Consider the following 253521-nt stretch of genomic DNA (forward strand, 5'->3'; position numbering starts at 1 on the left):
TAAATTCAGGTGCGAAGAGATCAAAATGAGCCAGAAAGGTATTTGTCTCCAACATAACAGTCTGGAGGCAGGCAGTCCAGAGCCCACAGTGTAGTCCCAGATGTCAAGGACTCATAGCTTTTCTATTTTGTTGCTGTGCTGCATGGGAATTTCACAGGGAAATTGACGTCCAGAATGATAGCTGATGCATCAGCCCTATCTACGTTCTGAGCAGCAGGTACAAAGGGGAAAGATGACAAGTCCTTTACTTAAAGAAAGCACTCCAGAAGCTCCACATACCATTACTTTTAGATACAACTTTTTTATTTATACATACCATTATCTTTAGATCTCATTATTAGACCTTAGCTATATTGTCACATCTAGCTGCAAGAGTGAAAAAGCCTGGCTTAAAACTCAGTGTTCAGTAAACTAAGATCATGGCATCCAGTCCCATCACTTCATGGCAAATTGAAGGGGGTAAAATTGAAAACGGTGACAGACTATATTTTCTTGGGCTCCAAAATCACTATGGACTGTGACTGTAGCCATGAAATTAAAAGATGCTTGCTCTTTGGAAGAAAATCTATGACAGACCTAGACAGCGTATTGAAAAGTAGAGACATCACTTTGCCGACAAAGGTTCAGGTAATCAAAGCTATGGTTTTTCCAGTGAATTGGACCATAAAGAAGGCTGAGTGCTGAGTAATTGATGCTTTTGAACTGTGGTGCTGGAGAAGACTCGAGAGTCCCTTGGACTGCAAGGAGATCAAACCAGTCCATCCTAAAGGAAATCAACCTTGAATATTCATTGGAAGGACTGATGCTGAAGCCAGGTGACTCAGTGGTAAAGAATCCTCCTGCCAATGCAGGTGACTCAGGTTCAACCCCTGGATTGGGAAGATCCCCTGGAGTAGGAAATGGCAATTCACCCCAGTATTCTTGCATGGAAAATTCCATGAACAGAGGAGCCTGGTGGGATACAGTCCATGGGGTTGCAAAGAGCCAGATGCTGAAGCTGAAGCTCCAATACTTTGGCTATCTGATGTAAAGAGCCAACTCAATGGAAAAGACCCTGATGCTGGGAAAGATTGAAGGCATGATGAGAAGGGGGTGATAGAGGATGAGATGGCATCATCAACTCAATGGACATGAATTTGAGCAAACTCTGGGAGATAGTGAAGGACAGGGAAGCCTAGCATGGTGCAGTCCATGGGGTCTCTAAAGAATCAGACAGGACTGAGTGACTAAACAGCAAGGAGCATAAACTGGTGCCATGTTTCTATGAACACTTTGGAAATATTCATCAAACACTTTAAAATGTGACCCCAACACTTTAAGGAAGTTATCCTAAATGTCTTTAAGAAAAGGCATGTGTTATTATAATATTTACAATAGTGTTTTTTTCCTAGTTGTGGTAAAATAGACATAAAATTTACTATCCTTGGAGAAGGAAATGGCAACCCACTCCAGTATTCTTGCCTGGAAAATCCCATGGATGGAGCAGCCTGGTGGGCTGCAGTCCATGGGGTCGCTAAGAGTCGGACACGACTGAGCGATTTCACTTTCACTTTCCAGTATTCTTACCTGGAGAATATCATGGACAAGAGGAGCCTGGTGGGCTACAGTCCATGGGGTCACAGACATGACTGTGTTGGGCATGACTGAGCATGCACTCGCATGCACGCACAGGAAGTAGACTCAAAAAAAAAATTTACCATCTTAACCATTCCTATGTGTACCGTTCAGTAGCGTTAATTAATTTTATACTGTTGTGCAACCAATCTCCAGAATGCTCTTCATTTTGCAAAACTAAAACTCAGTACCCTTTAAACAACTATTCATTCTCACTTCCACTTTCCTCCTAATCTACCCCCTGACCCTGACAGCCACCATTCTGCTTTCCATCTCTATGAATTTGATTACTCTAGGTACCTACCTCATATAAATCAAAATATACAATATTTGTCCTTTTGTGTCTGTTTATTTTACTTAGCATGAAGTCCTCATGGTTCATCCATGTTGTAACATGTATCAGAATTTCCTTACTTTGTAAGGCTAAATAATACTCCATTGTGTATGTGTGTGTATGTGTGTGTGTGTGTGTGTGTATATATATATATATATATATATATATATATATATATATATGCCACATTTTGTTTATCCATTGATCCATCAGTGAGCACGTGGGTTATGTCCACCTTTTGGCTACTTTGAGAAATGCTGTTATGAACATGAATGCATACCATACTGATTTTTTTTAACTACAGTGATCTTAAGAGCACAGTTTTTGCTCTTACTACTTATCGATGGGAAAAATACATTGCTATAACAGTGACAGGAGTTAAATATTAATTAGATATTTGTATTAAATATATACTCATTCACTCTAATCATCAGCCCAAGAGTAGCCATTCTGTTTAGGTCTGACACACATCTAGTCAATCACGTCTGGATAGCACGTTATCAGGAATGCATAGAATGTATGTGTCTTGCAAAGAATAGGATAAAATAAGCCTCTACTTATGACCTCTGCTTATGAAAAGCATTCTCATAGGAAGCTGAAGCAGATCTAAGCAGAGAGTCATATAGTATTAGTACTGTTGTTATTATTATTACTGTTATTGTCTTGTAATACCTGTGCCAAGTTTTGCTATCAGGTTAATGCTGACCATATAAAATGAATTGGAAAATGAGCCCTCTTCTATTTTCCAAAAAGACTGTGTAGAATTGGCAGTTTAATGTTTGGAAGAATTTATCCTCCTTAAATGTTTGGAAGAATTTATCAATAAAACCGTCTGGGCCTAGGGATGGGGTGGAGAAGATAGTTTAAATCATGAATTCAATATCTGTAGTTGTTATAGGATTATTCAAATGGTCCGTTTCATATCTGATGAGTTGTGGTAGTTTGTGCTTTTAGAAGAATTGGTTCATTTCAACTAAGCTGTCAAGGTCATGTGTATAGGGTTCTGTGCAGTATTCCCTTATTACCCTCTTGATGTCTGCAGGGTCTGTACTGATACAGACCCTGTTACAGTGATTCATTCCTGATTTATGTAACTTGTGTCTTTTTTTCAATATTGTTAATCTTATTGGAGGCTTATTAATTTTATTAATCTTTTCAAAGAATCAGGTCTTTCTTTCATTGATTTTTTTCTTTTTTTCTGTATTTCAAGTTCATTTATTTATGTCCTCCTTTATGATTTCCTTTCTATGCTTACTTGGGGGGGGGTATCTTACAATTCTTTTCCTAGTTTCTTAAGTTGGAAAGTTAGATTATCAATTGAGATTTTTCTTCTTTTCTAAGGTACCTAGCACTATAGATTTTCTCTCAGCACTGCTTTAACTTGAGCCCCCAAATTTACATATGCTGTATTTTAATTTTCATGAAACTCAAGTGTATTTTTAAATTTCTTTGAGATTTAGCAGCATGGCAAATGCTAGGCTGCCAGAGCTTGTTGGCCCACCAAAAATGATTTAGACAAGAAATAAAATTATATGACATACTGATGCAATTATACTTTCACAATAGTATTATGCTTTCCTTAAAAATTGGTCTATTTTCTGTAATTTATACAAATTATTGAAGTGAAAATGGGTATTGTAAAACATAAGATGTTGATCCATATTAAATTTCACTATTTGACTTATTTTACCAACAAAAACATTAGTTTTTTTCATATAAAAAGTATGTAACATTGTTTCATGTGGTTCAACCTAATAGTTCTTATAATGTGCCGCATGCGATTCTTCTGTAGTCATAGCGTCTCGATATCCCATCTCAGGATTAAGGACCACAAAGAAAGAAAAAAAAATGTGTGATGCAGATCAGAGTCAGCAGCATGACTCAGAACCAGCTGAGGTCATAGGTCCCCTAGGTCTACCAGATAAGAGAGCAAATTCTTGAGAGCTAACTAAGAGAAAAATGAAGGCTTGACTGGCTATCTCAAGTTTTCTAGAGTGCCCAAGAGGTCAAGGTATAAGAATGAGAAGACAGTGCCAAAGATGAGGTCCCAAGTAAAGGTTTTTCGCTCCATGTTTGGCTACAGGTGACAATCTAATATATCCCGAAGAGGGTAATGTATAGAATTAGCTAGACAGAAGTCTGTTTCTGTGACTTGCAGTGTGACATTAGGTAAGTTTGCTTTTTTTTAACCTTGTCTATAAAGCTGGGATCATAATCTCTGGCTTGAAGTGCTGTCACAGAGATCTAACTAGATAATATATGCTGAGTGCTTGGCATGAATTAGGCGCCCCGTAAACGTTAGTTCCCTTCTTTATCAGTCTCTAAGGAAGTCATGCTCTGGCAAACCCTAAGTTTGAGAAGGGGTATGTGTCACTGGTTCAAGCATGGACTTTGGAACCACTGTTCCGATCTCATTACCATGTGACTGTTGCCAAATGATACAACCTCCCCATGCCTCGGTTTTCTTTCTCTGAAAGATGTAACAATAGGGCATACTTCCTCAGGCTGTATAGACGATTAAATGAGCCAATATATGTAAGGTGTTTAGGAAACAGTCTGGCACATAGCAAGCACAGTGTAAGTGCCATTTTATTTGTGGTCTGAGAAAATTAATTGGGATAGAAGAAAATTCATTTTTAAGGGAAACATGAATTACAAAGGAAGAAGAGTGGGAGGAAGAGGAAGGGAGTGGAGGGAAAGAGAGAAAAAAGGAGGAAAGAAGAGAAGGGGAGGGAGGAAGAGAGGAGGAGGGAAAACATGTGTTGAAAATAGTTCCTTTTTTTCCTGAGAAGTTGGGAGAGGTAGTATTAACACTGTGCCAGACAGGATGCTCTCTACGTAAGAGTCTCTGATAATGAAATCTAGAGTATTTTTGTTTGTTGTTAAAGAAAAAAAGCAGGTAATGAGGGAAAGTCCAGAGAAAAAGACCTTCACAATCAGTGAATGAGAACGTAGGTAAAAATGAGAGGGAAAGCTCATATGCAGCTATATCACAGCCATTGCGGATTCCATTTCGGAGAATTGTGAGTGACAGATAATCACTTCATTTACTTTGTAGGTCTCTGGAGATAGCTCTTGATGCAGGAGTATCTTTGAGGAGCTCCTTGGTGATTTTTTCCCCCTTAATGGATTGACATCTTCGTAGAGCATGTTGCGAAAATTAACCTTGCTGCATAGAACACGTTGCAAAAGTTAACCTTGCTTTATCTCCTAAATGCATAACCTTTCGGTTTTTCTTTTTAATAATTGTTGGCAACTAGCTTCCATGACAGCACTGAACACAAATACCACTGATGATGATGAATGTATAGAGGAATGTGGGTTGCATTGTACTGAAAGGGTAACACATTATGTCTATGTAATTGCTTCATCTCCCTTAGGATAGACAAAGTTCAAAGAAATGTGAATGTAGATGACTCACAAGACATGCTCTTTGGGGCTACCCAGAATTCATTTCTCTAATTACATTAACCTTTTCTCCCTTCCTCACTCATCACATGCACACTCCTTGGACAGGGCATCTTGACAGGGTATTCAGCCACTTCACTTGCCCACTTTTATTTATTGCAGTCTTTTCTCAAAGACAAAGCACTTAAAAACACTGAAGTGGCAGGAAAACATCCATTTGAAATTGGATTTCAACATTTTTGTAAAATATATGATAAGGAGTTTAGGAGTTTCATTTAAGTATTTCAAGTATTATTCCTTCAGATGTAATGGTAATATTGCCCATTATTATATGCTAAGATGAGTCCTTCAAAGCTTTCTTAATTTGATGCTTTCCAGTTAACAATTGTGTGGATACCTGATTTTTGGCTAAAAACTACCTTTGAAAAGCCAGATTCCTAAGAAAAGCCAGATTCCTAAAACAGCTTTGTTGCAATGCTATTCCAATTAACACTGTTTTCTAACAAATGAGATGTTCAACCAATTGTCATCCAGACACTTCTTGAACCTTCTATTGCCTGGGAACTCACTGCTTAAGGAGGCAGCCCTGACTATTGTGAAAGACTTTGAATATTTAGAAGATTCGTTTTGGTTTTGAGCTGAGATATTAACCATACCATAGACCATACCTCTTCAGATATTCTTGGAATATCTAAAAACTGCTATTATATGCCCTCATTTTATGCGGAGCAGTCACTGGACTGAACATCATTTTGGCTAATATCTTGAGTTGGATAGTGTTGCTCGTGAACTCTGATACCTGATAGACAAAATATTCCAGCATAATCTACTAGTCAGAGTTAGAATACAGTGGAACATTTACTTCCTCTATGCTGAATCATATTTTTCCTTGCCAGAAGCCTGGGGTTGTATTAACCTTTTTAAAAGCAGCTTATTTCCTTTCAAATCCAGTTTATGATCACCCCAAAGCCCTTGTCCTCTTTCATATAATCTGTTGTAAAATCAGCTCTTTCCTTATCTATTGTATCCTGCTGTTTGTTTTAGCACATCAAAAATACCCATTCTATTGGTTTAAGTCTTACACCATGCTGAGGGCATCCAAACAGAATGACTAGGAATATGTACTTTAGAGCCAGTCCACTTAGATTCAAACCTCAACTCTATTCTTCCCTTGCTAAGTGGCCTTGGGCAAGTAACTTGAAGTTCCTCATCTGTGAAACAAGAATTAAATGAGCTAATACATGTAAGGTAGATAGAAGAATGGATACAGTAAGCACTAGGCAAGGATTTGCAGCTGTTATTTTGTGTTCAGCTGTTTCTTCCAGCCTTGTGTCATCTAGAGTACTATGATTTCTACTTATTAATCGAATTGATAAAAATGCAAACAGGATAGCAGTAAGGATAGACCCACAGAATTTCCCTCAGATTGTCCTTTAAGTTTGAGTTCTGAGAGTAGAGTAGACATTTACCTTTCTGTCTAGAGTGTTGGGAGAGGCAACTTCACAGAGTTGTGGAAGAGACTGTAGAGATAGCAAATCTTGCCATTGATATTATATCATTAACAGTCGTATTGTTATTGTTGTTTAGTTGCTAAGTCATACCTGAATCTTTTGTGATATAGCCATGAGAGGGCCATAAATTACCCTCCTTTTGAATCTGGTGCGATCTGGGCTTCCTGGTGGTTCAGACAGTAAAGAATCTGCCTGCAGTGCGGGAGACCTGGGTTGGATTCCTGGATTGGGAAGATCCCCTGGAGAAGTGAACAGCTACCCACTCCAGTATTCTGGCCCGGAGAATTCCACGGACAGCGGAGCCTGGGATGCTATAGTCCATGGAGTTGGAAGCAGACACGACTGAGCGACTTCACTTTCCCTTTTTGTGATCTAGCCGAGAGGGCCATATTTTACCCTCCTCATCTTCCCACGTCCTTCATGACCTAGAGTGGTATAGAGAGCAGCTGGAAGTAGAATATGGGGTTTAAGTAAGTGTGCACTAGAGAGAAAAGCAAGGTGATGTGCCAATCCAGGGTTCTTCAGTGTGGATGGGGAGTGGATATGAGAAAGGTACCAGGAGGAGAGTCCTCCACTAAAGTTAGGATTTAGTTGTGTCTCTGTAGATTGCAAAGGCAGGTGAAGCACGCAAACTAGGTTGGTGCCCATAGACTGTCCAGTCACTAATGGCACCAAAGCAGAAGAGTTACCTCCAGAATAAAAGGCTAGTAAAGAGCACTGTGGATCAAGATTGAAAGCTGACAGCTCCAGGCCCAGTGATGCCTTGAGACAATCACATCACAGACCTTCCTGATTACATTTCTTATGTAGATGACTTTTTCTGAACTATCGTGAAACCATAAGTATGTACATTGCATAATTAAAAGACCCTCCCCCACGCACACTCCCTAAGTTTCACCCTACCACCTCCTTTTATGTGATACTGCTCCTTCTTCCTATTATCATTATAGAAGGGTTCAAGGGCACTCATATTAAAGTGAAAAGCACAGATTATTTCACCACTGTAGATGAAGTAAAGTACAAAAAGACATCATTATCCAGTTATACTGAAATGGTTTTAACCATGAAACAGTTCATTTAAGCATTCTCTATAATTCTTTAAATGTAGCATAGACCACTGGCTCTCAGCTTTGGGGGTCACTATCTCCATTCAGCTGGGACTATTTAAAAGCAACAGAAAACCCTACCCAAGGTCACTTACATAACATTTATCAGTAACAGAAAGGAAGTCCAGATGGAGGTCAGGCTTCAGGAAATGGTTGAACCAGGGGCTCACTGAAGTCATGAGGGCTTCAGTTCTTTCCATTTCTCTGTGCTTCCGTTATAGTGTCAGACTCATCTCTTCATAGCTGTAACTAGGTCACATGCTTCTCCAGACTGTGCCTTTAGTCAAAGAGCAGTTTTTCTGTCTCAAGAATTAGGAAAAACACTCAGTGATGGGACCCTCAGATTTATTTTTCTATTCTCTCTCATTAAACCAAGTATTGCAAATCAGATGTGGGGTTATCCTTAGATCAAGCACACCTCCCTAGAGCAGATATTAGTTTCCAAAACTGTATCATTGCTACACATTGGGGAACCATAGACTGAGGGAGTTAACTACCAGGACGGCTCTTGTTGAATCCAAAGAACACGATGGAGCCTGTTCCCCAGAACACAAATGTCTACCGAGACTTTCCCACAGTTTCAGGAGGGTTCACGGGGCCTCCTGAAGCACACTTATGCCTCCTCTAGGAGCCTACAGGCCTCAAGGTTATAAACTTCTCAGCAGAATACTGACCTTGTGCTGCAGTCATTCTAGCACTAGACCTTTCTTCAGTCTCTCCAGCCAGAAATCGCTACGGTTCTCCCTCTGACCTCCAGAGAAGCACAGGCATCACGTGTATGCCAGGAAGCTCTTTGGTCTTGGGTGTGTGAGTGCACAGACTCTCAATTGAGTCCAACTCTTTGCAACCCCATGGACTGTAGCTCTCCAGACTCCTCTGTCCATGGGATTTTCCAGGAAAGAATACTGGAGTGGGTTGCCATTTCCTTCTCCAGGGGATTTTCCCAACCCAGGGATCAAACCCACATCTCTTGCATCTCCTATATTGGTACCACCATGTCACCTGTCTTAACCTGATATATAAAATCAACATCTCCAGGATTGCCAGTTTCCTTCTTTCTTCTTCCTTCATTGTGTGTTTTTCTGCACCTCTCCACACACTCCATAGACCCCCCTACATATGGAGGCTTGTGAGGCTGCCAGGGTTAATACCATGACAGGCGGCCTGGACCTAAGTTTTGGCTTCCCCCGAAATGATAAGATTCCCTACCCCCATCAGGTAACCTGGAGCCAGCCAATATGCGCCCAGTAAGAAACAAAGGAAGAGCTGAAAAGCCGGTGAATGACCAGGTTTGAAAAAGCCCGCGAAAGTTTGTACCAATAAAATTGCTTTGCAAACATGTAACCAATCCGCTTAAGCCAGCTACTAACTGCTTATGCATACCTTATAAATTTGTATAACAGCTTCTGCTCAAGGCTTTTCTGACCTTGCACCACTGTGTTGGTTGCAGCAGAAAGCCCTGACTCGAGTCAGTAATAAAACTTCCCTTTTTGTAAATTGCATTGTCTTGGAAGTTCTCTCTTCCCGCTCAGGGATTCGGACATCGGGCAGAACAAGGCTTATCCAATTTTCAGGTCATATTTATCCTTCCTTTCTCTCTGCCTTAAATCCTTTATTAAAATTCAAGTACCTTAGTACCTACATTCTGCATCAAAATAGCCCACATTCTAAGACACAAATTTATTAAGCATTTACTGTGGAGTAGGCATGCTGGTAGGCAGTTTTTGTACATTAAGTTGTAAAATCTTGACAACATCATAGAAAAGGTATTTTTTGCCTCATTCTAAGGTGAGAGAGTCACTGTTCAGAGAGGTTGTTTAGCAAGGGACAGAGCTGGGATTTGAACCCAGATTTTTCACTTGACTCTGGGTCATGTGCTCTTTCTACATCTCTCCACACTGTGAGACTTTCCGGCTCTGGACATGACCAAAAAGATACCAAATTTTCAAAGAAGTCTTTGCTAAATGCCTATTAGCATTTTAAATATTTCATGTCTCACATTTATATAAAGCCATGAACATATTGGTTCTTGATCCAGAACTCACCCTTCAATTCACAATTGCCATATGGAGAATTTCATCCTGGTTTCATAATTGATGCTCTCAAAAAAGAGACTTTTTTTTCACCAGTCACAAAATTTCAATTTTTTTCTTTTTCTCTACTTCTCACAAAGTCTTAACTTGACCTAGTAATCCGAAATATTTACCATGTGACTTCTGAGCAAAAAAACACAATCTTTTTCTTCCCTCTTTTTAGCCCCAACTCTCTGAAACTCTCCTTTGGTTTTCTTAATCCTGTTCACAGAGACCAATTGTCTTCTCCACATTCCGGCCAGGGGAGTGGATTCACACACAGAAACAATCTTTTTACAAATGCTGTGATTATGAGAAGAGACAGAACTCTCCTTTCAAAGCTCCTTGCTTGAAGAAACCATAATCACACTGCAATTCAGTAATGTTGATAACAAAATCTAACACCTTCCTCTCTTAAAGAAATATCTTGCTATTTATGATAAGTATAAATAACAGCTACAAAATTGAATGTGGCATACATGTATAATAGAGATGAAACAGAAGAATAGACTGTGGGTATCTTCACCGTCCTGAGACTAGGTTGATAGATGACAAAGTCAGAAAAAGGGAGACTAGGTAGACGGTAAAAGAATTGGCATAATAGCACGGTGTTTAATAACTGGTATGGTACAGGCCCCGATCACAGCACATGCAAACCTTAGGCCCAGTATAGGGCCCTATAAGCTTCTAACCATGCCAAGGCCATCCTGTTGAGGTGCTGGAGGGAGGTCTGGAGAGTCCTGGGAGCAGTGCTATAATGGTGAAGGTGCTTTGTCTAATGATTCACTAAACAGAAATATCCCATGTGCTGTGCTTAGTCGCTCAGTCATGTCAGACTCTTTGCAACTGCGTGGACTGTAGTCCGCCAGGCTCCTTTGTCCATGGTGATTCTTCAGGCAAGAATACTGGAGTGGGATGCCTTGCCCTCCTCCAGCGGATCTTCCCACCCAGGGATCAAATCCAGATCTCCCGCATCACAGGCAGATTCTTTACCATCTGAGCCACCAGGGAAGCCCAGAAATATCCCACACATAGCTCCTACTCTTTGAGGTGTGAACCTGCTGCATATTAGCTTGGAGAGAGAGAAGGGTAGGTGATCAGACACCCCAGGGTGCTCAGGATGGTCCGTTTGTATTTGTTATCCCAGTGTCATTATCAATAGCTCCTTCTTAGAGAATCATGTTGGGTCTTTGTGTCCTTGTATTAGGATGACCATATGAAGTCTTTTAAAGTGTTCTCAATTAGGCTGTATATAGACACCCTCATAAAAGGACACAAAGACAAAATATGGTTCTCTTTGAAGCAAAAAGTCACAGGCAGGGGAAGACCTTGGCCACCGGAAGGAGGGGAAAAAAATGGTAACAGAGAAAATATCGCCACTAAAGGCCCAGCAAAGGCTGTGGGTATATGAATGTCAGTTTTCAAGGTCGTCTAGGAACTCAAGGACAGAGGCAAAGACGGCCTAGGATAGCAGAGCTGCCAACAGATCCCACTGCCAAAGCTCCAAGGAAAGTAAGAGCAGCAGGAACGGCAAAATACACAGGGAAACTTGGCAAGACACTCCTTCAGCTACAGTCAGCAAGACAAAAGGCAACCAAGAATGGCCTGGGCTGCCTCGTATGGCCTTGGCGGCTGTGCATCCCCCAACAACAAGTGTGCCATTCCCCAGACTTTGATGCGAATGTCACTGTCTAGAGTTGAACAATACACAGCGTGCATGTGGCAGCTTCAGAGTAGCGTTATTCCAGCTTCCTTGTGCCCACAGAGAATACAATTTTTGTTATGCACACTTTTAATTAATTGCATTTCTTTGCTGAAACCCCTACAGTCTGTTCAATCATTCAGACGGTTGGTTCAGATTATGTGCCAAGAAGTCCATGGTATTAATTACTTGGCAACCTTGAAGAAAGGTAATCTCTCCATCCTACCATCAAGGAACAAAGTATATAAGAGACTCGATTTTAAAAATATAGGAGTTAAAGCAGTGAATAAAGATTGATTAAGGATTCTCCCACACTGTGGAAAAATTCACAAAATACACATTCTTATCAGTACACAGACCCTATCACTTCCTTTGAATAATGTTCTTTTGCTTGACAAGGAGTCCAATTAAAGACCATCACACATTACAGGGTGGGCAAAGATAGTCAAGGAGATTGCATTTATTATAATCCTGAGGTCGTTAAAAACAGCAACTTCCAAATCATCACGGAAAATAAATATGGTACTAGTATATTCCAAACTCTTTCACAGACAGAGGGTACAAATGAGGAATTTGTTTAATTAATACCACCAAATCACAATGTCCTCAATTCATCCTTTTGTTGCTAGAAATAAATAGAGAAATAAATTTTTTATCTGACAGAAGGGTCAGTGGTGGCTGAATTAAAATATAAATGCAGGATCTCAGTGATCTAAAATGAAATTTCGACAATTATCAGGAGCTGGGAAAAAATACTATAGTTTGTATGGTAGCTAGTAACATGCAAGATCATACTTTTTATGTTCCCACGTTCATGCTTTTGTCTACACCATTCTCTTCTCTGATCATGTCCAAACCTTTCAACCTACTGAAATCTAGTTCATCTTCTATGAAGCTTTCCAGATCCCTCCAACAAAATGCAAAGTCTTTACCCATTGCATCTACACCCATTTCATGGTAGGCACTGGACTCCACTTTTTAACACATATATTTGTATGCTTGCCAGATATCTCTGGGCTTCCCTGGTAGCTCAGCTGGTAAAGAATCCGCCTGCAATGCAGGAGACCCCGGTTCAATTCCTGGGGCAGGAAGATCCGCTGGAGAAGGGATAGGCTACCCACTCCAGTATTCTTGGGCTTCCTTGGTAGCTCAGCTGGTAAAGAATCTGCCTGCAATGCAGGAGACCTGGGTTGGGAAGATCCCCCTGGAGAAGGAAAAGGCTATCCACTCCAGTATTCTGGTCTGGAGAATTCCATGGACTTCATAGTCCATGGGGCCGCAGAGTCAGACACAACTGAGCAACTTTCACTTCATACTTCTTAGTTGATTAAGGGCTTCCCTCATAGCTCAGTCTGTAAAGAATCTGCCTGCAGCGCAGGAGACCTGGTTCTATCCCTGGGTCGAGAAGATCCTCTGGAGAAGGAAATTGCAACCCATTCCAGTATTCTTGGCTAGAGAATCCAATGGACAGAGGAGCCTGGCAGGATATAGTCCATGGGGTTGCAAGAGTTGGACATGACTTGGGCGACTAACCCACACCACAGTTGATTAACCATGTTGTGTTAGTTTCGGGTGGACAGCAAGGTGATTCAGTCATCTGTATACACACACCTATTCTTTTCCAATTTCATACTCAGCATCCATGAAAGTGACTGTTAGGCCAATACAGCAAAGTCTTTTCAATACAAAGGCCTCTTAGAACATGTTCATTGTCGACCTGCTTAATGATTTGTTTCAGCAGAAGTGTGGTACATCCCGCCCCCCATACATACGCATCAGTTAGGATTGCCTATGGCTGCAAATAACAGAAACCTAAATATATAGACTACTAAATAGGGGGGTATTTTTTATTTTTATCCTGTAACATGGGCTTTAGGACAGAAGGTACTGGTGAAATCTGGAAATAGAAGGGTGGCACATAAAATCTAAAAAGAAGACAATTTTTCTGAGTCAAAAAACTCACAGTTCTTTCATTGATACATGATTAATGCATCAAACATTTATTGAAAACCACTATGGTGCTGTCTATATATATATATATAGTCCATGATCTCTAGCAGCAAATACTCTAGTTACTTAAAATGTAAGCATGTATGTAGACCAACATTCACAGTTAAGCCTGGATCTTAAGATCCCGTGATATTAAAGGAATGGTCTATGGCTCACTTTACAGTAAGATTTGAAAGGAAAAATTAAGCTCCCAGAAGGGATTCTGTAAAACCTTTAACCTACGCTAAGAAAATCCAACAGTGTAATTTGTGATTTCCAGTTACTCTTAATAGTTTGTACCAAGTCCATTGTAGGTAGACTTCATGCAAGTGGAGGTAGCAAAGCGGCTGGAAGCATGGAGAAGGAGAAGAAGTCAAGCAAAGTAGAGACACAAGCATGACTTTTGGGAGAGCAATTGTTCCTCACGTTTGGGGTTACCGTGGTGAAGGGTTATTCTAAGATTTACTGGAAGTTGGAGCTTCCCAGGTGGGGCTAGTGATAAAGAACCCGCCTGCCAATGCAAGAGATACAAGAGAGGGGGTTCAATCCCTGGGTTAGGAAGATCTGCTGGAGAAGGAAATGGCAACCCACTCCAGTATTCTTGCCTGGGAAATCCCATGGACAGAGGAGCTTCATGGGCTAGAGTCCATGGGGTCGCAAAGAATCAGACACTATTGAAGTGACTTAATACACACCGGTGGTTGAAAAGAAATGCCTTCAGGACCCAGTTTATCACAAAATTCTCATATGGTCCACTATAAAATTTACAGTTTTATGTTGCTAAACTGGCTCAGTGCAAAAAAGCTTGATAATTAGCTTGGCACCAAGTCAGTTCATGCTCTCACCCACCTAGTAAGAAGCTGTTAAAATGCAAATCGAATGTTGGGACTCCAGAGATATGAGATGAAAATACCCACTGACCAAGCCTACCTCATGAGAACTTCAGTGGGCCCAAGACAAACTATAAGCCGCATACTTCTGGCATAGGAGAATGTTCCAGAATCTCAGAAAGTGTCACAACATTTCATTTATTTTATAGAGGTACACTGTGGTTTGGTCTTTGGAATTGTGAGAGTAGGAAGGCAAAAGGGCACCAGAGACCTGCAGGTCAATATGTACATTCACTGACTTGCCGCCACCACCACCCTTCCATTTCCAGGTCTAGCCATTGTCCTTATTGGTATACATTAATACTTTCCTAATTCTTTTAATATCATTTTAACATCATTTTGAGGAGGGAGTAAACATTTGTGGCCAATCCACCATTTTTATCTGGAAATTAATCTCTCAGATTCTTTGATCTCTGTTGGGATTCAGCAAAGATGAAGAATGCCAGTACATTCTCTGAACCCTAAACTCAATGCTTTACAATTCCAGGCCCTGGGCTTGTGCACTTATCAAAATATTCAAGACAAACATTTTATGAGCTTTTAGAAAATACAAGAGATAAAATGGACATCTCCTAGCAGGGTTTTCAAAATAACCATTTGTATGAAATGATAATTTTGTAACCAAAAAAATGCACTCTTATTAGGTATTTGTTGCCTGTTGGTAGCAGGTTTTGTAAAACATCTAGGTCCTTGAGTGACAGGGCATTTCTCAGAATAACATGGAGGCGGTGTGATTAAGCTGAAAAAACACGATCATTGCTCATGTGAGGCAGGCCTGGAGTCTCAACCCTGCTGAGTCCTTTCCTAATCATTGAACCAGTGTTTTCATGTGTGAATAATTAAACTTCACCGAGATGCCAGAAAACATCAGTAACATCCCATGTGTCCAATACCTAGCAGAGGTAGATGTTCACTAAACATGAGTCCCCTGCCCTTCCCCTTCTGGCTAGGGTCCCCACACACAGGAGGGGACCCAGCATTAGAGCATGATTCTTCAGGGGCTCATCCTGGTCACAGACAGCCTTCTGACAAATCCTGGAGACAGGAAAATGTGTGCAACTAATTCCTACCATGAGAAAGCTGCACCCACTTGACAGGCGGGCTGCTCGCTGGAGACAGAGGGGCCCATTAGGCAGGCACCGCATCTGACCTGTTGTTGGGGTTTAGTCACTGTCTGCAGCCTGGCTTGCTGCCCATTGCTCCTGGCGGCTGTAAATCAACATTGTGACAGAGAGGGCATTGGGTCAACTACATTCCATTAATGGATCAAAGTGTTTTCTTTTAGACTCATAGAAAAGGAGAAGGAATATGGAAGATATACAGCTTGGAAGGGACATAAGCTTGGCAGAAACAGACATAAAAAGGATTTTCGAATGTAAATCTGAAAAAGTCAAAGACCCAAATGAAGTCAAACTGCCTGGTTGTCAGAACTGAATCTTCTAGCCCAGGGGTTCTCAGTATTTTTCCCATCACTACTCAAAAGAGACCAGAGGTTTCCATGAGTGGGCTCTCAGAATCAGGTGACTCAGTCGGTACTCACCATTTCAGGAGAGCAACTCATTGATTCTGCAGTCCAGAAAATTATGTCATAATTTTTATACAGTTTGTTTTAAATTAATTTGGAAATCTGTTAGAGAAAAAAATGAACATTCACTGGGTAAAGCGTGGAATTCTGAGTTTCTTTACACTTTTTTTTTCAAGGATATTTTACATTCTCAAGAAATCATCAGAGACAATTCATACTGTCTTCTCCTAAATACAGTTTTCTTATCATTTATTGGCTACATGAAGTCCATGAAGATAATTTTTAACAAAGATATTTAGAGGTTACTCTATCTTTCACAGACGTTAGCCACCTCTTGGATTAATTTGGTTTGGGGGAAAAAAAAGGTGGGGATTATTTCACATGATGGAATGGAATGAAATTCACAACTATGAAAATGATTCTAGGACCAGGAAAAAAGTCTTGATAGGTAAAGAAGAGCTTAAATGCTTTGCACACATAGTATACAGACATAAATGCTGGAAACTAACTTTCAGGAGAGAATATGTGACTACAGATAGGATTTGAGTATACTGTTTTGTTAATTTATTTATTTATATTTTACTTTCAGCTGTGCTGGGCCTTTGTTCCTGCAGACAGGCTTTCTCTAGTTGTGGTGAGGGCGGGCTAGTCTTTGTTTCAGAGCATGGTCTTCTCACGGCAGTGGCTTCTCTTACTGCGGAGCGTGGGCTCTGGGGCTGTGGGCTTAGTAGTTGTGGCACACGAGCTTAGTTGCTCCACAGCATGTGGGATCTTCCCAGACCAGGGATCGAACCCATGTCCCCTGCATCAACAGGCGGATTCTTATCCCCTATACCACCAGAGAAGTCCCTGAGTGTAATATTTTAAAGTATCTTTAAACACGGCTCATTTGTTTCATTTTGCTTTCCATTAGGACATAGATGGTATTAAAAGATTTTATTCTGGGCCATGCACAACTATAATTTCTCTAAATTGACAGCTGTCATAAACATGTATGTATGGCTATTAAGAATTGGTTAAGTTGTAGAGAATTTCAATTTAATTATATACACATTGCATGGCTCTCTGTTGGGGATATTATTTTGTAGGTGCTTTAATTAATTCTATGCATATGTGACATCTAACAGTATCTAGAGTGAATGGATATATTTATATTATGATAGGAAGTACTTTGTTAATCTTATTTTTATATATGTGTACAATAACATGTGATGAAAAGACCAAATTAAATCCTGAATTGCTTTATGTCTGGTATTTGATTTGGGGGAAATAAAATCACTTTTACCGTTTCAAATCAAACAGCTAAACAAATAGTTAAATTTTGTTATAAGGTGGAGTTGTTGTTAATATCTGAGCATATTCCAAATGAAACCTAGCCAAATAGGAAATCCATGATTTTTTGTTACTATGTGACTTTTTGTGATAATAATTTATATCTTTTACCAAGGTCTTCCCTCACCCTCCATTTTAGTCATCAGTAGTATCAAATATACTGACTATATTTATCAAAAATGAATCTACTCATTTTCAGACCTACAAATGGAAACTAAGCTCTGATTTAAAGGGATTACCAGTAAATAATGCCAGATATATGATGAGAAAATAATTTTATTTATTCAAAATCCTGTGAGCACTAGGCATGTACTGTCCTTTAAGATTAAAAAAGGAAATTAGCTAAGTAAGGGAAATTATATTCTGCTTTTTTCCCTCCTAGGAGTTATCTTGGTCTGCAATCAATCCTTCAGAAAAATCCCTCACATTATTACTTTTGTGCAGTATGTTAACTAGGAGCAAAATGATAGTGTATGTCAGTCAAATGTAAAGCCTGACTTCTATTGGTGTTAAAACCTGATGATTAATGCAGAAGCTCATGGCAAGTCAGGTTAATCTGAACAATATATTATTTCCTTTTAGTCTACAATCTGTCATTTCACAAACTATGGTTAATAGAATGCCCCAAATAAAAAAATCAATTTAAATGAAAATGTATAATATATTTTGCATCTCATTTATACCTTATTGTATTGAAAGGCAGGCTAACATTAGCTAGTCTGTGAATGTGATATGAAGGAGATGATATACTTATTTGTTTTAAAAGCCTTAGGTATTCTTTTTACATACTGAATCTCTAGAGGCTTTCAATTGTTGAGAAAGATAGGCTTCCTATCTTACCGACTTACTACATTTAAAGGCTCTAAATTAAATTTAATTAAAAGATCCAAAAGGAATCATTGAAAGAATATGCACATTAAAAACAATCTCTAATTCTATTCTCTTGAATCTTAGAAAATAAAAAGTAGAATTATTGTATTATTATTCACTTGTCCTAGTATAACAGATGTCAGCTACCTGGATGATTCCAAATCATCTAGCTTGCAAACATCACCTCATCCTTTAATACTTAAAATAGTTCAAATATCCTGACTTACTTCGGGCTGGAATCCGAGTCTCTTGTTTAAAAATGGTGAGCAGCACAGAGGGTTAGGTTTCTCCAGGCCTCTGGTTCTGGGAGCTTTCTGATTTCTCTGAATTTTTGATCCCTGCTGTCATTTCACCTCCTAAGGAAGCATCCCTTTTCCATATAGAATCAATAAACTCTACCACCTGATTGTCCCCCATCCAACTTGCATACAACTCCCCTTTTCTCAGAGTTTCACCCGGTCTAGGCTGTGACTCAAGCAAACTTAATGAAGAATTTGGGAGGAAGAGGGGTGGGAGTGTCATATGCCGCAAACAATCTTAGCATTCCAACCACTGGGAAATTTGCACTGTTTCTCGCCTCTCCTCCACTCCAGCTTCCATTCAAACTGCAGGCCAGCTTTATCTCCTCTGACCTCCCCCTTCTCCTTCCTGATAAGGTCCCCTCTCCCTCCAAGGTCCCATCTGCTCCCTTTCACAGAACAGAACTGAAACTCTTCATCCAGCTCCAGTTCATAAAGGCACTGCTGGGCAGGGTGAGGGGGTGTGAAGCAACTCCTGTAAACCACTCCTGCTCAGCACAAACAATGCTTTCACAGAGGAATTCTGTAGTCATCAGTTTCCTCTCCCTTCTATAATAGGAAGTGATTCAGGGATTAAGGATTTAGAATCTGGCTTTGCAATGAAAGGGGGCAGCAGACAATGAGAATTTGGGAGAATTGTCTAACTTTATGCATATATCCAGGAAGACCCCCTGGAGAAGGGCATGGCAACCCAGTCCAGTTTTCTTGCCTGGAGAATCTCACAGATGGAGGAGCCTGGTGGGCTGCAGTCCAGAGAGTTGCAAAGAGTTGGACTTGACTGAAGCAACTTAGCATGCACCCTATACTATGGACCCTATGAAGTGAAGTCGCTCGGTCATGTCCAACTCTGCCACCCCATGGACTGTAGCCCGCCAGGCTCCTCTTGCGTCCATGGGATTTTCCAGGCAAGAACACTAGAGTGGGTTGCCATTTTCTTCTCCAGGGAATCTTCCCGACCCAGGGATCAAACTCAGGTCTCCCACATTGCAGGCAGACTCTTTACCCTCTGAGCCACCAGGGAATCCCATGGACCCTATAGGAAATGCAAATTAGAAAAGAATCATGCAAAAATTTGGAGCGGAAGCTCCAAATGAGGTGGTGAGGTGGTAGAGAATCCACCTGCCAATCCAGGAGATAGAAGATGGTTCGATCCCTGGCTCAGGAAGATCCCTGGAGAAGGAAATGGCAACATGCTCCGGTATTCTTGCCTGGGAAATCCCATGGACAGAGGAGCTTGGCATGTTATAGTCCATGGGGTCACAAAGAGTCGGACACAACTGAGCACTCACCCAGACAGATGCATATACTGAGATCTAAATATCTTCTGTTCAGACAAGGAAACTGATACCTAAAGAGTCCAGGAGACTTGCTGGAGGTTAGATAGCACTTTTCAGTTGGATAGAACTATCTGGTTATAGTTTCCCATGAGCTCAGAAAACAACTCAGTTTCTCAGAAGCCAAACAGCATTTCATCTTTGTCTATTTAATTCTGGGCTACGTTGCCAGCAAAGGTCCCAGAGGAAAGAATACAGGGGGAGGCACGCAGCCACTACACACCTAAATCATATTATTGCAAGTACTCTGGTATGTTCACTCTTCAATTTTCACTTCTCTGCTAACCATGCATGTGTAATTAATTCTCTAATTTCTAGGCATGATATTGATCTTATGGAGGTCAGTGTGTACACAAATCCTTTGCAGCTTCCATCAGAGATAAAATTCCAAGCTGAAGCCTTCTTCTTCTGACCCCCAAGAAAGTGAATTGGTTAAATTTCTTATGTTCCTAGAAAAATCAAGGAGGGTAGGGTGGGGAAAGAGAGAGATGCTTGTAACAGAGGAAGAGGCAAATGGAAAATGATCATGGTTAATCATGTTGCTGAAATAGGACAAGAAAAAAATATTTAACCTCTTTATCTACCAGTAGAAATTCAATATCTTCTATAATAAATTAGGTTCCCAACACTTGTATTTGCTGTAACAAATAAATACCTAAAGAAATAATTTATACCTATTAAAGAAATCAGAGCAATAAACCTGAGAGCTACATTTGATTGACAAGACTCACTGAAAGAAACTTACAAGACAGAGAGAAAAATGTATCCAAACCACTTCCTTCTGTGGAAATGAAGAAAGTCTCCTCAGCAGAGTTCAGACATTTAGCAACCATCTTGGTTGTAAACATTTGTCCAAACAGTCAACAGGACAAAGAAAATGCTCCTGTGAAAACAGTAACCAGATCTTAGGGCTCTGGTCTTTGAAGTTTGAAATATTTCCCTAGAACTGCCACATTCTTCTTTCTCCCATTCCTCTAGAAGATCACAAAAGTAAATTCTCGTTTGTTCTCTTTTTCTGTTATCCTGCCAAAAATACACATTCACTGATAAAACCCACCAGTGATTCATTACATATCATCATCCCAAGGTTTCCAGTATAAATGCCATATTAAATGAGCCTCTTCTGTTTTATTAATGCATAACAGACACTTAATAGCAATGATGGTGCCAAGGATTCTTACTGTATCATACCATTAAAACCCAGATGTTCTGATACAGTCAGAAGCAAATACACCAGCCCCCAGCCTCTTTTCCTCCATCTTATTTCCTTAGAAGTGGCTGATCTGGGATTCATTTGGAAGCAGAAACAGTGGTATATTACCTCTCTTTTCATATTTCTCCTTTTCTATACAGGTCAAATTCATTTTCACTATTCCTCCACTTATCAATTAAGGAAGAAAGAGTGAGAGGAAGAGAGAGAGGACAAAAAAGGGGAGGAAGGTCTTGGAATTAAAATTTAAGGTGAGACTCTGTTTATTTTTAAATTTCTTAACATGGACTAAATAAACAAACACATTAAAATGATATATATTTCAGTTTTCTTATATCTCATATACAACCACCCCATGTATGCCTTTGCCCAGAGCCTTCATCCAAAGTATTCATTCATTTACCAGTCCATGAACAGAGTCCACCGTGACCACTACAAGTTCTAGTGCATTGTCAGTGAGCTCCTGTGTCTCGAAGGCATTACTCTATGTGTTTTCTATGTTGGTCTTGTCCCCATGGGAACCCCTAAAGCACATGCCTCTTTGAAACTCTGTAGGAAGGAACTTGGACCAGCGTCTCCTTTGTGGAAGCACGTTAGCTTCCGGGGTCTCTGGCTGCTCTGAAGATGGCCTCCTCCAGAACCATCCACTTTGGGTCCTGCTTAGAATCCTCAGTTCTAATCTAGCCCAGCCATCTGGGTCATGTGTGTTAATAGTCCTGGACAAGTAATGCCTCAGCAGATGTCAACCCCCACACCCCTACACCAAGCCCCAGAGACAAGGAAGATGACAAAATCGGCCTGAGTAACATGCAGGCAGTGAGAAACATCATATAAACTAGAATTCTACCCTCCCCAGGCATTGTCCTGGAAATGAGTATCTGTTACACTCTACTGGTGTGAGGTGGTCCAAGAGTCTGGCCCTCTCGGCGAGGTCTTTTGTGGTCATTTTTGCAACTTAGTAGAATAACAATGATCAGAAGTGAAGAGAAAACAGAGGCAGAAAGAATTTCTGTCTACTTGCTCTACTTACAGTTTCCTCATTCAGACAGTAATGGGGCCTCCACAGATGTTCTTTAGCCAGAGTTCTATACTCTGTATTTCCAAAACAAATCCCAGGAAACTGAGGCATAAGAATACATACTGAAGCTGTTCAATGATCTCAGTCATCAGGATATTTTGGTTTCACCTCTCTCTATATAACTCTAATTTGCTCCTTTCCCCCTCATCCCCTTCCTGCCACTGACCTCAGTTAGAACCTCTTTAGCTCTCTATTCTCCACTTTTAATGACCCTTTAAAGTTCCAAATAGTCTGTGAAACGGGGATGAAAAAAAAGAGAGATGAAGAATGTAAGTGTTCCTACCTCTTGTGCCATGTATATGTGGGTATGTGTTGCCAGGATCTTTTCATCCTATGATAACCAGGAGTAGGGGCACCTACAGCCCAGCGTCCCTGTTCCAGGAAGGCGTCTATAACCTGTCAGCTCACAGAGGAATGCTCTGCCTCTGGGGCAGTTCTATGTAGTCAATAGAACACCATCCTGAGATTCATAAAATCTTTCTCTGTCCACCACCTCTGTGACCTCAAGGTTATCTCTCAATGCCTGATGAAAGGAGTTGTCCAACAAACAAGACGGGCTGTCTCAGAGAGAATGGCGATGCCTGGAAGTCTTAGCACATGACTGACTGCCTGTCACATCAGTACATATTCAACTGTTCCCATACTGTACTCACACCCTTGTCTTCTACTTTCTCATCCAACCAGTTTCCCTTGCTGTGTGATAGGCACTGCCTTCTACTTAGAAACCTGAGCATCTTTTTCAACTCCTCCTTACTCACCATATCCAGGCAGTAAAACATTCATAAACATTCCTGGGAAAGTCTCCCCTTTCCAAGCCCACAGGAATTGCTGTTCAGACACACCATCACTCCCTTTAACCACACAGATCACTGGGTCAGTCTCTGGACTGGCTCTTCCTGTCTTCACAATCTCTCTTCCTCCAGTCTGTTCCTCACCTACCTATCTGGTTGAACTTTCTAAAGTAAAAATTTGATAATGTCACTCTGTCTTAGAACCCTTCAGTTGCTTCTCAATACTACAGAATAAAATTCTGACTTCTTCAGTTCAGTTCAGTTCAGTCGCTCAGTCGTGTCCGACTCTTTGGGACCCCATGGACTGCAGCAGGCCAGGCTTCCCTGTCCACCACCAACTCCCAGAGCTTGCTCAAACTCATGTCCATCGAGTTGGCGATGCCATCCACCCATCTCATCCTCTTGTAGATCTTGCCCCTACCCGCTTTTCCACACTAGTCTTCAGTTACTCCCATTAAGTCAGCAGTAGTTAACCCCATTCAGCACCATCAACACCCTTCACCATGGGGTCTGTGGGCCAGCCTACTTTACAGCTGGCCTGAGACCACCTTCCTCACTTTGTCTTCTCATTTAGGACTTGGTGGAGGTTCATCCTTGCCATGATGGGTTCCTTAAACTCCTTCCACTTAATATTGGGTCATCAGTCCATGCTTCCATCCTGGCACTGATAGCAACAAATTTCTTTACACGTTTGCCTCCCCCATTCAACGTTGGCTCCTTTGATTGAACTTTGTTTGCTCACTGTCCATGTCAGGCCTTGAGCACCGTAGGGTTTTATAGGCAATCAATAAATGCTAATTGAATAAAAACTGGTGCAAGGGTTTAGTGTATGAGTGCATGCTAACCGCAGGGGAATTGAAAAAGATGACCTCCAAAATCCTTTTGAATTCTCAGATTTTCATTTGAGGATGTCAGTCCCTTCCATAGTTTTCAAATCACACTCACTTATGACCCTCACCCATAACTTCAAGGTATTCCTCAACCTGAGCTTTAGACGCAAATGTCAACCTGCCTGTTATATAACATCAGGCGCTAGGTGAGTGAACATCCCAAGTTCAGTACGTCCAAACTTTTTACTTATTGCTGTACTGGGTCTCCGATGCTGCACTCGGGCTTTCTCTAGTTTCAGCAAGCTGGGGCTACTCTACAGTTGCAATGCCCGGGCTTCTGATTGTGGTGGCTTCTCTTGTCATGGAGCACAGGCTCTAGGCAGGCAGTCTTCAGCAGCTGCAGCACACAGGCTCAGGGGCCTCACACAGGCTTAGTTGTTCCAAGGCGTGTGGAATCTTCCTGGACCAGGGCTTGAACCCAGGGCCCCTGCATTGGCAGGTGGATTCTTAAACACTGGACCGCCATGGAAGTCCAGTATGTCCAAGACTGACATGCTTGCTCATACAACCTGATCCACCCTGCCAGTTTTCAAATGGCATCATCCCTTTTTTAGGGCCCCATGTTAGAAACATCCCCGTTAGTCAGTTCAGTAACTCAGTCATGTCCAACTCTTTGTGACCCCACGGACTGCAGCACGCCAGGCCTCCCTGTCCATCACCAACTCCTGGAGGAGTTTACTCAGACTCATGTCCATTGAGTCGGTGATGCCATCCAATCATCTCATCCTCTGTTATCCCTTTCTCCTCCCACCTTCAATCTCTCCCAGCATCAGGGTCTTTTCAAATGAGTCAGTTATTCACATCAGGTGGCCAAAGTATTGGAGTTTCAGCTTCAGCATCAGTCCTTCCAATGAACACCCAGGACTGATCTCCTCTAGGATGGACTGGCTGGATCTCCTTGCAGTCCAAGGGACTCTCAAGAGTCTTCTCCTACACCACAGTTCAAAAGCATTAATTCTTTGGTGTTCAGCTTTCTTTATAGTCCAACTCTCACATCCATACATGACCATTGGAAAAACTATAGCATTGACTAGATGGACCTTTGCTGGTAAAGTAATGTCTCTGCTTTTTAATATGCTGTATAGGTTGGTCATAACTTTTCTTCCAAGGAGCAAGCATCTTTTAATTTCATGGCTGCAGTCACTATTTGCAGTGATTTTGGAGCCTTAAAAAATAAAGACTGTCACTGTTTCCACTATTTCCCCATCTATTTGCCATGAAGTGATGGGACCAGATGCCATGATCTTAGTCTTCTGAATGTTGAGTTTCAAGCCAAGTTTTTCACTCTCCTCTTTCACTTTCATCAAGAGGCTCTTTAGTTCTTTGCTTTCTGCCATAAGGGTGGTGTCATCTGCATATCTGAGATTATTGATATTTCTCCCAGTAATCTTGATTCCAGCTTGTGCTTCATCCAGCCCGGTGTTTCTCATGATGTACTCTGTATAGAAGTTAAATAAGCAGGGTGACAATATACAGTCTTGACGTACTCCTTTCCCTATTTGGAACCAGTCCAGTCCCTATTTGGACTGTTCCATGTCCAGTTCTAACTGTTGCTTCCTGACCTGAATACAATTTTCTCAAGAGGCAGGTCAGATGGCCATGTAATCCCATCTCTTTCAGAATTTTCTGCAGTTTATTGTGATCCACAAAGTCAAAAGCTTTGGCATAGTCAATAAAGCAGAAGTAGATGTTTTTTTGGAATTGTCTTGCTTTTTCAATGATCCAACAGATGTTGGCAATTTGATCTCTGGTTCCTCTGCCTTTTCTAAAACCAGCTTGAACATCTGGAAGCTCACAGTTCACATACTGTTGAAGCCTGGCTTGGAGAATTTTGAGTATTACTTTGCTAGCGTGTGAGATGAGTGCAATTGTGCGATAGTTTGAGCATTCTTTGGCATTACCTTTCTTTGGGACTGGAATGAAAACTGACCTTTTCCAGTCCTGTGGCCACTGCTGAGTTTCCCAAATTTGAAGCATATTGAGTGCAGCACTTTCACAGCATCATCTTTCCGGATTTGAAATAGTTCATACTGGAATTCCATCACCTCCACTAGCTTTGTTCGTAGTGATCCTTCCTAAGGCCCACTTGACTTCGCAGTTCAGGATGTCTGGCTCTAGGTGAGTGATCACACCATTGTGATTATCTGGGTCATGAAGATCTATTTTGTATAGTTCTGTGTATTTTTGCCACCTCTTCTTAATATCTTCTGCTTCTGTTAGGTCCATACCATTTTTGTCCTTTATTGTGCCCATCTTTGCATGAAATGTTCAGGCAAATTTGGCCTTCGAGTACAGAATGAAGTAGGACAAAGGCTAATAGAGTTTTGCCAAGAGAATGCACTGGTCATAGTAAACACCCTCTTCCAACAACACAAGAGAAGACTCTACACATGGACATCACCAGATGGTCAACACCAAAATCAGATTGATTATATTCTTTGCAGCCAAAGGTGGAGAAGCTCTATACAATCAGCAAGAACAAGACTAGGGGCAGACTGTGGCTCAGATCATGAACTCCTTATTGCCAAATTTGACTTAAATTGAAGAAAGTAGGGAAAACCACTAGACCATTCTGGTATGACCTACACTGAATCCCTTATGACTATACAGTGAAAGTGACAAACACATTCAAGGGATTAGATCTGACAGAGTGCCTGAAGAACTATGGACGGAGGTTCGTGACATGGTACAGGAGGCAGTGATTAACACCATTCCCAAGAGAAAGAAATGCAAAAAGGCAAAATGGCTATCTGAGGAGGCCTTATAGATAGTTGAGAAAAGAAGTGAAAGGCAAAGGGGAAAAGGAAAGATACACCCATCTGAATGCAGAGTTCCAAAAAATAGCAAGGAGAGATAAGAAAAACATCCTAAATGGCATCTTTCTCCTAAAACCAGTTCCTGCCTAGTCCTGTGCTTTCCCCTTTCCCAAAGAGCCAGTTCTTTCTTATTTTTTTATTTTTTATTTTTTGGTTACTCCATCTTTTTACAGCCTCCATCTGATTACTCACGACTCTGATTAGTATTTATTTTACTCTGACTTTCACGATGCATTGCCATCTCTGTCCCAACACAAGATTTTGGAAGATTTCTGTATTATGACTGCAAATCCCACAACTTGTAGGTTTGCAGGTACACAGCAGGTGACCAACAAGTCTTGGTAGAATGGCTTAGTGAATGTTAGGAAGTCAGGTTTAAATTGCTTTAGGGGCATGGATCTTGTCATACACTTTTTTTGCGCCATCCCCCGGCCCACATTAACATGGTAAAAGTCATAGGCAACAGCAAACACATATACATCTTACAGTGAACACTGTATCTGTTATTGTAACTGGGAGTTGCTGCAACAACTGGATGTAATTTTAATTTAAAAAAAAAAAAAAAAGAAAAGAAAACACACATGCTCTGCTATTGAGGGGGAAAAAAAATCCCTCAGCCTCAGCTCCCAGCTAAAATCAGCCAGAATCCAGGTTTCCCACCCCTTCCAGTGGCCTGATGTGCGACGTGGGAGGAGCAAGGAGCAAGTTGGGTCAGAGCAGCAGGGAGAGCGGGCTAGGGGGAAGTCCCGGAAGTCATTGACCAGAGCAAGCAACCGCCTCTGCGGGATCAGCTTGGGCTGAAGTCCCAACAATAACAGGCGCGCGGGCCGGGAGGGGGCCGTCGGGGGCTAGAGTTTGGGGGCGGAACCCGTTTCGGGGGAGGCGGGTGGGACGCTTCCCAAGGCCGCAGGGGATTGGAGGAGAGAGATGAGGGGCGGTGGAGCTCGAGGAGTGGGCCGGGGAGCTAACGGGTCGACCGAGGCGAACGAGTGTTGATTGGGTGGCGCAGAGGGAGACGGACCAGAACTGCCCGCGGATTGGCCGGGGCGGGCTGTGAAGGCGTGGCCAGCACGCGCGAGAGGGAGCGCGAGGGAGCGGGCGGCCGGCCTGCCTGCCAGCCAGCCCGAGCCCAGGACGAGCGCGGTGGGCAGGGGTCGGATTGCTGAACGCGGCTCGGGAGGCGCGTCCCCCCAGCTGTCCTCCGCGGCTCGAGCACCCTATTTCCTTCCCTCCCCTCCCTAGCGCTCCGGCCTGGGGTCTCGGGGAGGGGAGCGGAGGGAAGGGACGAAGGAGAAGGAGGTTTCGCGGAGTGCGGGCGGCGTGGGGAGAAGCGCGCGCTGCCTCTTGCTCTCCCGCCGCTGCCTTTGCCTGCTCGCCCGGTGCCACGGCCCCGGGGCGCCCGCACTATGCAGGCGGACTGTCGGCCGCCGCGATGGCGAGCCGGGCGGTGGTGAGAGCCGGGCACAGCCCTCAACGTTTCCTAGTCCGGGCCGCGGTCGCCGCCCCCGCCCGGGCCGCGCTCCCCCTCTCCCGCTCCTACCCCCTCCCTCTTCGCTCCAACTCCTCCTCCACCTCCTTCCCCAGGCCTCTGTTCCTCCTCCTCGTACTTATCCTGCTCCTGCTGCTCGAGGACGCCGGAGCCCAGCAAGGTGAGTTCTTCCCGAGGAGTCCGTTGCGCGCGGGGCCCCGGGGGCCGTGGGGGCGCAGTTGGAGCCTCTGGGGCGCAGGGTGTCCGGGTCGTTACGGAATCTGCAGACGCGCAGGGTAGTTGTGGTGCGCCTCGGTGCCTGGCCAGACCTGGTCCCGCACTCGCTGGGTTGAATTGCAAAGCTTGGTTGTCTGTTTTCCCCCAAGTTGGCGCGGCTTTACTTTCGGGGAAGCCCATTCATTTTTTTTGAAAAGAGGGAAGTGAGACCTTGCTATGAAGACCTCCTTTGGGCATTGGATTGTTCTGGGGAAAGTATTTGAGAGGAAAAGGAGAAGTTTGGGAGATGCGCTGTCTAATGTTTAAGCTAAGTGGATGGATGAACATAGTAAAATGGTCAGGTAATTGAATAGCATCTTAAATCCATTGAAGGAAGTTGACGACGATTATCTTTTGTGAAAGTACCACGTTCAAAATCGAATAGAGTTGATTCTGGTTATCTTTGAGTCTTGGATTTAGAACATGCTCTTTGCAATCCCTGCCTATTCAGGATGGTGGTCTAGATAGATTGTTTGGGTCAGACTCTACGTCTGGGACCCAAGACAGCGTGCTCTGTTGCCCAGACGGAGCGATCCGTATTAAATGGGCAAGCCCTTACAGAAAGTGACAAAACTTCTTTCCTACTACAATCGTTCGAGATTCCAGAGCGTACAAAGCTATTTACTTAATAATCATAGTTGAAAGAGAATGCTGGGCTGATTTCTTCCCCTTTTTAGTACTTTTTTCAGGCATTGAACGGCAATTTTGAAAACAATTTGACAGGTTATTGAACACATTTCTCCATTGCATTTCCATTTTATTACAGTGAGAGATAAGAACTGGATTGATACTTAATACTTGGAAGAGGTTTTGTTAGTTTGTTTGTTTTTAGGTTGATCTCCATGTTTAAGTCCAGCATAATGTTGCTTTCGTGTAGCTTTCAGTAGAGTATGGAATCATGGCCTTAAGCATGTCATTGTGAAGATGCTAAAACTTTGACAGGCATATGGAAATATAATGTAAATGGAAAAAATGTATTTGGTAAACTGACCTCTTTCAATTCTAGGCAGCATTCAGGTTTCAGTTAGATCATCTCCTTAATCGAATTCTTGAACATCAGCACTTAATAAATTAAAGTGAAATCCTTTCCTTCATTGAAGTTTTAGCACCTATGCTTTTATTTTCCTCCTGGTAGAAAGAAAAAGCAAAACAGACATATTAACATGTGGCTAACACTGATTGAATGGGTCTTAATTTGTGACAGCCCTAAGTGATTTACATCTATTAACTCATTTAATCCTCACCACAGCAGTCTTGAGTTAAGTATTGTTATCCCATTTCAAACACAAGGAAACTGAGACACCAGTAAAATAAGGTATGTTGATACAAAGTATAACTACATAAGCTGGATACTCTGACCACTTTTGCTTATTTCAGAATCTGAAAGTGTTTATGTTATGTTTAAAAAAAAAAAAGATCTTTGAATAGTTTATAACTGATTAAATGTCTCCTCCGCAAATGAGAAAATTGCTTTGTGTTTAGAGTTTCTCAAGCCTGGTCTAATTAAACATGCAACATTACTTTTTTTTTTTTAAGTTTAATTTTAGTTTTTACCAAGTGTTTTAACAACTAGAGTATCTGGTTCTCTTTCACCATGTCATGTTGTATAAAAACATCAGTATAGATTAACACAAATAGAAATGATCCTGATAATTTAAAAGACCTGATTTCTAGTTCTCCCAAGTTGATTGGGTAAATTTTGTAAACTCACTTAGTTTCTTTGTACCTCAGTTTTCTACATCAGCGATAAGAGAATATATACCTGTTTCCTAGCTTGGTGAAAACGAAATGCTAGTACATAGGAGTCTGGCAAAGGGTAAAGTACAAACAGCTATAACTGATTATCATTGTTAATCATGAGCTTACTAAATTGATAAAGTAAGGGTCATTTAGGTATACATCACCTGAAAACCCAGGAATTGTATGGCATTTGAATTCCCCAATTTTTTAAAAATTGTATTTCTTATCCAGTGGATCCGGATGCAGTCTGTGGTGCTGTCCGTGTTACTGGTCTTAACAGATGTGCTTTAGGGTCCACTGGGATTCTTCACATAATGTGGAAAGAAGTCTGGCTTCAAAATGAGAAGCAATGCTTTAAAATGCCTATAGAACTTTTTCTAATGGGGATATCTACAATATTGTAATGTTAGGTTACACGCTGGAGTTTTTACTCTATCAGAAGTCTTTATAATAACACTGGAAGGAGATAATAAAATGATAAAAGTTGTCTTTCGATGGTAGAGTTGTAAATTTCTTTATGCATTTTCAAATGTTCGGCAAATTGCAATAAAAATAAGCTGTGAGAAAGTGTTTTGTGATATACAGATTTTTTTTTTCCTTAGCCAGCCTAGGTAGAAATGCATTTAATATGTGTTTTGAGGTAGAACTATATTTCAGGATTTTTTTCTTTTAGTCTTTCAGACCTCATTTTGAAGTAGAAGATACTACACTCATTCCAATTAGTGCCACACAAATGCCATTCCTCAGCAGATTTTCTGCTGAGCAAATGTTTTTTTCTTTTTATTTGGTCTAGAATAAAATTTATCATTGGTCTGAAAACTTGTCAACCTTTCACAACAGAGATGTATTTAACTAATCTTACTTCATTAATATATTTATAAATTCTGTTTATTCACATCTGTTTGACTGTGATGCTGTTTTCGACATGGCTTATATTTGTGTGTCTTGAGTTCTAAGTTTGATATTAAGTTCACCTTCAAAGTCTTTCTCATTTTTATTGAAAGCATTTTTTACCTACAAAATATATGCCTCTCTAAAAAACTTAAATTGATGGAACTTATAATGCTGATTGCCTGCCTGTTATTGTAATAAATTTACTAATAGGAAGTTGCGGGCCTACTGAATGAATGTAAGTCTCTGGTTTACATTATGACTGTAGGAATTTGTGTCACCTCATCTCAGGAGCTCAGCTTCCTCCTTTGGGTGGTGGAGGGTTCGCCTGCCTTCTGGGTTGGAATTTTTTTCTTTTTGGCTGTGCTGAGCCTTCCTTGCCTTTGTGCAGCTTTCTGTAGTTGCGGTGCATGGGCTTCTCATTGCGGTAGCTTCTCTTATTGTGGAGCGCAGGCTCGAGGGGGCTCCGGCTTCAGTAGTTGTGGCACACACTTAGTTGCCCCACAGACCAGGCAGGGATCGAACCCATGACCCCTGCACTGGCAGGCAGAATCTTATTCACTGCACCACCAGGGAAGCCTGTACGTTAGAATGTTATTTGAATGTGGTAAAATATCAGGGGAAGAAATTTTTAAAAATCCATTGAGACTGACTTCTTTATGCCTATTAATACAAAATATTCATGAAAATAATTATTTTTGTTAGCTAATTTAATAAATCTGTCAAATCAGATTCTTTTTTAAAAAGAATCATTCAGTATTACAATGATTTTTGAACTAATGTGTGAAAAAAATTTACAGTCTGTGGGGTAGTGCCTTTATTTGCTTGTGATGGAGGGAAATAGTTTTTGAGCAGTATGTGTGAATTGTCGGAAGTGAAGAACATGTCCCGGTGCAAAGAACATTTGTAATTATTACTAATATTGATGTTAGGTTAAATTAGAATTTTATGTGGTCTGTTTTTTTGGTTTGATGAAACATTAGGGCTACCTAGTGGCTCAGATGGTAAAGAATCTGCCTGCAATGCAGGAGACACAAGTTTGATACCTGGGTCTGGAAGATCCTTGGAGTAGGTCACAACAACCCACTCCAGTATTCTCGCCTTGAAAACTCCATGAACAGAGGAGTCTGGAGGTCCTCAGTCCATGGGGTCGCAAAGAGTCAGACACGACTGAGCAGCTAACACTAGGGCTCTTATATGTAGTTTTTTTTCAGAGGCAAAAAATCAAAGCATGCTTTTTCTGCTGTATTTCCGATTAATTTTGCATAGTGAAGGTTAGAAATATAGCGCATATTCCATATGTGTTAATGATCAAATTTAAAATTCAGATTTTAAATTAAAAATTAATTGTAAAATTACAGGTTAAGGATTTTTAGGTAGATTTCCCAATGTTATCAACAGAGAGGAAACTTTATTTTGTTCTGGGAATAATTATTAGTTCTGTTTGAACATTCAAGCTTCCAACGAAATGTGTATGAGTTAAAGTATCAGTGCTAGAATTTTAAAAATAATGAATTAATTAATTTCCAAAAAGAAAACACCAGATTATAGTGTGATGAGGAACGTCTTGATTTACATAGAGTTAGACTTTAAATATAAGACTGTACTTTATAAAATGAACCTAGGGTATGAAAGTTCAGGTGGTAATATGAAGTATTAATTAAATGTATGCACATAGATGGTTTCCACTTCCACTTCTTGACTAGTTGGAAGGATGTGGACTGATGACATGAAACTATATGGATCAGGAAAAGCTTTGTAGAGGGAGTGATATTTGCTAAATGTGATTGTTGATGTAGGAAGTGAGACCACTTGGCGGTTTTTCTTGTGTGGCTCATGGATTCAGTTTGTTTTATAACAACCTTATGGCTTTAGCACTTTATTTATTTTAAAAATATCATACAGATAGCAGTTATATAACAATTACTCAAAACCAAAAACTTAACTAATAATTACAGTCCTACCCCTAATCTATCCATTTATAATTTTTGTTGGTTTTCCCTTGTGGCTTAGCTGGTAGAGAATCCACCTGCAGTGCAGGAGACCTGGGTTCGATCCCTGGGTTGGGAAGATCCCCTGGAGAAGGGAAAGGCTACCCACTCCTTTTTCCCTGGAGTGCATTACTGTCCCAGTATTCTGGCCTGGAGAATTCCATGAACTGTATAGTTTCTGGGGTCTCAAAGGGTCGGACATGACTGAGCGACTTTCACTTCACTGCATCTTCCTTTCTAGTCCATATGCACACACCTGCATAATCTTACGTGGTTGTAATCTTAGTAGTGTGGTGGTATGTTCTGCAGATGTATCATGTTAAAATTAATATGTAGGCTGATTTAGTACACAGAAGCCTACTTTGAAACTATGGCAAGGCAAAAATTTTGAAATTAAAATTTTTTTCACAGGACATTGATTCTTTATGAAGTAATTACTATATTGTTCAAAACTGCTATTACATTATTTCCTTTAATCCATTTGATTAAATTCTTCATTTAGGATAGGATCTTTAAGAAAGTATGTCAGTTCAAACTACTACTTTAGAAACCCACATAATGCTAATTTTCCAGGTCCTTATGTGGATTGAATCAGTATACTCTATAACTACAAAAAAGTACAGATATTCACATAAACTAGAATTTAATGAATGCCAGTGTCCACTGAAGCAGACGGATAATGGAATGATCTTAAAAGGCTGCTAAAACATCACCTGCTAGATCCACCTGCACTCTGAAGGTATGTAGTTGAAAGAAGATCTTTGGCTAGCACCTTGAGTTATAGGAAAGACCCCAAGATAGACCCCAAGATGCACACTCCCTCAACTGCTTTCTAAGGAAAGGACACTCAGCGTTCCTTGCTTCTGTGGAGTACAGTTTCTGTGAGTTTGCAGCCAGAACTTAATCACTTGGGATCAAAGAGAAAATGCTGGTACTTGTTATCATCCTCTCATAAAAACTCTCAGCATGAGAGAGTTCCAGCTATAAACTCCCAGGGTGTGTGCACATATGTTAACACAGCCCCGAGATAGTTATGAACAAGTAAAATACTGTCATTGTCTTCAGGGATCCTGCAGTCTAGTTGGTGCAATAATCGTCTTCGAGTTGGAGCATGTGTGTAAATAGCCAGGGAAAGTTGCACAGTGCTGTGAGTTTGAAAAGGAGGGTAAGCTCACAGTGCCCAGGGAAGTAGGAGAAACCTTGCTGATAAAATGGTTTTAAGCAGATCAGCTGTTAAGGTTAGTAGATTCCTAGTTCACAGGGATAAGTGACATTTAAGGAGTAAAGCTCGCAACATCAGAACATCAAGGAGTCAGGAAACTTGCGAGTGTCAAAGCCAGCTCTGCTGCGGTGAGTAGCATGCCTCAGCCTCTGGCCCTGGCCCACTGCTTCCTCCGCAAGCCCCATACCCTGCACTCTTGCCCCATATTTGGGCAAATATTTGTTGGTTCTTTTCTGAGGGCTATGGTTCTGTGCACTGGGGCACCGCCCTCTTGGAACTCTGTTAATCCTTCCATAGTGTGTCCAGCAGCCCCTTTATCACCTGTAAGATAAAATCTACCATCTTCCCAGTATCTAGACTCCCATGCTTTTATAGTGAGAGGAGTCCTTTGCGTTTTATATATATTTTTTCAGAATCTGGCCCCTCCCTTCCTTCTCTGACTTTATCGCATCTAGCATCCCTCACCCTTTATATGTATATAGTTCTGTGTAAAACTGAGATGTTTATTCCTCCCATGTGTAATTTGATCCTGTTTTACCTTGTTCTCTATACTGGTCTCTTTACATGTATCGTTTTCTCTACTTGAAGATAAAGAGCACCTTTCCTTATCTGCTTGGTAACCTCCTTGTTGTTATTTAGTCGCTGAGTCATGTCCAACTCTTTGTGACCCCGTGGACTGTAGCCTGCCAGGCTCCTCTATGAGATTTCCCAGGCAAGAATACTGGAGTGGGTTGCCGTTTCCTTCTCCAGGGGATCTTCCCGACCCAGGGATTGAACCCCTGTCTCCTGCTTGGCAGGCAGATTCTTTACCATTAAACCCCCTGGGAAGCGGTAACCTCCTTATCATCCTTCAAACCTTCCTCGGTATCATCCTCTCTGAGAAGAGATCTCTTGTCACCCCATGCACTCATCTGCAGATGGTAATTTCCAGTTTTTTTCTGTTCAGTCATTAATCACAATGTATATTAAATATTTATATCTGGCAGAGTTTTATTCATTTTCTAATACTTACTATGTTGTCCATCATTCAAAAATGTGAGTTTAGGGGAACTCCCCGATGGTTCAGTGGGTAGGATTCGGTGCTTTCATTGCCAAGGGCCTGGGTTCAGTCCCTGGTCAGGGAACTGAAATTCCACAATCCACTCAGCCGGGCCAAAAAGAAAAAGAAGTCAGAACTCATTTCTGCAGTGAATTTGCTGCCCCAAGCAAGTTGTTCATTAGTCTCTGGGCACCTGCATGCCCTTCACACTGTTGTCCTTTGCCTGATTCCCTCAGAGCTGGGCTTCTCAGTTGCATGGAAATAGAGCCCTTTCTTGAACCTTAAGCTGCTTGCACAGGGCCTGACATCCTGCCCGTTGTTTTCCCAGCCACCCTCTTCCCAGGAGCTAGCCTCTTCTGCTTTTGGAATGAGAGGAGTCCTCCCTCAAGCGGAACTCTGAACAAAGCCACGGCTGCTGTTTAGAGAACACTGCCGTGTTGCCCTATCAAATAAGTGGTCTTCAAGAGCTGTGCTAAGCCAAAATCAGTGAAAGCCAGTGAGGTCCACTCCTTTGCCCGCTCATTCAGGTTTTGATTTGAATAGTCACCTCCAGTCACCTGCCTTTTTCTTTGCTGGCTGAAATTCCTAGAGAACGTTCAGGTAGCTTCACCAATCTGGTGTCAGAGGAAAGTAATGCAAAACAGGCCTGAACGGTCAGTGGGGACGAGACTGTGGAGGACTTCCACTGTGGGGCAGACTGAAGAGTTTGCATCTACGGTGATACTAGCAGTGACATCACCCTTAGCTACCGCTGCTTCTCCCCGGCCCATTTGCCCATTTCTGGGTCACTTGTCTCAGCCCAGGTCCGTCATCCCACTGATGCTTCTCCCCATGTCCTTGATCGATCCTAAACCTGGCCTCCATGCCAGTCCCCACCGCTGTCTCTCGTTCGGAAGAGCTCTGGGTTACTGGAGAAAGGCATGTGACCTTTGTGACTAGATCTGCCTCAGATAAGGATCACTGGTCGAACTGCCCATGGGATTTCTGCTCAGCCGCAGCATCTGACTGACCTGCCTTGTCCCGAACCCTTGTCCTGCTCTTCATCCCTGCAAGTAAAACTACATCCTGCCTCGCCTTTTCTTCTTCCTCAAATCATCTCTTCCACCTTGTCCAGAACCCTGCTTCATTGGGGAATGTAAGTTGTGCTTTTAGTATGATTTAAACTTCCATGGTGCTTCTTAACCTTGTATCTGGAAACACGGTCAACACGCCACTGGCTTATATATACATCTTTTCTTTCAACTGGTTGCTTTGCCAGCAGCTTATATTTCTCCTTTTTTCAGTGACCAACTAACAAGTAGACTACATTTGTGCTGTACATTTTCTTAGTGTCTAGCACACATAAGATATTTGTTAAATGATGATTTCCTTGCAGTCTAGCTTCTGCTCTTCTGAAAGTGTCTCTTTAACTGTGAGATTTTTTTTTCTTTTAAACCTGAGAGCTTTCTTTGTCTTCATTATTTTTAACTTGGATGGAGTTTGAAAGTGTAGAGATGTTGGAGTCAGACATACATGGATTTAAATATTAATACTAGGCGTGTCACTCTCGGTGTTTTTTTTAAATGTATAACTCACCTCTGTAGAATATATGAGGCTGTGACCAGATCTAGGCAGTTGCTAAATTTTGGTTCAATGAGTGAAACAATGTGTGAATGAAAATTTTGTTTCTCTTTCCCTACTGTGCAGTCAAGATTTCCATTTTCAAGTGTTGGCTTTCTACTGAGATCCAGTGCTTCCCCATCCATCTGGCCCTTCTCCCCATTTTCTCTACACTTACTGTATAGGAAAGTTCCACCCCTAGCTTAGTGAAGGGGTCAGGCCATGTAGTGAAGAAATGTGACAGGTTGTTCATATGAAATGTCCTTACTTGGCCTCCAATCCACTGAGACCTTAATACAGGATTTGTCCCCTCACTTTTGGCCTCCCCTTTCTCCAACTTCCTACCTGTTGATAGACTTCAGCTTCCTTTGATCTCCACCCTTTTCAGGTTCATGGTTTCTCTCCCTCTTCCTAGCATGACCTGTTTCTGGTTACTCTTTTTATCTTAGGTGCTAACCTCACAGGTCTGGATGTGAGACATTCTGTCGCACAGGTGGAGGAAGAGTGTTTTAGTTAGTAGGGTTATAGGGAACTGAAAATTACACATGCTTAAAGTAGAAGGTAATTTTGGGCAGCATTTTGAGGTAGCTTGTGGAATCTTCTTAAGGACTGAGCCAGACTAAGCTCCGGGAAAAGCAGGGATGCAGCCAGACCTCCGACACCAAGGACTGTGTCTTGTTACAGTCTGGCTTTCTCTGTATGCAGCGGGTCATGACTGTTGGCACTGCTCAAGGCTTGTAGCCTCAACACAAGAGATTCTGGGGTTTCCCTGACATAGAAGGGCAGGAAATGGGAGGGCAGGGTAAGCTGGCCTCAAATGGGCACAGTGTGAGTCAGTACCCACCCTTGGACCAGTTAGCTAACCAGGGGGCATGAGGTCATATGAAAACTGTTGCAAACTACAGAGCAGTTCCCAGAAGGAAGGGAGGGTACTAGATATGTAGACATCATCTTCAGAGAGAGTGTTCCCATTTACAGAATCCACTGCATTTTACATGAGTTCTTACCAAGCCCTCACGATTACCTTGGGAGATGGGGTGGTATTATTCCCATGTCTAGTTGAGGATGTAGAGGTTGAGTGCTAGGATCACTTCAGAAGTTGGCATAGCTAGAATTTACATCGGAAATCCCAGGCCTGTGTACTGCTGTTGTATCGCTTATCTATCATGTGCCTGCCCTTGGTTTGTTTTGAGTTTGTTATTTTCTAAATTCGGCAGCATTTAAGAACCAGCGTGCCTTGTTTCTATGTCTGGGGCTACCCAGGCGAACAGAACACATTGCCTGCCTAGCAGAGTTCTGCAGCTGGTGTGGCAAACCGACATAAATATGCATAATTAAGCATATTCAGTAAAGAGATTTTAATCATGGAAATGGAGAGGAAGCCCTGGATTTTCAGAAAGGTTTCCTGAGAAAACACCGGGTAGGTATTTGCCAGGTGGCTCTGAGGAGGAAGGACATTATTGCTGGCAGAGCTGAGGAGTGCAGAGGAGAGAGGCTGGGTGCAGCATGCGGGAGTTACCTGGGAGTCACCCACAGTTCCAGAGCAGACATCCAGGGGGCAGAGAGGCTGTCATGGGAGAGATGAGATGGGAAAGGAAGTCAGGGGACAGATTATAATGGACTTTGTATTCTTGCCGAAGAGTTGGAGATTTATTGTAGCATCAGTGGAGAACAGTTGAAGGTTTTAAATGAGGGACCTACATGACCCAGTCTAAGAAACACTGGCAGGAGTGTGGGCAGTGGATTGGAGAGGAAAGAAAGGAAGTGGAGGGAACCTGTTGGAGAACTCTTCAAGGGCCTGCACTTGTTCAGAGGGACTAAATTTAGAGATACCAAGGAAACAAAGTATAAAACTTAATGGCCAGTTAAATCTGAGAGAGCAAAGATCAGTTAAAAATGCTGGGTTTTTTTCCTTCTGTAATTGTCTTCTCTCTGCTTTCAACACCTCCCTCATCCACAAGTATTTGTCTACTTAATTGCTATTTATCCTATGCATGCGCACGCATACACTGTATCACATCCATTACTTTCCTGCAGTACTCAACATCCCTGAAATTATTTATTAATACTATGTCTGTCTTACTACTTTGTAAATTCTGTAAGGACAGGAGCCTTGTCATTTCTCTTGTTCTAACACCTGGTTCAGTACTTGGCACATGGAAGATGCTCATTGAATGCTTGGTACATGAGTTTGAATACTGTGGAATTTCTGAGTGGAGATGCTTAATATAGAAGTAGATGACAGATTTGAGAATTAGGAGAAAGGTTGGAAACTTTGGAGCATTCTCCACCTAGTGGTAACTGAAGTCGGGGTGGAGAGATGGCCCTGGCAGCATACAGAGAGAGGGGAAGGAGCGCTGGAGAACCGCAGTGTCTGTGATCTGTAGTCCAGAGACGTCAGCTAAGATGCTAGAGAAGTGGCAATTAGAGAGTTAAAAGAAGAACTAAGTTGGGGAAGGAGAGTTCTAAGGAGGAGGGAGGGCCGATAAGGAAGGAAGGTGGGAGGGAAGGAAAGGCCAGCAATACCAGATGCTGTGGAAAGGTCACAGATGATAAGGATGGCAAAGTATCTGTTGACTTGGCAGCTCGCAAACTGACCGCTTTAGTGAATTAGTCCCATTGGGAAGGTAGGTCTGTGCTTCCTGGTGCTGCCATAACAGATCACCACAAATTTAGATGGCTTCAAGCAGCAGAAATTTATTGTCTTACAGTTGTGCAGGCTGAACTTGTGAAAGTCAGGTATAGGCAGGGCCATATGCTGTCTCTGAAGGCTCTAGGTGAGGGCCCTTCCTTGCTTCTGGCTTCTGGGGGTTGCAGTCTTTGGAATCCCTTTTCACCGTTCCAGTCTCTGCCTCTGAGGTTCCGTGGTATTTTCCCTACGTCTGTATCCCTGTCCAAATTTCCCTCTCTTTATAAGGACACCAGACACTGGATTACGGTTTGTCCTAATCCAGTATGACCTCATTTTAAATTGATTACATCTGCTAAAACCTGTTTCCAAATAAGGTGACATTCATAGGTTCCAGGAATTAGGAACATATAATTTGGTTGTTGGGGTAATGGGGTCTAGGGAAAGCACAATGCAACCCACAACTGTCTGGAAACCGAATTGTCGTATTTTGAGCCTAGAATGGACGGGAGTACAGGATACAAAGAAATAAGACATCAAACGTGGAAAACTGAGAAATCTCTATAAGGAAAAAAAAGTGGGGAAAAGTGGTAGATATTGGGGAACACTGGGTGGAGAAAGATTGTATGTTTTTGTTGTTGCTCTCATTGTTAGAATTCTGAAGTTTATTAAGAGTGTGGATCCTTCCTAGGCACCACTGAAGCAAAATTATACCTGTCGTGCAAATATAAAATTAACATATCAAAGATTTTATTCAACTCATTAATTAATGAAAGAATCAGTAAGAGGTTAAAATGTGTCCAAAGAGTATTTGAGAGATTACTGTTTAGATAGGCAGTGTTAGGCTGTAACTGCTAGATTAGATGACTAAAAGTGGGCTATTAGGGCTATAAACTGTAATAATTGGATTTATTTTTTTCAACTGTCCAGAAATTATATGCATCTCCACAGGACAAAAATCTCCAAGTTTATAGGAATAAAACTAGCATATGACCCAGCAGTCCCACTACTAGGCATATGCCCTGAGGAAACCCAAAACTGAAAAAGATGTATGTACCCCAATGTTCATTGCCGCACTATTTACAGTAGCTAGGACAGGGAAGCCACCTACATGTCCATCAACAGATGAATGGATAGAGATGCTGTGGTACATATATATAATGGAATATCACTCAGCCATAAAAAGGAACCCATTTGAGTCAGTCCTAATGAGGTAGATGGACTTGTAATTTAGAGCCTGTTATACACAGTGAAGTGAGTCAGAAAGAGAAAAACAAATATCATATACTAACACATAGATATGGAATCTAGAAAGATGGTACTGTTGAACCTATTTGCAGAGCAGCCATGGAGACACAGATGTTGAGAACAGACTTATGGACACAGCCTGAGGAGAGGAAGGAGAGGGTGGTATGTATAGAGAGCGTAACATGAAATATACATTACCACATGTAAAATAGATAACCAGTGGGAATTTGCTGTGTGATTCAGGGAACTCAAAGTGGTGGGACTCCGTAACAACCTAGAGGGGTGGGATGGGGAGGGAGGTGGGAGGGAGGATCAAATGAGAGAAGAGGGACATAGGTAAACCCTATGGCTGATCCATGTTGATGTCTGGTAGAACCAACACGATACTATAAAGCAATTGTCCTTCAATTAAAAAATAAGTTAATTAAAAAATTGCAAGTTTATGTGCAACCAAGACTAGGACCTTTAGTTGATGATAAATTACAAGTCCGATTAAATACTTTGTAGTCTTGGGGCAGCTTTGGGTCTCTATGGCATTTCAAAGGTTCTGCTGCTCACCCTTTTTTTTTTAGCCTATTTCCAAGTTTCAGATAATTTTTCTGCCATATTTATTATAATCTATTGAAACAGATGGGGGCCTGAGAACCTAATGTTCTAACGTTGACAAAATTGTGAGAAACACTGAGTGAAAATACTGTTGACTTTCAATGCCCATCTGAAATCAGGATCCATTATTGTAATGACAGCTGTTCCTTAGACTGTGATTTTTTTTTGTTTTTTTCCAGTCGTGCTTGGCTCCTGGGCAGAGAGATCATTTGATCCCAGGTGGAGGGTTCCCAGGCAGACAGATCCTCAAGAAGGCATAGTGGCCCAAAAGTGAAGGGGCCCGGAAGAGTGTAGCTCCCACACTGGATGTGAGAGCCAGGCTGGGTGGGGAAAGAAGTGAGGCTAAGGGCAACATAATAGATGGGGAGAAAAGAGAGAAGTTCACAGTAACCGAGCAGTGGGTTTGAAAGAGCCGGAGGGTCAGGAGACTGACCAAAGGAGTGAGGCCTTAAAGATTTTGACATTTCACAGCGGGGAGGAGTCTACAGTAATAGCAAAAACGACGCCTAGGTTGTGTTTTCATGAGGCACTGAAGTGAAGTAGAGGTCATCCGGGAGAAGATTAGTGAGAATTACTTTCTCGTGATTTATACTTTTCACAGGACACTGTACTCGAAACTTTAAAGCTGCTGTAAATCTTCTGAAGTAATGAGCCATTGTTCTGATGGCTTAGCGAGGCTGTGCCAAACGCACTGGATCTACATATGCTAAGCAAAAGCCTTTCTGGTCTTTATGACTGTAATAATACCCTCAGACATTTATTGAGCACATTATGTGGATTAGGCCCTTGACAGTAGGGAGGAGGGTTTTTTGCTTTGTGTTGTTTTATCTTTTTATTTATTTACGTATTTGTTTATTTTTGGTCGTGCTGGGTGGTGGCTGCTCTGTGGGCTTCCCTCTAGTTGCTGCGCGCGGGCTACTCTGGTTGCTGCGCACGGCTTTTCATTGCGGTGGCTTCCCTTGTTGCAAAGCATGGTCTCTGGGGTGTGCGGGCTTCAGGAGTTGCAGCGCGCTGGCTCAGGGGTGGCTCCTGGGCTCTAGAGTTCAGGCTCAGGAGCTGTGACAGGGACGTTGTTGTTCTGTGGCATGTGGGATCTAACGCGCATCTCCTGCGTTGGCAGGCAGACTCTCTACCACTGAGCCACTAGGAAGCCTGATAATAGGGGTTTCCATACAGCATCTCATTTAACTCTTCCCCTCTGCGGTATGAGATGGTAGTGTACCCATCTGAAAAATAACTGACCTTTAGCAGCAGTAAACAACCTTCTCAAGATCACAGTGAGTGGTAGGGCATTTGCATTCATCGTGTGACCCCAGGGCCCATTTTGCTTAACCATTGTGTTCTATGTAGCTGTGTGTGCTTGGGGATTGAAAAGGATTTAACATCTCACTTTCGTACACGTGATTCAGTTTTGTAAATTATTGCTACTTACAGGTAGGAGTTTGGGCTTAAAGAAGACTGAGCTGGGAGCTGTTTCTTCTCCTTAAAATCGCCACCATAACCCTCTTGGAGCTCTCGGCACTTATCCATCTTATTGCAATATTTTTTCAAAAAATGAATGACATTAAAGTAGGGCCTTGAAGTATCTTTTTGAGATTGTCGTGATGCAGCTTTGAAAACCTTAAGAGTAATAGGATTTATATAGTACTTTGTAGTCTGAAAATTCTTAGTGCTAAATAGTGCATTAAAAATCTTCATTGAAGTCTAATGAAATAGGATATCCTGATTAATGCGAGTCATTCTGCGGAACACTTTCCTACTCTGAATGTCTCTCTCCTCTGTTTCTTATAAAATCTCACAGATGTGTTACAAGATGTGACAGAAGTGACTAATATTTAGAGGAAGTATACAGTCAGACTCACCCATGCACCGTGACAAAAACCCTTGAAAGTCCACTGGAAAAGTATAACTCTCCTAGTTTATAAAGATTGTAATGAAAGTTGCCTTGCTCTACATTTTTGGCATATTTATGCAAGTTTCCTACGTTTGTGTTTGTTCTTGTTAAAGTGTTTTTATAAGTCACTTCGTGTTCATATTAATAAAATTAAATAAGATCATTTCTACTATTTTTAATACTAATGTGACTACAATATGGGTAGTCACATAGTTGGAGGGTTACATAAAATCAGAATCGTGAGCACATGTGTATCTAAAAAACACACTTGATGTTTAGAAAGCAGCCTAAAATAAGCATGTGTTCTTTGTTGTATTAATTCACTGCTATTTAAATTAACATTCCTTGTGTTTTCTCTTGAGATATGTAATAAAAAAAAAATTACTCAGCTATTTTCCTGGAGCAGTATCAAAATTTGTATCTGGCTTACCACATCTGACCTGACAGTATTTGGAGGAAGTGAACACATGTTCTCTGAGTAATCCCCTAGATACATCTGCAGCCAAAGGGGCAGTGAAATCAAATTCCAGTGTTTTCTGTCCACTGAAATAAAATTAAAATTCAAAAATTGCATCAAGAGGCTTCCTACCTTTATGGCCCACTATAGTCTGGTAGAGACCATCTAGGGAAGAAGAAGTAGCCGACAAGCGCGGGGGTGATGATGGACTTGGGGAGGGAGAAAGAGCTGGCCGTGTGGAGTTACTGATGAGAGTGAGTGTATGGAGTGGTCCTGTGATACCCATTTTGAAAATTATTTTTCCAGTAGTGGTTACACTCTCTGTCAATTCTATGTTGTGAAAGTGAGTAATAGTAGGTAGTGTTAGCCTGGTCACAGATTATTATTCTTTCCAGTTACAAAGCTAAGCAGAAAATCTGGAGACTCTTACTTCCTGACCCTATTACCATCCTTTTTCAAACACTCGTGTTAAGTGAGGGGCCCCGACCAAGAAAAATACTTCAGGGCTGCAGAGTAATAAGAACTTTTTTTTTTTCCTCTTTGGCTTAAAGAAAAATAAGCTTTCTGCTTATTTCTTTGACCTTGTGGGAAAAACTATTCCCTGGGTTGTACCCTTAGCCAGAGGAAAAGGAACTAGCTCAGATCTTCTGTTGGAGACACCCTAGCCTTTTCTCCAAGTCAGCCCATCTCGGCCTTGACACTATTTGACACTTTGGGTCCATCACCCTTTTATTCTTGGGGGCTGTCCTGTGCCTTGTAAGATACTTGAGCAGCATCTTTGGCCTCTACCCGCTGGATGCTAGTAGCCCCTCCCCCTCCAGTGGTGACCTGCCTCTTGTTATTTACTGGCTCAGTCAGGTTGGGTGGGTTGCCATGCCCTCCTCCAGGGCATCTTTCCCACCCATCTCTATGCTCTGCCAAGTGAGAGGTAGAATTGCTCCAATGTCCCCCATCCCCGTTTGAGAACCTCTGTTCTCCTGCGTTAGGTGATTTGTTGATAATATTTTGCCGATTTCAGTGCTATTTTAAAATATGTCGTCCCATTTCCAGTATTTTGGTGTAGACTAGGCTTCACTTTTAAGCACTGTAGACATAAACTGGAAGCACATTTTCTAATTTGGGGGCAAAAATGAGCACAAGGTCTTTCTTTGATTTGAGAATTCAACATTGTCACCTTTGGATGCGTGGTACACAGTGTTTCGTTGTTGTTGTGCAGGTGGGGACCCTTTGGTGGGTCAGGAATATATATTTAAAACCATACTGAGTCGCAGTGTAAAATATATTTCTTACTTTGTAATAACAGAGAAAAACATTTGAAAACTGCTGGCGTAGTATCCCTTTCCAACTGGAATATTCTAAACATGTTCTTCATAGCAGTAGGTATTTGGTCAGGCCAGCTAAACTATTTATCAAATCAGGTTAAACTTATCAGATAGACTTGGAAATATGAAAGATTCAGGCTTGTGCATTGCAGTAGGTTTGAGACTTCCTTTTAACTTTAGTGCATATCATCTTGTTTGCAAGAGGAGAAAAGCTCTGAACTCCATCACATATTTTAGAACATTCTTGGCACATAACTTGTGGACTGTTCATGCCCTCCCCCTACACAAGATACTGAAAAAAAGACAGCTCCATTTTAATTGTTTTCTTCATCAGCACATGTGCAAAAATCCTGTTTTTCATCCGTTAGTATTTGTTTTGTTAACTTTTGTAAGAACTACACTGCGCAGAGGAAAAGGCAAAAAGACATTTTGTGCGTTTATGAAGAATCAAATATGAACATAAAGATATCTAAAAATTGATATCTAAAAAAGATATCTCCTCACACTCTGCTTGTGGTCTTTTTGAAAAATTCATTTTTACATGACAACCTTAGGTTAAATAATAGCCTGTGGGGAATACATGAAATGCCACAATCTGCCATTACTAAGTTCTGACTTCAGCTGTTAATAGCAAAATTCTTGGCCTTCTGAAAGCCATCAACACTTCTAATCACTTAAAAAACTGCCTTAATTTTATACATACTAAAGAAAATACACTTATATTTTGAATTACTTCATTTATTCAGGGTTACTTTTTAAAGATTGAAACACTTCCAGAAAGCTTGGTTTCATCTTTTCAGTGCTAAGAGTACATTTCTGACTAGTTTCATATTGCTATTAATAGACGTTCTCTTAGGGTGGTTGTCTTTTTCTCTAAGGAAAAATGTTGGTGATTATTCAAAAGTTATTTAAATTATAATTCATTTATTTTCACAAGGGAAGTTTTTGTATCCCTGTGTTTTTAATTTATGTAATACCCAGAAGCAATATTAAAGGTATTTTCATGGTAGTTTCAGGGGGAAATTTGTGGTTATTTTCTATTCCTCTGAGTTGTATAACGTTCTAAATTTTATGTTTGTAAAAGGTCAGTGGATGTATTACAAAAACTCACAGGTTTATTTAATGGTGCCTTTCTGTATTATGATATCATTGAGTCACAATGCCTCATTTTTGTGTGTGGAGTGAGGGCAGGTCTACAAGACAAATGAAGTCCGGGTGGCTCAGATGGTAAAGAATCCGCCCGCAATGAGGGAGACATGGGTTCGATCCCTGGGCTGGGAAGATCCCCTGGAGGAGGGCATGGCAACCCACTCCAGAATTCTTGTCTGGAGAATCCCCATGGACAGAGGAACCTGGTGGGCTGCAGTCCCTGGGGTCACAAAGAGTCAGACACAACTGAGTGACTAAGCACAATGTTGGTTAAAAGCTACCAACAGAGAGATTGATTTAAGAAGCCAGATGTTGGCATTGACCTCAGTAGACTAAGTAACAATACTAATGTGGATTTGAGAGTAAAATTTCTTTATTAGCAAGATACTAATTGTCCTCAGAATTGTATTGTCCTCAGAATCTAGGTACAGAGTTGTTGTTCCTTCCTTGAAGCTAGTTTTGGGACTAGTTAGAGATAACTTTTTCATAGGTTAATGTACAGTTTCTTTATTCATTCAATTCAGTTCAGCTCAGTTGTTCAGTCGTGTCCAACTCTTTGCGACCCCCATGGACTGCAGCATGCCAGGCCTCCCTGCCCATCACCAACTCCAGGAGTTTACTCAAACTCATGTCCATGGAGTTGGTGATGCCATCCAACCATCTCATCCTCTGTCGTCCCCTTCTCCTGCCCTCAGTCTTTCCCAGCATCAGGGTCTTTTCAAATGAGTCAGCTCTTTGCATCATGTGGCCACAGTATTGGAGTTTCAGCTTCAGCATCAGTCCTTCCAAAGAATTTTCAGGACTGATTTCCTTTAGGAAGGACTGGTTGGATCTCCTTGCAAATAAACATTTATTTTACAACTGCTACTTCTTAGATACTATGTTCTTATTCATAGGCCTTTAAAACTCTGTTCGAATAAATAAAATCAGTGCTGCATTGTTCTTAAAAATAAAAAATCAAGATAATAGAAAATTTTCTTCAATTTATCTGTATCCATATTGAGGTTAAAACTGAGAAGTATCACTCTTAATAGTGTTTTTTTCCCCTAAGTTCTAAACTATTCCAAAAGGTGATCATAAACAGCTTTTTTGAAGGAGAAAATACTATCATTTTGAAAGGATGTATTCATTTTCATATTAGACATTTATTTGAATCCCATCATTAAGGAATGCTAAATGATACAATTGGAGCAGCAGCTGAAACTTTTTAATCAGTATTATTGTCTCTTTGCAGGTGCTCAGTGAAATAGCACATTTATGATAAAGGAAAGAATGCAGATATTGGATTTTTACAGTGTGTTAAGTTAGCTAGGGAATATTCAGTTGCTGAGGGAATTTCTGGAACAAATAATGCAGCTCCCAAGATGTGAAGGGTTGCTGTGTCCTCCTCTGGGGGATCTTCCCCACCTAGGGGTCGAACCCCCATCTCTTAAGTCTCCTGCATTGGCAGGCAGGTTCTTCTACCACTTAAGCCACCTGGGAAGCCCCAGTCTTTTGTATAGCTTAAGTATTTTTAGAAATCATTCAACTTCTTACAGAGATTTTAGAAGAGGCTTGTGGTGTTTGTAAGTAAATAGATGAAACTGATCATGTAGATTTATTTTTATAGTTTTATTTATTTTGAACAATTACTGTGAATACTCTTAAAGATTGGATTTATTATGATATGTCTATATAAATATGGTATAATTGTTACTAAGTTATGTTTACTTCTGTTTATTCTGATTGGAAGGTTCTTTGAACTCATAAAGCTAACCACTGATTATTTTGACCTAACCTGGCTTCTCCTGGCTCACACAAGTAGATTTACCAAGAACCACGTCACCTAGTTTATCTTGTGTATGGGAAGTATTGGCGGTTGGTATGAAATATCTGATGTCATACATATTTTAAAATATTCACAAAACCCTGATTATTTATAGTGTAAGTTAAAGATGTAAAAAATAATATATCACTTCTTTAACTTTTTTTTTTTAAGGTGATGGATGTGGACATACTGTACTAGGTCCTGAAAGTGGAACCCTGACGTCTATAAACTACCCACACACCTATCCTAACAGCACTGTTTGCGAATGGGAGATTCGTGTAAAGACGGGAGAGAGAGTGCGCATCAAATTTGGTGACTTTGACATCGAAGATTCTGATTCTTGCCACTTTAATTACTTGAGAATTTACAATGGAATTGGAGTTAGTAGAACCGAAATAGGTAGGACATTTTCAATATATCCGTGCCCAGAGTTTTAAAACTGAAGTCATATTAGATGCTTAACACCGAGTAACTGTGCTCCATAGGATATGTGGGAAATTACTGAAATGTCTGGAAATCTTAAACTTGAATCTTCTTTTGGGAAGAGAAGATTCTTGTCTGTCTTGTCCACTTTTCTAATAAGCTTGTGTTGGTTCCTTTGTAACAAGATACCACTCTACTGCTTCTAAGGAGGTAGAAGTTAATTATCTTTTTGTATTGGTTTTTTTCTTTGATAATTTTATCTGCAGTTAAATATAAGTCTTGCTTAGGAGTCAGTATATCATGGTAATTAAGAGTACGGGTTTTGGATTCAAACTTCCTGTTAGTAAAGTACTAACTCTGCTTTTAGCTTGCTCTGTGTCCTCAGGAAAGTTACCTGATCTCTCTTTCCTCAGCTGTAATATAGCAAATGAGACTAGTACATGTGAAGTGCTTAGAGTGGTACCTGACACATAGTATTTGCTTAGTAAATACTAGCTGCTGTTGTCTTTATTTTTAGCTAAGAACAGTGGTTCTCAATTACAGCTGCATTTTAGAGTCACCTGGATAGACTTTTAAATAATACCAGACTTTTAAATAATACCAACCTACAGCAGTTGAATCGGGATTGGGTGGGACCCACACCTTGGGATTTTTAAAGCTTCCCAGGAGAATATACTTTGAGGTCAAGTTGAGAACCTTTGGCTTAGAGATCAGAACCTTTCTCTTTAGCAGGAAAGGTAGAAAAATTCCTAAGACTATCTTGGTGAATTAACATCATAAAATTAACGACTCTAAAATTCTCTGTGACTTTATTTGGAAAAGGTGTGTAAAATGATATTTATTTGATACAAGTGTGTAAAATGTCTTTTAAAACTATAACTGGAACTTAGTATCTTGTTCTTTTGAGCATCATGTTCATCTCCTGGGCTCCTCTCCATCTCTAGTTGAACCCTTCATCTCTTCCCCACTTTTCAACCTACCTAGAGGAACAGTTCCTGGTCTGTTGAGTGATAACCACTGTTGTCTCCCAGACAGCTCTCAATTAATCTGGGTTCTTGATCACCATGTGCATATTGCCTTGAATGTATGGTCTTGGATAAGCTTTTAGAAACTCAAATCACCTGAGGAACTATCTATTACTGTAACAGTAATAGAAGGCAGCTGGATATTAACTGCCTCCTGAGGTGATGCAGTAGGGAGTCAGCAGTACCACCTGAGCAGCTTTGAGACAACGATGATAAAAGTGAACCACAATCTGATCAAGCTCTTAGCAGTTTATAGGAAATAAAGGAGCTAGAGAAACACATTCTATCAACCATAAAGACTACATGTAAGTGGCATTTTTTTAAAAAGAAAAGGAAGGAGGTCAAGATAACTGGCATGCATTAGGCAGATACATCTTCCAAAAGTAATGTGTGGACCTCGTGATTTTGTTTGGATCTTGATCCAAATTGATTGCAAGAAGACATTTTTAAGATAAGCAGAGAAATTTTAGGGTAAGATAAGAGTAATTGGGCATACAGCAATACTCAGGAATAATTTTTGGGGGGTATGGTAATGTTATATTGGTTTGTTCAAGATCTGGTTTGTTAGAGACATTCTGAAGTTCAAACAAAATGTCTTGGATTTGTTTTTAAATAAGTCAGAGAAAAAAGTGGTAGGAAGAGGGCAGGTGAAACCAGGAGGGCTCACTGGGCACATGGGAGTGCATCTCTCTACTTTGAGGTTTTTTTTGAAAATTTCCATAATGAAAGTGCTTTTTATTAAAAAAGAACGCAAGAGGATTATGTATTTGGACAATGGGGTCATGCTGCTAGAGAGGAAGAGTGACATGGGAAAGAAATGGAGCACAGGTTTTATATCACTCACCAGGTTCTCATCCCAGTTCTAGGACCTACTTGCTGGGAATCCTTTTTACAGGGCAGAGTCATCACCTGTACCGCAGGAAGATTAAATGAAGCACTTTACAGTGCTCAGCTCTCCCTTATTTCCATGGGGTTTGTTTTCCCTTGCGATCTCTTCACACAGGTGAGTGGAAAGATGCAGAAAGGTCAGGGGGACTGAATGATGATGATTCCTGTTGGATATGAGTTCTGCTCCACCCCACCTCCCTACCCTTCCCATCTCCACCTACCATGCGTCCTCTGGTCCTCCATTTGAGGAGCTGTTTGAGGTCGGGGAGGGTAGAAAAGTAACTTTCCTGATTGGCAGAGAAATAAAGGTCATTCAAGAATAACTGTTTAATATTCTAATTAGGTAGATATGCCAGGAATTACAGGATAGAAACAAATATATGTGGGCATAAGATTCCAGTGACAATGGTAAAGCATCCTGTTTTCTGTGTTACCTTTTCTCAGGGTCCCTTCTGAACAGAGACAGCTTCAAATGAGCTGCATTTTATATGGTTCCTACTTTGGTATAAAGCTTAGATTTTTTTTCCCCCTGTAGGTGTTAATTTTAGGGACTTTTCTCCCCTGAGAGATGGTATTAAGGAGTAATCAAGAAAAGAAAGCGAAAGGAATGCTTTCTCAAGGAATCACTTTTTAAATTGTAAATCATTAGAATGTGACTTAATTGATAAAGTACTTTTGGTTTACATGGTTATTTTCTATTTTATTTAAAGAGTGGGCAGTAATATGTAATATTATTTAAACATATGAGTTTATTATGATACTATATAACAACTTTTTAAGTGGCTAGACTGTCCAGAAATCTTTGTGAAATTAGTGTAGTGGTACTCATTTTCACTGACAAAAAGAAAGTGTTTAATGATAGAGTTAAGACTGGCTTTCCAGATCTGTTCCTTTTATAGGCAGATGGTGTTGGAATGAGAAATTTTCATCATGGCTTTTCCACTTTGATTCTTCTTTAATCCTTGGTGTCTGAAACATAGTGGTTGCTTTATGGTTGTCCCACAATCATAGAGGTGAAAATTAAATCCACTTGTTGTTAATCTTAACTTTTATACATATATAAATATATAACTCCAATCTTTTATTTTGGTCCATAGACATCTACTAGCATCATTTCCCTGATGGATATTGTTGATAATTAGTCCAAACATGAAATTTAAAAACAAATATTTAAAAGAAAAACCTTTGCTTGCCTGTAACCTTTTCCCTCTCTATTGTATATATTTTCTTCCTGGATTTTGCTTAAAATTTCCATTTTAAATGAACTTCTGGGGAGATGAAGGAGTTTGTGGGTAGATCTCTAAAAGAGAAGCTAAATATTTTAAAACCAAGTAGGTATTAAAGGAAAATGCATTCCGTAGAAGAAATGTAAATATATGTCTATGTGTTCAAAGGTATATTTAAAGATATATATTCTGTCTTAAACCTTCATCCAAAGTATCTTTAAACATTGTGTCTCTTAGATTCTTCAGATGATATTTACGAAGAGGGAAACTGAGTTCCTCAGGGCTTCATCTCATAAATGATTCTGTGTCTATTACATTTTCAGAGAAGTTTCTCTTTCTGTATTGTTTGTCCCCTTTCTCTATAATATGCTTAGGTCTTCCTTGTTTAAGAGGAAAAGTAAATATATTTTCTTTCTCTTTACCACCAAACCTCTTGAAAAAGCTGTCGTGATGATAATATTAGGTACGCAATGATAATAATGATTTCTAATATTTTCTGATTTCTTATTCTGTAGACGCTCAGTTTAATAATGAAAATAACTACCATGCATGCAGTGCTTGCTATGTGCCAGGAACTATTCAAATCACTTTTGTCAATTAGCTTATGTATTTCACAAGAGCTCTTGAGATAGGTGCTTTTATCTCCCCATTTACTGATGAGAGAACTGCGGCGCAGAGAGCTCGGTTGCCCAAGGTCACACGGCTGGTGGGTTGCTGTGTGGAGATCAAACCCAAGCAGCCTCGCTCCGGAATTGGTGTCTCTTACTCTCAGCCCTTGGCATGCTTGATTGTATTGAGTCCTGCCAGAATCCTGCACATTATTCCTATAAAACAGATAAATAGAAGATTTAAAAGAGGTATGCAACTTGCCCAAAGTCGTATAGGCAGAGTTGGGACTTGAATTAAGGTCTGGCTAACAGCAAAGTCCATAACCTCAACCACTAGGCCATAGAGTAATAGATACCAGCTATTAGTAGGTATCTATTGGCAGCTATTAACAGGTATCCAGCCAGTACATGAGACACAAGAGACATGGTTTCTATCCCTGGGTTGGGAAAATCCCCTGGAATAGGAAATTGCAAACCTGCTCCAGTATTTCTTGCTTGGAAAATTCCATTAACAGAGGAGCCTGGCAGGCTACAGTCCATGGGGTTGCAAAGAGTAGGACCTGACTGAGCGTACACGCATGGCGGTGGTGACATTACTCCTTAATTTTTTTACTACGTGGTCCACTTACCCTAGGCTGTTGAAACTAGCAGCTTTCTAGTAAACATTAACTTTTTCCTTTTAGCTATCTGTTTTGAAATAACCTTGTTTTTTGGGCCACGTGGCAGCTTGCAAGATCTCATTTCCCTGATCAGGGACTAAATCTGGGCCACAAGAGTGAAAGCCCAGAATCCTAACAACTAGGCCACCAGGGAACTCCCTATTTTGACATTATTTTTTCTTTACAGCCAGTATTAAAATATTTAATAGTAGATTCAACATAGGTATTGACCAATCAAAACAAATATCAGCCCTGAAAAATCTGTTTTTCTACAGTGAATAAAATATGTTAACTGATGCACTATACACAAGAAAGACAAACTTTTAACACAACAAACACAACTCATATGAAAGCTAACCACCCAGAGGTAATATCTGCCTTCATTAACTCGTTCGGGTTTCTATTACAAATTATCCTAATCCTTACCCTTCTCTCTCTCTCTAAATCCTAGCTGGACCTGTAACTCTTGTATTTAGCTTCAGCCTCATGCTTCATTTAACTCTCTAAACCTCAGTCAACTGATTTTTCTTTTTGAGAGCTTTGTCGTTTTCTCTTTGGACAGTGTTCTCAAAACTTTGGCATTTTGCCTTCCAAGGGGACACTGGAGATGTCTGGAGACATTTTTGGTTGTCCCACTGGGGGAGAAGGCAGTGTTACTGGCATCTAGGAGGTACTGTTATGTGCCCTAGAGTACATAGGGCAGGCCCCAAATGTACTGTTTGACCCAAATTCTCAATAGTGCTGCTTTAGATTGAGAGTATCAGCTCACTGCCTCTAAGTTGATCCTCAAGTAGTTAGTATTAAAAGAAACATTGTACATATACTGTTAATAGTTTTTTAGTTTTATTGCATTGTGCTTAGAAAAATTGTAATATTCTACTTTATGGAACTTGCTTTTATTTTATGTGTAACCTAAGATATCTGTTTTTGTGACTGTCTCATGTATGCTTGAGAAAAAGGTTTATTCTCTAATAGTAAGATGTAAAGTTTAATATGCCTCCAAAATATCTTATTATGCTGTTTAGATTTTCATATCTTTATTTTTATCTACTTGATCTGTTTCTAGTGTCTTTTTTCTTTCGGCATATCTTTGGGTTTTTACTTTTATAAAGGTGATTGCAATGTTGTTGCATAACTATTCATAATTATAATGTCTTCATTTTAAATCATGACTTCTAGCATTAAGTTTCTCCTTTGTCATATTTAGTACTTTTTAGTTGGCATTTTTCTTTGTCTGATATTAGTATCACGTAGACACCTTCCTCCTTATCTCTTTTTACATTCATTTGCTTGGCATTCCTGTCTTTGCTCATTCCTTTTCTTTTAGCCTTGCTGAATCATTTTGTTGGGGATGTATTTCTTACATATAACATATTTGAGGGTCTCATTTTATGAACCAAATTGAAAATATTTTTTAAAATAATTAAAGCTAAGACCTGTTTTATCTGTTTATAAAACTAATTTTTTTTCTTAATCATGTTATTTTAAGGTATAATCAGTCATGTGTTTTATATTTGCTGTGTTTATCTCTGTATTGTTTTCTTTTCATCTATATTTAAACTCATAAGTTTTGTAGTTTTAAGTATTACCTTCCAACTTTACTTTTTTTTTTTTCAATTTTATGTTCTTAAATGCCTCTAATCCCATTGACTTCGTCTTTTATCTGATTTGTCTATTTTTCATGGTGTCTTTTCATTCCGACCAGTTGCCTGTAACTCCTGTCTTTTATTCATATAAAATTCAGTGAACTGTTCTATTACGTTGGTGCAAAAGTAATTGTGATTTTTGCCTGTTGACATTTACCATTTGATATTGAATACATTCTTAAATAAATATGGTTATGTTATACCTCATTTTACTACATGTTTTTCTCTGTTTTTTTTTTTTGCTAATGACTCATTGCTTGCTGTGTATTTTATATGTATTTTAGACTGTGGAAATGATGTTAGACAAAAAAGCAAATTTAAGTGGTTTTCTTATATTTGAGTTCCAAATGGGTCGTAAAGCAGCAGAGGGACAACTTGCAACATCAACAATGCATTTGGCCCGGGAACTGCTAACAAACATAGAGCCCTGTGGTGGTTCGGGAAGTTTTGCAAAGAAGATAAGAGCCTTCAGGATGAGCATAGTGGCCAGCCATCAGAAGTTGAAAATGACCAATTGAGAGCATCATCGAAGCTGATCCTCTATAATTATACGAGAAGTTGCTGAAGAACTCAGTGTTGACCATTCTATGGTCATTTGGCATTTGAAGCAAATTGGAAAGGTGAAAAAGTGGGTGCCTCATGAACTGACCACGAATCAGAAAAATCGTCGTTTTGAAGTGTCGTCTTCCCTTATTCTGTGCAACAATAAGGAACCATTTCTTGATCAGATTGTGACTTGCAAAGGGCTTTCAGACAACAGCTGGCATCACCAGCCCAGTGGTTGGACTGGGAAGAAGCTCCAAAGCACTTCCTGAAGCCAAACTTGAACTAGAAAAAGCTCATGGTCACTGTTTGGTGGTCTGTCGCTGGTCTGATCCACTACAGCTTTCTGAATCCTGGCAAAACCAAGTATGCTCAGCAAATCGATGAGATGCACTGAAAACTGCAGTGCCTGCAGCCAGCATTGGTCAGCAGAAAGGGCCCACTTCCTCTCCATGACAAAGCCCGACCACATGTCGCACACCAAGGCTTCAAAAGTTGAATGAATTGGGCTGCAAAGTTTTGCCTCATTCACCATTTTCAGCTGACCTCTCATCAGCCAACTACCACTTCTTCAAGCATCTGGACAACTTTTGCGGGGAAAATGCTTCCACAACCAGCAGGAGGCAGAAAATGCTTTCCAAGAGTTCATCAAATCCTGAAGCACTAATTTTTATGCTACAAGAATAAGCAAGCATATTTGTCATTAGCAAAAATGTGCTGATTATAATGGTTCCTATTTTGATTATTAAAGATGTGTTGGAGCCTATTTACAATGATTTAAAATTCACTGTCTGAAACTGTAATTACATTTGTACCAACTTAATTCTTTACTCTTTCCCGCCTGCTTCTTTCTTCATTTTTACTCTGACAGAACAAAATTCATAACACATAGCCTGTATCATATAATATCTTAATCTTCAACTCATCCAACTTTTATCACTGTTTAAATATATTAAATGCTCACCGGCACTCTTTTTACTTAAGTTCTGCCAATTATATCTTAAATGAATGAAGTTCATTTTTGAATAGATTGATTCTTTAAAAGAGGCTTGAGTACAGTTATCTTGCATGTTTAGAGCTGCTTAATTTAAAATTTTTTCTTACCTGAGTATCAGTTTGATTTTATATGTAAGGTTTCGGTTCATGTGTTCATTCTCTGAGGGTTTTTTTTTTTTTCATTCTTTGAGTTTGAAAAAAAAATGCTCTTCCATTATTGCCTGACTTTTTTATGTTATTGTTGTTGTTTTTTGAGAAGTTTGATGCTAATTCTCTTGCCCTTATAAGATATTTAATCTTTGTATTGAAGCTGTAAAGATTCCTTTAAAGTCAAACCGTTTTACAAGGATATGTATTGTAGTTTATCATTGGGTTAGTTTTCACTGTATCCAATGAGCACTTTCACTATTTAGATTCTAGAAAACTTTCTTGAATTATAGTTTATGTTATTTCTGTTCCATTTGTCTTGTGTATCTTTTCAGAATACCTTAATTGTAAGAAAACAGCCTTCTTTGCTGTTTCAGTCACATTCACTTAAGCCACGTTCTCACTGATCCTTTTTACTTTTTTCAGTTTCCTTTTCATTGTATTCTTTTCTTCAACATTTATTATCATATTTTCATTAGAATATTATTCCTTGTGTACCTTGTAATATTTCTGACATAATTTTGTCACTTTTTTGTATTTCTTTTCTGAGATCAGCCAACTCTTTTTCTTCCTGCTTTTTGTCCATTTCTATTCTTAGTTTTTGAGTTTCTGTTTCAAGGTGTTTTGCCATATCCCCAGTTGCTTGTTTGAGGACATTAAGTTTAGTGTTGTGTTCCAGTTTCCTTCTGTTTTACCATCATTTGAGGGAATTAGGGGGTTTCCATAAACTGAATTGCTGGGATTCTCATTTTTTTTTTTTTCTACTTTTTTTATTTAAATAGGTAAAGACAATGCCTAAGTATTTCTGTGGACAGTGCTGGCAGTTTGCAGTGGTTTACAAGTTTTGAGGTTTATCATAAGTTCACGATAGCCCTCTTCTGTTAGTGTAGTAAATTTTTCTCTCCTACCTGTTTTTTTCCCCTCAAGAGAAGAGGCTGTAGAAGGGAAGGGATTGTATATCCTTTTTTTTTTTTTTTGATATATATATATCTTGCAAGCTCTTAAATTTCTTGCTCTTATTCAACTTCATCCCCGTCTTTGCCGTACAGTTTCCATATCTCTCTGCTACTTTTAACCTACTTCTTCCACCAAAGTGTTTCCTTTCCAGAATTGCCCTATTTGGGATTTCTCTGCTTTTGAGTTCCTCCTCTGAGGTCAGTCGTCTTGCTTACCAGTGGACTTAGTTTTCAGTATTTTCTAGCGATGCGTGGGATATCTTAAGTGTCTTTGTCTTCCCTGGTGGATCTTTCATTAACCTTTGCCACTTAAGTTACTTTTAGACTCCATGAAATCTCTTGATATGTTTTAGGGATTTGTGACCCTGATAAAAATAAAATAAATTTCATTCTTGGAGTTTCTTTTAAAGTTCTGTTTGTCAAAAAAAGTTATTATTTTACAACAAGTTAAAGTATAAATTATTTCATTTCATTTGAAAGAAGTGTTATTACAATAAAATCATCACTAATATTTTACTTATGGGCAGGAATTAAAGAAGTGATCTTTAATCTTAATGATTATGGGTATTTTCCATAGTAGATTTAAGAGCCATGTAAGAATTTCATGTGAGATAAAGTCCTGGTCTGTGAAAACATGATCTCAGGAAGGTTAAAGTCATCTCATATCTGTTTACCACAAAAATACATTGATTACTGTGAATTTTTTTTCATTAGAAGCTGGATGGGTACCCACATTTAACTTGGATTTGTTCCTAATGCAGAAGCATCATATGAGGTTGGTTGTTGCATTGGAAAGTACAGAAGCCACATGCATTTCAAAAGACCTTAGTGAATCTTTGTACCCTAAAATGGTCAAGCTGGTTTGTGGACTAGAACAGAGAAATGCTAAAGCTTTGTCTCTGTAAATGGTGTCCTTCAGAATGTTTTTTCTAATGTTTTGAGACAGGTTAGTGAGGAATTGACTCCTGTCTCATTTCTCATTGTCATTCAACTGGATAAAACCAGGCCATGTGATGCTGACCCTACCTACGAACTCCTATTTGTAAACCCTTACAGGAAATATTAAAAAGTCTTTGACGTCTTATAAGTGGTAAAAAGTTTACTTTTCCAGAAAATCTTTGAAAGAAATTTCTTGGTATGCTATGTGTGTCTCACCTGCGATGCTTGGCAGCACTTTTGGTTTTGCTGAAGTCCACGCAGTTATGACTCATTGCTTTTCACATTAGTGTGCCTAGTATAAGAAAACTCTGCCAGTTGCCCTAAAAGAAGCTGTCAACTTAATAAGAGCCAGGGCCTTGAGTCATTCACCTTTGCTAAGTATGGAGCTTTCCTCTATCCAGAAATGTACTGATTTTCCAGAGAAAAAGTCTTGTAGTTCTCAGTTCAGGTAGAAAGTTTCACAAAAGAGAAGGAAAGCCTATTTAGAAAAATTTGATGAGGAAGGTTGGTATTGCTTTGCAGACATTTTGATCCACATGATTGTGATAAAATTTTCAGTCAGGACCCTTCAAGGGTCACCATCATGGGAGCTGATGAAAACTTGGGTGCTCTTCTGTCCATGCTGCCATTATGAAAGAGGATATTGGAGGAGGCAACTTTTCTTATAATCAGAGAAATGTGAAAGTTTTAGAACTAAGTATATGACCTCCCTTACTCTTGGATTTGTTAAAAACATAGCTTTTAATATAGTGGTGTGATGAAATTTGTCATTTTTTTAATATTGAGGCTGTATTAACTGGCATAGCTCACTTAAGTAGCATTGTGGAAGCAAATGTTAAAAATCACTCTAAAAAATCACTCTTAAATATTTTAAAACATAGAAGTTATGTTAGGAAAATGTTTATTGCAATATTATTTACTGTGTAGAAAAATCAGAAGCAACTTCTGACAATAAGGAAATTAAGATATATCCACTATATGAATAACCCTTGTTGGCTGTTATTAATTGTTTGCTGTGAATGTTCTCTCACCTATCTTTTGGTGAACATTAATGCACATTTCTGTATCTAGGAGAGGAATTGCTGGTTCCCTGAGTGTCCATGTGGTCAGCTTTGGTAGATATTGCCAAGAGCCTTTGTGGTAGTGCCATTCCACACCCACCACCAATGTGGGAGAGTTCTAGTTATTACTGTCTATTTTTTTCTTTTATCAGACTTCTAGTGTGTCTGAACTGATATCACGTTGTAGCTTTGCCTTATCTGATGGCTAATGATATTGTTCTCTCTTCATGTGTTTATTAGCCATTGAATATCTTCTGTGAAGAATCTTGAAGTTTTTAATGCATTTTTTTTCTATTGGATGATTATTTTATTTGTAGGGGTTCTTTTAAATATTCTGGTTATGGGTTCTTTTTAGATATAAATGTTCCAAATATTCTCCCTTTCTATAGCTTTCCTTTTTATTCCTTTATATTGGTATCTTTTGATAAGCAACCATTAATTTTAACTTAATTTTAACATTCACATTAATTTTTTTTCATGATTAGTATTAATACTTTTTGCATTCTCTTTTAAAATCTTTGCCCTCTTACAGGTTATGAAGATGTTCTCAGGGTTTGCCTCTAAATGCTTTAATTTTTCCCTTCTGCACATTTAAATCCTCAATCCATCCAGATAGTTCTTTGTGAATGTGTGAATTAAGAGTAAAGGTCTCAAGGTACATTTTCTCACATGAACCTTATTAATCTTAAAATGTGCAGATACTGGATCTGTCATTTATTCATGAACAAAATAATGCTGAAATAGCTACTTTTCCCTGATATCAAAATGAACAATGACTAAGTAGTCCTAATCTTTCCTTCTTTAGAAGGAAAGGCAAATCCATTCTTAGTGATATTACCGAGTCCCTTTTAGACATAGTAATTTGTCCCTCCCCACCTCTGTCTACCCGCTTTGGTAACCATAGTTTGTTTACTGTGTCTATGAGTCCATTTTGTAATGAATTAATTTGTATTATTTTTTAGATTCCCTGTATAAATGATATATATTTGTCTTTGTCTGACTTAGTTCTGAAGGTCCAACAATGTTGCTGCAGATGGCAATGTTTTGCTTTTTATGGTTGAGTAAAATTCCATTATGTATGTCTGTGTGTGTGTATATATATATATGTATGTATATGTGTATGTATATGTATCTATATATGTATATATACCACATCTTTCTTTTATCCTTTCATTTGTTGATGGATGGTTAGATTGCTTCTGTATCTTGATTGTTGTAAATAGTGCTTTGTGAACACAGCGCGGGGTGGATACACATGTCTTTTCAAGTTAGAGTTTTTGTCTTTTATGGATATATTACCAAGAGTGGGATTGCTGGATCATATGGTAGCTTTATTTTACAGTTTTCCATAGCAGCTACACCAATTTACATTCCCATCAGCAATATAGGTGAGTTCCCTTTTCTACACGCCCTCTTCAGCATTTATTATTTGTAGAATTTTGATGATAGCATTCTGACAGGTGTGAGATGATACCTCATTTCTCTAGTAATTAGCAGTGTTGAGCATCTTTTCATGTGCCTGTTGGCCATTGGAATGTCTTCTTTAGAGAAATGCCTGTTTAGGTCTTCTGTCCATTTTGATTAGGTTAATTTTCACAATTGGCTTCTGTGTATCAACCTTGTGACCTGAGCTCCCTTACCAGTTCTGGTTTGGGTGGTGGTGGTGGTGATAGAGGTGAATTATTTAGCATTTTCTGCTCACATGATAATGTGTAGTCTTTGAAAATGATGTCTATGGAAGTACACACTACTCTTATTAAAGTGATTTGGTGGTGCCTTAGTCACTAAGTCGTGTCCGACTCTTGCAAGCCCATGGACTGTAGCCCATCAGGCTCCAGGCGAGAATACTGGAGTGGGTTGCCATGTCCTTCTCCAGGGGATCTTCCTTACCCAGGAACTGAACCCCGGTCTTCTGCGTTGCAGGCAGATTCTTTCCCAACTGAGCTATAAGGGAGGCCCATAAAGTGATATTGCTCAACTTAAAATATTTTTAGAACTTTTTATTCAGAATTTGTTAAAGTTACAGTGCGCATAAGAAAAACTCATTTTTATTTTTATTAGTTGTTGGTGCAATATCTTTTCTTTCAATTATTTTCTTTTTTTCCCTTTTATCTTAATAAACTTAGATCTGTTCTGAGGGAAGATCTGTTATTTTTTACGTGTCTGTTAGACCTTAAAGAGTAAAAGTTGCTAGGCAGTTAGATAAATGCTTCTGAAGCTCAAGGAAAGGGCTGTATAGAGGTGTGAATGTGAATGGTCATGTCATAGTTAAAACTGTAGGACTGAACATGACGGAAGGGGTGGACAGAAGTCCAACAATTCTTGGAAGAAAACTTGAGAAGATCTGTCAAAGTTTCGAGGGGTCCCTGTGCTCAGGAATCTAGGGGCACCCTATGGGAAACATGTTAAGAATACCACCGATTAACTATTGGTGCATTTATGAGCCACTTGCCTACATGAAATACTTTATTTTTAAATTCCTTGCCACTTGTGTTTCACAGGAAATTGAGTCATTATAAGGTCAGTGATGTTTGAATACACTTTTTCCCTTTGAGTCATTTGAACAGTTTATTACTTGCTGTTTTTGGTTGTTGTTTTTTTTTTTTCTCTCCAGAGTAATATTCTAGTCATCATTTTAGATTAATGTAATACCTAGTTTGTTCAGCTTGGTGTACTCTTATGATTCTGTTACCTACATCGTAAATAATGTTGACTTTATGAATCATACCAAATATCTGCTTTTCTTCCATCCTAGGCAAATACTGTGGTCTGGGGTTGCAAATGAACCATTCAATTGAATCAAAAAGCAATGAAATCACAGTGCAGTTCATGAGTGGAATTCACGTTTCTGGACGAGGATTTTTGGCTTCATACTCAATTATAGGAAAGCAAGGTAATTTTCACCTTATATGATGATTCTCATGTTTTACAGATTCTGAAAACAGAAGTGCGGTATTTTCTTTGAGTACCTGTTATCTGAGATTGGAATAGTGTAGGAAGATTGAACAGTTTATAACACATACATAAATCTGACAAATAAAATCAGCTCCAGAATTTTAAAAATTAAGTATATTAACTTTTTATAAAGTCCTTTTGTATACTTAGCTTTCCTTAGCAGAAGAAATACTGATTTTTCCACTTTTATAAGATTGGAGCACAAGCAATAACTTTAAAAATCTGTCAGTTACTGAAATGATCAATTTAAAGCTTTATTATCCACAGGTTACCACTTCATCTTACTGTGTTAAAAGCCACATTACCATTCTTTCCTAAGAAGTGTGTTGCATACCAGCAGGAGTAATGGGGAAAGTGCTCTCGGAGACACTGCAAAATAAGCATGAGATATTTTCTAAATTGTTGATATTTACAATATGAAGGGGGAATTAAAAACAAGACTATTAAGTGGAATAGAATGGAAAATTGACTCAAATCTCTATAAGCTAAAATGCAGGACTTGAATGAAATCTCTCCCAAGTTTTGGTCACTGTAGCATTCGTTCATTCCCCTCTGCCATTGGGTTCTGTGGTGAGAAAAAATTTTTTTTAAATTTTATTAATACAAGGGCATATGAAAGAAACATTTAAAGTAGAAAATTGATAATTATTTTGATATTCAACAATGACTTAACTAGATTGGCCATTTAAAATTAAAAATTAGCCTCTACTTTATGTTGTGTAAATGAGAAAATTGTTAAGAACCTCCTCGGTTTGAGAATGTCTGGGAATGAATGGGCCTGGGAATGATTCAGGACGGTGCCAACTGTTCCTTCTGGGCTGCGGTGGGTTTGAGATACACACTCTGTGCCTCATTAAAAGTCGCGTTAAGAGTATAAGAGAGGGGAGCGGCCGTGTGTAAAGGAAGGTCTGCTTTCCCTTAATCTCTAAGCTATGGGAAAAGGTGTGATAGAATCCCTCAGAGTGAAAATGAAAGCTCATTTGAATGGAATAATGGAAAGAGATGAGCTGGAAATGTTCTGCTAAATAAACAGTTAATGTATTTGACAGAACAAGGAGACTAAGGCCGCGGGGTGTTGCAGAAGGGACACTGGGTATCTGGAATCAGAGCTTGTGCCAGGTACCAGCTAGGGGACCTCTGACCGGTCATGTCACCGCGGTGAGCTTCATCTGCAAGTGGGTTAGTTGTGAGGACTAAATCTAATAATGCATGTTTAGTGTTTTAGGCCCATATCACAGTAGGCAGAAAGCATCTTAGTTTCACCCTTTCACTACTGTACAAACACGTATCTCCTTTTTTCCCACTGCCCACCCTCCCACTATCAAGAGAGTAAGGTGGAAAACAGAGTGAAATGATAAGCTTCCTATCCTTTTCAGTTTTACTTTGTGAAAGTCTTGGGTGATTGGGTGAGAGGATAGAAGATAATTAGCTGCTCATTCTCCTTAAGTTTCTTGTCGCAGGGTCAGTTTAAATTATTTATTCTGCATTTTCCTGTTTTCCCCTTTTTCTGTTATTCATTGAATTTTAAACGTTTCTGGAAAATAAATATCTCCTCTTTAAAAAAAAAAAAAAAGTTTCTTACATTGGATATTTAAATTACAGAGCTTTTGATCCAAAGGGACTTGAATGTCCTACACTAGAGTTTCTTAAGAACTTCCAGTCATCTCAGATACCAGAAGCAGTGTCTTGTAGACGTGTATGCTTCTGTGCTAAACTTCAAATAGCTGTGTCACTATTTTAGATGAATCTTCAGTTCCAAAGATTTTTTGAAATATCAACCATAATCTGGAACTTCTTTATAGTAGCACTGTCCAAAGTCATAATCATCTTGGGAAATCCTCATTTCACAGCTCACTCCTGGACTTTTTCTTAATGTTTTTTGTGCGTTCTTGCCCATCCATCAAGCATTTGTTTTATTTGAAGTGAATTGGCTAAATTCAAGAGAGCACTGGTTGAATCTCATATTACTTCTTCTTGGGTGGCCTTTCAGACATAATTTCTTGTAATGACTTGTTCATTTGAAGGCTGGTTGGCTTTGGTTTAGAGTCTCAGTTTGTGTCCATCCAGGAAACCTAGCTGCCACACTGAATTCCATGAATATTTCCAAGGAACATCACATGTGCCCAGCTTGCTAACCTGGTTGAAGGTTGAGAGTATTTGGGAATGCAAGAGTGGTGAACACCTTGCTTTACTGGCTTCCTCACGTGTTAAAGTGTCACAAAGACTTGTTAGTGTTATAGTGTGATATGTTATTGACAGAGTCATGATTTTGTATGAAATAGACTAGTTTTTGTTACTTCTTACAGGAGCCCATTGCAAAATTATATTCCCTTTAGTGCCTTGTTTCCTGCCATACTCCTGGCACTGGGAAGCCAGCAGTAAATGAGACAGAATGAGACAGAGGCAATCACACCTTCATAGGATTTGCAGTACAGAGTTGGAAAAAGGCATTAGACATGTGGTTGTTTAATTGCAGTTACAATAAGCGTGATGAGGGAAACGTTCAAACAATAAGAGGCCAGAGGGGTACGGGCAGTAGGAGACAGATGAAGATTAAAGCTCTCTTGAAGAAACCACTCCTGAGCCCAGAACCGAAGGATTAATTGGAGATTCCAGACAAACAAGGACGAACACTGTAGGGAGAACGGCAGATGCAAAGGCATTGGGGGGGAAGGAACTTTGAGGGAGCTGGAGAAACAGCCAGCTCAGCTGAGGTGAGGTGAATGAATAGAAGGTCCGTCACGTTATTCAGGACCTTGTGGCAGATGTAAGGGTTAGAGTTTTATCCAAAAAAAAAATTGCATGGAAGCTATTAGAGCAGAGGAGTGATGTGATTGGATTTATGTTTTTGCATTTCCTTGATCTGTAAAGAATGGGCCAAAGAGAAGGAAAAATAATTGTAAGGAGGCCAGTTAAAAGGCTGTTCAGAGGAGTCTGGATCAGAGAAGATCAAATTAAGAGATCTTGTTTGGGAAGATCCCCTGAAGGAGGGCATGGCAACCCACTCCAGTATTCTTGCCTAGAGAATCCCGTGGACAGAGGAGCCTGGCGGGCTGTGGTCCATGGGGTCACAAAGAGTTGGCCAAGAAGGAAGTGATTTAGCATGCATGCATACAATGCACGTTATAAAAGTAGCTCCAGGATTAGGCCAGATTCTAATCTAATTCTTTTTAAAGACTTTTGAACCAGGAGTGTCTTTTCCAGGGAAACATTTCAAACAGTTAGTATTCGGTCTGCACAAGTTCATGTTGAAGTAAGAGGCTTTGGACACAAAGAAGCCTCTTGGGTAAGGCGCTGAGTTGCTGTGGTGTCTAGGGCTCTGCACCTGGTGTCCTCTTCCCTTCAGGGTCTAATTTTTATAACTTTATGGTCTTATTCCTCTTTGTTATTTTTAAAATCTTTCAGCAGAAGTTCCCAGTCTTTCCCATTACCAGTTACCACTTTTAATTTTCACCTGTAAATGTCATTGTTTGAAAGATTTTATCTACCAATGAAATGAAGTTTCCCTGTTTCCACTGAGTAACACAGATAGACGGAAAAATAGATGAATCAGCACTTCATTGATAATTAGAAGATTGGTAGTTCTAGTCTGACTTGGCGTGTATGTTAAGTCACTTCAGTCATGTTCCACTCTTTGCAACCGTATGGACTGTAGTCTGCCAGGCTCCTCTGTCCATAGGATTCTCCAGGCAAGAATACTGGAGTGGGTTGCCATTTCCTCTTCCAGGGGATCGTCCCAACCTAGGGATCGAACTAGACTTTCTGAAATTGAAATTTTTATCTGACAATTGAAGGGACTCCCTGGTTGCTCAGGCAGTAAAGAATCTGCCTGCAATGTAGGAGACCAGGTTTCAATCCCAGGTCTACAAGATCCCCTGGAGAAGGAAATGGCAACCCACTCCAGGATTCTGGCCTGGAGGATTCCATGGACAGAGGAGCCTGGCAGGCTACAGTCCATGGGGTTGCAAAGAGTCAGACATGACTGAGCAATTGACACTTTTTCCTCTTCTGACAGTTGAAGATGTTCATGGATTCTGAGGTATCCTGGGGCTAGAAGTTCTGTAGAGAGAACTCCTTATTACTGCTAGTCTTACCGAGAGAGGCGCAGCCAGCCTTGCACAGGTCCAGATGCACTTAGATCTTTTAATCCAGAATGATAAATGATGCTGACATTTTTATCCTAAAATGTAAACGTAAAAAACAACATTTACCACGGGACTTGAAAATAAAATAAAATTTATAGATGAATGCTCTCAATTCCTGGTTTTGAATCTGTTCCACATTAGCCGGTTTCTAAGTAAAGCTCAACATTTCTGGGATGACTCTGGGCAATAATTTTTTAGGTAATTTTAGTTACTGAATAATGAGCTCAGAAGACATATCCACATTTGCATCAATAACTTCAGGTCTTTTAAGGCAGCCTCTCTTTGTTATGTGCCATCAATTGGCTGTCTGTGTGTGTGACTCTGTGTGTACACATATCTAGGTACATGGCCAGCTGAAAAGTGATAGTCTGATATTCCTTTTTTAGAACATGAATTATCACTTAAAAAGTAATGTTAAAGCTTATTACTTCAGATTTCATCAATCCAGAGTTTTATAATGGTCAAAGTTTGCCTTTTTTTTTTTTTCTTAGAAACAGGAGCTAGTTTAAAATTTCATGTGAGATAAAGTAATCCAGTGAAGATATATTCACATATTCCCTAAGTGGAATTCATAAACACTTGTTTATTCATTGTCTGCCAACACCTTCGAATCTGATGACAATGTGCATAAGGGTTGGGAACAGCTGAGCCTGGCAAATATTCCCACTTGACAGGGTTATTGTTGCTGTATGTTAGATTATTTTTAGAATTAGCAGCAATTGTATAAAAAGTTTTAATTGCTACATTCTTTAACTACATTTTTTTTTTGCAGATATTTTCCATTTCTTCCATCTTACATCAGATTATATTAACTTATAAATAAAACATAGGGGCAGAATAGAGAGCTCCTTTCTAACAGAGTCCAGATTTCTGTAACTGGTGGTGGTTTTTTTTCCCTGCTTGGGATGGTTTTGGTTTTGAAAATAGAGCATGAATTCCTTGGGTTGTTTGCTACCTTAATTGCCCAGTAATTTTCTAGGATCCTTTCTGTTTTGAGGACTGTGTTAGCTGCGTTTCTGTAGTTTTTCTGTTATGTACCTAGTTTCTGTTGTATCTGGCTAAGAGTTTAAAACTTTTAAACTATTCAGTAAGATTTTATTAATGAAGTCTCGATTTACATGCATATTTTAAAATCTGTCCTTGTACACAAATCAGTGTGATGGTGTTTGTGTGTATACATGCAGAAAAACATATGTGTTTTGTTGTCAGTTTGTAGAACAAAGGTGCTGATGAATAAAGTTTTTACCAGTTTTGCAGAGAAAGAGCATTTATAAACAGAATTAGTTTGTTAAGATGGTGTAACCCAAAGAGGCAGTTTCTCTTTGTAAGATAAAGTTTATTTCATACTGACAGATAACCTGAAGAGCACCTTAATGATTTTAAGTGTTTTCTAGGTGGTTTGGGTTTTGTTTTTGTTTTTTTCTTTTTAGTAAGTTAGAAGTGCTTTGAAGGGGCTGCATATGTATTTGTGCTGACTTGTGCCATCCAGGGGACAAATTCATTCACTACTACTCTTACTAGATATTATGAGTGTCCTCGATACTAGATTACAAAAGAATTTTAATGTCTTATAATTTTTAATATTTTTAATTGTCTTTTATATTTTAATATACAATGTCTTATGTTATTTTAACATCTTATAATGTCTTTTAATATGTCTTATAATTCATTTTTTAGTATAGAGGCATTTAAGTGTGAAGAGGATTTGATTTATCCATAAGTAGTTGTGGTCTATTCGACTGTATCACTTACTGCTTAGGCAACTGAGCTATGCCTACATTGTCTGTTTAAAAACTTTTTTTTTTTTTAATATTTCCATCTGAGAAAATTTTCCCTGAGCTCCTGTTGTGGACTCAGCTTCCATAGGTGGTGATGTATTAAAAATCTTTCTAGGAGAAACATAAGATTTACTCTACTCTCAGTATGCTAAAGGAAATTAGATGTAAAATACTACATGAGTTATCACCCACTTAATAAATATTAGTTACTAATGTCAGTTCTCAATCACGATAAATTACATTTTATTATACATGTAAATTTCCCTGACACTACATTGCAGATGGTGCAAATCAGTGCCAGGTTCCTATTGTGGAAACAAGGAACTATGCCCAAGGTCACACAATAATACTGACATGAGAATCTAGTAGAAAGATGAACCTTGTTCCTAGTCCTATATCTCTTGAAGGAAGTGACTGTCTACACCTACAATGCAAGGTTGCTGACAGAGCGAGAATTAGGAAAGCACTGTGTCATGTCCCTTCAGGCTCTGGGGGGTTTGTTATTTAAAAGAATTTCAGAGCAAATAAAGGAGGAGAATCTGTAGGTCTACATTGTCTTACTTCATGTATTTTCTTCCTTCTGGTAAATAAATATAATTAGTTATAGTGCTTTATGCTTTTTTGAAAGAAAAGTGGAAGTGTTAGTCAATCAGTCATGTCCAACTCCTTGTGACCCCATGGACTACAGTCCACCAGGCTCCTCTGTTCATGGGATTTCCCAGGCAAGAATACAGGAGTGAGTTACCATTTCATACTCCATGATTTCTTGAGTTAGAATAAATACAGGCACTCAAGCATCCCTTCCCTCAGGAGTAAATGGCTTCAAGTGGACAAAACTTATACCCTGCAGCTAATGTAGTTCACATTATACTCTTGTGATAGATGCTAACACTGCTGAGAGTCTTTTCCAATATATTCAAGATCACAAAGCTGACTATTAATTAGAGGAAAATCTATATCTCTTTCACAGTCTGTAGTCTCAGGAATAACCAGTTGCTGTCAATCAAAAATATTTCTATGTTGATAACCAATATGCTGATATTTTTGATTGTATATGAACTTATAAAATATTTTCATAGTATTTTATGTGGATTAATATTAGATATCATGTTTTTAAAAAATATTTCATGAAATAATTATGAAGCTCCCAAGCCTATTCAGTTATTATTTATTGGAAAAATTTTTAATTGTACTTTAATTTTAATTGCACTTTAAAGAAAGGCCTGTGCATAGGATATCAATTGTGGCTCATAGTGATATTGCCAACTAAGTCAGAGCTGTCTTAGAAAATCTGATGTTGATGTCTTCGTTAAGAAAACCCAGAATCTGTCATCCTGTTATTGAATATTGGCTCACCTTTTTATTTTTTTTTTAAATTTTCTCATGCTCTTCCTCACAATCACATTACCCTCCCTTCAAAACCCCACTGACCCTTTCCTACTCTCTAAAGCCTTCTGAGGTTAAGGAAGGCAGATGTTACAGCAGCTGATCGTGTAGACATTGTGATCACACTCACTTCGGGGTAGGCCCTGCTGCTAAGACCAGTGTAGAGTCTGCCCTGTAGATGCCACCTGTCCTTTGGGCCCTGCAAGGGAAGAGGAATTGAGTGCTGTGGGCTTTGGAAGGACCCCTGTGGGCATCCTCCTTGCTACTGCTGCTCCTGTTGTCCTGAGCACCAAGATGAAGTACGCCAGATGTTTGGTGTTTTGTGTAGTAATGTGTATGTTACAAATATTCTTTTGTATGTATTAAGGATTAAAATTACCAAAAAAAAATTTTCCCATGCAGAAGCTCTTAGTGAACAGAGTGAATTATATACTGCTGTTCCCTGTGAACATACTACTGATTTTCTGGTGTTGTCAGACATGTTAAAGTGGATCCAGCATAATTGAGCTGACAATGAGTGCTTTATTAGTGCTGCTTCTTACAGTTATTATTGCCTAACTGTTAAGTGTGTGTACTCACTCGTGTCTCTTTGTGACCCCATGGACACAAGAGATACCTGGAGTAACAGTCATATTTGACCTTGGAGTACAAAATGAAGCAGGCAAAGGCTAAGAGAGTTTTGCCAAGAGAACGCATTGGTCAGAGCCAACACACTCTTGCAACAACACCAGAGACGACTCTGCACATGGATATCACCAGAAGGTCAATACCAAAATCAAATTGATTATATTGTTTGCAGCCAAAGATGAAGAAGCTCTATACAGTCAGCAAAAACAAGACCAGGAGCTGATTGTGGCTCAGATCATGAATTCCTTATTGCCAAATTTAGACTTAAATTGAACAAAGTAGGGAAAACCACTAGACCATTCAGGTATGACCTAAATTGAATACCTTATGACTATACAGTGAAAGTGACAAATAGATTCCAGGGATTAGATCTGATAGAGTGCCTGAAGAACTATGGATGGCGGTTCGTGACACTATGCAGGAGGCAGTGATCAAGACCATTCCCAAGAGGAAGAAATGCAAAAAGGCAAAATGGTTGTCTGAGGAAGCCGTACAGATAGCTGAGCAAAGAAGAGAAGCGAAAGGCAATGGGGAAAAGGAAAGATATACCCATCTGAATGGAGAGTTCCAAAGAATAGCAAGGAGACATAAGAAAGCCTAAGTGATCTGTGCAAAGAAATAGAGGAAAACAATAGAATGGGAAAGACTAGAGGTCTCTTCAAGACAATTAAAGATACCAAGGGAACATTTCATGCTAAGATGGGCTCAATAAAGGATAGAAAAGGTATGGACCTAATAGAAGCAGAAGATATTAAGAAGAGGTGTCAAGAATACACAGAGGAACTATACAAAAAAAGATCTTCATGACCCAGATAACCTTGATGGTGTGATCACTCTCCAAGAGCCAGACATGCTGGAATGTGAAATCAAGTAGGTCTTAGGAAGCATCACTACGAACAAAGCTAGAGGAGGTGATGGAATTCCCATTGAGCTATTTCAAATTCTCAGAGATGATGCTGTGAAAGTGCCGTACTCAATATGCCAGCAAAGTTGGAAAGCTCAGCAGTGGCTGCAGGACTGGAAAAGGTCAATTTTCATGCCAATCCCAAAGAAAAACAACGCCAAAGAATGTTCAAACTACTGCACAACTACACTCGTCTCACATGCTAGCAAAGTAATGCTCAGAATTCTCCAAGCTAGACATCAAAAAACTACATGAACTGTGAACTTCCAGATGTTCAAGCTGGATTTAGAAAAGGCAGAGGAACCAGACATCAAATTGCCAACATCTGCTGGATCATGGAAAAAGCAAGAGAATTCCAGAAAAAATGTCTGCTTCCACTTATTGATACGCCAAAGCCTTTGACTGTGTGGATCACAGCAAACTGGAAAATTCTTCAAGAGATGGCAATACCAGACCACCTGACCTGCCTCCTGAGAAATCTGTATGCAGGTCAAGAAGCAACAGTCAGAACCAGACATGGAACAACAGGCTGATTCCAAATTGAAAAAGGAGTACATCAAGGCTGTATATTGTCACCCTGCTTATTTAACTTATGTGCAGAGTACATCATGCAAAATGCTGAGCTGGATGAAGCACAGGCTGGAATCAAGATTGCCAGGAGAAATATCAATAACCTCAGAAATGCAGATGACACTACCCTCATGGCAAAAAGTGAAGAAGAGAAATATCAATAACCTCAGAAATGCAGATGACACTACCCTCATGGCAAAAAGTGAAGAAGAACTAAAGAGCCTCTTGATGAAAGTGAAAGAGGAGAGTGAAGAAGCTGGCTTAAAACTCAACATTCAAAACTCAAAGATCATGACATCCAGCCCTATCACTTCATGGCAAATAGATGGGGTAACAGTGGAAACAGTGTCAGACTTTATTATTTTGGGCTCCAAAATCACTGCAGATGATGACAGCAGCCATGAAATTAAAAGACGCTTGCTCCTTGGAAGAAAAGCTATGACCAACCTAGACAGCATATTAAAAAGCAGAGACATTACTTTGCCAACAAAAGTCCCTAGTCAGTGCTATGGTTTTTCCATTAGTCATATGTGAATGTGAGAGTTGGACCATATAGAAAGCTGAGCACTAAAGAATTGATACTTTTTTTTTTAATTGATAATTTTGAACTGTGGTGTTGAAGAAGACTTGAGAGTCCCTTGGACTGCAAGGATCAAAGCAGTCAATCTTAAAGGAAATCAGTTCTGAATATTCATTGGAAGGACTGATGCTGAAGCTGAAGCTCCAGTACTTTAGCCACCTGGTGTGAAGAACTGACTCATTGGAAAAGACCCTGATGCTGGGAAAGATTGAAGGCAGGAGGAGAAGGAGAGAACAGCGGATGAGATGGTTGGTTGGCATCACCACCAACTCAGCGGACACGAGTTTGAGCAAGCTTCAGAAGTTGGTGATGGACAGGGAAGCCTGGTGTGCTGCAGTGCATGGGGCCGCAGAGTTGGGCGTTACTGAGGGCCTGGACTGGACTGATTATGCATGTGTGTTCAGTCATGTCAGTCTCTTTTTGATCCCTTGGACTGTAACCAGCCAGTCTCTGTCCATGGGATTCTCCAGGCAGGAATACTGGAGTGGGTTGTCATGTCCTCCTCCAGGGGATCTTCCCAACCCAAGGATGGAACCCTCGTCTTCTTGCATCTCCGGCATTGGCAGGTGGATTCTTTTACCACTATGCCACCTGGGAAACCCACTGCCCATATGCTGTACTTGGAATGCATACCTTTAATTAGCACAATTCAGAAGCCTTTAAGTTATCTTTGACTCTTTGTCTCAAACCTCACAGCCATCAACCACCTCTCTGAATATATATGTACATATTTATCAGAATCAGACCTTACTGTGATTTTTATTTTTATATCCCTGATAGCTAATCATGTTGAATGTCTTTTTAGGTGCTTATTGGCCATTTGGTATATCTTCATTGGAAAAACATCTATTCAGATCCTTTGATCCTTTTAAAATTGAGTTTTCTTTTTAGTGTCTAGTTGTAACAATTCCTTGTGTATTCTGAATACTAGATTCTTACCAGATACATGATTTACAAATATTTTCTGTTATTCTTCGACTTATCTTTCTTTTTCAGGATAGCATTCTTTGAAGCATAACATTTCAAATTTTGGTGAAATCAGTTTATTAGCTTATGCTTTTGGTGTCATGTCTAAGAAGCCATTGCTTAAGGCAAAATTAAGATCTATACCTATATTTCCTTCTAAGTGTTTTATATTTTGAGGTCTTGAATTTGACTCCACCTTGAGTTAACTTCTGTGTATGATCTGAGATAGGGGTTTTGTTTCCTTCTTTTGTATGTGGATATCCAGCTGTCCTAGCACCATTTCTTTAAGACATTTTCGCCCCCATTAAGCTGTCTTGGCACCCTTGTTGGAATCAATTGACTGTAAATTTGAAGATGTATTTCTGGACCCTCAGTTCTAGCTCTGTTCTGTTCATTATGATAACTTCCTACGTTGCTATGTGAAGTCTTTCCTGAGTCAGATGGTTTTCTTTGAGCTGTATTCATCTTGCCCAGGCTGCATACTTATTAACTAGGATCCTTAGAGTAATAGTGATTTTCTGGAATGCTCTTTACTTGGGAAATGCTTTCTAGAAAAACACATTTTAAAACTTACCAGTTCTCTGCTTAATTGCTATTTTCTTTGCCTTTGTGGAGTTGTAAAGGTCAAAATCTCTAAATCATGACTTTCTTTGTCTGTTTTCTTGACTCTGCTTGTAGCTTTCTGTTCTGCATTCATGTTTTCCTCCTAGGGAGCTCTTCTGAGCCCCCAGGGAATTTGAGAGTAAGATCACGTGAGTTACATGCATTTGAGCATAATCTGGACTTTCAGCACTGCATGGACTTTTACTGTAATAAAGCCCAGCTTTGATCAAGTATATCCATAGTTGACTAGCATTCTGGCATGTGGCCTGAAGCTAATAGGGCCAGCTGGCAGTCTTCTTGTGACTTGAATACCATGCTGGACCACACAGGTACCTTTTCATCCCAGACTATTAATCTTAGAAGTTCACTTTCTAATCTTAGAAGTTGGAAACTCCTTTGGTGGAGCAGGAAAGTGGAAAATAAATTTCTCGTTGAGGCCGTGTAAAGATTGCCTTGAGTAGCTATAAAGTACAGGTAATTTAGTTTGTCAGCTTTTCCCAGTCAGTCAACCAGGTGGTCGTGAAACTCTAACCAGGCATGTATCCTCTCAAATCCTTAAACACAGGTTTAACCTAATCGTTATTCAAGTACCTGTGTTATGTAAATACTAATCCATATACTCACTCTCAAAATAACACTTTCCTGTTAGTTTAACAGTTATTACGCTCTAGTTCCTTCAAGATACATAGCAGTTGGATAATAAATACATAATTTTTCTTCAGAATTGTAAAATAGAATACTTGGTTATTTTGTGCTTTCTGCTGATTTGACAGATATCTGTACCCCTTCATTGTGCTAGGAAGCACGTGAAGCATTACTTCTGTCAGTGTTTTGGGTGCCCTCATCATTCATATTGTATGTGAAATCTCACCTTTTTGATTGGCTTACGACCGTCTTCTAGGTTTTCCTCCTGTGGGTTAGTCTTATGATTGGACTTAGCCAAACATGGTAGCAGTCAAACTTTTATTTTTCCATTTATTCAATAAATGTTGGTAGAAAGCCTCCTCTTGAAACGCTGTATGCTCTGGTAGTTGCTGATGATACAAAGATAGAGACCAACAGCCTCAGTCTCTACACATAAGATGATGTTGTTTCTAACTCTAGAATTGCAACAGACCATTCTTACATAAGACTGTGAGAATGTATATAGTCGTCCATTCATTAAACCAGAGAACCTGTAAGTGCCTACTGCGTGCTGTCACAGTTGGACTTGCAAAGATCAGGAACAGCTTTTGAGAGGATGTGATGGTTGAGCTGAGCTCTGGAGACGGTCAGCCAGGTGAAGGGAAAGTGGGAAAACCTTCCTGGCCAAGAGAGCACCGAGGCACAGAAAGAAGACTCCTGTGGCAAGAAGGCAAGACAGGGACAGAACCAGACCTTGACACGTTGTTCCTTGAGGTGGGACCTTGTGGGCCATGTTGAGAATTTTGCCCTCTGTCTTAAGAGCAGAAGGAAACCCCTGAAATGTTTGAACCAGAAGCCTCTTACACACAGCATGTGACTTAGTTCTTAATTGGACAAGGTTAGCTCTTACACAGATTTGATTTTGAGATAGAAAATGTTAAAACTTTTATGCTTCATCTTTTGCAGAGTGTGCTTTAGAATTACCTGCAGGACTTGCTAAAACAAATTTTGGGGCCCCACTCCCAGAGATTTTGTCGCTATGGATGGTGTTCAAGAATGTGAATTCCTAGTAACACCCCAGAAGATGCTGCTGCTGCTGCTGGTCCTACCCATGGACCAGATTTTGAATAGCAATTGTTAGAGCCATGTAACTAACTCACCTCTCTTTTCTTACTGTTTTCCACATGTGTAACCAGCAAAAGATCATTTTTAGTCATGTAATAACAAGAAACATTTTTTGTTTCAGGAGCTGTACAATATAGAAGCTACTTCCGGGCTATAAATTATACTTTTTCTGTGTACCATCCATGTGTATGATATGTGATTCTGTGAGGTGATGTGGCAGTATTTAGTACTGGGTAGACATAGCCCCAGAAATCAGGATACTTAAAATCAGAAATAAATCGTGATTAGCAAAACTTTTTAAAAAGTTAAAGTACAACCTTGACAGCTGTTAAGATTTTGAAGTTTAAAACAATATGATTTGGGTTTGGAAAAACAGTTGGTGTTTCTGCAAGACTAAACCTACTTTTATTGAATCAGGGTTTTTTTTGCTTATTTTTCTAGATCTAATTACTTGTTTAGACACTGCATCCAGTTTTTTGGAACCTGAGTTCAGGTATGACTATATTTGTGACTTTTTTTTCTTAAATGTCACTGTTCATCTACTTCATCCTCATCTTATGCACTTGATTATATAATGCACTTTGTATGACTCATAACCGTTGTTCTAAAACATCAATAAATCAGAGCTTATTTAAAGCCACTCAGTTGTCATGTTTAAATTTTGCTTTACTCGTAGCATGTGAATCTTCTCCACAGTGGAAATATAATTTGGATATAGTTTAAAAGTAGAACTAGTCAATCTTCAAAATCTAGTAAAAAACTCCTTGGAAAGATAGAAGAGCTGTTTATTTTTGCTCAGAAAGAGTTAGGTAGACAGTTCAGGCTATTAGAGGAGAATTCTGTGTTCTTAGCCTGGTGGCATTTTTACTATCATTTCCCTGCATTACACCCTTGACTCTTGCCTGGACTAGGATGAACTCATAATTGGTTTCCCATTTCTAACCTTTGCTAGCTTTTTTCTGCCATTCACATTCTGCCAGGTTATTTTCTAAAATCTGTGTTCTATCACTCCTCTGCTTTGAAATATTGTTTCAAAACTTCCTATGACAAAACACCATCCCTATTCCTTAGCCTGGTTTTCAGGGTCCTTCACAAATAGTCTGTAGGCCATTTTTCTAGTCTTACATTGAAACGTCTCTGGATTATTTATACTGCTCTGAGCTCTCAGAACTTTTGTCTGGAATCACTTTACTCTTCGCTGCTTAGTAAATTCATTCTCGCCTTCAAAGACCCATCTCACTTACTTCCCACAGCTTGCTACTACTCCCCAAAGAAACTTCATTTTATCTTCAAGAAGAGTCTCTCTGTGTGAGCTGGGGGCGCTCTTCAGCCCTCCAGGGGGGTCCTGGTCAGCAGAGGTAATCCTGGTGTCAGCGTGTGTCGTGCAGCCTCCATGCACCTGCTCCATCTTCACCTCTCAAGTGCACCCTGCCATCCTCTCTTGCCTGGACTACCTGACAGTGTCTTCTCCTCCACTCATGGTCCTCGCACTCTCTTTTCTTTCCAGGAGCCAGAAGAACTTTAAAAAATACATAAATAAATAAAGCACAATCAGGTTATGTGTGGACACCATTAAAATCCTTTAATGGCTTCCTCTTTTAGAAATACACCCCCAAGTCTCCTCCCCACAGACCCCCCAGCTTCTGTGTGATCTGACCCCTGGCTCCTGTGCCAGGCTTCTTTCTCACCGCGCTCGGCCTGCATGGTCTGTCCTTGGTCCAGACCCACATGAGCCACCCTGCCCCAGGGACAGGCTGTTTCCTCTGGTTGGAGCGCGTGTCCCTGCTGTCTGCAGTGATGGTCCCCGGTTCCCTGCTGAGGCTTCGCTTCCTCAGAGCCCCGTCCCCTGGCCGAGGCAGTTGCCAGAGCCCCACATATGAACACAGAAACTGGAGCCCAGCTGCCTTGGCATGGCTGTGTGACCTGGAAACACAGCTCTCCGGTATCTTCATCTGTAAAATGAGGATAATGATGGTACCTAGCGTGGAGGGTTTTTACGTGGATGACCTGAGTGTAACTCAGAATGCTGCTTGGCACATAGGGGGTTTGTCAAACGTTCATAATACTTCTGTGAAGTTAGAGTCCTTCTGATTATTTCACAGAGTACCTTTTCTTTACAGCAGAAACATAATCCCATTCTTTGGTTTCATGAAGTATTGGCTTAATACTTAATATGTCTCCTACCATGGGCATATAAACCCAGAGAGGACTGCCACCATGTGTCTGGTTGACCCTCATGAACCCCACCCCTTGCACAGCCCAGCACTTGACAAACAGTGTTAGAGACATACATACATGTAAATATGTGGAGTGTGTAGATGGATGAGTGAGTAAGTGAATGAATGCCAAACATGTTTTTAAAATCACCTTAAATTTGATCAGTAGAGGATGGGTGAAACAAATTATAGTTCATCCACAAAATCAAGTATTATGTAGCTACTAAGTATTTTGAATTGCTTTTACAGCAGAAATATGTCTGCCATTCATCATGAAATAAAATAATCAAATCACCATGTAGAATAGGAGGTGATTTTTGTATATATGTAGGTGAAGACATGCGTAGATGGATGGAAGAAAGTCTTAAGGACCTTTTAGGAAGTGGTGGTTCTCTCAGGGTGGTGAGATTGTGGTATTTACATTGAACTAAAAAAGGGTAAGTTATTTTTTGGTTTTTTCCCCAGAAAGTAGAGCAGTGTATACCGTTTAACTTGTTTTTATTTCACAGCAAGTATTGCCCAGCCGGTTGTCTGCTCCCGTTTGCTGAGGTGTCAGGAGCCATCCCTCATGGATACAGAGATGTAAGTTGGCTGTAGACTTAAGTTAAAGTGATGCCAGAACTTCTCATAGACAGGTGTGTAACCTATTGTTTATCTTCATTGTGACTTTTATTTTCTGACAATTACTTCTTTTTAGTAATACGTAATGTTTTGTTCTTTTTCTTCTGCTACAAATCAATTCTATGTTGTACTACCCCATCTTTATTAAGAAAACTGCCCAGATCAGATAATTTCTAGAGGAAGTGTAAGTGTCTTGTTTATGAATTATCACAAGAAAATGTGGACCTCATCTTGTCTCTTCCCTTCCTGAAGTCCTCCCCGTTGTGCATGGCCGGTGTGCATGCAGGCGTCGTGTCGAACACTTTGGGCGGCCAGATCAGCGTCGTCATCAGTAAGGGCATCCCGTACTATGAAAGCTCCCTGGCTAACAACGTAACGTCCGTGGTGTAAGTACATGCGCTGTTTATAATACACGTGCCGCGTGGGGTGGGGCTCCAGCGTGCAGTATCGCTGGTGATGGTGTTCATGAGATACCGCTTGCGCGATGAGGGCTCACGAGCGTGTCCGATGTCTGCGTGCGCTGAGGAGCGCAGTCAGGGTCGTGCCCTCTCGGCTTGTTCTCCGGCTGACAGGGCGGTAGTCATTTGTGGGGAGTAATTTGCTGCTTCTTTCTGAGTGTAGAAAGAGCCCGGAATGAGCCTGGAAGTTTATGGCCAAATCTTTACTTCATTTTAAAGATGAGAAGGCATAACTACCCACCCTGTTCCAGATGCCTGTGTGGCCCAAGATGGATTAAGATAATTGAAATACGCTGAATAGAAGTCAAATTTTGACATAAATCAGAGATAGTACTATTATGAATCCCTGCCATCCCGAGAGAATATTGTAGGAATGTGTTTTCATTGTATTTATGATCTACTGTTTCACAAAATCTAAACGAGGTATCCACAGTGGGAGGAGTTGAAACCCCGAGGAGAAACATAGTGTGGGTGATCTGTCTGTAAACCTTACATCTCGGACATGCCCGGTCCTGCAGTATAATTGAAACCAGCTTCTCTTTAGGTCCTGGGCCAGTTTCCTTCAGAAGCCCAGAGCTCCACGCTCAGGACAGTGGAGAGTTTTACTGTAGAAAGCCAGTATCTCTGTCGCTTACTCTTTTTCATTTTATTTACAACTTTTTAACCATGTAAAAACCATTCTAAGCTTTCTGATCACACAAAGCAGGTGACACCTGGACTGTCATTGGTCCATCCTTGCTATAGATAGAGTCAGCTACCTTTTCCCCTCTGGTTTCTTCTGGATGATTTTATGCAAGTTGTTTCATTACTTTCTTCTGTTCTACTTTTAGAAAGAATTTTTTTTTCATGAGTTCTTTCTTTTTTTTTCTTTTTAATAAAGGGCAAGTCGCATCCACTTGTAATGGTTTGAATGTTGTGCTGAAGGCAGACGTATACACTGCTGATTTAGATGGTTTTATCCCTCCAAGTTCCTCAGGGCCCCTTGACCTGCCATGTGGTGAACTAATCACTTGTCCCACCCATGCGCTCTCCCCAGGCACCTATCCTGCCCGTTACAAAACCCAAATACAATGCTACCTTGTATCTCTAAAACACTGATTTCCTATAACAAATGCAGTCTCTTCTTAGTAGTCAGCTTTTTTTCTGTTTGCCCCAGAAAGCTTGAGCCTCTTTCTCCAAGAAGATCACCTTTTGTTTTATAGTCCCCAAAAGCAATTGCTATAGAAACATTTTAGAAATATGTTAATCTCATGAGAAAGAAATTGAATACGTACTTATTAAAGGTTGCATGGATACACTTGCATAATCATGTATAAAACTAGGCACTAGATACTTGAAGACAAAATTATTTATGCTGATTTCAGAAGTTGTTCTGCTTAATTAGAAATGTGACTTCTTTTTTGCTAGGAACAATAGCAGTTGTCTAATATATAGCCATAGACTATTCTTAGTAAAATAAAAACAAAGTTTTGCTAAGACAAATATGAGGAAGTCATGTGTTATATGAATGTCACCAAAAAAACCTTTCTCTCTTTCAGGGGACACTTATCTACAAGTCTTTTTACATTTAAGACAAGTGGTAAGCCTCTCATGGACTTCATAACTTATTATGATTTATATAATAGCCATTATTTTTTGAACACCGTATGTTAGGCACTTTGCCAGTTTCTAGGTTTTGTTTTTTGTTGTGATGGTTTTTTTTGTTTTTGGGGGTTTTTTTTGCACTTCCTCATTTAGTAACACAAATAACTCTAGGAGAGAAAATAGATTGTAGTTGTTGTTTAGTCACCCAGTCGTGTCCAGCTCTTTGTGACCCCAGGGACCGGAGCACACCAGGTTTCCCTGGCCTCCACCGTCTCCCACAGATTGCTCACACGCCTGTCCATTGAGTTGGAGGTGCCATCCAACCATCCCATCCTCTGTCACTCACTTCTCCTGCCTTCGATCTTCTCCTGCATCAGGGTCTTTTCCAGTGGGTCAGTTCTTCGCATCAAGTGGCCATATTATTGGAGCTTCAGCATCAGTCCTTCCCATGAATATTCAGGGTTGATTTCCTTTAGGATAAAATAGATACTTAATAATTTAAGGAATAGAATAAACTGGAGATTTTATATTAATAGAGAAATGATCAAGTGACCATGGAAGTTTCCTAAGTAAAAGGGATTTTTTTTTTATATGTCTGAAGAAATTAATTAATCAACAGAAAATAATGAGTGCCTTTTTTCATTTGTCAGACACTCTTCTGGTGCTAGTGAAACAAAAGTGAGCAGAATTTCCATTCTGGTAGTGAGATATGGACAATGAACAGTGGATAAGTAAATGAATGTTTACAATGTACTGTCTACAACATTATAAAAGATGTAGGAAATAAGGCAAGGAGCGAGGACAGGCAGTGCCGGAGGGACTGGTTGGGAGTTTAAAGTGGGTTGGGGCTGGCCTCATGGAGAAGGTGACATCTGAGCAACACCTGGAGGAGGTCGGGGAGCCTGTTGCCCGCTGAGGAAGGCGTCCCAGGGAGAGGGTAAGGTGTCGCCAGTGACTAGTGGTCATTGCTGTGAATGGGCTTCTCGGGTGGCTCAGTGGTAAATAATCTGCCTGCCTATGCAGGAGATATAGGAGATGCAGGTTCAACCCCGGGTCAGGAAGACCCTCTGGAGGAGGATGCAACAACCCACTCCAGTATTCTCGCCTGGAGAATTCCACGGACAGAGGAGCCTGGCGGGCTACAGTCCGTGGAGTAGCAGAGAGTCAGGCACAGCTGAGCACACTCATGCATTGCTATGAATAAATACGTCTGTGTGTTCTCTGATGAAACACAAAGACAGACCCAGGAAGCATTTGCCTGCTTTTGAAATCCTCTAGTATGGGCTATTGTCAGCACAGCGAATGTTAATTAAAGGTACAATTCAGAGTTTCCAATGAATAAGTATTTATAGCTTTTTGAGTTTATGTCTGGAAACTGAATTACTTTCTTCTGTGTTTCAGGTTGTTATGGAACGCTGGGCATGGAATCTGGCGTGATCGCTGATGCTCAGATAACAGCATCCTCTGTGCTGGAGTGGACGGACCACACGGGACACGAGAACAGCTGGAAACCTGAAAAGGCCAGGCTGAAAAAACCGGGACCTCCCTGGGCTGCTTTTGCCACTGATGAGTATCAGTGGTTGCAAGTAGATCTGAACAAGGAAAAGAAGATCACAGGTAAAAGAGACAGAAGTTTCTAGATGATTTATAATGCTGATTTCATTTGAAAACCTGGTGACATGTAAGAATTTCATAGAAAATTTTGTCACTGCCAATTTAATTATATGATTTTAAGTTTAGTTCTGGAGAAGGAAATGGCAACCTACGCCAGTATTCTTGCCTGGAGAATGCCACAGACAGAGGAGCCTAGCAGCCTACAGTCCTTGGGGTCACAGGAGTCGCCCACAACTTAGCAACTACACCACCACCAAGTTTAGTTTACTGGTATTAATATGACCGAAGACGGTTTTATAAAGCATTGCAAAGGAGAGGAGTTAGTATTTGATTCTTATTAGTTTTTCTTTTCATTGTAGTAAGTTTTTTTTTAGGGTAGTGCTAGAGTAAAGGGATCTTGAGGCATCTGAAATAACCATCTCCTACATCATTAAGTGGAGAAGGAAACGGCAACCCACTCCAGTGTTCTTGCCTGGAGAATCCCAGGGACAGAGGAGCCTGGGGAGCTACAGTCCCTGGGGTCACAGAGAGTCAGACACGACTTAGTGACTAAACTGCAACAACAGTCATTAAGAGAAGTTTGTGTTCAATGAGTCCATTTTAAGTGCTGCAAATAATATCCCACATGTATAAGAATATCCCACAAGTATAAACTTAATTACTTAGAGCAACTTAACAAATGACCAGAATAGTTGGTTAGGATTACTTTAGATAATTTTGTTAAAATTTATTTTGCTTTGGTACTAAAAATAACGCCAATAATCTTTATTCATTCCCAGGAAGTCATTCTCTTTCAGTAAGTGAGCAGTATTTTGCAGTGACATGAATACAGGCTGCCAAAATACAATAGTCCTTTCCTTATATGTGGTCATAATTCTTCCTGTCCCTCCAAGGGAACGAAGCCAAGAGCAGTTCCTATTAGGATGAAACCTTGCACTTAGGTATGGTCCTGTGCCATAGACAAAACTGTTTGAACAGTACATGCCAGGTGTTAATGCTTCAGTGATGAACAAACTTCAAGGATCCGACTGAGCTCTAATGAACGACCTTCCTGTTCCTAGGCATTGTGACTACTGGCTCCACCATGGTGGAGCACAATTACTACGTGTCGGCCTACAAGATTTTATACAGTGCTGATGGGCAGAGGTGGACTGTGTACAGAGAGCCCGGTGTGGACCAGGATAAGGTAAAATGCTCGCTAAAATATTTCTAAAGAGCATTTTTAAAAGTGGGTGATGGCTAGGTGTGGCCTCTGCAGTAAGCCACAGAAGCTCCTCCTGTGATACTAAAAATTAAATATCCTTTGGTTTTGCTCTGCCCCCTCCCGGTGATTTTAGGTAGTGTTGGTTACTGGGCTTCCCTGGTGGCTCAGATGGTCAGGAACCCACCTACTGTGCGGGAGACCTGAGTTTGCTCTCTGGCTTGGGAAGATGCCCTGGAGGAGAGCGTAGGAATCCCCTCAGTATCTCCCCTGGAGAATGGAGCGCTATAGTCCATAGGGTCACAAAGGGTCGGACATGATTGAAGTAAGCATCGTGCACACAGTTATTGGCCTTACCCTTCTAACGTGGTTAGGAAATTCTCAGGGCTTCTGGGTCCTTTTTGATGGTTGTAAGGGTAAGTATTTTTCTTGATTTCTTTTTCCAGTATTAATTAAATTGTTTAAATAATTCATGAATTATTTACTATAATTAATTAATTTCTTATCTTTAAAAAACTTTTCTTAATCAATCCACAGAATGGTGAAGATCCTACTTTGTTCCTAGATTTCTGCTCTCTAGGCAAGTTGAGGGGGGTGCAGAGGACAAGGCAGAAGGGTATTAAATTATAGGATATTATAGAAAGATCATTTCAAGATCACCTCATCAACATTTGTTGTAAAAAAACAACTATTTTTTTTCCTACCTGGAGAATTTCCCTATCTTATTTTTCAGTTAGCCAAAAAATGACAGTGCTGTAATGTGCCAGAACAGAGGCTGAGGGGCAGAGAGAGAGAGGCAGAGGTGGCCCTCAGCCGGAGGCCAGTGTCTTTCACCTGGACTCCCGGTCTTGATCCACCCACCGCAAGGGGTCCCTGTCCCCAGGGACGGTGGATGCCTCTCATTTGGAATTGAATTATGAGCACATTTTTTCAGTGAAACCTCCCTGTGAGTTTTGTTTTGATTTTATGATACTATCAGTTCTCTGTCATGTATATGGTGTGCTAATATTTTCACTTGCCACTTATCTCTCTGTTCAAAAAAACTCCAGGGGTTCCTTTTAGTCTTTCATCTGGATCTAAACTCTTCAGCTGTTATTCAAGGCCTTCCTTCTTCTCTCCTACTTGATATCACATGAACTTCACCTTTAATGAGCTTCCACCCCTTGAAGCAAATAACAATATTGTCTCTGTATGTAACTTATTTCTGCTTCATGCCCCCAAACTTGACCACTTTTTACTATTAGCACATCTATATTTATTTGTGTAGTAATACTTGTTATACTTGTGGAATAATTTTTATAATCATAAGTATTATCAGTGCTTATATTTTGAAAACATCTTAACAAATTTCTGAAAAAATATTTTTGGCTTCTTTTTGAAAGATAATTTCACTGAGTTTAGACTTCAAGGTTGGGACTTCCCACGTGGCTCAGTGGTAAAGAATCTACCTGCCAATGCAGGAGACGCAGGATACATCTGTTCAATTCCTGGGTCGGGAAGATCCCTGTAGTAGGAAATGGCAACCTACTCCAGTATTCTTGCCTGGGAAAGCCCATGGACAGAGGAGCCTGGTGGGCTATAGTCCATGGGGTAGCAAAGAGTTGGACATGAGTTAGTGACTAAACCCCCACCTATAGGGTCAGAGTTCTTACCTGTAAAATGAGGAAGGGATCTGGCTTATCAGTTCTGATCTGCTTTTCTGCTGTGACACACACAGCTATTCTGGGATGCAGTTAGGTTACTTGGAAATCATGTGATCTTTTCAAGGCTTACATTTTTGTGTTGTTAGGCAAGACCTGAGCAGCTTTAGTTCTCATCTTTCCCGACTACTGAGACAGTATTGTTCTAAGAACTCAACCCAGTATCCTTGGTCTGTGAGGCTTCCCCACTCTCTGCTGGCAGAGAAATGGGACATGTGCTTATACAGTTTCTCCAGTAGGTGGAGATATATATCCCTATGTGTTTATTAGTGTGTTCACTTTCAATTTATTGAGAGAAAAATTATGAAAAGTACACAGTAAAGCATTTCCTCTAAGACCTCAAATGTTCAATTATGCTTTACTTTAAAAATAAATTTATTTAAATAGCTGATGATTCCGTAGGAATTATTAATACAATATACTGTGCACTGCAATTAAAACCTTCTCCTCAAATTACCATTAGAACTTTTATTATGTTTAAGTCATTTAAAATGATTTTTATATTCAGTATTTCCTTTTCTGAAATTTTTATGAAGAATGTGCAGCTTCTTAATAGTTTTTCCAAATTATGATTTATTTTCATACAAATTAATGCTTATTGTCATACTTTGCAGAGCTCATTTAAGGCCCAGAGCAAAACCCAAAAACATGTTTCAGTGGAGCAGTTTAGCCCTGGCCTCTGTTGATGTAAAATACCAATTTTTTGTTGTTTTTTAAAGATATTTCAAGGAAACAAAGATTATCACCAGGATGTGCGTAATAACTTTTTGCCACCAATTATTGCACGTTTTATTAGAGTGAATCCTACCCAATGGCAGCAGAAAATTGCCATGAAAATGGAACTGCTTGGATGTCAGTTTATTCCTAAAGGTAATTCAACAATATGTTTAAGGCATCTTGTTTTCACTGCATTAATTAAAAATGACTTTGCTGTTCTCTGAGAAACTAATAATAATGTGCTTATCCTGTAGTTATCATATCTTCTTAAAGGGATTTTCAAAAAGAAATGGTTATCCTTATTAACTATCATATTAGATATCAAACTGGCTTCTAAAATTACAGGTGGAAGAAGAAAGAGCATCACTGATGAGACAAAGCAAAGAGCTGGATTTCCAAATGTAATCTCAGCCTTAATCATTTATAGTCAGGTCTCACATAGTAGAATGCTTCTATCATTTAAGCACTGATGATTGTAACAGTCATCTTAACCTGAGTACATTTTACTTTGAATAAATTAAAAGTAAGAATAACTTCCATCAAAATTATGTAATATTTTAATACTTTGTTTACTGTTATATTCCCTGAAACTACCATAGTGCCTGACACATAGTAGGCCCTCCATAAATATTTATTAAATGAGTTGAATGAGTAATAAGTATATATATATAGTGACAACATTTTTATAGCTTTATCCTTTCAACGTCCTCTATCCTTTCAATATCATCTCCTTCCTAAGAAGATTCTTTTCAGACAATTTGGTTATTTAAAAACTCAGAAATCTCAGTATATTTGTGCATTTACTGCAGATTACATTTATCATGATGACATCTTTCTCTGAGATTTAAAGTTACTGTGTAAAACTAAGTGCTGTGGGAAACGTTAAACACATTTAAGATTGCTATTTTTTTAACTATGATTTTTATAAGCAAAATGTAGAAACTTTTCTAAACCATTTTTCAAGGTCGTCCTCCAAAACTTACTCAACCTCCACCTCCTCGGAGCAGCAATGACCTCAGAAACACTACAACCCCTCCAAAAATAGCCAAAGGTATGCCTCCTTTAAAAGTGAGCATTCAGTATTCCCTAGTTTTGTGGTATAATTTTCAATAAGTATGTTGAAAGCATTATAAAGTAACTATTTTAATCAAGTTGGTGTAGATAAAAGAATAAAGAGTTTTTAAAATTTTTTTCAAGGTCGTGCCCCCAAATTTACTCAACCACTACAACCTCGAAGTAGCAATGAATTTCCTACACAGACAGAGCAGACAACTGCCACTCCTGAAATCAAAAATACTACCGTAACTCCAAGTGTGACCAAAGGTATGCAAACCCAAAAATCAATACCTGTTTATAGGATTGAATTTTTTTGTTTTTAACAAGGAACATCAGGAACATGTTCAGGAACATGTTTTCAGGAACATCTCCAGCTTTTAAACCCTCAAGGTTTTCCCCCCCTTTCTTTTAAGTATAGCAAAAAGTTCAACTCCATACCTTATAGAAAACTGGCTGCATTGCTAAGCTCTGTTATCTGTTACAATGTAAAATGATTCCTTAAATATTTAGAGATGGCTGCTGTATTCTAGGCTTCCTTTTGTGATTTTTTCCCCCTTCTATAGCTAAATACGTGGAGCCTCAGCCTTAGAAAGAAAATTTTTCTAGAAATAACTAAAACCATAGCAAGAAGCAAACTTTTTTCTGATTATATATTAATTTGTTAGATTGGGATTTGGTAGCAAAAAGGGAAGAAGAAAAATAACAAAAGGTTTGGTGAAAATTAGCATACTTTAAAAAAAAAAAAGATACTCTTAACATTTATTAAATGTTAAATTTAATGTTAAATTTTTAAAATTTGGTCTCTTTTTTAAATGTTTATAGTTACTTTTCAGATGACACTTTTCCAATTTACTTTCAAGCTTGTTATTTATTATTGTTATATAAAATGTTAACATATGTAAACATACTAGTTTTTTATTTTACTAGTTGAAAACAAAATTTCAGTTGAATTCAGGAACAAAAGCATCAGTGCCATCAAGGAATTAACTTCAGTGTTGACAGATGAAAAGCACACTAATTTTCAGGGCAATGCAGAGAAGAGAAAGCATTCATTCAGAGTAACTTAATAAAATTTTAATCATTCTCATTTTCTGAAAATTTGTCTGGATTCAGATAGCTTTCTACAACTTCCCACATCAGTTTCCTTTGTATCTTCTAAAATATTTCCAAAGAGACCTGTGTCTTTCTCATGCTGCAGGAAAGGCTAGTGTTGATTGAAAAAAAAAAAACAAAAACTTACAGCCTGAAAGTTGAGAATTGTGTTTTAGCCAGGTTCCTACTGAGGATTGTAGTCTGGGATACAGCCGCTCAGATAGCTCTGTGAAACTGTTTTAAAGACATAAGGGAGGAGCTGGGATATGTAGGAATTTTTGCTGGGGAAAAAAGATTAAAAAAACGACATCTAAAGTTAATGATTTTAATGCTTTTCTATGTAGGGGAAGATGCAACAGTCTGAGTTCACTGAAATTATTCATTAATATGTATCTTGACTGTTTAGAGTCAGTATTCCGGTTTTCTCCATCCTGAACTCCTCTCGGGGTACATGGTCATGGGTGGGGGTCGTGGCTGAGAACTTGAGGCAACATTGATTCCTGAAATGGCAGGCAACATTTATTTTGTCCACGTTAGAAAGAAGCAAGAGTTGACAGAGACAAGAAATTTCAGCATCCCACAAAGAGCTTCAGTTTACAAAAAGCATGCATTTGGGTGGGATCCCAGACCACATACCATATGGAAGAGCAGTCATTTTAAAGTGTTGCTCATCTTAAAATCTGATTATAGAATTTTAACATCTTAGGACTAAAAGTGTTCTTAAAGCATTTTATTCTGGAACTAGGATCCATGTAATCTTTAAAAGACTAACAAAGAGCATACAAGTCTTTTTGATTGAAGACCTCCCTGTCTCCTTTTCTTTGAAATAGTACTGTATAGAATTTATTATTTTTTGAACCTAAGCATATATTGTATTAATAATACCTCTGATTAAGTCAAACAGTATCCATCTGAACCTGACTATTTTCTCTACATTTTCACACATTTTAGGGATAAAGCACTTTTGCTTTTCTAATTTCTTAGTCCTTTCTATCCTGAGTCACTATTTCTATTTCTTCTCCTTTCTCCATTTTTACCTCCAGTCTAAGGGTGATGCTGGTGAAAATCACATCATGGCCAGATTTGTGATGCTCTAACATCAGGGTCCTCCCTCAGTACCAGCTGGTGGTCTTTCTGTTTCCCTGGTTAGTTCTTCTGTCTGTTCCCAACAGTAGCTCTTAGACACATTCTCTGTATTTTTCAAACCCTTGGCCCAGAGATCCTCACTCACTCTCAGTTACATCTTCAGCTTCACGAAGTAGAAGCCATTTGAAGGGCACTTCAGTGGAAGCTTTTTCTGGAACCTGCATACTCATCTATTTCCCATCCATCCTACTTTCTCGGAGGCCTGTGTCTGGATTATCCGCTCCCTTCCTGAATCGTCAGGCTCACTCTTTCTTTGGGCTATGACGATATGGAGTAAAGGAGATGCAGGTCTGGAGCTTCCCACCCAGCAAGTATCAGCAGCTGTTGCTGTTGTCATCGTCATGGCCAGGAGGAGGTTAAGGAGTGGAGGGAGAAACCACCTTCCCAGATGACCTTCGCTGTCATTCAGTCGGCCGGGCATTTCTGACTCTCTGCAACCCCAAGGTCTGCAGCCTGCCAGGCTTCCCTGTCCTTCACTATCTCCCAGAGTTTGCTCAAACTCATGTTTGCTGATTCGGTGATGCCACCCAACCATCTCATGTTCTGTTATCCCCTCCTCCTCCTGCCCTCAGTCTTTCCCAGAATCAGGGTCTTTTCCAATGAGTCAGCTCTTCACATCAGGTGGTCAAAGTATTGGAGCTTCAGGTTCAGCATCAGTCCTTCCAGTGAATATTCAGGGATGATTTCCTTTATGAATGACTGGTTCAATCTCCTTGATTCTTGATCTCCAAGGGACTCTCAAGAATTTTCTCCAGGACCACAATTCAAAAGCATCAACTCTTCAGTGCTCAGCCTTCTTTAATGGTCCAACTCTCAACATCCATACATGACTACTGGGAAAACCATAGCTTTGACTATCAAACCTTTGTCAAGAAAGTGATGTCTCTGCTTTTTAATATGCTATCTAGTTTTGTCATAACTTTGCTTCCAAGGAGCAAGCATCTTTTGGTTTTGTAGCTGCACTCACTGTTCACAGTAATTTTGGAGTCCAAGAAATAAAATCTGCCACTGTTTCCATTGTTTCCCCATCTATTTGTCATGAAGTGATGGGACCAGATGCCTTGCATCATCTTATTTGTTTTTTGAACATTGAGTTTTAAGCCAGATTTTTCACTCTCCATCATCTAGAGGCTCTTTAGTTCCTTTTTGCTTTCTGCCATAAGGGTGGTGTCATCTGCATATCTGAGATTGTTATTTCTCCTGTTAATCTTGATTCCAGCTTGTGATTCATCCAAACCAGCGTTTTGCATGATGTACTCTGCATATAGGTTAAATAAGCAGGGTGACAATATATAGCCTTGACATACTCCTTTCCCAGTTCTGAACCAGATGACCTTGTTGTTCAGTTGCCCAGTCATGTCCAACTCTTTGTGACTCCATAGACTGCAGCATGCCAGGCCTCCCTGTCCCTCACCATCTCCCAGAGTTTGCCCAAGTTCATGTTCACCATTTCATCCTCTGATGCCCTCTTCTCCTGCCCTCAGTCTTCCCCAACATCAGAAACTTTTCCAATGAGTCATGTGTTCACATCCGATGACCAATATACTGGAGCTTCAGCTTCAGTATCAGTCCTTCCAGTGAATAATCAAGGTTGATCTCTCTTAAGATTGACTGGTTTGATCTCCTTGCTGCCTGCATGACTTTCAGGAGTCTTCTCCACTACCACAGTTTGAAGGCATCAATTCTTTGGCATTCTGCTTTCTTTACAGTCCGGCTCTCAAAACTGTACCTGACCACTGGGAAGACCATAGCCTTGACTATATGGACCTTTGTCGGCAGAGTAATGTGTCTACTTTTCAACACACTGTCTAGGTTTGTCATCATTTTCCTGCCAAAAAGCAATTGTCTTCTGATTTCATAGCTGGACTCACCGTCTGCAGTGATTTTGGAGCCCAAGATGAGGAAATCTGTCACTATTTCTACCTTTTCCCCTTCTGTTTGCCATGTAGTAATGGGGCCAGACGCCATGATCTTATTTTTTTTTAATATTTAGTCTTAAGCCGGCTCTTTCACTCTCCTCCTTCACCCTCAAGGGGCTCTTCAGTTCCTCTTTGCTTTTTGCCGTTAGAGTGGTATCATGTGCTTATCATGAGGTTGTTGATGTTTCTCCCGCCTGTTTTGGTTTCAGCTTGTCACTCATCCAGCCTGGCATTTCTCATGATGTGCTCAGTGTATAGCTTAAACAAACAGGGCAACAGCAGACAGCCCTGTTCTACTCCTTTCTTGATCTTTAACCAATCAGTTGTTCCATACAGATGACCTTAAGCAGGCCATTTTCTACCCAGGATTCCTTATCTATAGAGTGAGGTCACTTAATCCCCTTATTAAGTGATAAGTGATTAAGTGATCTCCAAGTTCCCAAAGGCCCCAGCATTGTGTTGGTTTCTGCCTTGTTCATACGTGCATGGTTTCAATACTTAATACTATATGCAGAGTACATCATGTGAAATGCCAGTCTGGATGAATCACAAGCTGGAATCAAGATTGCCAGGAGAAATATCAATAACCTCAGAAATGCAGATGACACCACCCTTATGGCAGAAAGCAAAGAGAAATTAAAAAGCCTCTTGATGAAGGTGAAAGAGGAGAGTAAAAAAGCTGGCTTAAAACTCAGCATTTAAAAAATGAAGATCATGGCATCTAGTCACATCACTTCATGGCACATAGATGGGGAAACAGTGGAAGCAGTGATAGACTTTATTTTCAGGGGCTCCAAAATCACTGTGGATGGTGACTGCAGCCATGAAATTAAAAGATGTTTGTTCCTTGGAAGAAACACAATGACAAACCTAGACAGTGTATTAAAAAACAGAGACGTTACTTTGCCTACAAAGATGTGTATAGTCAAAGCTATGGTTTTTCCAGTAGACATGTACAGGTGTGAGAGCTGGACAGTAAAAGGCTAAGTGCCAAAGAATTGATGCTTTTAAACTGTGGTGTTGGAGAACACTCTCGAGAGTCCCTTGGACAGCAAGGAGATCCAACCAGTCAATCCTAAAGGAAAAGAACCCTGAATATTCACTGGAAAGACTGATGCTGACAATATAAAGAGCCAACTCATTGGAAAAGACCCTGATGCAGGGAAAGATTGGAGGCAAGAGGAGAAATGGGTAACAGGGGATGAGATGGTTGGATGGCATCACCAACTTAATGGCCATGAGTTTGAACAAGCTCCAGGAGATGGTGAAGAACAGGGAGGCCTGGCAGGCTGCACTCCATGGGGTCACAAAGAGTGGGACACAACTTAGCAACAGCCACAACTTGGTACTATGGTGTTATCTTTTCACATCTGTGACTATTCTGCCGTCACTTCCAGTATCTAGGTAATATTTTATTATAAGGAGGATACGGTGATTTACTTCCTCCCCCTCACTGTTGAACATTTGGATTACTTCCCGGTTTTCACTCTTCTGCAGATACAGTAGCAAAGATCTTTAAAGGTACATCTTTAAATGCCATCATAATTTTCTTCTAAGAATCATTCTGCATAGAGAGTTGCCAAGTAACACCTTTTTATAAATTTTGCCCCCAAATGCCGATCAGCATGATAGTTATAGTCCCATCAGAATACCTGTTTCTTGAGACCCTCTTCAGCAATTAGTTGTTCTTTTAAATATTTGCCAGTTTGATAAGCAAAAATCGCATCTTATTCTTATCTGAGCTCTACTTCTCTGGTTACTAGTGAGGTGAACCTGTTTAATGCTCACTTTTTTTTTTCCGCTTGTTCAGTAAGTTTATTATTGTCTTTATCTGAAAAGTTTTGATAGCACATTGTGGTTTGGTTTATTAACTCTCGGGAGCCTGTTCCTGAACGAAGGAAGCTGATCTTTCTTCTGGGCAAGTGACATTTTGGGACAGTTCCACCTCTTCTTTTTAACTTCTTTCTTAGGCGTCTTCTCATACACTGGATTTTCTCATATTGCAGCGTGAGCTTTCTTATACATCTCCTCCATCATGTCTGGAGTTACATTGTCCTTTATGTACTGAGGAATTGTTTCTTGTAAGCATCCTCATCTTCTTCAATCAGGTAACGCATGTAATCTGCAGCATCCTGCTCCACGATATGCTCTCAGTGTACCTCAGCGTTGAATTCTTTGCCTCTTAATGCATTGCTTTTTCATCTCTGCTGACCTTTCTGTTTATTTTTTTACTATAAATTCTGTAATAGATTAACTAGTATTAACCTCTTATCACATATGCAGAAAATATTTCCCAGTTTATCATTTGTCTTTTAATCTGTCTTGGTGTTTTATTTATTTTTTTGTCTTGGTGTTTTAAAAACATACAGTGGTGGAGCAAATAATGCAGCAAATTTCCATGTATCTGTGAAATCTCTAGTTACCACTTGTGCCCACTTTCATGGCATAAATTATGGGGCTTTTTTGAGCTAGAAAAACTTTGAATAACGATACGGTTAATCTTCACTCTTCTCCTTGATGACTCTTTCTTCGGTGCTAACATCTTTGTCTGGTTCTGCTTTTTAGATGTGGCCCTGGCCGCGGTCCTCGTCCCCGTGCTGGTCATGCTGCTCACCACTCTGATTCTCATACTAGTGTGTGCTTGGCATTGGAGGAACAGGTTAGTACCAAACCAGTTCACCTGACCGGTCCTGGAGGGGATGTTTCCAAATGCGAAATAGAACTAAATATGGAAGATGAACCCTCTTGAGAGGAAGAGTTAAGGTGGCCATTAAAATAAAAAGATGTACACGCCTCCTTTATTCCTGTAAAAAATGAGTAACTTCAATTATTGAGTACCTTTATTATCTCAAACTCTGTTACACACTGGGTTACACACAGTAGTAAGGTATAATAGATCCTGAGTAACGTTTACTGAGAGAATGAAACGCCATTCTTATCTCCAGATTGTCTGGCCGATTGAACACTCTAGTTTGGCTTGATGAGTTGTATGTGAAATGCAGAGGAACACAGATGTAAGAACCTTGAGAGTTACCTGAAACCTTTTTCTCAGAAAAGAGTAATCCTCATATTTGACAAGTTTTCCCTTAAAGGGGGAGTTGATTTTAGCTAGCTAGAGGAAGAAAGAACGGCCCAGACTGAGTGCATGGCTCGGTAGAAGGCACGGAGATGCGGAGTGTAGGCAGAATAGTGAGCTGCCTCACAGGGGCTTGGCATGGGGGGGCACTGGGAGACTCCTAGAGACACAGCCTGGGTCTGGACCAGGAAGGGCTTTCTGTAGATGGGGAAGACACTGAGCAGTGTTCAGCGGGCAGGTGATGATATCAGATGACTGTGGGAAAATGGTGGCAGCAGTTTGTGAGGGTGGATTGAAGAGACAAGAGACTAGAAAAGACAGAGAGATGAGTTAGGAAACTGCTAAGGCCAGGCAAGAACATAACACAGCAGTTCTCGGAGATGGGGGAGACATGAGGCAGAGAGGTTTGCCAGTGGTGTCAGGGGGGGACTTGATGGGCTGCTTGCCAGAGGAGGAGGAGGATCTAGGATTCACTCCTGCTTCCTGCTTGTGCAGTTAGACCAGTAGGGATAGCATAGCCATGGGGACAGCTTTGGTGACTAACAGGTTTGGAAGGAGTTCATTTGTTCAGCCATTAAATATTTGCGCTCTGACTCTGTACCAAGTATGTCCTTCTGGTGGGAGTCCTCTGGTGAGCCCAAAAGTCTGTCCAGTGGGAGAGAATACATTGCAAAGAACCGTCCACCATGGAACCTGCTTGTCATAGGGTGGAGCTCTCAGGGCAGGTAGGAATCACAAAGATTGGAGTAGCCAGTATTCAATAAGGCACTGAGTTTATTACACGTAATTAGCACAGAACTCAGGTTGGGCAGAGTAGGGGGTGTGGGGTAACGAACCACTCCAAGGAGCAGTCTGGAAGGACACATCTCGGCACCAGCAGCCGCAGTCTCTGGTCCAGCTGCAGGCCTTGGCCCCAGCAGGGCCGCAGGCAGCGTCCATGTGCATGGGGTCAGGGCCTCCCGCCAGCAGCCTTCAGGTCACTCAGCTCAGTGGTCTCTTAAGGAGTCCCCCAGGGAGGAGGCCTGACTCCTTCGGTCTGTCTGTCTGTTCCTGTGCTGTGTACGGCCCATCAAACTTCTGAGCTAAAGTGATGTTCTCAGTTTACCGCTCTAAGACCCTGGCAGCCCCATAGCAGGTGTTTCAGAACAACTTAGAAGAGTTCACCTTGGCCACTGGGACTCCCACTTTGAACTAGGCAGCAAGTCGTGCGGGCTTCCCTGGTAGCTCAGTTGGTAAAGAATCTGCCTGTAATGCAGGAGATCTGGGTTCAGTTCCTAGACTGGGAAGATCCCCTGGAGGAGGGAATGGCAACCCACTCCAGTATGCTTGCCTGGAGAATACCACAGACAGAGGAGCCCGCTGGGCTACGGTCCATGCGGTTGCAAAGAGCGGGATACAGCCGAGCAATTAACGCACATACATACACACACACATCATAAATAGCTTAAATCCTGTAAGTTTCACACAAGAGGAGTAGGAATCGTAACACAAATCTCACCAAAACAGGACTGACTACAGTGTGTTCCGCGGGAGGAAGGACCCTGTCTGCGGGACTGACAGCTTAGCAAGGCCGGGGAGGGGGAGGAGGGGGACGAGGGAACAGGCTCCAGGAGGGTCCAGGAAGGGAAGCTCACGCTGCTGTCGGGCCAGTGGGCAGCAGCAATAGTGGTGGTGAGAATAGCACCAATAGAAATCTTTATACAAAGTGAAATGAAATGCAGACTGTACGCATTGTTCTAAATGCCTTACATGTTTAACTCATTTAACCAGTTTGTAAAGCAGGTATTGTTACAAATCCCATTTTACAGAAGACGAAAGTGAGACACAGGGAGCACAGGTAACTTGCCAAGGTCACCTGGTCAGCACATGGCAGGGTGGGGATTTGGTCCGGGCCTCTGACAGTCAGCTGATCAGGTCTACTCATCTATGGTTAAAACCCTGGGCTGGGCGGTGAGGAACGGGGAGCAGAACTGTTGAGAGCCCGGAGGCAAGTCCTGAGATGAGTTTGGGATGGTATCTAGAGGACTCTGTGCACATTCAGACTCCAGAGAGGTAGATGGAACACGAGCCTGTTCAGGACAGAAGGTCTGAGCAGCAGAGTTAAGGGTACTTTTAAGAACTTAGTGGATGCAATTGCGGACAGCTGGCTTTGGGACAAGGAGCAAAGAGGAACCACCGTTAAGGGGCTTACGGAAGATAGCCAGGAGAAAAGTAGTAACAAAAACAGCCGCCACTCACAACCCCTGACCCAGGCTGGGCACTGCTCTAAGTACTTTACATGGCATGAATAAACAACCTGGAGCTTCTTCACTTGAGATCAAGAATATGCAGTCCTTTATAGTACAACCATTGGGCAACTTCAGCACCTACCTCCTTATCCACAAACTTTACACTATACTTACTTGAAGTAATGAAGTATTATATTTTAAATACAGCTATACTTTTAAATGAGGAAGCTCTTAGTATCAATAATAAAAACACAGTCTTATACTGGAGAAGACTGTTTCCAAATAGGAAAGGCACATACCTTGGGCTCTTTGAGGAAGCCTCATTTGTGATGGTGAGCAAATCACATAACCCTCCTGAGCTCATTTATAATGATGGAACAGCTTCTTTCTCTTTAGCTTGCAGTGCATTACTTTAATTAGATTTACTTTCTTGAACCAGAAAATGTCCTTTCGTGTGCTTGATATTTTTCCCTGTAGATAGTAGTTCTTAATGCCGGGGAGAGACGGAAGTTTCTCCAGGGAAAGATATTCTGAATTCTGAGGAGCGGGCTGCGGAGAACCTTCTCCACAGCCCGCGTGGCCCTCAGCTCTGTCGCTGTGCATGATGGTGTTGGCTTGTCCTGGGCAGGGTGGAGGAATCAGGTCTTCGCGGTTAAGGGTATGTGTGACAGTTTAAACTTCTCAGGTGCAAAGGACCGTAAGGAAAAAACAGTAAGTTGAGAAAATAACAACAATGCAGAAGAAAATGTGAGGGTTCTGGTATTCTTGTTGTCCTGTAAACTTGATGAATCAACAGATTTGTGAAATTTGTATTTGAAACCAAAAGGAACCTAACAGGATTTCCCCATCTTAATCCACACATCAGGGTTGGGTCTTTGGTTTGATTCAGCTTTTTTATTTACAGAATCAGTGTTTTTTTTTTTAAAAAAAAAAAAAACTCTATCCATTTTGAGTGGGAAATAGTTGGGAAACCAAATAACTCTGTCAGCAGATAGTTGCTTAATATTTATTGAGAGTCCAGCGTTCAGCCATGGCAACCTTGAAAGTCAAATGAAAAAGAGCTCTCCCCTGGGTAGATCAGCAAATAGCAGTGTGTACTCTTGACTAATTATTAACTTTTGAGTGTTTATCTTACTGTTTCAGAGCTTTCTTACTAGTGAATTCACTCTATTTGCTTTTTTTTTTCCCCCCTGTATTTTTCCAGAAAGAAAAAAACGAAAGGCACCTATGACTTGCCGTACTGGGACCGGGCAGGTAATTTACAGCCTCGTATCTCTCTCTATCAGAGGGAAGCCCTGCCCTATAAGGGATGACAGGAGAAGAGGAAAGCCATTTGCAGGCCCACATCAACTCCCCGGCACTGTTAGAAAAACGGCATTCCTCTTCTGATCATTTTTTTCTTTTCTGTAAAAATCTCCTGTAGTCTCTAAGTAATGAAGTGGAATTTCATTATAAGAATTTCTCATAACACACGCTTTGCTCTTTTCCTCCTGGAAACCTTGTCTGATTTGCCTCCACGTACGTCTCTGTCCTGAGACCAGCTTTCTGTGTGGTGTGCGCGAGCACCAGGTACGAGGCAGGGGGCTGCGGCTCCGGTGACGGCGTGGCCGCTCTGCTGTGGCTGTTTGGCCCCGTGGGGTTGGTCTGCCGTCTCTGCTCGAGTTGTTGTTCCGAGTCCTGCTCCGTGTGGCCGGGGCCGGCAGGGCCCTTCTGCGGGTCTCCCACCTCCCCAGCCTCAGTGGAGTGACTGTTTGGAGCCCAGAGAGCTCACTGTGAGCAGGGCAGAAAAGAGCAGGTGGGGTCGGATTCTATGCGGCTGTCTCCCCAAACCACCCCCCCCCAGGGTTAATCTTAGAATTCTTTGAACTTATTAATGTATTAAAAACCACTGCTGAAACAACTGTCCGGCTGCACTGTAGCAGCAGTGCTTTGCGTCAGTATGTTGCTTTTGATGGAGATTTGTACCGTGTTCTGCTTTGCATTGGATAGTCTATCAAAGCAGAAAATAAGCTGGGACAACTTAAGGAACTAGAAAAAGAACAAGCTAAACCCAGAGCTACTGGGAAGAAGTAAATAATAAAGATTAGACAAGAGAAAATAGAGAATAGGAGGAAAACAGAAAGTGGCAAGTGTTGGCAAGCATGTGAAGAAATTGGAACCATTGTGCGCTGTTGATGGGAATGTGACATGGATGGGAATGTGACATGGATGGGAATGTGACATGGATGGGAATGTGACATGGTTGGGAATGTGACATGGTTGGGAATGTGACATGGTTCAGCTTCTTTGGAAAGTAGGTTTTTTTTTTTGGTCAGTTCCTCAAAGAGTTAAAAATACAATTACTGTATGATCCAGCAATTCCACTTCTAGGTGTGTACCCAAAAGAATTGAAAGCAGAGTCTTGGACAAATGTTTCTACATCCATGTTCACAGCAGTGTTATTCAAAATAGTTAAAACATGGAAGCAACCCAAGTATCGATCCACTAATGTATGAATAAGCAAAGTGCAGTATAGACATAAAGTGGAATGTTAAGCCTTAAAAAAGGAAATTCTGCAGTATATACTCTAGTGTGGATGAACCTTGAGGACTTTATGCTAAGTGAAATAAGCCAGTCACAAAGAGGAAAGTAACATACGACTCCGTTTATACGAGATACTACGCATAGGTAGTACTCTAAAGACAAAGCGGATGCTGGTTGCCAGGGGCTGAGGGGAGGAGAGAGTCGGGAGTTACTGCTTCATGGATATGAAATCTGTTTCACAAGACGGAGATAGCTGGAGTGAGGGTCGCCCAACAGTGTGAACATATGTGATGTCACTGAGCTGCTTAATTAAAAACGGTTCGGGAAGTTCCCTGGTGCCGTGGTGAGGATTCCAGCCTTTCACTGCACTGGATTCATTCCCTGGTCAGGAAACTGGAAGCCGTGTGGGTGCAGCCAAAAAAAGGGAGTAAGATAGAAAATTCTGTGTATTTTACCACATTTTTTTTTTAAAGTCTTGAACATCAAGGCTCATTTTATAGATATTTGTTACAGAAATGGCTTAAGTGCAGCAGGATTTCTCCCTTGATATTACTGTTATCATTTCAAACATAGCTTTCTCTTTAATGGTCTCTCTTGCTTATGATCACAATGAAGGCTGGTGGAAAGGAATGAAGCAGTTTCTCCCTGCCAAGTCCGCGGAGCACGAGGAAACCCCAGTTCGCTACAGCAGCAGTGAGGTGAACCACTTGAGTCCGAGAGAAGTCACCGCTGTGCTGCAGGCTGACTCTGCAGGTAATTACGGCGCGGCCCGGGCCCAGGGAGGAACTCGGTGCTTGCCGCAAGCGCTTTGGTGTTTCCAGTATTTATCTTTTTCCGTGTAGGAGATGAGCTGGTTTCCACATGTAGATCCACTTTTTTAAAAAGACCTCGAGAGAGTCATGTCTGTGTCTCAGATGTTCTATCCATAAAATTGGGGTATTCATTTCTAAAAACTTCGGGCATATGTCTGCTTATCTGGAATTTCATTTGGTTTTATTGGGAGTTTGAGGGTAGTAAAAGGAGAGCAGGAAAGACACAGTGGCCTCGGTATTTATCCTATTAACCCAGTGTATATTTTAAACATTTCCAAATATTTGAAAAAGAAAAACATGAAATTATTTTCCAAGACCAATATTATTTCAGTAATGGACTATTTTCAAATGAAATAGTTATCCGTAAATCTGAAGAACACATACACTCTTTATGCAGAATTCCATGAATGAAGCTTTCTGGCACATTGACACATTACCTTGAGATAACATCTTTAATTTTAATTTTTGAAGTTGATTCTTGCAGGAAAATCCATCCGTCTCCATGATAGCACAGGTGCCATAAAGATGTGTGTTTTCAGGGTAAGCCTGTGGCATTAATGAGAGAACTTCTGTTTGTGTTTTGCGACACCCAGAGTATGCACAGCCACTTGTGGGAGGAATCGTGGGCCCCCTCCATCAGAGGTCTACCTTTAAACCCGAAGAAGGAAAGGAAGCGGGGTATGCTGACCTCGATCCTTACAGCTCCCCCGTGCAAGAAGTTTACCACGCCTATGCAGAACCGCTGCCAGTGACCGGGCCTGAGTACGCAACCCCGATCGTCATGGACATGTCCGGGCACCCCTCGGCTGCAGCTGGCCTGCCCTCAACGTCCACTTTCAAAGTTGCAGGGAACCAACCGCCCCCCTCAGTGGGAACATACAACACTCCCCTCTCCAGGACCGACAGCTGCTCCTCGGCACAGGCCCAGTATGACACCCCGAAAGGCGGGAAGCCGGGCCCGAGCGCCCCGGACGAGCTGGTGTACCAGGTGCCGCAGAGCACACAGGAGGTGTCAGAAGCAGGGAGGGAGGGCGGCTGTGATGTTTTTAAAGAAGTCCTTTGAAGGTGATGCTGCTTTTTACAAAGCATCATTTTAAAGCACATGGCCTTTTTTGTTGTTGTCGTATTAGTGGTAGAACGTATTACATATCTGTCACGGATGTGGTTGGGGGAAGTGTGATGACCGAGGTACAAAAAAACTACTAATCTTACCATCTTGCTTTCAAAGGGTTACTGTGGCACAGTTACTGCTTGCCTATGAAATTTCAAACATCTTGTTTGTTACTACTGTAAAACACTATTTTATACAGAAAAGGCTCCCTACTATGCACTTCAAAGAAATTTAAAATCACTGAGTATTTATTACTGATGCTGCAGGTACATTGATGAACTCGAGATGGCTCTGTAAGCCTTTCTGGCAATAACACATGGTACTGTTCTTAAAAATGTCTAATGGCTTGAAATTCAGCAATTTATGAAAGGTGGGTACTATTGTGATTTCTTTCTCTTCTATTCCTGTATTGCTTTCTGAATTTAAAAAATATATATTGATATAATCATTGTTTTGATTGCAGCATTATGTATTTATCCATCTTTCCTTAGGAAGAGCTGTAGCTGGGAAACTGACCTGTAGTGAGCAGAGTGATTTTTCACTTTCTGACACTCTAATGAACTTAAGCATCTCATAGTACATGACCTGGGCTCATCCCTTGCTTGTTCCACCTGGGGCCTTTGGCAGTCTGCCCCATTCTCATGCTTATAAATGCCTGGGTTTTTTTAGTGGGTGATGCTTGCTATATCAGTCTCATTAATTTAGATCCCCTAGTGTCTCCATGCGGAAACAGGAACAATTTTATAAATTTAAAAAGCTATAAAGGAGATCCTCTGCTCCAAACTCTTATTTGCAATGGAATTCTTCCTAGGAGAGTGTGAAAAGTTAAGGGCTTCTAAACAGGAACACTGTAAACAATACCCACTTGATATTTATCATCAACGTGAAAGGCAAAATTATTCCTCAGGAATTATATAAATTACCTCCCCTCCACAAAAGTAACCAAATTGCTTTGGTTTTATATACAGACTGTTCTTTGAATCTCAAGGTATTTATTGTTTTTAGTGAAATAAATGTTTTTCCACAGTAAGAAATGTAAACCCAGCATGTATTCTTCAGCTCTCTGATTATGCCATCTATGTGGTCGGGAGGTGTGAGTAGTCTCATACATCACTAGGGAACAGAGGGAACAAATGTTTTAGCATCCTAGCAAAGGAAAATTCCTGTCTTGCTTTTAATACCTCTGAGCAACTTCGGTCACCCAGAAGTAGTTTAAATGACCGAAAATAGAAGTCATCTGCAGTTTACTAGCCTTAGTGTAGAAACCATCTTTAGAAGTCTTTAGATTGGTAAGATGATATGAGAAGCTAACCATATGATTAAAATATATGAATTTTACATCCCCTAGTTTATAGTTAATGTTGAAATGTACTTCCCCAGCAGGTTCTAGTCATTTCTTTTAGCTTGTACCGCCAGATGATGGCAGAATTTGCTAAAATTTGACCAACTATATAGTGTTCATTTTGCTTGCTTCCATGAGTCTTTCAGTATTGTAAAACGTTGCTCCAAAACAGAACTGCCAAATTCTACAGCCTCCCTGTGTTCTAGTTGTATGATTTTGTTGGTCTTATTTTCAGATGCTTTTCCTTTTTCCAACAGGCTTTTGAGGCATAATTTTATTCACTGAAAAGCCAATACACATTTTGTTTCAAAATATTTGAAACAAAAAGCACAGATGCTGAACTTTTATTAAAACAGGTATGAATGTGTAAAGCACATATATTAATGCAGTCATCCCCCTCCAGGTGGGAAGAGAGTGAACCAATGGCTTTATTTTTTTATTCATCCTTAGTATACAAAAATCTACTTTCTAAAATCATATGCCTATTTGAAGCTTTAAGAGAAATGAGTTCAGTAACTATTTCTTTTTTCCAAAGATGCTTGCTATTTTTAATTGTGTGTACCTGATTGTTTTCCCATAGAACTCTTTTTTTTTTGAAGCAAATGTTTTCTTAAATAATGCATGTTTTAAGACTTGATTCATATATTGCCACTGTGCTGTCCCTGAACTACCAATAATTTTTACAAAATGTCTAGTTTTTAACTACTATTATATATTTTACTTTCCAAATGAAGAGCTGAGCCTGATACAAAAGGTTATTCTGGTTTGTACTTTTTAATTCATTTTCATATTAGAGTTTTTTTTTTTAAACTTTACTATGTCTGATATATATACAGCTTTGGAGACAATCAAGTAACAACTGAAAATGTGAAGGTAACCATTTTTTACAAAATTCCCTTGATTTTTTTATTCTTTGCTTGAAACATGTAGGAAAAAAAAAAAGTCACTGTGACTTACTGGGTTAAATTTTTTCCTGTTAATGCAGTTATAAAAATAGAGTCAGACCATGGCACAGGAAATATGGCCCTTAAGGTTTCATAAAATTACACTGACTTCACTGTTACTTGATTTTAGGAACCAGCACAGTTAAAGGTGAGATATTGTGAATGCTGATTTATATTGTATTAAAAGCTGTAAATCTAGAGAGATCCTATTTGTGTATGCAGGGTCTAGCCCAGTTATTTAAGTTCACGTTTCGCTATTTGCACTTTGCATTGAACAATGGGTTTATTTGCTGTTGAAATGGTTCGAGTAGAAGATTTATACAGTAATTGAAATTATGTTATGTACACATTTGCCCTTCTCCCTCCCACCCACAAGAGGGAGCAGAAAATGAGCTTATTTAAATATGAATGTGGCCATAATTCTGTGGAATGTAATAAAGCTTGAACCTCTTTCCCTGGGCTCCACATTGTTACCTGGAGAGCAAGAGGGTTATAGAAAAACACCATGTCAGATAATAGGATTAGAAAGAACAACTAGATTAGGTGGGACAATAAAAGCTTCTCAACCCTCTTAAGAGAAATCAGTGAAGTTCTGTTTATTTAAAAAAGAAAAATTTACCTACTGGCTATGCCTTTTGGTTCTGAACTTGAAATCCCTAAACTGCAATATCTAAGAGTTGGATATTTTTAGGTCAACTGTGGCATCAGTTCTCATATAATCCAACTTGTAACTAGTTTCTTCTTCTCATCTCCTCCTCTTCTTTTTTGGCACTGGGAAAGGTAGAAACAAAACATATATTGAAATACGTATTGGAAATAAAAATGGCTTTGCGTGTCAGTGATATTCTCCCAGAATGTACTTTCCTTACCTCGGCATGTACTGTAGTCACTCAATATTTGTATATGTTGCTAGAATTTGATTGTATAAATAGTGAGATTTTAATGTGTTCGTGTGTTTTTAATAAATTGTATATATGTGTCTTGTTCCTTTTTTTTTTTTCCTTAAACCTTGAGGTTTGTAACCATTCTCGTACTATACAAAACACCAGATTCCTCAATTTTAAGGTCAGTCAGAAATGTTATGGCCAGTGTTTATAGTATTTACATTTGAGAACATTTGAAAATGCCACCATTAGTGTTTGACTTTTAACTTTTTCTGTAGACCGCACCATCCTCTCTGAAACCAGACTCAGCATCCAGTCTAGCTGTGGCCCCTGGCTGTGTGGTGTGAGGGGATGATCAGCTCTGCCTTTTCCACCCGAGTTTTCAGAAGGATCAAACGAGACTGGTATGTGGGAACATATGCTGGGGCTAACAGCACAGAGTCCATACCCAGCATGTGGGTCTGAGTCCAATCAACCACTAGTTTTCTCCCCCAACGCCACTTTCAAGTATGTCATTTATTCCTGTTTCTGACCCAATATTTATACACCCTCTTTAGAGAGGCAGGTTGTCAGTGATACCAATTCTTTCTATACATACCTCTTCTGACAGCTTTTGATTCTCGCCAAGTAACTTCTACTGCTGTCTTCACCCTCCGTCCCCATAACCTTTGGTTATAGTCATTAAAGTAAAAAGGGAGACTGGCTCACCACTTTAGTCCACCTGGCTTGTCTGCATCCCACAAGTCTTTTCTGGCGCACCCTAGGTAAGCTTTCCATTTGAAGATGTGACTGACTCATGTGGACAGCTGGTCTTGTCATCAAAGTGCCACTGAAATCCAGAAACAGCTCGACTCTTAAAGGTTTACTTGTTCTTGTCTTCTTTGTTTCTTGTCTTGTCTTTTTTACTCTACTTCAAATAAGCTTCGAAAACATAATGAAATCACCAGACGTGAAGAATTGCAGTCTTTGGTTATTTACTTATCCAGAGTTTTGTGTTTATCCTGTTTCTTTTGACTTGAAAAAAAAAAAATCTTCATTCTACCAAACTACTGATCATAATCATGGTTTACTTAACTGCAGGAGAAAAATGCTTAATTCAGCCAGTATGATCTTAGATTTCCATAACCAGTCACGCTTCAGGTCTGGTTTAAGATTCCAGTCCGGCTCCTCAGGTGTAACACCTGAAGTGGGTCCAGCACACATCAAGGAACTGCCGCACACCAGTTCCCACCAGTTTACACTAGCCAGAGGAACCTCTCAAAATGTCCTGTTACATTCAAAATCTGTCGTAGTAAACTTAAACACCCTGACTTACTAGGAAGTCACAGCCCTTCAGAAGTCTAAGATGAACTAACTATAGTTAAAAACACCTCAGAAAACTAGCTTATTTTTAAACAATGCAATGAAAAGTTCACTTTCCCTGATATCTTAACGTCTTGGTTTCCATAAATTAAATATATTCACAGAAATTAAGCTGGTGGTTATGAATCACCAGGCAGCAAGAGACTTAATACACATAATTTCTTGACAAGTACATCCAACATATTTAAAAATAAACTAAAAATTGCAGTATAAAAATAAAAATACTGTTAGCATTATCTTCTGAGTCTGTAGGGTTACTGTTGGGTCAAGTCGGTTACAAAGTTTTTTTCTATAATGTCCTTCAGAAAGAGCTGCTCCGCAGTGACATTGTGATATTCATTCTAAAGAAGAAAAACAAAAGTCACCATCTGTCCCAATCTGAAGACACCAACAGCAATGGAATATGCTATATCAAAAAAAAAAACTCAAGTAACAAGTGACATGGCCTTGAACTTTTTTTACCTAATTGTTTTTTCGTTTCTCATTCTTTTGCCAGAGACCTCCCTAAAAGCCCACTCTTTCCACTTAAACCATCAGTTAAGTAAGAGGTTCCCTCACATCACCACCTGGTCTACTGAATTATGGTGTAAATCTAGAAACCAAAATTGACAAGACCTAACCTGAATAATTCCACCTGTTCAGCTTACATAGTATTTAGGGATGAGGATTTAAGGGGACTGGTTTCATTTCATGGGATATAGCCATATACTTAACAATAAATCACCCACTGTTCAATGTTAAAATGTACATGTAATATTTTAACTCCTATCACTGTGCCACTAATCTAAGTTATTAGGAAAATAGGAAATTCGTTCCCATTCACAGTAAAAATTTAAGGATCAAATCTACCATTATTAATCCCCATTCAAGAGAAAAATGATCTGGTATAAAAGTTTATAACTTTTCTAACCATGAAGATTCTTTCATGAGGTTAAAAAGTTACAGACCTTCCCATCTTAACTGAAAAACTCCATGAAAAGAATTAGTATGATCATGGCCATGCTTTTGGGTGAATCTGTCCTATCTCAAACAACAGGTTTCGAATATCTTTTCAAATACTGCATCAAATACAGCATCTAAGGTAAGGTTTGGTTCCTATGTAGGTTTGATAAGATTCTTCCAAGGGTCTGAGGCCAACAGATTGGGAGCAGGTGCTGTAGTAAGAACTCTGGACCCCACTCCTAATTTCAGCACATGCTATCTCTGTAAACCCTTATTAAGCCATCAACCTCTCAAAACCTGTTCCCTCAGTAAAATGACAGGGTGAAATGGCAGAATATATAAGCTTACCTCAGTCATCAAAGACATGGTGGCATTCCCATAGTAGTGCAAAGGACTCTTGAGGTCAGAAAAGTTGTACTTAAAGCCAGCAAGATGAACTTCATGACATATGTGAAATGCCAAGGTAATGGCAATAATGCCTGTGGTTGGGTGTTTGGGTTTCTGGGGGAGGAAATGAAAATTTAGGGAAAAAAGTCCACACAAGGTAGTTGTTTCCAAAGCCTATTTGGGTGATCCATCTTACAGCATCTTCTGAGCATTTCATCAAGACAAAAACTTAAGTTCAACCTTCATCATGCCCCAAGGCTCAAGTGCCAAGCTAATATCCTAATTCTATAAAGTGTTGGCTGTAATCTTAGAAAGTCTTTCAAGTAAAACCTAACTGCAGTACTAGTCCAAAAGACAACTATCAGATGAAGCCTTGAGGAAAAGGATGCTGCCGCCTTGTTTAAAAAACACATCAAGTCTGGCAACTTGTGGAAAAAGCAAAGCCTGAGAATATTAAACCCATGTATGAAATGTAAGAACCGCTTAATTCACTAACAGAATCATGCTCAGTTCAGCTCAGTGTGTCCAACTCTTTGCGACCCCATGAATCACAGCACGCCAGGCCTCCCTGTCCATCACCTAAAAGGCTTCGAATCATTTAGCCAGAAAATAGTTCAGTTTCATAATGCTGATAATTCAGCTCTAGGGAAAGATGGCTTTAATCGAGTAACTTCAATAATAAACTGCCAAGGTGAGGATCTGACTAGAAAATGAAGATTCCAGATGTTTATACATAGTAAAGTCACACTTGGTTTTGTTTTTAAATTGATAAATTTAAATTTTAACAACAAGAAACCAAGCATCCCCTTCACATGTACATATATCCTAAAAAGTCCTATCATAGATGTCTGACTGAAGGGTCTTGGCATTCTAAGCTTTAATTCTCGTAGGATAACCTTCAAAAGCAAAAGCAAAATATATCTTGGTTTTTTTTTAACACAAAAATTCAAGGAGATTTTCTTTTGATTAAATGTTTCCTACAGATCCCATGGAAATTACCTATGATTAATTAGGTAATTAATGGTTTCAAGAAAAATCAGAGCAGCATAATAAAATCAGGTAAACTCCAGGAAGCAAATTTGTCTGAAAGCCTAACCACCTTCTACCTAAGTTTCTCTTTACCCCTCACACAACTGTGACTTCCACCACAGCTTCTCCATCTGCTGCGAAAGGAAGTCAATGGTTGGGTTAAAACCTAGGAGTCATCCCAGCTCACTGATGACATCACATCTCAAGTTCTCTCTTTCCTTTCTTCACACCTCAGAGTTTTCCATTCACCATTAGAGGCATTCCCCTATGGAGGCCTTCAATTTCCTTTGGCACCCACCACCCACAGAACCTATATTGTCCCTGACAGAATCTTAACCCTGGTTAAGGTCAGAGAAAACGGCATACTTGACTGGTCACAGATTACATTTGTGACCATCTCAAGTGGGCATTCAGTCACGTCCAACAACCCAGTTCCACTCCCCTAGTAAACTTCCATTTCTACTCTGTAAGATGGCAATCTCATACCTTTCTATCCAACAGCTCTACCTTCCTTCCTACTTTAAACTGTCAGTTTAATCCTCATTTTTCTTAGAAAACAGAATCGCTCAGACAAGAGCTACATCACCTTCCCAATTCCAAATCTCCCTTTGTCTTTACCCGTATTTCCAGTGTTCACTCCTATGTGGATGAGCTGTCCCTGTTTCTCCCGATAGCCAGCCTCTCCACTCATGCACTCCATTGTCCCTGTCTTTTTTCCCAACAATTTTGCTTCTACAAGTATCCCCTTTCTCTCATCATCAGTATTTCCCTCTAGTGAATCATCCCTTCAGCATACAAACACATCTACCTAAAAAGCCATGACAACAAAAAAAACCCTTCCTTGAGCCTGTGTCTTCCAGCCATTCCTCTGCTTTCTCTTCTAGCAAAACTCCATGGAAGATTTGCCTCCATTCACTCATGTCCCACGTTCTTTCTCTCTAACCCAATTCAGTCGGGCTTTCTTCCTCTTTCTATACGTGTCCCTAACAGTGTGACCTCTGTCCAGGACGGCATCTGACACAGTTGACCTCTGAAATACAGCTGTGTCCCTCACTTGGCTTCTAGGACACTGCCCTAGTGGAATTTCAGTGCACTTAAAACTAGTTCTAGTACCGTCTCTAAGTAAGACCAGAGGCTTCCTGTGTACTACCTAAAGCAAAAATCAAGGGATAAATCTGATCTTACCTCACTTAGGAAAGTAAGAGCTGAAAATTCACAAAATATACATTCAGAAGCTGTCCTTTCCCCTCAAAATTAGCAAGACAGGACTTAATAATTATGCTTTTTTGACTTCGCGATTCCACTTCCAGGTGTCTTTCCTACAGAAATCACACAAGTGTGCAGAAAATCCCTATAAGCACATGCATTCTACATTACCTATAGAGGAAAAAAAGCTGGCTATAAAACTAAAGGTCTATAAATAGGGGAAGAGTTATTTAGAGAGGAGGAACAGCAGAACAATATAGTATAATCACAAATTACACTCAACAAAAGTGCTTGTGTTTGTAACTGCAGAGACAAAAGTTGATGCAAACAATAAGTGCTGGAGAGGATGTGGAGAAAAGGGAATGTAAATTGGGTGGGAATGTAAATTGATACAGCTACTGTGGAGAAGGAGTATGCAGATTACTTAAAAAACGAAAAACAGAACTACCGTATAACCCAGCAATCTCACTCCTGGGTGTATACCTAGAGAAAACCATAGTTCAAAAATAATACATGCACCTCAACGTTCATTGAAGCACAATTTAAAATATCCAGGACATGGAAGCAGCCCAGATGTCCACTGACAGAAACGGATCAAGAAGATGTGGTACATACAGACAGTGGAATATTATTCAGCTGTACAAGGGAATGAAATAGTGCCCTTTGCAGACATGGATGGACCTAGAGACTATCATACAGACAAAGTTGAAAGAAAAATATTGCTTGTATGTAGACTCTGGAAAAATGGTACAGATGAACTTATACAGAAATAGAGACACAGATAAACTTATAGATGCCAAGGAGAGAGGAGAGATGGGATGAATGGAGAGATCGGGATTGACAGGTATACTCTAGTGGCACGATGTATAGCAGAGACAACGAATGAGCAACCTACTGGACAACGCAGGCAACTCTACCCAATGCCCTGTGGGACCTACAGGAGAAGGCGGTCTAAGGAAGGGATGTCGGGACACGTCTAAGTGATTCACTTTGCCGTACAGCAGAAACGAACACAACATCAAAAAGCAACTATACTCCAATAAAATTAAATGGTATTTGTGTTTGTAAATGCACAGACAAGAGTCTAGAAGGATATAAAATGCAAAAGAGCTTGGGAGATGATCTGAATTATACACAGAAAAAAAGGATGATTTCCTTTTTAAAAAAAAAAAAATCCTTTGTAAAAGCTGTTTAAGCATGTACTATTTCAGAATTTTTTTACTGTGTTCATGAAAAGGTACAAAATACAAGTTTATTTCTTTGGATTTTTCCCAGTTACAAAACCGAAAGCTCCTTTCAGCTGAGATATCACATTACACATTTACTCAAGCTTCAAATGAAAAATACAACCTGTCACTGTATGGATCTAAACTACCTTTTTCCTAGGGAATGTAGACAAACAGGGCTACAAGAGTCAAAGTCAATGAGATTCCTTGTAATTAAAAAGAATTAGAGAATCCTGCTGTCTGCACACAGCCTGCCCGTCACCGCTACACACCCCCTCCCCCTTCCCCATCAATACTCTCCTCCCTGCAGAGCAGTGAAGAGGAGGCGATGAGAGATGGGCCACTTGGACATCTAAAAGGGACCCCAGAAGGGCCCTGCAAGGGCAAGAAAAACACTACACTTAAAAGGTTGTTTTCCTTGCAACCTGAAAAACATGCAGATAAAATCCACAGATAACCTAACCTCACTAACTCAGATGTGGCCCTCAGAAGTCACCTCGCGAGTCATGGTTCTCACCCAGTTTCTAAGACTCCCAGGAACCCCTCTATTCCACCCCAGTAATGTCTTTAGTTTGAAACTGTGTGAAGGAAGATACATACCTCATTTTTGGGAAACACTTTCGGGAAATGAAGCAGTTCATAAGCTGCCATTCTGGTGATGTAAGGATCTAATATTCTGATTTGATAAGGTTTATAGATCAGATTTAAAGCTGGTTGCTTCCAAAAACCATTAGGGTTCTGAAATAAAGAATATAGAAAATACAACTTCTTGTTGTCTTTTTTAAAAATATTTAAAAAACTGAAGGAAATCAGAAAACAGATCGATTTTGCCAACTTACTATTTTGCCACCTGTCAACAATTCCCACAGCCACTTTAAATCAAGAGGCTTAAAAGCAGTGAGAATCACCGTAGTATTAGGGTCATTGTGATCAGGATCTGAAAAAACAGATTCTGGATAAAAAAGTCGGAAGGTAGTCCTTCTTCCAACTTCCTCTTCATGTCCTAAAACAGGACCATTATTCATTCTGTGGGTAGTAAACACACAAGACATGTAGACCAAGAGCAGTCAGGGTCATTTCCATCACAGTTCTCAGAGATTTCAGAGCCAGACAAACGTTGTCAGCCACGTAGCTGGGCTCTAAAGCCATGTGGCAATCCATCAAGTCTTTCACAGCCAAGGAAATAACTCCCCTTCCTGAAACAGCTGCTTGATCAAAGGCAGAAACATCTGTGTTTGAAAATTAACTGTGGGGCCACCAATAGTTCATTCTTACCTCCAGAAAAACTGAAGACAAAATGCAACAAATGGGAACATAAAACCCCAGAATACTCAAAACAGACCTTGGAGGACATCTCGATAAAACCCCGTGTGCTTGTAGATAAGGGCCCTGATGTCCATAGAGATAAAGTTACTTGCCCAAGGTTACACCATCATGGAGCACACGGATGTGTGCCTAAGTGACTAACAGGCAAGAGTCAAGCTGATTTGAAGACCCATCAAAATTGATGTGCTCTGAAGTAAAGAAACAACAAAACTGCTATATTTATACCTAGGCATAACCAAGAGTAACTATTGCTGGGATGAATGAAAGAACCACAAATGATCCAGTGTTGGATTTGCAGATGCTCAAAATAAGCCAAGGTTAGACGTGCAGTATTTATGCACACACCATGAAGGTGTGCTATGAAAAGGAATGCTTTGTTGCCAAAATAGTGTCCCCTAGGAGACAAATACTGTTTGACCCTATGGCACTGTGTAATATAAAGCAGCCTTAATAACACCTGAAATGACTTTCATAATGTCTTGCCAGGGGCATTTTCCCACAAGGGCCCGGTGTGGTTCTAGGGAACCAGATTTTACACCATTACAAAGAAATCTGTGAGTGCTTGAACAGTTTTGTGGATAAATCTTCACAGCTTCTTCAACACGGATAACCGCCAGAAAATGCGGTGACCATACTGTGCAGAAACCCTTGGCAACTTGTAACCCAGCAAAACGCCCAAGCACTGCCAGGCCATCCTAATGCATTGCCCAGCAGGAAGTTTCCCCACTCTTCAGAAGACTGTCCACAGCCATTCCCAACACATACACACTTCATGACCCACCACTCAGTCTATGGGACTCTCGGTAGCTGTGACCACAACCCCAACTTTCCCTTCCCCTGCAGAGATAACCACACTGTGCTCCGGGCCCCATGCCCTCTCGTTACCATGCCAATCTCTTTATTCATTTCCATCAGTTTACTAATGTTTTAGAATCTCCTATCTTTATAAAAGGAAACAAAACAGAAAATCTCCTTTAGGAGTCCGGAATTATCTCCAGTGACCATCTTATGTCTCAACTCCACAGTGAAATTTCTCCAAAGAGTGGTTTATACTAGTTTACTAGTTTCTCTGCTTTCTCACCTGTTATTCCCTCAAACCGCTCCATTTGCTCAAGGTTACACCATCATGGAGCCTCCAAGTCTTCTGTCTAGAGTATCAGTGAGTTTCAACTTGCCAGTTCAATGTGAACTCTCCCCATCTTACAGGACCTCCAACCAGCATCTGTCATGGTTGAAACCTCCCTGTCTTACAACACGGTGCTGGCTTGGTGTTTATGATCACCTTTTCCTGACTTTCTTCCTGCTTCGGCGGCAGATTCTCTCCAACTCCTTTCTCTTTGCACAACCTTTAACTTTTTTAAGTACTTCAAAGCTCAGTCCTGTTAACCTCTTTAACTGCCTACTTGATTTATATACTATAAATCTAATAAGCATCTCAAACATGGTTATGTTCATACCAAAATCTTGATTCTCCCCTTAACCTGTTCCTACCCTAATCTTCCCTAACTCAATGAATGGTATCCCTATCCAGCCTGTCTATTAAGCTGAAAACCTGGAAGAATCCTGTATTCCTTTATTCCCACCTCTGCTCACATCTAATAAAAAGCAAATCCTGGTAACTGTAACTCTAATACATGCCTCAATCTAGTCCCTATCTCTGTCTCTGCCATGACAATCCTATTGCAAGCCACCATTCTCTACCCAAATGCAGCAACCTGGCTGGACTCTTCATTTCCACCCTTGTCCTTCATGTTTCATTGTCCATACCAGCACCAGGGTATTTTAAAGATAAAACCAGGGCTTCCCTGGTGGTCCAGTGGTTAAGAATCTGCCTGCCAATGCAGCGGACACGGGTTTGGTCCCTGCTCTGGGAAGATCCCACATGCCATGAGGCAACTAAGCCCGTGCATCCCAACTGCTGAACCTGCACACGTTAGAGCCTGTTCTCCACAACAAGAGAAGCATCTCAACGAGAAAGCCGTGCAGCTCAGCTAGAGGGTCACCCCTGCTCACTGCAGCTAGAGAAAGCCTGCATGTAGCAACAAGGACCCAGTGCAGTCATAAGTAAGTTTTATTTAAAAAAAGACATAATCAGAGTTGCATTCTTGTTGAATGATTTTCAAAACTTTTCTGTTATACTTAAAACACGAGCCCAAATCCCAGTTGACAAAATCCTACAAAGCCCACTCCTTAACAACATCTTCAGCTGTCGATTGCACCCCTCTCCCCAGTCTGCTGCCCTCCAACCTCACTGGTTTTCCTTTTGCTGCTCTCAAACCCAGCATCATACCTTCCGGAGGACCCTCAGTCAGCATTTTCTCTGCCTGCACTGCTCTTCCCTAGTCTTCATATGGCCAGTACTGTGTGGTCACTTAGGTCCAGTTTAAGATGTCTCTGCCTTAGCATTGCCATCCATTCAAAAACAGCCATTCATTCATTCTTGATGATTTAATTATTTTGATTGTTTACCTGACATTTATTGTATTTCTTTTCTTAATTACTGTTTTCTTCTTCCCATTAGAATGTAAGCTCCACAGGGAGAAAGAACATTATTCTTATTCACTGCAATAGCCCCTGGGGCTAGAACTGTGCCCAGAATGTTCAGGGTATTTCATAAATATTTGCTAAATGAATGACCCGAAATGTAAGTCTACTCCAGCCAACAACTTGAGTAATATGTAACGTACTTAAACATACTAAAGCAACTCCACTTCCTTTTAAAAATGGTCATACCAAAGCAGGAAACTATGTTCTTTTAAAACAGTTCCATGTTAGCAAATAGAAAACATATTTACCTTATTATTATATCATATGAGTCAATTTTTTCTCCTAATGTCTTATTCTTCAAAATTCCTCCATTACCAACCACCACACACTTCTTACACGGCACACTGTTGAACAAATAGACAAGTGAGAGATTGAGACATCTTTTACAAAACTGGCTGATTCCAACAACCTGTTCATACTTTGAGGAACCCAGAAAAAAGAATCAATTGTAACTCACAGGTCTAGGGATATGGTAAGACTCAAGAAATCATGTTCCATAGGAACTATATCATTGTTAGCAACTATTAATGCTTATCAGTTCATATACATCCCCTCATTATGCTTCTCCTAACCACCCATGGAGATAAGTAAGCCTGATATTTCGATTTTACAGAAGAAAAGATATTAAAAAATGTTATGTAACATTTCAAAGTCATACTGCAAAGAGGTAGAACTAGGATTGAGTCCAGACATCTGGACTACAAAGATACCCCTCAACATAACATTCTCCATGTTAATATTGATACAAGTGGGTTCTATACTAGATGTGTATGTATTTTCCATCAGTGTTAGCCATTCCCCTGAGATTCCAGCTCTGAATTATGGCTATGTATTGTAAGTGTCAAGACAGACAGTATAGAACCTGGCAGGCAAAGTGTGGCTTCTTTGTACCTGCCCATGCGCACTTCAATTCCCCAAACAGGTACTAGTCCTTAAAGTTTAGCCAGTATACAAATGAAAAGTTTACTCTGTATTCCTGCCAAAGAGCTTTAAAGTAGGACATGAAGTGGAACTTCCTGTTGCTGGCCGGAATCAGCCTCAGCCAGCGGATTATCTATTGTTCAGCTCTCAGCCAATAGGACCTGGCCTTCAACATAATAAAGGCCATATATGACAAACCCACAGCAAATGTCATTCTCAATGGTAGAAAGGAAAAACTGAAAATGCTTCCTCTAGGATCAGGAACAAGACAAGGATGTCCACACAAAGCTATTTAATATAGCTTTGGAAGTCCTAGCCACAGAAATCAGAGAAGAAAAAGAAATAAAAGGACTGTAAATTGAAAAAGAAGTAAAACTTTCACTGCTTACAGATGACATGACACTATACGTAGAAAATCCTAAAGATCTACCAAAAAACTACTAGAGCTCATTAATGAATTTGATCAAGTTGAAAGATATAAGATTAACATGCAGAAAATCTCTTGCATTTCTATACACTAACAATGAAAGATCAGAAAAGAGACATTAAAGGGAAAAAATCCCATTTACCATCACATCAAAAAGAATAAATTACCTAGGAATAAACCTACCTAAGGAAATAAAGACCTGTACCCAGAAAACTACAAGATTCCGATAAAGGAAACCAAAGATGACACACACAGATGGATATGCCATGTTCTTGGATTGGAAGAATCAATACTGTGAAAATGCCTATACTACCCAAAGTAATCTACAGATTCAGTGCAGTCCCTATCAAATTACCAATAACATTTTTCACAGAATTATGACAAAATTTTTTTACAATTTGTATGGAAACATAAAAGGCCTTGAATAGCTAAAGCCATCTTTTTAAAAAATATATTTATTTTAATTGGAGGGTAATTACAATATTTTGATGGTTGTTGCCATACATCAACATAAATCAGCCATGCATATACATGTGGCCTCCATCATGAGCTCCCCGCCCCTCTCCCTCCCCAGCCCGTCCCGCTGGGCTGTCCCAGAGCATGGCTTTGGGTGCCCTGCCTTATGCATCAAACCTGCACTGCTCATGCATTTTACATATGTTAATATGCATGTTTCAACGCTATTCTCTCAGGTCATCCCACTCTCACCTTCTCCCACAGAATCCAGAAGTCTGTTCTTTACATCCGTGTCTCTTTTGCTGCCTTGCATGTTGGATCAGCATTATTGTCTTTCTAAATTCCATATATATGCATTAATATACAGTATTTGTTTTTCTCTTTCTGACTTACTTCACTCTGTATAGGCTCCAGTTCCATCCACCTCATTAGAACTGACTCAAATGTATTCCTTCTTACAGCTGAGTGATACTCCGTTGTGTATATGCACCACGACTTCCTTATCCACTCATCTGCCAATGGACATCTAGGTTGCTTCCATGTACCAGCTATAGTAAACAGTACTGCAGTGAACACTGGAGTACGTGTGTCTCTTTCAATTCTGGTTTCCTCGGGGTATACGTCCAGGGGTGGGATTGCTGGGTCATATGGCAGTTCTATTCTCAGCTTTTTAAGGAATCTCCACACTGTTCTCCATAGTGGCTGAACCAGTTTGCATTCCCAGCAACAGTGTAAGAATGTTCCCTTTTCTCCACATCCTCTCCAGCATTTATTGATTGTAGACTTTTTGATGACAGCCATTCTGACCAGCATGAAAACTGTGGTTCTGATTTGCATTTCTCTAATAATGAGTGATGTTGAGCATCTTTTCATGTGCTTTTCATGTGGAGGTTGATTCCTCCAGTTTCATTCTTTTTTCTCAAGATAGCCAAAGCAATATTGAGAAAGAAAAATAAGAGCTGCAGAAATCAGGCTCCCTGACTTCAGATTATACTAAAAAGCTACAGTAACCAAAAAACCAAAACAGTATGGTATTGGCACAAAAACAGAAATATAGGCCAATGAAACAGTATAGAAGGTCCAGAGATAAACCCACGCACCTATAGTCAGCTAATCTATCACAAAGAAGAAATAAGTGGTATAGAGAAAACAGGACAGCTACATGTAAGATAATAAAATTAGAACATTTCCTAACACCATACATAAAAATAAACTCAAAATGGATTAAAGACCTAATTGTAAGACCCAGTACTATAAAATTTTTAGAGGAAAACATAGGCAAATCATTCATTGACATAAATCACAGTAATATGTTTTTTGATCCACCTCCTAAAGTAATGAAAACAAAAACAAACAAATGGGACCTAATTAAAATTTAAAGTTTTTGCACAGCAAATAAACCATGAAGAAAACAAAAAGAAGGATTAACCTCCAAAATATACAAACAGTTCATGCAACCCAATATCAAAAAACAAACAAACAAAAAACCAACCAAACAATGGGCAAAAGACTTAAACAGACATTTCTCCAAAGAGGACATACAGATAGCAAACAGTCACATGAGATACTAAACATCACTAATTATTAGAGAAAGGATGGGAGCAACAATGAGGAATCACCTCACACCAGCCACAATGGCCATCATCAAAATATCTACAAACAACAAATGCTGGAGAGCATATGGACAAAAGGGAACCCTCTTACTCTGTTGGTGGGAATGTAAATTGGTACATGCTATGGAGAACAGTATGGCGGTCTCTTAAAAAACTAAAAATAGAGCTACTGTCATGATTCAGCAACCCCACTCTTGGGCATATATCTGGAGAAAACCATAGTTTGAAAAGATACATGCAGCCCAATGTTCACTGAAGCACCATTTACAAGAGCCAGGATATGGAAGCAACTTAAATGTCCATCGACAGCGAAATGGATGAAGACAATATGGTGCATATATACAATGGAATTTTAGCTAACCAAAAAAATAATAATTCCATTTGTGGCAACAGGGAGGGACCTAGAAATTGTCTCTGAGTGAAGTAAGTCCCTGTAAGACAAATATCAGATGACAGCACTCATATATGAAAGCTAAAGAAATGGTACAAATGAACCTATTTGCAAAACAGAAATAGAGCCACAGATGTAGGAAACAAACTATGGACAGAAGGGGGAAGAAATACTGGGAGCAAGAGAGTCAGACATGACTTAGAGACTGACCACCACCATGTATAACCACTAGGGGCGTCCCGCACAGCACAGGGAACTCAACTCAACACTCTGCTAAGAACAGAGGATATCTGGTGAACAGATTCAACTCACAACATGCTCCATCAACTACACTCCAGCAAAAAACTAATTAAAAACAAACCGACAAAAACAAAACACGGCCTGGCCCAATCCAGCTCCAAGCGCTCACCACCACGCAGCTAGGCCTACAGAAATAACAAAAGATAACTTCCTTCTTCTCCCAGGGGCAAAGCTACAGAGGGTAAGGCTGTTGAGATTGTCCTTGCAGGGCCCTATGACGTGGAAATAGGAGGAAAAAACTGTTTCTCCAAGAACCATGAGATCAGCGGACCAGATGAACTCCAGATCCTAAGGGCTTTAGGAAACTAATGAGTAGCAAAATTGCACAGAATTCTTAAGCACAGAGAACACAGCACTACACGATCCACTGAAAGGTGCCAGGCATTGGCCCTGTTGGGTTAAGAAGAGACAAGATACACATTCCTATACATGTGAATGTACCTTTTTAGTTCATCTATTTATATTTGATGGTTTTACACCTTAAACTTTCTAGAGATGTTTCTCTTCTAAATCTGCTTGCCTTTAACTACGGAAGTAACACTTCTAGTCGCTCTAATATACAAGTTTGACATAAACCCCAATCCCAGGAAACCACTCTGTCCACTGCACTCTGCAGCCAGGTGGCCTGGGAGAAGACGGGATTGCTCACTGGTCAACCCTGTCTTCTCTGGGTCTGTGACCCTGATCATCCTCCCCGGCAGATCTAGCTCGTGAGGGCTCCATGGCAGGGAGCAGCTCCTACACTCACAGCCTGCATGGCTTTCCCTTCCATAACCTCAGGGCCAGTAATGCAAGTGAGATGCTGAAACTCCACACACTGGCTTCACCTCCCCATCAGAACCCTAAGCAAGGCTGGGCAGCAGGGAGGGAGTGGCTAGGAACGGACAGGATGGGAAAAACAGCTCCGTTCCTATGAGGTCACCTGTGTAGAGGTGAAGGGGGAATATCTATTATTTATGGCATCTAGACTAACCCTCTTCAAAGAAGGCTGCAGGCCACTCCCTTCCCCAGTCGTTTCTTCTACCCAATCTTCTCAGCCTCTTCCCACTTGGGAAAAATGGAAAGAAATCATGGACACTGCCTCACCCAAGAGAACTCCAGTTCCAAAGACGCTTTATACTGCCAAGGTCACACATTTTAGAAATCTGTTTTCTTCTCTGTTGGCTTTGCAGAGGGCAGGTGAAATGGGGAAGGTCCTTCACCATGGGAAAAGTTTACTGATGTCTTTAAAAGCAAACCTTATCAATGGAATTTTCCTTTTTCTCCCTCCAAGGGATGCAGCAAAGATCCACTTTTTTTTTTTTAATATTGTATCATATATAACACTAGAAACTTCTTTAGGGATATGCCTAAGACTACTCTTTGGCATAACATCTTCTCTGCAGCAGTGACTCACAATGCCCCCGTGATGCTAGGAAATGCACGATGGAACAGATACAGTCTGAACCACACACCTTGTTACTCACTGCTTCCCTCTCTCCCCAGAAGGGACCCTCATGTTATCAAAGGAGTGATTCACCCTCCCCACGGCTTCATCCCCTGGCCTGGGCTCCTGGCCTCCCTTGTTTCCGTGGCATGAAATCAATAATTTTCACTGTTCATTGGGTGACCCTATAACTTTACGCTATTTAATTAACACAGGCATCCCAGGTTGTGTGGGTGGTTAAAAAATCCACCTGCCAGTGCAGGAGATGCAAGAGATGGTGGTTCAATCCCTGGATCAGGAAGATTCTGGAGGAGGAAATGGCAACCCACTCCAGTATTCTTGCCTGGAGAATCCCATGGCCAGAGGAGCCTGGCGGGCTGCAGGCACAAACAGCTGCAGTGAACTGTGAATCCCTAAAGGGCAAGAACAGTATCATTTATATTTCTACATACGCTAATCTGGAATTTCCTGATTCACAAGTTGTACATTTTAGAAACTGCTTCGGTTGTCACTTTGTGACTTTGTATCTGGAGAAATCTGTTCTTCCTTCCTCTATCCTGGAAACAAGAGGGATCCACGTGCCTCAAATTGCTTACCCAGAAAACAAAATAATTCCCGACTGCCTGAACCTATTAATGAAAAATCTAGAAAACTGCTGAGATAGTAATGGTAAGAGCTTACACTTCCTGTAGGTAAAAGACATACTTCTCAATCAGTCAGGGAAATCCAGAAAAGTTACTAACTTAGGCAGTGAAATATCAGCAATCAATATAGGGGAAATAAATCTGAAGTAAATTTGTACACTTCCAATGATCTATGATCTGTCTTTTCTGAATGCTTTACGATATTCATTTGTCCCTTCAGCAGCATCATATATGTTAAAATGTATCATTCCATCTTCAATGTAACAATCTTTGGCAGATCCCACTTGTCATATTCCCATTACCCCTGTGCCTGCTGGCAGAGCCTTACTTTCACAAGCTTAACAGTGGTGAGTATATTTTTGTGCCAAGGTTGGTTTAGATGTGGCCATGTGACCCATCCTTGGGCAATCAGATATTAGGGAAATGCTTTACCCTCAGGAAGAGAAAGGTTTGAACAGAACACTTTTGTTTTAGCCATCCGTTCCTTTCTGCTTAGATATTGACACATGATGACAAGGTTAGGGCAGCTTCACATCTGAGGGGGAAAGACAGAGAGAACCACCAAGAGGCTGCCCTGACATCACTGAGCCACTAACTCAATCCTGTAACCAGAGCCAGTCCACACAGATGTAAGGTGTACACAGTCCAAATACAAAGGTACCATCCAGACAACTACATGTGCACGTCAGCACCCCCTGGGTTTGTGCAATCCAGTCTGTGCAGCCGTACGTGGCCGCCCTATGAGCCGGATCCACAAATCTGTGGATGTAAACCCATACATCTTTAGATATGGGATATAATAAACCTCCGCTGAGTTCAGATCACTCTTAGGAAGAATGTCACCTGCAGCCTGCAGATTCTAAAACCCTGGGCAATGGACCGGAGTGGAGGGCTCACTGCTAACTCTGGTTCCCCCAGGCAGCATCTCTGGGACCCTGGTCGTGTGACTGAACCTCTTGGGTCTCCGTATGCCCTTTTATGAAGTAAGGACATCACTGAGGTCTGCATGCACGCTCAATCTCTAGTTGAGTCCAACTCTTCGTGACCCCATGGACGTAGCCCACCAGACTTCTCTATCCATGGAATTTTCCAGGCAAGAATACTGGAGTGGGTTGCTATTTCCTCCTCCAGGGGATCTTCCCTATCCAGGGATTGAACCCACATCTTCTGCACCTCCTGCATTGGTGGGTGGATTCTTTACCACTAGCGCACCAGGGAAGCCCCCTTACTGAGGTCTGGAATGTCGCTTATCAATGTTGCATGGAGCCATTTCCCCCAGCATGTGTACCATGGTTTCTGCATCTCTCTCTATCCAACATCTGACCACAGTAGCTGCTATAAAACACACTTATGTTTCTCTTTGCCATGTATGGTTCACTTTGTTAAAACAGAATATCAACCTCCCTGCAGCCTCAAGTCTTCCTCCTGGCTGAAAATACTGCCATGTAAAGACACTGTGAGACTGGAAGGTGTCCAGAGCAGTGAAGCAGACACTGATATTTCTTATAGAACTTGGGCTATTTTTTTTTAAAAATAAAGACACTGCTGACATCTTAAGTTGTCAAAGGCCATGCTCCTGTACTGGCTGACTGCCAATCTAACCCAGCTCTGCTGATGCTGACATAATACATTCTGCCTGAATGAGCAACGAGGCAACTTTCCCAAATCCCCCATCCATTTAACAAGCAATTGACTTAACACAGTGCTTCCATTAAGTGAGATATTTATGTAGAATTACTCTATAACCACCTGTGCAGGACTCGGGCACTCTTTACAGAATCTGGCATGGTTGCAGAATGCGACAGTGATGGCTGGGAGTGGAGAGCTGGCTCATGTATTTTAAGTGAGGGCTACGAGTCTGTGATTCAGGGTTTCCAATGCTCTGGCTGTGGAAAGAGGCACTCCCACTGAGGAGAAGGGAACAGCCCTCAGGGCCAGGGTTCAAGCGGGTGCTAAAGCGCTCCACGGACAGCCAGGAAGGGTCAGGACCTCAATACATGGGCACATTCTAAGTACCACTTCTCTGTGATGCAATTTCCTTAAAATACCTTCAATCACTGACATTTATGAAAATATAAATATATAAATATATATTGATATATATGGCCACCCTGCACAAGCTGTGCTTTGGAGAATAATGAGGGACTTGACTCCTGTTTTTTTAATTGAAATGTAATTCGCATGCCATAAAATTCACCCTTTAAAATAATAAAATTCAGCAGGTTTTTAGCAATTTCACAGAGCTGTGCCACAATCACCATTATCCAACCCAGGACACTTTCATCTCCCCACAGAGACACCCCAGAGCTGGTGGGGGTCACTCCACTGCCCCCCTCACCCCTGTCTGTGGCTCAACTAATCTACTTTCCATCTACAACTGATCTGTTTATTCTGGCCATTTCCTGGACAGTAGACATGTTGACATGCTCTTGAGCTCAGTCATGTCCAACTCTTTGCAACCCCATGGACTGTAGCCTGTCAGGCTCCTCTGTCCATGGGATGTTCCAGGCAAGAATACTAGAGTGGGTTGCCGTTTCCTATTCAGGGCATCTTCCCAACCCAGGGATCAAACCCTCGTCTCTTTGCATCTTCTGTATTGGCAGGCGGATTTTTTACCATGGCACCACCTGGAAATGATAGTCACGTACAGTAAATGGAGTCTTACAAATATGTGATCTTTTGTGACTGATTTTCTTCACTGAACTGAGCAAAATGTTCTCAAGGTTCATTCTCGCTATAGCATGAATCAGTACTACACTGCTTGTTATGACTGAATTACATTCCATCATGTGGATGTACATTTAATTTATCCATTCACCAGAGGCTGGACATTTCGACTGTTTCCACTCTGGGGCTATTATGAACGATGCTGCTATGAACATTCATGTACAAGTTTCAGGTGGTCATCTGCTTTCAATTTAAGCTTTCTCTTTTGAAATAACTCTAGACTCACAGGAAGTTGCAAAAATAGTGCTGAGAAGTCCTGCGTACCCTTTACCCAGTTTCTCCCAGTGGTTACACTGACTTAACTATTGCATAATGGCCACCCTCACTTAACTATTAACTAGCAAAACTGACTCTGGTATAATGTGCATAAGCAGTTCTGCCTCCTCTTTTAGAAGAAACCAAGGTTCAGAAATTCAGAAATTTGCCCAAGATCACAAAACAGTTATAACTGACCTGCTGGCTTTAGCAATTTTTCAGTATGCTGTCTGCTCTATTTTAGATGGACCATACCCACTGCCTGCCCTCCCCTCTCTCTCACCAAAGAATAAAACAAACTGTGTTCTAACCTATCCTTTTCTGTCCGTATCATCACTTCTCTGCTGCTGAAGTTCTAGTCAGACAGCTAGTTTGAGTATTCCCATAAAAGGAGGAACATGAAAAAAGAAAACAAACACAAAAGGTTACTCTAATAATTGATTTAAAATGGTTTGTCTTTTTGGAACCAGCTAGAGGTGGTGGCTGCATAATATTGTGACTGTACTAAATGCCACTGAACTTTCTCTTTAAAATGGTTAGTTTATCTTATGTAAATTTCACCTGAAGGGAAAAAAAAATGGTTTCTCAACATTTCTTTGAGACTGTTTTTTTTCTTTCCCACATTTAGGATCCTCTGGCTGGAGGTGAAATTACAGAGAAGGCCAACTGACCTATTTACTGTGCATGATCTTCAGGATGACAGTTGAGAAAACTTTTTCAGTAGTATCTATTCAGAGAAGATTCTATCCAGATCATTTATCTTTAAGAGGAATAATTTTGAATATAGTTCTATTTCAATGAATCTACACATGCAACATCAGTTCAGTCACTCAGTTGTGTCCAACTTTTTGCAATTCCATGGACTGCAGCACACCAGGCTTCCCTGTCCATCACCAACTCCCAGAGCTTGCTCAAGCTCATGTCCATCACATCAGGGATGACATCCAATCATCTCATCCCGTCATCCCCTTCTCCTCCCGCCTTCAATCTTTCCCAGCATCAGGGTCTTTTCCAATGAGTCAGTTCTTTGCATCAGGTGGCCAAAGTATTAGAGTTTCACCTTCAGCATCAGTCCTTCCAATGAATATTCAGGACTGATTTCCTTTAGGATGGACTAGTTGGATCTCCTTGCAGTCCAAGGGACTCGCAAGAATCTTCTCCAACACCACAGTTCAAAAGCATCAATTCTTCAGTGCTCAGCTTTCTTTATAGTCCAACTCTCACATCCACACATGACTAATGGAAAAACCAAAGCTTTGACTAGATGGACTTTGGTCAGCAAAGTAATATCTCTGCTTTTTAATATGCTGTCTAGGTTGGTCATAGCTTTTCTTCCAAGGAACAAGCATCTTTTAATTTCATGGCTACAGTCACCAAATGCAGTGATTTTGGAGCCCCCAAAAACAAAGTCATTCACTTTTCCACTGTTTCCCAATTTATTTACCATGAAGTGATGGGACCAGATGCCATGGTCTTAGTTTTCTGAATGTTGAGTTTTAAGCTAGCTTTGTCTGTCTCCTCTTTCACTGTTATCAAGAGGTGCTTTAGTTCTTCACATTCTGCAAAACGCACTGGTCACAGCAAACACCCTCTTCCAACAACACAAGAGACTACTCTACACGTGAACATTACCAAATGGTCAATACTGAAATCAGATTGACTATATTCTTTGCAGCCAGATATGGAGAAGCTCCTTATAGTCAGCAAAAACAAGACCGGGAGCTGACTGGGGCTCAGATCATGAACTCTTTATTGCAAAATTCAGACTTAAATTGAAAAGAAAACCACTAGACCATTCAGGTATGACTTTGATCAAATCCCTTGCGATTATATACATGTAACATAGAGATGTTTTAGTTTAAGCCTATGAAAGTATTAAAAAATAGTTTGAGGTCAGGACTTTCCTGGTGGTCCAGTGGTTAAGAATCTGCCTTGAAATGCAGGGGACACAGGTTCAATTACCTGGTCAAGGGAACTAAGATCCCACATGCCATGGAGCAACTAAGCCTGAACGCTACAGTCACTAAGCCCAGAGTCTCTGGAGCCCCGCGAACTACACCCAGAGAGCTTGTGCACCTCAACAGAAGATCCTGCATGATGCAAGAAGACCTCACATGCTGCAACTGAGACCCAATGCAGTCTGAAGTATTTTTTTTTAATGGTTTGAGGTTAAGGATAAAGCAAAAGCCACATTAAATAATGGTGGGGGGTTGCTTACAGCCCTGGAAATTCTAAAGAATATAACAAGCAGAATTCACAGTTACAGTGTTTTCTTTTCCTTACCTCTTCAGATGACACTCAATCTAAGATATTCATTGTGCAGTCTTTTGTTTTTTCTCTGCTTGTTAAAATGCAGAGGGAGGAAATAGAGAGGAGTGCAAGTCTAAAGACCTGCTAACCTCTAATGGACCTCAGTCCTCTCATCTTCATGAGGGAACTGGACTAGTGATCCCCATCCTTCTTGCCTCTGATCCACTCTGTGACTTTACCATGCTTTTGGGTCTGGCTCCCAGTCCACAGGCTTCCCAGGGGGCACTAGTGGTAAAGAACCCACTTGCCGGTGCAGGAGATGCAAGAGACACAGGTTTGATCCCTGGGTGGGAAAGATCCCTTGGAAGAAGGCATGACCACCCACTCCAGTATTCTTGCCTGGAGAATCCCCACGGACAGAGGAGCCTGGTAGGCTCCAGTCCATGGGGCTGCAAAGAGTCAGACAGGACTGATGTGACTTAGCACAGCACAGACCCAGTCCACGCAACTGAACAGAAACGGGGAGCTCAGGTAACTGGGATTCTTTAGGGAATGGTTCAGCAGCCTCAACCTTCACCCCATCCCAAACTGCTGGACCACTGCTCAGGAGAGAAACCCAGAAAGAATATAGAGGGAAAAGCCCAAGATTACTAACCTTCCATTAAAAACATATACCTCAAGGATCGAACCAAGAAGAAGATATAACAATTACAAATATTTATGCACCCAACATAGGAGCACCTCAAAACATATGACAAATGCTAATAACCATAAAAGGAGACATCAACAGTGACACAATAATAGTGAAGGACTTTAGCACCCCCCTTACATCCATACAAAATAAATAAGGAAATACAAGCTTTAAGAGACTCAACAGACCAGATAGATTTAATTGATAATTTCTGACATTCCACCCAAAAGTGGTGAATACACTTCTTCTCTAGTGCCATGGAACATTCTCCAGGATCGACTACATCTTGGGTCACAAATCAAGTCTCAGAAGATTTAATAAAACTGAAACACAGTACCAAGCATCTTTTCTGACCACAATGCTATGAGATAGAAATTAATCAAAGGAACAAAACTATAAAAAATACAAAAACATGGAGGCTAAACAATGCACTGCTAAATAACCAAGTGATTGCTACAGAAATTAAAGAGGAAATAAAAATACATAGAAATAAATGATAACAAAAACAATGACCAAAAACCTATGGGACACAGCAAAAACAGTTCTAATTTACAGCAATTCAATCCTTAAGAAACAAGAAAACTCTCGCATAAACAATCTAATCTTACACCTAAAGCAACTAGAGAAAGAACAAAGAAAACCCAAAGTCAGTAAAAAGCAATGAAATCATAAAGATCATAGCAGAAATAAATGAAGTAGAAATGAAGAAAACAACAGCATCAATAAAAGTAAGAGTTGTTTCTTATTAAAAAAAAAAATTGATAAACCTTAGCCAGACTCAAGAAAAGAAGGGAGAGGACTCAATAAAATTAGAAATGAAAAAGGTGAAATCACTACTGACACTGTAGAAATACAAAGGATCATAACAGACTACCTCAAGCAACCATATGCCTATAAAATGGACAAACTGGAAGAAATAGACAAATTCTTAGAAAGGGACAACTTTCCAAGGCTGAACCAGGAAGAATTAGAAAATATAAACAGACCAATCACAAGTAATGCAACTGAAACGAATTAAAAAATCTTCCAACAAACAAAAGTCCAGAACCAGATGGCTTCACAAGTGAATTCTATTTCAAGAAGAGCTAACACCTATCCTTCTAAAACTTTCCCCAAAAATTGCAGAGAGAAGAACACTCCCAAATTTGTTTTATGAGACCACCACCCTGATACCTAAACCAGACAAAGCTATCACAAAAAAAGAAAATTATAGACCAATATCACTGATGAACAAAGACGCAAAAATGCTCAACAAAAAACCAGCAAACAAAATCCAACAACACATTAAAATGATCATACACTATGATCAAGCGGGATTTATCACAGTAATGCAAGGATTCTTCAAAATACACAAAATCATGATACACCATGTTAACAAATTAAAGAATAAAAATTATATGATCATCTCAACAGATACAGAAAAAGCTTTTGACAAAATTCAACACCCATTTCTGATTTAAAAAAAAAAAACTCCAGAAAAACGGGCATATAGGGAACCTATATAATAAAGGCAACATAATAAAGGCAATATATGACAAACCCAGGACTTCCCAGGTGGTGCTATGTCAGGAAGCATTTAACAGGAGGCTTCCTGTGTGCTGTTTTGGATCTGTCGTGAGTCCTCTGTTCCTTACTAATTCCTGAGTATTCAGGAATTGAGAGAGGAGGCAAGCCTCTCCTGGGACTGACAAATCCATGCATTTCCTTCATTAGTTTTTCCATTGGTGAAAAGTAACTATTTACAACCCTCTTTTGATATGGATAGCCTCTTGGCCTCTATTGCTCCTTGCTTCCTTGGTAAACTTGTAAAGTCTGGTTCTTGATCTTTATCTAAAGAAGCTACTGGTATATATACTCTTACAGAAATCAATAAAGCACCCTTGTTCCATCTGAGCTTGGGTCCCCGTGTCTTTCTCTCTCTATTTCTGGCTTATTCCCTGGAGCGCGAAGGCCAGCTGTGTAACCCAGGGAGAATTAGCCTCTTTCCTTCTTTCACTTTCTCATCGTTGACTCCGGACCACCAGGTTCCGGTCCATTAAAGGACCCCAACATGTGGCACCCAGAACAGGGCCTAGTACACACGGCAGATTCGGACGGAGTGACCTCAGGGCCTATTGAGGCCGGTGAGTCAACTGGCTGGAAAGTCCCCTCACATTTCTACTTCACTTCATCACTTATTTAAACTTCAGGGACTTTCAGTTGTGTGCCAGCAAATAAAGGCTTGCCTTCAGACAGTGGTTGAATGTAACCCTCAGTTCCCTGATGAAGGTAGTTTTAATTTAGAAATTTGGCATCAGGTCAAAGAGAATGTTGAACTAGCTGCCAGACAGGGAAAAAATATTCCAGTAGATTTCTGGCCCCTATGGGCTCTCATTGAAGCTGTGATTCTGCCATTTCAAGGTAATTCTAGCCCTCCTGACACTCGTCAACAGGCAGAACACTTACTACATGAATTAGATGATGAAAACTTACAAAAGGCCCAATTAAAACAATATAAGATATTTCAAAATTTTCCTATTAACCCTGCCCTGGTTGCTCCAAGCACTCCTCCCCTGACAGCAGGCACAAATCCCAAAGTCTCTCCCTTGATAGAACCTAATGATTCCCTTAAGACACCTTTTAACATTAAAACCTACAACACCTTTCTGAATAACAATAATCTACCTCCCTCTCGACAGAGGCTCTGTGAATTGCTGGCTTTGCAATTGCAAGTCTCTGAAACCGAAGATTTCTCCGCCTTTCCAGTTTAAGAAATGTTGACACTCAAGGGCAAATAATATCTCAATATGAAGGTTATTAACCTTTTTCACATGCAACAAATGAAAAAGGCTGTAACTATGTATGGCCCACATTCACCTTTTACTAGAAAGATTCTAAATGCTATGGCGTCGTCTATTGAAACCTTTATTCCCTATGACTGGTGAATTTTAATAAAAGCTCTCCTTAAACCAGGAGAGTATCTTTGGTGGACAATGTGGTTTCAAGATATAGCCAGAGATCATGCTAACAAAAAGGCCTGAGCTGGCGCTACCCCAAAACCAAATTACTTTTGAAATGTTAACTGACACCGGACAATTTGACACTATAAAAGCTCAAATACAATGCCCTCCTTTGTTGCATCAACAATTAAAAACAGTGGCCCTTAAACCTTGAAATAAAATTACTCCCCAAGAAAAACCTACAAGTAGCTACACTAAAATATTGCAAGGACCTAGTGAAAATTATGCTGATTTTTTAGCTAGATTAGAAACTGCTATTTCCTGTACTGTAATCGGAGAAAAAGCTAAAAGACAACTAGAGAAATTACTTGCTTATGAAAATACAAATCAGGAAATGTCAAAAGGCTGTAGCCCCAATTCGTGAGACAGAGACTATTATTGATTATTTGAAGGCTTGCTGCAATCTAGGATCAAAAACACAAAAAATGCAAATGCTAGCTGAAACAATGGCTACTTGCTTTAAAAAGGAAAATGTGAGATGTTTTATATGCAGGGATAAAAATCATTTAAAAAGGGATTGCCCTAAGAAAGCTAATAAAAAAACCTCCAAAAGTCTGCCCTTGTGCCGTAGAGGAATGCATTGGGCCAAAGATTGTAAATCTAAATTTGATATTAAAGAAAAACCTATTCTGGGAAACTCCAAGCAGGGGACCCCCCAGGTCCCTTTCAACAAAAACCAGGGGCAAATTCCATCTTTTCCCTCAAACCCTCAACATCCGGCAGTGCTGCCATCGATATTTCCTTTACCCTCAAGCAGTCCCCTCTAGAATACCTACCAGACTTTTTGGGCCCCTGCCCCCACAAACCTTTGGTCTTTTATTTGGCCAATCTAGTTTGACTTCTAAAGGGATTACTGTTCACCCTGGAGTAATTGATTCAGATTATAAAGGAGAAATTCAAATTATGATGTCATCTCAGATCTTATGGCAATTTAAAAAGGGGAATAAAATCCTCAATTACTCCTTCTACCTTACATTTGTATTAACTCTTCTAATAATGTATGGATGGGCGGATCCAAAACAGTCCTTATGGACATCATTGGTATCTAAATTTGCCTGACCGAATAGAAATATCAAAATTAGTGGTAAAAGATTTTCTAGTCTTCTAGATACTGGATCTGATATTACTATTATATCCAAACATTTATGGCCCAAATCCTGGCCTATACAAAAAATCTCTTGCCAAATTGCAGAAATTTCTCAACCCAAAGTACAAGAGGTTTATCAGAGTACTCGAATTTATCCATGTGAGAGACCAGAAGGCCACCCTACAACATTAAGACCTTATGTGATAGATAGGAAGGGACTTACTTATGCAATGGCAAACTCAGATATACATTCCACATTTTTCCTAGGGGCCACTGCTCATTTAACAAACAATACAATTATTAAAATAACTTGGAAGAATGACGAGCCTATTTGGACAGAGCAGTGGCCCCTCACGAAAGAGAAATTACAGGCGGCTAAGGAACATGTGCCACTATTCACACCCAATGCTGTATGTGTATACCTGATATGAACACTAATGTTACTCACTTTACTAAACACACGAACAAGATGATTGGGGCTACAAATACTCCTGAAGCCTCAACTGCATCACTCTGGGAGATGTTAACTAGTTCCCCATGGTGAAAAACTATCTTCATTACAATAATTCTGACTGTTTTGTTTTTGCTGTTTGCTCCCTGCATCTGTAACTGTGTAACTGGATTTGTTTCTAGTCACATGAAAGCTTTTAAGTTACACATGGTTGCTCAAACTCCTGCTACTGCTGCAGTTTCTCCCAGCTACTACTTGGGGCCCCTGGATCAAAAATCCTCAGTATGAGGATTAGAAGAATATGTTGCCTCACCAATTTAGGGACAACGCCCCTTGTCAGTTCCAAAGCAGTTATAAAACTAGAAGGATGCCCCTTTTCTCTAGGCAACATAATTCTCCTAAAAGAAAAGGGGTGGGGGATGAGAGGGTAACAGGCAGGAAGGCCAGCAGTCTCCAAAGGCTGCAACTGTCAGACACTTTTATCTATCTTAAGCAGCAGGAGAAAACAAACTAGCGATATTTTTTTTCCTTCTCTATACAAATTTAAAAGGTTTCTCTTAAAATACTATGTTGCCATAATGACACCTGGTTTCACTTGAAGTTAACTATTCTCAAAGCTTGAGTTAACCAATGCATTTTTCTTATGGAAATGCTTGTCTTAAGCTATGTTAATGTCCTATGCATTTACCCCAGACTCTGTCTTCAAGTCCATTCTGCCTAATGGCTCAGAATCTACTTGACAAACCAGCATGTTATACTCAGATAGTGTTCCCCTAATCTATGTAAACGAAACTATGTGTATGGTAATCTGTCCTTCTACAAGATTCAAGTCAATCGTTTTATGGCCTGGGATGAATCATCTGGTGCCAAGATTATCCCAAAATGCATCTTATGGATGAGGGGCCTGGTGCCATTCTGAGTTTTAAGACATTCCTTTCTTTTCATTAACAGACTGCTAGTGACTACATAACATCCAGCTGAAGACTAGCGGGGGGGGGGGGGGGGGGGGGCGGGGGGGGGTGGGGGGGTGTGGGGGTGTGGGGGTGTGGGGGTGGGGGGGTGGGGGGGGGTGGTACTCTTTCTGCCCCCTTTTGATGCCTATGTCAGAAGCTTTCTCTATCTCCATTATAATTTAATAAAACTTTATTACAAATAAATCTCAATTTGAGAACACATTACAAAATTCTACCAATTTCCAAATAGCTTTTCTAAAATATTTTGGAGAAATTTCATTTCCTTATCCTTCTGGTAAGCTGTGAAATTTCTTCAGAAATACTGAATTTATTATTTCCCACATTATCAGCTCACAGCCTATACCACAAGCTGAGGTTTTTTATATAGATGGGACTAAAAATGCCAAAGCTTCATTCTGGTCTCTTAAAGAATATAAAGTCTTTTACACTAAATTCTATTCTGCTCAACAAAATGAATTATATGCTCTTATTCAAGTTATTTGCCTACATCCTTAACCCCATTAATATAGTCTCTGACTCTATACATTCAGTTTTTGTATTAAAAAATATAAAAACCTGTACCATAACTCCAATCAACCTATTATTCAACAACTCTTTTTGAACTACCATCTGTTATTAAAAGTCGCACTTCTCCCCTTTATATTACACATATTCGAGCACATCACACACTAAAGTTGCAATTAAAAAAATTAAAGAAGGGGGAATACACAGGAACACTACTGTCTTCCTTATCTAAAGCAGACTTTACTAGATTCCAACATAAGATATTTTCTAAACCTATAACTATTGTTAATACAGCTTTATTTGTTTTAAATTTTTAATTGTTAATACAGCTTTATTTGTTTTAAATTTTTTAAACTTGCCACAAGGAGATATCTTGACAAGAACAGAAATACATTTTGAGGAATTGAAGGACATCTCTCTTCCTCTGCCCACTTGGTATCAAGACGGGTTCAATAAACAATGGAAATCTGGGAAACTAATCTTACAGGGAAAGAGATATGCTTGTATTTCCCCAGATGGAGCCAACGAACTCACATGGCTTCCTCTCCAAAAGATTTGACCCAAGGGGGCCCCCAGAATTCAAAATGGAGATGAAACAACAAGAACCCCAGGAGGAAGAAATTCCAATATGGGCCATGGTGGCTCTAAAGATCTCCAGGAAGCACTGCCCTCAGTGGCATCAACCCTATGATCTCCCCACTTGGGGACAAATAAAAACTCTTACTAATCAAGCTGAAAATTTGGTCTCTCAACAGGGAATGCCTCAGAGTCCTGAAAACCTTCTCATCGATATGCTGACCTGTGCAACCCTGCTCGAGCCAGATTCACAAATCAGACTTAACTGGGCTTACTTCCCCAACCCCCCTTTATTACAGGTCATAAAACGGATGGAGAAAAGACGGAGCGAACGTATCAACCAATGACTCTACCCATATGCCTCCTCCCTGGAACCTTCGCACCCAGGGGAGGAGGGAAAACTAACATTTCTTTAGGCTATGAAGTCTTTCTATTGTGCCTGGGCCCAGAGAAATTATGCATAAACATCAGCCAACAAACCTGGGTTTTCATCCTGCCTCCAAAAGAAGACCTTCGGACACTGCTTGGGCTATTTACTGTGAACCATGTTTATACCACTAAAACTTTAGGGAAAGAGTTAGGGAAAGAACAAAAAACATTATGTATTATGCTACTCAAGTGGCTTAAAAGGTTACTAACACTACGATGAAACATTACCATGACAAAGGACTTCTTGGCTGGCTTGACGGTGAAATGGCATCCCCTCGTCCTAGAATCATCCTTGATAAACAGAGTAGGCCTGAACAATGGGACATCTGGGAACTTGCTGCCAGCACCAAAGAACTTGGGACTTGGACCAGACATTTCACAGGGACCAGTCGTGGTCATAGTCATAACTATTTCATTTGCTACAATCAGTCATATTTTATACAGGCCTGTGTCCCACTTCCTTTTGTTATAGCCATAGGAAATTTACAATTTAATAAGGCTTTACGTTCTGTAACTTGTATTAGTTGGCAATTTTGTGTTACTCCTGTTCATTTCAATCATAGTACCTACAACTGGGAACAAATCAAATTTCATTTACATGATAATGCCTCTCTGAATGTATAATTACTGCAAAAGGAAATCTTTGAAACTTTTTCTAAATGTCTGCCCTCTCCCACTAATTTGAAAACTTTAGCTAAACAACTCGCTGATCAATTATCTGGGCCAGACCCACAAAGATGGTTTCAAAGTGTTACCCACAATATCAGGTCTGGGACTGTAACTTTGGTGATTGTCTTGGTGATTATATTTTTTGTTTATCATTGCCTTTCTATAAGGTTGGTTAATACTAACCAAACTCATTTGGTCAGGACCTCTTCTACAAATATAATGAAATATGGGGAACTGTCAGGAAGCATTTAACAGGAGGCTTCCTGTGTGCTGTTTTGGAGCTGTCATGAATCCTCTGTTCCTTATTAATTCTTGAATATTCAGGAATTAAGAGGCAAGCCTCTCCCGGGACTGACAAATCCATGCATTTCCTTCATTAGTTTTTCCATATGAGAGGCGAGGCAAGTCTCTCCCGGGACTGACAAATCCATGCATTTCCTTCATTAGTTTTTCCATTGGTGAAAAGTAACTATTTACGACCCTCTTTTGATATGGATCGCCTTTTGGCCTTATGGCCTCTATTGCTCCTTGCTTCCTTGGTAAACTTGTAAAGTCTGATCTCTTGATCTTTAACTAAAGAAGCTACTGGTATATATACTCTTACAGAAATCAATAAAGCACCCTTGTTCCATCAGAGCTTGGGTCCCCGTGTCTTTCTCTCTCTCTCTCTATTTCTGGCTTATTCCCTGAAGCGCAAAGGCTGGCTGTGTAACCCAGGAAGTATTAGCCTCTTTCCTTCTTTCACTTTCTCATCGTTGACTCCGGACCACCAGGTTCCAGTCCATTAAAGGACCCCAGTGGTGCTAGTGGTAAAGAATCTGCCTGCAATGCAGGAGACCAGGAGACCTGGGTTCAATCCCTAGGTGGGGAAGATCCCCTGGAGGAGGGCATGGCAATCCACTCCAGTATTCTTGCCTAGAGAATCCCCATGGACAGAGGAGCCTGGTGGGCCACAGTCCATAGGGTCACAAAGAGTTGGACACAACTGAAGCAACTCAGCACACACGCACTGTTTGCTGTGACAAACCCACAGCGAACATCATTCTTAATGGTGAAAAACTGAGAGCATTTCCCCTAAGACCAGGGACAAGAAAAGGATGTTCACTCTCTCCACTCCCATTCAACATAGTTTTGGAAGTCCTCACCAAGGCAATCAGAGAAGAAAAAGAAATACAAATTGGCAAAGAGAAAGTAAAACTGTCACTGTTTGCAGTGACACATTACCATACACAGAAACTCCTAAAGATTCCACCAGAACCTACTAGACTTAATGAATCTGGTAAAGTTACAGGATACAAAATTAATGCACAGAAATCTCTTGCATTCTTATATGCCAACAATGAAAGATCAGAAACAGAAATTAAGAAAACAATCCATTTACCATCACAACAAAAAGAATAAAATATCAAGGAATAAATCTACCTAAGAAAGCAAAAGACCCATATTCAGAAAACTATAAAACACTGATGAAAGAAATCAAAGAGGACACAGATGGGAAAATATACCATGTTCTTGGATTGGAAGAATCAATATAGTGAAAATGAATACACTACCCAAAACAATCTACAGATTCAATGCAATCTGTATCCAATTACCATAGCATTCATCATGGTATTAGAACAATACCATTTGTATGGAAACACAAAAGACCCCAAATAATCAAAGTAATCTTGAGGAAGAGAAACAGAGCTGTAGGAAATCAGGCTCCCTGAGTTCAGACTATATGAAAAAGCTATGTAATCAAAACAGTACAGTACTCACAAAGAGAAAAAAACAGAAATATAGACCTATGAAATAGGTATAGAATAAAAAGCCCAGAGATAAACCCACACACCTATGGTCACCTAATCTATGACAAAGGAGGAAAGAATATACAATGGAGAAAAAACTCTTTAATAAGTGATGCTGAGAAAACTGGACAGCTACATGTAAGAGTGAAATTAGAATACTAATACCATACACAGAAATAAACTCAAAATTGATTCAATATCTAAATGTAAGGCTGGAAACTATAAAACTCTTAGAGAAAAACAGGCAGAACACTCTTTGACATAAATTGCAGCAACATCCTCTTTGACGCACCTCCTAGAGTAATGGAAATAAAAGCAAAAATTAAAAAATGGGACCTGGTTAAACTTAGAAGTTTTTGCACCATTAACAAGATGAAAAGATAACCCTCAGAATGGGAGTGTGTGCAAGTGTAGTCGCTCAGTCGTGTCTGACTCTTTGAAGCCTCATGGACAGTAGCCCACCAGGCTCCTCTGTCCATGGGATTTCTCAGGCAAGAATACTGGAAGGGTTGCCATTTCCTTCTCCAGGGGAATCTTCTCAATCCAGGGATCAAACCCACTTCTCTTGCATCTCCTGCATTAGAAGGCATGGATTCTTTACCACCAGTGCCACCTGGGAAGCCCATCAGAATGGGAGAAATATTTGCAAATGAAGTAACAAAGGATTAATCTCCAAAATATACAAACAGCTTATGGAGCTCAATATCAAAAAACAAGCAATCCAATCAAAAATGGGTGGAAGATCTACATAGATCTCTCTCCAAAGACAACATACAGATAGCCAAGAGGCAAATGAAAAGATACTCAACATCACTAATTATCAGAGAAATGCAAATCAAAAAATACAATATGGTATCACCTCACACTGGCCAGAAAGGCCATCACCAAAAAAACTTACAAACAATAAATGCTGGAGAGGGTATGAAGAAAAGGGAACCTTTTTACACTGTTGCTGGGAATGCAAATTGGCACAGCCACCATGGAGAACACTATTGAGGCTCCCTGAAAAACTAAACATAGAACCCAGCAATCCCACTACTGGACATATACCCTGAGATAACCAAAACTCAAAATGACACATGTTCATTACAGCACTATTTACAATAGCCAAGATATGGAAGCAGCCTAGATGTCCATCAACAGATGAATGAATAAAGAAGATGCAGTACACACACACACACACACACACACACACAATGGAATATTACTCAGCCATAAAAAGGAATGAAGTTGAGTCAGTGGAAGTGATATGGATGAACCTAGAGTCTGTCAGACAGAGTGAATTAAGTCAGAAAGAGAAAAACAAACATCCTATATTTTTTTTCCATTTATTTTTATTAGTTGGAGGCTAATTACTTTACATCATTACAGTAGTTTTTGTTATACATTGAAATGAATTAGCCATGGATTTACATGTATTCCCCATCCCAGTCTCCCCTCCCACCTCCCTCTCCACCCGATCCCTCTGGGTCTTCCCAGTGCACCAGGCCCGAGCACTTGTCTCATGTACCCAACCTGGGCTGGTTATCTGTTTCACCCTAGATAATATACATGTTTCAATGCTGTTCTCTTGAAACATCCCACCCTCGCCTTCTCCCAGAGTCCACAAGTCTCAAACATCCTATATTAACACATACATACAGATTCTAGAAAAATGGTACTGATGAACACACTTGCAGGGCAGGAACAGACGTGCAGAAGTAGAAAACGAACCTGTGGACACAGCAAGGGGGTAGGGGGGAAACTGACAGATTGTTTTGACATATATACAGTACTATGTATAAAACTGATAGCTAGTGGGAGGCTGCTATATAACACAGGGAGCTCAGCTCGCTGCTCTGTGATGACCTAGAGAGGCAGAATAGGGGAGAGGGTGGGAGGGAGACTCAAGAGGAAGGGGATATATGTGTACATACAGCTGATTCACAATATTGTGTAGCAGAAACACAACACTGTAAAGCAATTATATTTCAATAAAAAAAACATACCAAAAAGATAAATAAAATAATAAAAATGGGGGATGCAAAAATGGCCTATTGTGTGTTCTCCTCTTTTCACAGGGAAAACTGAGAACTCCTGTCACAAAATTATGGAGAAAGGCAAATTTCCAGAATGAATACTTTTCATATAATGAAAATATAACAGGTGTAATTACAAGTGAAAGTGAAATTGCTCAGTCGTGTACAACTCTTTGCGACCCCATGGACTGAAGCCCACCAGGCTCCTACATCCATGGGATTCTCCAGGCAAGAGTACTGGAGCGGGTTGCCATTTCCTTCTCTAGGGGATCTTCCCGACCCAGGGACTGAACCCAGGTCTCCTGCATTGCAGGCAGACGCTTTAACCTCTGAGCCACCAGGGAAGCCCATTGTAAATACAAGAGGAGAGGCCAATTATTACAATTTTTGCTAAGTGACCAAAAACTCTGAAAAAGAACAGGTTGGTGGGGAGCAAAGGGTGATGGGGGCAAAGAGGTTAGGGAAGCATGGAGGTAGAAAGAAAAACAAGGATGGAATTGTTACAACTCCGGGGCTCTTCCATACAGAGTTATGGCCAAACACACACTCCTGTTCCCTCCCCTCTAATTCTGGCCCAAGTTCTTCAGGGTACTAACTTTAGAAAAAGGCTGATCTGCCTCCCTGAGTTACTTTACTCACATTACCTACAAAGATGGCATAAACAAGCCCTCTAAGAAACTCCACCTCAGAATGATCTGCAACACCAACATTTTTCAAGCACTTTCATCTCCAAGAGACAAACCACCATTGGCTGCTTCAAGTGAGCGAGGTTGGTATAGTGTTACATAACTGACTTTAGATTCTTGACTATTTCCAGGCATAGAAACAGAAAATGGTAGACAACACTGACAAAGACTGTTACTTGCCACTCAATAATTATGTTTCACTAAGTAGGCACACAGCCACCTAGAATACAGGCTACACTTTCCAGTCCACATCCCAGCGAGGTGTGGCCCTGTGATTATACGTCTAGCCAGTGGGATATAATTGGTGGCTGCTAGCACGTTTTTTTTTTTTTTTTTAACAATTAGTCCTCTTTGGGAGACAGGGAGATGATGGGGAGCCTTGGTTTTTAGCATTGCCATTTTCCACGGTATACATTCCCATCACGGCTAACTTCAACCTTCCACCTTGATGGCACTGAACACAGAGTTGGGAAAAGCAGCAGCTCTCTCACAAGTTGGTACCAACTGGCTTCAGCACATCACTGGATGTGATAATGGGCTGTATGTAACTTCTGGGAAACGGCCTTAAAGAAGGAGGCAAGTCTCAATGGCTGGGGGCATGCCCTTCCTCCTCTGTCCCCTCTACTAGCTGGAATATACACATGACTGGTCAAAGGCCAACCATCAAAATGGACCAGAGGGGGGAACAAGAGTCACAAGAGAGAAGCCTCGGTCACTGAGCTGCTCTGAGAACGCTTATATGCAGACTTCATTTACATGACAATTGTCAGAAAGAGGAAAATTTGTATCTTATAAATGGAACTGATATTTGGAGTTTTCTCATTCACAGTGTAATCTATCCCAAGGACGTTCCTAGAACAGTGCTTGCACTGCAGAGGGTGAAAGTTCGACCCCTCCCTGGGGAACTAAAATCCTGCAAGCCAGGTAGAGCAGCCAAAAAAAAAAAAATAGAACTCTACCCCAACTAAGAGATCATGCTTGCTACATAGGATAAGTAAAGAATTCAGATCTGAAAGAATGAAAAAATATCTTAAGTTTTCTGGGAGGACAGAGGGTGAAGAGAAAAGCCAAAGGGGGAAGGGACTTGAAAAGGAGGTTCTTGCCTCTCTCCACCTGAGCCTGTCTCCCCGCTGACTCACAGAATCCTACAAAGACTGCACCCACAGACCCTTCCTAAAGCACGTGGGCCGCAGGCCCCAGATCCACAGAGAGGCTCGGGGAGGACTCCTCAACTAAGGGGGGTCCAGATCCTCAGCCTGAGAAGACTGACTGTTCTCAGACCTCGTTCTTCGAGGGCATTTTTCCAGGTAAAGAGCAGAAATGAGAACTACATAAAGGGCACTCGGGGGACAGACTAAGGGGACTCTGAGGCAGCAGTTGGCAGTTTAGTGCATTCTGCTTTGCTGGAGTTTACTTAAAATATAAACTTGGGCATGGGCTGAGGCCTGCTATTATCTTTGGGCTGTACTGTGGGTTTCAGACAAATGTAGAAGGACGTACTTAGAATGTAGGTCAAATTTATTATTACCTGTCAACTCCTCCTAAAAGTCAATATGTAAATGAAGATAATTTTGTCACAAGTATATTCTTATTTACTTTCAAAACGCTCTTTCTGACATCCCTTTTGGACGCATCAAACAAGCAATTGAGCAGTGCTGAGTGTCCAGTGCATCACCGTGCTCACTCTGGGAGACTCCAACAGGGATATTCGCCATTCACTCCACACCTGAATGGTTTCTGTCTGTACACTGATGTGACTTCCATCTCTTAACAAGCTCAGATCCAAGAACCCTTGCACCATGAGCATGATTTTCAATCCTTCACCACCAGCCGAACCCACCTCCGTCCCAGTGCAGGTGACAGTAAGAACCTGATGTGGGTTGGTGGTGGGTGAAGGGGGAGCTCCCTATGAGAAAGGAGGAAGTGTGGGGAAGAGCCAGACCAAGTCGGCAAGAAAAGAGGAAGCAGCCGGGCTGAGGTACATACAGATGATGAACACTTGTGTAGAGAGTGGCTCTGAAAGCAACTAAATAAAGCATAGATAGTTTTAAGCTATGACAAACCTAGACAGTGTATGTTAAAGAGCAGAGGCATCACTTTGCCAACAAAGGTCTGTATAGTCAAAGCTATGGTTTTTTCCAGTAGTCATGTACAGATGTGAGAGCTGGACCATAAGGAAGGCTGAGCACCAAAGAATCGGTGCTTTCAAACTGCGGTGCTGGAGAAGACTTTTGAGAGTCCCTCGGAAAGTAAGGAGATCAAACCAGTCAATCCTAAAGGAAAAGGGCCCTGAATATTCATTGGAAGGACTGATGCTGAAGTTGAAGCACCAATATTCTGGCCACCCGATCAGAAGAGCCAACTCATTGGAAAAGACCCTGATGCTGGAAAAGATTGAAGACAAAAGGAGAAGAGGGTGGCAGAGGATAAGATGGTTAGATACCATCACCAACTCAATAAACATGAGTTTGAGCAAACTTCAGGGGCTAGTGAAGGACAGGGAAGCCTGGCATGCTGCAGCCCATGGGGTCACAAAGAGTCGGACATGACTGAGCATCTAAACAACAATAGTTCTGAGATAGAAACCAGGCCAGAACAAAACCTCCAGTCATGTACCGTCTAGAATCCTGACAGTATCCCACATTTACAGGGTCAAAGAGTTTTTCAAAGATTTGCAGATACTTGCTACAATTATTTAAGACATAACCACTATCACTCTTAATCATCCAGCCCTGGATAGACCCACCCAGGTTCATATGTTGGCTCTGACATTCACAAGCTATAACAAACGACATGGATTTGCCTAGCCTCAGTTTCTCGATTTAAAAAATGAAGATCATCAAGCATATTCTGCTGGGTGCTTTTGTAAAAATTGGAGAGAACTGATCAAAAGTACACATGCCAAAGGTCGGCATAAAACGATAAAGATGAGAGTTATACAAACTTCAGGCAGGAATATATATGGCTGCTGTGGATATGCAACAAAAATTGAAAGTGATTAGGTTAATGGCATAGCTTTAAATTATAAAAAGTATAATCTGAAATGAATCAACATTATTACATAAATTACACCTCAATAACCTGGGTCCCTGACAGAGAAAAGAGAGATAAATTCAGACAAAATCTGTCACCACTCCTCCAGCTCTGTCTTGTGAACTATCTCCAATTTCACACTTTTGTCTGCTACCATCATTGCTGTCTGTATCAAAAAGCGCCTCTATTCTCCTGGATAAGAGGGGAATTCTGCCCATTTTCCTTTTTAATGGAGGTCTCACATCTGCAAGTCACTCTTTTCATCCCACTGGACAACCAGCCAAATTCCAAAATTCAGTTCAAAACTGTGAGAAATAAGTCCATCTCTGAAAAATAAGTTGACTTGCTAAGAAGTCTATCTTTGGCAACTCAGTCCCTAAGAGGTAACAGAACACCAAAATTTTCTAAAAACTAAAGTGCCTTTTGTTGCCAGAAATGTGTGTCTAAGCACGCCGTTCACCTCCCTCAAATATAATTCTGAATAAAAGAAAGAGAGCTGTTTCTGAAATCCAACATTCAAGTGAAACAGAAAAGATTCTCATGATCGAGCAGTTGAGAGCATGCATGGGAAGGTATGGAACCATGGAGGGAGGCTGTGAGCTGATCAACAGGGAGTGTGAATTAATTCTTCAGTAACAACAACTCAGAAAAGATGACTGTGGGTTAAAGACGTCCTGACTTGGCACTAGCATGGTGTGTCATCAAGACTGTCTGCAGTTTTGAGCCAACAATTATGCAATGTCTAAATTATATTTGTAGTCTGTTACTTCAAGTGCCACAGAAATAACTCCTGGGCATTTTAGTTATGCACAAAAGCTATGGTATCTTCCCGAGTGAATATATGTTACACTGAAGTACATATTTTGTACTAAAACTTAGCTAAAACTAAAACAGAAGCAAGAAAACAAACTCACTTGTCAAACTCATCAAAGAGACCACAATTCTGCAGTTTCGAAAGAGCAAGTCGAAAGTATGTGGCTAGAAAACAAGCGGAGTATTAGGAATAAAAGCAATCATGACTTCTTAGGTACATGGGAAACCACTTTATCCTCTGCCCTCCCCCAAATCCACTTCAAACTGGCATGATTACCTATATTTATTCTGTGGTGAAAATTCATGATACGACTACAACTGTTAGCCCTACTTAACAGGGGCACCTAAAATGTAAATGCTCTAAGGATACTTTCCAAAAATCCCAAGAAAACAATATGTTAATCTGAAAATAATCATAACCCAAAATTAACCATATCATATGATTCAGAAAATGACATTGGTATAGAACTCAATATTGTACCAGTTTAAATTTATCAAACTCTCTACAATATATTCTAAATACACACACAGCATCAGCTGAATAAGGAAAATCTAACTCAGGAAACTATAGACTTGTCACCTAAAAGGCTTTCAGGGTTTCTCAAAAATCTAGCATGTAAAGCAAAGCAGTGGTCAGTAAGCAGAGGGAAAATCATTTCATCATTAGTAGATGGAGCAATTCTCTCTAAATTTAGCAAAAACAAAACATCCTCTGATTAAATTAAAAGACTGACCACGGATTTAGAACTTGCTGATGACATAAAACTCCTAAGAGGCAAAATGGGAGAATAGGAGGAAGTTAACCCACAGAATTGTCTTGCTAATTCTCAACTGGAATAAAGTAAAGCATTGAACTCACGAATAATACGGTGGTAAAACAAAAGTGAAAAACAGTTTCTCGACAACAAAAAAATCTGCCTTTCTTCATTCTTTTATTCTACACTGACTCAAAACGAGTGGGGATTTACATACTAAAATATAATTCCTTTCACCCAATCTCAAAAATCACATCTTTAAGAATCACTATGAAACAAAAAGATTAAAAGACCTTAAAATTATAGAAAAACATATGGTTCACATCAAACACCAGTCATAGTGTTAGGGCAAGGTAAGAATAATATTACTGACCTGATGCTCTTATCCCATAGGGCAAATCAAACTTATCGCTACCGTAGAAGGAAACAGTATTTTTAAAATCAGCTGCACACAGAAAAGGGTGAAACTGATGATACCTGGAAGAAAAGGATAAAGAATGACTTTCCCAAATGTGTACAGTATTTGCAGGTTTTTAAAATCACAACTGTAAAAAACTGCAGTATGTCATTCCTATCGTTAGATATGACTACAAATGTGCATATAATTACTTTTAAGATTCTTTCAAAATCATCTTAAACACCACTTAAATGCTACATAGAATAGGATAGGCAATGGAACTACACACTCAGAATGGAAATGCTTTCCAGGTAGTAAAACCAAAACCATGTAACAGCTTGGAGGAGGGGACACAAAGTTTAAATACAAGTGAACCCCAAAGGTAGCCTACAGGAAGAAACAAAAGAACAAATGAGGGAAAATAAAAGTACAAATGCTGATCCACTCCCCAAAGAAAAGATACCATATATATATAAAGCTGCTGTCAGCAGTGAAAATTAAAATACACTAAAAGCTAGATGAACTCTCTCCTGATGTCATTAAATTCAAATATACTCAAGAAGGACGGGTGTCTTCTTGCCTCCCTGCCCCGCTTCTACACTCAGGTACTCTCTCAGACAAGAATGTTTCATGAGACAGCTCGGTTTTTTTTTACGGTCCCTTCTTTCCACCCTTACCAGTTTTGTTCTTCCTAAATAAATAAACTGCAGGTGGAGATCAGAGTGCCCCTGGGGTTTCAGAGGCCATGTGACAAAATGGAAATAAGAAGCACTAGAGTAGGAATGAGGGCTTCCCCAACGGCTCAGTGGTAAAGAGTTCGCCTTCAACTGCAGGAGGTGCGGTTCAACCCCTGGGCCGGGAAGATCCCCTGGAGGAGGGCAGGGCAACCCACTCCAGTATTCTTGCCTGGAGAATCCCATGGACAGAGGAGCCTGGTGGGCTACGGTCCATAGGGGTCACAAGAGTCGGACACAAGTGAAGCAACTGAGCAAGCATGAATAACGATGAATTAGCTTCAGCTTTATCCTCAAGATCTCCAGAGCTGAGCTGAGAACTTACACCATATTCAGACTAAGCAAAGAGGTGACAGACCACCCCTTCCTACTTGAGAAGAGTGTGTATGTCAGATTCAGTTGTGACAAGTGTTAGCAGCCTGGGGAAGGGGATTCCAGCCAATTTCAAAAGGTACCAGGCTTGATCTCTAAGCTCGGGATCTGCTCTGGGAAGAGAAGGGTCAGGGCTCTTGACTTTAAATTTCTAAATGAAATAACTGTTCAACACTGAGGGCAAAGAATGTGGCCTGCCATTTCAGTAAACAAAGGATATTGAAGCCTTTAAGCCTTCAACTACTCCATCTGAACCCCAACTGCACTCTGTCGGGAATTCAGGAAGAAAAACAAAAACAGGATACAGTCCCCAGATAGCTATGGTGCATATCCAAAGAGTAATTTCAATAATCCAGTCTCTTGCATCTTCCCACACATAGAAAAGGGCTGAATTCATTATCTTGAGATGTCTGTTTAGTTTAATTAGCACTAATCTTTTGATGTTTGACTCCCTGATGTTGGTTTGCTGTTTTTGCAAAAACTCCTGTAAATACTGGCTTCTCCTATACCTCTTTGGAACAGTCCCTCAGAGCTATCCGAGAAGCTGTAACCCCAGCTTAAGTCCTCAGTAACGCCCCAAATAAAACATAATGCTCAACTTGTAGGTTGTGGGTTTTTTCTTTTTTTTCCAGTCGACAGCACCATGTCTCACACAAAGTTGGGGCTCAATAAGTTTCAGCCTTATCTATAATAACTATACTTGACATCGTATTGTATTACAGTAGGTTATATTACATTATAATGATCATATTACATATCTGCTGTTGGTACTCCTACAAAAGCCTGGAAAGTAAATTCTACTAGTCAATTTAGACTGTAAACAAAAAAGGTGACCTGCCATTTCAGTAAACAAAGGATGCTGAGGCCAGCAAGCCTTCAGCCACTACAGCTGCCCCAGAGGGAAATTCACAATGGAGGAAAACAGAATACTGGCCTTAGACAGTGCCCTAGACAATTATGGTACATAACAAAAAGAATCATTTCAATAAACTCAGACTCCTGCATCTTCCTATCTATAGAAAAGCATGAAAATCAATAACTTGAGATGTCTGCTTTTGGGATTCAGTTCAGTTCAGTCGCTCAGTCGTGTCCGACTCTTTGCGATCCCATGAATCGCAGCACGCCAGGCCTCCCTGTCCATCACAAACTCCCGAAGTTTACTCAAACTCTTGCCCATTGAGTCGGTGATGCCATCCAGCCATCTCATCCTCTGTTGCCCCCTTCTCCTCCTGCCCCCAATCCCTCCCAGCATCAGGGTCTTTTCCAATGAGTCAACTCTTCGCATGAGGTGGTCAAAGTATTGGAGTTTCAGCTTCAGCATCAGTCCTTCCAATGAACACCCAGGACTGATCTCCTTCAGGATGGACTGGTTGGATCTCCTTGAAGTCCAAGGGACTCTCAAGAGTCTTCTCCAACACCACAGTTCAAAAGCATCAATGTTTTGGTGCTCAGCTTTCTTCACAGTCCAACTCTCACATCCACACATGACCACTGGAAAAACCATAGCCTTGACCAAATGGACCTTTGCTGGCAAAGTAATATCTCTGCTTTTTAATATGCTACCTAGGTTGGTCATAAGTTTCCTTCCAAGGAGTAAGCGTCTTTTAATTTCTTGGCTGCAGTCACAATCCGCAGTGATTCTGGAGCCCAAAAAAATGAAGTCTGACACTGTTTCCACTGTCTCCCCATCTATTTCCCATGAAGTGACAGAGTCAGATGCCATGATCTTAGTTTTCTGAATGTTAAGCTTTAAGCCAACTTTTTCACTCTCCTCTTTCACTTTCATCAAGAAACTTTTTAGTTCCTCTTCACTTTCTGCCATAAGGGTGGTGTCATCTGCATATCTGAGGTTATTGATATTTCTCCCAGCAATCTTGATTCCAGCTGTGCTTCTTCCAGCCCAGCGTTTCTCATGATGTACTCTGCATATAAGTTAAATAAGCAGGGTGACAATATACAGCCTTGACGTATTCCTTTTCCTATTTGGAACCAGTCTGTTGTTCCATGTAAAGAAGAAATAGATATTTTTCTGGAACTCTCTTGCTTTTTCATTTATCCAGCTGATATTGGCAAATTGATCTCTGGTTCCTCTGCCTTTTCTAAAACCAGCTTGAACATCTGGAAGTTCTCAGTTCACGTATTGCTGACGCCTGGCTTGGAGAATTTTGAGCATTACCTTACTAGCGTGTGAGATGAGTGCAATTGTGCGGTAGCATTCTTTGGGATTGCCTTTCTTAGGGATTGGAATGAAAACTGACCTTTTCCAGTCCTGTGGCCCCTGCTGAGTTTTCTTTGGGATTGCCTTTCTTAGGGATTGGAATGAAAACTGACCTTTTCCAGTCCTGTAGCCCCTGCTGAGTTTTCCAAATTTGCTGGCATATTGAGTGCAGCTCTTTCACAGCATCATCTTTCAGGATTTGAAATAGCTCAACTGAAATTCCATCACATCCACTAGCTTTCTTCGTAGTGATGCTTTCTAAGGCCCACTTGACTTCACATTACAGGATGTCTGGCTCTAGGTGAGTGACCACACCATCATGATTATCTGGGTCGTGAAGATCTTTTTTGTACAGTTCTTCTGTGTATTCTTGCCACCTCTTCTTAATATCTTCTGCTTCTGTTAGGTCTATACCATTTCTGTCCTTTATTGAGCCCATCTTTGCATGAAATGTTCCCTTGGTATCTCTAATTTTCTTGACGAGATCTCTAGTCTTTCCCATTCTGTTGTTTTCTGTTTGACAACACATCTGTCTTTTTCAGTAAAAACGACTCTATATCCTGGCTCCTCCCTTACCTCTTTGGAAGCATTCCTCAGAGCTGTCTGAGAGGCTGCCATCCCAGGCTTCAGTCCTTAGTGTTTGGGCTCTGCTCTATCGCTCGGTTGTGTCTGACTGTGACCCCACAGACTGCAGCCCACCAGGTTCCTCTGTCCATGGATTTTTTTAAGCAAGAATACTGGAGTGGATTGCCATTTCCTCCGCCAAGGGATCTTTCCGACCCAGGGTTTGAACCCACATCTCCTGTGTCTGCTACACTGCAGGTGGATTCTTCACCTGCTGACCCATAGTAAGGTAATAAGGTTCCCAAGTAAAACATTCTCAACTTTTAGGTTGTGCTTTTTTTTTTTTTTTTTAATTCAGTTGACAAGAGAAAGAAACTGAAGCTATAAAAAAAGTGAAGTAACTATTATCTGGAGTCACTAACCCATTTGTTTCAGCTCTCAAAGCTGAAACCATGCCTAATCTCAACACTAGGGAAAGCTGTCCAGTCCTAGCACATTCACCGATGGTAATACCGCCAGGTTTCCCAGCAGAGCTTCTCCCAAAGCCTACTGACAAAGGAGAGCCCTGCCTCCAAGGAATACTATTCACAGGACAGGTGTGCAGACTTACACATCTGCTGAGCAGTCTTTCATAAATACTTTAACCCCTCTGGGTTTTCTCAGAAAGGAAATACCTTTCTTCTCTAAAGCTAAAGAGTACCTTGATTCTAGAGAAGCATTCCAAACCTGCTGTCTGCAACTGTTCGTGGCTCTTGAAGTCAATTTTGCAAGTCAAGATCAGCTCATTTTTAAAAAGTGAATAGAACAGATTATAGGGTATCTGGAGTAGAAGAGGTAAAAGCTGTTTATTTTTTTATTATAAATAAACTTAGTACAAACACTAAGTTCCAAGGCAAGATATACTTCTTACTATGGGTCATGGTAAACAAAACAATTTTAACCACTCTTCTAGTTTTGCAATCGTCCTAACTGGACACACACCCATGGATTGACTACAAGCAGCCATGGTACACCCATAGTTAGACATGAAAATACTTTGTGCTTCTAAAGCATTCCAGAGTTGGCTGATTTTAAATGGATCTGTAGCCTCAAAAGATTAAGAATCAGTCATGGAAAGGTACTGAGAAATGGCATATTTCCTGCCGTACCAGTAAATAATGTCTCAGTCATCAGTGATGGCAGCCACCACTGACGGTGAACTGGTGAGCCCTGGGGGAACTCAGGATGTGAAAACCCAAGACACGAGCCCCAGACAGCTAAGCTGCATATCAAAGGAATTTCAGGGGGCCCAGACTCTTGCATCTTCCCATACACAGAAACGCACTAAGTTCCTTAACTTGAGATATCTGGGTTTCCTTTAATTCACAACAATCTGTTAACATTCAGACTACCTGCCCTTTATTGTAAAACTTCTATATAACCTAGTTTCCCTACTTTCCCTCCTTGGAGCAGTTCTCTCAGGGTTACTTGAGATGCTGCTTCCTGGACTTGAAGTCCTAAAATGCCCACCACATAAAGCATAACTCTCAACTTTTAGGCTGTGAATATTTTTTAAGTTGGCAGGACAGTACAATAATATAAGGAAAAAAGACGATGTGAATTTTAGATCCTTAACAGATAAAAATGCTGAAAAGCTTCTATGTGTTTACACAATTCAACATGCCCAGACCTGACTGTCATTTATTTCTGGAAGCATTTTGACCAGCACTCTGTCAAAGCCGTGGTGACAAATGAAAAGAATATTTGTGGATGGAACAGTAAATTCTTTTCAAGTCCTGACAACCATAATCAACAATCAGTTACACCCTATGAAGTTCATTAAAAGTTTGTGAAAGGAAAATTTCTGCTGTACACTTTAACCTAGAGGTAAGGCAGAAGAAACCAAAAAATAAAAAGGGTGGAAAAATAACATGGGAATGAGGGTGGGAAAATAAAACCCTGAAAGGACAGTGCACTCTTAGGATCAAACATAACCAGACCTCTCTAATCTCACCTGTGTGAAAAGAAAACTGGTCTGACTGAGTTCTTCATTGCCTTTTCTTAAAACATATGCAGAGTTCTGACTAAAAGCACAAAAAGACAAGGACAGTCAGGCTCTTCCCTAAATGCAGGGTATCTATTTTACATTGCTAAGATTTGCACAGAAAAAAAGCAAACAAGTGTGGAGAACAATGACAAACACATTTTTGAACATTTTGTGGGCCGCGGTTTCTTTGGTATGTTTACCTCAGGAGAGAGGCAAAAGCTGGCTTTGATGAACAAGGCTGGATCTTACTCCTTTGCTTCATGTCCATAGGTGTCACCCTAGGAGACAAAACAAGTGTCCGTCAGAAAGCAGAACTGGGCAGCCAGCCCGAAGGGAAGCAAGCGCCCTGGGAACCTGAGCGGGACCCCCAGGGAGAGGCTTCTCAGACAGGGGATATGGATCCTCACTGTAGGCCCTGAGGTAGGACAGAAACTTTCCTAGTCCGGGACATGTCTGAGGATTCATGGATATAAAGCAAGGGAGAGTAGAAAAAAGGCTGAGGTGACAAGCGACCCAGAAGGGCCAGAGAGCAGCGACTCAAAGGACCCTTTGAGAAGAACTGGGAAAAAAATAAAGAAAGAAGAACTAGGACTCCCACACTATGGAAGCCATGACCTGGCTCATAGTTTAGAAGTTCCTGAATGCCTGAGAAATGCACACAGCTATCAAGGTCCTCCACGCCACCTGCATGGATACCTATGGGCAGTAAATGCCAGAGAGACGCTGTCCTGAGCAGCTTCCAGAAACCCTGCCTGGGGCCTGGGGACCCCACCGTCCCGCTACTTGGCATCATAGCGAACTCTCCTCTGTTCTTGGCACCGGTTAGGTGCTTGTGTCTCTCCTGAAAGGAGCACTGTCTCCACCATTTGAAAGGGTTTTGTGAAACCAGACAGAGCATGACAACGAAGACAGATGAAGGGGACGGGGCGGCAGGGTCCAGACTCAGCCGGGAAAGAGGAAAACAGCCTCACATGAGAAACTAGGAATGGTCATCAGATGTATGGAGAATTAACCTAAAAAAGAAAACCAACTGGTTTTCTTCTATAATCACCAGATTCAAACAGAAATAGCCTAACCCCTTCAGGGATTGACTCGATTTTAAACTTTTTTAGTACAAAATTCCCAGTTAACACTCTAGGTTTCTGTACTATGAGGCTAGTTGAAGAGACTCATCTTTGGTAAATACCCCAAATGGCAAAAACCTCTTGATTTACTTGTAAGGAAGATACATAAATATGGTGGGATATGACACCAAGCCATGAAAATCAAATTATAGTCAGAAGACTAAAGTATATTACTTGGCTTCCAAGTCTATTAAAATAGAAAACAAACTATTTGAGGGTATTGTGAAGCCAAACTTTGAGTGTTTTTTTTAAAAGACAATTATTCATCTTAAATAGTTAAGGAAGCAAGTTCACAGCATCTGAGGTAATTTCATGATATTTTCTGTGGAGTAAAGTGTTCGTTTAGGAGTGACATGAGCATGCCTCGAATTCTAATGACCAAAAAATGTGCTGAATTTGGACCCTTTTCATTGTCTTCTTTATCATTTCCCCTGTGAGCCAGAATATGATTTCTTGGGAATTAGCAATCGAGCCAACTTTGTACTTTCTCTTCTGTTCTTATCTCCCATTACTAAGTATGGAACAGAGGCAGGAAGGTGCAAAGATACAGGGAGAGATGCTGGGAGTAGGAGCCTCGCAGGGTGCACGATCAGACTTCTAAGATCGCTGACTCATTGGTGGTGGTGGTTTAGTCGCCAAGTGGTGTCCAACTCTTGCGACCCCATGGACTGTAGCCCGCCAGACTCCTCTGTCCATGGGGATTCTCCAGGCAAGAATACTGGAGTGGGTTGCCATTTCCTTCTCCAGGGAATCTTCCCCACCCAGGGATCGAGGCCGGGTTGGCCAAAAACCTCAAAACTTACAGCCAAATGCACGCACCTGGCACTGGATTTCTCCAGCGACCATAAACAGCATTACAAGATTTGCTAACTTCCTTCCATAAAGAGCACTACAATGATTTTTCAATCAACCAGTAATGAAATCAAATGCAGAAGCAGCATTTTTTTTTTAATTTAGTAAAACAAAACCTAGAAACATGATATAGCATCTACTATTCAAACACTGGCAAAAAATACTGGACTTTTGTCTAAGTGAAGACGTTTTTTGTGGTTTGACATCATATAATACTACCCATTCAGAATTTAAAGGTCATTAAAACTCGATTCCCTTGCCAAAGGACTGGCAATAGGAAGAAAGGGTACCTCGAGACTATCAGACAGCTCTCCTCCAGGACTTCATTATACATTTACAAGCTAAGTAACTGGGTTTTCCAACCGGCTTCCACATCACAATTCTTCTGCTCTAGTCATCTGCAGAAGAGGTTTTTTTTTTAACATTTGTGCTAAACAGTAGGCAATTTCTGAGCAGAACTCTGGGAAACTCAAGCAGAGTAATTCCAAAAGTATCAGACTCCTGAATTCTGAGTTTTAAAGATATATTTTGAGGAGAAAAAGACATAATCTATTTTGATGCTTTCATTTTAGTATTTTTGAATCACCCATCCTCAGTGTTAAAAAAAACTGTTTTTGTCTTTTCCCCCAAAGCCAACGGGAACTTGAAGAAAATGTGAAAGCCTATTGCTGAATTCCAGGAGTGCAAAAGGAATAAACTCTGCTGGTTGGAAAAAAAAAAACTGTTTTGCGTAACTGAGGATACTTTTGGTTCAAACCATGTTAATTTACATGGTTTGTTGCAAACATTTTAAAATAAAGCAACATGTATATTAACTTTTCTATTTATCTTTATTATAGAAAATATTTTAGAATGTTCTCCATAGACTAGCATAGTTATCAATGGTCTCAAACTCTTGGTGGGAATGGTAGTTAAGCAAAGTATAGCTCAAGAATTTGGAAAGTTAGGAAAAGAGAGCCTCTCTCCCCACCCCTATCTAAATGTGAAATTTGGTAAATCAGAATACTTTATAAAAAACAAATTCATATTAATCACCATTATAAGAGGTGTTTGTTTTTAACTACACTGAAGACAATCAGGAAAGTTTTTTTCCCTTAACGCTTCTCCCTAGGGTAGCATCATAACAAAAACTTAATACTAAGAAACATTTTATATGCTATAAAATGTTTAATACACAGTTTAAACTAGATTATCTGTTTCTTCTCCCACAATAATCTGTTTCTAGTATCAGCAACATTTGGCAAGTTTATTTTTTGGATATAAACTGTGGTTCATCTGTTCACTGTTTCAAGTAAAAAAAAAATCATTTCCAGGAGAAAAAGCAGAAAAAGCATCAATTAACAAGAAGGACAAGTGACTTCATTTGTTTTTAGAAAAAGAAATGCTTACTTAACTATCCTGTATTTGGACTTATTCAGGTGTTAAGAAATTGAGGGAGGTGTAAAACGTTAAATGACAACAGTGCTCTTTTTTTAACCTAACAGCCCAGCCTTAACTGTGAACTTGAATCCAAAAAGGACAGCTGTCATAGAGTGAACTCAAGGAAATGTCTGGTTGGCATTGATAAGCACCAGCAATAGTCAAATGGAGAGACATACTTGCATGGTCAATTTAGTCTCTAATTCCAGTAAGTTCATTGCTTTGAGAAGCACCTCTTTTTTTAAACACACCACAAGGAAAGTATAGACAGTTGCCCTACATCACATGCTCTGTGACTTATAGAAATCAGTACACTTTCAGATTAGACAGATCATTTTTTTTAATCTTTGGATCTGTTTTGCTTCAGTTTGAAAAGTTGTACTGTAATTAATCAACTCTAGAAAAATTTTGTATATGGTAGTATAGAGTTAATTTATCCTGTGACAATGCTGCTCTGAATTTTCTTCTGTTTTTCAAAAAAACAAAACCTGTTGCTTAGAAGCCATGAACCGTTTTACTCTACTTCAACTTGTCAAAATTTCCTTGTTTTAAAAAATGATCATGTGGGTTCACTCAGGAAATCCACGTCCGGAAGCTTGTATTTAAGTTGACAAGTTGTGATAGATCAGGAACTGCTCTTACTCCTTTTTCAAAGAAATATACATGATTTTAAAGCTTTCTCAGTTGTCACATGCTCTGCAACTAGTGCAAGGAAATCAAGTCCTGTGTTGTATTTGTTCCAGTCGTTTCTATTCAGGTCACATATTGTAGCTAATTTTTATTTGTAATTTATTTATTCAAACTAAGTAAATACTTTTCAAAATAGAAAAGGGAAAAGGATAAAAAGCTTAATCTAGGAGTTTTCTCTGTAATAAAGCTACCTGTGCCTCTCCAAATTTTGTATGTGATATTTCAAGTCAAAGTCATTTCAAATTCTACCTATGTCATTATTCAGCAAATATTTTTAAACAAAGGAAACCATATGTAGTGTCCACATTTATCAACAATCTTTATCCCTGTATTTTAGACTCAAGACTCGAATGCCACTGAGTCTAAGAAGTACTCCATCAATTCAAAAAGATGAATTATATAAATCAGAATCCCAAAGACAGTCAAGACCACTGCTTCACTGAAAAGTAAAAAAAAAAAAAAAACAACAACACAAACACCGATGTTGCTTACTAACATTTAAATGGTTATGTGTAATGTATAAGATATTAGAATGGTAAAACTCTAATCTATAATGGAAAAGCTAGAAAAGGCTCAAAATGTTACAGGGTTTGTTTATGTGTTCTGTAATAGGTCCTTCTAATACCATTTGTGTGTCCATGTGAAAGACCAGTTGGGGGGTCATTTTTAAGCAGCAAAAATAAGACTTACCCGTAGTCATTTGTTCTCCACAAGATACAATGCAGCACATAATAGAGGAAGACGGCACTCAGCGAGATGGCCACAAGGTACCCTCTCATGGCTGGCCCACCTGTAACAGAGGGAATGATGCCAAGGGGAAGGCAAGGTCATTACACAGATGCTCCACACAGTGACCCACCTGTAAGCATCAGTGAACAAAGAAACACACAGAGGGAAGAACGGAAGAAACTGATGCCAGCCGATCATTTTAGAAACACCCACTAAATTTGCAGGAGGAGAATATTTTTTTCTGTCTCTCACCCTCTTTAATCAACGCAACACGATTCATGTCTAGAACAATACTTTCCCTTATTAAAGACGTAAAAAATTCATTCAGAACAAAATTTTACACATTTAATACTCATTTTTTAAAAAAATACCTATTTTCTCTCTCTCAAGAGAAGTGAATATATACCTTAAGATGTAATAAAAACATTTGTTTCATCAGTGCTCAAAATGACTTTTAAATGCTATATAAACTAAAAGTCATTTCCTCACTTTAAAAGACTGGGGGAAAAACTACTAAAAAATATTTACCATATCCTCAATTTTTACACACTTTTATATGCACCACGTCACAGCATAGGTAAATTTAGCTCCTTTACAAAATAGATTTTTTTTTTAAAGCCTAAAACATTTTCTTTAGTTTCCACTTCTGCTTCATAGGCAGATATGAACATGGTCTCACTTCTACATGTAAGTAAATGTGAAAGACAAATTTAAAAATGTCTTTATTTCAGTGCCTCTTTCCATCTCCTACCAGGTTCCTGGTTCACCTAGACTTGAATGTCCCACGCCACTCACTCTTGTCCAAAGTGTGAAAGTGTTTAGTCACTCGGTCATGTCCGACTCTGCAATCCCATGGACTGGAGCCTGCCAGGCTCCTCTGTCCATGGGATTCTCCAGGCAAGAATATTGGAGTGGATATGGAAATGGCTATTTCCTTCTAGAGGGAATCTGCCCAGCCCAGGGATCGAACCCACGTCTCCAACATTGGCAGGTGGATTCTTTACCATCTGAGCCGCTAAGGAAGCTAACCTCAATTAGGGTGGTGCAGTGTAGAACATGTGAGTCTAGTTACATTCTTTTTTTTTTTGTAATTTTATTGAAATATATTTGATTGGTTAGATTCACTAAAGGCTCACTGCCTTTATGGGTATAATGGACTAAACATAAAAGAAGCTGTTCTTGATAATGTGAGGTCATCATAACAAACGTCATTCACTGTTCTGGGCACAATTAGAGTTGAGACTCTCAGGAGCTCTTGAGGGTGTGGGGCTGTTTTTGGAAGTGATCCTCCACTGTAGGGATGATCCCATGGAGATCGCTAGGCAGCCCCCCCTTGCTGTCAGCTGTTGCTTCTCACTGCAATTAATGCAGCCACCACCCCCACACGCCACTATTATAAATTAATTAGAAGTGAACGCTGTGTCAGAAGGAAGCAAATGAACACCTTAAATGAGCAAACTTTGGTTTACCCATACTTCCAATTTAGCAACAAAATCCCCAATCAACACCGGTTGGAAATCAGAAGACAGAAATCAGGGCCCAACTCCACGTAATTCCTGGCCTGGGGGTGGGGCAGGGCTTAGGTAAATTAGTCTCCCTTTTCCAACCGGACTGTTCTCACATGTTGAGGAGTAAGAACACACAACTACCTCTTTGGCCTATTAAGCCCGACTGGCCAAAATGATGGGCGTCTGGCATAACCCAGGACGAAAAAGTACCGGCTGAGTAAGTTTCTGTATTTTATGGTTCTTTGTTTTCTAAAACTAAAGCCAGCTGTGCGTTTTGTTTCTTACACAGTAAAGTGCATGGGTTTGAGAAAGCCAAAGGGAGACCTGGCCCACCCACTGTGCAGCCTGAGCCGTATTCCCACTGGACTGAAGGCAAGGCTCAACTGGGCACGGCCGTGGCACAGAGGCCACATCCTCTGTGGGCAGAGAGACCAGAGCAAGAAGGGCACAGACCGTCTCGGGCCCAGGCCTCCCTGCCCACTGTATTCCGTCCTCCTCGCCCCCCTGTAATATATGCCTTGACATATTATGCATTATTTCAGAAATCATCTTAAGTTTTTGGTAAAAAGCAAGAAATAAATTGCATGATCATCCAGTAGGTAAGAAAAAAAAAGTATGGGTCTGGGTTTATTGAGAAATAATTGGCAAAAAAAAAAATCCAAGGAATGGAGAAAACTCAGGTTTGGGATGATCAGAGTGAAAGCCCAAGAAAATGAGGCACTGAAGATGGTGGGTGCATCACTGACCTAGTTAAGTGAGGAAACAAGGATGGCAAGGCAGTGAGCGCACAGCCTGACCTTTAGGACATGTGCAGCAGATGCTGGCTCCACGTCTTCCCCTTCCCGCGCGAGACAATAATGTGTGCTCAGTCGTGTCCAGCTCTTGGCGGCCCCATGGACTGTAGCCTGCCAGGCTCCTCTGCCCATGGAATTTTCCAGGCAAGAATACTGGAGTGGGTTGCCATTTCCTCCTCCAGGGGGGTTTTCCAGACCCTGGGATCGAACCCGTGTCTTTTGCGTCTCCCGAATTGGCAGGCGGATTCTTAACCACTCGCACTACCTGGGAAGCCCATGTGAGAGAAGCAATAATGTTAAACACTTTATACAGGGGCCATGAGCCATGCTTCATGCTGACAGGACACAGGGAGCTGGCGCGGACTGGCCTTGGCTCATGCCCTGGACTGAACTGGCTCTGGCAAATGTTTTTGTTTTTTTTCATGCATCACACAAACATGAATGTAGGATAAATATAAAAGACTCCAAAGAACACTGAGGAATTCTTTATATACCCTGTGACTCATCTAAAAATACACTGCAACTAAGCCTTTTCGTTGTACATCTGATGGTTTCAGTTATCAGGGATATTTAGCAACTAAGTTCTAAAATGCACAAATTAGACTTGGACCAAGAAAGTTTTAGAAATTGCTGATACCAGGCTTAAGACTGTCCTGGAAGGCATTTTACCACGGGCCAAAATAATCATCAAACAATTTGCTTAAATACTCAAATATTTAAGACTCCATCCAAACTATCATCAGTTATGCAAACACCCAACAAGGATGCCACTTACCAGTAACGAGAGTTTTTTACAAAACGTATTTAGGGCTTCCCTGGGGGCTGTGTGGTAAAGAACCCTCCTGCCAACGCAGGAGACATGGGGTTCGACCCCTGATCTGGGAAGGTCCCATATACTGCAGAGCAACTTAGCCCACGCGCCGCAACTATTGTGCCTGTGTGGTGGCTCCCACGAGCCGCAACTCCTGAGGTCCAAGCCAGCCCGCCCTCCACAACCAAAGAAGCCACTGCAATCAGAAAGCTGAACACTGCGACAAGAGGGAGCCTGCACAGCAGTGAAGACCCGGCACAGTCAAATATAATGAAAATCAATCCCCCAAAATCTACATCTAAGGTAAGGCAGCACATTACAGTCTAAAGGAAGAACTCAGTATTTTCAATTCAGTTTGCTCACCTGTCCCTCAAAACACATTCCTCGGAAAATCTACCTATTACTTTACACTACAAGGAAGTACAAGTAAGTGAGATTGTTGTTTTTGCCTCACCAGTTCGTAGTTTCGCTGAAAATGAAGAAGGGTGAGAACCATTTTTTTCCTTCAAAACGTAAAATGAATCTACTCGTGCAGGGTCATTGTGTACACCACCTGAGAAAAATTTGGGAAGCTTTGCCACTCTCTCAGGTGTCATGGGCAACTCACAGCACCCACACTCAAGCTGCGAAGCAAACTGGGGCCAGCCAGGATATCCGCGTGATAAGCATGTCGAGTTCTTCTGCTTGCTCACAGGAAAAAAATTGCAGAAATAAATGAAGTCTCTAATTGTAAGTCTATAAAGGAAACAACCATTTTGCTTTGAGCCAAAGATTCAAAGCAACATCAGTTAGGATTTAACACAGAGTGCTTGGTTTACAGGGGAAAAAAGCCCTTCAACATAGCTCCAAGAACCAAAACAAGTTTCAACATCCTGACATTAAACAATACATACCAGCTTCTTGGCTGCAGATGCCACTATTAATAAGATCAGGGTCCCTAAAACCCCCTTATAATTGAATAAATCAATTATTCACCTAGACTGTGAGTAGAGTTTCAAGGGAGAGCAGGAATCGCTGGCAGAGATCAAATGCTTATTTCTTCTCAAATTATGATACATAACTGAACAGATGAATAATCTACATTTGCCAGAGGCTTCCCTGGTGGCTCAGTGGTAAAGTATCCATCTGCCAATACAGGAGACTGGGTTTCGATCCCTGGGTTGGGAAGATCCCTTGGAATAGGAAACAGCAACCCACTGCAGTATTCTTGCCTGGGAAATCCCATGAACAGAGGAGCCTGGTGGGCTAAAGTCCATGGGGTCGCAAAGATTCAGACAGGACTGAGTGACTGAGCAGGCACTATATACACCAAAGTGGGCTCAACCCTGGCAATAGGTTTTCTGTCTCTTTAATGATTAAAGTATATTTTTTAAGTTCATAAAAAGCTTGTAAGTCTATCACTTCACTTAAGGCTCAAAACGAGCTTGATAAATGGATGTGTGGGTATCATTTCCTTGATGAAGGAAGGAACTGAAAGCTTCTCGGGGTCAGTGATCATCCCAGCTCACAGGGTATAAGAAACAGAAGCAGGCAAAGTGTGGTCATTGCTTCCCACAGTTCTATTCCTATCTATCAAGACAAAATGCATGAGGGGAACCCAAAAGAGAAAATTCTAACAGACAACTTCCTGAGAGTGCTCCGTTGGTGGGCAGAGTTCCAAAAGTGCAAATTCAGACATAGTGGACAGGAGAGGGCTGCAGGCAGGCTCCCCAACGTGATGTGGCAGGTTCAAGGGTCTGCACCAGCCGACGACTTGTTAACATTCCTCACCCCCTACTACACTGGAACTTCTGGGGCTTGGGGACATGTATTAAAACAAGCGCCCTCCAGTCTGATTCTTATGCTGACCCAAATTAAAATTTGAGAATTATTGCTCTAGGATTCTCAAGGGAACCATGGAGGAAACCAATCACAAATGTACTGAAATACAGAGAGCATAACAGACGTTACAATGATGACCCCACTAGATGGCAAGACCCATGAGAGCAGGACTTGTCCATCATTTTATTTCCATGCATGTATCTGCATCTAACAAAACATGTTACACAGAAGACGCTATGTAGACAGTCATTGAATGGAGTTCCAGATCTTATAACTAGATGCTCTGTATTAATTTTTTACCCAAAATGCCCAGCACATGGGCCAATGCCCAGTGAATAATGGCTTATTAGAATCATTAAGATATATGTGTATTATACATGTGTCAAGGCCCCTGATAAAATGCTTTTGATGTATTATCTAATGTAATCTTCATATCCACCTTGTGAGGCCTATAGTAGACTCGTAATTACCATTTCAGAGATAAGCATACTGAAGCTCAGAGAAACAGTAACTTTCCTGAGATGATAAACTGCAGAACAGGTCTCAAACCCATATCTATCAGACCAGAGTCCACACACTGCACTGTTGCTCTCCAGATATGAGCTTTTACGGATGGGTGCAGGTCTATTCTTCCGATACCAGACTAAGCATTACACAATATCTAATCTGTCCATCCTGCCAGCCCCCTAAGCAGTGACAATCCTAGGAACTGGTGAAATGGAGATCAAGTTCATAGTCAAATGCTGTGCTAAAATACAACTCTACTACTCACAACCTTGTTCTTCCCTATACCATTCTTCTGGATTTCAGTAAATCCGTTATTTTTTCCTAGAGCAGTGATTCTCAAACTTCAGTATGTTTAAGATTCAAACTGGAGGGTTCTTATTTCAATGTGCATCCTTGAGCCCCAGAGAACCATAACAGTGTTGCCTATGAAAACTAAACAAAAACCCTATGGAATGACACTTGAAAATGTCAGAGTCTTTTCTTAGACTCTCCTAATGCTTTTTGAATATACAGGGGCTGGTTTTTCCAACCACCAGTTAGAAAAAAGCACATTCAGCAATAATTCTGGAAACATCATTCTATTCCCTAGGTACAGAAGCCCTGTGGGTATCTCAATCATTATACGACCTCAGGGAAGAAACATGCTTCCCCACGTGGGTGGACCCAGCCTGTCTGGCTTCTCTACACCCAGTGCCCTCCAGGCCCAGCTGCAGACACATCCCACAGCCCGTCTGCAAGCTCAGCCCCACCCCAACCTCTGATACAGATTCTGGCCCAAAGGACAGGAGGCTTCAGCAGCAGCTCAACAGTTTGGTCAGGTTCTTACTAATCCCACGCTGACCCTGAACATGTCATTCACCAGGCCTGGGTTCCTATTGCCAGGTCCCTGAATAACATCCTAATTTTCCAGGGTCTGCATTCTTCTTTCTCTCCCTCACAACTAACCCGGCAGCCCGGCAACCAAGCTTCCAATTTTAAGTAACTAGCATCCTAAACCGTGTCATCATCCACTCTCGTCCCCTGATATCCTGTTTCACCAGCAACCAATGTCTTGCTCTGCTGAGGCTCTTTCTCCTCACCCGGCATACTGATGCTCGACAAAAACACTGAACCAACTGCATCTTTGTGCAAGTTAGAAAAGGACATCCCTTCCGGCCCCACAGAACCCTGTGCAGACAGAAGTTCAACCACAAGTTTCCTCTCAGCCGCCTGCCCCTGTTACAAGGTTCACCTCCACAATCTTACCAAGCGGCCCTGCTCTGAGCCGGCGTCCATCCAACCCAGGGAGAGGTCCTTCTTTACTCAGCGCTCCACCAGACCCCAGCTCATGATGACACACACCCAAGACCGTCTCAGCTCGGCAACAGATCTCACATCCTGCCTGCCTTCCGCTTTGTGTTTACTGCTTGCTCAGCCCGCGACTCCCCTGCGGTTACGCGTCCCTGGGAGCCTGAGCAGCGGCTCTAGCCCTGCGCTCATGTCTAGGTCTCCGACTGCAGCCCCACGGGTCCCCGAAGCCTCCTAGATCAGCCGTCTCCACAGAGTCCGGGCCTTCAAGGAGACACACAGGACTCGGCAGCGATGGGTGCACAGGCCTCAGTTCTAACTCATTTACTGCCCCTCTTTCATGTAACGGTCCTTACCATGAATGGCAGAGTCCAAATGTGTCCCCTCATTTATGCACCAATGAGCTCCACCCTTTGGGGCTGACGATGGTGTAAATAACAGCACACTTCATTAAGTACTTCCCTGGTGGTTCAGGTGGTAAAGAATCTGCCTACAATGCAGGAGACCTGGGTTCGATCCCTGGGTCAGGAAGACCCCCCAGAGAAGGAAATGGCTACTCGCTCCAGTATTCTTGCCGAGAGAATCCCATGGACAGAAGAGCTGGATGGGTTCCTGTAGTCCATGGGGTTGCAAAGAGTCGGACTTCCACTTTTATTAAGTACTTACAAAATGCCAAGCCTTGCACCAAGCTCTTTCCACACATGAGGATGAAAGCAGGGATGTCAGCATTCCCACTCAAGAGATCTTTCTATACATTATGGGAAACTTGTGGACAGAAGAGCTGGATGGGTTCCTGTAGTCCATGGGGTTGCAAAGAGTCAGACTTCCACTTTTATTAAGTACTTACAAAATGCCAAGCCTTGCACCAAGCTCTTTCCACACATGAGGATGAAAGCAGGGATGTCAGCATTCCCACTCAAGAGATCTTTCTATACATTATGGGAAACTTGTGGACAGAAGAGCTGGATGGGTTCCTGTAGTCCATGGGGTTGCAAAGAGTCAGACTTCCACTTTTATTAAGTACTTACAAAATGCCAAGCCTTGCACCAAGCTCTTTCCACACATGAGGATGAAAGCAGGGATGTCAGCATTCCCACTCAAGAGATCTTTCCATACATTATGGGAAACTTGTAAATTGTACATTTTGAAAAACTGTAACTACTAAATTTTATAATAACAGCATGAACTAAATACAGTCACTTAACTTTTTAAGCAAGGGAATGATAAATATGCCTCTATTAAAATATACTTACTTAGAAATAATATAATATGAAAAACTGTTCAATTCACAATTGAACAATTCACAACTAAAGAGATACATCTTAAGGAATTAGTAAGTCTGGTTGATCAGATTTCTACTAGAAGGATCTGAAATCTTTCAACAGGCCATAATTTTAAAATAAAGAATAGTACATATAAAATTAAGTAGTAAGTAATATTATACCACCTTAAAAAGCTAAACTGAAATCTGAAGTTCTGAGCTACTGTTATTTAAAACAGATTGGGGGGGGGTGGAAATCTGATATTACTGAGTAAATAAATAGAAAATTATAATTTCATTTATGCACACTTCCCCCTACAAAAGATTTGTATAGTTTCAACAAATTGGACCAACTGTATATACTTGGCTGATTATAAACAGCATACTGTGCATAGCAGAAGAAGAATATGTATCATTTTCTTTCTCTTCTTCCCCTCAGTTCTTCTGCTATACAATGCTATGCAGCTATTTCCTATATGTGTACACATATCTCCTCTTTCAAGAAAGCCAATGCTTTTCCCAGATTTCATCCTTAGGATGTATAGACATATCTTTTTACGCAATAAAAGCTAAGCCCTCAGTGCCAAAGCGGATGACCAAATCCTGCCCCCTAAACTGGGAATGCTCTCTGCAAAGAATATAAAAAGAAATGACTCATCAGCAGAATTTTGGTGTTTTTAATAGCATAACAGGACACACCAAAATCTGAAGCTCCTATTTTCAAGATTTCTCCCTTAAGACTCAGCTTCGTTGAAATAAACAAAGGAGTTTTTAAGGGAACTTCTTATGTTCCTACTGTTCATTCATATTTTCTCCCAGAGACCCATTTCTTCTGCCAGAGTGGAAATTTTCTCTACTTCTTAGATTAATGCCCCACTGACTAAGTAGACTCTATGAGTAAGAGATACTGTTAACAGGTTAATGATGTGGCCAATTTTTAAGATTAACTGTGTAGAGGGAAAAAATTATAATAAAATCCACCTCTTTTAAGTGTACAATTTCATGAGCTTCGACAAACCTGTAAGGTCGTGTAACAATCACCAAAATCATACTAAACATTTCCATCAAGTGTGAAAATTCTTGTGTCCCTCTTTGCAGGCAATTCTCTTCCCCCAGTTTCTGGCCCCTGATCTGTTTACCACTGTAGTTTCACTTTCTCTAAAAGGCCATATAAATGGAATCATACGGCCCATATCTTATTTCTGGCTTATGTATATTAGCATAATACTTTTGAAAAAAATTATCCATGTCATTATTTCTACCAGGAATTCCTTCCTTTTTCTTATTGGGAGGGAAAAAAATGTTGCTTGCCATTCCAATAAACAACAGGGTTGCCCACCATCAAACCATCAGCCATTGCAGCCACTGCCGCCACTCCCGCCACCACCCCTAAACCTCTGACAGCACACCCTGAGATGGAGAAAACAGGATATGGGTCCTCGACAGTTAAGATGTCTATCAAAGAAGTAATTTCAATGAGCCCAGACTTTGCATCTTCCCACACACAGAAAAGCACCAAAACCATTAACTCAAGATGTCTCTTTCGTGATTAGCAGTAATTTTCTGGTGTTCAACTACGTTTGTTTGTTTGTTTGCTTAGGAAAGCAAGCATTAGTTGCTCAGTCACGTCTGACTCTTTGTGACCCCATGGACTATAGACCACCAGGCTCCCCTGTCCAGCAGGCAGATTCTTTACCATCTGAATCACCAGGGAAGCCCTCTAATTTAGCAAAAACTCCTCTATATCCTAGCTCCTCCCTAGCCTCTTTGGAACAGGTCCTCAGAGCTATCGGAGAGGCTGTCTCTCCAGTTACACCAAATAAAACAGAATTCTCAACTTCTAGGTTGTACATTTTCAATTAGTTGACATCGCTAAGTAGTATTCCATCTTATGTCTATACCATAATCACAGCTTATCAACTCGCCAGTTAACAGACATTTGGTTACTATTATATAAATACAGCTACTGAAATCAAGCAGGACCCTGTGGGCTCCTGGGCACAGCGGCCTTTCTGTGCCCCGACCCCTTTCCTCGTTTGTAGGGAATAGCTTCCAGCCTCCATGGTCTTCCCTGAGTTTTAAAGAGCAGATTCAAACAGTTGCTAATCAGGGAAGGAAGGGGATGCAGATACAAAGTAGACCCTGAGGCCAGATTAAAGGAGAGAAGGACCTGCACACACCTAGATCCTCATCAGCAACCATACCTTTGGGCCACTGCTATAAAATTCCTCACCAAACCCTTCCAGGAGGGGATACACAGTTTTTCAGCACACAAGACTGCTATGTTCCCCTTTGCCTATCAAAGTAATAAAGCTATTCCGTTCAACTCCACCCAAAACTCTCTCCGAGATTCACTTTGACACCAGTGCACAGAGACTTCAGCTTTCAGAATCACTACACCGAAAATTCTAGTGCAAGGATTTGGGTATACACATGTTATCACAGGTCACATAGTAAATGTATTTTTTAAGTTACATGAAGGTTATTACATTTGCTTCAATCTCTCCGTTAAAAGGAAAATCCTCTATCTATAAACAATTCAAATTACTGATGCCACTGAACCATACAAATCGCTGACACAGGTAAGAACGGATTACTCTCTGACTACAGAACACTTAATACAGGTGTGTGCTCTGCTTCAGGACACGGGGAACAGAGCTCCTGGTCTGGTGAGGGCAGTTACATTGTTCCAAAAGGAGTTTGATTACCTGCTGTGGTAAGTAGAATGAAACATTTTAGACCCCAGCTCCTCAGAGTGTGGTTCAAAAACCAGCAGGACCCAGTGGGACCCTCCCTGGTATACATCCTTCCTGTCTGCCCCACAGGAAACTTGTATGCAGGTCAGGAAGCAACAGTTAGAACTGGACATGGAACAACAGACTGGTTCCAAATAGGAAAAGGAGTACGTCAAGGCTGTATATTGTCACCCTGCTTATTTAACTTATATGCAGAGTACATCATGAGAAATGCTGGGCTGGAAGAAGCACAAGCTGGAATCAAGATTGCTGGGAGAAATATCAATAACCTCAGATATACAGATGACACCACCCTTATGGCAGAAAGTGAAGAGGAACTAAAGAGCCTCTTGATGAAAGTGAAAGAGGATAGTGGAAAAGTTGGCTTAAAGCTCAGCATTCAGAAAACTAAGATCATGGCATCCAGTCCCATCACTTCATGGCAAATAGATGGGGACAAAGTGGCAGACTTTATTTTCAGAGGCTCCCAAATCACTGCAGATGGTGACTGCAGCCATGAAATTAAGACGCTTGCTCCTTGGAAGAAAAGTTATGACCAACCTAGACAGCATATTAAAAAGCAGAGACATTACTTTGCCAACAAAGGCCCATCTAGTCAAGGCTATGGTTTTTCCATATTCATTGGAAGGACTGATGTTGAAGCTGAAACTCCAATACTTTGACCACTTGATGTGAAGAACAGACTCATTTGAAAAGACCCTGATGCTGGGAAAGATTGAAGGTGGGAGGAGAAGGGGACAACAGAGGATGAGATGGTTGGATGGCATCACCAACTCAATGGACATGAGTTTGATTAGACTCCAGGAGTTGGTGATGGACAGAGAGGCATGGCATGCTGCAGTCCACGGGGTTGCAAAGAGTCAGACATGACTAAGCAACTAAACTGAACTGAACTGATAGATTTTTGAGTTCTTCTGTAGAAACTACAGCATCCCACCCAAGTCTAAGATGGTAACTTCAGGCTCAGCACAAGATTCCTGGAACATACCCTGTTACCTCACCACCAACCAATCAGAACAAAGTCACACACCCTGTATCCCCATCCCATATTTTGCCTATAACAACTTCTCACCCCAAATCACCCGAGAGGTGTCAGGGGTTTTGAGCACAAGCCATCCATTCTCCTGGCTTGGCCCTGCAATAAACCTTTCTCTGCTCCAAAATCTGACATTTAGTTATCTAGCCTCACTGCAGGCTCACCGACCTGCACTAGGTAACAGTCCCAGCATCGCCTCGGAACCTGGTAGAGATGCAGAATCTCAGTGCCACACCTTGATCCACGGAGTCAAATACGCATTTTAACACGATCCCCAGTGACCTGCATGTTTGCAAAGCACTGCTAGAGAAGGTCCAAGGAAAAAGGGATTAGATCCCATGGAGAGGATCAGGGCTTCACAAAAAACAGTCTGAAAGGAACTGGAAGCTCATTTTAAGTTCCATACTACCCCTTTTAAAGAGTTCTTTGGGCTTGATCTTTTAAAATTTCCAATCAACAGAATTTTGTCTGAACAAACTAGTGGGACTCTCTTTGAAAATAAATGGCTTTGAGAAAAACCGCTCAGCATTCCAGGGGATGTTTGCAGTCTCTTTGTAAATTCCCAGACATTTTCTTTCCTCTATTGTTTATAGCCTCAGAGAAAATATATAGGATTCTTCTCAGATTACACCTAAGGGACACACACTTCATTCTCCATCACCTTCTTATTTACCTAAAAGGGCCAACTGAATTGCCAAACAATCACAACAACATTTCCAATGATTGCTATTCACTACTGGGACCCAGGTATTATAGATCTTAGAGCTAGAAAAACTGCAAGAGTTCAGAGCATTCAGACAGAGTAAGGTCCTATGTCACCACATCACAGAAGCAGCAGACAGGATTTAGAAAAAAAGCAAAGACTTGCCAAAAGTGACCTCACTCGTAAGTAGCAGAGTCGGCAGCTCAGGAGAACATTTTTATGTGGGTTTTCCTCCAGCCTGATTCCAGGCTCATCGTGGGTGCACAGTAATAACCCTGAAGTCTTCGTTTCATTCCAGGCCTCTTCAGTCTCTACAGATTTCAATCCCTAAAACGCCTGCCTTGGGTGGCATAGGGTCTCACCCCTGTTGCCTGAGTTTCTAACTCCTTTCTCTTCTTGCTCGCCACACCTAAATACAGGTGCTCTCAAGCTCTTATCTTCATCCTGTTTTCTAAACCCACGTTCTCATTACTTCTCAAACCACTAGCAATGATCTCTAAGCTAGCTTCCCTTCAAACCAGCCCACGTGCCCACTGGCACAAACTCCCCAAAGGCCAGCTCTCATTGGGTCACCTGCCCCACAGGAAAACCTTCAGTGGCATTCCATCGTCTGCCAAATAAACATAAAATCACTTAGCCTAGCATTTAAGAATCTTTAAGTTGGTTCTTCCATCTTCCTTCTCATCTTCTTCATACAATTCAGTCTTCATAGGGAGCAGCACAATTGGGTGTTAAGGTTGCCTGTGTGGTGATCAGACCCCTGGGTTTGAGTTTCAGTTCTTTGTCTAGTGATACGACCCTAGGAAGTTTCTTAACCTCTGTATACCTCATCTGTAAAATGGGAATAAAGATAGTACCTAATAGAGCTACGTAAGTTGTAAATACAAAGCACTTAGAAAAATGTCTGGCACAGGGTAAGGACTTTCCTAATCTTGTTTTTAATTCTTCTTTTAAAACTAATAAAATATCAGCTGCTCATACACCAAGACTTCATGAAAAAACTAACTCATAACACCCTGGTAAATATACTACGGAACTCATGACATTATACAACAAAAGCCAAAAAAAAAAAAATTAAGCTTCCATTACTGTATGCTAGCTATTATTTCTCCACATTCATTAAAACATTTCAAAGTATCTGTATTGGAAAGTCTTACTCATCGGCTTATAAAATAAGAGACATTTAAGATAATAGTAATTCATTAGCAAAACTCAGACCATATTTCTGGCTATAAGAGTCATATCTTTTTATGCTTTTCATAATAAAACTGCTCTGAGCCCTAGTAAAACCAAACAGCCTAGATTTGTAATCAGCATATGTCTTGAAGCAAGAAATAAAATCAAGAGCTTTACAAATAATCTGACTTGGAAAAATAGTTTTCATCTTACACTCTGATTTGGACCCATTACAATGTTGAGGATTCAAATACTATGTTTGAGGCTCAGAAGCAAATGCTGGGGTCAATTAGCAACACCTAACACCTTCACAGTTAGAACTGGACATGGAACAACAGACTGGTTCCAAATAGGAAAAGGAGTACGTCAAGGCTGTATACTGTCACCCTGCTTATTTAACTTATATGCAGAGTACATCATGAGAAACGCTGGGCTGGATGACACACAAGCTGGAATCAAGATTGCTGGGAGAAATATCAATAACCTCAGATATGCAGATGACACCACCCTTATGGCAGAAAGTGAAGATGAACTAAAAAGCCTCTTGACGAAAGTGAAAGAGGAGAGTGGAAAAGTTGGCTTAAAGTTCAACTGTCAGAAAACTAAGATCATGGCATCTGGTCCCATCACTTCATGGAAAATAGATGGGGAGACAGTGGAAACAGTGTCAGACTTCATTTTGGGGGGCTCCAAAATCACTGCAGATGGTGACTGCAGCCAAGAAATTAAAAGACGCTTACTCCTTGGAAGGAAACTTATGACCAACCTAGGTAGCATATTAAAAAGCAGAGATATTACTTTGCCAGCAAAGGTCCGTCTGGTCAAGGCTATGGTTTTTCCAGTGGTCATGTGTGGATGTGAGAGTTGGACTGTGAAGAAAGCTGAGCACCAAAAAATTGATGCTTTTGAACTGTGGTGTTGGAGAAGACTCTTGAGAGTCCCTAGGACTGCAAGGAGATCCAACCAGTCCATCCTAAAGGAGATCAGTCCTGGGTGTTCATTGGAAGGACTGATGCTGAAGCTGAAACTCCAATACTTTGGCCACCTCATGCAAAGAGTTGACTCATTGGAAAAGACCCTGATGCTGCGAGGGATTGGGGGCAGGAGGAGAAGGGGATGACAGAGGATGAGATGGCTGGATGGCATCACCGACTCGCTGGACATGAGTTTGAGTAAACTTCGGGAGTTTGTGATGGACAGGGAGGCCTGGCGTGCTGCGATTCATGGGGTCACAAAGTGTCGGACACAACTGAGCGACTGAAGTGAACTGAACTGAACACCTTCATCCTAACAAGGTAAGGATGAAGAGCTGAATATATGTCAGCCCTAGACTAGGGAATGGAGGAAGAAGAAGAAACAATGCAACAGAGGGCAAGAAAACTAAATGCTTTGGGTATATAACTCTTTTAATCCTCAAAACCACCCCTTAAGAAAAGTCATCCCTATCATACTGATGAAGACACTAAAGCAGAGAGAAGTTATAATGTGCCCACAGATGCTCAAGTCGTAAATGGCAGCACTGGAATTTGAACCCAGGCACACACCAGAATCTCTGCTCTTCACTATTAGGCTATAAAGACTCAAAATATTTCCATCTTCTTGATGGAAGGAGATATATAGATTGACAGGAAAGGCAGTTCCATAAATCACCAAGATGATTACAGCCTAGCAGTGGTGGTTTAGTTGCTAAGTCATATCGGACTCTTGCGACCCCATGGACTATAGCCCACCAGGCTCCTCTGTCCATGGAATTCTCCAGACAAGAATACTGGAGTGGGTTGCCATTTCCTTTTCTGGGGGGGTCTTCCTGACTCAGTGATTGAACCCATGTCTCCTGCACTGCAGATGGATTCTTTACCGCTGAGCCACAAGGGAAGCCCTTTAAAGCCCAGATTTCATTCAGTTAAGACGTTTCTGGGACTTTCCTGCTGGTCCAGCGGTTAAGAATCACCTGCCAATGCAGGGGACACAGGTTTGATCCCTGCTCTGGGAAGACTCCACACGCCTTGAGGCAACTAAGCTCATGCAGCATGACTACTGAGCCTTCATGCTCTGGAGCCCATGCTCCACAACGAGAAGCCACAGCAATGAGAAACCCTGCTCCGTGTAACTACAGAAAGCCCGAGAGTAGCAACAAAGACCCAGTGTAGCCAAACACAAATATTCTGGCAGGAAGAAACTGCAGACCCAGCCCTACCTCCAGCCTATATTCACAATGCTCAAGAGCTCTGCAAGCCCAGTGGCTTGGGACACTAGGGATAAGCTTTGAATCCACTCATAATTTTGGTGTGAACAATGAAGATGTCCAGAGATTCCCAAGGACTAAATCCCCAAACCATTGTAAATGCCCAAACTCGCCAGTACCCATAAAGCACAATGCTGTCAGTCAATAACTGTCCTTCACAAAATGATTTGCAAAGTGATGACAAATTTGCGAGATGACTAATAGTTCTCTGACAAATCTCAACATATCAGAAAGATGATGGATTCATGGGTAAAACATAGAGCTAATTCCTAGTAGACATTTGAGCTCCAGAGCTTTCTCAGAATAAATTTATAAATTGGTGTATATTTGTACATGGGATTCTAGCAATGTAACAAAAATATACCTACAAACTATATTAAAATACTTCAGTGAATAGTATTAATTGTAGCATAAAGGCAGAGAGGGAACTAGAGTTCATTCTAACACAGCTGGTGAACAGCACTTGTGATGCACATAATATTCTAGTTGTAACTTCAGTTTACTTACTCTTTCACTCTGATGTTGGTTTGCAACAGTCCCAAAGAAGGCCATTAAGACTGAGAATAAAAATAATAACTAAAGCTTTCATAGTTCAATTTTGAGATATGCTAGAGAACTGACTCATTTGAAAAGACCCCGATGCTGGGAAAGATTGAAGGCAGGAGGAGAAGGGGACGACAGAGGATGAGATGGTTGGATGGCATCACCGACTTGATGGACGTGAGTTTGAGTAGGCTCTGGGAGTTGGTGATGGGCAGGGAGGCGTGGAGTGCTACAGTCCATGGAGTCGCAAAGGGTTGGACATGACTGAACTAACTGAACTCTAAGCGTCACTGGTTACATAATAACGTAGTTTCAAAGGCCCTCTGGCTACATGTTAAACTAGTGAGAGATAAATTAACAGGCAGCTGTATAGAGAAGGACAGGGTGTTTTAAAGTCACCGGCCAGCAGAAAACCGTTGTAAAGCACAGGAAGCTCAGCTTGGCGCCCTGTGCTGACCTGGAGGGGTGGGATGGAGGGTGCGGTGAGAGGGAGGTTCACAAAAGCTATATGTAGACTTATGGCTGCATCACATTGTGACGCAAGCAGAAACTAACACAACATTGTAAAGCAATTATATACCAATAAAGTCAGTTTAACTGCAGGAGAGTTGTAACAGAACATTTCAAGTGTTCAAACTTCACATCTAAGAAGTCTGAGACGCCAGTCCCGGGGCTTCTGCTCACCTACACTGTGAGGAATCTGTTCCCCAGGGGTCCCCTCTGTCCTTCAGGGTGCAGAATGCGGTCAGGGCGCCGGAGGCCCAGCAGGCTGCTGCTACACTGTCCACTAGAAATTATCCAAGGCAAGAGGTGTGCTGGCGCTTTACTTGCAAGTGCTGAAACAAAACACACATTCAGCATGCTTATAAGGAGGGCTCAGCAACCCAAGAAAAATCTTAAGGCATTAAAAAGAAAAGCCTTAATGAAAACACTACTTTAGTAAAGTCACTACAAGCCCCTCCCTAAATTCTCCACTGGATGACATGATTACCAAAAACAAAGAAATCCAAGAGCAAAACCAGAAATCCAAGAGCAAAACCTCCTGCATGCACTACATGACTGTAGCTCATGACTGGTTATCCACGGGACCCAGCTCAGTCTCCTTGAAAAAAATAACAGATCCAACTCAATTAATCCGTAGCAACCTGGTAATGAAAGAACCATCTGTCTCCTTTTTCAGCTCCTCTCTACACATACACACAGCTTTATTGTTCAATGCAGAGGTGAGAGGAGGAGCTGCTGGAAAACTCTCTGAAGAGCAAGGAGAGGGAGGGAGACAGAAGAATGAGGAGAAATCAAGAACAAAAACAACCAGAAGGAAGGGTGGGAAGTTAGTGTGAACAGCAACTGCTTCAACAATGTGTGGTAGGCTACTTTCTCCAAGAAACTTTGGAAGAAAAAAAAATCTCAAATTGCTCCTGCTACCGTTTTTCTTACACAAGACTAAAAACTCTGATACAGAAACAAATAAAACATAAAACCCTGCATGTTCTATATTTCTTGTGTTAGTAGAAAGTGTTTTTTTTGAAAAAATAAAAATTCTTAGGAAACAAATATCATAAACAAAAAAACACCAAAAATGGGGCAAATATTTATTTCAGAACTCATTTATGACTCTAATGTCCTACAATAAGAAAATGATTATGCTTAATTATGAACATCATAGAGTAACATGAAAAATATTTAGATTCTACCAAATAAAGGAAGTTTTAAAAAGCTGAGTACATTTCCATATGTGAGATGCATGTGTGGTGACACATGACTGCAAGACAGAGAAAAAAGAAATCAGTTGATAGGCTGTTATGGACTGCATGGGATTTTTTTTCTCTTAAGTTCAAAATTTATGGAGAAACAGAAAATGCTTATTTTCATATATTTCAATATACATTTCACGTGTCAAGTGCTAAGCAGTTTGTGCATTTAGAAATTAGAACAAAGGCAGAATGGTGCTCTTTAGTGGCACAATAGAAGACTTCTATTCTGTTCTATTAGGGAATTCCCTGGTAGCTCAGTTGGTAAAGAATATGCCTGCAGTGCAGGAGACCAGGGTTCAATCCCTGGGTCGGGAAGATCCCCTGGATCTCCTGCCTCCAGTACTCTTGCCTGGAAAATCCCATGGACAAAGGAGACAGGCAGGCTACTGTCCATGGGTTGCAAGAATCAGACACAACTTAGCAACTAAGCCACCAGCATTCTATTCTATTCTAATTCTATGATAATGGATGTCTCCACCGTGAGACAGAATTTTGAAGCTAAGTAAATTGCGGATAATGATAAACTTGCGCCTCAGAATCACTCTCCCTAAATAGATAGTAAGCACAACTCCTGGGTTTCCATCGTCTTCAACCTATACTAGTTACTGTCTGCTCGAGTCCAGAAGCGATCACAAATCTGAAGCTGGAAGGTTAGCAAAGAAACCTCAAACAATGCTAGAGGATGGGGATTTAGTTACACCTGGAGAAGCTTACATTGTGGAAGGCAAACAAGATGGCCATTCTCAAGTCTGAATGGCCTTCATGAAAAGAGGCATAGCCTGGTTCTGAAGGCTAGCAGGGGTTAAGCCAAGGCCAGTGAATGCAAAATTCAAGGAATTAACAACTTTGAAGTTGGCATGGAAGAACATGCTTAGGTTACCTAAAGATAATACAGGTTCCATTTCTGGACAATGAGTCACTCATTACTAAAGATACTCTGTTTTAAAAAACCACTTGGGATGGATTTGTATAGTAGTCCTTAAAAAACTTTAATGTCCATTATCATCACCTCAGCATCTTGTTAAACTGTTGATCCCTATCAGAAGGTCAGGGGGTCATGAGATTCTGCATTTCTTGCAAGCTCCCAGGTGATGTCCATGCTAATGCAATGTGGTTACAAGCATTAAAATGTTACTTAAACCAGTATTTCCCAAAGTTTTCTAACAACATGACTTCAAAAGTACTCTCCAACCCTGATTTGAGGGCAGATGATTAATAAATTTTACATATTAAGTAGTTATTAGTGGAATTTTGCAGATACACACCTTCAAATGTAAAATATATATATATAATAAATATATTAAATTTTATTATATATATTAATTTTATATTAATATATTTGTGTTATAATTAATATAATATTAATTTTAATATTTATTAATATATTAAATAAAATAAATAAATAAAGCTATCCCCCCAGCTGATACTTTTAAACAATAACCAATTTTGCCCGATTTTAAACAATACTTTCTTTTTACTTCTATTAAAAAAAAGAATTAAAAAATGACGATTTTACTCCAAGTTTGACAAAGTAAGTGTGTCCTGGTGAATGAACGAATGAATAAGCATGCTCAGCATTTAAAATGCAGTTCCTTACGATTTCCGTATACAACAGTTAACAGAGAAGGAGGACAAGACAAAACACAGCTGTGACTTTTCTTCCTGGTGATTTGTGTTACAAATCATGGTCTCCAAAGGCGAGGGTATGCGGGCAGAAGACTGCAAAGGTGACATCTGTAGTTTTCTTTTTCCATGTAGGGCTCTGCCTTCTTTTCCAAGCCCTGACATTTCACCTCTCCTCCATCCCATTTGGGTGGTAAAATCCCTTCCAATGCTTTGAAAGTTTCCTTCTTGCTCACATTTTGCTCAGCCCTCTACTTATCTAGGAAACTTGGGCTTTTAATCAGTTCAAAATCCTAAGTGACGTCTTTCCTGGAGAAATATGCTAGTATCTGGACACACAGCCCTTCCTCAAATTTTAAATCCTTCTTAGGTTTCTCTCCCAGAATAAATAAGCCAACAGCTAATAGGGAACTGGCTTCCTGTCTTTCCTCCTACTCTATAAGTCCCCTTTCCAAAGGGTTTATTGTTTTATAGTTTGCTTAAAAGTTATAAGTAACATTCCATCTGATTTACAAAAGCCCTTTTTCTCAAGCTACTTATTACATCAGTGTATTCTGAAAGAATGCAAGCTTATTCTGCTCCCTGAGAAGCATCATTTCCTGCTTAATTCCCCTTTTGCTATTTTTAAAAGAAAAAAAGCAAGTAAGCTTGAGGATAAACAATCGGAAGAGCATATATCAAATCTTAAGGTTAAAGTACTGGAAATGTTCCAGCTTACTACCCATCAGAGGATCCTCCAAAATCAAATTACAAATATGATGCTAAGCTTAACTTGGGGTATCTTATAATTATTGTTACAAAGAAACCATCATACATGTGATATATATTTTTATTAAATCATATATAATCCTAGATTTACTTCCAAATGCAAGCTAAATTAATCCTCTAGGCAAAGGGAGTTAATTCATTTCCTGGTAAAATTAACTATGGAAGTTTTCACCTCTACTAAAACTTTGCTGATTTAGGCAATAACCAATTTCTGGGCTTTCCTGGTATTTCAGTGGTGAAGAATCTGCCTGCCAATGCAGGAGACACAGGTTGGATCCCTGATCCATAAAGATCCCACATTCCGAGGAGCACCTGAGCCCATGAGTCACAACTGTCAAGCCTGTGCTCTAAAGACCAGGAGCTGAATTACTGAAGCCCACAGGCCCTGGAGCCTGTGCTCCGCACCAAGAGAAGCCAGCTCAGTGAGAAGCTCACGAAAAGCAATGAAGAAGAGCCCCCGCTCCCCACAACTACAGAAAAGCCTGCGCAGCAGCGAAGACCCAGCACAGCCAAAAATAAATTTTAAAAAGCAAAACAAAAACCAACTTCCCAATGCCAGACCTTGTTCCAGGCACCAAAGACACAGTAGTGAAGAAGAACATCTGTTTACAATCCAGGAAGAGTGGGAGAAATTAACAAGCAGTTGTTATTACTATTAAGTAATACTATGTGGTGTTATTACGTAGCAATTATGGAATTACAACTGTGATCTGATGAGACACTGCCCTAAGTAGGGGAGGACAGAGAGCCTCAGAGGAATCTGAAAGAATTCAGGGAACTCCTCTGAGGAATAAACAGATGAAATCAGGTAAAAATGAAAAGCATTCCAGGCAAAGGAAATGGCATTTGTGACTGAGGCTGCTGCTAATAGAAGTGAACATGAAAAAAAATTGAAAAAAAAAAAAGACGTGAGCATGAAAGTAAGAGCTAATCTTTGTTGCATGGCTACTACATTCATGAACTCACAGAATCCTCACAACAGTGCTGAGTTGGGCCTGTTTTTCTAATTCTGTAAATGAGGGGGCTGAGAGGCATAGAGAAGTTAACTTCTCCAGGGTGTCTCAAAGCTAGATGTTGAGCCAGGGTTGGGCTAGGTAATCTGCTGCTGGTCTATTTATTCTGAACCCATCAGCTACTCTAGCTTTCCAGGAACGAGATCAACTTGAAGCCTGCCTCATCTTTAAGATTCACTCTGCCAATTTTCATTTTTCACAGAATGACACAGTGAAATATAGATGTATTGGAAAATCTTCAGTCTCATTCCCAGAGTCTTGATAAATGTAAGATTCCTAGGTTGAAACCTATTACATTAGGAAATATCACATGAAATTTTTTCATTACAGAAGCATTAACAGAAGTCTGAATTTTAATACAACAAATGCTCACAAACCCATTAACCAAAATAACCATTATCTTCTCAGGGATTCTTTTTTAATGGAGATTTGTGTTCCTCTCCCTACCCTCCTCTTTTTCTCTGGGATCCAACCACAATCATGAATTTGCCTACTTTTTATTCACATGTACACACATATGTGGTATATGATGCTGTTTTAGGTAACAGTTTAACATTCACATATGAAATACCTTAGATTTTGAAATTTGAATTTTTTCACTCTACACTTCAGGCTTAGAGATCCATCCATACTGATGCATAAAGGTCTGATTCATTCAAATTCTGTACAGTATCCTATTAATCAATTGTATCACAAATCCTTCCATTTCCTATCAGCAGATATTTAGGCTATTTTCAGAGAACTACTGATCTAAACATCATTTTGGAGCCAAATCTCTTTTTTTCCAATCTAAAAAAAAATGCAGTTTACTAAGATAATCTTACCAACAACTCTGTGACCACATGGAGGCCAGAATACTGGAGTGGGTAGCCTTTCCTTTCTCTAGGGTATCTTCCCAACCCAGGAATGGAACTGGTATCTCCAGTATTGCAGGTAGATTCTTTACCAACTGAGCTATCAGGGAATCCCTACAAACTGCTAGGAATACTTTAAAATTGAAATTTCACTTCCACATAGTCTTTTTTCTAAAGCATAAACTTTGATAACTCAAGCTGTTTAAAAATACCTAGATATTTAACATACCAGGTATGATTCTTTCACTATGCCAAAGCATTTGACTCTGTGGATCACAATAAACTGGAAAATTCTGAAAGAAATGAGAATACCAGACCACCTGACCTGCCTCCTGAGAAACCTGTATACAGGTCAGGAAGCAACAGCTAGAACTGGACATGGAACAACAGACTGGTTCCAAATAAGAAAAGGAATATGTCAAGGCTGTATATTGTCACCCTGTTTATTTAACTTATATGCAGAGTACATCATGAGAAATGCTGGGCTGGAAGAAGCACAAGCTGGAATCAAGATTGCTGGGAGAAATATCAATAACCTCAGATATGCAGATGACACCACCCTTATGGCAGAAAGTGAAGAAGAACTAAAGAGCCTCTTGATGAAAGTGAAAGAGGAGAGTGAAAAAGTTGGCTTAAAGCTCAGCATTCAGAAAACTAAGATCATGCCATCTGGTCCCATCACTTCAGAGGCAAATAGATGTGGAAACAGCGGCAGACTTTATTTTGGGGGGGGGCTCCAAAATTACTGCAGATTGTGACTGCAGCCATGAAATTAAGACGCTTGCTCATTGGAAGGAAAGTTATGACCAACCTAGACAGCATATTAAAAAGCAGAGACATTACTTTGTCAACAAAGGTCCATCTAGTCAAGGCTATGGTTTTTCCAGTAGTCATGTATGGATGTGAGAGTTGGACTATAAAGAAAGCTGAGTGCCGAAGAACTGATGCTTTTGAACTGTGGTGTTGGAGTAGACTCTTGAGAGTCCCTTGGACTGCAAGGAGATCCAACCAGTCCATCCTAAAGGAGATCAGTCCTGGGTGTTCAGTGGAAGGACTGATGCTGAAGCTGAAACTCCAATACTTTGGCCACCTGATGTAAAGAACTGACTCATTTGAAAAAACCCTGATGCTGGGAAAGATTAAAGGTGGGAGGAGAAGGGGATGACCAGAGGATGAGATGGCTGGATGGCATCACCAACTCAATGGACATGAGTTTGAGTAGACTCCAGAAGTTGGTGATGGACAGCGAGGCCTGGCGTGCCACGGTTCATGGAGTCGCAAAGAGTCTGACAGAACTGAGCAACTGAACTGAACTGATGACTCTGTGAAAACACAAAGTTAATAGTATTTTAAATGAGAAAATACATTTCTAGGTAAAGTAAATCTACAATCATTCTGTTGAAAACAAAACATATTGAAGAAAAAGTGTATGCAGAAAGTCTTCTTATAACCACTTTCTTTTTCTGATAACCACACTGACTAGGCAGAAAACTCTGAGTGCTTGAGCAAGTAGATAAACAAACCACAGGTTTCCCTGGAATGCTTTGTTCAGTGTTTTAGCCAGAAAATAATCCAAGGCACTACCCCACAGAAAGATAATCAAATTTCTCTTTAGAATTGAGTGATTAGGAAGTACTCCCATGTATCAGAGTCAATGATGGATAAAGTGGACAACAAAGCAAAGTAATAAAATACCAAGTCTTTCACCCTGAAGTCTTTAGACCCATCAACAGTGTGACCATACACAATGACCTATTTACATTAATGGAAATGTTTAGCTCAAGGACATTGTAACAAAGTTTATTATTCAGGCTAAACTGAAGTCAAGTCTACAAATAAGTGAAGGCTTATCAATGGCATTCCTATACCTTTAATATCACTTTCTATAAAGAATCTGAGAAAACCTCAAAAGGTAGATGTTTTAAAATACGAATAAGCGTTTACTAATGCCCGCATTCTTTACACGCTAAAATAACCTAGTCCCGGGAGTTCCCTGGTGGCCCCAGTGGTTTGGACTCTGCACTTTGACTGCTGTGGCCCAAGTTCAATCCTTGGGAACGAAGATTCCACAAGGGTAGTTTAGCCAAAAACAAACAAACTACCCTAGTCTAGAAGATGTAAAAGAAATTCGAAATAGAGTATTTTCTCTGAAGGGGGGAGGGAGGGAGAAATGTCTCCTCTCTTAGCAGATTTCCAAGAAGTGTTCAACATTCCTAAGAAGGTAAACAAAGCTGGGTTTCCAATGAAAGAAGTAACTCTAGTGCACTGGGGATCACGGTGCGGTCAGCTCCCTGGTCACAATCAGCCAAAATGTTTTAGCACATTTCACAGGCCAGAGCCAAGGGGATATCACTTCTAGATTCCTGGTCTCCAGTCCAAGAAATCCCCCTGGGCTTAGGAAAACCTACCCAGGCTTCAGGAGGCAGCTCAGAACTCAACTGAATTCATCCTACCAGTAGTTCAGTGAAATAACTGGCCAAGCAAATGGAGAAACTCCATTATCCATTTATCCATCCAAGACAGATACCTATTGCCCATCCTATCACATGGCACTAAATCTCAGGGAAAAAGAGAACTCTGTCTGAGAGCACAGATGCTCTAAAGGCAAGTCCACAAAAACACAGACATACTAAACATAACCTTTGCCCCATGCTGACCTCTTAACTATAGCTTCGGGCTTAACTGCTCAGTCATGTCTGACTCTTAGAGACCCCATGGACTGTAGCTCACCAGGCTCCCCTGACCATGAGATTCTTCAGGCAAGCATACAGGTGTGGGTTGCCATTTCCTTTTCCAAACTATAACTTCAAAGTGCCCTACCTTCTTGTTTTTCAATTAAGTAATAAGTATCTTATAGAGAAAACATAGAAGCCTAAAACATGCAACTTTTTTGCATTCCCCCTCAAAGGGGCAAAATATATTGTATAAATAGCAGAAACTAGTTATAAAGAGAATAAGAATCAGCAACAGGCCAGAAACCAAAATTAGAACTGCTTAAACTTTTCAAACTTCCCCACGTTTGTGATTTTTCTAAATGTCTGGTGACTTCCCCTGGTGTTAGCAGCAGCAAGCAGTGACTTCTGAAGAGAAAGCAGGGGCCGGGAGAGGCACATGCCTTCTGCAACCACGCTAGGCTGTGGACAGGCAAGGTGAAGGGCGAGTCTGTGCCGAAAGCATCCAGACAAACTTCCCCAGCAAATTTCCGGGTCCTGAAGAAAGAACGAAAGAAGGGCAAAGCAAGCGGCTGGAGCACGTGAAGTCTCCCTGGGGACTTCCAGTGTGGTTCTTACCATTCCCCTTACCCTAGAAACTCAGCCCAGAATAAGAGACGTTACTGTTGGCAGTCTAAACCCAATCCTTTGCTGAAGAAAAAAGTACTCTGTCATCTGCTACCCTCTGCGCAGTTCCTTCTTACTAACTGAAGCCTAACTGTTGGACTGTTTTTGGATCTGAGGGTTTTTTTAACTCTCTGAAACGAGAACTGGCCTTTGATATGTCAAAGCAGAGCAAAATGAAGCCTTTATTTACAGCATGCCGTACTATTCCAAAATAGAGATTTCATTTAAAGAACAAAGTTCTATTTTTTTTCCCCTATCAACATGATCATGAATCAGAGTAACTGGGGATGACCTGCCAAAGGAGGTGGCTCAGCCCAGGTCTGGGAGAACGGGGCAAGGACACCTCCGCGGAGACCAGAGGGGCACCGGCGGGGGAAGCAGAGAGACGACGTGCGAAGCTTGGTCTGGGATATGCCAGGAAACCAAACTGCTTCGGTCTGAAAACACGAGGGAAGAACCGCGTGGAGAAATAAAGAAAAAGCCCTATCCTCCGCCCTCCTGCGGGGCACATCGCAGACATGCAGCGGCCAGGGGCAAGAGAGGGAAAATTCCAGAACCAAGGACGAGGGGGGGGTCTGGGGAACGGAGACAGGAGGGTTCGGGCACCAGGCCCACAGACACTCTGTGTTCATTCCTCAGGGCTGCAACAGCAAAGTCCCACAAACACGGCAGCTTACCATAACAGAAGGGTACTATCTCACAGTCCTGGAGGCCAGAAGTCCCAACGCCAAGTGTGGGCAGGGCCACGCTCCCTCTGAACCTGGTAGGGGAGAATACTTCCTTGCCTCATGCTAGTTCCTGGTGGTTTGCGGGCACTCCTTAGCGTCCCCTGGCTTGTAGATGCCATCACTCCAACCTGCTGTCTTCACACGGCACTCTCCCGTGTCTCTGTCCTCATACACGTGCTTCTTATAAGGACCAGGGGGCCACCCTACTCCAGCGTGACTTCATCCTAACCACTACATCTCCATGACCCTAGTTTCAAATGAGGTCACATTCTGAGGTCCTGGGAGTTATAACTTCAACATGTCTTTTTAGGGAGACACGACTCAACCTATAACACATCTCCTGATGCCCAGTCCTTACTCTGAGCCAGAGGGACTCTGATTCTCTGTGTGCATGCTAAGTCGCTCAGTCGTGTCTGACTCTCTGCAACCCTGTGGACTGTAGCCCACCAGGCTCCTCTGGCCATGGGATTCTCCAGGCATGAACACTGGAGTGGGTTGCCATGCCCTCCCCTCCAGGGATCTTCCCGACCCAGAGATTCAACCCATGTCTCTTAAGTCTCCTGCACTGGCAGGATTCTCTACCACTAGCATCACCGGGGAAGCCCTTCTGACATCCTAGACTCATTCAGAATATGTGGGTGTCATTTCGAATTAAAGAGAAAGAGGAAAAAAAAAATAGCCTACAGTGATGAAAGTCAGAGTAGTGGTTTCATCGCAGGAGAGGAGCGGAGATCAGGAGAGAGTGTATCGTGCACTCCCGGAAGGCAGGTTATGTTCCACCTCTTCACCTGGAGGCAGGTTACACAGGCGTGCTTCTCGGGAGGAAATGTATTGAACCATATGTACATGGGCTTCTCTCGTGGCTCAGCAAGTAAAGAATCCGCCTGCAATGCAGGAGACCTGGGTTCAATCCCCGGGTTTGGAAGACTCACTGGAGAAGGAAATGGCTACCCACTCCAGTATTCTGGCCTGGAGAATTCCATGGACTGTATAGTCCATGGGGTCGCAAAGAGTTGGACACAACCGAGCGACCTTCACTTTCACCTCATATGTACATGGTTTGTATGCCCCTCTGCATGGATGATGAATTTCCCGTAAGAACTTTACTTTTAGAGGACCTGGTGCTGTCCAAGAAATAAAGGTGTTGACAGCCCAGGTGTAACTTCGGAAAGGAGCTTTTCCTGGGAGAAGCCCCAACCCAAGAGTCAGCCACTCAGCCCTGCTGGTTCAGACATGCAGGGGTCCGTTTCCCTGAGATGTTCAACTCCCAGGGGCTGGTGTATAAATGGAAATGCCAAAGTAACACACTTCTAATGAGAAAAATATAAGGGCCAAGGAGTACTTATATTTGAACTAAAAGTTTGACAGTTTCTAGAGGCAAATTTCTGGATGACTTTAAAAAAAAAAAGTTGTTTGATAACCACAGACCCACAATAAGGGCACAGGCTTCCCAAAACAGTGCCAGAAATGAGCTACAACAGTTTTTGCTCTGCCCTGTTTTCCTAGCCTTCTTGTGGACCTCTGCCACACACTCCATTTTCAGGCTAATCACAGCTCAAGTATATTTCAGTGTTTTTTCTTTCACATCTAATTCTCCTCTGGGAATTTTAAACTCTTATGGTTAGGGAGTTTTCCATCCCATTGCCTAATTTCTAAGCAAGAGAGATCAACACCAAAAGACAGAGTTAAAATACACCAGACTCCACTCAGACTTGGTAGAAAATATATTTCTGCAGTAAAAATATGTAGGATTTCCTAGAATTAAATATAAGTCAGACATTTAACATCAGATATTGCATAAGCTCAGTTGTAGAAGTGTCTGGTGATGGAAGCAAAATCTGACGCTGTAAAGAACAATATTTCATAGGAACCTGGAATTCCATGAATCAAAGTAAATTGGACATGGTCATGCAGGAGACGGCAAGAGTAAACATGGACATCTTAGGAAACAGTGAACTAAAATGGACAGGAATGGGTGAATTTAATTCAGATGACCCTTACACCTACTACTGTGGGCAAGAATCCCATAGGAGAAATAGAATAGCCCTCAAAATCAACAAAACAGTCTGAAATGCAATAGTTAGGTGCAACCTTAAAAACGACAGAATGATCTTGGTTTGTTTCCAAGGCAAACATCACAGTACTCCAAGTCTATGCCCCAACCACTGATGCCAAAGAAGCTGAAGTTGATCAGTTCCATGAAAACCTAGAAGACCTTCTAGAAATAACACCAAAAAAATGATGTCCCTTTCATCACAGGGGACTAGAATGCAAAAGTAGAAGTCAAGAGATACCTGGACTAACAGGCAAGTTTGGCCTTGGAGTACAAAATGAAGAAAGCAAAGGCCAACAGAATTCTACCAAGATAACACACCAGTCATAGCAGACACCTTTTTTCAACAACACAAGAGACAATGTTACACATGAACATCACCAGATGGTCAATACCGAAATCAGGCTGATTATATTCTTTGTAGTCAAAGATGGAGAAGCTCTATACAGGCAGCATAAACAAGACCTGGAGCTGACTGTGGCTCAAATCATCAGCTTCTCATGTTAAAATTCAGGCAGTGAGCAAAGAGGAACTAAAGAGTATCTTGATGAGGATGAAGGAAGAGAGTGAAAAAGCCAGCTTAAATCTCAATATTAAAAAAACTAAGATCATGGCATCCAGTCCCATCACTTCATGGCAAATAGAAGGGGAAAAGGTGGAAGCAGTGACAGATTTCCTCTTCTTGGGCTCTAAACTCACTGGGGATGGTGACCACAGTCATGAAATTAGAAGACAATTGCTTCTTAGCAGGAAAGCTATGACAAACCTAGACAGTATGTTAAAAATCAGAGCCATCACTTTGCCAACAAAGCTCTGTATAGTCAAGGCTATGGTTTTTTTCCAGTAGTCACATACAGATGTGAGAGCTGGACCATAAAGAAGGCAGAGCACCGAAGAATTGACGCTTTCGAACTATTGTGCTGGAGAAGACTCTTGAGACTCCCTTGGACAGCAAGATCAAACCAGTCAATCCTAAAGGAAATCAGTCCTGAATATTCACTGGAAGGACTGATGCTGAAGCTCCAATACTTTGGCCACTTGATGCGAAGAGCTGACTCACTGGAAAAGACTCTAATGCTGGGAAAGATTGAAGGCAGAAGGAGAAGAGGGTGACAGAGGATGAGATGGTTGGATTGCACCACCAATTCATTGGACATGAACTTGGGCAAACTCTGGGAGATGGTGAGGGACTGGGAAGCCTGGAGTGCTACAGTCCATGGGGTGGTGAAGAGTTAGACACAACTTGGTGACTGAACAACAAGAATAACTGCATAAGCTCTGAATAACATATTGATGTGTTAAAAATTGAATGATGTCTTAAAAATAGGAGTGGGGAGGAGAAGAGGAGTAAGAAAGGGAAGCAGAGAGGAGGAAAGGAAGCCAAACTTTAACTGCAAAGGAACCAAATAAAAATCAAATCGTAATCAAGCTGTACATAAAAATTATCAAGCACGTAATTATAGAAGAGAAAGCTGTGGCTTTCTTGAGTGTGAAATGTAATAGGAAGGTACTGGAAGTTTCAAGGCTATGAATTTATAATAGTCCTGTGGACTGTTTTCCTGGGATATCTCTGTCCTGTTGAAGCCCCTCACCACTATCAAATTTCATATAGAAATCCAGGTTTCAGAAGTCTCAAATGATACTTCACATCTCTTTTTTCTTTTTTTTGGCTGTGCCACGTGTGACTTGCAGGATCTCAGTTCCCCAACCAGGGACTGAACCTGGGCGATGGCAGTGAAAGCCTGGAATCCTAACCACTAGGCCACCAGGGATCTCCCCGACATTTCTTTCAAACACTTAGGTTATTAAAAATGAGAGATCACATGTCAAATATGTATTATGTTAAATAATGTTCATCATTTTCTCATGGAATGTTTTCATCATCTTCTCATGAAAACAGCAAATGGAAGAAATGCATTCCATGCCACTTTAAAATCCAAATACAATGTTAAAAGCAACAAGCAGACTTTGACCATTATAAACTGTCTCTGTAGATCTACCATTCCAAGTGCATACATATTCTTATATGGAGATGTAAACATACAGGCCATAGGTCTCTGAGTCTCATTTAACTGATTGTAAAATCCAAGTGCATCTTTAAAAGCAATGAGCAGACTTTGACCATTATAAACTGTCTCTGTTGATCTACCATTCCAAGTGCATACATATCCTTATAGGGAGGTGCAAACATGCAGTCCATAGGTCTCTGGGTCTCATTTAACTGACTCCTACATTCTCTCCTGCATCATCTCCCAAAATGCTTGACTTTGACCACCATGCACCAAACTTTCCACAATTCTCCATTCTACTCAACACTATTCCGTGCCTCAGTGCCTTTGATGACACTGTTCCTGCAGCCCAGAATGTTCCCTCTTATTCTTTATCCTCTTGCCATAAATCAGAGGCAGCTAGTGGGATTCTGCTCTTCAAGAAAGTCTTCGTCTCTACTTCTACCCGTGTTTAGATGAGGACAGAGAAGATTTTAAGAAAGAAAGTATATGTAAAGTATTTTAAGAAAGAAAGTATATGTAAAGTGTTTCAAGAACATATGTTTCAAGATATAACTATCACGTTTTTTAAACGACAGAAGAAGATGAACAGATGTTAATTTTTTTAATGGACATCTGAACACAGTAGTTTTAATCTCAACCCTAGTTTATTCTGAAAAATCACAGTGCCATTCAATCAATAGATTTTCATCTCCCAACTCCACCTGAAGCATGCGTACATGCACGCACACATGTGCACACACACACTGCATCCCTCCACTGTATGCCCAAGGATCTCTATACTATAATCAGTACTGTGCCTGGCACATGAAAGGTGTCCAAATATTTATTACTGTTCAATGAACACTAAAGAATATAACAACATGAGTAGATAAATAGAGTCCAAAGTGAAGTCACAGGATGAGATGGTTGGATGGCATCACCGACTCAATGGACATGAGTTTGAGTAAACTCGGGAGTTGGTGATGGACAGGGAGGCCTCGTGTGCTGCACTCCATGGGGTCGCAAAGAGTCTGACATGACTGAGCAACTGAACTGAACTGAAAGTGAAGTCAGGTTCTAATAGGACTCAGACTGGTTTAAAAAAAAAAAAAAATTAGAGCCAGAGAAGGCCAAACAGAAAGACTTTCTGGAGAAAGTCAAATTTTATCTATCCAATGAACAAGAGTTATGATAATAGCTATAATAAGAGTTATAATAATAATAATCTAACAATATCGATTAAATGTTAGGTATTTGGCAGGCCCTATACTGAACTGTTGGCATGTGTTTTATTTTGTAATTATCGTAACTGTGATGTGGGCATTATTTCAAGTTTAGAGATGAAGAAAGTGATCTTCACAGGAGTTAGGCGTGTTCAGAGTCAGGCAGTTTATCAGCCGTGAAGCTGGAAAACGAATGCAGGTTATCATCTAGCTTGAATGGGGGTGGGTGGGGAGTGGAGAGAAAGGCACTAGTTCTAAAGGCCTTCACAACCTGCAGCACGGGGAGGCTTGCAGTGACTGCAGGAGCAAATGGAACAGTAAAAAGAAAACGAGCAACAGGAGAGAGCAGAAAACTTCAAAGACCTGTAGGAGGAATTCTCTGGATTTTTGAGCAGAAAAAAATGTCTGTAATAAAAACCACGCTTGAGGGATGTTATTACAAAAGGTGCATGGACAGGAATATTGGTGGTCATAGGTGGAGACTGTGGGTAGAAGCTTTGTAAGAAGAATATAATTGCATTATTTATGGTTAAAGCAGAGGAGGCCTACACACCAACTCTAAAAATAGAGGCAAGCTTTTCAGTTTTTTTGCAGTAGATGGGCCTGTTTTGTCCTCCAAAAATATTCCAGGCCTGTAAAACATTTACAGATATTTCAATCATCAGAAATTATATATATCCCTTAACATCCTGCTTAAGAAAAAAATCCAATTATTTCTAATCTAATTGAAACACAGCTGGGATCAAACAAGAGTGATTAGCTAACTTACTCTGACATTTACTTGAGATATTGGCTTCAACTATCAAATGGATCTTGACAGCAGTATTCTTTATCTCACCAAAATCATTCACCAAAAAAAAGTCCTATAACTTGCAGAGTCTGTCAATTAAATAAAATTATGAATTAAATTACTTACTGTTGCTGAAAAGCAGCTGGAAATCCACCTGGAATCTGATCAACTCATTGCTCTTGTCTAAATGCAACAAGATAATCCATTTCTCCATTTTAAGCGCAGTTTATAATTTCAATATACTATAATAGTTACATATTACATGATCTAATCTTATACCAGCTTTATATTACCCGTAAAAACAAATCAGGGAATTTAAAAAAAAAACTGATTTTTTAAATTCTTTGGCTCTGTGCTCAACATAGACTATGCGCATATTCCCTATCTTTGCCTCTTCTATCCCTTAAGACATGAAGGACTCTTATACACTAAAGGGTTGCACAGATTTTAATAAAAGCATTTCATTTTATTACACTTTGTACTGTATTATTTTATTTTAATAAAAGCAGCACCTTCTATGGTGCTGGCCTAAATATTTGCAATAGAATATTTCTTAAGAAGACGACTCCTCTAAGCTATCAGAAACACTGGGCTGATAACATCTCTGAGGACTAAAATCTTATTGGGGAGGGAGACTCCATAAAATCAGCTCAAAGACAAGAAGACTTTGTTTATATTGTTTATATTATAGCAGCATGTCCTTGAGGAACAGGGGGGTGGAAATCTATAAGGTAGAATCTTTAAAATATGTATACAGAATATTAAGCAGGAAGATGCCCTCTAAAGACATCATTCTTTGTGAGAAACTTAGTCACTATGAGTTTCAGCAAGAGCCCACAACTGGGCCCTTCTCAGTTCCCTCCGACAGGCAGGCTCTCCCTCCGAGCTCTGGCCCTGATGAGAAGAGCTTTTTATCCCCAGTGCATTTGTTTGTGTCTCCAGCTAGGTTAAATGATATCTAACAGAAACCTAAGACATATCATAATAAGCAATGGAATTCAAGTGGTGCTTACTAAAGGGCATGAAATCATAGATGTGAGATGCTGAGCTATTAAAGAGGGAAATGATTTTGTTATCTACTCTCTTGGCACACTTATTTCCTCACTAATGTACCTACAAACCCAACTCAAATTATCATAAATTATGAAACTGAAAATTTGTTGTTGTTCAGTCTCTAAGTTGCATCTGACTCTTTGCAACCCCGTGGACTATGGCAAGCCAGGCTCCCCTGTCCTTCACTACCGCCTGGAGGTGGTCAAATTCATGTTCATGGAGTCAGTGATGCTATCTAATCATCTCTGAAAGTTTACTGTACATGAAAACAAATTCGAGAATAACCATCTGATAATATTCATATACCAGTCTCTTACATGGCAGCCTAATAATTTTCAAAAAGAAAAAAAGGCTCCAAGCCAGAAAAGTTTTAATTAATTTAGACAAATCCACAGGAATGAATGCACCCTTCACCTATCTTCTCCAATGGGTCAAGTTTTTGAGATGATACATTAATGATCCTGATAGTTACAAAGACAAAGCCTAAGAGTTATAAAGATGTTACAGCTGAGCTAATATATTCACACTGTGAGTTAATCCATGGGCACGGAGGGAGACGCCTGGCAAACATCTGTTCTATCTATAACGTCCTGACCACCACACCAGGTGGAGGACACAGGGGCAAACAAGATGAGACATCATTGCTGCCTGCTCAAACTGAAACATGTTCCAGATTTTACGTCAGCACATCAGCCATAAAGAAACAGATACCAAAAGCTGAAAGATAACTGATATATATATCAGTTCAGTATGTGAATTAATAAATGAGCAGGGCATCTGGCTAAATAATCTCAAAAGTTATTTTCTGAGTATATCAAGTTTCCCCAGAGAGTTGGATACTGGAGATGACGAGCTATCTTGGAATCAAAGGATACCTGATAAAATGCCTCTGTTCATTTCTGATAAACCGGTGCTACTAGGAAGTACTGCCTTGAACATAAATTTTCATGACCTAAGTGCTACTCTAAGACTGAGAAGATTATCTATGAAGAATAGAAAGAAAATTTCTAAGGCATAGTATAGTCACATGGCACCTATTACAAGAGTTGATTTCCACTGAAACTGTAACTCCCTGCATAGCCTGAGGGAAAGGGGGCTGGCGTCAAGAAAAGGGAAGACTTTCCCATTATATAGAATATCTCCTCTTCGGACAATCATTGTCCTTTTGGTTGATGTCATCTGAAACTACATGGGAAAAATTAAGTTAATCATCTATTCAAATCAATCACACTTGCAAACGATACCAACTGTGATCGATTTGAGTAGATGATCAACTTAATTTTTCCCATCTAGTTTCAGACGCCACCAGCCAACCCAGAGACTTAGAGACAACTAGATATTCAGCCTAGAGAGAGGCTGAGCAATCAGAGCTATTGGTGGAGAGTTTCAGGCTTGACTGAGTACAAGGATTTATTTCAGTGAGTAAGAGGAACACTGTCCACAGTCCTCTGAGGACGGCTTCTCACTGTGGACATGCCTGTCCCTGGCCTAGAGAAAGGAAAGGGAAACCAGTGATGACCAATCAGTGGGGAAGTGAAAAATGTGAAGAATGAAAACGTGAGAGAGAGAGCGAGAGCGAGCAAGAAAAACACCAAGAGGAAAGTCCATCGCCCACCAGGTAAAGACTGAATCTCTAAATCAACCTCCAGTGGCTTCTTATTCTAATTAAACCACAATTCAAACTCCTCCTGAAGACTTGAAGGTGTCTCATAAGCAGTCTTCTGCTTGCCTCGCTGACTTCCTCTCTTCCAGCTAGCCCTTTTGCAGTCTTCGCCATCTCCAAGTTCTTCAAACATCCCCCATTCGTTTATGCCTCGGGGTCTCTGCAGCTGCTGTTTCCTCTGTCTAGCATGCTCCTCACTTGACTGGCTTCTTCTCATCATTCCTATCTTTCTTCATACACCCCCTCCTCACGGCAGCTCTCTGACTGCCCTAAACTGGCTTCCCCAGGTCCTGGCACACCCCCACAATGAACTGTCTTCATAACACTCATTCTATCTGAAAAGTGTTTCCCCATATATGTGTGTCTGATTTATTTATCCCATTTCCCACAGAAACATAAGCTCTGTAAGAGCGGAGAACGTGTTTTGTTCAATGCTACACACCCACCTAGAACATCTCCTGTACATGGTAAGGATGCAATAAATACTGGTTGAATTTCAAGTTCCACCATATAGATGACTGCAGAAAGTCACCCAGAAGCCACTGCGAAACAGCTCTCTGCCCCTTTTTGTCGCCCTATCAAAGCGCAGTGACCATGACCCACAACCACACCAATTCCAGACACGCCACGGGGGTGAAAATAACATCGCCTCCCTTGGAGAAATCGCCAGCTTCCTTGCCATTTCCTCTCCTGGAGGCCCTGTTCTCTCATCTCCCACAGATCTTTCCATCCCCAATCACATAAAAAGTAAGTCAATGTTTAAAGAATGCTTCAAAAACCAGCATTACTCTGTGCAAGTGGAAGAAATGATGCCCCTAGCACATTGCATCTCAGGAATAAGGGGGAAGAAGAGAGAATACAGAAGAAGAGACCCTTCACTCAGCTTTCTAGTGTTTATGATGAGAAAATCACCTAAAGGTTGGGTGCTTTCCTCCTCCTTTTTCCCAATGGTCCAGGAAGGTGAAAACCCTGATCAGATGCAGAAGGTTGTGGTAGTAAGTGGTAAGCTGCTCATTCCTCCCGGGATGACCAAAAGATCTCCAAAAAGAAAAAAAGAAATATGGACATGGGGAAGAGACTGAGATCCTACTGCTCCTCTCTCTCTCTTATCCTCATATCCTCACCCACAAAATAGCATTGCTTCTTAGCCCAACAGCCTGTCTGGCAGCCAAGTTCCTGACCAATTTAGCCCCATCGGGAGAAAAAAAAACCTGCTACCCTACTACAGTGAGAACTGTGCTTCTGACACCCTGAGATGGAACCATAAATACAGCTTTCTACAAAAACACTGTGATGTCCAATGCACACATCCTGTTCCATACATCAAGTGCACTCCAAATTAAACACTTCAATTCATCAGGTTGAATCGGAAACTGTGGTGTATGCTGTTATCCACTGTAGTTAGGATAAACAGGAGAGATTCATTTCAATAGTGACAGTGAGGATGTAGCCCTGGGAAGATTTCTTCTAGGCAAAAGGAACTTCCCTGAAAATATATTCAGAATGAAAAGACCATTCAGAACCTAAGCTATTGGCAATAACAGGCCCCTGTAAACCTGGCCAGACGCAACCCACCCAAGGGGCATGTCAAGGATGTGAAGATAGAAGATACCTGTTGAAAGGCTGAAACTAGCAAGAGGAAAGACAAAGTATCAGAGCACCCCCCCCCCCCCTCAGGAAGCCAAGCCTGAGGGGTAATTAAGAAGGTGTGTCCAGATGGGAGAGGTGGATACAAGTGAGGGTGTGGAAGGTGCAGGAGAAAGCCATGCAAATAGTGGACGAGCCTGTGAGGAACATCTGCTGCTGAGGCTTCCTGGGACCCCTGCAAGGCAGAAGTGAAGCGACCCTCCTGTGATCAATCTAAGTCACTTAACCTTGGGCAGTCTCAGGTGTGTGTTTTTTAATTATAAAATAAGGTCAAGCACGCCTGTCTCCTAGGGTGGCTGTGAAGATTACATAAACTAGCACAGGTGAACTCACTGGGGATCATAGTGGGAACCACCTGAGTTTTCTGCTTTCCTCTCCTCCTCGATAAGCATCCCCTAGAATGCCCTTAAACAGGGCACAGGTCCCCAGTCTGAATGCAATCACAACAGAAAAAAGCCTATTGGTAATCTGCATGGTTAGCAGATGATGCTTATCAGAGAAACATGGGAAGCACAGCATTACTTCCCTCTCATAATATTCCATGTGACATGGAACACAGAAATATCTCCAACAGAAGCAAACTGCTGCCACTATTGTTTAAAATGAGTAAACTTGAAAATTACAATTTTCACAAAAGACAGACTGATTTTTTTAAATGCTATGTCTCCTAAAGTCATTCTTCTGCCAACACTATTTCTATTCCTTTTGAGCTTCAAGGATTTGTATTGATTTGGGGAATAAGAACAAATTATTTCCAACAAATCTACTGAAACAATCAAAACAGCAATCTCATTCTATTACACCATAATACGGAGACACGGTCCAACCTGAAACTGACAACCAGAGAGGGATTTGGTGAAAATACTGCTCAAGAGAAGGCCTCCGCTCCCCCCACCCCCCTCCACGATTAAGGAACGCTTGATGCCAGAACAGAAACACAGTTTCTAGAAAAGTTCTTTTCTCATAAACCAAAGTTGCCATTATCTCAAGTGCTTCCGGGCCAATCAGCCTCATTCGGAGACGACAGACTAGATCATCTAAGAGTGGCTCTATACAGATCTTCTTACTAAAAGTCGGCGGCGAGACTAAAAGGAAGGGAAAACAAATCAATTTACAAATGTCAAATCATCATGCTTCAAATATAAAATAGCCTGGCAACCTGACCAGATCTTCCCCAATATGGAACATCTCCATATAAGTCAAAAGATAATTTCTCAGCCGGCAGCCGGGACAGGAAGTTTTAACACTGGAAAGTCAAATATCAAAGCTAGCCTTGTAAAAGCAGCTAGCAGAAACCACGAGACTAGCGTGAACATGGGGCCAGAGGGCGAGGAGCTTCTGGTAGATTCGCAGTTTTCTTAACTATCTACCTAATTACAGTTCTCAGGTGGCGGGCCTCTTAAAGCACGTTTTACTTTTGGATTTAGAAATCTGCGGCTTCTTTAGTTTCTGATACGTTGGCATTCAAGGTGTCTTTTTCATCACCACTCCCAAGCACCGTTTTAAAAACATCTTTGAACAGCAACCCCACCCTCAACCCGGTCCCCAACCTCTCTCCCCGCCCTTCGACTGAAGACCTGCCACTCCTTCCCCCCCCCCCCCCAAAAAAAGGGTTCTGGGTTTGTTTTTAGTTTCTGAAAACCCGCCTTTCATAGATTCTCTTTCAAGCCCAAATAACAGCACTCAAGGGGCTGAGATCGCCAGGGAGCTCGGAAGCATTCGGCCTCAAAACCACAAGTTTCTTCTCCCCTTTCCCCCAAACTAAGGGCAGGCCAAGTCCCTGCAATTTTCTCGCTGCCGCACTTTGCGCCAAATCGCCTCGGAGCTAGTTTCTTTAGGTCTAGTTCCACTGTGGCCGCCGGAAGAAGGGTTTCTAGTAAATTTTTTCTAAGGTAAAACGAGAGAACCTTCCAGACCTCTCGCCCCGGCTCGCGTACATCCCCTTTTACAATGAAACAATAGTGAGGAACCCGTCACCCCCCCGGCCGCCCCTACCCGGGGAGCACCCGGGTCCGCGCGCCCCCCACTGCCTGAACCCGGGGCGCGGGGCAAGCGCACGCAGGCTCCTGGGGGTGGGAGGGTGCCTGGAGACGAGCCCCCCGGCCCCTGATCCTCAGTCTCAGAGGCAAAACCCGCGGATCTCCCCGCACCCCCAACCTCCCTCCCCCGGGCGATGCCAACCCTCAGCGAAGCGGGCCGGGGAGTTACCCGCCGAGGCCCAGGCGCGAAGACCGCAGAAGCGCGCGGGGCTCCGGGGCCGGGAGCTCGCCCGCAGCCGCTCGCTCCAGCCGGGTGCTGCCTCTCCCGCGGAGCCCGCAGCATCGAGCCGGCGGAAACCGGAGGACGGTGGCGCGGATCTGCGGCGGCCCAGGAAGGAGGCAGTCTCCCCGGACCCGGCGGGGGACCGGCCAGGGCGCGCCGGCGCCGCCCGGGGTCCTAGGCGCCCGGCGGCGCGTGCGCTGCCCACCGCGCCCGGGGCCGGATCCTCGGAGACTGCGCCGAGCGCCTCCGGAGTCGCGGGGAAGCTCCTCCCGCGGCAGCGGCTGCGGCCGCCCCCGAGTGCGCGGAAGAAGGTGCGGGGCAGTGAGAGAGCCGCTGGGTCCCCGCGGCCCCCTGGCAGGCGAGGCTGGAGCGCAGCCGAGCCCCTACCTTTCCTGCTGGCGGGACTCCAGCCGCGCGCCCTCCCCGGGCGTCCCGGACAGGAAAATCACCGGGGGAGGGCCCGGGGAAAGCGGTGGGTGGCTTTGGACGAGGCAGGAGGATCAGGTTCCACAGCCAAGGAGACACTCCCTTCCCGCCCCGGTTTTTTTGGAAAGCTGCAGGGGCGAAAGAGAGGGGCGGCTAGGGAGCTGCCTCCTCCCCCCGGGCTGGCAGGCGGCAGAAGTAAACACTTTTTGCTTGGCGCGGCGGGCACTTCTGTGACTCGAGGCGGAGCAGGCGGTTTGGTCCCCAGCAGAAAGGGCGGGGGTGTCCAGAGAGACCAGAATTGCTGGGCTCTGCCCTTCAAGGACAAATGTGTTAGTGCTTTTTCTCTTTCGGAGGAAACGATACGTTAGGGGGAAGGAAGATGAGATGTGTAGTTTCTTGTTAAAATAGGTCTGCCTTGAGAAAAGCGTATACTATAGTGATGATACTTGGACAGCTGTGTTTTTTAAATGTCAGTGTTTGTGAAATAAATCATATGCCATCAAATGATCCCTGGGAGAAGAGCCACAGACTTGGGTGCAGTTCAGAGTGAGTAACGTGTCAGGCAACTGAAACAAAGTCCTTTGTGATGGAACTTCTGGTGTTGCTGTTAATTTTAACAACGGCCCTAGGAGGCAGCACTTGTTATTTTCCCAATTTTATCAAAGAATCGGACACGACTGAGCACAGACACACACACACACACAGTCAAAAAACCCAGAGAGTTCAGGAAGTCCCCAATCTTACCCTTTCTACAAATTGCCTCTGTAGTAACCCACACAGATTTTGTAATTATAAAGGTGGTGCCTCAAACATCTGAGTGGTGGCGGTGGATTAGTTCCTAAACTGTGTCTGACTCTTTGAGACCCGGTGGATTGTAGACCTCCAGGCTCCTCTGTCCATGGAATTTCCAGGCGAGAATACTGAAGTGGGTTACTATTTCCTTCCCCAGGGGGTCTTCACCACCTCACCCAGGAAATGAACCTGGGCCTCCTGCATTTCAGGTGGCCTTCTGCATTGCAGGCAAATTCTCTACCGACTGAACCACAGGAAGAGGGTATTTGTCCAACTGGGCCCATTTTTCTTGATGTTACTTTGCTCTTTTAGGTTCCCCTGAGTTTATTACCCTTCTTATGTTCATCATCTTCAGAATTACAGCAGTGATTTCACCTCCTACTCTCTAGCTTTCCTAGGACTTTTTTTTTTTTTTTTTAATGTGGACCATTTTTCGTTAGTCTCTATGGAATTTGTTACAATATTGCTTCTATTTTATGTTCGGTATTTTGTCCCCAGGGCATGTGAGACCTTAACTCCCTGACCAGGCATTGGAACGTGAAGTCTTAACCAGTGGACTGCCAGAGAAGTCCCTTTCCTAGGATTCTTGAATCTGCAAAGTCATTTGTTAAGGGAAGAGGCAGTCCACTATTCTTAGGTGACATTTGTGCTTCTTCATGGTCAGTAGTGGCCAAGAAGACGCTATTCACCATAACCAAGTTCAAATTCCACTTCCTCCTCTGGCCTGTGACCTTGAACAACTGACTTAACCTCAGTGTGCTTCCTTTTGATCACCTGTAAAGTGAGAGAGTACAACCTCTCTTCCGGGGTTGTGATGAGGATTAAAATAGATGATGAAGTAGAGAGTTCTTGGCACAATGCTTATCACAAAAAACATCAATCAGGAAGTACAGATATTAACTACCAGTTCTTTCCTATCATGAGTCAACTACCCTTCATGTATCATGTCAGTTCCTCCCATTCATCCTACAAACCAGAATAATCTCATCCCAGAAATGATGAAACAGAGTCAGGAGGTTACATAATATGCCCAAGATCATACCTACCTATTTTGGAGCTGTGATTTGAATCAAAGTACCTAGAACTAAAATAATTTCTTTTCCAGAGTGCCTTACCTGTTATGTAACTATCTGGGCAGGTGCTTTTGACATGTCAAAGATTTTTTTTTAATGCAGAGTACATTATTTCTTAGGCACATGATTGCAACTATGTAAAATTTTTGAATTCTTGTGGAAGGTGGTAAAGAATTAAGCAAGGTAAATTTGTAGCATTCTCTGGGCTACAACGTTTTCACAGTGTAAAGATAATTAACTCAGCCTTTGTGTAGAAGATTTATTCTATTAAAGTGGGGGGGGAGGGCCAGGAAATAAGAGAGAACTATTGGGACATGCAGGGTCTTTTAAAGGTCCTTGAAATCATCATATTTAGGCAGTGTACATATAGGGTTGGCCCAGTTTGCTAGGTTTGTTTTTTTATTATAGATGGTGTGATCTCTTTGAGTTAAAATGACATTGTTTGATGGGATGTTTCCCAGGGTATCCAGGGACTGGTGAAAGCCAGGTTCCCCACACCACCCTGGAGTGCCATTTAGTACGCTGGAGAATCACAGTCTAGAGTAAAGTTCAAGAAAGTAGTATTTCTTCCTGACCCCAATATATGACCTGCCTTCCAAACTGTCACACCCTAGCCAAAGCACAGGCTTTCTTGGCATGATTGACATAGGACTGTCTACTCTGTGCAGAAGAGACCTACTTGGAGGGGCATGCTCTCAGCAGGTCACATCAGAGCATAGTAGATGAACCTTAGGACTGCAGATACAAAGTGACAAGAGACCTCTTTCACACAATATCCTCTTTTAAGTTTATGGGGGTTTGGGGGTGGGAATGTTTTCTTTAACATTCTCAATATGCCAGCAAATTTGGAAAACTCAGTAGGGTCACAGGACTGGAAAAAGTCAGTTTTCATTCCAATCCCAAAGAAAGGCAATGCCAAAGAATTCTAAAACTACCACATAGTTGCAAAATAAATAAATAAATAAAACTACCACATAGTTGCACTCATCTCACATGCTACCAAAGTAATGCTCAAAATTCTCCAAGCCAGGCTTCAATAGTACGTGAACCATGAACTTCCAAATCAAGCTGGATTTAGAAAAGGCAAAGGAACCAGAGATAAAATTGCCAACACCCATTGGATCATCAAAAAAGCAAGAAAGTTTCAGAAAACCATCTATTTCTGCTTTATTGACTATGCCAAAGCATTTGACTCTGTGGATCACAATAAACTGGAAAATTCTGAAAGAAATGAGAATACCAGACCACCTGACCTGCCTCCTGAGAAACCTGTATACAGGTCAGGAAGCAACAGCTAGAACTGGACATGGAACAACACACTGGTTCCAAATAGGAAAAGGAGTATGTCAAAAGGCTGTATATTGTCACCCTGCTTATTTAACTTACATGCAGAGTACATCATGAGAAATGCCAGGCTGGATGAAGCACAAGCTAGAATCAAGATTGCTGGGAGAAATATCAATAACCTCAGATATGCAGATGACACCACCCTTATGGCAGAAAGTGAAGAAGAACTAAAAAGCCTCTTGATGAAAGTGAAAGAGGAGAGTGAAAAAGGTGGCTTAAAACTCAACACTCAGAAAACTAAGATCATGGCATCCGGTCCCATCACTTCATGGCAAATAGATGGGGAGAGAGTGGAAACACTGCCAGACTTTATTTTTTGGGCTCCAGAATCACTGCAGATGGTGACTGCAGTCATGAAATTAAGACGCTTGCTCCTTGGAAGAAAAGTTATGACCAACCTAGACAGCTTATTAAACAGCAGAGACCTTACTTTGCCAACAAAGGTCCATCTAGTCAAAGCTATGGTTTTTCCAGTGGTCATGTATGGATGTGAGAGTTGGGCTACAAGGAAAGCTGAGCACTGAAGAATTGATGCTTTTGAACTGTGGTGTTGGAGAAGACTCTTGAGAGTCCCTTGGACTGCAAGGAGATCCAACCAGTCCATCCTAAAGGGGATCAGTCCTGGGGAGCTGGTGATGGACAGGGAGGCCTGGTGTGCTGCAATCCATGGGGTCGAAGAGAGTAGGACACAACTGAGCGACTGAACTGAACTGAACATTCTCAAGGCTTGCGGGATTCAGTTTTAAACAGTACCTGGCTGGAGACTGAACTTGACCAACATACGGTCCTTCCTCCAACTCTAGGTAGAGATCCTGCCAGCTCTGTCTTCTGATTATCTTGTGGTTTTATCTCCTACGAGCAATTATTTGTCACAGTGGCAAAAAATCCACCTACCAGTGCAGGAGATGTAAGAGACACAGGTTCCACCCCTGGATTGGGAAGATCCCCTGGAGCAGGTAATGGCACCCTACTCCAGTATTCTTGCCGGGAGACTTCCGTGGACAGAGGAGCCTGGTGGACTACAGTCTATGGGGACTCAAAGAGTCAGAGCTGACCAAGTGACTGAGCGCAGGGAACTAAGACCTATCACACTGCCTGCTGCAGCCAAAAAGATAAAAAATTCAAGGGAATGTGGATCTCAAAAACAATAAACCAGTGTGTACGGAATGTAAATCTTAGAGCTATGACTCTGCCAGCAATGTAGAAAATGGCAGTTAGTACTCTCAAGCAGAACCCTGGCTTCTCCAACATCTCCATTCCAGAGCAGGGTATCAGCTACATGTTTGCATACATAAATAAGCATTGTATTGTTTTCCCCAGAATTGTGAGTGTATGAAAAAGGAATTCAAGTCTACCAGAAAGCTTATTTGCCACTTCATAAATGATAGTGTCTCCTGATTGTGCTAGTCCTGTCAAGGTTCCAGAGGTCTTAGTGGCCCAGTAGTTATCAGGGACTGCATTTACTCTCCTTCCACAAGCTAGCAGAGGTGGGTGGAACTGGGGCTCAAAGTGTCCTAAGCACAGGAGCATGTCAGTATCTACCTGATGGGAGGCAAAATTAAGACAGCTGATGGAAAATGATTGCAATATTATTAAAAATGGTTAATATCCAGAATAAATTAAGAATTCCTATGGATCAATGAAAAGAACAACCCATTTAAAAAGAGAGCACAGGACATCAGCAAGCAATTCACTGAAGAAATACAAATTATCCAAAAACATGCAAAAATTTTAGTGTCTTTTTATAGTAACACTATGTGAGAAAATCTAGATAGTAGTGAGAAATCAGATAAGCAAAAAAAAAAAAGGGGGGGGTGGCAGTGAGAGAGTTAATGAGAGCTCTGCTAGCTATCCAGTGGTTAAGAATCTTCCTGCCAGTGCAGGGCATATGGGTTTCACAACTATGGAGCCCAGATGCTGTAACTACTAGGACTCAACTGCTCCAGAGTCTGTGCCCCATGACAAGAGAAGCCACCACAAGGAGAAGCCCAAACACCGCAACAAAGACCCAGCAAGGCCAAAAATAAAATAAGCAAATCTTTTTTTCTTTTTTAAGTGAGTTAATGAGTTTCTGGCAAAGGTGGCAAGGAATCTATTCAAATAAGTGTAAAGAACTACTTCCTTTTTAGAGAGCAATTTGGTGGTTGCTATCAGATCAGGAAAGGAGTATGTCAGGCTATGTCACCCTGCTTATTTAACTTATATGCAGAGTACATCATGAGAGATGCTGGGATGGATGAAGCACAAGCTGGAATCAAGCTTGCTGGGAGAAATATCAATAACCTCAGAAATGCAGATGACATCACCCTTATGGCAGAAAGCAACGAAGAACTAAAGAGCCCCTTGATGAAAATGAAAGAGGAGAGTGAAAAAGTTGGCTTAAAACTCAACATTCAGAAAACTAAGATCATGGCATCTGGTCCTATCACTTCATGGCAAATAGATGGGGAACAATGGAAACTGTGAGAGACTTTATTTTGGGGGGCTCCAAAATCACTGCAGATGGTGACTGCAGCCATGAAATTAAGACACTTGCTCCTTGGAATAAAAGCTACGACCAACCTAGAGAGCCTATTAAAAAGCAGAGACATTACTTTGCCAACAAAGGTCCATCTAGTCAAAGCTATGGTTTTTCCAGTAGTCATATATGGATGTGAGGGTTGGACTATAAAGAAAGCTGAGCTCCAAAAAATCAATGCTTTTGAACTGTGATGTTGGAGAAGACTCTTTAGAGCCCCTTGGACTGCAAAGAGATCCAACCAGTCCATCCTAAAGGAAATCAGTCCTGAATATTCATTGGAAGAACTGATGCTGAAGCTGAAACTCCAATACTTTGGCCACCTGATGCGAAGAACTGACTCATTTGAAAGGACCCTGGTGCTGGGAAAGATTGAAGGCAGGAGAAGGGGACGGCAGAGGATGGGATGGTTGGATGGTATCACGGACTCAATGGACATGAGTTTGAATAACCTCTGGGAGTTGGTGATGGACAGGGAGGCCTGGTGTGCTGCAGTCCATGGAGTCGCAAAGAGTCGGACAGGACTGAATGACTGAACTAAACTGATCAGATGTAAAAGGTTGTTTGGAATTTGAATTTCAAAACCCTCATTAAAGTTCCTTGACTTTTCTCCCTGGGAGATAGTTCTGGCCTCAAGCCAAGTGATTTAGGAATGAGGATCAGAAGAGAAAGGACCTGAGATCTCTCAACCAGCTCCCAGTTACCCCATCAATGAAGAGGGTCGCCTTCCTGGTTGCTCGGTAGCTCCCTTCACAGCACCCCCTGGTGGTAGGACAGCCCCTCCCCCAAGATAGTAGGACACCCCCTGGAGTTGTGTGGGGGTATTGCCCAAAGCTGCTTTATTTTGGAGCAGCTTGCTCAGAGCTCTTGCTCAATTCTGAGAAGCATGCAATGCCTGGGCCACTGTCCTAGCGGATATGCCCCCTCCCCATCCGTCTGTGAAGGTGCTCTGCTAATTTCAGTCCTGTGACTGATAATTCAAGCAAAATATACAGGTCACTTCACTCAGAGCACTCAGCCCACTAATGATAAAAATGATGACATTTTTAACTAACACCTTTCTCTCATAACTGGTTTACAGAGCTGAACTTTTGCTACTTCATTTCATGGGAGCGTTGCTATAGGCTGCTGCTGCTGCTGCTGAGTCGCTTCAGTCGGGTCCGACTCTGTGCGACCCCATGGATGGCAGCCCACCAGGCTCCACCATCCCTGGGATTCTCCAGGCAAGAACACCGGAGTGGGTTGCCATTTCCTCCTCCAATGCATGAAAGTGAAAAGTGAAAGTGAAGTCGCTCAGTGGTGTCCGACTTTTCACAACCCCATGGGCAAGAGTACTGGAGTGGGTTGCCATTGCCTTCTCCATTGCTATAGGATGGATCCCTAAAAGTGGAACAGCTGGGCAAAGTGTACATAAACCTACACTCAAATAATTAACTATATTTTTATGTTCAAAAATTTATGCTTAGAAGGAAATAGTTTCCATAGCACTCCTGAAGCAGAGTGCAAGGTGGAGTCGTTACAGTGGGCTATGAGTGGCACAGGCTTCTCTGTGTTTCCCAAACTCTAGTCTGGTGTAAGTGCATGCTCAAGTCAGCAACTGCATGCTTTGGGACTCCATCCTGCAGAAATAATTGCATAGGAACCCAAAAATATGTATGGGGTTGGTCACAGAAGCATTGCTTGAAATGTTTAAAAACAGGAAAATAATAGAAAGAACAGAAAGTGATTAATTAGATTATGGTAGTATATCCTGGGCTTCTCTGATAGCTCAGTTGGTAAAGAATCCGCGGGCAATGCAGGAGACCCCAGTTTGATTGCTGGGTTGGGAAGATCTGCTGAAGAAGGGATAGGCTACCCACCCCAATATTCTTGGGCTTCCCTGGTGGTTCAGTTGGTGAAGAATTTGCCTGCAATGTGGGAGACCTGGATTTGATCCCTGGGTTGGGGAGATACCCTGGAGAAGGGAACAGCTACCCACTCCAGTATTCTGGCCTGGAAAAATGAGCGCAACTGTTGCTAAGCTATTAGAAATCTGCATATACATACACTAATATGATGACAGCTATTATATTGGCTTTAGAAGCTCTACGTTCATAAAACACATATGGTGCAATTCATTTATATCAAGCAGAAAAAATAAAGGATCACTGACGTGTGTGTATATATTTGTAAGTACGTAAGAAAAAGTCCTAAAGACGGCACAACAAAATGCTAACAGATTTCTTCTAGAATTACAGGGGCAGAGAAAGGAAGGGAAGGAGGATTTTTTGCTGTATGCTCGAAGTGTTTCTAACTTGTGGTATTTATAATGTATATGAGTAATGTTTGTAATTTTTAAAAAGACACTAACAGAATTATTTGTTGGTGTTTGGGAAAGAGAGTAAAAAAATGTCAAATAAAAATGCATCCGTGTTTAGGTACAAATTTGAACCCTTTAACTTGGTGATTCCTTACCTGCGTGCTGTTTATTCTATACAATGTTTCTCCAATCAATAGAGACCAGATAAAAATATCAGATGAAAACAAAAACAAAACCCTTAAGCCCACGTTGAAAAAACAAGAGGAAACTCTATGTGAATCTTGTTTTCATTTTGAAGTGGGAAAAACTAGGCATGAAGGAAGCTTGAAGAAAAAGGTTAATACATTTGACTTCACAAATATGTAGTTTCTAAAGACAAAATACACCACAAAATAAGAAGACAAGCTGGGAAAAATACTTGCAGCACTTATCAAATGGTTATTCTTCTTATTATGCCAAGAGCTCTTAGGAGGCAAAAAAAGAAAAAAAAAAATCAAGACTTTAGTAGAAAAATAGGCAAGCTACATGGAAAAAACAGCACTCTGAGGAGAAAAATAAACATTACTTAATTAAACAAATATGTGTGCCTACTTTGTGCCAGATACCATTCTAAACAGGTATATATTAATAGCAGTGAAGGAAACAGACAATAATTTCTGCCCCTTTGAGGCTTACATTCTAGTAAATTTGAAAAGAGTCTTGACTTCACTAATCAAATTTAAAGTTATGTATCATTTGCACTTATTGGTGGAAATCATGATTATTAAAACTTAGTGTGAAGATTATTTCTCCTGCTTTTGGTGCAAATGCAAACTGGTGAGGTTTTTCCAAAGGATATTTTAGTAAACTCAATTATAATTTTAAACATGTATACTTTACTGTAGAATATATACTTTATGTATACATTGTATACTCTATATATACAATGTATACTTTATTATAGAAGTTCCACTGATAGAAACTTCTGTTGTAGATACCTTACACAATTATGCCAAGTTGTGGTTAAGAATTGCCATTTAGATACTGCTTATTAATGGCAGCCCACTCCAGTACTCTTGCCTGGAAAATCCTATGGACAGAGGAGCCTGGTAGGCTACAGTCCATGGGGTCGCAAAGAGTTGGACACAACTTGACTTTGGAAAGACTTGACTTTCTTCTTTCTTACTGCTTATTAAATATAATGAAGAGATACCAGAATGACTCAAACAGCCATTGGTAAGGGATTGGAGTTGTAGGGATCACATATACAAGAGATTTCTGTATATTCACTAAAACCATGAGCTAGTCCTGCATCTAATGACTTGGAATAATGTCCAAGATATTGCTAAATTTAAACAGCAAGTTGCTAAACAGGTTGCCTAGTAGGATCCTGTTATTGTGAGATGTAAAAAAAAAAAAAAGTAATAGAAATAATGATGGTTATAATAAAGCTTATGTAAGAACAGCAACAGAAGGTGTCAAAGGGAATACACACCAACCATGGACATGAACCACCTCTAGAGGATGTATTCATGTAGGACTTTTCTTTCTAAATTATAAATTTTTGAATGTTTGGTTTGCACAATAAGCACCTATTTATTTGTAACCAAAATTTCAAAGCATTTTATGTTTTAGGATTTTTTACATGCAGTAGAAACTTGCTTAGAAGCATATCAAAATACTTGGAATACTTGACCCTCCTCCAGGGGTTTCTCTGAGAAGTGATGATAAAAACTCTGTTGTAAAGGATGATTGTACACCATTTTAATCAGAACCCTGATAGTGACAGTGTATTGGGGTTTCTATTATTCTCAATTTTTGAATTAAAAGGGACTCAGCTAGTGGAAGTGATGGAGTTCCACCAAAGCTATTTAAAATCCTAAAAGATGATGCTATTAAAGTGCTGCATTCAATACATTAACAAATTTGGAAAACCCAGCAGTGGCCACAGGACTGGAGAAGATCAATCTTTATCCCAATTCCCAAGAAGGACAGGACTATAGAATGTTCAAACTACCAGACTGTTGTACTCACTTCCCCTGCTAGTAAGGTTATGCTCAAAATCCTTCAAGCTAGGCTTCAGCAGTACTTGAATCAAGAACCTCCAGATATACAAACTGGGTTTAGAAAAGGCAGAGGAACCAGAGATTAAATTGCCAACATTTGCTGGATCATAAAGAAAGCAAGGGAATTCCAGGAAACATCTGCTTCTGTTTCATTGACTATGCTAAAGCCTTTGACTGTGTGAATCATAACAAACTGTGGAAAACTCTTAAAGAGATGAGACAACCAGACCATCTTACCTGTTTCCTGAGAAACCTGTTTGCGGCTCAAGAAGCAACAGTTAGAACCTTACATGGAACAATTTACTGGTTCAAGACTGAGAAAGGAGTAAGTCAAGGCTGTTTATTGTCACCCTGCTTATTTAACTTATATGCAGACCACATCATGTAAAATGCCAGGCTGGATGAGTTACAAGCTGGAACCAAGACTGCCAGAAGAAATATCAACAACCTCAGATATGCAGATGATATCACTTTAATGGCAGAAAGCAAAGAGGATCTAAAGAGCCTCTTGATGAAGGTGAAAAGGAGAGTAAAAAAGCTGGCTTAAAACTCAATATTAAAAAAACTAAGATCACAGCATCCAGTCCCATCACTTAATGGCAAATAGAAGGGAGAAAGGTGGAAGCAGTGACAGATTTCCTCTCCTTGGGCTCTAAAATCACTGCAGATGATAACTGTAGTCATGAAGTTAAAAGATGATTGCTTCTTGGAAGGAAAACTATGACAAACATAGACAGAGGATTAAAAATAAAAGACATCACTTTGCCAACAAAGGTCCATCTAGTTAAAACTATGGTTTTCCCAGTGATCGTGTATGGATGTGAGAGCTGGACCATAACAAAGGCAGAGCATGGAAAAATTGATGCTTTTGAACTGTGGTGTTGGAGAAGACTCTTGAGAGTCACTTGGACTGCAAGGAGATCACACCAGTCAATTCTGATGCTGGGAAAGATTGAGGGCATGAAAAGGAGGGGTGGCGGAGGATGACATGGTTTAGATGGCATCCCTGACTCAATGGACATGAGTTTGAGCAAATCCCGGGAGAAAGTGAAGGACAGGGAAGCCTGGCATACTGCAGTTCATGGGGTTCGCAAAGAGTTGGACATAGCAGCAAGTGAACAATCAGGGTTTCATTGATTTATTCATTTATAGGTTTATTGAGAACCTACTGTATGCCTAGCACAACGGCAGTTGAGGCAATAAACCTACAGAATCCTAGACACTGGAGTTCCTGCCTTGAGAAGTGATATGAGGGGAAAAGGCTCATACGTTTCAGACTACAAACACTTTCTGCGATTCTGTGTCATACATTGGCTAAGTTCAAAGAACACAGTGGTGAGTGGACGAAGTCCCAACTTGATGATGATTGCAAATGAGCAGACATGTAGACTAACAGTGGTTATCAGGGTATTGTAACTGCTGGACATAAACAGCCTGGTGGAAACAACTTCCTGAGAGAACTTGGAAGATAACTTTGGAAATTTGCTTTATGAAAAAAAATAATCTTCCTGGTCTATTTTTTCCTAAAGATTTTTTTTTCTAGTGTTTGCTTAAAATGACATGCACATACTTAGAATTTGCCAGAAGATAATCTTACCCAAGTTTCTTAGCCACTGAAATATGAATGACTTTTCCTAAAAGAGCTTTAGAGTTCTTACACTCTGACCCCAGTCACTTAACATATCTCAATAGCCTAAGTATTGCTCCAGATTGTCACCCCCACCTCAGGGTTTCTAATTCTGTGGGACTAGAGTGTGGCCTGAGAATTTTTATTTCTAATAGGTTTCCAGAAGTAGCTGATGCCACTTCAAAAACGGTTTAGGGAGTTAAATATACCGACTTCCCAAGTTAAAGACTTTATTAAAGGACTGTGAGACAAATGATATCTCTGATTCATAGGAGGAATAACAAGGTTCTTAAAAAAACACAAATGTAGATAGGTAGGCAAGACACAATAATAAATATTTTCATTTCAGTTCAATCGCTCAGTCATGTCTGACTCTTTGCAACCCCATGGACCGCGGCACAGCAGGCCTCCCTATCCATCACCAACTCCCGGAGTTTGTGCAAACTCATGTCCATTGAGTCATTGATGCCATCCAATAAATATTTCATATCCTATTTAATAAATGAAAGGATCTATTAACTTGAGGTCAGAAATTTCCTTCTATCACTGATTGTCAGGATTCAAAATACTTTAGAGGTGCTTTATGGTTTAACTTCACATAAATTTTCTTTTTCTCTCCCATACACAGATGTTTTAGAAATTTAGATTAAAAACAATTTCTAACTACATCCAAATGGGTAATGTTAGATTCTGTGATGAGAACACAGTCCCAAGGCTGTGGGGGAATTTGTTTTTTCTTGTGAATGGGTTTCTTGGGAAACAAGCTTCTAAGGTAGCAGCATCAATGAGTGCAAACAACAGGCATAGGATGGTGGTGACCAGCCAGAAGGTTTGAGCAACATGAGGGGAGCAGATGCCAATTAAGAGCCTTTAAAAAATGAGAAGAGAGAATCTATATTTGTAGACTAATCTGTCTGTAGTCTGAAAACTCAACGTGCCTAACATCAAGAGGACTGGATGGCTGCTAGCTATCACTGAGTGATTTTAGTCATGTCTGACTCTTTGCTACCCCATGGACTGTAAGCACAGTATTCACAGTTTCTGGGGATCAGGATGTAGACAGTGTTGGGAGGGAGCATTATCTGGCTTCCCACATGTGCCACTTATTTTGTTCTGGTCAAAAACCACTTGGAGCAGTGTTTTCAATACCCAGCATCACATAATAAATGGTATTCTACAGAAGAGAAAAATCATCAATCATTCATTTAGCAAACATTTGTAAAGTGTTCACTATGTTCCAGGCACTTGGCGAGAAGAGCTCTGGAGATAAGAGCAGAGGAGGATGTAGAGTCCAATGCTCATGAGCCAGGACCCTGGAGTCTAACCATCTGGTTTTGAATCCGGGTCTCACCGTTTATATACTGTGTGACCTCACAAATGACTTAACCTCTCTGTGTCTCAGCGTTGTCACTTATGAAACTGAGATAAAATGTTAACTGTCCCATAGGGTTCCTGTGAAGGCTACATGAGGCTCTCGATGAAGCCCTTGGCATAATGACTGCACGATGAGTTCAGTATCTGTCGGTGCTGAGGAGGCGTGAGCGCACAACAGCAGAGTAGGAGTGCAGAATGACCACAAGGAATTTGAAAAGGCTTTCTGGAGATAGGTCTTGAAAGTTGAGTTTCTGCTAGTTCATCCTAGTTCATCAATGAGAAATAAAGAACGTGTAGTGAGAAGACATGGTGAAGGGTTTGGAAACCACAAGGACTGGCTGAGCAGATTGAGGGATTTAAGCTTAGAAGCTTTAGGAATAGGGATCAGAGTCACATGAGCACTGCATTTAAATCCTCTTGCAGATAAAGCAACAGAAAGAAATTACTTATTTTACTTCTATCCAGAAAAATAGCCAAGCCTAAGTGAAAATGACAAAAGCAGCGTTCATCTCAGTATTTGAAAGAACTTGTGAATAATAAGGATTCCATTTTGTAATGGGGTGGGAGAAAGTGAAAGTAGCTCAGTTGTGTCCCGCTCTTTGTAACTGCATGGAATGCTCCAGGCCAGAATACTGGAGTGGGTAGCCGTTCCCTTCTCCAGGGCATCCTCCCAACCCAGGAATCAAATTGGGGTCTCCTGCGTTGCAGGCAGATTCTTTACCAATTGAGCTATCAGGGAGAAGCTGATATAAATGGTGGGAGAGGGAGTGATACAAACCCTTCTTGTGCCCCACTGACTGTCAGACACACTGCCTTCTTGATGGAATGGTTGGTCTTAAATCCATTTTCCCCTGCTCTCTTGTCAATAGAAACCCAAGTATTTTGAGAACTCAATGGGCCATAAACTTTGAGGGACACTGGGCTTTTTCCAGCCCAAGGGTGTAAATCAGGATTGGCTTGAACCAACCATAGTAACCACCATGGTTGAGGAGGTCAAGAACAGGCATGCCCTTTTAAAAGTTTCCTTATCTCTTCAGAAGGTAAATGAAAAAAGTGAGTGTTCTCTCATTCTTGAAGTGAAGAAAGAAGTGACTTTCTTCCAGGAATGAGCCATCAAGTTAACATCTGGAAATGGCAGAACAAGAGGACAGAAAGGATGGATACTTCATGAGGTGGATCAGCTGCTAAATTATCCAACTCTGGAATTGTTGTAAAGTTAATTTACTGAATTGTGCATGCCATTTATTATATTAATATGTAATATATTAAAATACACTCAGTGTTAAAGTCAGTCCCATTTTGCATCTTACAGCCTGAAAATCATCTTGCAGTTCAACTAGCACTTTAGCATGCTGACAATCCAGGCTGTCATCAGAAAATAAACATGGAGCCTCTGTGAGTTAGTGAGTGACTGAGTGAGTGAGTGAAAGTCGCTCACTTGTGTCCAACTCTTTGCGACCCCATGAGTCCATGGAATTCTCTAGGCCAGAAGACTGGAGTGGGTAGCCTTTCCCTTCATACACTCTATAGAGTTTATAAAAATGCAGGCTCTGAGAACTAATTTTAAATCAAGATTACTGACTTGATTTCCAGGTGGAAAATTCTGTTAGACATGTTTCTTGGTTCATTTTTTCTCTAGTTATCTTTAATTTTATCTTTTGGACCAAACCATATTATTAAAGGGGCTTCTCAGGTGGCACTAGTGGTAAAGAACACACCTGCCAATGTAGGAGATGTAAGAGGCTGCAGGTTCGATCCCTGGGTCAGGAAGATTTCCCTGGAGAAGGGCATGGCAACCCACTCCAGTATTCCTGGCTGGAGAATCCCACAGATGGAGGAGCCTAGCGGGCTACAGACCATGTGATCACAAAGAGTCGGACACAACTGAAGCGACTTAGCACACACACATATCTTTAAAGGGCAGTATACTTATCCAGCCATTCAGATTAATATCACATGGCGTCTAGTGATGGAATAACTTGACTGTATTAACAATATAACTGTTTTCAAAATCAATATATAGGATTAATTTTCTAATTCCTAAAGTGTATATGTCTAAGAGTCTATGATATCAACATTTCTAAGCAATGCACTAAACCCACTATATATTGATAAACTGATTCTTCTGCTATTTTGAAAATTCAACCAAGATATACTCAGAAAAATATGCCAACAGCAGCAAAAGATGATTTCCCTCATGTGGAAAAGAGAATTGTCCCTCCGATTTCTGATAAATGTCCTTTTGGGACCATATATTCCTAAACACCCTTACAATCTCCTTAAGCCTCTCACTTCTCCATTTTGTTTTATCCCATCCATCTCATTCTCCTTTTCAATTGAGATGAGTTGAAACAGTTTACTGGCCCAGTTTTAGGTTCTGGAAAGGATCAGCTCACTAGTGATAACAGTGCATACTTTTCTCACATAGCTTTTCTTCAACTATTTTACAGGTCCTATGTCTGCATTTACAGCTGAATAGAGTAGTTTCATTCTGAGCCACGTCCTTGCCAAAGTTTACTAAGAATATCTGTAGACTACAGCACATTTACAAGAATCTTTTCTTTTAAAAGAGCCTGGACAGAGCAAGAAAATTTGGTCTGTCAACACCAAGTCTAAGGAAGAATGTCAAGTCAAATTTTAATTACAGAGTCTAAGACAATGGAAAAAGACAAGGTGTTTCCACTTCTCTCAGGCACTCTTCCAGTTAGAAAATGAAGATTTCCAGAAACCTGCAGCTATGTTTCAATCATCTTTTGGGAGTTTACAAGACTAAGCAAAATAAACTATATTTTCTTATATTTTCTGTACTTTTGATGCTCTTGTATTTGGGGCCTCACTGACTAGTGTGACATTGTGATTTGTAATAAGAAATATAAATTTGGTCTCAGTACCCATTTCTGGCACAAATTTCCTAAGTGATGAGAGTGACAAAGGCATCTTTTGTATTTAAGGAAGTGAGTTTTGCACCTAACTGAAGGACAGGGGCTGGTTGCCAGGGGAACCAACTCTGTGGCTCAGTTCAGTTCAGTTCAGTCACTCAGTCGTGTCCTACCATTTGCAACCCCATAAACCGCAGCACTCCAGGCCTCCCTGTCCATTACCAACTCCCAGAGTTTACCCAAACTCATGTCCATTGAGTCAAAGATGTCATCCAACCATCTCATCCTCTGTCATCCCCTTCTCCTGCCTTCAGTCTTTCCCAGAATCAGGGTCTTTTCCAATGAGTCAGCTCTCCACATCAGGTGGACAAAATATTGGAGTTTCAGCTTCAGGATTTGTCCTTCCAATGAATATTCAGGACTGTGATCTCCTTTAGGATGGACTGGTTGGATCTCCTTGCTGTCCAAGGGACTCTCAAGAGGCTTCTCTAGCACCACAGTTCAAAAGCATCAATTCTTCAGTGCTCACCTTTCATTATAGTCCAACTCTCACATCCATTCATGACTACTGGAAAAACCACAGTGTTGACTAGACGGACCTTTGTTGGCAAAGTGATGTCTCTGCTTTTTAATATGCTATCTAGGTTGGTCATACGGAGAAGGAAATGGCAACCCCCTCCAGTATTCTTGCCTGGAGAATCCCAGGGGTGGAGGAGCCTGGTGGGCTGCCGTCTATGGGGTCACACAGAGTCAGACATGTCTGAAGTGACTTAGCAGCAGCAGCAGCAACAGCAGATTGGTCATAACTTCCCTGCCAAGGAGCAAGCATCTTTTAATTTCATTGCTGCAGTCACCATCTGCAGTGATTTTGGAGCCAAAAAAAATTAAGTCTCTCACTATTTCCACTGTTTCCCCATCTATTTGCCATGAAATGATGGGACTGGATGCCATGATCTTAGTTTTTTGAATGTTGAGCTTTAAGCCAACTTTTTCACTTTTCACTTTCATCAAGAGGCTCTTTAGTTCTTCACTTTATGCCAAAAGGGTAGTATCATCTGCATATCTGAGGTTATTGATGTTTCTCCCAGCAATCTTGATTCCAGCTTGTGCTTCATCCAGCTCAGAGTTTCTCAAGATGTACTCTACATATCAGTTAAATAAGCAGGGTGACAATATACAGCCTTGACATACTCCTTTCTCTATTTGAAACCAGTCTGTTGTTCCATGTCCAGTTCTAACTGTTGCTTTCTGACCTGCATACAGGTTTCTCAAGAGGCAGGTCAGGTGGTCTGGTGTTTCCATTTCCTGAAGAATTTTCTGCAGTTTATTGTGATCCACACAGTCAAATGCTTTGTCATAGTCAATAAAGCAGAAATAGATGTTTTTCTGGAACTTTCTTGCATTTTTGATGATCCAGTGGATGTTGGCAATTTGATCTCTGGTTCCTCTGCCTCTTCTAAATCCATCTTGAACATCTGGAAGTTCACGGTTCACGTACTGTTGAAGCCTGGCTTTGGAGAATTTTGAGCATTACTTTGGTAGCATGTGAGATGAGTGCAATTGTGTGGTAGTTTGAGCATTCTTAAGCATTGTGTTTCTTAGGGACTGGAATGAAAACTGATCTTTTCCAGTCCTGTGGCCACTGCTGAGTTTTCCAAATTTGCTAGCATATTGAGTGCAGCACTTTCACAGCATCATCTTTTAGGATTTGAAATAGCTCAACTGGAATTCCATCACTTCCACTAGCTTTGTTCATACTGATGCTTCCTAAGACCTACTTGACTTCACATTCCAGGATGTCTGGCTCTAGGTGAGTGATCACACCATCATGATTATCTGGGTCATGAAGATCTTTTTTGTATAGTTCTGTATATTCTTGCCACCTCTTCTTAATATCATCTGCTTCTGTTAGGTCCATACCATTTCTGTCCTTTACCGAGCCCATGTTTGCATGAATATTCCCTTGGTATCTCTAATTTTCTTGAAGAGATCTCTAGTCTTTCCCATTCTATTGTTTTCCTCTATTTCTTTGCACTGATCACCGAGGAAGGCTTTCTTATCTTTCCTTGCTACTCTTTGGAATTCTGCATTCAAGTGGAAATATCTTTCCTTTTCTTCTTTGCCTTTCACTTCTCATTTTTTCAACAGCTATTTGTAAGGCCTTCTCAGACAGTCATTTTGCCTTTTTGCATTTCTTTTTTTGAGGGATGGTCTTGATCCCTGTCTCCTGTACAATGTCACAAATCTCTGTCCATAGTTCATCAGGCAGTCTGTTTATCAGATCTAGTCCCTTAAATCTATTTCTCACTCCCACTGTATAATCATAAGGGATTTGATTTAGGTCATATCTGAATGGTCAAGTGGTTTTCCCTACTGTCTTCAATTTAAGTCTGAATTTGTCAATAAGCAGTTCATGATCTGAGCCACAGTCAGCTCCCAGTCTTGTTTTTGCTGACTGTATAGAGCTTCTCTATCTTTGGTTGCAAAGAATATAATCAATCTGCTTTCGGTGTTAACCATCTGGTGATGTCCATGTGTAGAGTTTTCTCTTGTGTTGTTGGAAGAGGGTGTCTGACTCTGGTTAGAGAGGTGGAACTTTCAGATTCATTCCCAGCCCTCCCCAAAGGAGAGAGGGACTGGAGGTTGAATTAAGTCACCATTGGCCAATGATGTAATCAATCTACATTAAAAGTGAAGTGAAGTCACCCAGTCATGTCCGACTCTTTGCGACCCCGTGGATTGTAGCCCACCAGGCTTCTCCGTCCATGGGATTCTCCAGGCAAGAATACTGGAGCGGGTTGCCAGTTCCTTCTCCAGGGGATCTTCCTGACCCAGGGATCGAACCCAGGTCTCCCACATTGCAGGCAGACACTTTAACCTCTGAGCCACCAGGGAAGCCCAATCTGTAAAAGCCCAATAAGATAGGGTTCAGAGAGCTTTCTGGTTGTTGAACACATGAAGATTTGGGGAGAGCAGTATGCTCTTCAACATGGGACCAGATAATAATATCTGCCCAATTTATTTTCAAAATGTTTTGGAAGACAAATATATTAAATATATACCAGTGCCAGGTTAAAACCTTTAGAGACTCAATGGCCCCACATGCTACAGGGCTCATTTTCAATACAGAATTCAATATAAAAATAATTCTAAGCCATAATATAAGTGGAAGAGACCAGCAAGAGCCTTTTTTTTTTTTTTTGCACTTGACTTCTAAAATTTAAAAATATGCCAACCTCTATTATAAAGAAAAATAGGGTACCTCTTCTTCTGGTGCCCTAAGAATGTACTTAATTTACCTTTGGATAATCTATCAAGAATTCTAACTGAACACTTAACTATGCAAAGCCCTGTGCTCTGCGCTACATGAAAATTGAGTGATACAACAGTGAATGAGTGGTGGGCTTCTGACTTAAATTCTTAAGTTTATTATAACAGGTTCTCTGAGAAGGGAACTTTTAAGTTGAAGCTCCAGTAATGAAGAGAACCCAGCTATGTAAAGATCAGCGGAGGGAGCAAGTCAGGAAGAGGAAGTCAAAAAGAAACAGCATCCTGGACATGAAGTAGCTCTCAGATAGTCAGGGAGACAGAAATAAAACCAGCTAATTTTAACACACACCCTGGTTCCTGCTATACTGTCCACGAGAGCCATGTGCTCTGAGAAACCAGAGGGAGTGATTAATCAGAAGTGAGACACGCGGTGGGGCTGTGCCAAGTCGGGTATACAAAGACGGAGAAGCTCACTGGGAAGATTTAAACCCTGCCTTCATCAGAGAGAGATGTCTGTTGGAAACAGATTACCGGGCTTCACTCCACGTTTACTCAGTCAGAATCTCTGAGCTTGCTGCCTGGAAACCTCTGCTCCTGACAAGCACTCTGCTGATAGGAAGATATTTTGAAACCCTTTGGTTCAGAGAGCAGACCTTGGAGTTAGAGAAACAAGGCTGAAGTCTTTCTTTCTTCTTTGATGAAATGAGGATAATAATACAGTCTTCCTCACTGGGGAACTCTGAGGATTAAACGAAGGAGTATTTGTAAAGTGTCATCTGTCATAGCCATTGTAAGAAAAGCATAGCTTTGCTCATAAGTGAGCAAAGAACTTCAGAGCTCATGCACGTATCCCAGGATGTCACCTTGCAGGGGAAATGACAGTGGGGAGCTCAGAGCTCTCCGACAGGTGAGGGAGGCTGGAGAAGCAGCAGGCAAGGCCGGGGCGAAAGCCAGTTTCCACTGGTTCCAAAGTACAGTGAACAGCTGCAAGTTATCAAGGTTCTGTAGGAAACAGCTGCCTTTGCCACAACATTGGTTTTTTGTTTCTTTTTTTTTTTCACTTCCTCATTTCAAATGCAAATTGTTTAAAGTCTTTTCCTCCCAAAGACCCCAGCCTAGTCCTAGGGTAAATCAAAACAAAGACATCTTGTTAAAGAAAGAAAACCCCAAGGGAAATTAGAGTGTTAGTCAGAAAGAAGTTTGGCAGAGGGACGTCAGGTCTGGAAAATAATGGATTGACTCAAATTGCTTCTACAGTTTCTACAGCCTGAAAATAACTGTCTGCAACTGACAAGCTCATTTCTTCCAACTGGTCTGAGGAGCCTGAGGAGGGGGTTTACCTCTAACCCTAACCCCTTTACTATGAAATTATTCGTCCCTTCCTAAACCAACCACCCATAAACCAAACGCAACCAAACAAAACCACTCACCACTCACCATTCCAGATAACCACCAAAGAATTATTTCTAGGAAATGGTTTACCAGGGTCGTTGTTAACTGCAGATATACAAAAAAACCACCTGCCTTTCTAGACTCCAATTAGCTCCAAATATTCTTGAGATGGTGGAAATTTCTTTTGGGGGGATGATTTCTTTTAAGCTCTCCCTTTCTTCTGTGGTTCTAGCAGAGTGACAAATTGGGCTACCAATATTCCATGAGAAGGGGAATAGGTTATAGGTTTTGTACTTTGTGGTAGGAGGGATGGCAGCTGGACAACATGTTAGAAGGATCATTCCCACACTGCACCCTGCAACGGTAAAACGATTGCAGGCTTTAGGCGCGAAGTTTTAAGGCTTTAGTCAGTCAGGCCTAGGTCCAAATTCCTGCTGGCCTCAGTACTAGCTCGGTCCTGGAGAAGAGGCCTCTGATCTTAAGAGTTTTCTTATCTGTTTCATGACAGACACTCTTCTCTGATCTGGCAGCTGCAATAAATGATCATTCTCTTGCCCTCAACATTTAACCTGTGATCTGTTATCAAACCATCTAAAGTACTGGAGGCCCAGATGGTTCTTTGTATTGTGAAAGCTAGTAAGGTTTCCTAACAACTGATGCTTTTAACTAAAGGATCTCTCAGTCCAAAGCAAAGAAACCTCTTCACTTTTTACGACTGGGAGGTATATATTAATACATCGAGTGCTACTGTATGTTTTTAATGATACGAAAATTTAAGTTACAGCATTTAGTGAGTGCTCGAGGGCTGGTTCTAAAAAGATAATATTTCCTATATTTTAAAGTGTGATTCTTTTATAAGTGTACAGAATAATTTCAGTGTAAAATAGCAAAGAGGTTTCCCTGGTGGCTCAGTCAGTAAAGAATCCACCTACAAGGCAGGAAACAACCCAAGTTCTATCCCTGGGTTGAGAAGATCCCCTGGAGAAGGAAATGGCAACCCATTCCAGTATTCTGGCCTGGGAAATGTCATGGACAGAGGAGCCTGGCAGGCTACAGTCCATGGGGTTGTAAGGGTCGGGCATGACTTGGTGATTAAACCACCAGAAAATAGCAAACATGTCAGAAAAAAAAAAAATCTCCAGACAAAGAGAGAAAAATATAACCTCCATAGGTTATGACTATGAAGTAAGGGCACAGGGATAATGCAAGCTTAAATAGTGGCATTGATTGATGAATGATCCCAGTGGGATGTGAGGGCCAAGAAATTTTCTAAAGAACACATCAGGCTGACCAGGTGATAGTTGTCTTCTCTAACTAGGTATGTAACCTGCACACACACAACCTTTAGTAGGGGTGTGACCATCAGGGGCCACAAGAAAAAAATAATTATAGTAGTAGCCACACTTCACTGAGTATCTACATTGTGTTACAATGACCGGTACTTTATATATTTTCAATATACTACTTATTACTTTTCCAAAACTCTCACAGAAAACAGATGCTGAAAGGGCTAAATAATTTACCTAAGGGCCTATATCTAGCACACCAGAGAACAGATCCCAGGTTTCTCTCTTTCTATTAAACTAAGAAGTTTTGGTTTGGAAGGAATGTAACATAGTGAAGTGGATTGGCCCAGCAAACAGTTTTCATCCAGCAGTTCTACGGACCTGCCTATGTCATGTCAGACCCTGACATCTTAGTGCTGGGGAAGCAAGGATGAATAACAGATCTCTGCCATTTCAGAGCTCATGCTCCAGACACATAAGTGAATTTAATAGAAATTCACACTACAAAAGAGGCACAGATATCCTTCTCTATAAATACAAGAAGCAGAAGGGTGAATAACCATAACAGAAGGCGGGGAGGTGGTTGTGGGCAGGTTTCGGAGGTCACGGTACACTGAGGTATCATTTCACTGGTAGACAACACTGGCTGGGAGTGAAGAAGAGAGAGAAAGACCTGAGTGTTGTGTGGCATTAGAAAGAACGGTGAACCCCTTGTGTGGCCCATGAGAGCAAGGAAAGAGTCCATGAAGGGAGATGACAGCAGATGATCAGTTTCTCGGCATAATGAGGACCCATGAATAATGAATAGAGAATTTGGAGATTCTTGCTAAAATGGTAGCTTTAAAAGGTGTAAGTAAAGGAGAGTTCATTCTGATCTGTTTTCAATAACTTGATAAACAGCCTTTAGTTCATCAGGGGAACGTTAGATGTTTTGAAGATGTGAAACAGAATCAAGAAAGCCCCTAGCAACCCAATACAAGGTACTTCCCAGGAGGTTATATATTCAGAAGCTCAGGATAGAACCACACTGCATTTAGACTGTGACCAAAGGCTGACTTTACCAGTGAAAGAAAACTGTGAAGATCTGACTAGCACATAAATGAAACTCTTCTAAATTTTGTCTGTTTTGACTCATTAACAAAGAAACCTTGAGTGAGGAAAGTTTTTTTTTTTCTTTTTTTGCTGTTATGAAATCCTTTATATCAAAATTTTTGAGGATTGAAATGCCAGTTTCCATATGCATGTTTAAGTGTGCAAGCATTTCCTAATTAAAATATGAACTTTTAGCTAATGACTTTGGACCAAAACAAAAAAAATAAAGGTAAAGTCTGTCTATATATTTTGTCTGGAGAAAATGAAAACCCTTCCCATTTGTACTGGCCACTTTATCCCTAACTTGGATGAACAAAGAAATTGTATTATCCTTTTTATGTGACTACTGTGCTGTGGATTTCTTGAATTATAGAAGACTGAAGTAAAAATTTCCCAGTTTGGGCCTCTAACAAACTCTGTGATCTTAGATAACTCATTTAGCTTGTCTAAACCTCAGTTTTGGGAATTCCCTAGTGGCCCAGTAGTCAGTACAACACTAGGAGCTTTCACTGCAGGGGGACTAGTCTCAATCCCTGGTGAGGGAACTAAGATCCTGCAAGCCGTGCAGAGCAGCTAAATTAAAAAAAAAAAAAAAAAAAAATCCAAATTTCCTTAGGTACAAAATGGAGTTGATGACATGTGCTTGATATAACCACTCATTTTCTAATATTTACTGTGTCCATATTAAGGGAAATAGTATTAGTAGGGATTGAGAGCATAATGAATTCATCTTCTGGGTCTAATAGCTACTTGTTATGTGACCTCTGTGAGTTCTGAGAGGGAACTTTACTTTTGTGAACCTTAGTTTCTCCATTTACAAAATGGAGATATGAATGCCTACCTTTATAAGGCTGAGAATTAAATCTGGTTGTATCTGTAAAGAGCTTAGGACAGTACCTGTTGCATATATTTAATACATATGTGTGAATGTGTGTGTATTATACATCATGTTTGTGGATTGGAAGAATCAATATTGTGAAAACGACACTACTACCTGAAGTGAAAGTGAAAGCCACTCAGTCGTGTCCGACTCTTTGCGACCCCATGGACTATACAGTTCTTGGAATTCTTCAGGCCAGAATATTGGAGTGGGTGGCCTTTCCCTTCTCCAGGGGATCTTCCCAACCCAGGGATGACATCCAGGTCTCCCGTATTGCAGGTGGATTCTTTACCAGCTGAGCCACAAGGGAAGCCCAAGAATACTGGAGTGGGTAGCCTGTCCCTTCTCCAGGGGATCTTCCCGACCCAGGAGTCTAACTGGGGTCTCCTGCCTTGTAGGTGAATTTCTTACTAGCTGAGCTACCAGAAAATTCACCCAAAGCAATCTACAAATTCAATGCAATTCCTATCAAATTACCAATGGCATTTTTCACAGAACTAGAACGAAAAATTTCACAATTTCTATGGAAACACAAAAGCTCCTGAATAGCCAAAGCAATCTTGAGAAAGAAAAATGGAACTGGAGGAATCAACCTTCCTGACTTCACACTATACTACAAAGCTACAGTCATTAAGTATGGTACTGGCACAAAAACAGAAATATAGACCAATGGAATAAGATAGAAAGCCCAGAGATAAACCCAGGCACCTATAGTCACCTTACTTTGACAAAGGAGTTAAGAATATACAATGGCAAAAAGACAGCCTCTTCAGTAAGTGGTGCTGGGAAAACGGGACAGCTATGTGTAAAAGAATGAAATTAGGACACTTCCTAACACCATACACAAAAATAAATTCAAAATGGATTAAAGACCCAAGTGTAAGGCCAGAAACTATTAAACAGAGGAAAACATAGGTAGAATACTGTTTGGCTTAAATTGACCCACCTCCTATTGTAATGGAAATAAAGCAAAAGTAAACAAATAGGACCTAAATTAAATTTAAAAGCTTTTGCACAGCAAAGCAAACTATAAAGAAGATGAAAAGACAACTCTCAGAATGGGAGAAAATAATTGCAAACGAAGTGGCTGACAAAGGCTCAGTCTCCAAAACACACAAGCAGCTTATGCAGAGCGACAGTCCGTTGTGTTGCAAAGAGCTGGACACAACTGAGCACACACACACACGCCTAGGTATAGTCTTATTCATAAAAGCACAGGTCAAATATCCATCAGGTGTAAGGATGGAGTTGAGTTTTAATTTTTATGCTTTTAGAAATGCATTAAGGTTGATTAACCCTCCCCAGTAAAAACTCTCTTACCTTTTTCCTCCTTTTCCCACTTATGTGGTACCTGCACCACTCTAGCACTTTCCGTTTACTCTAAATTTCCAAAATTGTTTTCTCTCTTTATTTTGAAGATAATATCTTTTCTTTCTCCTCCCATAGCTCAGGTTCTACCTTTAGTGCCACCTTTCAACATCAATTCCATAAACTGGTTTGACAAGGACAGAGAAGATACTCCCTGGGTGGCTGGATTCCTGGAGGAGAGAAATGGAGGAATCTGAGGCATCAACCCACTTCTGTGTGGGAAGAAAAATACCAGAATCTTGTATGTGCACTATCGCACATGTGTCAGTTTGCGAGCTCCTTCCTGGTAAGAGCTAGCATGGAAGCAGGAGAACAAAAAAATCGTAACAGTTGAGTCTTGATGAGATGTGAGGGTGTTAAGAAACTACACTCCGATAGGGTTCTGCAGATTAGCTCTGCAGAATATAAGGCTGCCAGGGCTCGGGATTAGTTCCTGAGCATTTAGCAAGGGATAGAAGTCAAGGGTAAGGGCATTAAGGAGGAATACAATTTGCTGTTTCTTAGCTTTGGATGAAGCCAATATTATGTTCTCTTGGTTGCATCCTATCTTCAGCTCCTTTCTCCCCAACACTGAATCCTTTGCAACCCAGCCAGTTAATTTATCTTTGCTTCAAATGTTTTTGAAGTAACTACACACAGCCACCATAAAAGCTTTTCTTTAGCAAAATTGTTCTAAAACACAGGACAGAACTCTGAAAGGAAAATATTAACCTCTGAGGTTACTGCTGTAGTAGCAAATGCTTGTGGAGTTTAAAGGAGATGAAAAGACTGCTCGTGTGGAAGCAGTAGCCCTTTAGAAAAAGAGACAGAAGCAGTACTGGGCTCTCACTCTGGGAACTTGCATTTGCTATATGTACAGTGTGCCCCCAAAATAACCCTCATGATTCATATTTTGAATGCCATGAAGTTAGAATCATTGGTAGTGGGTCCTCTGCACCTGCCTATACGGAGGGCTGACTGTCAGAGACTGTCTTATATAAAGGACTTGAACATCTGCAGATCCAGTATCTTCTGGGCTCTTGGAGCCAATCCCTCTCAGACACCAAGGTACCACTGTACTTCACTTATAAAACCCACTTCTTCCGCTTAGGGCAGAAGAACAAAGCATCCGAAAGACTAGGAAGGAACTGACTTCAGACAAGGGCATCTATTTCTACTTATGGCTTTGAATTCAGCAGAAGGACTGAAGTCATTTTCATGTTTCATGCTTATGGTGAGGCAGCTCTTTCTTTTTCAGTAAATGTAATTGTTGAAGAAACTTGCCTTGATTTTCCCAGAGGCAAATAACATGTTTCATTTGATTAAATCCAATTCAAGAAGTTAATAGTCTGTTTGTTAAAGTCCTGAGTGGGTTGAATATGTTAGTGTTTCATTTTTAACATTTATTATAGGAATTATTCTGTCATCTCCATAGTCAATTTCCCACACAACAATCCTATTTTGAAAATGTTTAATCCTGTTTGAAAATGTTCTGAAAATATATTATCCCTTTAGGGTTTGTATTACTTTTCTATTGCTGTTGTAACAAATAATCACCAACTTCATGGTTTAAAAAGTCACAGTTCTGGAGGTCAGAAATCTGAAATGAGTCTCATCGAGGTAAACTCAAGATATCAGCAGGGCTACACTGCTTCTGTCTGTGTGAGAGAATCTGTTTTCTTCCCTCTTCCAGCTTCTAGAGGCCATAGACATTCCTTGAGTCATAGCCCTTTCCTCTGTCTTTGAAGTCAGCAGCATAGCATCTTCAAATCTGTTTCTGACTCCAAATTCTGTCTCCCTCTTCCACATTTAAAAGGCCCTTGTGATTACACTGGATCCACTGGATTAGCTAGGATAATCTACCTTCAAGTAAGCTGACTAGCAATTTTAATTCCTGCTGCAGCCTTAGTTCCTTTTTGCCATGTAACAATTTACTCACAGGTTTAGGAGACAGTGGCATGGACATCTTTGGAGGGCCATTATTTGCCCACAGGGTCAGGAAATGCAGGGTTGTGATCCAACTAAACTCTCAGTCTTGGAGGTCCCTGAGCATTGTTATCTGTCACCAGAATTAACCAGACATGAAAACTGAAACTCAAAGCCACCAGGGTTTCTGGAGATGGCCTCAGAAAAGTGCTAGGTTTTGTTCTTGATTACCACTTAGGTTTTCCACTTTTACTTTCTGAAAGTCGCTCAGGTGTGTCCAACTCTTTGCGACCCCACTGACTATACCGTCCACAGAATTCTCTAGGCCAGAATACTGGAGTGGGTAGCCTTTCCCTCCTCCAGGGGATCTTCCCAATCCAGGGATAAGAACCCAGGTCTCCTGCATTGCAGGCGGATTCTTTACCAACTGAGCTATCAGGGAAGCCCATTTTCACTTTTACTGTGATGTTGGTTTTTATGGACACCTTGGTTTCCTTGACATCGCAGAGAAACATGAAATATATCTTATGCTTTATTTCATAAAGTTTTAAATTGTTTTTAAATTTCATAAATTTTTAAATTATTTTTCAAATATCATATTAATTCATATATATGGAATCTAGAAAAATGGTACTGACGAACCTATTTGCAAGGCAGGAATAGAGATGCAGACATAGAGAACACATTTATGGACGCAGTAGGGGCAGGAGAGGGTGGGCTGAATTGAGAGAGTAGCATTAAAATATACCCATTACCATATGTAAAACAGATAGCTAATGGGAAGTTTCTGGATTCAAAAAGGAGCTCAACCTGTTGCACTGTGACGATCTAGAGCGGGGCATGGGGTGGGAGGAGGGGGGAGGTCCAAGAAGAAGGGGACATATGTACGGCTGATTCACGCTGATGTACCGCAGGAGACAGCATGACGTTATAAAGCAATTTCCTCCAATTAAAAATAAATAAAAAAATTTTTAAAAGCTTACATTGTTTTTGTTTTCATTGAAGTATAGTTGATTTACAATATTGTGTTAATTTGGGGTGTACAAAAAAGTGACTTAATTATATATACATATATTTTTTTCAGATTATTTTCCATTATAGGTTATTATAAGATATTGAATATAGTTCCTTGGGCTATACAGTAAATCCTTGTTGTTTACCTAAATGATATATCGTAGTTTAATCACACATTCCTAATTTTTCCCTTCCTCCTCCCTTTCTCCTTTGATAACCATGTTTGCTTTCTATGTCTGTGAGTTTGTTTCTGTTTGTATATAGATTCATTTGCATGATTTTTTAGATTGCATGTAAGTAATATCATATATCTTTGTCTGACTTACTTCACTTAGTAATATAATAATCTCTAGGTCCAGTATGTTGTAACAAATGGCAATATTTCATTCCTTTTTATGGCTGAGTAATAGTCCATTGCGTGTGTGTGTGTGTGTGTGTGTGTGTGTGACACACACACATATATATCTATCTCACATCTTCTTACACTAGTTGTTTGTTGATGGGCATTTGGGTTGTTTCCATGTCTCAGCTGTTGTAAATAGTGCTGCTATGAACATCAAGGTGCCTGTATCTTTCAAAATTAGTTTTCATCTTTTCCAGATACATGCCCAGAAGTGTATGTCTTCTTTGGAGAAATGTCTCTTTTGGCCATCTGCCCAAGTTTTAACTTTGTTTTAAACTTCTTTGTTGTTGAGTTTTATGAGTTGTTTGTCTATTTTGGATGTTAAGCCCTTGTTGGTCACATCATTTGCAAATATTTTCTCCTATTCTGTAGGTTGTCTTTTCATTTTGTTTATGAAATGATAGTTGCCTAGGCCTTATATTGGTGTGGTATCAATTCTGTTGCACACGAATGGTGAAATAAGTCATAATATCTGTCTAGATTCAAAGGGTGGAAAAATAGACCTCTCCTGATGGAAGAAGCTACAATGTATTATAGCCACTTTTGCAATCTAGCAGTCTATCCTTTGGAAAAAAATTACCATTTCATCCACATGTAAGATCCCCCAAATCTCATCTCATTATGGCATCAGGCTAGTGTGGAATCTTGTGATCTAAATCAGATCAGATGAGGCTCCTCAGGGCTTGTGGCTTTTTAGATCATACATTGCTTGTTCTGGCAACATATGACCTAAAAGAGACTGATTATCTGCCCTCAGCACACCCAGGAATATACATGATTGGGCAGATAGGATCGCTACAGGAAACACTGCCATCACAAAGGGGATGTATCTGAAACACATAGCAGCCACTGGTTTACAGCAATTCTGAGATCCAATAGGACATTTGTTACTAGGTCTTCCCATTCTGGGGGTGGGAAATATTTCTGGATTAAGTCTAATTTCATCTCCCTGCGTCACTGTCCTCCAAGTCTCTTAGCTCTGTCTTCTAAGCTCTTGGCTGTCTTCTGAGACATTGTTCCTTTACTATAAGACTCATATTTTGTAATTTGAGCAATCTAATTTCTTTGACCCAAGTACATGGTTCATTAGTACAACTCTAAAAACTTTGTGGTTTGTCTCTGAATCTGACTGGAGTCTATTCAGCGCAAGGAAAGCCACACCCACGATTTTTAGAAGTCGAATTATGTGGGTGTGTCAGTGTATTGTAGGATAGCAGCCTTAAAATTCTTAGACACGCTCCCCCCCCACCCCCCACTTTTCACAGTTAAGAGGATCAACTAGATGCCTTCAAACTAGATTCTTTCAAATATCTTATTAAAGCTTTAATGGTCACACTGTGATATGATCTTTGATCTCAGGTTTCTTTCACTTGGAGGATTTTACTGGTTAAAGTGATGAGAAACTCTTATTTCCTGTATATTCCCTCTAACTTCTTTCTTCAGCTCTTTTCTGTCTTCCTGGCAGCTAAGTGAAATCAACCAACACTTTCAACGTTTTGCCAGGAAATCATTTTTACAAGGTCCATAAATTCATTAGCAATATGTATTTTAAAAAATCTTCCAAGTTTCTGCAGGCAACCACTGGGCCAGTTGTTTTTAAGTACGTGTTGCCATTTCTCTGGACTGCTATAGCAATTTCCTCACTGTTTTTCCAGCGACCATTAATAGTTTGCTCATCCTTTCTAGTTTTTGCTACCAGGTTCTTGATATTCTTCAGTCTCTGCCCAATTCAGAGACCCAGGGCCACATGTTTTAGGTTTCCATCACAATAGCAGCCCTCTTTTAGGTACTAATTTCTCTATCAGTTAGTTTCTTTTACTGTATAACTCACCATTCCAAAACTAACTTGCCTGAAATAGCAGTCTTTCATTTGCCAACTCCTGATACTGTGGGCTAGCATGTTGGACTGGACTCAGCTTCAGAGTTCTGCTCTGGAATCAGGTGGTCTTGCCTATGCTTTCCTGGTCAGCTGGCGATCAGTGGCCTCACTCACATACCTGTCAGTTAGCTGGCTTTGCGATGGGGACTGGGCCACACCTCATCATCCGCCAGGCTTATTTACATGCAGGGGCCTCACGGTTCCAAAGGGCAGCAAGGGAACAATCCCCAGCGGACAACCACTGTTTAAGTCTCTGCTTGTGCGATTATTTCTACCATCCCATTGTCTGCAGTGCAGATTCAATGGATAGACGAATAGACTTTCGGTCTTCATGGCAGTAACTGTAGTATGTTGGAAGGAACATGCATACAGAATGGATACAACTTGTGGCCACTTTTGCAATCAGTTGATACAATGAAATAAAAATGAAATAGTTAGTAGTCCTTATGTTAACCATACAGCATAATACTAATCATACAACATCATGCTAAATTGATATTTCGATATTTTTGATAAAGTGCCAGACAAGTTTGTGCTGCGAATGAGTGTCAGTTCTACAGCTCGACAGTTTTCTCCTTGTTCATTTGTGCACGCGTTATTCACCCTTTCACCTAGTTGCCAGGATACGTGTTTTGAGTCATCTGTTCATTTTGTGAGTGTTAGTTTGAAATCAGAACCAGGATATATCAATCCACTGAACCAGGCGCTCGTGGTCTAACACACACAGGAAACCAACAAGAAGAGTGCCATTGTCAACCCCTTGGCCTTCGACACCTTCCACTCCTTCCTGAGGTCCTCTTTCAAACCATGTGTGACAAACGATTGGTAGATAATCACCAGGAAAATGTAGATATGAGTATTGTTTAGACATTTATTTTAAACTAAAACTACATACTCATTCTCATTAGAGATTTAATAGGTTCTGGTATTTTCTACCTGCACCCCAGTGGATTGTCTGATATTATCCCCTGCTTTAGATAATTTATCACCAGGGCTACCTATTACATTCTGGGAGAAATCACACCACTTTAATTTTAACTTGTTTCAATTTAATTTTAAATCACTATGCATAACGTGTGTGTGTGTGTTTCAGGCAGGAGGTGGGGAGAGTTATGGTTCTAGTCATTGTCCTTTTGAAAAACAAAGAAGTCTGAATGTTTTGTCCAAGTTTGCCCTATTTCCAGCTCAGACTTGGGTAGATGGTAGAGTTATTTCTAATTCTCTCAGATAGATAGAATACTTACATGTAGAAACACATCATTTTATTTGAAAATCTTGATGAATCTCTTTTTTTGTTTGGTTTACCTTCAGGTTTTAGGAGGAAGAGGCTAATTGCAAGTGAAACTATTAATAATAGTCAAGATTTATTTACAACACCAAATTTTCAGTTATGTCCAGTGGTCAGTACAGAATTTGGCCCTTAAGCAGGAACTTCAAATGTTCCAACTCATGATCCCCAAGGTACCATAAAAATATCTTCCATCTTTTATGAAAAAGTATGTATTTATTTATGTAATGATGGCCAACTTCATGTCAATGTGTGTAGGCCATGGTGCCCAGATATGTAGATGTAATCAGACATTATTCTGGATGTATTTGTGAGGGTGTCTTTCAATTAGATTAACATTTAAAGTGGCTGACATTGCGTAAGGCAGATTACCCTCTGTAGTGTGAGCGGGCCTTATGCAATCAGCTAAAGGCCTGAAAAGAACAAAAAAGACTGACCTCCTCAGATCTAATCAGGGTTCTACCAGCAGAAGCCCTTTGCTCTTGAACTGGTACATGGGTTCTTTGCTGGGTCTTCAGCCTGACAGTCTCAACCTATAGGTTTTAGACTTACCAGCCTGAGTAATTGCATGAGCCAATTCTTTAAAATAAAGGAATTTTATTTTATGTTTTTTTTTTTACCAGCTCTTTGACATTGGGTAAGTAAATTCATCTCTCTCACTTCATTTTTTTCATCTATGAAATGAAGACATTTATATCTACCCCATAGGTCTGTTGTAAGGATTAAATGAGTTAATTATAAAATGTTTTGAACGGTGTCTGACACATAGTAGAGGAAGGATATGTAAATTCTTTTATTCTTCTCTTTAATTTTAACTGAGCTTATTTGTTTCTTATTGAGATATTGTCAGCCTTTCTGCATACTTATTACTTTGTCTGATTCTTGAGAGGAAAAGCATTGTAAAATCCCTTAGTACGTGGCAAAAGAATTGGCCAGAGAGATACAGAAGAATAGTTTCCATAGAAACGGTAAATCACACCCTGGATTTGTATTAGATAGCCAAGAAGGAACATGATTCATGAGTCATTTGAAAATACTTTAAAAATTGCAAATGTGTTTCATCAACTGCTTCTAAAGGTAAGACACAAGATGAAAAGTCTAGGTTTGAAGTTTTTCCTATGGAGTTTTGATTCCATGCAGAATTTCAAATGGGGAATTTGTATTTTCAAGTTATTCTTGGTATTTGATACAGTATCTACCTCTTTGATAAGCAGGAGCAGGAAGGAGGTTGGGAATTCTTACTTCATACAATTTTGATGGTTCTTTTATTGAATGTGAATAAGCCTGGGAAAATTTGCCCATGTAAAATACTTTTGTAATCATCATGATAAGTATAAAGTGGCAACAAAGTGTTAGGGATTTATAAGAGAGTTTTATGGAAAGGTTAATTCTAATATGAGCTCTTAAAAGAATTTTTGTTTTTGAAAGAGAGTTTGGACTAGTTTTCAGAGGATTAGTAGGACTTTGTCTGGAACACCCCTAAAAGTGTTATCAGGTAGATGTTAGTCATTTTTTAAGTAGAAAAATATAAATTATTATTTTTACATAATTAACCTCAAGCCAGACCTATTTCTTACTCCCCAGAATACCTAGAAAATTCTAGGAGAAGGCCTGCCTAACAGAAAACCCTAGTCCATTTTTACTTCATCTTTTTTCTTAACAATCATATTTTTATAACCAGAAAAACACAATCACTTAATCAAATCAAGAGCTTGTAACATTCTTTTATTGTTCTATGTGAACTAGCATTAATGTCCCCAACTAGTTTATAAACTCTTTGAGGGTTTTATACTCAATATGCATTTGTTTTAATGCTTCAATGCATTTGTCTATTATTTCAAAAACTTAAAACTTAAAAAAAATCTTTTGGGGATGATTGGTTAAAGAGAGAGGAAAGTGAACTAGTATTTCTGCTTGATCATTCTATGTCTTACACTTCATAGACATTAGACATCTCTCTTATCAAACATAATATCCCTATGAGGTAGAAACCATCACCTTCACTTCAATGATGAAGAAATTGAATGATGCTTGAAGGAGTTAGCCAACTTGTCCTAAGCCACTCTGCTAGGGCACATAGGAGGCAGAATAAAAATCAGATCTGTATTTATCAAAAGTCTATCTTTTAATAAATTTATGAAATTTACTTATTAATCAATATGCATATCAACAAGATGTATTTTTCATGTCTTCATTCACTCATCATTTTTTCCTCTCAAGTAACGCTAAATTTGTAGCACTGGATTGTTATAACAAGATACTAAGTAATCACACTGGTAATCTAGAATGAAGAAAAGATAAAACCAACACTTTTCTTGGTTAGTCACACAGATCAAACCACAGCAAATTCTTGAATTTCTTTCTCCCAGCAGCTTACACTGCTGCTGCTGATGCTAAGTCGCTTCAGTCGTGTTCGACTCTGTGCGACCCCATAGACGGCAGCCCACCAGGCTCCCCCGTCCCTGGGATTCTCCAGGCAAGAACACTGGAGTGGGCTGCCATTTCCTTCTCCAATGCGTGAAAGTGAAAAATGAAAGTGAAGCCGCCCCGTCGTGTCTGACTCTTCGCGACCCCATGGACCACAGCCCACCAGGCTCCCCCGTCCACGGGATTTTCCAGGCAAGAGCACTGGAGTGGGCTGCCATTGCCTTCTCCGGAGGCTTATACTAAACCACCACCAGGAAGATTAATTCAATACGTTATCAGACAAACTGAGAATTTTTGATTCATTCACCCGAAAGCAGCCTGGGTAACTAGGCCAGGGGGCAAAGCAGTGCGGCTGGCTGGATCTGTGAGTTCCTCTAAGGGTCTGCGTTCCCATCTGCTAGTCAGCACTTCTCAGTAAGTGGCTGGGCTCACAGGTGAAGCTGCCAGGATCATTTCCTATTTGGCTCTGCCGTGTGGAGTCCAGAGGAAACTTGTTTCTGTCAACTTTGACCTGGAACCACCCTCACCAAAGGCCAAAATGGGGAGTGGGGAGGGGAAGCACACGGAGGCAGGGCCTGAACTTTGAAAGGCCGGTGTATAGGAAAGTCCCTGCTGTATGTCCCTGGAGGGAGCAGGGAAATGAGTCAAATCATGCAAAGTGTCTGAAGCTGGACAGGGAGTGCGTTGTGATGCCGAGTTGAAGTGCCCGGATGGGAGGGGAGGAGGGTGTATACTCTGAGAAGGTAAACTGCTGCAGTGATGCAATCAGCGACAAAGTTGACTTTGGGTTAATCTCTACTAGTCCCATTGGTTGGCCAGAAACACTTGCCCTGTGCTGTTTTGCAGTTTGCTCTAGAATTCACTGTTGCAGCAAAATTGACAATAATTATAGCACTGTCTGCTCTTCCCTTCCGTTGCCCTATATGTACATTTCTTCCTTCTTTCTTCCTCTGCTTTCTCCACTCCTTATTTTTTCCTTTTTTATTCAGGTATTCCCTTTAACTGACTGACACCTCCAGATGCTGTTTATAGTGTTTTCAGAAGAAAAACACTGTCACCTGTTTGAGGATATGGACCAAGACTTTTATAGGAAGTACCCACCTATATAGATGTATTAATATAAACTTTACTTGTTTATCTTATTTTACATACTTTTGTCTATATCTCTCTACAAGTATCTGCATATCTTGTTCACACAATTTTATATTGGATAAGGAAATTTATTTTGCTAAACAGAGTCAAACCAGGAATTTTTGCTATTGGTACTATAAAAGACTGAACTGAACTTTAAGAATGTAGGAGAATATGACTAATTGCATGTGCTAGATGAACTGTCAGGGCAACTGTAGGAAGTACTGTTAAAGAATTATGAAGGATGAAGCATCAGAGTAAGCTGAAACATAGGATGTCAGAGTAAGTTCAATATAACTATTCATACAAATTGAATAACTGCTGATGGTTTACTAAAAGCAAGATGATACATTCATTGTAGCTTTAATTCTATTTAAATAGAGCTGAATAGCCTTTGTCCAGTAAGTTGTAAACTCTGAGTTAGTTTCCTGTTTTGGAATGATGATAGCTTCCTTGCAGGATTGTTCTAAGCATTAGAGGTACTTGTGTAAATCTTCTGGTATTTAGTGCTCTTTACCCAGTATGTTTTCCAAAAATAAAAAGAATGCTGCTTATTATAAATTAGTTAGGATGTACTCTTTTTGCATGGAATATCATGTCATCATTTAAAATAAATCTCCAAAGACTATTACTGTGGAACAAATGCTTATGGTAAAATATAAAGACAGGTTACAAAACCTGATATTCAATATGATTTAAACAAAGTAAGTTAAAACTCCACAAGAAAGAAAAGTTTGGGAGGACACATACCAACACGGAAGAGTGAGTGTGTATTGCCTTTTGCACTGGAAAAGGCAGGTGCTGCTTTGCAAGGAAAACCCCTTGCAGCTGGGGAACTGGTAGGAGATTCATTTCTGGCCAGTGGAAAATAAGAAGTCTAGGGAAGAATTTCCTCTATTAAAAAAAAAAATGACATATGGGAGAAATAATCATTTTGGGGGTCCAAATATAGTCATATTGACGTGTGATACCTGGAACATGGGAGGCCATTATGTAAGCATGAAGGCATTGAGCCACTGACCAAGGCTGGTGGTTGGAGAGTTTGCCACTTAATGCAATTGTTGAGCTGCTTTAAGAAATCTGGGAACATTTCCCTCCAGACTTCTTGAATATAAAGCAACAAATTTCTATTTTTAAGCCACTTTAAGTAGTGTACGTGTTGCTTGAAGCCAAATACACACTAAGTGATTTGAAAAATATAGCTACTTAAAATTTTAATTAAAATTTTTTCTCACGGTTTCCACTTTTGAAGAGTTTGAAATCTTTCAATTGAGAAAAAGTATCATAAATAGTAAGCCATACAGCCTTAATATTGTGATTTATTAGTGCAGTTTGACCTTAATTGAAGGATGGTTTCCAAGGGCTATTGAGTAATTATTTTCCTTCTTCCTCCATGCCCCTGTGACACATTGTGACTGGGTGTCAACACTCTGATTGCTACTATGTATATCAGCAAAATGCATGCAATTATCTCAGGTTTGACCAAACCGTTGGCTGTGGCATATCTTAACCATATTATTACTAAATGATAAAGGTGAATGGCATTCACCAAATTGGTATTAGCATTCACTAAATTGGTGGCTTATTATTATTATTATTATTTTTGGTCTAGTGTTATCACCTACCAGTAATATGTCTTATTTTTTTCTACCAGTTTTATTGAACTATAATTAACACATAGTGCTCTATGAGTATTTAAGGTGTCCAGCATGATGATTTAGTTTACATACATTGTGAAATTACTCTCATAAGGTTAGTGAGCATCTATTATATCACATATGAAATGTGGTGGCAGGATGGCATCACTGATGCAATAGACATAAACTTGGGCAAATTTCAGGAGATGGTGAGGGATAGGAAGGGCTGGTGTGCTGCAGTCCATGGGGTTGCAAAGAGTCGGACATGACTGGGCAACTGAAAAACAACATTATATCACATAGATACAAAATTAAAGAAATAGAAAAAATTTTTCTTTGTGATAAGAACTTTTAGGATTTACTCTCAGCTTTCATACATAACACAGCAGTGTTAATTATACTGATTATGCTCTATGTTATATCCTTAGTACTTATTTAAAACCAGAAGTTCTGACTGCCTTTGTCCAATCTCCCCCATCCCCTGTAACCAAAACTATGATCTTTTTTCTATTTGTTTGTCTATTTTTGAAGTATAATCGACCTACAATGTGATGTTAGTTCCTGATATATAATCAGTTCCTAATTCAATAATTCTACACATTTTAAAATGATCACCATGATGAGACTAGTTCTCATTTGTCACCATACAAAGTTATCACATAGTTATTGACTGTATTTCCCACATTGCACATTTCATACCTGTGACTCATTTATTTTGCAACTGGAAGTTTGTACATATTAACTCCCTCATTTATTTCTTAACTTCCCACATCTCCACTCCCCTCTGGCAAACACCTCTTACTCCTCTAACCTATTACTCTGTTTCTATTTTGTTATGTTTGGTCATTTGCTTTGTTTTTAGGTTCAACATGTAAGTGAAATCATGAGGATTCTGTCTGGCTTATTTCACTCAGCATAATCCCCTCTAGTTCCAACCATCTTTCTGGAAACAGCAAGGTTTCATTCTTCTTATGGTTTAATTCTATTATTTTGTGTGTGTGTGTGTGTGTATATATATATATATATATCACATCTTCTTGATTCATTCATCTATTTGGTTGCATATCTTGGCTGTTGTAAATAATGCTGCAATGAGCACAGGGGTGCATATATCTTCTTGAGTTACTGTTTTTCTTTTCTTTAGATAAATACTGAGGAGTAGAATTGCTTAATCATATGGTACTTCTCTTTTTAATTTTTTGAGGAATCCCCCCATATTGTTTTCCATAGTAGCTGCACCAATTTATATTCTCAGCAACAGTGTATGGGAAACTCTTTTCTCCATATCCGTGCCAACACTTGTTACTTGGTGTCTCTTTGATAATAGCCATTCTAACAGGTGTGAGGTGATATCTCACAGTGCTTTTGATTTACATTTCCCTAATCATTAGTGAGTGTGAGCATCTTTTCCTGTGTCCATTGGCCACCTGTGTGTCTTCTTTGTAAAGATGTCTATTCAGATCCTTCACCTATTTTTGAATCATTTTCTTTTTTTTATGTTGAGTTGTATCACTTCTTTGTATATTTTGGATATATTAAACCCTTCTCAGATAGACTGCAAATATCCTCTTTTATTCAGCAGGTGGCCTTTTTGTTTTATTGATAGCTTCCTTCACCGCACAAGAGCTATTTAGTGTGATGTGGTATCATTTGTCTATTTCTGCTTTTGTTTCCCTTCCCTGAAGAGATATTTCCAAAAAAATATCATTAAGACCAGTGTGCAAGAGTGTAGTGCCTCTGTTTTCTTCATTTATGTGTGTTCAGTCACTCAGTCGTGTCCAACTCTTTTCAACCCCATGGACTGTAGCCTGCCAGGCTTCTCTGTCCATGGAATTTTCCAGGCAAGAATACTGGAGTGAGTTGCCATTTCCTCCTCCAGGGGATCTTCCTGACCCAGGGGCCAAACCCACATCTCCTGCATTGTAGGCAGATTCTTTACCAGTGAGCCACCAGAGGAAGTCCTTCTTCATTTATGACACCAAATAGAAGCCAACAGTCATGATTAAATACATGAAAAAAAATGTTAACAAAGTATTAGAGACATTAAAATATTAGTTTCTGAGTTCTTCTTGTTCTAATTCTAATCACAAGAGAGCTCCCTGCCCTGTTTTTTTTTTTTTTACAAGCTAAACATTCATAGGTTTTTCCAAACATATTGCCGAAAGCTTTATTTTCCAGAACAGAAAACTAAGACCTTTGGGCTTCCTGGGTGGCTAGGTGGGAAAGAATCCATCTGCCAATGCAGGAGACACGGGTTTGATCCCTGATCTGGGGAGATCCCAGTCTTGGATGACCACCATGGTGTGGTCACTCACCTAGAGCCAGACATCCTGGAGTGCAAAGTCAAGTGGGCCTTAGGAAGCATCACTACAACAAAGGTAGTGAAGGGGATGGAATTTAAGCTGAGCTGTTTACAATTCTAAAAGATGATGTTGTGAAAGTGCCGCACTCAATATGTCAGCAAATCTGGAAAACTCAGCAGTGGCCACAGGACTGGGAAAGGCCAGTTTTCATTCCAATCCCCCCAAAAGGGCAATGCCAAAGAATGTTCAACTACTGTACAATTGTGCTCATTTCACAAGCTAGCAAGGTCATGCTCAAAAATCCTTCAAACTAGGCTTCAGCAGTATGTGAATTGAGAACGTCTAGATGTACAAGCTGGGCTTACAAAAGGCAGAAAAAACAGGGATCAAATTGCCAGCATTCACTGGATCATGGTCAGAAAGCAAAGGAATTCCAGGAAACATCTACTTCTGCTTCACTGACTATGCTAAAGCCTTGGACTGTGTTGATCACAACAAACTGGAAAATTCTCAGAGGTGGAATATCAGACCACCTTACCTGTCTCCTGAGAAACCTATATTTGGGTGAAGAAGCAGCAGTTGGAATTGGACATGGAACAATAGACTGGTTCCAAATTGGGGAAGGAGTATATCAAGGCTGTATATTGTCACCCTGCTTATTTAAGTTCTGTGCAGAGTACATCATGAGAACAGCAACCAGGAGGATCCCACATGCTGCAGAGCGACTAAGCCCGTGCATCACGATGACCGAGCCTGTGCTGTAGGGTCTGAAGCCGGTGTGCGCGAGAGCACGTGCTTTATGACAAACGAAGTCATCACCGTGAGAAGCCCACGCACCCCCACAAGAGCGGAGCCTCCCCTTGCTGCAAGGATAGGAAAAACCCTTGCATCAGTGAAGACCCAGGACAGCCAAAAATAAATAAATAAATACAATTATGCAAAAGAAGAAAACTAAGACCCTGGGAAGTTAGGGACGAGGTCAAAGATTGCACGACGGACAAGCTATAACCAGATCTGGACTCTCTGTCAATCCAGAACCCTTTTAGCCAAATATTGAGGGAAGTGTAAAACTTCACAGCAGTTTTCCCGTTCAGCTGTTAATAGGAAATCTCCTTCTTAAGTGAGCAGCAATATAGAGGTCCGGCACTTATGGTGATGACAATAGAATTCTGGGGCCAAAACATAATTTTGTGTCATTTGGTGCTTTTAAAAAAAGTATTCTATGATTTTTCTCTTTATGCTTTAGTAAAATTTTTTGTGTAATAAGTTTGCAAATATTATATAATGTCTTAGAATTAATGACAATTTATAGTTGGGAAATTAGGAACATGGTATTATTGTTAGATCTTGGCATGTCTCCTCATATTAAATTATTTAAAGCCTTATTAAGCCTACTTGATTTAGAGGATTATAGAAAATAATGTCAATATAGAAGATGTAAAACAAAGAGCAGGTATTCTGCTCATTTATTTTATAATGTGGGAAGATGGGACATCACACCCTAAGAAGATAAATCAGGCTAAAGTGAGGCTCAAAGAGATAGGATATATCTCATGAAAAAGATGTAATATTTTATCTGGGGAGAAAATCACTTAAGCCCTGAAAATCTTAGTTTTCTCATCTGTTAAATTGTCATTGTTTAGTCTCTAAGTCATGCCTCACTCTTTGCGACCCCATCAACTGCAGCCTGCCAGCTCCTCTGCCCTTGGGATTTCTCAGACAAGAATATTGGAGTGGGTTACCATTTCCTTTTCCATGGGATCTTCCCCACCCAGGGATCAAACCCATGTCTTTTGCACTGGCATGTGGGTTCTTTACACTGAGACACCCAAGAAGCCCCATCTGTTAAACATGGACGATAGAATACCAATTTCAGACAGCTGATGTAAAACTTAAACGAGATAGTTCTTGGAAAACACTTAGCAGGAGGCCTGGCATGTGTAGCATTAATTGGTCTTTGTAGATGCCATGCTTTCAATTATTTGCTTCATCATTCCCTTTTCTCTTTCCTCCAGTTAATCTCTATAATACTTTCTTTTTCCTCTCCTTTCCGTTCCTGCTCTCTTTCCCCTCTTTTATGCTTCTCTTGCTCATCATTTTCCTTTCCAAATAATTTTTCATTCTTTTCTACCCAGATTATAACCTTAGCCAATGAGGGCTAGCACCCATAGCTAAAGAGTTATTGACTTTGAATCCCTTACAATCCTCTGCCTAGCAGTCATTATAAGTCTTTTTGCTCTGTTTCAGTTATACATCATATTAAAAAAGGAGGCAAGCACTCTTAGTAAATTACGTGGTTCCTTTAATAGATCCATATACTCTTTTAAGACCCTTGCCTTTGAATTTGGATTTTTTTATTTATACTTTTTGAAAACAAAATTACTTTTATTTAGCATTTACTTTTTAAAATTCTGAACTAAGTTGATTAGTCAATTTTAATACTCTAGTGCTTACTTGATCACAGATTATTGAATGTTCTCCTGCTTCTCTCACTGGTTTATGTTAAAATTTAAATGACAGGAACTTCGCTGGTGGTCTAGTGGTTTAGAATCCAACTGCCGATGCAGAGAACACGGGTTCAATCTCTGGTCCAGCAAGTTTCCACATGGTGCGGAGCAACTAAGCCCTTGTGCCACACTACTGAGCCCAAGCTCTGGAGCCCATGAGCCACAACTATAGATGCCTGCATGCCTAGAACCCATGCTCCACAGTGAGAAGCCACTGCAATAAGAAGTCTGTGCATCATAGCCAGAGAGTAGCCCACACACAGCAATGAAGACCTAGCATAGCCAAAAAATAATAAATAAATGAATAAAATTTTTAAAAATTGAATGATATCATGACTGAAAAGGTATTTTTTTAAACCTTAACTGTAAATTTTGGGGGGCTTCCCAGGTGGCGTTAGTGGTAAAGGATCCACCTGCCAACACAGGCGACACAGAGAGGTGGGTTCGATCCCTGGGTCAGGAAGATCCCCTGAAGAAGGAAATGGCAACCCACTCCAGTATTCTTGCCTTTAGAATCCCCTGGACAGAGGAGGCTGGTGGGCTATAGTCCATAGGGATGCGTGCAGCGCATAGATATTTTAAAATTGCAGTTAACCAAAAAGTTGAATGTAATTTCCTGTGTAGTATACATAATAACTAGCCTTTATTGAGAACAGACTATGTGCTAAGTCCTGTACTATGCATTTCATGTTTATTTACTGACTTATTGCCTAGAATAGCATAGCATGTGTATTTTACCTGGGAGAGCACAACATCTGACAAAAGCAGGTTTTTTAAAGTTTTTTGAAAAAAGTTATATGTCCAGTAAATAAAATGAAGACAGCACAGATAAGCACAAAAAATTAGCTCATACCCATAATTCTATGATTCATAATTGGTTAGCACTTTAGTGTATATCATCATACATGCATATATATTTTATAGATACACATATCATATAATTGAGATCATACTGCACACAGTTTTTTAACTGCATACACAATTTTGTGATAAAATATTTCTTGATGTTGTGATGGGGCCTGTACATTAGCAGGGAATGACAGTCATGCACGTTCCCTTCATTGAAGAAAGGCCCTCCCTCTTCTCTTTGGAAAAATCACCATTTCCCATTTGTCACAAACGTTCAAATTGCTGTGGCAAGGACGACCCATGGCGGAGACAAATGAAAGATTGGGAGGAAGTAGAGAAAGGTTATTATCCTAAAATGTTCACAGTAAACTTGCTGTTTTTTTTTTTTTTTTTTTTTTTTGCAGAAAGCTAATGAAACATTTTTGGATATCCATGACTTGTATCATTAAGTGTGCATCTATTACCATTCTCCAAAGGATGGTATTTTTCTAAAGAGAGGCATCTAAGGCACTCTGAGAAGATAACAAGTAGAAGAGAAGACTTTTATTCCTCCTTACACTATACTTCCTGTTTTCAATGTTACATAAAAGTACAGAACAGATGCAACAGTAAATTTCTGCAAGAAGGTTTCTTTGGGAACCAAAATCTTTGGTCTAACTTGGACAAGGCTAAAAATTTCAGGGTTCATATACATCAGCAGTGTTTTAGAACAACAACTGGTGAGGAGTGTCTAAAATTCTTTTTTTTTTTTAATAGCCTTTATTGAATTTGTTACAATATTGTTTCTGTTTTATGTTTTGGTTTTTTGGCTGGGAGTCATACAGGATCTTAGCTGCCCCAACAGGGATCAAATCTCTCCCCCGGCATTGAAAGACAAATGCCAGGGAAGTCCCTGAAATTTTTAGAGCATGTCACAAGGAGTTGAGTCACACATTGAAGGTAAGACCAGAGATAAGTCTGAAAAAGGAAGCAGAGATAAAAATTAGTATGAGCTGAGTTTTTGTAGCAGAGCCAATTAACACAGAGTAAATGTGTAACAAACCACTTGTGAACCCTCAGCTTTGGAGATGATGTGATTGGCATATTGTGTACCCTTCTCTTATGGCCTGGCCCATGGTGAGTGCTTTAGTGAGGATGGGGATTTTCATTAAATGAGTAATATAGTCTGTGACTAATCTGAGGAAATCCGGGTAAGATGACTTTGAAAACATCAGCTGAATTTACCTGAGAAGTCAATACAGAGACGAGGGGGGATTTACATCTAACGGATGAGAACCTGGCTTCTTGGTGTCCCGCAAGTTTTACTCTGAGGCTAAAGTCGACTCACTTTTTAGCCATATTTGGGTGTCAGCCGTGCCTGTAGTTAACATTGTTAAGATCTTTAAAGGACCCATGATAGTGCTCAGTCGTGTCCAACTCTTTGGACTGCAGCCCACCGGGCTCTTCTGTCCACTTAATTTTCCAGGCAAGAATACTGGAGTGGGTTGCCATTTCCTCCTCCAGGGAATCTTCCCAATTAAGGGACCAAACCCATGTCTCCTGTGTCTCCTGCATTGCAGGTGGATTCTTTACCCACTGAACCATCCGGGAAGCACCTTTTAAAAGATAGCAGGGAGTTTTGTTTTTGTTTGTTTTAAATGTTCTAATAATGTAGAGTAGTTGGTTACAGACTAAATCTTCCCCTGACAATCAGAAATTCTGGACAATACATAAAGCCATTGCTTAAAGACATTTGAAAATTATCATACCACCCAGGGCTTTGAGAGAACAAGATTCCTAGAAGGTGCATTGGATAAACTGAGGAACCTCCTTAAATCTTCCAGGTCCTATCAGTTCCCCAGGTCCTCAAACATACCATGGACATGAAGTCACAGCCATTTCACACTCTGCAGGGTGCCTGCATTTCCTCCAAGGTGAGTGCTAGTCTCGAGCACAGATTGCATTGCTCCTGAAGCGGGATGAGCTGCGGCAGCTACGCACCAGGTCCACCACATCCATAAGGATCTGATTTCTTTCATTGGCTCTGAAGTTAGAGGAAGTAACTTGTTGTAGGGTATGGGATTCTGTTTCCTTGTTGGGTCTGAAGAGGTCAGTTGAAACATCAGGAATCCATTGATGTTAATGTCTTACAGGGTAAATGTTGACCAATGAAAGTTAAGTCTATCAACAGAGGGAGCCATTGAATAAATTCCTGTCTTTTTCTTCCTCTAACAGACTGTTGCAAGACAAAGTGCTTCTGCATAGTGAGCTTCTCTGCATGAAGCTGTGGTCATCTGCCGACTAACCTACATCTCCTTTTCCTCCTTTTCTACCAGCTTTATTTTCCTTTTCCTTTTACTATCTCAGAGTTGTTCAGTTCAGTTCAGTTCAGTCGCTCAGTTGTGTCTGACTCTTTGCGACCCCATGGACTGCAGCATGCCAGGCCTCCCTGTCTGTCACCAGCTCCCAGAGCGTATTCAAATTCATGTCCATTGAGTCAGGGAGGCCATCCAACCATCTCATTTTCTGTTGTCCCCTTCTCCTTCTGCCTTCAATCTTTTCCAGCATCAGGGTTTTTTCAAATGAGTCAGTTCTTCACATCAGGTGGCCAAAGTATTGGAGTTTCAGCTTCAACATCAGTCCTTCCAATGAATATTCAGGACTGATTTGCTTTAGGATGCATAGGTTGGATCTTTTTGCAGTCCAAGGGACTCTCAAGAATCTTCTCCAACACCACAGTTCAAGCATAAATTCTTCGGCGCTCAGCTTTCTTTATAGTCCAACTCTCACATCCATACATGACCACTGGAAAAACCATAGCTTTGACTAGATGGACCTCTGTTAGCAAAGTAATGTCTCTGCTTTTTAATATGCTGTCTAGGTTGGTCATAGCTTTTCTTTCAAGGAGTAAGTGTCTTTTAATTTCATGGCTGCAATCACCATCTGCAGTGATTTGGGAACCTAAAAAGATACAGTCTGTCACTGTTTCCATTGTTTCCCCATCTATTTGCCATGAAGTGATGGGACTGGATGCCATGATCTTAGGTTTCTGAATGTTGAGTTTTAAGGCAGCTTTTTCACTCTCTTCTTTCACTTTCATCAAGAGGCTCTCTGGTTCTTTTTCACTTTCTGCAATAAGTGTGGTGTTATCTGCATTCCTGAGGTTACTGATATTTCTCCCAGCAATCTTGATTCCGGCTTGTGCTTCATCCAGCCCAGTGTTTCTCATGATGTACTCTGCATGTAAGTTAAATAAGCAGGGTGCCAATATACAGCCTTGACGTACTCCTTTCCCTATTTGGAACCAGTCTGTTCCATGTCTAGTTCTAACTGTCGCTTCCTGACCTGCATACAGATTTCTCAGGAGGCAGGTCAGGTGGTCTGATATTCCCATCTCTTTAAGAATTTTCCAGTTTGTTGTGATCCACACAGTTGAATGATTTGGCATAGTCAGTAAAGCAGAAATAGATGGTTTTCTGAAACTCTCTTGCTTTTTCGATGATCCAGCAAATGTTTGCAATTTAATCTCTGGTTCCTCTGCCTTTTCTAAATCCAGCTTGAACATCTGGAAGTTCATGGTTCATGTATTGTTGAAGCCTGGCTTGGAGAATTTTGAACATTACTTTGTTAGCATGTCAGATGAGTGCAGTTGTGTGGTTGTTTGAGCATTCTTTGGCATTGGCTTTCTTTGGGATTGGAATGAAAACTGACCTTTTCCAGTCCTGTGGCAACTGCTGAGTTTTCCAAATTTGCTGGCATATTGAGTGCAGCACTTTCACAGCATCATCTTTTAGGATTTGAAATAGCTCAACTGGAATTCCATCACCACCACTAGCTTTGATCGTAGTGATGTTTCCTGAGGCCCACTTGACTTCGCATTCCAGGATGCTTGGCTCTAGGTGAGTGATCACACCATCGTGATTTTCTGGGTCATGAAGATCTTTTTTGTATAGTTCTTCTGCATATTCTTGCTACCTCTTCTTAATATCTTTTGCTTCTTTTAGGTCCATACAATTTCTGTCCTTTATTGAGTCCACCTTTGCATGAAATGTTCCCTTGACATCTCTAATTTTTTTGAAGAGATCTCTAGTCTCTCCCATTCTGTTTTACTCTATTTCTTTGCATTGATCACTGAGGAAGGCTTTCTTATCTTTCCTTGCTACTCTTTGGAATTATGCATTCAAATGGGTATATCTTTCCTTTTCTTCTTTGCCTTTCACTTCTCTTCTTTTCAACAGTTATTTGTAAGACCTCCTCAGACAACCATTTTGCCTTTTTGCATTTCTTTTTCTTGGGGATGATCTCGATCGGTCTCCTGTACAATGTCATGAACCTCTGTCCATAGTTCATCAGGCTCTCTGACTATCTAGTCCCTTGAATCTATTTCTCACTTCTACTGTAGAATCATAAGGGATTTGATTTAGGTCATACATGACTGGTCTAATGGTTTTCCCTATCTTCTTCAACTTAAGTCTGAATTTGGCAATAAGAAGTTCATGATCTGAGCCACAGTCAGCTCCCAGTCTTGTTTTTGCTGACTGTGTAGACCTTCTCCATCTTTGGCTGCAAAGAAGAGAATCAATCTGATTTTGGTGTTGACCACCTGGTTATGTCCATGTGTAGAGCCTTCTCTTGTATTGTTGTGTTGTGTATACTTCCTAGTGAAAAATTAGCACTTAACCTTTACCTCAGGATCCATTTTCTAAGGAACTTAGGCTAAGACAGAATGAAAATTTAGAGAAGTGAGCCCAATTTGACCCTAATGTCTTGCTTTAGCCATTTGTCTGTTTATGAGTAGAAGCTGAGCAGAGTTTCCAACATTCTTACATTGCTTGTGGTCAAAACTGAAGGCTTCAGGCTGACCAAGGAGAGACTCAGGCAAACACTCGAGTCTTAACTTACAACTCTACAAGGGCTAGACAGTAAATCATCAAAATCCTTGATTTAATGAAGCTTAATCTTTTAGCTAACTGCTAAACTGCCAAGCAAAAATGAATGCTCTCTGTAAGGTATTATCTAGAATTTTAAAATATCTCTACAATTTATCATATATACAATTATCATATATATTGCACACATACAATTATCATATATATTGCACATATACAATTATCATAGGTATTGTCTAACTGCCAACCAGAAACTACCAGATATACCCGGAGGTGAGAGTACCTAACTGAAAACAAGAGGAAACAGATTACAGAAATATACTTGTTGGAGATCCAAATATCGGAATTATTACACGTGATCTCTAAGATAATGTGTTAATATGTTCCAGAAATAAGATGACAAAATGGAAAATCTCAGTATAAAACTAAAAAGTTTAAAAGTCTTCAAAAGGAAGTGATAGAACTGAAAAAAATAACTAAAATGAAGAAGCAATAGTAGCAGATTAGGAGCGATTTAGGAGAGAGGGAGAGAGAAAAAGAAGGAGGTCGGGAGAAGGGCTGGTGAGCATACAAAGCAATAGAACTCATACAGTAGGAATGTAAAATGGTATAATCAATTTGGAAAGCAGTTTGGTAGTTATTTATTAAGTGCCATTTCACTTAGCAATTTCACTCTGATCAGGAGGAATGGAAACATATGTGCATAGAAAGACATTTATGCATGTGTATTTACAAGTATTTGTGCCCACTTTACTCAAAATTGCCCCAAACCAGGGAAATCCAAATGCCAGCAACAGGTGAATGGATTAAAGACGTGGTATCCATACTGTAGAATTACTAAAACAAAATAAAAAGATTAACAGTAAAACAGACAACCCAATTTTAAAAATGCTCAATAAAACTTTTAAACAAGGCCTTCACAAAAGAGGATATCCAAGTAAGTAGCAAATTTATGAAAAAGCTTTTCAACCTCGTAAGTTATCAAGGGCATCTAAATCAAACCACAGTGAGATAACCTATCCCGAAAAGAAAGTCTACATGAAAAAAAGACAAGACTGTCAATACCAGGTACAGAGATAAAAAACCAGGAACTTGCATACTCCTTGTGAGAGAGGAAATTGGCACAGCCACTTGAGAAAATTGTTTGGCAGTACATGTGAAAGCTGTTTGTATCCATACCATATGACACAGCAATCTGGCCCTTATACGTCCTCCTAACAGAAATACATACACAAGAATGCAAATTGTCACAGCACTACTCATAATGGCCCTAATCTGGAAACAACACAAATGCTCGCTCACATAAGAACGGATATACATAGTGTGGTGTAGTCAAACAATGGAAGAATTCTTCAGCAATGATCACGAATAAATTCCTGTTTCATGCAAAATATGAATGAATTTCATCAATATGGTAAGTTAAAGAAGCCAGATACAAACTGATACGTACTGCATGATTCAATATGTGTTAAGTTTAAAAATCATCCAAGCTTAATAATGATATTAATCAACAGGCATAAGGTGTCCGTTAAATAAGATAAATAAGCTCTAGAGAGCTGCTGCACAGCATTGGACCTGTGGTCAACAACAATGTTACTTGAAGTTTAAAAGGATATATCTCATGCAGTATCCTTATCACCACAAAAATGTTAAAAGAAAAATACAACTCCCCCAACTAAAAGATGGTGTTAGAGGTCAGGATAGCGGTTACATTAGCGGGGGAGATAAAGGGGGTAACAAATTGGGAGAGAAGGAGGGGCTTCCTTGACTTGGTTATGTTCTATTTGTTGACCTCATGGTAACTATAAAGGTGTCTTCTTGTAACTATAAAGGTGTACCATTCTCATGGTTAACGATAAAGGTGATAATTCATGAAACGCTATGCTTTTGGTGTACCATTCTGTATATTACATACTAATAAACTTTATTTAAAAATAAAGAAGATCAGGGTTTCCTGGTGGTCTAGTGGTTATGAATCTACCTCCCAGTGCGGGGGAAACGTGCTCTAGAGCCTGTGAGTTGCAGCTGCTGAAGCCCACGCGCCTAGAGCATGCGCTCCGCAACAAGAAGCCCGAGCGCCCCAGCAAGAGAAAGCCAAAAAGCATCAATGAAGACCCTGCACAGCCAAAAACAAATACATCTTCTAAAAAATAAAATGAAGGATATCAAAAGAAGCCAAGTGTGGTTATAATGGAAAATAAAATGAGCATTTATTGAAGGATTTGTGCTGTTGAATATATATTCATTTTCTTCCTCACTATACTTGTTGGAAAATATACTTATTGTATCTTTATTTTACAGATGAAAATACCAAGCCTAAGAGGAAGTAGGCAAATTGTCCAAGTTCTTAGAGCATGTTTTTCTGTCTCTAAAACTTTTGTTTTTTGCACAGTATTTATCTTCTCTTGTAGTTTCCTTCCAAATTCACAAATTGCCTTATCCGACAATACCTCATTTAAATAATCTAGATGGTTGAATCTAATAATGCAAATTAAATTCCAAAGAATAATAATCTATCACATATAAATATACAAATCTGTTTTTGCTTTGCAGATAATCTCTTGCGAATACAACTTCTCAAGGTAACAGAGAATTTAATAGAATTTCTCAATAATATGCCTAAGAATACCTGCCAGAGCCCTTCCAGTTAAACGCAGCCGAAGTGGGAGAGTAATCAACACGATATATCCCACTCATTCAAAATGAAAGAAATGTAAATTTTTTTTCCTAAATCAAATCAATCTGTTTCCCCATACACTTCCATCCAGCTTGGGAGACAATCTAGGTTTTATCTGGCAGAAAACCTAATTTTATTCATGGAGTGGGTGGGTGAAACCCTTTTCCTATCTCACAATTCTATAAGGAATTCTGGGGAAATTATTGGAAATTTGAGATGGAACCTTGACCTTGACTCGGACTGTCACAGTCAAAACTGTTTACTGTTCAAGTTAAATGGTGTATTCCGCCCGCAACTGCAGTCAGGAATCTCACTGTCGTGCAGTCAGGCAGGTATGCCTCGTGTGAGAAGGGGGCAGCCCCACTGGTGTCAGTCTTTTCCACCACCCCTGTCCCTAAGGTCTAGGCCTCTCCACTCTATTTCCATCCTGGAACCCTGATCTTTTCAGACAACGGACCTCAGAGACTCTGCTCCAGGTTTTTTAAAACAAAGCCTTGTAAACATCTTTCCTGGCAAAAGTGAAGCTCAGGCTCTCATAATACAAAACCTTGCCTACCCTCTTTAGAATAGGAAGAAATCTTTCTGAGCCCACAGGTAAGAACACACACATATACACAGAATTACAGGAATGCTGTTGAAAGAACCTGAGGAATCTATAACCAAAATATTTTGGGCAACACTTTGGGCACATCTCAAAAATATTTGGATCACAGTTTAAGCAGGTTTGTATCTGCACAGGTACAGAATATTCTTGCAAATAGGTTGGTGAGGCTGCTGTCAACACAGCAGAACTTTCAGTTTACTTTATAGTCAAAGGCTGATGTGACTGGGTCATTCCTCCGATAAGACCATCGTTTGGAATTTCCCAAAAGCTACAGTTGGGAGTAAAGCAGAGCCATGTATCTGGATGAGCGGATGGCCCTTTGGGGGCAGGTTATGAGTGCAGGAGGAAGACTGGTGCCGGAGGTGTTGTAGCTATGGCTATGCATGCACACACATGCAAAGAACAGGGCGGCTAGGCTCCCCTCCTTTCTGGAATGGCACACAGCCTGAGTGCTGGTGCAAAGGAGCACCCCAGGAAATGGGAGGGGTGCTGAAAAATTCCTAAGGAGCAACTCACGTCCTTAATTGTTTTACTCATGGTTGGTCAATCTGAGAAACAAGACTTGTTTGTGGTTATTTGGGTCTATACTAACATAATAGGAGTAATAATGGCAGTAATTATACCAGTGAGTGAACTTCACCAGCATTCCAGCCACTGTGTTGTTTTGTATCCATCATGTCAGTTACCACCCTGAAAGAAAATGCCATTAGCCCCATTCTGCAGATGAAGTAATTGGGCAAGTGAGGCCAAGATTAGATGATAAACTGCAGGACTGTTCATAAACAGAAAGTCTAAATTCAAAGCCTAATGTGTTTACCACATTTATTCCTGGGAATAAGGCCTCCTCTCAGTGCAGAATGCACTAGAGACTGGAGTCCCTGTATTTGATAGTAGACAAGGTGGATTTAAACTGGCAAGGACCAGACTACATAAACCTTATGTAAGCTGAAAAATAAAGAGGTAATTTACTATCAGCAGTGTATTTGGATTTTTAAGAAAGTCTTATTGGATTGCCTGGACATCTATTTAGATATTAAGTGGAAATTATGTTCATTGCCTGGGTATAGCAGCAACAAGTTTTCAAAAGATCTTAAACCAATAGATCTTAAATCAAAATGTGACTCCTCTTTCTTTGTCCCAGGCAATTAGATCTACTGATCTCATCTTTAAAAAAAAGAAAAAAAAAGAAAGGAAAAGTTTAATAATTTTAAGAAATAAGCACTCTATACATATATTTAAAGCCCTTGAATGGTAAACTTTAAACAGATGACTCTCATGGTATATTTACTATATTGGGTTGGCCAAAACCTTTGTTCGAGTTTTTCCACAAGATGTTATGGACAAAACCCTGAATGAACTTTTTGGCCAACCCAGTATCTCTCTAAACCATTTAATATAAAAGTATGCTTTCATACTGGAGAGTTATTTATGTCTTTGCACCACTCCTTCTGTTACACATATGCATACTTTAATTTCACCTAATCATAGTTACTTTGTTTGCACTTAAAGTAGCTTTGCATTCACTTTTTGGCAGCTGTCTGTTTGTATTGTTAGTGGTTGCACAGATTCCCTCATTGCTCAATTAACCATTGTGTAGCTGCCACACAAGTAAATTGTTTTTAGCACTCTGCTTTTGCAAATACTGTTTTACAAAGGTATGCACACATAACTTTTATTCTTAATTTATATTCCCAATAGTGGGATTGCATGTCAAAAGCCCTGACTCTTTTAGGGTTCTTGTTATACGTTGCTAGAACTACTACATCAATTTTAAGGCTACTAACAACTCGGTTTTCACACACATCTTATTGGTCTTTTTAGCCTCTTCCTTTATTTAAGTATTTGATTAGTTAACATCATAATGTATTCTATAATTTTGGAAAAACTCAAATAGTATTCTTTCTCAACTGCATTCTAAGAGGATTCTACAGTAAGAAAAAAAAAATTGGGGAGGGTAGGGATAGATGTGCTGCATGCCTTCCAGGATTTTAGTTCCCCGACCAGGGATCAAACCCAGTCCCCGGGCAGTGGAAGTGCGGAGTCCTAACTACGGGACTGCAAGGGAATTCCCTGCAAGTAAATATTTTAAAGATGAAGCAATGCTAACTCTCAGTTAAACCAAATGAAACACATTTTTAGTATTTTTTTCTAAATTGAAAAAATAATAAAAACAATAAATTGCTTCCCTAGCTTTTCTTTCATCCTTTCTTCCCTTTGTGTAGTACAATTCTCTCTTCCCTTATTGTAAAGCTACTTGTTGATTCTCCAAGCAACTGGGACAATATTGAAGACTTTCAAATCATGCACATCCATTTCCTAAATGAGGTCACAAATTGTGTAGAATGTTGGTGCAAATGTGGGACTTCCCTAGTAATGTGCAGTGGATCCGAATCCACCTGCCAGTGCAGGGGACGCAGGTTTGATCCCTGGTCCAAAGAGTCCACAAGCTCCAGAGAAACTAAGCCTGTGCCCTGCGAATACTGAGCCCAAGGCCTAGGGCCCATTAACCGGAACTGCTGAGCATGTGGGCATCCCCTGTGGCTCAGCTGGTAAATCCGCCTGCAGTGCGGGAGATCTGGTTCCATCCCTGGGTTGGGAAAATCCCCTGGAGAAGGGAAAAGCTACCCACTGCAGTGTTCTGGCCTGGAAAATTCCATGGGCTGTATAGTCCAAGGGGTCGCAAAGAGTCGGACACAACTGAGTAACCCCAACTACAACTGAGTGACTTTCACTTTCACTGAGCCTGAGAGCCCCAACTACTGAAGTCTGTGTGCCTAAAGCCTATGCGCCACAACAGGAGAAGCAATGAGAAGCCACAGCAATGAGAAGCCCACACAATGCAATGAAGTTTAGTCCCCGCTTGCTGCAACTAAAGAAAGCCTGTGCAAAGCAGTGTAGACCCAGTACAGCCAAAAAAATTTTTTTAGAAATGTCCAACTGTGTTTGTTATTTAGCTATTACTTTTATTCTCTGTATTTCAATAAGAATTAGCTATAAAAGAAAAGTTGGCTTGAAACGCAACATTCAAAAACTCAGATCATGGCATTTCATCCCATCACTTCATGGCAAATAGATGGGGAAAAAGTGGAAGCAGGAACAGACTTTATTTTCTTGGGCTCCAAAGTCACTGCAGACAGTGACTGCAGCCATGAAATTAGAAGGTGCTTGCTCCTTGGAAGCAAGGAAGCTATGACAAACCTAGATAGCGTATTAAAAGGGAGAGACATCACTTTGCCAAAAAAGGTCCATATAGTCGAGCTATGGCTTTTCCACTAACCATGTGTGGATGTGAGAGCTGGACCATAAAGAAGGCAGAGCACTGAAGAATTGATGCTTTTGAATTGTGGTCCTGGAGAAGACTCAAGAGTCCCTTGAACAGCAAGGAGATCAAACCAGTAAATTCTAAATCAACCCTGATTATTCATTGGAAGGACTGATGCTGAAGTTCCAATACTTTGGCCACTTGATTTGAAGAGCCGACTCATTGGAAAAAAACCCTGATGATGGGAAAGACTGAAGGAAAAAGGAGAAGGGGGTGGCAGAAAATGAGATAATAGTATCACTGACTCAATGGATGTGAATTTGAGCAAACTCTGGAAGATAGTGAACAGAGGAGCCTGGCATGCTGCAGTCCATGGAGTCAGACATGACTTAGTGACTGAACAACAAAAAAGAAAAAAAAAGAAGGGGAAATTAATGTAACTTTTGCATTAGGCACTGAGGAGTTTAAGATTCCAGAGTAAACTACGGCAATCATATTACAAGAAAATTGAAAGCAAAACAGTATCTCATTCTTATCCTGAATTTTTCAAAATACCTAGTAGTTAACAGGCAGTTCTTAAATTAGATTATATTTTCAGTTTTGAGCAATTTCCATGACTCTAGTCAGTAGGAAGAAATTTCAGATATGTCATGAAGACTGATTTTATCTATTCATTTGTCCTCATTCAACAATATATTAGTTATTGAGAAGTTACTCACTTCTCTTGTATTTACTATAGTTCTTAGAGATATAGCTAATTGCCAGTGATTACATGGGATGAACCTGAAATTTCAGAAGTCAGGTGACTTGCCTGACATCACACAGTGAGCAGCAGGATTAGGATCAAAGTCTTTTGCTCCCAATCTTAGATTCTCATCATCATACCCAAGCTAGGGTATTATTAAGAAGTTCAAGATTTTGGAGGAAGTATATATATGGGCACCTTTAAAGGGAATATCCTGCTTAGAGGCAAAGGAAGACAAATTTTAGGAGAGCCAGTCCTGAAGTACAGATTTCTACTTTTATTTTACCCCTTCAATCAGAGCTGCAGGTTACTGGCAAGGGCCTGAGAGCAATCAGGGGTAGGCAAACAGGCAGCTAATGGCAAAAAGCAGAGGGAAATTGTTTTCTATTGCTCCAGGGCTAATTTGAAAAAAAAACATAGCCATGTAATATGAAATCTTGCTTTACTTTATATCTGCTAGATTTTTAATTCAGTGAAGTACTGTAGAGATATGTTAAGATTGGCCTTTTTTTCTTGAAATTATTTGTAAATTTTAAAATAAGTTTGAGAAATAGGGATTTCTCTGGTGATCCAGTGCTAAGACTCCCTGCTCTCAATGCAGGGGCCCTGGGTTCAATCCCTAGTCAGGGAACTAGATCCCACATGCCGGCATGAAGATGGAAGATCCTACAAGCCACAGCTAAGACCTGGTGCAGTCAAATAAATAAATAAAAATACTTAAAAAGTAAAAAAAATAAAATAAGATAAAGGTTGAAAAATTCACAAGTAAAATTTATTTAAAAATGATCAGGCTTAGATTTCCTGATAGGTTGCAAAACCACATTACTCTCTCTATGTAAAGTGGTTAGATAAATCACCTACCAACGTCACTTCCTTTGCTTTGAAAACTTTAGCCATTATGACTTTTGTTGTTGTTGTTCCAATCCAAAAGACAAGTAAAAATTCAGATTGGACTTAATTTTATTCTAACCTAGATATATATACGCACATACACACACACACACGTATGAGAAGGAAATGGCAACCCACTCCAGTATTCTTGCCTGGGAAATCCTATGGACAGAGGAGCCTGGTGGGCTACAGTCCACGGGGTCACAAAGAGTTGGATAAGACTGAGCAACTAACACACACACACACATACACACACACACACAAACACACACACACAAATACAAATATATATATATATATATCCCCTTGCAAACTGTGGAACTTTTCCATTTTCCTAATCAAATGAGCCAGTTTATCAAAGAAAATCTTAAAAAAATATATAGCAGATATCAGATATACCATATATATATATGATTTTTTGTTGCTTTTCAATTTCTAAGTCATGTCTGAGTCTCTGTGACCCCATGGACTGCAGCACACAGGCTTCCCTGTCCATCCCTATTTCCTGGGGTTTGCTTAAATTTGTGTCCATTCAATTGGTGATGCTATCTAACCATCTCATCCTTTGCTGCCCCCTCTCCTCTTGCCCTCAATCTTTCCCAGCCTCAGGGTCTTTTCCAAAGATCACTCTCTTCGCATCAGGTGGCCAAACTATTGGAGCATATAGATCTGATATCAGATATATTTGCAGACTGGAGATGTACGAGAGCTGGTGGTGTGATTCAGTCTAAGTCCAAAGACCTGAGTTCCAGAACTGATGGTAGTCTTTCTGAGGGCAGTAGAAGACCAGTGTTCAGCTCAAATAGTCACGCAGAAAGGGTAAATTCTCCCTTCTTCTGCCTTTTATGTTATTCAGGCCTTCAAGGCCTTCAGTGAATTGGATGAGGAAGGCAGTCTGCTTTACTGAGTCCACATTAAGAAAGCTTTGCTGAGTCCACCGATTCAAATGCTAATGTAATCCTGAAACATTCTTACAGACACACTCAGAAAAAAAATGTTAACTAAATATCCGGGTACTATATGACTCCATCAAGCTGAAACACAAAATTAACCATAAGTCCAACCCTTACTAACTTGGCACCCATACCATCCCCTTCAACCATGCTTAATCTCAAAATAAAGACAACGACAACGTCATTATTCTGCCTAACATGATACAACTATTCTGTATATAATCAAAAACGCACTTGGGGCTTCCCTGGAGGTCTAGCAGAAAAGACTCCACACTTTCATTGCAGGGGATATGGGTTTAATCCCTGCTTGGGGAACAAAGTTCCCACATTTCTCATGGTGTAGCCAAGGGGGGAATAAGCATTAATCACGTCCCCAGAAGAGAAGGTGAAGTCCTTGAGTGGTGTTTACTCTTCTCCTTAAAATCCTATAACTTAAATACTATTATGTTAAATTAATATTTATGTATGATCAATAAAAAGTGACCATGATTACATCTATGCTACATGGTAAGGGAAAAAAAGAGGAAAGAAAACAAAGATACACAGTTGACCTTTGAACAATAGGAGTGTTAAGGGCATTGACCCTCCTTGCAGTTGAAAATCTGTCTGTAACTTATAGTTGACTCTCCGTATCCGCAGTCCCCCATATCTTCAGTTCTGCATCAGTGGATTCAAGCAACCATGGATCATGTAATTCTGTAGGATTTACTGCAGAAAAAAATTCATGTATGAGGGGACCCATCCAGTTCAAACCCGAGTTTGAAATTATTATCCAAAAATTTAGTGACCATCCATCATTTCACACAGACACAAAATTGAAGAAATAGTAAAAAATAATTTGTGTGATGAAAACTCTTGGGATTTACTCTCACCATACAGCCATGTTTATTACAGCTACCATGTCGTACATTATAGCCCTAGTATTTATTTCTCTTGTAACTGGAAGCTTGTATCTTTTGACTGCCTTCACCCAGTTCCTCCTCCCTGCATGCCCCCCACCTCTGATAACCACAAATTTGATCTCTTTTTCTATGAGTGTGATTGCACTCAATTTTGAAGTATAATTAGCTACACTACCTTGGTTCCTGTTACATAACATAGTGATTTTTTTCCCCCATACATTTCAAAGTGATCATTATCGTAAGTCTATTTATGATATGTCACCATACAAAGATGTTACGTAATTGTTGATTATATTCCCCACACTGTACACCTTATACTTGTGACTCACTTGTTTTGCAACTGGAAGTCCGTCCCTCATAACCTCTCTCATATATTTCTTTCTTCCCCCTACCTCCCTCTACTCTGGCAACCACTTTTGGTCCCTGTATCTGTAACTGTTTCTGGTTTTTAAATGTTTGTTCATTTTCATTTGTTTTGCTTTTTGGCTTCCACATACAAGTGAAATCATGCAGTATTTGTCTTTCTGTAACTTACTTCACATAGCAAAATACCCCTTAGAATGTTGTCCCAAATGTAAGATTTCATTCTTTTTTTAAAAAAAATTCTATCACATGTATCATTTTTAATCTTTTAGTGTTCTGTGACATCTGCCTTTGTCATCTGGTAGAAGTTAATCCTTCCGGCTGACCACAAGTATCTTAAGATTTTATGGAGTGCCTACAGAATAAAAACTTCAGCTCATCTATACTTTGTGAAGGCATAAACATACTGAATAAATAGCATTGAATCCCAGGCTGATACATATACATTCCAAGTAAAGCAACAGCTCCAAATGTTGCATACACTCTTAATACTTGTTACTCCACTAAAAGGAAATAAAATTCGTTTGCTGGATTCTAAGTTTTAAATTTATTTTTATTTATTTATTTGGCTGCACCAAGCTTAGTTGTGGCATATGAACTTTTAGTCATGTCATGTGAGATCTAGTCCCCTGACCGGGGATTGAACCCAAGACCCCTGCACTGGGGGCACAGTCCTGGCCTCTGGACCACCAGCGAAGCCCCCATTTGTTGGATTCTTAATTTGGCTCCCAGACTGCTACATTATAGATCCTCATAGTATTTTAAAACAGAACAAAACCCAAATATTCAGCTCAACTTAGCACCTTATTTAGGAACTGTCCCCCTGGTCTAAGTGGAGGAGAAGAAGACAAAAGCAGAAATCTAGGAAAACTTGGTGGGTGGGGCCGGTGATCTGGACATCTCCTCCCTGTCCCTGAAACTCTGGAAACATCCCTGACCACCGTGTGGAATGACTCAGCCAGGTCTGTTTCCCGCTGTGGCTGTGTGACCGTCTTCATTATTGTCCCCTTCTTTCCTTAGGAAGCGCTCCTGCTGCTCATTTTCCAAGGAGATACTTGCACAAGGGATCGAAAGTCCTATGTGTTAGTTTCCTGAATGTCTTACTTAGCTCTCTCCAGGAGGTGACACGTTACTCTTAAGTGAGAGACTGCATGAAGTGTCAGAATCAGGCGCTGCAGCTGGGGCTCCGCTTAGTCTTTATCAAAATCCCCACGCACAGAGCCCAGGGCACTGCACCAGCTGCAAAGGAAAGTGCTGCCTGTCTTTTATACATGGGAGCAATAACCCAGGAGAGAAACAGCACCAATTCACGTGTGTGTGTGTGTGTGTGTGTGTGTGTGTGTGTGTACATGCTAAGTCGGTTCAGTCGTGTCTGACTCTGCATCCCCGTGGACTGTAGCCCGCCAGGCTCCTCTGTCCATGGGATTCTCCAGGCAAGAATACTGGAGTGGGTTGCCATGCCCTCCTGCAGGGGATCTTCCTGATCCAGGGATCGAACCCACATCTCTTATGTCTACCTGCATTGGCAGGACTCTTTACCACTGAGCCACCGGGGAAGCCCCCACCAATTGGTAACAACTATTAAATGAATTATCATCTGTAAAATGCTGAGAACAGTACCTGACATTGAGTCAGTATTTGATAAAAGTAGAACAAACCAATTTAGAGGCAATAAGTCGGGGTGTTATGGTGTCAGTGGCAAAGACGCTTTATGGATGTTTTGGTGGGCTGGATGAGGTCCCCCTAAATTCATATCTACCCAGACACTCAAAATGGGATCTTATTTGCAATAAGAGTCTTTTCAGATATAATTAGAAAAAGGATCAAAATGAAATCATGCTGAGTTAGGGTGAGCCCTAAATCCAGTGCAAATGTCCTTACAGGAGACAGGAGAGGGGAAAGGCAGGGAGAAGGCAATGTGAAGACAGAGACAGAGGTTGCAGGGATGTTTCTGCAAGCCAAGGAATGCCAAGAGTTGCCAGCAACCACCAGAAGTTAGGAGAGAGGCATGAAACATGTCCTCCCTTAGAGTCTCAAGGAGGAACCAGCCATGCTAACACCTTGATTTTGGACCTTGACCTACAGGATTGTGGGAGAATGAACTTCTGTTCTTATAAGCCACCTAGTTTGTGGTGGTGACTCCAGAGAGTGAACCCAGATTTCTGCTGTAAGTCTATACAGATTCTGTATTTGTCAGGCCGTGGAAGAATACAAGCAAGCATTGTTCTGGAACGGGCTGAAAGAGTGTGTCTGTCTAAAAACACTCTTG

The 253521-nt window shown here is 40.6% G+C and overlaps 2 protein-coding genes across 11 annotated transcripts; one reads left to right on the forward strand and one right to left on the reverse strand.

Moving 5' to 3' along the window:
* The first annotated feature begins 27835 nt into the window (after positions 1 to 27835).
* On the forward strand, positions 27836 to 103792 carry DCBLD2 (discoidin, CUB and LCCL domain containing 2). The gene is made up of 16 exons (XM_020869831.2): positions 27836 to 28420; positions 48281 to 48508; positions 61982 to 62119; positions 75931 to 75982; positions 78215 to 78287; positions 78579 to 78712; positions 80323 to 80363; positions 81770 to 81985; positions 83044 to 83168; positions 85603 to 85753; positions 86565 to 86651; positions 86798 to 86923; positions 93379 to 93472; positions 97322 to 97371; positions 99256 to 99393; positions 100046 to 103792. Exons 1-16 carry the CDS (start codon positions 28204 to 28206, stop codon positions 100513 to 100515), a joined length of 2340 nt encoding a protein of 779 aa, XP_020725490.2. The 5' UTR covers positions 27836 to 28203; the 3' UTR covers positions 100516 to 103792.
* On the reverse strand, positions 103421 to 193451 carry ST3GAL6 (ST3 beta-galactoside alpha-2,3-sialyltransferase 6). 10 transcript variants are annotated; one of them, XR_011483468.1, is made up of 11 exons: positions 156074 to 156309; positions 153730 to 153829; positions 149155 to 149232; positions 143017 to 143120; positions 141990 to 142053; positions 114007 to 114102; positions 110725 to 110911; positions 110486 to 110623; positions 106386 to 106538; positions 104442 to 105436; positions 103421 to 103620 (listed from the first exon to the last, which is right to left on the reverse strand). XR_011483468.1 is itself a non-coding variant. In XM_020869833.2 (10 exons), the coding sequence occupies exons 2-10, from the start codon at positions 153816 to 153818 to the stop codon at positions 105350 to 105352; spliced, it is 996 nt and encodes a 331-aa protein (XP_020725492.1). In that variant the 5' UTR covers positions 153819 to 153829; positions 193364 to 193451; the 3' UTR covers positions 103421 to 105349. The 10 variants fall into 10 exon arrangements, 8 of the variants coding, with proteins under 8 accessions (XP_020725492.1, XP_020725493.1, XP_070311116.1 ...); XR_011483467.1 differs by having other exon boundaries at positions 104332 to 105436; XM_020869833.2 differs by lacking the exon at positions 156074 to 156309 and adding an exon at positions 193364 to 193451 and having other exon boundaries at positions 103421 to 105436.
* Positions 193452 to 253521: the final 60070 nt, after the last annotated feature.

The sequence above is a fragment of the Odocoileus virginianus genome, chromosome 25, assembly GCF_023699985.2.
Source record: "Odocoileus virginianus isolate 20LAN1187 ecotype Illinois chromosome 25, Ovbor_1.2, whole genome shotgun sequence".
In the NCBI taxonomy this organism is placed as follows: domain Eukaryota; kingdom Metazoa; phylum Chordata; class Mammalia; order Artiodactyla; family Cervidae; genus Odocoileus; species Odocoileus virginianus.

Coding starts and splice junctions, on each gene's coding strand:
- DCBLD2 (XM_020869831.2), top strand. CDS start 28,204: ATGGCGAGCCGGGCGGTGGTGAGAGCCGGGCACAGCCCTCAACGTTTC. Junction 86,652..86,797: donor CCCTCCAAAAATAGCCAAAG/GTATGCCTCCTT, acceptor ATTTTTTTCAAG/GTCGTGCCCCCAAATTTACT. Junction 99,394..100,045: donor GCTGCAGGCTGACTCTGCAG/GTAATTACGGCG, acceptor TGCGACACCCAG/AGTATGCACAGCCACTTGTG.
- ST3GAL6 (XM_020869833.2), bottom strand. CDS start 153,818: ATGAGAGGGTACCTTGTGGCCATCTCGCTGAGTGCCGTCTTCCTCTAT. Junction 114,103..141,989: donor CTCTTTGATGAGTTTGACAA/GTGAGTTTGTTT, acceptor TTTGTTCAACAG/TGTGCCGTGTAAGAAGTGTG. Junction 106,539..110,485: donor AAGTGTTTCCCAAAAATGAG/GTATGTATCTTC, acceptor TTCCTCCCCCAG/AAACCCAAACACCCAACCAC.